General features: G+C 41.3%; 9 protein-coding genes, 1 long non-coding RNA gene and 1 pseudogene across 10 annotated transcripts; 9 read left to right on the top strand and 2 right to left on the bottom strand.

The window, feature by feature from the left end:
- LOC133419549 (NLR family CARD domain-containing protein 3-like) overlaps positions 1–25,053 on the top strand; it is a 32,518-nt pseudogene extending 7,465 nt beyond the window's left edge.
- Positions 25,054–31,741: 6,688 nt separating this feature from the next.
- On the top strand, positions 31,742–44,294 carry LOC133419776 (NLR family CARD domain-containing protein 3-like). Its single transcript, XM_061709192.1, has 8 exons — positions 31,742–31,866; positions 31,977–32,093; positions 32,551–32,629; positions 32,918–33,125; positions 35,405–37,181; positions 38,355–38,499; positions 42,991–43,090; positions 43,221–44,294. Exons 4-8 carry the CDS (start codon positions 33,089–33,091, stop codon positions 43,757–43,759), a joined length of 2,598 nt encoding a protein of 865 aa, XP_061565176.1. The 5' UTR covers positions 31,742–31,866; positions 31,977–32,093; positions 32,551–32,629; positions 32,918–33,088; the 3' UTR covers positions 43,760–44,294.
- A 6,880-nt stretch (positions 44,295–51,174) lies between these two features.
- Positions 51,175–58,642, bottom strand: LOC133419775 (gastrula zinc finger protein XlCGF57.1-like; the record flags this gene model as incomplete). The annotated part of the gene is made up of 3 exons (XM_061709191.1): positions 51,175–52,971; positions 55,598–55,631; positions 58,626–58,642. Coding segments are annotated over 3 exons (1,530 nt in total), but the record flags the coding sequence as incomplete, so codon positions are not given.
- Positions 58,643–64,792: 6,150 nt separating this feature from the next.
- LOC133419073 (gastrula zinc finger protein XlCGF57.1-like) lies at positions 64,793–70,370 on the top strand. The gene is made up of 2 exons (XM_061708090.1): positions 64,793–65,017; positions 68,506–70,370. Exons 1-2 carry the CDS (start codon positions 64,903–64,905, stop codon positions 70,116–70,118), a joined length of 1,728 nt encoding a protein of 575 aa, XP_061564074.1. The 5' UTR covers positions 64,793–64,902; the 3' UTR covers positions 70,119–70,370.
- A 13,717-nt stretch (positions 70,371–84,087) lies between these two features.
- LOC133419774 (gastrula zinc finger protein XlCGF7.1-like) lies at positions 84,088–85,626 on the top strand. The gene is made up of 2 exons (XM_061709190.1): positions 84,088–84,174; positions 85,306–85,626. The coding sequence occupies exons 1-2, from the start codon at positions 84,088–84,090 to the stop codon at positions 85,624–85,626; spliced, it is 408 nt and encodes a 135-aa protein (XP_061565174.1).
- Positions 85,627–87,826: 2,200 nt separating this feature from the next.
- On the top strand, positions 87,827–90,652 carry LOC133419284 (gastrula zinc finger protein XlCGF57.1-like). Its single transcript, XM_061708365.1, has one exon. It carries the CDS (start codon positions 87,862–87,864, stop codon positions 89,815–89,817), a length of 1,956 nt encoding a protein of 651 aa, XP_061564349.1. The 5' UTR covers positions 87,827–87,861; the 3' UTR covers positions 89,818–90,652.
- A 20,509-nt stretch (positions 90,653–111,161) lies between these two features.
- Positions 111,162–122,544, top strand: LOC133419046 (zinc finger protein OZF-like). Its single transcript, XM_061708042.1, has 4 exons — positions 111,162–111,486; positions 117,721–117,863; positions 118,854–119,089; positions 120,905–122,544. Exons 3-4 carry the CDS (start codon positions 118,957–118,959, stop codon positions 122,395–122,397), a joined length of 1,626 nt encoding a protein of 541 aa, XP_061564026.1. The 5' UTR covers positions 111,162–111,486; positions 117,721–117,863; positions 118,854–118,956; the 3' UTR covers positions 122,398–122,544.
- Positions 122,545–139,309: 16,765 nt separating this feature from the next.
- LOC133419551 (zinc finger protein 275-like) lies at positions 139,310–142,722 on the top strand. Its single transcript, XM_061708768.1, has 2 exons — positions 139,310–140,130; positions 141,389–142,722. Exons 1-2 carry the CDS (start codon positions 139,491–139,493, stop codon positions 142,720–142,722), a joined length of 1,974 nt encoding a protein of 657 aa, XP_061564752.1. The 5' UTR covers positions 139,310–139,490.
- A 6,933-nt stretch (positions 142,723–149,655) lies between these two features.
- Positions 149,656–154,582, top strand: LOC133419550 (zinc finger protein 768-like). The gene is made up of 2 exons (XM_061708767.1): positions 149,656–149,767; positions 152,436–154,582. The coding sequence occupies exons 1-2, from the start codon at positions 149,662–149,664 to the stop codon at positions 154,328–154,330; spliced, it is 2,001 nt and encodes a 666-aa protein (XP_061564751.1). The 5' UTR covers positions 149,656–149,661; the 3' UTR covers positions 154,331–154,582.
- An 8,252-nt stretch (positions 154,583–162,834) lies between these two features.
- Positions 162,835–288,152, bottom strand: LOC133419773 (NACHT, LRR and PYD domains-containing protein 12-like). The gene is made up of 14 exons (XM_061709189.1): positions 288,111–288,152; positions 277,767–277,828; positions 277,521–277,637; positions 275,992–276,182; positions 267,822–269,601; positions 267,349–267,522; positions 266,587–266,760; positions 263,989–264,162; positions 261,745–261,918; positions 171,887–172,060; positions 169,825–169,998; positions 166,300–166,402; positions 166,115–166,213; positions 162,835–162,885 (listed from the first exon to the last, which is right to left on the bottom strand). Exons 1-14 carry the CDS (start codon positions 288,150–288,152, stop codon positions 162,835–162,837), a joined length of 3,489 nt encoding a protein of 1,162 aa, XP_061565173.1.
- On the top strand, positions 215,391–217,158 carry LOC133419556 (uncharacterized). Its single transcript, XR_009770535.1, has 3 exons — positions 215,391–215,479; positions 216,731–216,938; positions 217,045–217,158. It is a non-coding gene; the product is annotated as an uncharacterized LOC133419556 (long non-coding RNA).
- Positions 288,153–288,358: the final 206 nt, after the last annotated feature.

Raw genomic sequence — 288,358 nt, 5'->3', positions numbered from 1 at the left:
TGTTCAGAAAACGATGTGGCTGTCAAAGGGGTGGTTCTTAAAGTTATGGTAATAAAATAACCCAAGTCCCCAAGGAAATACTTTTCAGTTCTTTGAGGGTGAGCAGTACCTAATGACCCACAAACACAAGTGCAGCAACAAACATTTATTGTGCAAAGACTGTTAACATAAAATCAAGGGTGGGGAAAATGTCTCTTAAAATGGCCAATCCTTAAAAGGCAAGGGTTAAAAACAAACAGTCAAAGTCAATCCGTTCAGGGGCTCACTGTCTTATTCAAAGACTGTCCTCTAGCGCCCCCTCTTGAATCCATAGCAGTCAGGCCCACGCCAACAGGAATCCCTCTGCTACACACCTCCAGTCTACACTCTTTGACCCTGGAGCAAAGAATCTGCCCTACAACCACAGAATATTTTGTTTGGCTATCACAAAGTGGTTCGGCTTGCAACAGCCAGTGTATTGGTTGGAGAAACTCACAGCTTTTAGGCAGAAGTTCCTCCTTCTGCCACTAGCGTCCAAAGGCCTCCAATACACTGTTGCGTCCGTTTTCCGGTCCGTCCGGGTCCGCCGGGGGCTCCCCAACAACCTGGGCCCCCATGGGCCTCTGTCCGTCAGTCCATTCTTCCAGCTTTAATGTCTCTCTCCGAATATCTAGGGGGAAGGGAACAATCCCCTGGTTCACCATTGGTCTAGGGGGGCCAGCCTGCAGTAGTTCATTGGCCACTGCAGCTGTCAGTCAAGATCCAGTTCACTGCCTTAATAATGTTCAGCTGTGTCTAATCAACTCAAAAGGTAATTGCATGTCAAACTCAAAACACAGAAAAAGTTACATTTCAAACAATAACAGTAACTAAACAAAGCAACAAAAACATCCATGCAAGTAAAATGTTTAACACAATTCCAAAACAATAAATAAATATACAATTAAACACAGCATGACACTCAGCATGACATGGCCTTTATTGACAATTGGGAGACGTTCTGGGGAAAGCCCGGTCTGATTAGAAGAGACGGCATTCATCCCACCCGGGTTGGTGCTGCTCTTGTCTCTAGTAATTTGGCCTGTTTTATTAGACCCTCCCCCTTGACAACGCAGGGTCCAGGCCAGGATGCAGAGCTGCAATTTAAGACACTTCTCTGCTGCTTCCCGAGGACCAACGCCTCCCAATAAAACTGTAGGATTGCATTATGTAATTGGCAACTCTAAAACTATAGGATTACATGATGTAATTGGCAACTCTAACCAGGTGCCTAGCAAAATAGAAGTGGTTGCAGTTCCCCGCCCTCCAAAAGTTCACCAGGTGCGGCGTTTTGGAGGCATTAACCAAAATAACCTTGTGAAAATTAAAACCAATGCACATTTGGTACCAATAAGAGACCAAAAAATTAGATGCGGACTACTAAATATACGATCGTTAAGCTCCAAATCTCTGTTAGTAAATGATATAATTACAGAGAGCAGGAGTGATATTTTCTGCTTAACAGAAACATGGTTACAGGAGGAAGAGTATGTTAGTTTGAATGAATCGACTCCGCCCGGCTACTTTAATCATCACATTCCTAGAAACACGGGTCGAGGCGGAGGAGTCGCAGCAATTTATAACTCCAGTCTCCAAACAAAAATTGAACCTAAGTGCAATTATAATACATTTGAAAGCCTCACGCTTAGTCTGAAATTTCCGAGCTGTAAATCAGAGAAGCCAGTTGTGTTATTGGTAGTGTACCCCCCTGCTGGTGCTTATGTAGAGTTTCTGTCTGAATTTTCAGATTTCCTTTCTGGATTATTGATCAGTACAGATAAATTCATCATAATGGGTGATTTTAATATTCATATGGATGTTGAAAGCGATAATCTTAAATTAGATTTCAATTCTCTTCTAGAATCAATGGGTATCTCACAAAAAGTGGACAAACCGACGCACTGTCTTAATCATACTCTCGATCTCGTTCTCACCTACGGTGTTGAAACTGATGGTCTGTTGGTGTCACCTGTAAACTCCCTTTTATCCGACCACTATTTAGTAACGTTTGAATTTAATATTGTTGATGTTGAAGTGCAAAATAGGAGGTATTATTTTAGCAGATGTTTGATTGATGAAGCTATTGTTAAATTTAAGGAGGCCATTGCTCATCTTACGACAGTGGAAAATAGTGAAGCAGTAGAGGCCAGTGACCTGGGTCCTACCTCTGATGTTGATTTTCTTGTTAGTAACACTGCTGATTTCTTGCATTCAGCTTTAGATGAAGTTGCTCCTTTTGAAAAGGAGGGTTTCTAGCCACAGGAGCTTAACTCCCTGGTATAATTCAGATATCCGCATGTGGAAACAAAAAATGGAAAGGAAGTGGTACTCTTGTAAGTCTGTAGACTCCTATCGTGAATGGAGAGATATTTTAATAGTATATAAAAAAGCCATTCGCAAAGCCAGAACAGCTTATTATTCAACGTTGATAGAGGATAACAAAAGTAACCCACGTTTTCTGTTCAGCACTGTAGCCAGGCTGACAAAGAGTCACAACTCTGTTGAGCCGTACATTCCTGCACCTCTCAGTAGTGAAGACTTTATGAGTTCCTTTAATAGTAAAATCATGAGAATGAGAGAAGAAATCAACCAGCCGGTTGTGGGTGTTTCCTCAGCTTTAGCGACTTCCCTAGGCTCTGACTCGTCTCTAGACTATTTTGATCCTATAGACCTCCCTGAGCTGACCTCACTCGTCAATAGAGCTAAGTCAACCACTTGTATGTCAGATCCCATCCCGATTCGACTATTCAAAAATGTTTTTTCTCTTATTGGTACGACAATACTAGACCAAATCAACCTATCCCTAAACTTAGAATATGTACCACAGGTTTTCAAAGTGGCAGTAATTAAACCTTTACTTAAAAAACCTTCTCTTGACCCAGACACCTTAGCTAATTATAGGCCAATTTCCAACCTTCCATTTGTATCTAAAATTCTGGAAAAGGCAGTTTCAAGCCAGTTATGTGACTATTTGTATAGAAATGATCTGTTTGAAGTCTTTCAGTCAGGGTTCAGAATGCATCATAGCAAAGAAACAACACTGGTTCAAGTCACGAATGACCTCCTTATGGCCTCAGATAAGGGATTAGTGTCCATATTGGTTCTACTGGACCTCAGTGCTGCTTTTGACACTGTTGATCATGGCATTTTACTGCACAGGTTAGAGCATGTTGTTGGGATTAAAGGGACAGCTCTACGTTGGTTTAAATAATATCTATCTGACAGGTTCCAGTTTGTTCATGTACATGAGGTTTCTTCCGAACAGTCAAGGGTCTGTTATGGTGTTCCGCAGGGTTCAGTGCTAGGGCCAATCTTGTTCAGTTTATACATGCAGCCATTGGGAAGTATAATCCAGAATCACGGCATACACTTTCATTGCTATGCTGATGATACGCAGCTCTATTTGTCTATGAAGCTGGATGAAACAGAACCGTTAGTTAAATTTCAGGCATGTCTTAGGGACATCAAGGACTGGATGTCCAGAAATTTCTTGCTTCTAAATTCAGATAAAACAGAGGTTATCATTCTTGGTCCAGAGCATCTTAGGAAGGAATTAGATGGTGTTGCGATGGCTTCCAGTGCAACTGTGAGAAACCTTGGTGTTGTTTTTGATCAGGATTTGTCGTTTAAACCATATGTTAATCAGGTTTGTAAAATAGCATTTTTCCATCTCCGTAATATTGCAAAAATTAGGAAAATCCTCTCGCAGAGTGATGCAGAAAAACTAGTTCATGCGTTTGTATCTTCTAGACTGGATTACTGTAATGTGTTGTTAGCAGGATGTCCAAGTAATTTGCTGAATAGGCTCCAGCTGATCCAGAATGCAGCAGCACGAGTACTGACAGGAATCAGCAGGAGAGACCACGTCTCTCCAGTGTTAGCGTCACTCCATTGGCTACCTGTAAAATTCAGAATCCAATTTAAAATTGTATTACTTGCATATAAAGCCCAAAACGGCTTAGCTCCGCAGTATTTACAAGACCTGATAGTGCCTTATGTTCCTGGCAGAGCTCTCCGCTCTCAGAGTGCAGGTTTACTCGTAGTTCCTAGAGTATCTAAATGTAGATTTGGAGGGCGGGCGTTCTGCTATCAGGCACCATTACTATGGAACCAACTTCCACCTGGGTTAAGGAGGCTGACACCACCTCCACCTTTAAAACTAAACTTAAAACCTTTCTGTTTAGTAAAGCCTATAGTTAGTGTTTAGTAAACCTCTAGCTGGTGTTGGTAAATCTCTAGGTAGTGTAAACTCTAGTGTGTTAGAGTCAGTAGTCATAGTTGCAGCTATAGAACAAGACTATAATAATAAATATAGCTTTGCGGTAGATATGCTGCTATAGGCTTATGCTGCAGGGGGGCACCGACATGATCCGCCTGCCTGCGCCCCCCCCCCCCCTTCTGGTCATCCCCTTGCTGCTTCCGCCTGCCTGCGCCCCCGCCCCCCCCCCCCCCCTTCTGGTCATCCCGTTGCTGCTTCCACCTGCCTGCCTGGATCTCTGGAAAGCGTCTAGAACAACATCTGTTGTATTAGACGCTATATAAATAAAATTGAATTGAATTGAATTGAATTGATCCAGACTGTAGTGCAGCAACACTTGATAATTGATTTAATCAATATTCATTTAAATTCTATGATTCATTCATTTGTTGAATTTAATAATCAATGTTTAAATTACATGATTATGTATCTTTTATCTCCTCTGCAGGTTGAGTGGTTGTAACCTCTCAGAGGACATCTGTGCAGATCTGTCCTCAGTTCTCCGCTCTCAGTCCTCCAGTCTGACAGAACTGGACCTGAGTAACAACCACCTGCAGGATTCAGGACTGAAGAAGCTGTGTCCTGGACTGGAGAGTCCACACTGTCACCTGGAGTCTCTCAGGTCAGAATCCACCAAGTGTTCAACTGTTGACCGTTAGAACTGTTGGTTTGGTTGTTTTATTAGATCCCCGTTAGCTGCTGACCTTTCACAGCAGTTTCTCTGGGGTCTCATCAGAATCATCAGCTGAATTAACACATTATCATAAACTAAAATATATAAACATACTGTACATGCTCACAACTCAGAGACAACAGACACTAAGACACCTGCTCACAGTACAAAAATAACAACATTATAATCATTATTATGACTCTACATTCCCTAACTCAGGAATTTTCTCATTACACTCTCAAACAAGATATTAAGAAAAAACAAATCAATAGCTCACTTCTAAACGGTGCATTTTATTTTGCCTGAATAAATAGAAATAATTTGAGCTTCTTCTTAAAGCTTACCATATTATTATCTCCAACCCAAACAACCTGATCTCACAAAAATCCGTGAAATGCCCACAACCTCTCACCACTATTTTCCGTGGCACCAACACGGAAATGGTATAATTCCGTGTTAGCACCATGGATATTGTACCTATGCGAAGTCAATGGGATCCGTTGTCGTGATATATACACGGATTATTACATTATTATTATGTATATATTATTCTTTATTATAGTGGTTAAGTTATGAGTTTTTGACGCGCAAGTTACTGTTTGTTACTGTCAGTTTTTAAACGCTGTTTTAACAGTGTTTTAATGTTGTTTTGATGATTTTTAACAGTATTTTGACGGCGAGTATTTAACCGTGTTTTCTAGTATTTAACGTAAATTCGAGTATTTAACCATGTTGTTTGCTGTCGCCATGACGACGGAGGTGGCGTAAGTGATGTGAAATTATAATTTTGAGCAAAAACCACAAGCGTTTCCTACTTCTAACCAATCATAAGTGGTGCATTAACCTAACCAGACCTTAACCAGAGCGTTGTCTAGCCACAAAATATCATTTTTAATTGCTTTTGAAGTGGAGACAGGCGATATTTAAAGGGGACCTATTATGGCATTTAATGTGTATTTTAAACAGGCCTTGAATGTCTTAAAAACAATCTAAAGCTTGTTTTTTCTACATAAAACAAAAAATTCAGCCTGTGGGCCATGTCTCTAGTTTTACCGCTTCTAGCCTCATTTTTTGTGAGTGATTCTAAGGGGAGGGGAGGCTATGATAATGAAGCTCTGCGCTGATTGGCTGCTTGAATTACGTGTACCAGGGGAGGGAAAAAAGCCTCGCCCCGGCCAGAAGAGCCGGCTGCGTACACAAAGCGTGTCCCATGCGAGGGAACTTCGGTGACAAAATAAATTCCATTGCTTTATTTTTTTGTATTGGACTGTCCTACCTGGCCGCGAGTTTAACGGTTTCAGTGTGGACAGAGAGCGTCCGATGTCACGCAGCTTGAAGCGATAGTCGGACGCTCGCATGCAATTATGACACGGTGTGGGATCTTAAGCCTGAATTACGGTTCTGCGTTAAATCGACGCATACCCTACGCCGTAAGCTCTGCATTGGTGTGACGCAGAACCATAAATCAGGCTTTAGTCACCTGACGAGGGATCCGGGTCACCTCGTCTTCACACTAATTCACACAGAAAGATTTAATTGAATTCTAAACAGGTACACCACAGTTATTTACTCAGATTCCTCATCATTTCATTTATGTTACAAGACAAATTAATCATGTTAACTGTAAAGAAATCACAACACTGAATTTTCACAAATGGCAAATTTATTGTTAAAAAAATAAAAGAACATAAGTTGTATATAAATAACATGTATGCACTATTGCTGGCTCAAGGAAGGACCGTGTGTCTTCTGAAGGTGTCGTTGAACAGCTTCAGGTGCATTGCTTGGAAGATCTGAAACCATAAACAGAAGAAAAATGTATTACTAATAGAGATCCGGTGCTACCTAACGAGTGAGTGGCTCCTTTAGGTTACACTGGAGCCGCCGGAGCTGCTCACCGGTCCGGTCCAGTGAGTGGCCCCGGTGTGTGGCCTAAAATTAATTTTTACACATTTAACAAAATATATATTTAAAATATATTTACACAAATGTGTGTATCATGCCCTTAAACTACTATGTACACTCCTATTTTAGTATTAACAACCTCCATGTCTGTGAAAAAAACTATATTAGCTAAGAACTACATTTCCCTAGAGTCATGCTATACAGCTTTATGCTAATCAGTGCCATATTTGTAGTCACATTGGTTAGGGTTAAACCTAGAGTAACCCTAACCCTAACGTGTAAAAACGTTTTAATAAACATATATCAATTGAATATATCTATTATGTAGTGCATCTGAAATAGTAACTACATTTTATAGAGCTGATGTATGTTAGGTTCCTAAATCAACATACATAAATTAATAACTCGGAAAGACACAGAGACTGTTAGAAATGATTTTTCAGGCCTTCTGCAGAAGGGAAGCACAGTCGGAGCTTCCAGAGCAACATGGCCCTCTCGGATGCTCTCGACAAAATGCTTGCCGGCTCCCTTTTTGCATCAGGTATTTATTGAAAAACTGACAGGCGTCGGCTATGTTAAGACAACCAATGGTAGACAGTGGATGGACAATGGGAGGAAACAAACAGATAAACAGGACATTTCAGTTGAAGAACAACTAATCTATGATATGCAGAGCAAACAGACATCCTTTCTGTTGAGGGTTTTCCAACAGAATTGTCCAACTGCCCATGAGACAGTTGTGGACCAGTCCAAACCCCTGAGTAGTTTAGGGAGTGGCTGTTGTAACTGGTAACATGTGATAAGCCTTGTGAACAAACACAGTCAGCTCTCTGACTTGACTTAATTCTGATTCTAATGGTTTCATAAGCACAAAACTAATTATTAACCTCACATGTATGTGAAGGAATTGTAAATATGTTTGTTTATTTAGGATACTTAAAGGAGCATGAGGCTCCTTTTAAGAAATGAGACTCAATAGCGCCACCTTTCGCCACGACGGCCGTCGGGGGTACTGCAGCCAACAGCGAAGCCGGCACGGGAGAACGGGGAGAACGCGCATGCAGCGTCATTTGACGTCACATCCGCAGGACAGCGCGGGAAATTCCGGTCACAATTGCAACACATTTTGCAGCACACAGCCTGTTCAAGGCAACGGAGAGGAACGACCCACTCTGGGATAGGTGGGTCGGGGTACCCGGGCCCGGCGGGGCTCGCCGTGCAGCCTGGGGCGCCTTCTGGTGGTGCTGGACCCCCCCGGGGAGGGGGAAACGGTGCGTGATTGTGTGTCTGTGTCGGTGAGAATGCGGTATGGAAGGGTCCTGCCATGGAGGATTTGAGCCTCCATTGGCAGGACATTAAAACTTAATAATTTATCAATATTATATTATACAAAGATGGTTATTATTATTATTATTATTATTATTATTATTATTATTATTATTAGTAGTAGTATTATTATCATGTATAGTATATCATATTATTATTAGTATAGATATCGGATAGGTGAATGGATGAATGAATGGGATGCCTGGGTCTGGGGCCCTCCGTTGTCGGGCCTGCACGTGTGTCGCCTTGTTGGGGGGTTCCCTCTCTCCGGGCCCGTCTCCGGTCCCCCCCGCTGCCTCTGCGGCGGGGCGCCCCTCTGGTCTTGGAGGGCCACTTTCGTGGGGGGCGGGTGCGCCTGCCCGCGTCGGCGGCCGGGGCGGCTCTGTCTCTCCGGGCAGGCTGGCCCCCTGCCGGGTGGGGGTCGTTGGCCTGAAGGGTGAGGGCCTCCTGGCCGCGTGTCCGGCCCGGACCGGGTGGCCGGGGATTGCCTGGGTCGCGGTCCGCTGCCGCGGGATCCCTGGCTGCTTCTTCCCGCGCCGTGGGGGCTCGCAGGCGGTGGGTTGCCTCCCTCCTGCTTCTCCCCTCTGTGGGGTCGCCGGTGGCCTGGGTTCCGGGCTCTTCCGTGTCGGCCTCTGGTCTCGCGGGTGGCGGGGTTGCTCCCCCCCCTCCCCCACTATAGATACACTTCAGGTAGAGCTTTGTTTGGTTTATTACACACACACACACACACACACACACACACACACACACACACACACACACACACACACACACACACACACATATAGCCACTTAGTCACATGCATATACACAAACATACACAGCCACACAAACATATACATACACACACACACACACACACACACACACACACACACACACACACACACACACACACATACGCATGATCATATACATACACACACACACATAGACATACACACTGGCTTGTTCACCTGCATGCTGGCTCTCTAGTTTTTGGGGTTAGGTAGCGGTAGCGGTAGCTTAGCTCAGACTGCGATCAGATCTCAAGATTTAGGTCGATTGCTGTTCCCCCCCCACAAAAACAAAAAAAAAATCACTGGGTTTGTATGTGTATATTTATGTATGTGTACGCGTATGTATGCGTATATATATGTATATATATTAAATATAGTAATAATGCACGTGTGTATGCTTTTGGTTTCTACCGTCATGGTATCAATCATTAATATGTGTGCAGACAAGGGAAAAAAAAAAAAGGCAACGGAGAGATACGCTAGAGGGCTCATTCTTTTTGGTTTGGAACGCTTCATCTGACATTATTACTAGAAAACTTAAAACATATAGGAATTTCTTTCATAAATCCTGCCTCAATCCTGCCTCATGCTCCTTTAATTTGACGTCATGTAAATGACATTGATGTATTCACAGTGATTCAATCTAAGTTGTAAATGTACCTTTGTACGGTTTATTTTAATATTTACCGTTCAAAAGCACAATATATTTAACAGTTTACTTCCATGTAACAGTAATCAATCACCACGATTCATAAATTGAAATGTTAAATAAAGTTTATAAATAAAAAAAAATTAAAAAAACACGTCCACGTCGGGGCCTCGTCACGTGATCAGGATCTCCGCTCGTCACTCTATTACGTAGAGGGGATTCCCAGGGCATTCCCTGTGTTTGAAGGAATGGGAGAATGGTTAAAACAATTAATTTAAATATCGCCTGTCTCCACTTCCTGGTTCAAAAGCAATTAAAAATGATATTTTGTGGCTGGACGACGCTCTGGTTAAGGTCTGGTTAGGTTAATGCACCACTTATGATTGGTTAGAAGTAGGAAACGCTTGTGGTTTTTGCTAAAAATAATAATTTCACATCACTTACGCCACCTCCGTCGTCATGGCGACAGCAAACAACACGGTTAAATACTCGAATTTACGTTAAATACTAGAAAACACAGTTAATTAAAAATCATCAAAACACCATTAAAACACTGTTAAAACAGCATTAAAAACATGCTTTTACAAACTGACAGTAACAAACAGTAACTTGCGCGTCAAAAACTCATAACTTAGCCACTATAATAAAGAATAATATATAGATAATAATAATGTAATAATCCGTGTATATATCACAACAACGGATCCCATTGACTTCGCATAGTACAATATCCGTGGTGCTAACACAGAATTATACCATTTCCGTGTTGGTGCCACGGAAAATAGTGGTGAGAGGTTGTGGGCATTTCACAGATTTTTGTGAGATCAGGTTGAACCCAAATGTCTGGTAATTCATTCCACGCCACCATCGCTCTGGGCTTCATTGTTTTCTGTCTTAAGTTACTTCTACATGGAGTCAACAGAAAACCCCCTGTGGATGCCTCATGAAATGATTGTGTGTGTCTGAAAAAAAAATGATAATCTTCTGTAGTTTTCTGGTGTTTTAGTCATAACTACTTCATTGATTAAAGTATCACCTGTTTAATCAAATGATTACCTTAAATTATCCTAAAACAATACACTTTGTTTTCTCCTTATTCAGAACTAATTTGTTTCTTTATCCATCTTCATCTGTCATCTGCGCAAGTGTTGTAGCTGTGGAGCCCTTGTATGCATGTTGATATACTGAATTTAACACTGTTTTTAAAAAAGTAATCTTGTATTTGCTCATATATTATTTCTTCCTTTATTTTACAGAGAATGGGTGATTAACTAATTGTTTCAAGGCTTTAACCTGAAAATTATTCTTTTGTTATTCTTTGGAAAAGAACTGTGGTTTTTATTGAAGGGATCTTTTAGGGTTTTAAAGTGTGTCTGAGTGAAGTTCATGTGAGTGGTTCACGTCTTACATGCATTCGTAATCAGTCACAGCTTCTCTTTGGAGAATCAGTTGGATCTCTGATGGTTTTAGACGTTTCGACATTGTGGACCAGAACATCTTGATAGACTGATTGAAGAACTTGGTGGAACTTACTAGCACTGCAATAACCTGGTTGGAGTCCTATCTAAAAGACAGATACTATTTTGTGTCTTAGTTAACTACAGATCAGAGCTAACAATCGCTAATCGTGTAGCCGAGTCCGAGTCTTTCCGAGGGCCCGTGAACGCAGCACGCTTCCTGCTTCCTGCTTCCTGTTGGAACTCACAGCAGCAGCAGCGCACGTGTGAGTGCACGCGGCGGCGATTTCTCCGTCGCGCCAGCGGCGACAGCCCCAGCCACCACCAGTGGCTCCAACCGGCGGCGGTACCGCCCTGCGGCGGTTCCGACCACCAGAGGCTCCGACCGGCGGCGGTTCCGACCACCAGAGGCTCCGTCCTGCGGCGGTTCCGACCTCCAGAGGCTCCGACCGGCGGCGGTTCCGTCCTGCGGCGGTTCCGACCACCAGAGGCTCCGACCGGCGGCGGTTCCGTCCTGCGGCGGTTCCGACCACCAGAGGCTCCGACCAGCGGCGGTTCCGACCACCAGAGGCTCCGACCGGCGGCGGTTCCGACCTACAGCGGTTCCGACCACCAGAGGCTCCGACCAGCGGCGGTTCCGACCACCAGAGGCTCTGACCGGCGGCGGTTCCGTCCTGCGGCGGTTCCGACCACCAGAGGCTCCGACCAGCGGCGGTTCCGACCACCAGAGGCTCTGACCGGCGGCGGTTCCGTCCTGCGGCGGTTCCGACCACCAGAGGCTCCGACCAGCGGCAGTTCCGACCTACGGCGGTTCCGACCACCAGAGGCTCCGACCAGCGGCGGTTCTGACCCGCGGCGGTTCTGACCCACGGCGGTTCTGACCCACGGCGGTTCTGACCCACGGCGGTTCTGACCCACGGCGGCTCTGACCCACGGCGGCTCTGACCCACGGCGGTTCCGACCAACGGCAGTTCCGACCAACGGCAGTTCCGACCAACGGCAGTTCCGACCAACGGCAGTTCCGACCAACGGCAGTTCCGACCACCAGAGGCTCCGACCAGCGGCGGTTCTGACCCGCGGCGGTTCTGACCCACGGCGGTTCTGACCCACGGCGGCTCTGACCCACGGCGGTTCTGACCCACGGCAGCTCTGACCCACGGCGGTTCCGACCCACGGCGGTTCCGACCAACGGCAGTTCCGACCAACGGCAGTTCCGACCAACGGCAGTTCCGACCAACGGCAGTTCCGACCACCAGCGGCTCCGACCAGCGGCAGTTCCGACATCCAGCGGCTCCGACCAGCGGCGGTTCCGACATCCAGCGGCTCCGACCAGCGGCGGTTCCGACATCCAGCGGCTCCGACCAGCGGCGGTTCCGACATCCAGCGGCTCCGACCAGCGGCGGCTCCGACCAGATGCGGCTCCGACTACCAGCGGCTCCGACCAGAGGCGGTTCCGTCCACCAGGAACTCCAACCATCCAACTCAAGTGCATAATCCTCGTGTGTGTTTGGTGAGACTCTGATATCTGCGTTGGTGAGTTAATTTCGATTTCCTTATGGGTCCTAAAAAGACCCCTGCCCCTCAGGAGGATGAGGTGGTGACCGTCACTGTTCTCAATGATATGCTAGAACAGCAAAAGCTATTTTTTAAAGAACTGATGGAGCTCCAAGAAAAGAACTTTAAATCTTTTATAGGTCTCATCATGGACTCTACCTCAAAAAGAGTTGATGATCTGGTGAAAACAGTATGTGAGCTGAAACATAGTCTGGAGTTCACTCAAGCAGAGACAGAGAGTATAAAGGCTGCAAATGTGTTGAACCAGGCAGCAGCTCAGTCGAGTACTCTGCTCCTCGGCCAACTACAGGCAGAATTAGACAAATTCTCCTCCAAAGGAGACTATTTGGAAAATCAATCCAGGAGAAACAACATCCTGGTGGATGGTATCGAGGATTCTAAATCCGAATCTTGGCAAGACACCGAGATTAAATTAAAGAAGATGATGTCTGATAAACTTGATTTGGATTCTAAACTGATTGAAGTTGAAAGGGCACACAGAGTTGGCACCTTCCTGCCAGATGGGAGACCCAGAGCTGTAGTTGCCAAGTTGCTAAGATACAAGGACAAGGAGGAGATCTTGAAAAGAGCAAAATGCCTTAAAGGTTCAAAGATCTTCATTAACGAGGATTTTTCTGAAAAAGTCCGCCTGAAACGGAAAGAGTTATTTCCCCTTCTCCTGGAAGAACGCAAAAAAGGGAACATTGCATATCTCAAATACGATCGGCTGATCTCTCACCCCCCTTCCCGCACATCGGCCTCTGCTGTAAAGTGAGGCTGACTGAGTCAATGGTGTATAAATGTGATTTTATCTGTTAATGTTTTCTTTTTCTTTCCTTTTTTTTTTTTTTTTTTATGGCTAATACACTCTTGGGTAATATCCCCCCCCTAGGTATAAACAACACAGAATCTGAGCTGCCATCTTCTGCTGAAGCTGTAGCTCTAACAACAGAGGATGACACTCAAGATCTTTGTAATTTTCTTAAGGATAAGATTTTCAATCTCGTTGAAGTAGATACTAATAATAAATATAACATCAACATTGATCCTGATCTGAATTGTCTTAAATATGCAAACAGATCTATTACAAGTGAATATTATAATATTAAAACATTTAATACATTTAAAGTGAGTATCAACTCTCACTCTATGTTTTCTACTTTTCACCTAAATGTACAAAGCCTTAATAGTCATGATAAGTATGACAATTTTGTTAATTATTTATCCTCACTGAATCATGAATTTTCTATCATTGCTCTCTCAGAAACGTGGCTCTCAGAAGCTACTAAATCTCAGTATGATTTGTCATTATATAATGCTGTTCACTCCTACAGATCAGAGAGAGTGGGTGGTGGTGTGTCAATTTACATTCACAACAAGTTTCAATTTTTTATTAGGGATGATCTTGCTTTCAAGCATCAAGCAGCTGAGATGGAGTCTCTCTTTGTCGAAATACCTTCATGTTCACTTTTTGATGGCAAAAATATTATAGTGGGATGTGTCTATCGACCCCCGGATTCAGATCTAAACATTTTTTGTGATAATATTGCATTAACATTAGACATAATCAATAAAGAAAACAAATTATGTTATTTATTAGGGGACTGGAACATTGACTTATTTAAGAAACATGCAGCAATTACTGAATTCCTTAATACCATGTACTCTAACTGTTTTTTTCCTGTGATTTATAGACCAACAAGAGTGACCACTTATTCTGCCACTCTTATTGACAATATTGTGGCAAGGTGCGTGCCACGGGGGCCCGACCGAAGGACGGAGAGGACACAGAGTTTCGTTCAGACCCTTTTATTTCTCACCCAAAACGTGCAGAAACACACACAGCTCCTCAGCAGCCGCCTCCTCCTGAGTCTCTGTCCTCTTTATCAAGGCTGGCAGGTTGGAGAGGCTGATGGGACACACCTGTGTGATTGCTGAGTGGTTGCAGCCACTCCAACCTGCCACACACCCCCAACGCCAACCTCGAGCCGGGGTCTGTCCGGCCGAGCATACTCCCCCCCCCCGCCCCCTCGGAGCGGGAGAGGAAGCCCAGAACCCCCCGGGCCTTCCTGGTCGGGGGGTCGTCCTCGGCGTCGGCCTGACCTGCGGTCCCGTCGTGGGGGTCGTCCCCGGCGTCGGCTCTCCCGCCGTGGAAAATGCGCTCGGGGCCGGGCCCATGGTGGCCTCGGGCCACACGGCGCGCGCACGACCGCCTCCTTCCCCTCCGCGACGCAGCCCTGCGCGGGCTGCTGGTCCGGCCCAGTCTCCGCCGTCGCTTGCGGCTGCGCCTCCGCAGCCGCCTTCCCAGCCAACGCCGCCTCCGCCTCCATCTCCGCCTCCGCCCCCGGAGCCGTCGCCTGGCGGCCCGCAGCTTCTGCCTCACGGCCTCCCAGCTGCGGCACCACCAGCGCTGCCGCGGCAAACCTCAGACGGGGTGCAGGGATGGGCCGCCCCGCGGGTCCCGCCGCCTCGGGAGCCGTCGCTTGGCGGCCCGCAGCTTCTGCCTCCCGGCCTCTCAGCTGCGGCGCCGCCAGCTCCTCCCGCGTTGCTGCGGCGGCCCTCAGACGGGGTGCAGGGATGGGTCGCCCCGCGGCCACCAGGGCTTCTATCGCGGCCAGCTGCCGCTCGCCCTGGTCCCGGAAGGCGGCCGCCATGCCCGCCATGGCCCGGGCGAGCGCGTCCAGGGCCCGCTCCATGCCCCCCCCTCGTCCGTCCTTCGAAGCCCCACGTTGGGTGCCAGTGTGGCAAGGTGCGTGCCACGGGGGCCCGACCGAAGGACGGAGAGGACACAGAGTTTCGTTCAGACCCTTTTATTTCTCACCCAAAACGTGCAGAAACACACACAGCTCCTCAGCAGCCGCCTCCTCCTGAGTCTCTGTCCTCTTTATCAAGGCTGGCAGGTTGGAGAGGCTGATGGGACACACCTGTGTGATTGCTGAGTGGTTGCAGCCACTCCAACCTGCCACAAATATCTTCACAAATTCTTTGAATAATGTTGCCCATTCAGGTATTCTGATAACAGATATATCGGATCACTTTCCTGTATTCCATATTTCTTTGCCAATTAAAAGTGAACATGTGGAAAATAACTACAACTTTAAATTTAGAATCTTTAACAAAAGAAATACAGAGAAGTTTCAGAGGTTGGTTGACAACATTACCTGGGACGATGTTTATGAACATTCTTCTGTCCAACTTGCTTATCAGTCATTTATGAGTTATTTTAATTCTGCCTTTAATCATTGTTTTCCCCTGGTTAAACCCAGGAAGAAAACTGGTGAAGGTCTTCGGAAGCCCTGGTTTACAACAGGTCTCAAAAGATCCTCTATGATAAAAAACAAATTGTATAAAAAATTTCTTACTAATCCTACTCCACTGAATTCTGCAATCTATAAAAAATATAAAAATAAATACATCCATCTATTGCGGATGTCTAAGAAACTGTACTTTTCAAATAAATTCAGAGAATCGTCAGACATTAGGTCCACCTGGAAGGTTGTCAACGAACTTCTCAACAAAAAAAAGTGTACTGCCCCTCTCCCATCTCAGTTTAAGAATGGTAAAAAGATACATGATAACCCTACCGATATAGCAAATGAATTTAACAGTTTCTTTGCAAATGTGGGTTCTTCTCTCTCAAAGGATATGGGAGTTTCAAGTAGTAATCATTTAGATTACATTAAGGGCAATTTCCCTACTATTTTACAGTTTGAAGATACTAACGAAACAGAGGTCTTAGATTTAATTTCTAATTTGAAGATATCAGCAGCTGGTCACGATGATATTGCTGCTTCATTGGTTAAATCAGTGTCTTTCTCAATTAGTAAACCCCTTATGTATATTTTCAATTTATCTCTGCAATTTGGGGAGGTTCCTCAAGACTTAAAAATTGCCAAAGTTATTCCCCTGCACAAATCTGGAGATCCAAGAATCTTTAATAATTATCGCCCCATATCAATTTTACCATGTTTCTCAAAAATATTGGAAAAACTGGTTTACAACAGAATGTTGCACCATCTAAACAAACACAATATCTTATACGAGCATCAATATGGTTTTAGAAAAAATCACTCCACAGATATGGCCCTTTTACAACTGGTGGAAAGAATCTATACTGCTATTAATAATAAAGAATTTGCTCTCGGCATTTTCATAGATCTTTCCAAAGCCTTTGATACTGTGGATTATACTATTTTACTTGACAAATTACATCATTATGGTTTCCATGATATTACTTTGAAATGGTTGTCTAGTTATGTTCATAACCGTGAACAATATGTGTATGCCAACGGTTGTTTTTCGTCCAATGTTAAGATGTCGTGTGGAGTCCCTCAGGGATCAATACTAGGACCCCTTTTATTTCTCATTTATGTAAATGACCTGGCTTCTGTATCTTCATCCTTTACACCAATCTTATTTGCTGATGATACCAATTTGATACTAACTCACAGAAATTTTGATTCACTTATTGAGCAAGCTAATTCTGGTATAGCAATGCTTTCAAAATGGTTCCTTGCAAACAAGTTGTCGTTAAATGTTAACAAATCTAATTTTATTGTATTTGCAAGTAAAAACAAAAAATATTGTCCGCAAAAAGCTAAGATTTCTATTGGTGGTATTGCAATCAATCAGGTTTCATCCACCAAATTTCTAGGTGTCTTTGTGGATGAGAATTTGTCCTGGAAAGAGCATATACATTCTGTAACTAACAAAATCTCTAGATCCCTTGGTATCATCAGAAGAATCAGAGGTTTGGTCCATCAGGCTTGTCTCGTTACTCTGTACTACAGTTTAATTTATCCTTATCTCATTTATGGCAACATTGTTTGGGCAAGCACATATTCATCAAATCTACACAAATTACTCATTACTCAAAAGAAATTTGTAAGAATAGCTACTTCTGCCTCCTATTTGGCCCCATCTGCCCCTTTGTTTAAAAAATTAAATTTATTATCCATCTATGATATTAACATACTTCAATCATGTGCTTTCATTTACAAATGCACTTATCTTGCAAATAGGCTTCCAAGTACTTTCAAAGATTTTTTTAAGACCAATTCGCAAATTCATAACTATAATACCAGACAATTTGAGGATCTCCATTCTTCATTCAGTCGTACCAATAGCAGTCAGTTCTCCATCAAAGACAGAGGTTCCTCACTCTGGAATTCTCATATACTTATCGCAAAATCTTCACTGTCTATTAATAGTTTTAAACAGAGATTGAAGACCAGCCTTATTGACCAAGCGTCTAGAAGTGCTTCCACCTAACGTGGACTCACTTCTGCACGTGCACACCGAGAAATTGTCTGTTTATATCCATCTTTTTTGAATGCTGTTTTTTTTTTGTTGTTTGTTTTTTTTTTTTTTTTTTTTTCTTGCTATTAGTTCAATACAATCTATTTTTTCTGGTGAGAACTTTGAATAAGCCCATTTAGGGCTTCCTTTCTCACCTGCACATATTTTCATGTTTTTTTATGTTTATTTAAACTTTTGTACCGTTTTTTTTTATGTTGTGCAAATAAACAAATCAAATCAAACAAAAACAGCATATAGAGTTCCCCAAGGTTCAATTCTGGGGCCTCTGCTGTTTAACATCGACATGCCCCCACTCGCTCAAAATATGAAAAATTACAAAATGTGTTACCATAACTATGCAGAAGACACCTAAATCTATATAACCATGTCACCAGGAGACTATAATCCAATTCAGAAATTGATCAAATGCATTGATCAAATTAAAGAGTGGATACATTTTATTCAGTTAAATGAAGGTAAAACAGAAATAATAGTGTTTGGACCCAAAGCAGAAAAGATAAAAACCAAGAATCAAGCTACAGTAGATGTCTGGGAGGAGTTTTGGGGTTAGACCTGAACTTTAAACGGAACCCTGGCTATTAAGACATGTAGGTCTTAAAAGATAAATGATGGTATCAATTATAACAATGTGATATAAAAAACCTTTTTGATGTCTTCGTTTTTATATAATTTGAAAATATAATTTAACTCGTAGGTCGCCATTGTTGTTTACACCGCAATGCACTCTGGGTAGTGACGTCAGTCGGTTGCACCTGCTAGCCCCCGTACACTGTTGTGATTGTTCAACGAGATAATCCAGAGGATAAACATGTCATCTGTTCAATCATTTCAATTTGAACCCGAGCGCAAGGTCAAGGAGGAGGACAACACTGAAAACATATCTCAAAACGAGCCAAATGAAGACCAAGAAAGACGGGATGAGGCGAGAGTGGGACAAAATCGATGGTGTCTGTGCAGCAACTGCGTCTCGATGCCAACAGAGAAGGAGAGCATTTGTTGTCAAGAGCTCATGTTTTTGTCAGCAGCTGTTCACTTTAAGCTATTGTGTGATAAAACGTATTCCAATATCAATAATTTGGGAGATTATTAGCATCCACCGCTGTCCTTTGCTTTATAAATCATTAGGACAGTGGCGCCGCCAGGATTCAATTTCGTAGTAGGCACAGAAACAGTCCGTCCACTGCTCTATACGGCTAATTTCAGGGTCCCACTCGGCCTGAATATTCCACTATCCATTAGGTAGAGGATAGATTGGTTGGCTATTCAGAGTTCAATAAGTATTTCAAAGATCTTTTTTCCTCAAACAAAACTTTGCAGTGACAAATTGGATAACGTGCGGACGGCGCACTACAGATATGGTGACATTATTATGCGCACCTCCACACAGATGCAAACATAAACATTATGGTGTCGGCGCACCAGAAACACAGATGAAAACACAGCTAAACATTAAGGTGATGGTGCACCAGAAACACAGATGAAAACACAGCTAAACATTAAGGTGACGGCGCACCTACAAAACAGTAAAAAAAAAAAAAAAGTACAGCACAATGAAGCATGAACTATAAAAACACCATAAAAGCACCATAAAACTCAGATAGGCTAACTGACCACACGTTTCAACTAGCAGATACAATACAAACCCCAGCCAGATGTGGCTCCACCAAAATGATCAGAATAGTCATTAAATTAAACAATGATGTTCTTGCCTATTTGAAGCGAAGTCTGCGCCTCCCTGTTTCGTCAAACTCCCGGGCAAGTCCACTTAGCCTCTTGTCTATCATGGTAACATCAAACGGTGGACCCAGCACGTAACAAAAATAAATACATTAATCCTTCAAAAAGGGTACGCACAGTGCGTACAGGATTCCGGCTGGCAGCGCCACTGCATTAGGACATACAGTTTAATGCACTGATCTCCCGTGCATCACAGCACACGAGAACTTTGAGCCAGTTTGACTCAACCGAGACGTCTTATGGGCTGCCCTCGTCAGCCTCCACGACCGGGAGAGTGCTGCTCATCTATGTTTTAGATACCTGTCGCAGTTAAACAAACGCAGCTTATCTTCCCAGAGCAACCAAACTACGTCATCGCCCCCAGAGTGCATTGTGCAGGTAAAACATGGTGCCTCCCGCAGGTCAAAATATGTAATAAACATTGTAGATTTTTAAAGCAATTACATTATTTTATGTGTTTCTAACAACATATTTTACTATAAGAGAACAATTGTGGCTTATTAGGGCCTACAAGTCTTAATAACCGGGGTTCCTTTTAACAGCAACATTAAGACGGTAGTGAAGTCAGCCTGTTATAACCTAAAGAATATGTCCAGGATTAAAGGTTTGATGTCTCAACAGGACTTACAAAAACTCTTGTCCAGCTTTTATCTTCAGTAGACTGGACGACTGCAATGCTGTTCTCAAGGGTCTCCCTAGAACCTCCATCACCCAGCTGTAGTCAGTCCAGAACACTGCTGACCAAGTCCTCACTAGGACCAGGAAACCCAAGCCCTCACTAAGACCAAGAGACCTGAGCCCTCACTAAGACCAAGAGACCAGAGTCCTCACTAAGACCAAGAGACCAGAGTCCTCACTAAGACCAAGTGACACAAGTCCTCACTAAGACCAAGAGACCAGAGTCCTCACTAAGACCAAGAGACCAGAGTACTCACTAAGACCAAGAAAGAGGACTACATAACTCTAGTTGTTAGATCTCTACACTGGTTTCCTGTCTGTCTCAGAATAGATGTTAAATCCAGCTGCTGGTTTATAAATCTCTGAATGGTCTCGGACCAAAATACATCTCTGATCCGCTGGTCCATGATGGACCAACCAGAACCCTCAGATATTAAGGGTCACGCCTACTTTCTGTGCCCAGAATTAGAACCAAACACATCAAGGTAGCTTTCAACTTTTATGCTCTCCCCCTATTGAACAAACTCCCAGAATGCATCAGGGTTGCTGTAACTCCCTATAGCCTTAAGTCAAGTTGAAAGCAATATCCCATAATGCTCTGGGACCTTTTATTACTTGCATCTCATTTGTTTTATTCTTTTTAACTTATGTCTCTCTGTCTTTAATTTCTGCTTTTAAACTCTTTAACTTTTACGTTTTAATGATGTTTTTATGTAAAGCAATGTGAGTTGTCTTGTTCATGAAATGTTAAACAAATAAACTTTCCTAAATAACATCTCTTTCTCTCTTTTATCTCCTCTGCAGGTTGAGTGGTTGTGACCTCTCAGATGACATCTGTGTAGATCTGTCCTCAGTTCTCAGTTCTCAGTCCTTCAGTCTGACAGAACTGGACCTGAGTAACAACCATTTGCAGGATTCAGGACTGAAGAAGCTGTGTCCTGGACTGGAAAGTCCACACTGTCACCTGGAGTCTCTCAGGTCAGAATCCACCAAGTGTTTAACTGTTGACCGTTAGAACTGTGGTTGATATTCAAGGATCGTTGATGAAAGTTTTAATAACTGTAACTGGGTCCAGACAAACTTCTGTTTGTAGTTTTAGGTTCCTAAATCATCAACATAAATTAATAACTTAGGAAAAGACACAGAGACTTGTGGAATGATTTTCAAGGCGCTTCTGCAGAAACTTGGAGAGAAGTCTTGAGGAGCTTTAGGGCAACACGGCCCTCATCTTAGAGCTCGTCAGGCCTTCTCCTGACTTGCTGCTTCTGCAGGACGCTTTTTATTCAGCAAGGGTGACAGGAAAAACCATATTTGGTAAACAATGTATAGATAACAGACGTTGGGGGTAAAAGACACCCAATAGTAAATAGTTGAATGGACAATGGACAGAAACAGGAAACAGATGGAGAACAAACATGGTATCAGATGATGTGGTTGAAAAGTCACACCTATGACTTTTCAGTTAATAAACAACTTATCTGTGGTGTGCAGAGCAACAGACATCCTTTTAAGAAACCTTAATTGGTCAAGGGGTCAAATGCCTCCCGGAACTAAAACAGAAACTCTGAACAGATGTGTCCGAAGACACAATGGGGTATTTGTGGGACAGCCCAAAACCCTGACGGACCACAGGAAGGGCTGCCCTCATCTTTTAACATGTGATGGGGGTCTTGAAACAGATGCACCTAAAAAACAATGGTTCATTGACCAACGAGGAAGTCAGCAGTTTTAACCTCCTGCATGTGTCAAAGCATGTCTAAAACACAGTCAGCTCTCTGACTTGACTTGATTCTGATTCTCATAAGAACAAACTTAATTCAGACTTTGATTAATCTGACATTTCCCTCCTCTTGTTCTTATGAAACTTCACAGTAAACAAAATAAAACACTCCAGTGTCATCGTAAACATACAGGTAATGAAAACACAGATAAGTACAAAGACAGTGATAGTCAGAATCGTATGTCAGCATGACTCAGTAATGAAAAAGTCTCTTCCATTCCTCGGACTCCTCTCCTAGGTTGTTGTCGCAAGTCAGTTTGGCTAGTCTTCTTCTTCAGGCCGTGCTGGTGAGATAGGCATCAGGTGAGTTCTTCAGCGGGAAAGGGTTTTGATACCGCCCGACTTCTCTGCACTACTCAAGCCTGGAACGTTTCTCCGCTAGCTTTCACTGCAACTGGTGAACGCAGTAGATCATTCAGCAGCCTTTCCCTGCTGCCGGTGTTGTCGGTGTCCTGATCTTGGACAGCAAAAGGGCCCGTCCTGACGGGTGATGACCTTTCACCACTCGACTCAGGATCTGGTCACCCATTTCAGCAGTTCCTGCTTAGGAGAGGGAGAGGAAGAAAACAGCAGCCTAACAAGAAGACGATTCTCATGTACAGTTCGACTAATGGTCGGCATTCAGGCCATAGTTTTCCTGAGCCTTAACTTAACAGGCCATTAGTTCACTCCAAGAATTAAATCCATATGAACAATTTCAAATGGATAGGTCCTTTCGGGACACTGACCTCTTTTAGGCCTCATATTGCCTTGCATGTTGTATCTGCAATATGTCGGAAAGCTCCTACAAAAATAAAGGGTATTTAGTATTCTCATAAGAACAAACTTAATTCAGACTTTGATTAATCTGACAGTAGTTTAGTCAGTTTCAGGTTATTTCAGTAATTGTGGGTGTTTTTTTCTTTCTTTAATTGAAGAGTATCCAAAGGTTTTTCCACATGTGAACATCTCTAAGCCCCCCTCTCTAATATGATCTCTTCTTTACCACCAAACGTTCTTAAATAAGACGTTTACGTCAGACTTTAAAATGTTTCCTATTTAAAATTGAATTAGTTTCCATAAAATGATCAAACTGCACCACCAATAACTGTCAAATGGTGACAGTTAATGAAAGAAGTGTCTGATCTTCTAACCTTGACTCAGTCTGTGTCTGGATGTCCACAAGGTGCTGGATTGATCAATATTCTGTCATTGATCCATTTCTGATCATCTGACCTTGAATAAAAACAGCAAACTGTTTCTGGACACTTCAGAACATTTCAGATCAAACGACGTCCCTGGAAACACGACAGAAAAACACGTCAGAAAGTCACTTTTTTATTTAGCTAAAATGAAACTCATTAAAGTGATCTTTAAACACAGCTGACTTATCTGGTTGTAAAACTCACTAAAATGTTGAGGACAGACACGTCAGTCATGGAGTGTGATGTCACATTTTCAGGTCACATGATGCTCTTCACACGCTCTCTCCACATCTGGATGCTGTCGGCCTCAGCAGCAGTGGGACTCTTTGTATGCCGATGTTCATCCACAAGTTTAGTTCAGGCTGAAACATCTCAGCAACATTTGTTGGATTCAGGGTTAATTACAGTGTTTCTGCTGATCCTCTGACTTTTCCTTCAGCGCCGTCATCAGGTGAACATGAGGACATAGTCAGCTTTAGTCTCAGAGCAGTTCTCTCAGAGTCTCTGCATGTGTGTTGTGTTGTGTGTCTGCAGGCTGTCAGGCTGTCTGATCTCAGAGGAAGGCTGTGCTTCTCTGGTCTCAGCTCTGAGCTCCAACCCCTCCCATCTGAGAGAGCTGGACCTGAGCTACAACCATCCAGGAGAGTCAGCAGGGAAGCTTTTGACTGCTGGAGTGGAGGATCCCCACTGGAGACTGGACACTCTCAGGTATGAAGACAGAATGACATCAGTGTGCTGGACTCTTCATGGTGTTGTGGACATAATCTTTGTGGCTCTCTGGCTTTGAACAGAGATCTTTGAGCAGATAGAGCTGCTGCAGCTCATCTGGTGCTGCAGCAGAGCTGATAGATGCAGTTCACAACTTTGAGCCGTTCTTGACCCAGTAAACATCCCAGAACCACAGCAGTGTGGTTTTCAGGCCCAAGTGTTGGACTGTTCCTTCATCAGTGTGTGAGAGCCATGTAATGTCCATGTTTGCTGAAAGAGACTGTGCTGGTCTGACCCCCCTCCTCCTTTCAGGGTGGAGCCTGCTGGACAACGATGGTTGACACCAGGTCTGAGGAAGTGTAAGTGTGTTTTTATTTCATTCACACATTCAGCCATCTTCACACTGACACATCACTCATTCATGAGTCCATCAATGATCAATGACAGATCGATAATAACTGCAACTGGGTTGTTTGTTCTCTCCATCAGATTCCTGTCAACTCACCATCGACACAAACACAGTCAACAAACACATCAAACTGTCTGACAACAACAGGAAGATGACAAATGTGTGGGAGGATCAGTCATATCCTGATCATCCAGACAGGTTTGATTACTGGGATCAGCTGCTATGTGGAGAAGTTCTGACGGGTCGCTGTTACTGGGAAGTCCAGAGGAGAGGAAGAGTTTCTGTATCAGTGAGTTACAGAAGAATCAGAAGGAAAGGAAACTATGATGACTGTGTGTTTGGAAGGAACGACCATTCCTGGAGTTTGTTCTGTTGTGGTGATGGTCGGTACTCTGCCTGTCATAATAACAGAGAAACATCTTCCTCCTCCTCTTCCTTAGTCTCTGACAGAGTAGCAGTGTATGTGGACATTCCTGCTGGAACTCTGTCCTTCTACAGCGTCTACTCTGACAGACTGATCCACCTCCACACCTTCACCACCACATTCACTGAACCTCTTTATCCTGGGTTCGGGTTCTGGTTCAGGTCTGGTTCTGGTTGTTCAGTGTCTCTGTGTTGAGTTCAGTTCAGGTGGTGAAACTGTTCTGAATGATTCCTTGGAAACTTCTTCCTCTTCCAGTCTTTTAAAGGTGGAAGCTGCCATTTTTACAGGATCCACATGTTGTTCTTCTGTCCGTTTGCAGTTGGAGCTTCACAGTGAACACCAGCATGTTGTTTCTCTGAAGCTCAGTTCAGCTGAGATAATTCAGTTCATGTCAGCTGCAGTTGGTTTGCTGCACATGTGACCAACTGTGATGTCAGAGAGGAATCACTGAGCTGCAATCAGCCGCAATTCACACCACTTCCTGTTCCAGCCATGACATCACTACTGGACTGTCAGGTCTCTGTCATGGTAAAGTGTTTGTTTATATGTGAGCTCTCACCAAGATGAATAAGATGATCCATCCATCATCTAGAACTGCTTCTTCATGTTCAGGGTCCCGGGGGTCGGCCTTGTTGATTTTTAAATGTACTATGATGATTTTTTATGTACATTTGTCATTAGAAGGAGAAATCAACAACAATAATGTGCTTCTATGGTTCCTAGACTGTAGAAGAAGAACTGCACAACCCCTCCAGGATGTCATCTGTAATGTTGTTTTCAGCATTCATTTTCTCACTTAATGATTCAGTGAGAAAACTGTTTGGAAATAAGATGTTTTTATTGCAACCACAGATTCTATGGTACATCATCCACTGGATCAGATTTCTACCAGATCTGTATTTCTGTAGATACCAAATATAAACAGCTATTTTCCTCCATCAAAAGCTCCAGTGCAGACTGTAGTTCAGGGAGGTAGTTTTGTGGATTACTGAACAATATTAAAGTGTTTATGATGTTATCACATGAGTATTGGTTTGTCTTTAAGCCGCTTAGATAAATGTCATTCTGGTTGCTGCCATCTTGTCCGTACAAATCAACCATCAACATCGATGCCAACTACTGTCCATATATGCAAAAGGGGAACAAGTCCTGGTGTCAGCTTCCGTAGAATTTGACTGCGCCATATTTATGACCAAATATAGGTTGGAAACAGTCCGTGAAGACTCCCCCTATCAACGGTAGATTGTGTCTTATGACACCGTTGCAGCGACTATACAAAGATTCCTGTAAAAACACTTCCTTTTATACACTTTTATACTCTTACAAAGTTCAAATGTCTTCAGTTGGTCTGTAAATGAAATGATCCACACTATCATTTTAGTGGAGCTGCATGTTGGAGTCTCATCAGAGGATGGAAATAGTTATTCTCTTGGTTTTATCACTCAAGGTCAAAATTCATTGTAATTTTGCTGCAAACACATTCTGTTCCAACTCAAAACTGCTTCGATTGTCGTCATTTTGGTCCCTAACTGACGTTTACTCTTTTCACCATCTAATAAAATATCTGAAATAGTTTTCATTTCAAAATGTCCCTCAAAGATGAAAAACCTGCAGTTCCTCTGTTGACCACTAGGGTCCAGATTCAGACCTGCAGTTAACATATCATAATCGTACAATTTTAAAGCTTATATAACAAAATAATAGATGTCTTTGTGCAGTTATCTTTTATTAGAGATTTCTGAAACCACTTTTGTGTCTTCACCTCTTTTTGAGCGCTGCTGACCACAACTGCAGGATGCCAGTCAGGTGCGTTTCCGTTGACTTGAGATTTGGGAGAAAACCCAAATATCAAAACAGGAATCCTGTAATGGAAACAGCACTAATTCAAAAAAACTCCAGAATATCAAATAAACATTTTCACCCTTCCATGAGGTGGTTTTTCAGGCTAATAATCCAGTTTAGTGGAAAAGTGGAAAAGCAGCGATCAATAGAAACACTGATCCTATGGAAGCAAATCTGTTCCATCAGATTTTGAACTTTACAAGTCTTTGAATTTCACCCAGCAAGAATTTAAGCAGGGAATTAATAAATATGATTTTTTCTGTATCTGAATTAAACTCCTCACTTTTTCAACAGTTTATTTTCACTACAATTTTTTGTCGAAGATGAATAATTCAAAGGAAAATAATTCAGATTGTCCAAGTTAAACGAGCCGAATTCAGAGGTTAAAATTCACTGTCAGAAAACTGCTTTTAACATCAGGGCCACTAGGATAACTAGTCAATCCAGGGTGACGGAAACGGCATCCAGCCAAATCAAATCATGCTCCGTCAGTCACATGACACTGCCAAGGATGGCGGCAAATCTGAAAGATTCTCCTTCGGTGAGTGTTTAACGTTTTATATCTCCCGATTATCTTCTTCATTGATGCCGTTTAATAGATCAAACAAACTGATCAAACCAGCCATTAAAACGTTGTTAGTTAGTTTTTCAAGCAAGACTCATGTTCAGACTTCTTTATTGTCATTCAACCCATTTACAGGATAAACAAAAGGCAGATTCAGGTCTTGGTATGTCTTATAAGCGGACTAAGTAATAATAATAAAAGAAGTAAAATAACATAATAAAATAGTAAAGTAACCATAATACACACTGCCCTTTACAGCAGACTGTTATCCAGTTATATATTCTGCAACCTTGTTCAAAATGAGGCAGCAGTAATAATAACATTGCAAATAAAATAAAACAAATCAGAAACCCTTTTGTAGCTTTTGTTTATTTTTCTACAGTTCGACAGTTCGACAGTTTCGACAGTTTAATGACTGGTGTGATGATGAGAACACACCATCCCTTTTGGTGACACTAAAAAAAATACCCTTTTTGTAATTCATCTTAACTACAGACTTATTCATCGATTACAGACTGCAATTACATGAATTAATGAGCAAGGACAGATGAAAATTGTTTTTGCACTAGTTCCTCCAGAAAGAAAGTCGTTAGCGTTGTGCTCTTGCTTTTGTTTTTATTTTGAAAGAAGTAAAAGGAAGTCATTTTGTAATGTAATTCTTCTAATTTTACACTTTGTGCAGTTACTACATATAACCACCAGATGGCAGAATGGTCACTCACTGCCATAGACATATAAACATTTTTTTGTTTTGTTTTTTTTAAATTATTATTATTAACAGATATATACAGAAAGGGTACGAAACTTCAGGATAAAATGCAGTTACAAATTAAGGACAGTAAAATATATCAAAATACAATAGAAGGCTTGAGGTTTAAGGAGGAAAAATAGACGGGTGGCCCGTCCAACTTTACGCTGAGGGAAGTTACCTCCACTAGAGGGCAGAATGAACCCATTTTGTAAACAGAAGAACGCTGTTGATCATGATGCTCCGGACAGATATTCAGGTGATCCAGACAGATGTTTGAGAACAAAATGATAATTAAAATAACTATTAATAAATGTTATTGCACATTTACATGAGTACATTGTACACTGAAATGTTTTGTTAAGATAATTTCTGTGTTTATTTTTCATCATTTACGAAAAAACATTTTCTTAAATGTTTATTATTTTGATAGAAACAAATTTAATGTTTTTTTGTTTTTTTTACCTTGTCTGCACACATATTAATGGTTAATACCATGCTGGTAAAAACCTAAGGCATATATATGTGCATTGTTGCTATATCTAATATATATACATATATATACGCATACATACAGAGGTGGAAAAAGTACAAAAATATTGTACTTAAGTAAAAGTACAAATTTTCTGCTTGAAAATTACTTAAGTAGAAGTAAAAAGTACCCATTAAGAAAATTAACTAAGTAAAAGTATAAAAGTACCTCAAATTAAATATAATAAAGTACCAAAAGTACATGGTGTAAAATGTACTTAAGTACAAAAGTAAAAAGTAAAAAGTACAAAGTACAAAGTACAAAGTACAAAATTCAAAGTACAAAATTATTTTCAAAAGGATTGCAAAGAAATGAAGAATCCAAGAATTTGCTTACAACTCTAAATAATGGTGATATTATTCTGACCCCTTTAGCGACCCACGCAGAGCCTACGGCGTAGGGTACGCGGCGGCACGCACCGTGCGGTGCGCTTCGCCGCGTACCCTACGCCATACCTTACGGCGTAGGCTCTGCGTCGATTTAACGCGGACCGATAATTCAGGCTTCAGTCTTCATCGGTCCTCGACGCGACGGCGGTTCCTCCGGCCTTTCCGGCCCGCCTCTGCAGCGCAACTCCCCCGGGAGATGCGTCTCCTTCTCTGGGACGTTTGGAAGCCCTTTTAGACCGAATTGAACTTCCAGATGAGGTCATTTTCAATTTCTTTTCAAAAATTATGTTTTTCCCCTTCTTGACTATATTACGATTTCAACCTTTCACTTTAATTTGACTGTTGTGTTTTATTGCAGTTTATACATTTCTTTTATGTATTACTTCCCCAGGTAATGTTACACAATCAGCAGGTTAACCCATACCTTTGATCACTTTTTATTTTAATATTCTCACTCACATACAAACATAGATACATCAAATACAGATATAACATGATTTAATGACTTAAAGCATTTCTCTAAAGGTGTGTTGCTGAGTTCATGGGTTCATGTGAAACATAGTTTTAATATAAAGGGTCTCGTTAGCAGACATGGAGGCAGGACAGAAGACGTTCCAAGAGGAGGCCGTGGTTGAGACTCTGCTGATGGCCTTGTGTCCTCACTGGTGATAAATGTACAGACGCTCAACACACATGTACATTCTTGTGAGAACATGCCAGTAAAGCCAAGGTTAGGCTGGATTTTCACTGCTTACATCTTGCTGGCATCCGTCCCAAAATTAGCCCAGAATTTTCCTGATTTTTGTTTCACACCCACCATACCTTGAGCTAAAATCGGGCTCAAAAGTTTATGCCACAGCGGCTGAGTTAGATTCCATCTCTGTGATTAAACCTGTGTGTTTTCCTCTCGCCTTCTTTTCTCCCTCGTCCTGTTAAACAAGTTTTCACTCCACCCCTAACCCTCACTCCTGATCTTTGTCTTTTGACTCAAACAGGTGAAGGTAGGAACTTGTTCTCACTTCTGATTTATCTGCAAACTTTGATTATTCTTGTGTCCCTGAAGACAAATCTACATGATTGTGACAAAATTTTTATTGGTTTTATTATTGATCAAAAACACCATGATGATAAACCGATGATTAGTTTTCTTCATCGATCAAACTTTGGTGTTTTTATTTCCTGGAATGAAGCTGTCGTCTCCAGCATTAAAGTCAGACTTCTGTTTCCTGTGGAGCCTTTCAAAATAAAGCGTGGTTCCTGGAGGAAGTTGTTTGCTGCTTGTGTAACTGTTGTGCAGAGGTGGACAGAGTACTCAACCCCAGTACTTGAGTAAGAGTACAAATACTACTGGTCAAAATTTACTCCGTTACAAGTAAAAGTAGCTCAGTCAAAATATTACTCGAGTAAGAGTAGAAAAGTACTTGCTTTTAAAGGTACTTATGTATCCAAAAGTAAATGCTTTTAAATTTACTTTAAGTAAAAGTAAGAGTAAGAGTAAATTTCTTATTTTCCACATCAGTAAATTACTATATGTTTTAATCTTAATTTAATTTTAATTTAATTTAATTATTTAATTTTGTCTGTGGTTTGTCTGTGCCCTCGTTTTTTACTTGGTTGAACTCAAACATTGAGTTAAGATACGGCCAAGGATTTTGTGAAAGTCCCTGCTCCGAGTCCGGCTCATTATCAGACTCAGACGACTCAGCGGATTGTCTTTCTTCTCCTGACGCAGGCGTAGCCATTGTTGCGGCTCTGTCTTGACAAACGCAGGCTACTTTGGCGGTATCGTTTTGAGGAGGCTTGACGTATTTCCGCTTTACGTACATCCCAGTGGAGAGCGTGCACTGTGATAGGTCTCCTCCTTTGACAAAAACAGCTTGTGTCCAATAGGATTTTAGGGAAGAAGAAAAAAGAGCAGACCTGAAAGTAACAAGTACTTTTCAGCCTTCCTAGAAATTTACTCGAGTAAAAGTAAACATATTTGTCTTGGAAATGTTCATGTGGATGTATTCAAGTAAGAGTAATAAGTACCAAAAAGTAAGTACCAAAGAAATCTAATACTCAAGTAAAGTACAAATCCTCTGGATATGTACTTAAGTACAGTACTCAAGTAAATTTACTCCGTTACTGTCCACCACTGCTGTTGTGTGATGAGGCTGTGAAGGAGGAGGACACGTCTCTCTGCAGGACAGTTTCACCTTTGATCTTTTTCACATTTACAGGAACCAGACTCATGTAGAGGCCGAGTTTATTTCTGCTTGTTCAAGATTTTCAACTTCCTGTTTGTGCAGTAAAACTCTGAATTTAACAGAATTTAATGCATTTAATCTTAGAAACAGAAAATGAGAAAAGGCGCTGAGAGAAAGCTTCAGAGTAGCTTGGATCAGCAAATACGGCTGTATCAGTGACTTCCTCCACCTCCCACTGGTTTATGACTGCATTCAAGTGACATAAACACTAAAGAGAGGAGCAAACCAGTGCAGGATCAGCTAATCTCTGTCCAACACCAGTGGTGTGTGTTTCATCTGCAGATGAAGGTGTGTGTGTGAGCTGATGTGGACGTGAATTCAGCAGAATGGACCAGTGTGAGGACAGAGAGGATGGAGTCCCTCCCTCTAAAACCTCTCTGTGTGGGGAACATGAGAGTCGGAGCAAAGCTCAGAGGTGAGATGAGAATCTCTAACTGTCCCTGACTCTTCTGCATGTCAGAGCTCAAGACTCACATCACCAAACCACATTATTACAGGAATCAACCTGGACCTGGACCTGGACCTGGACCTGGACCTGGACCTGGACCTGGACCTGGACCTGGACCTAAACCTAAACTTAAACCTAAACCGGGATCTGGACCCAGCTGTTTATCCTTGAAGAGCGCCCGGTCAAAGGAAGAAATTATTCATTTTAAAGGAGACCAACCTTCTGCCGTAAAGAGGTGAGTGTATTCAGTTTAATGCTTTTCAAATAGACTAAATATTTTTATCTGAATAACTTCTTTTTCATATAAATATAATATTTACATTTTGAACTTTTGTCTTTTATCAGGGTCCATCAGAAAAGAGACTATCTTGAAGCTGAACCCAGCTGTTTGTCCTTGAAGAGCGACCACTCAAATGAAAGATTAATTACCTTTAAAGGAGACCAACAGTGTTCTTCAGAGAAGTGAGATGTATTTAAACACATTAAATGTATTTCAATCAGTCCTTGTGTTAGGAAATGTCCACATGTTTCTTCCTGAGTAGATCCATGTAGTCCTGGAACCCTGTGGTCCTCCATCACCTGATGGTGATCTGAGATTCTTCCTCATAGATATTCATCTCCTGTCAGGAACCTTTTCCTCTGGTTGACATATCTGGAGGTCTTACCTTCCAGAGGACTGATCCTAATGATGATCCAGAGTTCCTCAACTGCTTTATGTCTCCATCAGTTGTCCATGTTCCTGATCTTGTTGTAACATGTACATTCTCAGTGGATCAGCAGGACTAGTAAACCTTCAGCACCACAGCCAGTCCTCTGATGGACTGTCCTCATCCAAACAGGACTTCATGGACCTTCAGCTGGTGTTTGTCTCTGTGTGGACAGACATGATGTGAGCTAATTGTTCCTGGTTCCTCCACAGAGTGGACCAGCAGAGCTCAGAGCCTCCCAGCGGTCCGTCTGTCCAGCAGCATCAGACACAGCTGGACTCCATATTTCTGGTCTGTACATGAACAACAACTGCTTCCCCTTCTGTTCTGTTGATGTTTGTCTCCATGCTGGTCTCTGGAGACCAGTGAACTGTCAGTCTGTCCAACATGGGTCTGATGTTTGTCTCCATGCTGGTCTCTGGAGACCAGTGGACTTTCAGTTTGTCCAACATGGGTCTGATGTTTGTCTCCATGCTGGTGTCTGGAGACCAGTGGACTGTCAGTCTTTCCAACAGGGGTCTGATGTTTGTCTCTGTGGTTTCAGTCTGATTTTGTCCTTCATGTGGTCTTCTGTTCCAGCTGCTGGAGGACAACATTGTCATGTTTGTGAAGAATGAGCTGAAGAAGATCCAGAGGGGTCTGAGTCCAGATTACCCAGAATCCCTAGAGCATCTGTTGCAGGGTGAGGATGAATAGCAGAGGAGGAGCAGAGAGGCGTTTGTGAAGATCACAGTGAACTTCCTGAGGAGAATGAAGCAGGAGGAGCTGGCTGAACATCTGCAGAGCAGTAAGAGGATTTCTCTGAACACTTGGATAAATGCTGGATAAATGACCCAGAATGCCTCAGGAGATAAACAACATTCACAGATCAGCCATAACATTAAAACCACTGAAAGATGAAGGGAAGAATTCTGCTCATCTTGTTCCATCTGTTGTGCCACTCAGGTAGCTTGGCTGGTCAGTTATCGAAGGCTAATGATAGAGAATTATTAATAATTAATAAAGTGGACTATTTATCAAATTGAATTACCAAAATGATAATAATTCTCGTAGGGGCACCACCCCGGGGCCCTAATCCAGGGAAAAATGATAATTTAACAGCAGAAAATCAGTCTCAGATGATTAAGGTTTAAGTATAGTATAATATAATTGAAGGGTGAGATCCGAACACTGGCTCTGCTCACACAATCAGATATGACCAAAATCCGTATGAAATAACAACAACCACTCATTAAAAATCATTATTTACATACGGGTATCAAAGCAGATGTAAATAAATACCCAATAAATCCTGATGGCACACTACAGTATTATAAAACCATTAATTAACTAGAAAAACATCAATCAATAAAAATGAAATGAAAGTTAAATGCATGGAATGAAAAAAAAAGAAATCAAAGCAATAATAAAGATGATACAGAACCTCTACAGTTCAAACGTGGCTGCAATGTTTAAAGAGGGCTCCTGTAGTATTTAAAGATGGCGGAACCCTCTTTAAGCCACGTGCAAATCTAGACCGGATGTTACTCCCGGTGTTTTAAACCGTGATCAACTGGCGAAACGGCGCTTTAAAGCATGAATGACTAGCAGAAAGTGGTGACTACAAATTAATGACAACAGTCATGATAATGATGCTGATGTAATCTCAGCTCTGAACACAGATTTAGCTCTGAAACACTCCCAGTTAAACTAATACACCCAGGTCTCAAAACCTCACGCCTCCTCGGGTCTCCGGGTGCCGATCAGGGGTTCCTGCCGGGTCTTTTGGTCGGAGTCCCCAACCCAAGAGGTCTCCCGCCTCTACTGCTCCTCCTCCTGACTCTGGAATCAAAAGAGGACGGTGGTGCAGCGTGAAGCAGCCGGCGCTCCCCCCCCCCCGGTCCGGAGGCTATCACGTCGTCTCGGGTGCGCGCGGGGCCGGTCCACTTCTGGGACGTGCGGGTGCCCGTCGGGCTGATGAGTGCGTGGCCCCAGACGGGGCGGCGGGATGCGTCTCGGTTCTGCGCTGGGCAAGCTGACCACAGGTCCTTCCAGGAGAAACTCTAGAGCAGAGAGAGAGGTTAGGAAAGAGGAACGGGTCTCACCCTGGATCGGGGCCGAGCTTCGAAGCGGCTCTTCCCCCCTTTCCAGCTCCCAGGGACCGGGGACACGTGAAGTGGGAGTCGGAGCTCCGGATGAAAAGTTGAGACCAAGAGTCAACGGGAGCCGGAGCCCCGCGGATCGCGGCTGGAACGGGCGGGCCCCGCAGGCCTTACACCTCCCCCCAGCCGGGGGGAGAAAAGGAGATGGGATCTTGGCCCAGAGCCAAAAGTGGACGTGCTGACCCACTGGTTGATGAAGGAAAAAGAGAAAGACAACCGAGGGATTTGAGTCCTCCGTGCGCTGCGGTGACGTCATCGGTGCCTCGTTGCGATTGGATGCGCGCTGCTTGTAGGCGCCACCCCCCCACGCAAGGCATGCTGGGGGTTGTAGTTCATGGCAAGGTGGCCATTTTAGGAGGCACATTACAGCCGATTTTCGGCTGAGCAGTCTCAAAGTTGAATATACACATTCACAACATGTTCATACATTTATAAGTCCAGAGTTCACATGAGCATATGGGCAACGCCCAACACATCAATGTTTTGCTGGAATCAAATCTGCATTCTTGATCCACACACAGGTTATTTTGATCGTTGACACCCACCTAAGTTGAGGGGTGACATTCGCTGCAAATCTGAAATGAGAGAATCACAGGAAAACACACAACGGGCACACAACCATTTGGAATCCACTTCACAAACACCACGACAATTACAAGAACGCAACAACCCACAAACCCACAATCAGGGCTCTACTGCTAACATCTTGGTACTAAAAACTCCAGGACCCCCAGATGCTCTTGTCTCTTCCATGTCCTGAAAGTTCAGAGGTGTTTTGGTGGTAAAAGTTATTCTACTTAATATTGGACAGCTCATCCTAATGCTAGAGTTGATCAGTGTAGGTTCACATCCTGATTCTTTAGGAGAATAAAGTTGAACTTCATATTTTTATATCACAAATTGTTTGTTTCCCATGTGTATTCAGATGTTTCTGCTGCAGTTTACCAAAAGTGGCTGAAGTCTAAGCTGAAGAAAAGGTGCCACTGTGTGTCTGAGGGGATTGTTAAAGCAGGAAACCCAACCCTTCTGAAGCAGATCTACACAGAGCTCTACATCACAGAGGGAGAGACTGGAGAGGTCAACAATGAACATGAAGTCAGACAGATTGAAGCAGCATCCAGGAAACCAACCAGAGCAGAAACAACCATCAAACAGGAAGACATCTTTAAACTCTCACCCGAAACAGATGAACCAATAAGAACAGTGATGACGAAGGGAGTGGCCGGTATCGGGAAAACAGTCTTAACACAGAAGTTCACTCTGGACTGGGCTGAAGGAGCCAACCAGGACATCCAGTTGCTGCTTCCATTCACCTTCAGAGAGCTGAATGTGCTGAAAGATAGAAAGATCAGTTTGGTGGAACTTGTTCATCACTTCTTCCCTGAAACCAGAGAAATGTGCAGCTTTGAAGAGTTCCAGGTCGTGTTCATCTTTGACGGTCTGGATGAGAGTCGACTTCCTCTGGACTTCCACAACAATGAGGTCCTGACTGATGTTACAGAATCCACCTCATTGGATGTGCTGCTGACAAACCTCATCAGGGGGAACCTGCTTCCTTCTGCTCGTCTCTGGATCACCACACGACCCGCAGCAGCCAATCAGATCCCTCCTGAGTGTGTCTCCATGGTGACAGAGGTCAGAGGGTTCACTAACCCACAGAAGGAGGAATACTTCAGGAAGAGGTTCAGAGAAGAGGAGCAGACCAGCAGGATCATCTCCCACATCAAGACATCACGGAGCCTCCACATCATGTGCCACATCCCAGTCTTCTGCTGGATCACTGCTACGGTCCTGGAGAAAGACCTGGAAACCAGAGAGGGAGGGGAGCTGCCCAAGACCCTGACTGAGATGTACATCCACTTCCTGGTGGTCCAGGCCAAACTGAAGAAGGTCAAGTATGATGGAGGTGGGACGGATCCACACTGGAGTCAAGAGAGCAGGAAGATGGTGGAGTCTCTGGGAAAACTGGCTTTTGAGCAGCTGCAGAAAGGAAACCTGATCTTCTATGAACCAGACCTGAGAGAGTGTGGCATCGATGTCAGAGAGGCTTCAGTGTACTCAGGAGTGTTCACCCAGATCTTTAGAGAGGAAAGCAGCCTGTACCAGGGCCAGATCTTCTGCTTCATCCATCTGAGTGTTCAGGAGTTTCTGGCTGCTCTTCATGTCCATCGGACCTTCATCAAGTCTGGAGTCAACCTGCTGGAGGAACAGAAAAACACCTCCAGGTGGTTTAAAACAAGAGCAGAGACTCAGTTCTATCGGAGTGCTGTGGACATGGCCTTACAGAGTCCAAACGGACACCTGGACTTGTTCCTCCGCTTCCTCCTGGGTCTTTCAATGGGAACCAATCAGACTCTCCTACAAGGTCTGTTGAAACTAAAACAAACAAGTTCACAGAACAATCAGGAAACGGTTAAATACATCAAGAAGAAGATCAGCGAGCATCTGTCTGCAGAGAAAAGCATCAACCTGTTCCACTGTCTGAATGAACTGAACAATGGTTCTCTGGTGGAGGAGGTCCAACGGTTCCTGAGGTCTGGACGTCTCTCCACAGATGATCTGTCTCCTGCTCAGTGGTCGGCTCTGGTCTTCATCTTACTGTCATCAGAAGATCTGGAGGTGTTTGACCTGAAGAAATACTCAGCTTCAGAGGAAGTTCTACAGAGACTGCTGCCGGTGGTCAAAGCCTCCAAGAAAGTTGTGTAAGTACGAACATAGACACATCTGTTTAGTGTTGTGTTCTTGGTGTAAATCAGTTAAATTCACTGTTCAACTAAGCTTAGGTTCATGTGGGACCAGTTCTCCTCAATGATTAATCTCAGGAAACTTTACATGCAGAGAAGAGAAATGCAGATTTGATCAAAACTGTAGTGCAGAAACACTTATTGATTAATAGTTGAATTGATCAGTATTCATTTAAATTCTATGATTCATTCATTTGTTGAATTAAATAAACAATGTTCGAATTACATAATTATTTCTCTTTAATCTCCTCTGCAGGTTGAGTGGTTGTAACCTCTCAGAGGACATCTGTGCAGATCTGTCCTCAGTTCTCAGCTCTCAGTCCTCCAGTCTGACAGAACTGGACCTGAGTAACAACCACCTGCAGGATTCAGGACTGAAGAAGCTGTATCCTGGACTGGAGAGTCCACACTGTCACCTGGAGTCTCTCAGGTCAGAATCCACCAAGTGTTCAACTGTTGACCGTTAGAACTGTTTATTTGGTTGTTTTATTAGATCCCCATTAGCTGCCGACCTTTGACAGCAGTTTGTTCTATCACTACATCACCCATAATTAAGCACAGCATAGGGTATTCTATTCATAAATGTTTTGAACCTAAAACAATACACTTTGTCTTCTCCTTATTCAGAATTCATTTGTTTCTTCATCTGTCATCTGAGCAAGTGTCATAGCTGTGGAGCGTCCTTTCTTGTTTGCATGTTGATATACTGAATTTAACACTTTTTTTCAAAAAGTTATCTTGTATTTGCTCATATATTATTTGCTTAATTATTTTACCGGGAGTGGGTGATAAACTACTGTAATTGTTCTACTGCTTTTATCTGAAAATAATTCTTTGTTATTCCTTAAGAACTGTGGTTTATATTGAAGGGATGTTTTAGGATTTTAAAGTGTGTCTGTGTGAAGTTCATGTGAGTGGTTCACGTCTTACCTGCATTAGATATCAGTCACAGCGTCTGTTTGGAGAAACACGTTCAATTCATCATCGTTGATTAAAATTCTATTGTTATTTATTCATAGTCTGATTGACATAATAACTGTTTAAACAGGTTTTCAACAGCTGTACAATCTCCTGACATACAGTAAATGACTGTTTTAGTGTCTTCCAGTCAGGTTTCTGTCCACATCACAGCACTGAGACAGCTCTGTTAAAGGTCTTTAATGACATCCGCTACTATACTGATAGTGGCAACATTTCAGTCTTGGTCTCTCTGGATCTCAGTGCTCCGTTCGACACGGTCGACGAGAACATCTTGATAGACCGGTTGAAGAAATGGGTGGGACTTTCTAGCACAGCATTAATTTGGTTGGAGTTCTATCTGAAAGACGGAGACTATTATGTGTCTTTAGGTAACTACAAATCAGAGATAACAAAAATAACATGTGGAGTTCCCCAAGGTTTAATTCTGGGGCCTCTGCTTTTTAACATCGACATGCTCCCACTCACTCAAATTATGAAAAAGAACAAAATGTGTTACCATAACTATGCAGATGACACATAAATCTAAACATCTCACCAGGAGACTATAATCCAATTCAGAAATTGATCAAATGCATTGATAAAATTAAAGAGTGGCTGTGCCAGAAGTTTTTATTCAGTTAAACGAAGATAAAACAGAAATAATAGTGTTTGGAGAAGAGGAAAAAAAGATGAAAAGTCATCACTCAGCTTCATGCTGTAAAGATAAAAACCAAGAGCCAAGCCAAAAATCTGGGAGTGGTTCTGGACTCAGACCTGAATTATAAAAGCCACATTAAGACAGTAGTGAAGTCAGCTAATTATCATCTAAAGAAGATATCCGGGATTAAAGGACTGATGTCTCAGCAGGACTTAGAAGGTCTGGTCCAGCTTTTATCTTCAGTAGACTGGACTACTGTAACGCTGGTCTCACGGGTCTCCCTAGAACCTCCGTCAACCAGCTGCAGTTAGTCCAGAACCCTGCTGCCTGAGTCCTCACTAAGAAAAAGACACCCGAGTCCTCACAAAGACCAAGAGACCCGAGTCCTCACTAAGACCAAGAGACATGAGTCCTCACTAAGACCAAGAAAGTGGACTACATAACTCTAGTTCTTAGATCTCTATGCTGGTTTCCTGTCTGTCTCAGAATAGATGTTAATTCCAGCTGTTGGTTTATAAATCTGAATGGTCTCGGACCAAAATACATCTCCATGATGAACCAACCAGAACCCTCAGGTCATCAGGGTCACACCTCCTTTCTGTACCTAGAGTTAGAACCAAACACAATGAAGCATTTTTCAGCTTTTATGCTCCTGTGCTGTGGAAAAAACTCTCAGAATGCATCACGGCAGCTGAAACTCTCTACAGGCTTAAGTTAATTTGAAAACCTTTTTATTTCCTGCTGCATTGCAGTAATCTCCTATAATGCACTGGGAACTTTATTTCTTGCATTTCATTTGTTTTATTCTTTTTAGCATATATATCTGTCTTTAGTTTCTGCTTTTAAACTTTTTTAACTTTTAATGCAATTTTTTAAATGTTTTTATGTAAAGCACTTTGAGTTGTCTTGTTCATGAAATGTTAAACAAATAAACTTTCCTAAATGACCTCATAGTGAGCGGAGTGGCCTAGTGATTGGGGCTTCGGGCTCATGATCCGAAGGTCGTGGTTTCGGGCACTGGCGTCACTTTGTGCATCCTTGGGAAAGATGCTTTTCTCTCGGCTTTCCTCACTTCGCCCAGGTGTATGAATGGGTACCTAGCTTTGCTAGAGGAAGTATCCAGCAATAGACTAGCGTCCTATCTTGGGGGTGGTTACCACCTGTTCGTTTGCAATACAGAAACTGGAGATAAACACCGGCTCTATGGGCCACAAGGCTCGAAAAGGACATACTTAAATAACATCATGATCTCTCTTTTTTATCTCCTCTGCAGGTTGAGTGACTGTAACCTCTCAGAGGACATCTGTGCAGATCTGTGCTCAGTTCTCCGCTCTCAGTCCTCCAGTTTGACAGAATTGGACCTGAGTAACAACCATCTGCAGGATTCAGGACTGAAGAAGCTGTGTCCTGGACTGGAGAGTCCACACTGTCACCTGGAGTCTCTCAGGTCAGAATCCACCAAGTTCTCAACTGTTGCCCGTTAGAACTGTGGTTGATATTGAAAGATTGTTGATGAAAGCTTTAATTACAGTAACTGGGTCCAGATTACGGGTTAAAGCGTGTGGATGATGAACGAGTAGAAGGGCTCCACTAAGTCCACATAAACGTCTGTTTGTAGTCAGTTTCAGGTTATTTCAGTGACCATTTGTGTTTTTTTCTTCCTTTAATTGAACAATATCAAAAAGTTTGTCCACCTGTGAACATCTCTAAACTCCCCTCTCTAATCTGATCTATTCTTTATCACTAAAAGTTCTCAAATAAGACTTTTATGTCAGACTTTGAAATGTTTTCTAATATAATATTGAATTAGTTTCCATATAATGATCAAACTGGAGCACCAATAACTGCTGACTGACCTCAGCAGCAGAAGTGTCTGTTCTTCTAACCTCGACTCAGTCTGTGTCTGGATGTCCACAAGGTGCTGGACTGATCAATATGATCCACTGATCCATTGAAACATTTTTGATCATCTGACTTTGAATAAAAATCAGCAAATTGTTTCTGGAGACTTCAGAACATTTCAGACAAAGCAACGTCCCTGGAAACACAAACGCTGTTTGGTTGAGAAAAATTTATGTTTAGCTCATTAAAGTGATCTTTAAACACGGCTGACTTATCTGATTGCAAAACTCACTAAAGTCTTGAGGACAGAGACGTCAGTCATGGAGTGTGATGTCACATGTTCAGGTCACATGATGCTCTTCAGACGTCTCTCTTCACATCTGGATGCTGTCGGCCTCAGCAGCAGTGGGACTCTTTGTATGTTGATGTTCATCCACAAGTTTAGTTCAGGCAGAAACGTCTCAGCAACATTTGTTGGATTGAGGCTGAATTCCAGTGTTTCTGCTGATCCTCTGACTTTTCCTTCAGCGCCATCATCAGGTGAACATGAGGACAGAGTCAGCTTTAGTCTCAGAGCAGTTATCTCAGAGTCTCTGCATGTGTGTTGTGTTGTGTATCTGCAGGCTGTCAGGCTGTCTGATCTCAGAGGAAGGCTGTGCTTCTCTGGTCTCAGCTCTGAACTCCAACCCCTCCCATCTGAGAGAGCTGGACCTGAGCTACAACCATCCAGGAGAGTCAGCAGTGAAGCTTTTCTCTGCTGGACTGGAGGATCCCCGCTGGAGACTGGACACTCTCAGGTATGAAGAAAGAGGGACATCAGTCACTCTTCATGGTGTTGTTTCAATTTTATTTTTTTATATAGCGTCTAATACAACAAAAGTTGTCTCCAGATGCTTTCCAGAGACCCAGAACATGACCCCCGAGCAATTATTACATAAACAATGGCAGGTAAAAACTCCCATAGTGGGAGAAAAGCCTTAAGCCAAACAGTGGAAAGGAAAATCTCCCCTTTAGGAGAGAAGAAACCTGGACCAGGACCAGGCTCATAAGGGGGGACCCTCCTGCCGAGGGCCAGACTGGGGGGTCAGCAGCACACAGCAGGCAGGGGGAAGCAGCAACGGGATGACCGGGGATGGGAACCGCAGGCCAGCACACAGCTCCCGAAGCTCCGGCCCAATAAGCAAGCCCCAGGTTAGGTTCAGGGTCGGGGAAATGTTGAGAAGGGGCAGGGCCAGGGAGAGAGGTCTTGACGGACAAATCTCTCCCCCGCCTAACTTGGCCGTTACCCTGCCCCTCTCACTCCCACGCTGCAGGTTCCAGTGTTGTGCATTCAGAGATGCTTTTCGCCACCACCAGAGAATGCTGCACCATGTACAAAAGAGAAAAAAGAAAAGGGGGGCCAGCACAAGAAACTACAGGAGCGATGGACAAAAATGATAGCTATGAGATACTTATAATAAATAAAAATGGAAATGGAGAAGAGAGAAAGGGAAGAGGAGAGGAGAAGAAAGGTGAGAGGCACCGCCCAGTGGTCGGTGCCCCCCTGCAGCATAGGCCTATAGAAGCATATCTACCACAAAGCTATATTTGAGACTAACTATTATAGTCTTCTATAGCTGCAACTATGACTACTGACTCTAACACACTAGGGTTTACACTACCTAGAGATTTACCAACACCAGCTAGAGGTTTACTAACGAGTAAACATGCACTCCGAGAACGGACAGCTCTGCCGGGAACATAAGTCACTATCAGGTCTTCCAAATAATGCGGAGCTAAGCTGTTTTGGGCTTTATATGCAAGTAATAACATTTTTAATTGGATTCTGAATTTTACGGGTAGCCAATGGAGAGACGCTAACACTGGAGAGACGTGGTCTCTCCTGCTGATTCCTGTCAGCACTCGGACTGCTGCATTTTGCTGGAGCCTTGTTGTGGATAATCTTTTTGGCTCTGTATTGTTTGAACAGAGATCTTTGAGCAGATGGAGCTGCTGCTCATCTGGTGCTGCACCAGAGCTGATAGATGCAGTTCACAACTCTGAGCCGTTCTTGACCCAGTAAACATACCAGAACCACAGCAGTGTGGTTTTCAGGCCGATTACAGAACAATAACAGCTGCACCTTCACTCATCCATGACATGGTCTCCTCCTGCTCCTGATTCAGTAAAGATGAAATCAGATGAAAATAATGTGTTCAAACTGTGCTGGAACATGACAACCACAGGACAGGACTTCAGAGATGCTGCATTCAAGTGCATCTGTCCAAGTGTTGGACTGTTCCTTCATCAGTGTGTGAGAGCCATGTAATGTCCATGTTTGAGAGAGACTGTGCTGGTCTGACCCCCACTCCTCCTTTCAGGGTGGAGCCTGCTGGACAACGATGGTTGACACCAGGTCTGAGGAAGTGTAAGTGTGTTTTTATTTCATTCACACATTCAACCATCTTCACACTGACACATAACTCGTTCACGAGTCCATCAATGATCAATGACAGATCAATAATAACTGCAGCTGGGTTGTTTGTTCTCTCCATCAGATTCCTGTCAACTCACCATCGACACAAACACAGTCCACAACAACATCAAACTTTCTGACAACAACAGGAAGATGACACGTGTGAAGGAGGATCAGTCATATCCTGATCATCCAGACAGGTTTGATGTCTATCCTCAGCTGCTGTGTAGAGAATTTCTGACGGGTCGCTGTTACTGGGAGGTCCAATTGAGAAGAAGAGTTTCTGTATCAGTGAGTTACAGAAGAATCAGTAGGAAAGGAAACTCTGTTGACTGTTTGTTTGGAAGGAACGATCATTCCTGGAGTCTGTACTGTTATGATGATGGTCGGTACCGTGTCTGTCACAATAAGAGAGGAACACCTTCCTCCTCCTCTTCCTCAGTCTCTGACAGAGTAGCAGTGTATGTGGATGTTCCTGCTGGAACTCTGTCCTTCTACAGTGTCTCCTCTGACAGACTGATACACCTCCACACCTTCAATACCACATTCACTGAACCTCTCTATCCTGGGTTCATATTCTGGTCTGGTTCTGGTTCTGGTTCTTCTGTGTCTCTGTGTTGACTTCAGTCTCAAGATCCTCCTGCCAGAGAAACTGTCTCTGTTGGACAGATAGTTGAGTCTGTACATGTCTGTCTCTGTTTCCACCAGAACACATGGATCACATGTTGGTGAAACTGTTCTGAATGATTCCTTTGAAACTTCTTCCTCTTCCAGTCCTTTAAATGTGGAAGCTGCCATTTTTCCAGGATCCACTTCTGTCTGTTTCCAGTCAGAGCTTCACAGTCAACACCAGCATGTTGTTTCCCTGAAGCTCAGTTCAGCTGAGATCATTCAGTTCATGTCAGCTGCAGATAGTTTGCTGCACATGTGACCAACTGTGATGTCAGAGAGGAATCACTGAGCTGCAATCAGCCAAGATGAAGTTACAACCTGCTGACAGATCTGAGCACAAGGTTGCTGTGCAGCCAGGGTTCATCCTGGTCTTTATTCACACCACTTCCTGTTCCAGCCATGACATCACTACTGGACTGTCAGGTTTCTGTCATGGTAAAAATGTTTTTTTATATGTGAGCTCTCACCAAGATGATTAAAATGATCCATCCATTATCTAGAACTGCTTCTTCACGTAGGCGAGCGCCTTTGCCCGTGGGACCCAGCCAGGAAACGGCGACGTGGGCCCGCCTTCCTGTAGGCCCACCACCCGCAGGAAGGTCCATGAGAGGCTGGTGCAATGTGGGCTGGGTAGCAGTCGTGGCGGGGTGCCTCGACGACCCAATCCCTGGACCAAAACCCTCGCAGTGGGGACATGGAATGTCACCTCGCTGGGGGGGAAGGAGCCGGAGCTTGTGCGTGAGGTTGAGAGATACCGGCTAGAGATAGTCGGGCTCACCTCCACACATAGCTTGGGCTCTGGAACCCAGCTCCTTGAAAGGGGCTGGACCCTCCACTACTCTGGAGTTGCCCAGGGTGAGAGGCGGCGAGCTGGTGTGGGCTTGCTTATAGCCCCTCAGCTCAGTCGCCATGTGTTGGAGTTTACCCCGGTGAACGAGAGGCTCGCTTCCCTGCGCCTTCGGGTCGGGAAAAAGTCTCTCACTGTTGTTTGTGCCTACGGGCCGAACAGCAGTGCAGAGTACCCGGCCTTCTTGGGGTCCCTGGGAGGAGTACTTGATAGTGCTCCAACTGGGGACTTCATTGTTCTACTGGGAGGAGTACTGGATAGTGCTCCAACTGGGGACTCCATTGTTCTACTGGGGGACTTCAACGCTCACGTGGGCAATGACAGTAATACCTGGAGAGGCGTGATTGGGAGGAACGGCCTCCCCGATCTGAACCCGAGCGGTGTTTTGTTGTTGGACTTCTGTGCTAGTCACGGTTTGTCCATAACGAACACCATGTTCAAGCATAAGGGTGTCCATCAGTGCACTTGGCACCAGGACACCCTAGCCCGGAGGTCAATGATCGACTTTGTTGTTGTTTCATCTGACCTTCGGCCGGATGTCTTGGACACTCGGGTGAAGAGAGGGGCTGAGCTGTCAACTGATCACCACCTGGTGGTGAGTTGGATGCGCTGGCGGAGGAGGAGGTTGGACAGACCGGGCAGACCCAAACGGATTGTGAGGGTCTGTTGGGAACATCTGGCTGAGCCCTCTGTCAGGGACATCTTCAACTCTCACCTCCGAGAGAGCTTGTCTCGGATCCCGGGAGAGGCGGGGGACATCGAGTCCGAGTGTACCATGTTCTCTGCCTCCATTGTCGATGCGGCGGCTCGAAGTTGTGGACGCAAGGTCTCCGGTGCCTGTCGTGGCGGCAATCCTAGAACCCGGTGGTGGACACCGAAAGTACAGGATGCCGTCAGACTGAAGAAGGAGTCCTACCGGGCTATGTTGGCCTGTGGGACTCCTGACATAGTAGATAGGTACCGGCAGGCCAAGCGAGCCGCGGCTCGGGCAGTCCTGGAGGCAAAAACTCGGGTCTGGGAGGAGTTCGGGGAGGCCTTGGAGGAAGACTTTCGGTCGGCCTCGAGGAAATTCTGGAGGACCGTTCGGCGCCTCAGAAGGTGGAAGCATTACTCTGCCGGCACCGTTTACGGTTACAGGCCACCAGCAACCCCACAGAGGGGAGAAGAGGGCGGGAGGCAACCCACCGCCAGCATAAGTAGGAGAGAAGATGCACACGTGGTCGTGGATCCAGCCGTATTTATACTATGAAAAGGGGAGTTGTTCTTTGCACGTACACCCCATCTTCGAAACCACATTAGACCTTCGGTCATATATGGCTGTCTTATGCTGCGTTCCATTTACCTCGGAAGTCGGAACTCGGAACTGGGAATGACGTCACAGCCGAGTTATCAGCGTTCCAGTTACAAAGTAGGTAAACAAGTTTGTAGTTCGCATATACCACATGAAAAATGTAAATTACACTATAGCAGCATATATATGCCGAACAATACTTGTATACGACTGATTTAGTGTGACCAAAACTAGAATGAAGTGCTACGAATTTTTACAGAGCTCTCTTCTACTGTTTACAACCGGGGCAGCCATCTTGGAATGTGAACTCGGGGGTGGTGAAGACTCTCCAACTTTTCCAGTGGGAAATCCCACTTCGAGGGGCGTTCCAGTTGAAAAATCCAAATGGGAACTGGGAAATCCCCACTTCCGAGGACAAATGGAACACGGCATAATTGCTTTCTATTTGAGGTGCCGACCCAGAAAAGGATAAGACCCATCAGCGTTGAAAGATATGTTTCCCTATTTTGTCCTTACCCAAAAGAAACACAGCCTAGCAGCCTCTTGGGCTTAATGGTAATTTGACTATAAATCATTCCTTGCTACAATTACTTTTAGTTGTCTGCTTATTTTAATGTATTATTCTAATCACTAATTGTACATAAAGGTTAAAGCTATTTCTTATTTTATGGTTTACTTGGGTTATTATTTTGTTGCCACCAGAGAAAGACAAATTGATTGAAATATAAAGTTTTATTTCTACACCAGAGCCGCAGTAAACTTTTTAAATGCAGTAAATGTATATGTCCACTAGAGGGAAGCAAATGTTGAAACCTTTTATTATACCTGCTGTTAATTTTCTGAACCAATAAATGGAGCCAGATTACTATTGATGTTTTCTCCTTTTCTCAAAGTTCACACACATTCACTTTCACACATTCAACAATCTGTTGCACATCACTTGTTCTTCTTAAACATACTTTTCGTTCTTCCACAGACAGTTTGACAGTCCTCAATTTACTTTCTTATAAACTTTCTAAATATTCAGTTCAATCAATTTTCAGTTCTTTGGACAGAAATTCTCACACGTTAAATATTGGCATTTCCAGTATTTCTCGCTTTCAGGACTCCAACCCAATTAAAATGGATGTGTTGGAGATTTTTGATGGAAATCCAGAACATAACACCAACTTTTATTGTAGATAACTGTTTCATTTGAGATACTTCCATCCAATTTGTAATGTTCCTGGGAAATAAATCCAGATGTGTTGTATGTGGGATGTTATTTCATGAGTGATGGATGAATAAGACATTGGTGTTTCATTCATGTGACTGATTTCAGACTCCAACATGATTGTGAATTAATATTTGCATCTGTTTGTAATATTGTTCTCTCTGTTGTCACTCTGTTCTGTGAGCTCCAGAAATATCCTGCACATCCACATTCTTACAACTCTTACAACTTTGTTGTGTAGTGGAGGTGGAGAGTTAGAGATCCAGATCTGCTGCTGCTGGTCGTTACTCTCCAAAAACACATTTGTGTTCAGTTAACAACAGACAATTTGGAAGTTCAGAAAACAGGTTTTTCTGAAAAAGCTGAGAACAAGGTTCAAGGTTCAAGAACAAGGTTTCCAATATTTCCCGAGGGAAATATTGGAAATGTTTCATTTGACCTGTAACAGTCTGATGTGTTTTATAGGGAATGAAGAACAATGGAATTTACCCAGATTACTGGAAGACCGAGCCTGGATAAACTGGAGGATTTCTTAGAATTTAACCTCAAGCCGTACTTGTGACTTTTGCTTCCTGAAAATGAAGTGAACCTGTAAAACGTAAAGACTTTACACACAAGTTAAATGTATTTTTATTGTAGCAGGAAACCTTGATGTCCACTGTACTGGAGGATTGTGGGAAGCTTCACAAGTGTTCATATCTGCAGTTTCGGTCCTGGAGAAACATCCCAGCTCAAATGAAGTGATTTAAAGTCAAACTTCACAGTATCTTAAATATTAGTCCATTGACTACACTTTAGAAACGGTGCATTTCTGTTCATGTCATATTTCTAACAAATGTGTTATGGCATTACTGCTCTTGACCAGGAGACAACATTGATGGACTAACTGGATCACTATTCCCCAAATAATGTACCGGTAATTGGTTTCCTCAAGAGGAAGAGCTGCAAAAAAAGGACCAGTCAGTAAAGAGAGAACCTGCTGCTGGAGGGAAGAAAAACACGAAGGTGATGTTAGGATAGTTGATGTGGTTGTTGGTTGGTTTTGTGCGGCTGTGTTGCACCTCAAAGTTAGGTACACCTATTAAGAGGTTGGGTGTCTTCTTGTAACAAAAACGTAATAGAGTAAAGTTCAAAGTTATTTCAAATCTTTGATTATTTTTTTCTAAATGCTTTCTCTGAAGTCAGAACACAAGAGGTATTGAGGACAATATTAAACACAAGACTACTTCTTGATCTTGTAAAGGTTTGAAGGCACACTGCATATTTCTGCAGGAAAATCATTCTTGTAAAGAGGACAAATTATTTTGGAAGAAGCAGCGGGGAGATGATATCCGTTTCTCTCATGGGACCAATAGATCTGCACGTGAAGCTGTTTTCAGAAATTTCCTGATGAAATTGTTGCAACAAAGATTGATTTAGACAGTGTTTGGATTGCTGTGGTGGTACATTTAGATCCACGTCCATCCATGTACAATGATTATCACTATAATACTATATTAAAATAATTAATGGACAGAAATGATCTTATTGACATTTTGAAAGAGAAAAACCTGCACAGCAGACATTTTTCCTGGATCATATCTGCTGCCCCGCTTACAGACCACTGTGTAATTGATGTCACTCTGAAAGCTGGAAAAAATTCAAGTTTGATTTGTTGAATGTAGAAGATTTTGTACAAAAAGTAAAGGATTTAGTAACAGAAAAGAAAAGTAATATGGAAATACATACTTATTGCAGAAGATGAATGAAATGAAATGAAGCTGAAAATCAGAACTCACTCGGCAACGGAAAAATTTAAATTTGTTTGGCTGATAGGTTGGTAATGCAAGAAAGCTCCCCTGAGCTGTATGAGCGCAGTAGCATAGTTTGCTTTTGACTCGTTTGTAAGATGGACTGTTGGAGCTTCTGTGCGGTGAAGTTAATTTCTCAGTGTAAGATGTTGATGTAAAAGGCTGTGTGTGAGTTTGTGATCCTGTTGAAATGAGACACACACGTATATATAAGCAAAAATTAAAGTCCATTCAGCGCTATGATTAATTAAAAGTACTTACTACTAATTAAACAAATTGAAAATCCCAACCCCACATCTAATATTAGATGGTATGGACTGTAAACCTTTCTTAAAAATACAAAACCACGTGGATTGGAACAGTTTTTTGGGTTCAAATGAAATATGCATTCTCCAAGTACCCGAACTCCAAACCCATGTATGTCAGGTTAACTGGTGTTGTTTGTTGAAGGCAAAAGGGGGTCAACCTGGTACCAGCAAGGTGTAGCTAACATTGTGGCCGGTGAGTGTATCTGACCCTCCAATGGACTGGGGACCTGTCTAGAGTGTTTCGCGATCCTGGTCCTGCATGTTTTAGATGCCGCCCTGGTTCAGCCCACCTGATTCTTAATAATGGTCCTCATTAGCTTGTCATCAAGGTCTGCACAACTCTGTTGATGACACATCTATTGTATCACGGTGTGCTGAAGCATGTCAGACAGACCCTCCGACCTGAGTTGCAACAACGCTGCCCTGTGAATGCAGAGTAAAAATACATGAAGTGTCTATTTTAACTCTCCGCTGTGGCAAATCTCCATCAATGTACACACCTCAAAATGAGCCTGCGTTCAGACAAGAATGTCAATGAAGGGTTAGGGGTTGAGATTTAAAACAAAACAAAACACAAAGAGCGGGCCTCAACTCGTACATCAACAAGCAAACCCGTGGAGATCATGGGTGAACAGTTCAAAAGGACTCGATAGATTTCAACTGCGCAAGAGGAAAGGTTCAGCTTAGGAGTCTAATTGCACATTTTATTAGACACCACTCATCCTTTTATACGTATTACATCAGAAACGTTGCGCCCCGGCAAGAAATACATCTAAATAAGAGTAGATTACAGCTCAACTCGCACGGATCTAGAGTCCGGAGTGTTTACACCAGGACTGTCAGATTTTCAGACGCCCCTGGAAGCCTAGATCTAGAAGCACAACGCACTTCAGCAAAGCTGGGCTGGACCACTTCAGTATGGTCCTCCTGGTATACCTAATGAAGTGGTTGTCTTCTAGAGCAGTGGTCCCCAACCTTTTCTGAACCGCGGACCGGTTTAATGTCTGACAATATTTTCACGGCCCAATCTAAAGGTGTAGTTGATAAAAACGAAATAAAATTACAAGATCAGCATTAAAAACTGTGGTATTTTCTCTATAGTAATAATAATAATGAATAATAATAAAACATAATTTTCGAAAAAATTAAATAAAATAATGGAAATTGTAAATTACCTATTAATATGAGTATTTCTATAAATGTGTTTTTATGTCTCATTAACGTTATTCAAAGCCTAAAGGCTTTTATTTTATTTATTAAGGAGACCGATATTTAGTGCTTTTATTTTGAAGGCGTCACGCTGAGACCTCGTAAACATCCGGCGCTTCAGACTTTAATGGTAAAAGTTTAACGGCAGTAGAAAGTGTCTCAAAGACTAAACGAGTGTCGGGAATGCTAAAGTGGAGCCTAACTGACACAAAAAGCACCATCTGATAAGAATTTGTTTTCTTTGCAAATGTTATGCCGTATTTATGTACATATTGAGTTTGGCTGTCATGGTTCCTCATGTATTGTGGTTAACGGTAGGCCTGATTTATGGTTCCGCGTTAAATCGACGGCGTAGCCTACGGCGTAGGTTGCGCGGCGACGCGCACCCTACGCCATAGGCCCTGCGTAGGTGTAACGCGGAACCATAAATCAGCCTGTAGCTGTTACTACCGAGCGAGCAAGCAGCGTCGGTCTGTATTTAAGTTAAATAAAACTTACATGAATGTAGAAAGACTAACTCTATTTTATTGTATTCCTTTATAGCTCTTACGGTTAGTTTGCAGTGTATTTATTGTACATCCAAGGAATAAAAACATTGTGAACCATCAGTTTGAGAGTCATTCATCATCAGGGGATGCTACAGAAATTATTTTTTCTCTCTGTGCGGTCCGGTACCAAATGACCCACGGCCCGGTACCCCGGGACCACTGTTCTAGAGCACATCTTTTCCACCCACACAAGTTATCGAGACAAAACAAAATCTCATTCTGCACATGTTGAAGTCAATGAAGAGGAAAGTACAGGTACTGGCTTGCCCCCAGTACAGAAGTGTGAGCAGAGTTTTGCAATGCAAACCTCAGTTTGTCCCACAACTGACAACTGAGTCCCGTATAGCTTTAGAGTCCCCGCTCGTAAGAAACTTTTACCTCAAACACCACAACCAAGTGCCTTTTCTCCTCTGTGAAGTCTTTCGTGTCTCCTCAGATTTTTCTTAAACTTGAACATTTTCTTACAGTTTTTACACTTATGAAACGCCTGTGGGGCCATTTGCTCCGTGGACGCTTAAATGTTTGTTGAAATTAGATTTTTGGCGAAATGTTTTTGTACAAAAATCACAGCTGAACAGTTTCTCTTCTGTGTGAACTCGTATGTGTCTCTTTAGAGTTCCTCTTTGAGTAAATATTTTACCGCAAATGTCACAACCAAATGATTTCAGTCTTGAGTGGACACTTAAGTGTTTCTGGAGGTTTGTCTTCTGGTTGAACCTTCTACCACAGTCGTCGCAGCTGAATCGCGTCTCTCCTTCAACGTCTGTTGACTCTGAATCGACTTTTTCTGTCCCGCTTAAGCATTTCCTGTTCATAAAACAACTAGAAGACCTTTCTCCTCTCATGTGTCTCTGAAGAGACTGCTGATGTTTAAACATTTTACCGCAGTAGCTACAGCGAAACGGTTTATTTGATGTGTGGACTTTCATATGCTTCTTGAGGATTGTTTTCTGGTTGAATTGTTTACCGCAAACACCACAACTAAATGGTTTTTCTCCAGTGTGAATGATCACGTGTCTCCTCAGGCTTCCCTGACACGTAAATCCTTTACCACAAACGCTGCAGTCAAACGGCTTTTCTCCTGTGTGGACTCGTACGTGGGCCTGAAGGATCATTTTTCGGTTAAATCTTTTACCACAATGGTCACAGCTGAAAGGTTTCTCTCCGGTGTGGACCATGAAGTGCACCTTCAGATTTCCCTTCAGGCTAAAACTTTTCCCACAAACTCTACAGCTAAATACTTTGTTTCCCGTAGCAAGGGTGTTCTCCGAGTCTTTTTTTTGCTTAACTTTAAGAGATTTCTTTTTAACCAAACAGCTGGGAGGATTTTTCCCTAAATAACTCTTTATGTGTCTCTGAAGACACTGCTTGTATAGAAACCGTTTTCCACATTCGGAGCAGCTGAAAGACATTTTGGCAGTGTTACACCGCGGATCACTCTTTCCAGCTGATTTAGGTGCTCTGGTCATCTTCTGGTCTTTGGTTTCAATTTCAGAATCTGAAGATTTCTGCCAATAATCATCATCACTGACTTCTGTTTCAGAAGAGTCTGAAGCCTCTTCATTGGCATTTTTCTCAAAGTTACAACTTGTGTCTGGGTTTTTAGCTTGCTCTGGACCCCCAAGGTCCTCTCCGTCAGTTTCTGTCTTCATCTGTTCAGCTGAGCTGCCGGTTGGAGATTCTGCCTCTCTGATGGCTTCAGTTTTGATTTCATGGAGCTCCGAAGACTGAGGTGACTGAGGTTTCTCATCTTCCTCATCAGCATCATCTTCCTCATCTTCCTCATCAGCATCATCATCTTCGTCTTCTTCGCTCTTTACAGTGCCAACAGCAAAGGTAACATCAGTTTCTGCTTCTATGTTTAATTCTTCCTTTTCCTCCTTTATTTGCAGGGGTCCTGGTTCCTGCCGGTCCACATGGGAGCTCCAGGAAGTCGCTTCTCTGATCTCCGACATCTGCTGAACATTTATAGGCAACACTGAAATACAAATTGACATAAAGGACAACTTTCAGCCAGTGTTCCTACTGACCTCCAACAGTTTTAAAATCAGCAGACTAGTCTAGGCACCACATGAAATTAGTAAAATTAAATACAGTAATCCCTCGCTGTAACGCACTTCACCTTTTACGGTCTCGCAGCTTCACAGATTTGCATTGTGCATCGTGTTCTGCATTCGGATTGGCTAAACAGTCTCCCCACTACAGTTCTCAAAAATAATCGATGGTGGCATGTCGGTTTATAAGAATCTTTTTGCCACAGAAGAAAAAAGAGCGACAACTACCCATAACTATGTTCTTCTCTCAAAAAAACACACCTGTACCTGCTTTAGAAGAAAAAGACGCAATCAGAAGAGCAGTGAAATATGCGTGAGTATTTGTCCTATTGTACTTATTGTATTTTTTTTTTTCACTTACAGCCACTATTCATCGATATCATGTGACGTCACACAGTACTCGCAGCGCCATCTTGAGGACCGACTTCCAACATGCCGTCTATCTGTTGTGCCGTGGGATGCGACAATAATAAGTCTAAAAAAATGGGATTGACCTTTTACCAGTGCTTTAAGTGGGCCGTGGGATATTGTGATATTTAAATGTTCTTCTATTTTCTTCCTGTCACTCGTGTTGAAAGCCGGTTGAAAGCGCTGTAGGAAACAGTCATGATGAGGAACGGCTGATCCAGTTAGTTGACATGAGAAGTTATCTATGATTCCTCCTCATTTCACCACAAAAACCACAATAAAGTGGCAGAAAGAAATAATATCCTATTATTATATAGGTCCCGGAACATCGGACGGGAGGGAGAGAAAAGGTCCTGTAAGTGGGGAAAAAAACAACATTAATGCCGCGTTCCATTTGTCCTCGGAAGTCGGAATTTCCCAGTTCCCAGTGGGAATTTTCAACTGGAACGCCCCTCGAAGTGGGATTTCCTACTGGGAAAGTGGGAGAAGCTTCACCACCCCCGAGTTACCATTCCAAGATGGCTGCCTTTCCCAGTTCCCAGTTCCGATTTCCGAGGTAAATGGAACGCGGCATTAATAACTACGTGTGGTGACGCAATCAAACAGCAAACAGCGTGGAATGAGCGGCGTGTGGTGTTAAATGCAGCAAACATGTCAGCATGTCAGATCATTACTGAGATGTGGGGAAAAAGCAGAGGACACGAGAAATGATCCAGGCTGAGTTGGATTTGGGAAACGGCTTGGAGCTTCGCCGGTGTATGGAGAAGGATTGTGGACCAGGTAGATATATATGTCCGCAAACGACAAATCTGGCAGGTTTTTGGCAGACTGGAGTGGAGTCAGTAATTGATTAGCTATTATATACGGATCGAAACCTAAAGTATCAATTTTCTGTAGATACCGTTGCTGTTCTTCGGGAGTTAAGTGAGTTATTAGGTGAGACGTCATATTGGCTGCGCGACGTGAAGGTCCTCGGTCGGTCCTCAAGATGGCGCTGACAACAAAAAATGTCACGTGACTGAAACCCATGAATAAACACCAATAGCAGCATAAGGCAGGTTTACATGTATGGGGGTCCGGCTCATGGGGGCCTTAAAAATATTTTTTTTAAATGAATAAAAAAAAAAACATCTATGGACGTGTGGCTTTTGCCATGATACAGAGGTGTATAAATACAAAGTTCATTTTCACTGATATAATTGTAAATTCGACCACAATTTAGGTTAAACTCCTTTACAGCCAAATGGCTAACTGAAGTCTGTAGTTCATGTACATCAACATTTCCTTCCTGTAGATGATTTTATAGACCTTCACTGTTTCAGCTTTTGCTTCTTCGTGAGATTTTCTGCCTTCAGGATGTCTATTTCTGCTGCAGTTAGATATTCTAACATGGATATCTACTTTTGGATCCAGACCTCAGTGGTTTAACAGGGAAATGTTCTCATTTCAAGTTGAAATGTTGGCCTTTAGGAGCATCCAGGAGACAGAGAACAGTCTCTGGTAATGTTAGAGCATCACAGTACCAGCTGACGACAATGCCAACCCAAAGGTTTTTTTTTATCCGTCATTGATGCATTAAAACCTTAACATTAAAAGACTACCATGACAAAACTTCCACTACCATGTAACATGTTCTAAACAAATGCGTTACTTACAGAGGTTTTTCCTGTCTTGTGTTGGCAGCAGCTCTGGTGTGGATGCTGCAGGTCTGGGGGACACCAGACTGAGTCCTCTGGGTTGATGGTTTCTCCTCGTCTGAGGCATCTCTCCTCTTCAGTCCTTGTTTACAGAGATGTATCCGTTTAATACATTTCAGTGCTTTAACTTAGCTTCTCCTGTTTTTAACGTAGATATCAAACAATTCATTCTAACAACTAAAAAACTGAACTAAAACTTGAGTTATTTAATAATTATTTTAAATCTTTGTAGTTACATCCATAACAACTGACTAGGGATGGGCGGTATGGACTAAAAAATGTATCACGATAATTTCTGGCATTTATCCTGATAATGATAAAAAAAAGACCAATACAAAAACGTTATCAACGGGAATTTATCCTTCTTTCTTTTTAGGCTCATTTCTTTCTTTCTTTCTTTCTTTCTTGGCTCATTTCTTTCTTTCTTTCTTTCTTTCTTTCTTTCTTTCTTTCTTTCTTTCTTGGCCCATTTCTTTCTTTCTTTCTAGGCTCATTTCTTTCTTTCTTTCTTTCTAGGCTCATTTCTTTCTTTCTTTCTTTCTTGGCTCATTTCTTTCTTTCTGGCTCATTTCCTTCCTTCCTTCCTTCCTTCCTTCCTTCCTTCCTTCCTTCCTTCCTTCCTTCCTTCCTTCCTTCCTTCCTTCCTTCCTTCCTTCCTTCCTTCCTTCCTTCCTTCCTTCCTTCCTTCCTTCCTTCCTTCCTTCCTTCCTTCCTTCCTTCCTTCCTTCCTTCCTTCCTTCCTTCCTTCCTTCCTTCCTTCCTTCCTTCCTTCCTTCCTTCCTTCCTTCCTTCCTTCCTTCCTTCCTTCCTTCCTTCCTTCCTTCCTTCCTTCACGTACGTTGTGCGTGGATTTAACGCAGAACCATAAATCAGCTTTACACAAAAACGTCATCAATGGGAATTTATCGTTTTTACCACGAGATACAAATTCTTACTGTGGGGAATTTTTTTGACGGTTTATCGTGAACGGTAAAATATCGCCCATCCCTACAACTGACACCAAATGTAAAAAAAAGAGTTGAAACAAAGACTAGCAGAGCTCTGCAGGCTTAAAATAGCACTATGTTCAAATGAACTAACATTAATGGTCTTTAACTTGTAAATGTTTATTCATTTTTCACTCAAAACATCTCTGACATTGTTTGGGCTGATTTAACTCCAGAATTTTCCTTTTGAACTTTATAAGCTTTTAGTTACAACACTGTCTGTGGTGACCTTTTTTTCATCTCCTGTTAGCAGCTGCATTTAGTGACCCGCACTAATGCTACCAAAAGGTACAGTAACAGCTACGATTGAACTCACAAATCCTGAAATGATTGAATGATAATGTAATTGTAATTGAGTGCTGCCCAATTCAGATCCCTGAAGGAGAACCTGCATCTTTTAGACATTTTCATGCTCCAACAGACCTGATTCAACTCGTCAAAGAGGTCTGAACAAGTCAGTTAACGTCACGACACATTCATTTGAATCAGGTGTGTTGGAGCAGGGAAACATATAAAACGTGCAGGACAGCTGTTTTAAACCGACTCCCATGTCAGCTTTGTTCAGAAACTTTTGGCAGGTGAGGTCAAAGATCGCTCCCGTGTCCTCGTTGTTGCAAACCGAGGAACATTTATAGTCAACTTGAAACACTTTTCTTTTTGCATTTTATTTCTTAGTCCCATGTTTTTTCATTATCATCCATCTGGTTCCCCTTTCTTTTACGTTTTTTTTGGGTCAGGCTTAGGAATGGGTGATATTTTACCGTTCACGATATACCGTCAAAAAAATTCCCCGCGGTAAGAATTTGTCATCTCACGGTAAAAACAATAAATTCCTGTTGATGACGTTTTTGTGTAAAGCTGATTTATGGTTCTGCGTTAAATCCACGCACAACGTATGTGTGAGGGAGGGAGGGAGGGAGGGAGGGAGGAAGGAAGGAAGGAAGGAAGGAAGGAAATGAGTCAGGAAGGAAGGAAATGAGAAAGAAAGAAAGAAAGAAAGAAAGAAAGAAAGAAAGAAAGAAAGAAAGAAAGAAAGAAAGAAAGAAAGAAAGAAAGAAAGAAAGAAAGAAAGAAAGAAAGAAAGAAAGAAAGAAAGAAAGAAAGAAAGAAAGAAAGAAAGAAAGAAAGAAAGAAAGAAAGAAAGAAAGAAAGAGCAGTGATTTGGGGGATCCAAAGACTGAATGTGGTGATAGATTTATAGTAACAAAGGTGGAGTTGAATTGGTATTTTTTTTATCGTCATTTTTATCGTTATCGGGATAAATGCCAGAAATTATCGTGATACATTTTTTAGTCCATACCGCCCATCCCTAGTCAGGCTACACTATATTTATCTGAGTTGGAACACAGTAAACATCCTTCTGGAAATATGTGTTTCTGGTTTTTCAGAACAATCCAGGTGATCTCGATCTTAAACTTATCCACACCAGTTATCCAGAAACAGAGTTCACTGGCCCCAAAGGTAAAGCACCAGATCTGCAGGTCCTGTGTATGCGTCCAGATCCATGACTGCGATTGATCATTTCATGCATCCTTCATCCCTTGTACTGTCTTTGGGTCAAAATGACCCAATTCTTCTATCCTTCTTTCCTCCTGCTCCCTCCTCCCTTCTTCCTTTCCTCTTTTCCTCCTTTTTTACCCTCCTTTACTCCTTTTTCTTCCTACCTCCCTTCCGTCATTCGTTCCTTTATTACCTTCTTTGCTTTTCCTTCCTTCTTTCCTTATTTTATCCATTCCTTCCTTCTTCCCTCCCTTCTTTCTTTCCTTTTCTCCATTCTTTCCTTCCTTTCTCCCTTCCTTCCATCTTTTCTCCCCTCCTTACTCCCTTTCCTACTTCCTTCTTTCCTTCTTTTCTCCTTTATCCCTTCCTTCCATCTTTTCTCCCTTCCTTACTCCCTTTCCTACTTCCTTCCTTCTTTTCTCCCTTCCTTCCTTCTTTCCTCCCTTCCTTCTTTTCTCATTTCTCCCTTCTTTCCTTCTTTCTTCCCTTCCATCTTTTCTCCCTTCTTTCCTCCCTTTCCTACTTCCTTCTTTCCTTCTTTTCTCCTTTATCCCTTCCTTCCATCTTTTCTCCCTTCCTTACTCCCTTTCCTACTTCCTTCCTTCTTTTCTCCCTTCCTTCCTTCTTTCCTCCCTTCCTTCTTTTCTCATTTCTCCCTTCTTTCCTTCTTTCTTCCCTTCCATCTTTTCTCCCTTCCTTACTCCCTTTCCTACTTACTTCCTTCTTTCTCCCTTCTTTTCTCCCTTCCTTACTCCCTTCCTTCCTTCCTTCCTTCTCCCTTCCTTCCATCTTTTCTCCCTTCTTTCCTCCCTTCCTTCTTTTCTCCCTTCCTTACTCCCTTCCTTCCTTCCTTCCTTCCTTCCTTCTCCCTTCCTTCCTTCTTTTCTCCTTTCTCCCTCCTTTCCTTCTTTCTCCCTTCTTTCCTCCCTTCCATCTTTTCTCCCTTACTTACTCCCTTTCCTACTTCCTTCCTTCCTTCCTTCCTTCCTTCCTTCCTTCCTTCCTTCCTTCCTTCCTTTCTCTTTTCTCCCTTCCTTCCATCTTTTCTCCCTTCCTTACTCCCTTTCCTACTTCCTCCCTTCATTCCTTCTTTTCTCCCTTCACCCTCCCTTGACCCAAAGACTGCACAAGGGTTATACAATGTTCATCTTTAACATTACCGAGTTTAAAACGATAATCAAACGATGGTCCAGATGTGTAACTTGGTTGGTTTTGGTGCAAACATGTTAAATCATAACCCTGTAACCCCAAAGATAATGTTTTATTCCATAAATCAGCTAAAATATGTTGACATTGGTGGTTAAAGTACCTGCAGCACAGACGGCCTCGGGTTTCTCAGGAAACGTGTCAATCTTCAGGAATTTCTACCTGGAAAAGTTCACGCTGACGTCGATCCTCGTTCCCTTCGTCGTTTTTTCGTTTCCTTTTATTCTTCATCTGCGAGGATTTCCGCCCTGTCGCTTCTCCTCCTGCTGTTAAAACCCTCCATGTATCACAACGTGTCTCCTAAAACGTCTCACAACTCAAACCGGCTGTCCAGCAGCAACAAATCATCAGCAAACACGAATAAAACTCTCTTTGAGACTCTAAACAAGAGAGGCACCCTATGTCAGTCAGTCCATGGCTGATATGGGTCCCCCTTGCAACCAGAGTCAATTGACCGACGGTTCCTACCAGCACTTGTTTCTTCCAAAGTGGCTGATGTGGGTTTTTTTTTTAATATTCACTTTTTGTTTTAATAATTTCAATGTTTTACATGCTTTTTGGGCTTAATTGGATCCGCCTGAAAGGCCTAATAAAATGGCTATTTAATTATCCATGTATAACTATGTAATGTAAATGTACTGTTTATACATTTTATCTTTATATGTCATCTGTCATCCTACGTCACTTTTTGTAAAGATTCATATCCGTCACTTTTGAATCCTCATATTGTACATTTCTGTTTATTTCTGTTTATACATTTTACTTTATTCTATCTCTTTTTTATCTCCATATACTTGTTTGCTTTTATATTGTTATTTTTATTTTTATTTTTATTTTTACTGTATTGCACCAATCACCACAACAAATTCCTTGTGTGTGTTAACAAACTTGGCAATAAACCCCCTTTCTGATTCTGATTCTGATTCTGATTCTGATCATCCATATCCATTTCTTCCTATTTAGGGGGAGACAGGTAGGATACATCCATCTGGATTTGGGATTAAGGGGCAGCAGTCTAAGCAGAGAGGCCCAGACCTTTCTTCCCCTGTCCATGTTCAACTTATCTTCCAAGAGGATAACAAGGGCAGCCCAGGAATGAAAAAAAAAAAAAATATGTATGTATTTTTTCCCCCTCCTTCTTTAAAAAGGTTCCTCCATGGATATACTGTAGCTCCTGTTTGGACCATCTAGATCAGGGGTGTCAAATGTGCGGCCCGCGGGTCACATGCGGCCCGAGAGAGGTTTTCATGCGGCCCGCAAGAAGTTTCCAACGCAAAAAAACGAAATGTTAATTTACTAAAAAGGAAGGCATAAATAATTGCCATGAGTCGCAGCAGAGTCTACAAATCCATCGTTATTCCACAAATAGAGCAGTTTGACATTTTTTTAGTTTTCTAGAATGCATTTACCGATTTTATTTCTTTGTCGTTTATTTTTATGAACTGACTACTATTATATATTTTTGCAGGAAAAATATCACTGCTAAAAAAGATGATAGAAGATATTTATTTGGAGAATTTCAGTTTTGAATACGAGGATAGTGACAAAGTAAAACAGTTAAAAGAGAAGTGCTGACTTTTTCGGCACACTGGCGTAAATATCCGCGCCAATTTTTAAAAATAAATACACTTAATTGTACTGGAAAAATCTTTAAATCACAAAGAAACACTCGGATGTAATAAGAAAGATTTAGCTTTTAATTAAATTTCCTATAAAAAAGCGAAATATAAAAAAAAACTGTTTATCTTTGTAAAATGATAATAAAAGTATCTTACATCTTACATAATTTGAAAAAAAACGAGAAATTTCAAGAAAAAATCCTGAAGAAATATATTTTACATAATTAGAGTGTAAACAAAGTGCATATTTCCTTTAAAATTAACTAAACCTATATTGGATTAGATAACAATAGTAAAAAAAAAAGAATTAGAAAAAATTATTTATTTTTTCTAATTCTTTTTGTTTATTTTTGTTATTTTTGAGCGAGAAAAAAATTGGTCAAATCCGGCCCGCCAAGCAAAATTAGTTTGACACCCCTGATCTAGACTCATAATTCCTTCAAATAAAGGGGGAAGAGGAGGATCTGTCTGGATTTGTCAGGAAGGAGAACAGCTTCATGAACAGGGAGAAATGAAGAAATTACCAGGGTTCTTATTCACGTCTTTTTCTGTAAGGAATGAGGATGATGTCCCATTGTAACGCAACATTTAGATTTCCAGCCAAGGTCCTTACAGTAGAGAAATGGTTATGATGTTTATGGTAAGAAACTTAACCAAAACACTGTTCTCATGACATATGTGAGACTCTACACTAAAGAACACATGTAGATGTGGTGACTGGACTAAAGTTTAAACAAAACGCTTTCCCTCAAAATGACACTCCACGGTGGACATAAATCATCTGACAGTGATGTTTGTGGTAAAAGATTTAATCAAAATTAAGATCTGAAAAAGTTAATGAGTGTCCACACAGAAAACACACCCTTACATTGTAAATATTGTGAGAAAATATTCAGATATCAGTACAATATAAAAAGACGTACTGTATGAATCAACATGGGAGAGTAATTTAAATGGGACGTTTGTGGACAAAAATGTACCGAAAAGCAGCACGTGGTCTGCAAATCCCCAGCAACGTCATTCATAGGTTTTCTGACGTGATTTTGAGGCCCGTTTACTTGCAGTCAGGTGGACCTAGAGATATGATTGTGGGTCTTAAACAACCCTCTTACCTTAACAGAAAACAACCAGAAAAAGGATCCCCACACTCTGAACATAACCTGTATTAAGTTAAATGTAATTTACACACACACACACACACACACACACACACACACACACACACACACACACACATATATATATATATATATATATATATATATATATATATATATATATATACACACACACACAGTATATATTTAAAGAAAATCCCATTTAGAATGTTGTTTCAGTTGCCAAAATCAGAAATGACCATTGCATTTAGCCAGCGCTCACAAAATATATTGTTTTAAAAATCCACGTGACAGTGTACACAGGTGATGACAGCTAGCCATTGGCTGTGCCAGCCACCAATCAAAAGTACATGTACCTAAGTATAGTTTGTTGCTTTATATAATTTATCTAATGTGGGACAAAAACATTCACTCCCATACAGTTCTTTTGAATGTGATATCTAGCTATAGAGACCAAAACTGTTTGTTTTTTTCAAGCTCTAAGTACGTGTAATTCTGCTACAAATTGGACATTTTAATATGTATTTATGGAAATAGACTAGCTTTTGGAACCAGCTCCTAGTGGTCAGCAGATGACCAGCAGCTTTTCCTAGGACCAGATTGGCTTCAAAATGGGAAATTTTTGTTGCACATTTTTGTTTGTTTTTAACAAAGTAGTTTTCATACAGTGCAAATATTTATAAAGCAGGGAATCTGAGTACTAATTTCAAGAGCTATTCACATTATTGTTAATAAGGGAATAAGTGCCGAGAAATTACGTCACAGCATAAGAAAAATAAAACTAACGTGGGAACTTTTAGTTTTTGTTCTGTGTTTCAAGGGGGAAGAAAAATAAAGGTGGGACGTTTTTCAGTCCCTAGAAGAGTTTTTTTTTCCTCTTTACGGGACAACAGCTTCTGTTGGATAACAGTTTGGTGTTTATTAAACGTTGGAAGACAATTTGTGACAAACGGATCATCGTAACAGACGAAGAGGAGTCTTTTTCACGAAGACGCAAAACAAAACATCAGGAAACAAGGATAAACATTATTGTGGTCTGTATGTTCCTATTTTTATGCCTCTCGCCGATTTTTATCCAATTTGCAGGGCGGGGGACACTTATACATTACACTGACTGGTTCCGTGCAGTATACTCATTTTATAACTGAAATCAGTGTCTTTATTAAGATTGACCATAGAGACATTTATGCAATGAAGGAGACTTTTAAACAGCCAGTATATCCAGTACTCGAGTTGTAAAAAAAGAATCAGGGGGGATGGTGGATTTTATCATATGGGGACAGATAATTTGTGCTGATTACAAATAATATAATATATTACAAATAATAGCACTGACCAAAACACCTGCAGAAATACTGCAGGAATGACATAGCAGCAGTTAAATGCAGCCTTCTGTAAGCTTTAAATATCCACTGGACTTACATCAAATACATCAAAACACAACTATAAAAAACAGTTTTCTGAACTTATCAATATGACTCTGTCCTTCACAGGATAAGTAAAATGGATCACTGCAAAAACTCAGAATCTTAACAAGAATATTTGTCTTATTTCTAGTTAAAATGTCTAATTTTAGTAAAAAAATCTCATTACACTTAAAACAAGACTCATCACTGGAAAAAAAAAACAATTTTCACCTGTTTCAAGTAGATTTTCACTTGAAATAAGTAGAAAAGTCTGCATGTGGAACAATATTTTATTGCTTGTAATGAGAAGATAAATCTTGTCCCAATGGCAGATTTTCCTACTTATTTCAAGTGAAAATTTACTTAAAAACAGGTGAAAATTGTCAAATAAGTTATTTTTCTGGTGATGACTCTAAATGTTGAAATAGCAGTAAAACCACATTCATTGATGAAATGACATAAGGGATGGAAAGGGGGGATGGCAGTTTTACAGGGGGGATGATTTTGACCGTTTTTATTTCAGGGGGGATGCCATCCCCCATCATCCCCCCTCAACTCCAGTACTGAGTATAGGCATTTTCTAAGATCGTATGTATCCTGTTTATTGTGGACCAGGGAGGTCTGTTAACTCTCAAACCTGGATTTCCGGAGTTCTGCCAGTTTCTGCTGCTTTGTCCAAAAATGCTCCCTAATGGCTTTCTACCTTTGTAGAGCTACAATTTTACAGTTTTACTCCCTATTTCACTTCCTTTCCCCCCAAAGTGGTCCTTGTCTCTTGCCAGGCCGTTATTGTAAATATGAATGTTCTTAATGACCTGCCTGGCTAAATAAAGGCCAATGACTGAATGAATATCAAATAAAGCCATAGAATTGTTGTTGTTTTTCTCTTTATCGTTTAATGTTCACAAAGTTTAATGCAATTTATGTCATGGGTCGTGTATTTTGAAGGATCAAATACTCAATATCCCATATTATCCATTTTACATCGTGCAAGAAATGATGCAAACTTTGAAAATCGACTGTGCGCATGCGCAGAACCACAAAGTAGCATTTCTCGGCAGGGAGCAAGGATCGGCAGAACACCGGTCACGTGAAGCTGATCGCCATGGTAACCAGCTTGACCTCGTGACCTCGTGACCTGCAGCCCTTTCCGAGTTTTTGGATTAAATTGCCAGTAAAAAAATCTTCGCTTGAGTCTTTCCAAGATCAAATGTTGCTGAAACAGTTTTCAAATATAATACAGAAAACATATATATATATATATACAGATATATATATATATATGTGTATATATATATATATATATATATATATATATATATATATATATATATATATATATATATATATCACGGGGTCTGCTGGAGCCTATCCCAGCTCATTTTCAGGCGAGAGGCATATATATATATATATATATATATATATATATATATATATATATATATAAATAAAGCGTCTAAGCGTCTTTGACATCCTTTTAAAAGCGCTATACAAATAAAATAAGTAAGGTAGTATATCCCCGGACCCGATCCCACATGCTAGTGGGCCACTCGATTACTTTATAGTGTAAAGGAAGGTGAATTTGACAATTACATGTTTCATGCGACCATGTCAAAAAACATTTTCTTTTCAGAGTTAAGTACAAAGTTGATGAATTTTCCGTGCAGCTGTAGCACATTTCTGCCAATGTCTTGGAAGAAATGCGGGAAGAAATCTTACTGCACTGTTTTACAACGAGTAACTGATATGGATTTTTGTTTTTCTTGACCATTTCAGGCGACTGAGGCGGAGATAAAATGGAAGAAGATGACACCTGGTGACCGGGGGGGAGGAAAGCGAGGATAATCAAAGTCGGAGTGACGATTGTGAAGAGAATCACAATTGTAGCTGGGATGTCTCAAAGAACAAACTTTCAGTCAGATGACCTCAACGGGCCTGGTTTGGCCCCCTCCATACCCAAACCATCCACACCAGGACTTCTCCAGACACAGGACATGAAAGCTATTAGTAAGTCACACCATTTCTTTTTTTTTTCATATATTGCATATCAAATTACCCGTTACATGAACTGGGACTGCATCATGGCAGTCCACTACTATGACATCTGCTACAAGGAATGGTGACTTGTGCGGCAGACTTTTAATTGGTTTGACACTCAACAGCTATGGGAATCAGACTTTGAAATCGGCAAGAGCATTAGTATCAATGAGGAAGTTCACGTATACAGCCTTAACTGCCTCACTGTTGGCTTTTCCCTTCAGGGGTCGTCTCTGCGAATCATCCACCTCCATTTCACCTAATTTTCTTCTCTCACACCGACTAACTTTGTCCTCTTTCACTTCACTAGTTGTCATCACTTTCTTATCTTATATTTTATCATTAAAACAATGAAATACCAGCTGGTGTATTCTGAACGTTGTTTCAGACTGATGTGGAGACTGATGTTACTAAAGCCTGCCACTGAGGTGGCAATATGCACAAGGAAACAAGTTACCCTTGAAATGCACCAGTATATCATCAACTGTAACCAGCTGCTCCCAAAAAACTGAGCTTAGTCAGTCACAACAAAGCTTTCATTACACCAGGATTGTGCAACCTCTCCTACAAAGTGAATAGTATCGTGAACTTTGGACCTGGTGAAAGCCGTATACTTACCTTTGTATGGAGTAAAGGTGTGAGATGTATGACAGTCACTAGCTATTGGGAAGGTTAGTTGTAGGCAAGCAGCATCAGTACTTGATCGCGTATCCTGAGTGTGCAATTACAACATTCATCTTAGACTAACAGGATCAGATGAGTTGGAGAGCGGCAACAGAACTGGGCCTAGTTGGGATCTGACAATTGAACTAGCACTCAATATACAGGACTGTCTCAGAAAATTTGAATATTGTGATTTTCTCTAATGCAATTACAAAAACAAAAATGTTATACATTCTGGATTCATTTCAAATCAACTGAAATATTGCAAGCCTTTTATTATTTTAATATTGCTGATCATGGCTTACAGCTTAAGAAAACTAAAATATCCTATCTCAAAAAATTTGAATATTCTGGGAATCTTAATCTTAAACTGTAAGCCATAATCAGCAATATTAAAATAATAAAAGGCTTGCAATATTTCAGTTGATTTGTAATGAATCCAGAATGTATGACATTTTAGTTTTTTTAATTGCATTACAGAAAATAAAGAACTTTATCACAATATTCAAATTTTATTAGACAGTCCTGTAGCCACTTATTTGGATTGGATTGGATGGATTCAACTTTAATAATCCCCAAAGGGGAAACTTCATTGCCACCATGGCCACATCAATACAACATAAGAAAATCAACAATACACATTAACAATATCTTCACCTAGGGACAGCAGTGGATCAACACAACAGCAAAATAACCAGAAAATGACCCCCCAAAAAAGGGAGATAAAAAGAAAAAAAAATGCATAAAAGAATACAAATCCATTTAAAAGTGCAATGTGCAGGACAAGTATAGCAGCAAATTAAACAGCTAAGAATATAGCTGCAATTTAAAGTGCACTGTACAAGCAAATATGGCAGCAAGTTATGACAGCCTAAAAGAGTGGCTGCAGTTTAAAGTGCAATGTACAGGACAAGGATTAGTATAGCAGCAAGACATGACATCAGCAGTCCAAATTAAAAAGTCTGGTTGCTGCAGGAACAAAGGACTTCCTAAGTCTCTCTGTGGAGCATCTGGGCAAAAGAAGCCGTCTACTTCTGCTACTTCTCGAGAAGAAAGCTGTACAGGGGACGATCATCTTGGGACAGGATAGTTCTGAGGTCTGAGCTGATTTGCATCATCATGTCCAGTTTCTAGAATAAATGTAACATCGGTTATATTCAAGTTATATTCAATAACTTAACAGTGAGTTGGGGTTGTTCTTCTGGAGATGAAATAGTCAGGGTTGAATATGGATTTTGGGCAGAATATGAGCTTCCACATTAGCTTTCAAAGCGTTTTCCAAGGGTCAGGGTATGGGAAAGTAGTAAAGTCAGTTGGGCCAGAATTCCAATAACTTCAATTTGGACACTAAGGGTTGTCCTTAGGAACCCTATGTTATGTTCTTTACCACCACAATTTATAAAGAAGCACAGGTCAAATAAGACGGTGGTGGCGTTACATCGGTCTACAGGGAGGGTAACTTCGGCCCGCAGATACATATGTCTGCGTCAGTACATACAAGTATAAACACACCACAAAATGCAAAATAAAGCATCATAGCTGGTGCATTGAAATAGTTTTGAGGCCGTTATCACATAAAATATAGCAGTTATCAGGTGGACTCTACTCCTGGGATAATTTTCCTTCATATACTGCAATAATGCAGGTCCTTCACCCATTATTGACCTTGCTTTTACCATTTCCCATATTTTGTAAGAAAACTTCAGTAAAGCACAAACATCATACAAACACACACATTAATTTTGGCCCTTGGCAGATTGTTCGGGACGGCCTAGCCGTCGTGTTCGGACCCTGGCCGAGTGTCTTTAGACCCAGTTCCTTGCTGCTCCTCTCCAACAGAAATGTGGTCAAAAGTATCGGTGGAGTATTTAGCATGAGATTGGAGGTCCCGTGCCCGCTCAAGTAGGGCTGGGGATCGATTCAAATGTCAAGAATCGATTCGATTCCGATTCTTAAGATTCAGAATCGATTATCAAGATTTGATTCGATCGGATTTGATTCCGATATTGATTTGGGTTAGTGTTATTAAAACTGTTTTTTGAGTTGTTGCATGAATTATATGACTGTAGTTATGCAAAATATTACTACTAGTATTATATTGAGATTAAACAGCAAGTATTGGCAGCTAATGATGCTGTAAGGACCAATCAGCTCCCAGAATGCTGATAGAACTGCTTTCAGAAACATCATGTGGGTCAGAATTACCAAACAGATCCAGGGCAGCAAACAAACGGATTAAATCGGTTTTATTTTTTCCCACATTCCGTTTTTATTTGTTCCATTTTCGGTCTATTTTGGTTTTTAATTTTTGAGCATTTGGTTTTTAGCATTTTTTGCAAATGTAACCCCAAGGCAGTATATAAAGTAATGAAATATAGACAATTTATGCAATTATAACCTAACACTTTAATGTTTTCATACCTTTTAAACATATTTAAAGGCAAAAACATGGCACCAGTTATTCTCGTGTCCAACAAAACATCAAAACATTCCTTTTTTGGGGATAAACAAAAAAATAACCAAAAGTTGTAATGTAATTTAAAAAAAAAAAATACATAAATGAAAAAAAAATAAATAAAAAAAATCGATCTTTAGACATATGAATCGATTTTTAGGAATTAATATGAGAATCGATTTAGAATTGGGAAATCGATTTTTTTCAACACAGGACTACGCTCAAGGCCACTGCTGAAATGGGTGACGTTGTTATTGACCTTTTGTTTATGAGTGCAATAAATTTTGTTCCAATTCAAAATTAACTTTTAACCCACGTCTGATGTGCATGTGTGTTTCAGCCTTACCTGAAGATGTGCAGGAGCTATTGGTGGTCAAAGAAGAGATTCCCTGGAGCCCCAGCGTGGACCAGCATGACCTGGAGTCTTTTCACATAAAGGAGGAAGACGAGGAACTGAATGGACAGGACGAGGCCGATATCACCAAGCTGCTATTTACTGCTGTTGCTGTGAAGAGGGATGATGAGGATGATGACTCTGAGAAACCTCAGTCCTCACTGGTTGATAACTTTAAAACGGAAGACAACACAGAGGCTAAACCTCCACGCAGCAGCTCAACCCAGCAGATGAAACCACTAACTGATAGAGAGGACTGTGGACAGGCAGAGTCAGCCTTGAATTCAGATCCAAACAGTCACTTTGACTCAAGTGGTGATGAAGAGGCGTCAGACTCCTCTGAGACCGAAGTCAGCGATGATGATTATTGGCAGAAATCGTCAGATTCTGAAGCTGAAACTGAAGATGGCGACACTGACAGCAGCGAGAGCAGAGCACAGGAGTCAGGCGGTAATAGTGACAATGTAGCATCTAACCCTGCCAAGAAGTCCTTCAGCTGCTCCGAGTGTGATGAGGTGTTTATGGACAGGCCGTCTCTTCAAGAACACGAGAAATGTCACTTACAGAAAAATATGGATTCATTGACGACGGTCCACGCAGAAGAGAAAGTGTATAGCTGTGACATCTGTGGTAAAAGATTCAACCGAAGGACGGATGTTAAGAGACACATGATCCTTCACACAGGAAAGAAGCCATTTGGTTGTGGGTTTTGTGGCAAAAGATTTAACCAAAAGGGAAATCTAAAGGTCCACATGAGAGTCCACACAGGAGATGAACTGTTTACCTGCAATGTTTGTTGGAAAGTATTTAAACAAAGGGCAGATCTCAAGAAACACATGGACCTCCACTCAGGGGAGGATTTGTACGGCTGTGGCGTTTGTGGTAAAAGTTTTAATCAGAAGGGACACCTTAAAAAACATATGAGTGTCCACATCGGACACGATCCGTTTTATTGTAATAAATGTGACAAACAGTTTAAGTATCTGTACAATCTGTACAGGCACATGAAAGTCCACACAGGAGAGAAACTGTGTGACTGCGGCATTTGTGGCAAAAGATTTAAACAAAGGTCGGGTCTCAAGAGACACATGAGGGTCCACACGGGAGGGAAACTATTCTCCTGTGACGTTTGCGGTAAAGGACTAACGCAGAAGGAAGGCCTGAAAAGACACATGAGAGTCCACACGGGAGAGACGCGATTCGGCTGTGACTTCTGCGGTAAAAGGTTTAGGCAGAAGGCCGATCTAAACAAACACTTGAGAGTCCACACGGGAAACACGCCCTACCAGTGCAGCCACTGCAAGAAAATGTTCAAGTATAGGGACAACATGAACAGGCACATGATAGTCCACACGGGAGAGAAACCGTTCAACTGTGACCTCTGCGGTAAAGGCTTTACCCAGAAAGGAACCCTGAAGAGACACATGATTGTCCACACTGGGGAGAAACCATTCAGTTGTTGTGTTTGTGCTAAAAGGTTCACCCAAAGCGGAGCTCTGAACTCACACATGAGACGCCATAAACTGAAGGAGCATTTGGTTGAGGTTGAAGTAACTTAGCTGCTGTGCCAGAACCTGTATCCTCAGTCCTGCACTTAAACCAGGAGCCCAGTTGCTTTCAGCTTCATGCAGTCATGTACTAAAGTTACTATACCCTCTTCAAATTAGGAATGGGCGATATTTTACCGTTCACAATATACCGTCAAAAAATTCCCCACGGTAAGAATTTGTCATCTCGCGGTAAAAACGATAAATTCCCGTTGATGACGCAGAAGGATGGAAGGAAGGAAGGAAATGAGCCAGAAAGAAAGAAAGAAATGAGCCTGAACAAAAAAGAAAGAAAGAAAGAAAGAAAGAAAGAAAGAAAGAAAGAAAGAAAGAAAGAAAGAAAGAAAGAAAGAAAGAAAGAAAGAAAGAAAGAAAGAAAGAAAGAAAGAAAGAAAGAAAGAAAGAAAGAAAGAAAGAAAGAAAGAAAGAAAGAAAGAAAGAAAGAAAGAAAGAAAGAAAGAAAGAAAGAAAGAAAGAAAGAAAGAAAGAAAGAAAGAATGAATGAATGAATGAATGAATGAATGAATGAAGGATAAATTCCTGTTGATACGTTTTTGTGTAACAAACATGGCAGATCTGAGAGTGAGATAGATTTATAGTTACAAAGGTGGAGTTGAATTGGTATTTTTTTAATCGTCATTTTTATCGTTATCGGGATAAATGCCAGAAATTATCGTGATACATTTTTTAGTCCATACCGCCCATCCCTACTTCAAATCCAAATTTTTTTTAAGCAAAAATATAATGAAAAATAGTCTCATTGTAATTGGTTTTAGTATTAGGCAAATACAAGCTCAGATGGACATTAGGACATTAGCCGGAAATGTTGACAGTCGGCACTGAAGCTGCTTAGGGCTGAGCATTTTCAGTGAACTTTGGATTTGGGATGTGAATTTAGAGCAAAGAGAGCTAACTCTTATTTTAAAGATAATGTGGCTTATTGTGCTGTTAATGGTACTAACTAGGTTGACCTGGAAGGGTCCGGGGGACTAAGCTGGCTGGTCTGTTCTCAGCCAGGGCTGAGGGAATGGGAAGTGCCTTTGAATGGTGGCAGAGCTGGAGCTGAAGGGGCTTTTTCACATTAGCCAATTCAATTCAATTCAAATACAAAAATAATTAACAAAAAAGAAAGTCCAGAGTGCTCAGAAGGTTCATCTAAATCGTGTGACGAAGGTGCTCTTTGGTGGGGAAAAAAGGATGTCAAAAAAGAAGAAAAATCCAAGGCACTCTTCTTCAAATATAAAAAACCTTTATTTAAATTGGCTATTTCATGTGGAAAGAAGTAATTTGAGTCTGTCACCACCTCTAATGTACATTAGAGGTGGTGACAGACTCAAATTACTTTACCTACTTTACCTTTATTTACCAAATGAAAGCCACTATCTATCCAGGTTTAAATGAAGACATTCATTTAAATAAAGGCTTTTTATATTTGATGAAGAGTGCCTTGGATTTTTCTTCTTTTTTGACAAAAATACTTAATTTATCCCTGAAGGGAAATTAACTTACCTTCTTAAATCCTATGGAAGCAGTAAGGGGTACTTAGCATTGACCTTTATTCATCTATTTACTTTTGGCTTATTTTTGTTCAGTAAATGATGGCACATTGAAAAAACCCCCCACTAATACAGGAAAAGAACATGTGTTTTTATTGTTTTTAACAGAAACACAAAGATTTTAAATGAAGGGGTATTAACTTTTGCTCATTATCGTTTGTGAGGTTGAAGTTCTGGAGACTAAATAGACTTTGTGACTGCCATGTAATCAGCTGTTGTTCCTCTCAGTTTCCAATCCCCAACTGTCACTGATGAAACTGTGTTTGAAAGAACATTTATCAATGTTACTCCTTATTTCAAGATCCCAGGCCGGCATTTATAAGTTCTGCCTGACTGCGTTCAATCATTTTTTTTGTACCAGCCGACAACCCCGAGCATCTTCTTCACAACACTGCAACACTCCCAGCAGAGCTTTATTCAGATCTGCTGAAACACAGATCGCTACATGAGATCCTTTCTGCCCACAGCAATAACCTTTCTACAATGACTCTGGGGAGACTTAAATAATGACTACTGCAACAACTAATTTCCCTTTCAGGGGATAAACAAGGTATTCTTGAATCTTAAGTATAAAGCACCATGAGTGTTCCCAAAGGCCGCTGTTTGCTGCAATATTGTAAACACTGATTGATGCATAGCCTAGAAACCAGCAACCATCCATTAGAGCTCATTAACTAGGCCCAAAGGTCTTGGAGAGCCAATCAAATCAGTTTCTCCTTGTAGAGAGACCCTCTGTTTGGGCTTATCACGATGAGATCTGGACGTAAACTGTGTAGATGGCTGCAGCTGAGGATTAACGGCCGCTTTGGCACTGGCAGTTAAAGATTCAGACATTTTCTTCCAAAATTAACAGAAGGTTGCTCTCAAATATTTCCTTTCATGTTTAGTTGGCAAAACAGCAAAAAAAAGTTGTACAAAACACTCCTGTTGACTCATTTCCATCGCTCTGAATATGTCACCTCGTTCCTTGCTCTGATTGGTCGTAGCGCTAACTAACTGCATCCAAAGGGAGTCTGATAAAAAACACTGGATCGTTTCCGACCCTGCGTCTTTCTAGATGTGGCTCTGATCTATCAGACTAACAGACGCACCGATCTGTGGTAATGAGCTATATTCTCATTACACTAATCTCCTGTAAGTTTGTCTTTGGAGTGGAGTAACGGCTTTACATTGTTTGGTTTTCATGTTTGCCACTTAATACATGAAATATGTTCAATAAAATTGACTGCTGAATGAGTAGTGCACTGGTGTTTATTGATGCGTTGAAACCTGAGTGGAGGTTTGTCTGCTGGACATCTGAACCTAAAAAGAAACGTAAAGAAATACATTTTTGCCTGTCAATACATTTTTACAGCCCATTTACAACAAAAAATGATTTTGTTTTTAGAGATATGTGCATGAAATACTGTTTTACTTTCAAATTACCAGCAAGTTGCCTGCTTTATTTTCCACAGGGATGGTTTTGTATCCTGAAGCAGCTAAACTGCTACCAGTTAAACACGGATTTTCAGACATTTCATTTAGCAGACGCTTTTATCCAAAGCGACTTATACCGAGAGACCGTAACAGATCACAGTAGGTGCCAAAAAAAAAAAAAAAAAGTGCAGTTAAAGGAGCTTGAGGCTCCTTTTAAGAAATGAGACTCTCTAGCGCCACCCTTCACCACGACGGCAGTTGGGGGTACTGCAGCCAACAGTGAAGCCGGAACGGGGAGAACGCACATGCAGCGTCATGTGACGTCACATCCGCAGGACAGCGCGGGAAATTCGGGACCGAATTGCAGCACATTTTGCAGCACACAGCCTGTTCAAGCAACGGAGAGATACACTAGAGGGCTCATTCTTTTGGGTTTGGAACGCTTCATCTGACATTACTAGAAAACTTAAAATGTATATGGATTTTTTTTCATAAATCCTGCCACAATCCGGCCTCAAGCTCCTTTAAGATGACAAATACCAAGTTAAAGTTCATGAAAGACAGTTTTAATACTTTGTAGAGAGGGACGATTCGATTGAGTTCATATAAGCAGGTGTGGACCCCAATATGACCATGTAGACAAGTGACAGACTTTTATTGGAGCAGCCACAAGTAACCAGTGAAGATAGTTATGAAACAGGGAGACCCGACTGAGTTTAACCAGAGCAGGGTTGAGGTTTTGTGCATGATGTAGTTTGTTTGAAAACTGAATTATGCTTGCAACTGCTGGAATAGGTTTGAAGGAACTGTGTACGACAGTTGGGACTGCTACCAGTGAGTAGTTGATAACAGAGCTTTGAACTGCTGACCAGGGATTGATGGAAGAGCATGCAAGAAGCAGCTGCTACATGCCATGTTTCCAGTTAAAAGCCACCGGACAAAACTGTGGCCATGTGGTGGAAACGGGTTAAAGGCTTGGTTAAGTCATCCAAGTCTGTTACAGTACAAGCAGGTGCCAGCCTGCAATAGGCAGATACCTCAGACAAGGTCTCATTTGAAATACCAATTGCTCACTGCTTCTGTTGGGTCAGGGACTAAACCAGGGGTTCTTAACCTTTCTGACCTTGGGGCCCAATTTTTTCAGTACAGAGTGGCCCGGGGCCCATTAAGGGGTATTCAACTAAAATTCAACTAAAACTTTAAGAGGTCCATTTAGAGAAAATTTACTCAAGCAAAGGTCCAGAACATCATAAAATATATATATGTGTGTGTGTATATATATTCAAGTAGCCTCATAGTTGTATCAACATCTGCATCTGACTGTTATTAAAAAAGTACATATTTGCCACTTAACATGTTTAACTTGAATTAAACATTTTTTTCTCTTAAAAATAAAGTAGATTTTATTTTTTCAAATGCTATCTTATTTTATTTCTCTACCAGCAGTTTGAATTTCCCCTTTTCTTTGTTAATTGTCTCAACACATTTTTATACTAAATATAAACACATCTTAACAATTTTGCAGTTTTTTCTTCCCCTCTTATAATCTTATGCCCCCACTTTCTGTCGTTCAGTGAGAGAACTGAGCTCTAACTTCTCCTGTCAGGACTTTAAATCTGGGCTGGATGGTGTCAGGTTCTCATATGGACGTGGAGGTGTTCATTGTTGAGCCTGAAACGATATTTAGTTTTAATTATGTTCACTGTGGAGAAAGCTGCTTCACAGCTGTATGTGGACCCAAACATGTTTTAAGATGGTCAGCTTATTTTTCTGTGACTTCAGTTCAGACTTGAGTGGATATGTTTGATGAAAAACTTTGTGTTTTGTTTCAGTGGCGTTTCACTTTCGCACTTTGAACGCCACGGTCTCTGAACGTATGAGACACTGGTTTTGTCCCAGTGGGAAGACTGAACAGGATGAATTTGTCCATTCCGGGTTGCATATTTAAAAATACAGCGAGGACAAAACTTAGTTTGATTTTACTTAAGTTATTTACATTAATAAGTTGTCAGAACTCAGTGTGTCGGGTTTCATCGGAGCCTGATCTGCTGCGACGGGCACAGCCCGCACCGCAGCTCTCTGGTCGCGCTGCAGCAGTCACTTTCCGATGCTTTTTCGAAAGCCCGAACAGTCCAGTCCAGCAGACACGACAGCCCACGCATCTACATCTACCATCTTTCAGCAGTAACGACGGAGCCCACCGCCCGAGCGGCAGCCTCAGCCGACCTCCCCGGCCGCGGGGTCGCGTCGGGATAAATGATCACGCCGCGCTCGCTCGCTCTGGGTGCAGACCCAATTAATCGATCCCTGATCCTGGCGTATCTAAACCTACTCTGTGCAAAATGAAGGATTTTCTCTGTAAATACACACCATTTATCTTACTATTACACGTACAGCTAGCTGAGTGTCTTCTCCTCATTTGGATGGGAGTTGCTATGCAGTCCCGTGGCCCTCGCGGCCCACACGTACAAAACTGATTTTTTTTGGCGGCCCACTAGATGGCGCTCGCGGCCCAAGTGTGGGCCGCGGCCCTATGGTTAAGAATCACTGGACTAAACTACCCAATTAATTTCTTGGAATGTCAGACTGCATTTCCCCACGCATGCTCAACAAGGCTGGGGGTGGTGTAAAGAGTCTGCTTTTAAATATTGGGTCTGTGTTTAAGACATGGCTTACAAGCATCTCACCAGGCAGACATGGATTCAGTGGAAGGCGTCAAATCATGACCTCAAAAACAAACTCATCCATTCAAGTTTTTAATTCATCCACATGCAAGTCTCCACCTGCTTGGTCAAACCTGCAAGAGAGATGACATTATGGGTTTGTTGATATCATGGTGCGTGATTAGATCAGAGCCTAAATTCTTACCCTTTAGAACTTCTTGTGCCCTTTAGAGCCAGTTCCTTTCTGCTCCTCTCCAACAGGAATGTGGTCAAAAGTGTCCGTGGAGTATTTAGCATGAGATTGGAGGTCCCGTGCCCGCTCGTAGCCACTGCTGAAATGGACGGTGTGGGATGAAGGGAACACAGGATGGTCCTTAACCATGGCCGAGGATACATGAGCAGAGGTCCAGGCAGGGACTGGGAGACGATGGTCCGGCCTGAAGCGCAACAGCTGCTCAATGAAAGAAGCAATCCCTGCATCCTGAGCCCAGAAGCCGGTATTGGACCCAGCGCCGCCGGTGTAGCCGCTTCCTGCGCCATAGCCAGATCCTGCACCATAGCCAGACCCTGCACCATAGCCAGACCCTGCGCCACTGGAGTAGCCGCTTCCTGCGCCATAACTAGATCCTGCGCCATATCCAGACCCAGCGCCAAAGCCAGACCCTGCCCCACCGGAGTAGCCGCTTCCTGCGCCATAACTAGATCCTGCGCCATAGCCAGACCCAGCGCCACCGGAGTAGCTGCTTCCTGCGCCAGTTTGACCTAATCCCAAATCAATCAGAATGAAACATCACAAGGAGTCTGAACAAGCTGAATCTGTTAAAACGCAACATGATTTAGACTGAGACCGAGTGTCACCATGATCATACTAAAATCTAGAATGATATGTCTGGGTCAAAATTCTCTAGCTGGTTGATTTCAGGGGCGTCAATTGGCTATGGCAAGGTATGGCAGCCGCCACACCTTTGCTTCAAGGGTTAAATGTAAAAGTTTGTTTTTTTTTAAATACATTTATGGAATAACTACAAATGCAAATAACAGCATGATCGATTTCACTAATTATACACTGCAAAAACTCAAAATCTTAACAAGAATATTTGTCTTATTTCTTGTTAAAATGTCTAATTTTTAGTCTCTCTTTTTTTTTTTTTAAATCTCATTACATTTAAGACAAGACTCAAAAACAACCATTTTCACCTGTTTCAAGTAGATTTTCACTTGAAATAAGTAGAAAAATCTGCCAATGGAACAAGATTGTTTTGCTTGTAATGAGAAGATAAATCTTGTTCCACTGGCAGATTTTTCTACTTATTTCAAGTGAAAATTTACTTGAAACTGGTGAAAATGGTCAAATAAGTTATTTTTCTGGTAATGAGTCTTGTTTTAAGTGTAATGAGATTTGACTAAAAATTATACATTTTAACTAGAAATAAGACAAATATTCCTGGTAAGATGAGTTTTTTGCAGTGAGCGAGACTGCATTTGAAAAAGTTCCAATTTTCTTGACCACACATAAGCTACATAGCAGACTAGTGATGAGTATTTGCTGGACGTGTTGATTGATACTCTAGTTAAGTTCTGTGACTCGTAACCCTCGTAACCTTGCCATACCTTAGCTTCCACTGAATTGACGCCACTGGTTGATTTTACAACAAATGTTTGGATACTTGCTTTTTTTAGTGGGGATGCCAAAGCCAATGTCAAAGAGCAGGACACATATCCAACACACCCTGTTAATATCAAAGCATGAATTAGAAGTGGCAGAAAATAAATTGGAAAACAAATTGTTAGTCAAGTCACCTTAAAACAAACTCCAAACCCATAATGGACTCGACACAGCAGCACAGAAACCACTAAATGCAACAAAATGATTAAATCTTTAGAAACAATCACTGCTGTAACTGTCATGTGGCTTCACTTGAACTTTTATATTGGTGCTCCAGACACTTTAATTAGACTCATCAACCTCACCTGGTACCCAGTAGGGCCATGGATTGTGGTGTGTTCAATCAAATCAGGAATTTAAAGTATTCATTTATTGGACACCATCTTGATCATAATAGTAATGAAATATATTAGGTAAATAGAATAGATTAACTTCAACAAAAGTACAAAATCAATCTATCCCCTCTATTACAAATGTCAAATCTTCCTTTCCTGGCTGGAATTGCACATCATATGCATTTCAACATCTTTGTCTCTTTGTCTAATTTGTATTTCTTCATGATCATGTTCCAAATATTAATTCATAATTGTGTCTAACTGGTTTTCCTCTATCATATAATTCTCTGCCCCCTAATAGTTGTTGGATCTGATAGCCCCTGCTTTAGTTTCAATACCTTTCCATTTGGTTCCATAATTCTGAGGACACCAGCGTACTACAGCCTTAACATGCGCTGCTTAATAAAAGTCCTTGAAATCTTCACCAGCCGTTCCGCCTTTGTACTTGAATAGATGTAATTTTACGAGCCTAATTCAGGGCCACTTCCCTCCCCAAATAAAACTTGATATCACTATCTTACTCTATAAATTTACCTTTTGGTACAGGTATGGAATGATAGAAATACAGCCTCAGCAATATGTTCCTTTTGACTATTTCCACTCTTGAACTGAAGTCTAGAATCTGTTTGGCCACCTTCCAAAGTCCCTTTTGATGTTTGTGTTGATCTGTTTGCATTTGTGTTGTATAATTTGCCTACCCCTTTTGTAATATGCACCCCTTGGTATTACATTTAGTCCATGTCAGTATCTGTCTTTGTCACATTAAGTTTGTTCCCTGAGTATTGTCCGTGTTCCTCCAGTAAATCCACTAGTCTGGGAAAACTCACGTCTTCTTTCTCCTCCAGCATAAAAACCAATAGGCTACGTCAAAAGTATAAAATCTCAATCTAAATACAGAATCTGTAACCAGGAAATCAAAATCTGAGCGCACTCATTCTGTTTTGCTTTTCTAAGATACATTGTTCAGTTACGATGAACATTTTCTTGTATTATTAATCATTTTTTTCATTCATTCATTATCTTACCCGCTTTATCCCTTGCGGGGTCACGGGGGTCTGCTGGAGCCTATCCCAGCTCATTTTTTTAGGTGAGAGGCAGGGGTTACACCCTGGACAGGTCACCAGTCCATCGCAGGGCCACACGTATTATTAATCACATAGTGAAAAATTGCATTTTTCCCCTTTTATGTAAAGGATGGTACTTTTCAGCGCAACCTTGGCTTCAAGTTGAAACGCCGGTGTTGTGCCAAAAAGTGATTGCCTGCCAGAATCTGATTTCTTCTGATTTCTGGCTGCGGGAGCGCGCACAGCAGCCCGTTGAGCGATAGTGCTAAAACGTCAGATTTTCAGATTATGAAGCTCAAGAATGAGATCGAGTCATATTTAGGCAGAAACAACTTTTCATTAACTGTATTTGGCCTTCAATCAATTTTTGGCAGGTGAAAATGCCTATTTTGTGTTGTAATGGTCCTTTAAAAGAGTTAAAAGCATTCATGTGAGGTCTAGTGTTTATATTATGTAGCTCAAGAATGAGATCAAATCATATTTAGGTAGAAACAACCAGAGGTGGAAAAAGTACTGAAAAATTGTAATTGAGTAAAAGTATCTTTACTTTGCTTAAATCCTACTCAAAGTAAAAGTAAAAGTACTCATCTAAAAATGTACTCGAGTAAAAGTACTAAAGTACTTCATTTAAAATGTAATTGGAGTAAAAGTTACTTTCAGTTATTTAATGCAAAAAAAGGATGAGTCACAAATCAAATCCAGCATATGTTGTTTTAATCAACTCTGAGGCGTATTAAAGTATTAATTTAATTAATTTAACATCCACACTTGTAAAAGCTCAGCTGAGCTCAGTACCATGATCCTTTTACTTCCACAGAACAGGACAAAAAGGACAGTCACAACCTGTACTGTAAAGTGCAAACTATTTTCAGTTATATTGTCCAACCGACAACACTAAAACCAGAATCAAAGTATTCAAACATAAAATAAAGTGCCCAATGCCCGCAGGATCCTGCTATTCACAATAAACCAAAATAAAAAACCCACAAGATTTTCACCATAAATTTTGTACTCAGTAACGTGAGGGGGTTCAAATGTAGCGAAGTAAAATACTTGGGTCAAAATGTACTCGAGTAAAAGTAAAAATTACATATTTCAAAAACTACCTTATTAAATTACAAATTACTCATAAAAAGTACTCAATTACAGTAACGTGAGTAAATGTAATTTGTTACTTTCCACCCCTGGAAACAACCTTTCATTAACTGTATTTGGCCTAATCAATCAATCAATCAAATCAATTTTTGGCAGGTAAAAAGACCCATTTTCAGGGGAGAAATCAGATTCTGGCAGGCAATCACTTTTTGGCACGACACCGGTGCGTTTAGATCATGGATGTATTATAGAACGGTTTAGATGCAGAATCCGGAACCTTCCACCATCCCACTGTGTTGCAGTGGGGACCAAAATAAAGGTGAGACTGACGGTAGCTTGTGTCTGCCCATCTTGGTTTTCTTTTATACTTTAAAATAGTTTCCTTTCTTTCTTTTTTTTTTACACAACAGTTGCTGGATAACTGGCTTGTGTTTTGAGCCAAAATGTGACAAAAATTGAGGAGTCGAACTGGAAGCAAGGAGCAAAGCCAAACCAGGAAAGGCGACGTCTTAAAACAATAAATATTGTGGTATTTCCCAGATGGAAATATCTGATGAGGGGAAATCTTTTGAGGTTATTTCTTCTTCTGGACAGGTAATTTACCCACCGATATCAAGACTCAGTTTGACTCTCTGGTGAAGAGATGCGACCTCATGTCTTATTTCTGAGGAACAGCTGATGATGAAGATGGTGATGTGTAACTGTCTGATCTGGATCTGTGATCTTAACTGAAAGACACATGTTCACACTTGGGGACCCAAAAAATAAATGGAGAGTTTTTGAGTTGGTTGTTGTTGTCCACTATAAAGGACTGTCTCAGAAAATTAGAATATTGTGATAAAGTTCTTTATTTTCTGTAATACAATATAAAAAAATAAAATAATGTCATACATTCTGGATTCATTACAAATCAACTGAAATATTGCAGGCATTTTATTATTTTAATATTGCTCATTATGGCTTACATTTTAAGATTCCCAGAATATTCAACTTTTTTGAGATAGGATATTTTTTTTCTTAAGCTGTAAGCCATGATCAGCAATATTAAAATAATAAAAGGCTTGCAATATTTCAGTTGATTTGTAATGAATCCAGAATGTATGACGTTTTTGTAATTGCATTACAGAAAATCACAATATTCTAATTTTCTGAGACAGTCCTGTATGCTCAGAAAAAAAAAAAGAGTTGGGTTTTTCTTCTCAGTTTCAGGAGACATTTTGAGCTGCAGGATCATAAACCAACTCACAGGCAGGAAAAGGCCTTTGATTGTCTTTATGATCAGTTTTACAGAGGAATTACTCTGCCAGTCCTTTCTCATTCATTGTTATGGGAAAGTGTGTCCAGACTTTTGTCTTTATGGTGAACATCAGAATCAGAATCAGAAAGAAGTTTATTGCCAAGTAGTTTTTTAACACACACAAGGAATTTGCTGTGGTGATTTGGTGCAATACAAAAGAAGAAGTACTATTAAGTGAATATAAGATATAAAATAAAAGGAAAAAATTTACAACATGTTGGTTTTAAAGTGCCAGCGTAATGAGTCTGTACAGAGGTGGCCTAGGATGTGCGTTAATTTGACTCATAAGGTCAGAAGTGGAGTCTTTACATTAATGTAACGTAGAGTGGGGAGAGGGGGGTCCGGGGCCTTGTTGACGAGGCCAGAAACGGGGCAAAGTAACACGCACCAACTAGGGCTGGGCGATTTTGGACAAAAATAAAATCCCGATTTTTTTCTCTGAAAACCCGATTTTCTTTTTTTTTTTTTTTTTGGTAAAACTACAAAAGACAACGGAATAAATTGTTTCAAATATTTTTACTTTATTTTTAAAGAAAAATAGCAAACAAATTTCCCTATTGGGAATGAAGTGCAATTGAAAGATACTGTAAATCCTCCTTGAGTTTAGTAAAGTGACAACATTTACAATTTTCTTGACCAAACAAAGATGACTAGACAAGCTCTGTCTGTAATGCAGCCAGCTGCAAAAAAGGAAAATCGATTTCATAGATCATCGATTGTGATGAATAAATCCGATTTAGATTTAAAATCGATTAATCGCACAGCCCTAGCACCAACTCACCGTGGCCGCCATCCACTGTGGCGCCAACTTTGATCTTTTCAAAGATATAAATACATGAAGCTGTAGAAATGTATTCAGACAAACCCTGTTCTGTCGAGGTGATAATTGGCCTTTTATGTTGATGTTCTAGGAAGTGAAAACCACCAGGGGAGCAAGAGTTATTCTGTGTGACTGTCGCTGATGACCTCCCCTGTCCCCGTGCATCACCACCGGCTCCACTGTGAAGACGGAGCAGCAATGTCTTCAATGTGTCCGGAGGCTGAGGAGAGCCAGGGTTCCACCAACAACCCTCACCACCTTCTGCAAAGAAACTGTGGAGACCTTCTGGGCTGGTTGGAAGTGGAACAGCACTAAAATGCAAGACCAAGGCAGCTGGGAAGAACTAAGGAGCCTCTGTCTCCTCCATCCAGACTGTCTTCCGGGTATCCTGTGTGCGCCGGGCTTCTGCTAGCGTGAAGGACCCATTACAACTCTCTTATCACTTATTCACAGGTGGGAAATTGCATTTACCAGCACACTGAGACATTCATTCATCATGTAAACTGCATCATGCCATTTAAGATTTGACATGTTAACAGAGATTGTCGTCTTGAATAGACGTTTTGTCCAGGACTGCGTAATTAAATTTGAATAAAATCGGCATCCTGTTAACATCCTGTTTCTCTGTAAACTGCATGACATTTAGAAGAATAACAGCCAGGTTTACTCAACAAGGGTTAGAAGATTTAAGATCTTGCAAAGTTTGGGGATCTCATGTTGCGCTCCTGGCTCCTAGGTCCTAGCTCCTAGTATAAGACTGTATAATACAAGACTACAGACTTGAAATAATTTTAAACATGTTTGTTCTTTTTTTTCTTATGTCGTGGTTTGTGTAAAAGACGACTTCTGATTGCCCTTCTACTCATAACAAGCAAGACTTTTCATGCTTTTCTTCCGACTGTGAAAATGTGTGTAAAGTCTTAAAACTGCTTGTAAAATCATTTGATTTAGGGTTGGCATAAAAAAAAAAGAAAAAACGCTTGATATTGTCTGAAGTCTGTGTTTGAATTTGTGTTGAAGATATCTGACACCCTGAGAATAACGTTTTTGATGATTTATTATTATGTGTTAAGTGTAGGGCTGGCTGGGCGATATGGACCAAAAGTCATATCTCGATATTTTCTAGCTGAATGGCGATACTCGATATATATCGATATTTTTTCTGTGCCATAATTGGAGTTTCCCCCAAAGCATTATAGCATAGCATCTATGTTAGCATCTCTGTTAGCATCTCTGTTAGCTTCATTTTTTTCTGAGGCAAACCCTTAAAAAAACAGTCAGTTTTAATACAAAGCCTCGTGCCAAATGTCACACAGGTACCTTTATTAACAGAGGTCTGCACAATATCAAAATGTATAAAACAAATGAAATAAAAATAAACTGCCTGCATATATAGAATAAAAATGCTTCTTGAATAAAATAAAACAAATATCCCTTTCCTGCATAACAATTACATTAAAATACACTGTGCAATTAATACAATGTAGACAGTAACAGGCAGACGTTTCCACTGAGGTTGACAGTTGTGCAAATAACAAAACATTTGTGCAAATCTCAAATAAAACATTCAAGTCAATTTGTCACAAAATAAGCTATATCAAAATAAAAAATAAAAAATATATATATATATATATTTTTTTTAAATCGATATAAACAATATTGTCTCGTACCATATCGCGTTTGAAAATATATCGATATATATTAAAATCTCGATATATCGCCCAGCCCTAGTTAAGTGTTAGAGCTCAACCGATTTATCGGCAGTATTGGTATTAGTTATTCATTCATTTATTAGCACTGTAATGGTGTCATAAATGAAACTTATTAAAAAAAAAAAGTTAAATGATGAAATGGGTAAAAACAAAACATCCTATGACCATGTTATGAGTCTTGTTGTTGCAGAGTTTGTCCCCTAGGGGGCACTCTACCATTACACAGAACTTGAATGGGCCAAATGAACTGTCCCATGTGGCTGATCTAGCTCTGGTTTGACTGGGTGACTTCTACCTTTCTAGCTGGAAAGAAAGACTGTGGAGCAGAGATGCCTCAAGGGAGAAGCGTTCGGCTGGATGAAACCAGAGGACTCGGGCTGTCGCCTCCCAGACCTGCACCATCAACATCAGAGCAGCTGCAGACACAAGACGGGAAAGACCTCAGTAAGTGACGCATTTGTTTGTCTCTACTGAAGATTATCCAGTCACAAACAAGATGTCGCTTTTAAAGCAGGGAAAGTGGATAGCAGCCTCTCCTTAATTATTTTGCTGTCTCTACCTCCATGGAAAGTTGTAAACATCAAACACTTTGGTCTTATGCTTTAGAGAAATGCTTTTTGGGACCGTTAACCAGAGCTTTCAATAACATTTTGATGCCTGCTATTGAAGCATCAGTTTTAAGATCAGTAGGGAATTTTTCTTCACAAATGAGTCCAGTTTGACTCAGTATCCCACAATGCAGCATTTTAACAGTCAATGTGTTAAAATGCTCGCTAGACATTCAGAATCTACTGCTGCTCATACAATCATGTGAAAACAAATATATGTCCCTACACTGTTTGTCACTGATTCTGTCCATATAAGTTACCACTGAGGGATAGAAGGGATCTGGTTTGGTGGTGTCAAGATTTCAACTCTGCTTTTCGCGGATTATGAGGTCTGCAGCCAATCATGAAGCGGCGGAGATGAGAATCAGACAAGATATTCCTTCTCCAGTGTCTTTCCCCTTTGCTGCCCTCTCTGCCCTCCCCTGTCCTTGGATGACGTGTCCACATGTCCATGTGCAATTGCCTCAGCAGGACCCTCTGAGTGGTGGAATATAATAATAATAATAATAATAAAACCCACAAACCCTTTTCGTTTTCTTCTGGGGGACAGAACAGCCAAAAAGAAATAACTAACCCTAACACACACTCACACACTCACACACACACACCTTCCTCCAGAGCTCTGGGCATCCATCCACCATCTTGACACCTTGTTTTGTGAACCTCAGCCTCGTCTCCGTGTTCTGTGTGGACAGTAGAAGCTTTCTTCTCGAAACCCTTCCAAACAAACCGTACTTGTTCAGTCTTTTTCCAGTTGTGGCATCATTTTCTTTAACATGTCACATACTCTGTAGTCCCCGGTGCCAGCCATCTCCCCCTGATGAACTGATCATCGTCGGGCTCATCAGGTCAGTTGGGGAACTGTGTTCTTCTTCACTTCCAGGATTGGGTCAGACCAAGCGCCAACCATCTTAGTTCCACATCGAGTCTCATAAGGTACTAAGTTTGTGGCGGCGTTTGCGGCAAGAGATTTAAACATCAGGGATATCTGAAGAAACACATGATCGTCCACGCGGGTGAGAAGTCCTTCACGTGTGGTGTTTGCGGTACAAGTTTCAAGCGGAGGATAGATTTTAAGAGACACATGAGCGTCCATTCAGGAGAAAAGCCTTTCAGTTGCAACATTTGTGGTAAAAGCTTCAACCGGGGGGGAAACCTGAAGACGCACATGACCGTCCACACGGGAGAGAAGTCGTTCAGTTGTGATGTGTGCGGTAAAACCTTCACTCGAAAGGGAAATCTGAAGATCCACGCTCGCGTCCATATTGGAGAGAAGCCGTTCGTTTAAAGAGCGAAGCAAATGTAGATTCGCAAGCCACGGTCCAAACAACAGACGAATCAGCGAGGTCTGCGGTAAAAGAGTCCGCCGAGGCGGGAATCTGAAGACGCCTCCTGAAAGGAGCCGTTTATCTGAGAGGTCTGCAGTAAAAGCTTCCCCCTAGGGCTGGGCGATATATCGAGATTTTAATATATATCGATATATTTTCAGACGCGATATGGTACGAGACAATATCGTTTATATCGATTATTAAAAAAAATATATATATATTTATGATTTTGATATAGCTTATTTTGTGACAAATTGAATTGAATGTTTTATTTGAGATTTGCACAAATGTTTTGTTATTTGCACAACTGTCAACCTCAGTGGAAAAGTCTACCTGTTACTGTCTACATTGTATTAATTGCACAGTGTATTTTAATTTAATTGTTATGCAGGAAAGGGATATTTGTTTTATTTTATTCAAGAAGCATTTTTATTCTATATATGCAGGCAGTTTATTTTTATTTAATTTGTTTTATACATTTTGATATTGTGCAGACCTCTGTTAATAAAGGAACCTGTGTGACATTTGGCACGAGGCTTTGTATTAAAACGGACTGTTTTTTTAAGGGTTTGCCTCAGAAAAAAATGAAGCTAACAGAGATGCTAACAGAGATGCTAACAGAGATGCTATGCTATAATGCTTTGGGGGAAACCCCAATTAAGGCACAGAAAAAATATCGATATATATCGAGTATCGCGATTCAGCTAGAAAATATCGAGATATGACTTTTGGTCCATATCGCCCAGCCCTACTTCCTCCAAATAGGAACTCTCAGGAGACATATGAGCGTCCACACAGGGGACAACCCGTTTCATTATGAAGTCTATAAAAAGGTACTAAGTTTTGTTGCAGTTCCTCGACTGACCACTTGGGGCTGGCTCCAAAAGTGGGTCAATCTCTGTTCACTCTCATGTTGAAGTGTCCAACTCAAGGTCGGAAATAAACACATTTACAGCCTTGTTCAAAAAACCTTTTTGGTCTCAGTCGTTGGATTTCACACCGGCGTCAACTCACGACCACGTCGGCTTGCTGTGCATCATGGCTGTACGAGGAAGACTGGGCTTCAAAACTGGTCTTCAGACCAATGCTCGTCCATACAGTCTGTGGCTCAGACTAGGGAGCTGGATGTCACTGCTCCATCTAGTGGTACATACCTGGTAGGAATGGGTGATATTTTACCGTTCACAATATACCGTCAAAAAAAATCCCCACGGTAAGAATTTGTCATCTCGCGGTAAAAATGATAAATTCCCGTTGATGACGTTTTTGTGTAAAACTGATTTATGGTTCTGTGTTAAATCCACGCACAACGTACGTGAAGGAAGGAAGGAAGGAAGGAAGGAAGGAAGGAAGGAAGGAAGGAAGGAAGGAAGGAAGGAAGGAAGGAAGGAAGGAAGGAAGGAAGGAAGGAAGGAAGGAAGGAAGGAAGGAAGGAAGGAAGGAAGGAAGGAAGGAAGGAAGGAAGGAAGGAAGGAAGGAAGGAAGGAAGGAAGGGGGAGAAAACAAGGAAAGAAGGAAGAAAGGGAGAAAACAAGGAAAGAAGGAAGAAAGGGAGAAAAGAGGAAGGGAAGAAGGAAGGAGAGAGCAGGAGGAAAGAAGGAAGGAAGGAACGAAGGAAATGAGCCTAAAAGAAAGAAAGAAAGAAAGAAAGGAGCCTGAAAGAAAGAAAGAAAGAAAGAAAGAAAGAAAGAAAGAAAGAAAGAAAGAAAGAAAGAAAGAAAGAAAGAAAGAAAGAAAGAAAGAAAGAAAGAAAGAAAGAAAGAAAGAAAGAAAGAAAGAAAGAAAGAAAGAAAGAAAAAAGGATAAATTCCTGTTGATACGTTTTTGTGTAACAAACATGGCGGATCTGAGAGCAAGATAGATTTATAGTTAAAAAGGTGGAGTTGAATTGGTATTTTTTTATCGTAATTTTTATCGTTATCGGGATAAATGCCAGAAATTATCGTGATACATTTTTTAGTCCATACCGCCCATCCCTAATACCTGGCATTACAAAGTCCAAGCTGCCCCCAAAAAAGAGAGGGCTACCTTTGATGTGATTTGTTGTTTCTCCATATTTAGTTAAAATGTAGTTAATTGTTCAATGGTTTGGGTATTTATTCATTTGTTCATTCATTACAATCAAACTACAGTTAATGACAATGTGTCTTGCAGTGTTACCTGTGGAGGTCAAGCAGCTGTTGTACGCGGACAGTATGGATCAACAGGACCCAGAGCTCCTCCACATAAAGGAGGAAGAGGAGGAACTCTGGACCAGTCGGGAGAGAGAGCAGCTTAATGGACAGGACGACGCTGATGTCACCAGATCTTCATTCACTGTTGTTACAGCGAAGAGCGAAGATGATGAGGAGAAATCGCAGTCTTCACAGCTTCTTCAAATCAAAACTGAGGACATTACCAACAAAAAAACTCAAACCAGCAGCTCAGCTGAACACCAGAAGACAGAAACTGATGGAGAGGGCCGTGGAAGACCAGAACCAGCACACCCAAGTTCACCTGTACAAACAGATACCAACGTCAAGGATCCAGACTCTTCTGAGACTGAAGTCAGTGATGATGATTATTGGCAGAAATTATCAGACTCTGAACCCGAAGCAGAAGACCCTGACAGGACGGGAAGCAGGACACCTGATTCAGCCGTAGACACCAGTGAGAGGTGTAACGCTGCCAAAAAACCCTTCGGCTGCCTTAAATGTGGAAAACAGTTTCTATACGAGCAGTCTCTTCAGAGACACGTGAGGTATCATTCTGGGATAAGGTCCTCTAGCCGTTGGGTGAATATGAAACGCTGCAGACTGAATCAGAATGCAGGTTCACTGACCACAGCCCAAACAGGAGAGAAACAGTTCTGCTGCGATGTTTGCGGTAAAAGATTTGGAAGGAAGGGACGACTAAAGAGGCACATGAGCGTCCACGTTGACAGCAAGCTATTCAACTGTCAAAACTGTGAGAAAAGATTCACGTGTCAGTACAATTTAGATAGACACAAGAGAGTCCACACAGGAGAGAAGAGGTTCGGCTGTGACGTGTGCGGTAAAAGATTTAACCAAAAGGAATATCTGAAGAAACACATGATCGTCCACACGGGCGAGAAGTGTTTCACCTGTAGTGTTTGCAGTACAAGTTTCAAGCGGAGGATAGATTTTAAGAGACACATGAGCGTCCATTCAGGGGAAAAGCCTTTCAGCTGCAACATTTGTGGTAAAAGCTTCAACCGGGGAGGAAACCTGAAGACGCACATAACCGTCCACACGGGAGAGAAGTCGTTCAGTTGTGATGTGTGCGGTAAAACCTTCACTCGAAGGGGAAATCTGAAGAAACATGCAGGCATCCACACAGGAGAGGAACGGTTACACTGTGAAGGAAAGCAGAACGCTGACTCGCCGACCGCAGTCCAGACACCAGAGAAACAGTTCAGCTGTGATGTCTGTGGCAAAACATTTAACCAAAAGGTTTATCTCAAGAAGCACATGATCGTCCACACAGGAGAGAAGTCGCTGGTTTGTAGTGTTTGTGGTAAAGGTTTCAAGAGGAGGATAGATTTTAAAAGACACACCATCGTCCACTCAGGAGAGAAACCTTTTATTTGCGATATTTGTGGTAAAACCTTCACTAGAAAAGGAAATCTAAAGATCCACGCTCGTCTCCATACGGGAGAGAAATCGTACGTTTATAGAGCGAAGCACAACACGGATCCAGAAACCACAGTCCAAAGGGGGGAGAAAGGATTCGGCTGTGATGTTTATCAGAAAAGACTGAAGTTGTTCTTTAAAGTGCGAACATCAGCTCCCGCCAGGGAGAAGTCGTTCGGCTGTGGCGTTTGTGGCAAGAGATTTAAACATCAGGGATATCTGAAGAAACACATGATCGTCCACGCGGGTGAGAAGTCCTTCACGTGTGGTGTTTGCGGTACAAGTTTCAAGCGGAGGATAGATTTTAAGAGACACATGAGCGTCCATTCAGGAGAAAAGCCTTTCAGCTGCAACATTTGCGGTAAAAGCTTCAACCGGGGGGGAAACCTGAAGACGCACATGACCGTCCACACGGGAGAGAAGTCGTTCAGTTGTGATGCGTGCGGTAAAACCTTCACTCGAAAGGGAAATCTGAAGATCCACGCTCGCGTCCATATCGGAGAGAAGCCGTTCGTTTAAAGAGCGAAGCAAATGTAGATTTGCAAGCCACGGTCCAAACAACAGACGAATCAGCGAGGTCTGCGGTAAAAGAGTCCGCCGAGGCGGGAATCTGAAGACGCCTCCTGAAAGGAGCCGTTTATCTGAGAGGTCTGCGGTAAAAGCTTCCCCCAAATAGGAACTTTCAGGAGACATATGAGGGTCCACACAGGGGACAACCCGTTTCATTATGAAGTCTATTAAAAGACCTTCAAGTGGAACTCTGAGGAAACTCATGACACGCACATGATAATAGGAAATCATCAAACTGAGGTCTGAAGTGTGCAAGAAGATTACTAGGTTTGCCTTTTTTATCAAAGATGCTTGGTTCACATTTATATTGTAGTTTTCACTTGCTGCCTTTTTAAAATTGGACTTTAAAAAAGACTCTCTTCTGCTTGGCGTTCGATCAGTGCGGTTACATGCACATGTAAATCAAGCTATTGGCAACAATCTAGATAAGGATTAAACTGGTGTTTCCCAGAAATCCGAGTATCGAGTGCGTTCGACTCCGCGATGCTAGGTGGCGCCACACGCAGTTTTGCGTTGGCGTTCTACTGTGTTGATATTCTGGCTTTCGCAGCTCGTCACTTCCAGAATGGGGAGTCCCGGGGCAGTCAGTAGCTCGGTTCAGCGAGAGTTGCCTATACATGCCGAAATAACTCAGATTAGGACGCATTATCTGGCACTAAAAGCACGATTTTATTTATATTTTATTTATTGTATTGTGTGTTTGAAGTGGGATATGTATGTTGTCCTGTTGTTGCAAACCAAATTGCCCTTCGGGGACATTAAAGATTTTCAAATCAAATCAAATCTCAAGAGCTTCAGTTCGGTTCGTCTACAGCCTGGCTAAGGTGTATGTATGGCTTTTAAAAATGTGATATAGTTGGATTAAGGCAACAATTCGACGTTCTGTTAGTGCATGTAAACGTACTGATTGTGGACGGCAAAAAAAAGAATTTCATCGTACAGGAAAACATGTTTCCTGCTGTGCATATGGCAATAAAGTTTTAATTTGGATCTGATATCCATTTATACCAAAACTGCAGTAAAAAACTGCTCATGTGCGTTCCAAATTAAATGCAAATTAATTTCACTTTATGATGCAATGCATGAATAGTATTGATCTTGAATTTTGTCATCTGTGATAATTGTTGTGGAAAAACCTGCTAAACGTCTTTAACACATTCTTTCCAACTAGGTGAATAAGTGGACTGAAAACTGAGTATCAAAGTTACCAGGAATAAGACTGAGAGATTATCCAAATTTCAGTAGATTTAATTAAACAGTTTCATGCAAAAGGGGCAGAACACACATGGGACATCTCAATGCAGATATTGAAGCGTAGAGGATGATACATTCTAGTAGAGAAAACATTGTTGTTCCCACTGCTAATCTTGTTTTGGGCAGAGTAGTAGTCTGCACCTGTAGCCGGCCAAGGCTATATTCTGCTGCTCTCAGCAGTTTTTTTTTTCATCAAGTATGGGAAGCACTTCTTTCCCATCACTCTCATGATGACTGTGTTGTGCAACTCAGGTAGCTAAGCTGGTCAGTTATCGAAGGCTAATGATAATTCTATTAAAGAATTATTAATAATTAATAAAGTTGACTATTTATCAAATTGAATTACCAAAATGATAATAATTCTCGTAGGGGCACCACCCCGGGGCCTTAATCCAGGGAAAAATGCTAAACAGCTAAACAGCTAAACAGCAGAAAATCAGTCTCATATGATTAGGATTATCCTGCATAACAATAAATCTTACTATCACTTACAGAATAACAATTGAAGGAGTGCAATTTGAGCTCTGGCTCTGCTCAAACAATCAGTTTGTGACCAAATCTTGTATGAAATAACAACAACCACTCATTAAAAATCAATGAGAATTTATTTACATACGGGTATCAAAGAAGATGTAAATAGACCCTTTTTGTGTTTGTAAACAATGATGACGTAAAACGTATGCGCGCGCATTTTGGCAACGGAAGTACGGCGGAGATGAACAGCGTGTCAAGCTCTGCAAGGGGATTATCAACTAAAGATCACGAATCTTACCTTAACAAGTTGACTTTGACAAATGGTGTCCGACTTCCAGATCCGTGTTCTATTAATGATTGGGTTGAAGACGTTAGCAAGTGGCCAAATGGGTTGTCGTCCCGGGGTGGTCCCTCCCCTTCACCGCGGAGCCTCCAACCCGGACTGAGAGGATCATGAGCGGCTCCTGGAGGATCGGGACCGGCTCCTGGAGCTCCCGGAGGATCGGGACCGGCTCCCGGAGCTCCCGGAGGATCAGGACCGGCTCCCGGAGCTCCCGGAGGATCAGGACCGGCTCCCGGAGCTCCCGGAGGAACGGGACCGGCTCCCGGAGCTCCCGGAGGATCAGGACCGGCTCTTGGAGCTCCTGGAGGATCGGGACCGGCTCCTGGAGGTTCTGGAGCGGCTCCTGGAGGATCGGGACCGGCTCCTGGAGCTCCCGGAGGATCGGGACCGGCTCTTGGAGCTCCTGGAGGATCGGGACCGGCTCCTGGAGGTTCTGGAGCGGCTCCTGGAGGATCGGGACCGGCTCCTGGAGGTTCTGAAGCGGCTCCTGGAGGATCGGGACCGGCTCCTGGAGGTTCTGAAGCGGCTCCTGGAGGATCGGGACTGGCTCCTGGAGCTCTTGGAGGATCGGGACCGGCTCCTGGAGGATCGGGAGCGGCTCCCCGAGCTCCCGGAGCTCCCGGAGGATCCGGTGCGGCTCCGGCCGGGTGTGCGGGGTCCCCGGGAACCCCCCCGGGTCCGGGAACCCCGCTGGCTTCTCCGACCGCTTCCTCCTCAAGTTCCTGCGGGCCAGAGACGTCGATGTCCCGCTGTCCCTGAAGGTACGAGCCGCCGCAGGAGCTCTGAAATGGTCGTGATTCCTGTCTGAATCCTATACAACTTTAGTCCGCCGGTGGAATAGCGATTCGTACAACCGTATACGCAACAACCAGACATGTTGATGCTGGGAACAGTTTGTTAAATGCCTGCTAACTAGTTGTTTCAGTCAGAACTGCAGGATAACAACGCCACTTCCGTTGCCAAAATGCGCGGGCAACATTATGTGACGTAGGCTGAAAAAGGGTCTATAGATACCCAATAAATCCTGACGGCACACTACGTATTATAAAACCATTAATTAACTAGAAAAACAACAATCAATAAAAATGAAATGAAAGTTAAATGCATGGAATGAAAAAAAGAATCAAATGTAATAATAAACATGGTATCAACTAACATGTACGGTTCAACAACGTGGGCGAAAGATGGCTGCGGTATTCAAAGATGGCGGAACCCTCTTTAAGCCACGTGCAAATCTAGACCGGATGTTACTCCCGGTGTTTTAAACGTGACTACGGCAGAAAACCACGACTACCAAATAATCAAACATGATATTGATAACAATGATGATGATGTATGCAGTAATCTCAGTTCGGAACACAGATTTAGCTCTGAAAACGCTCTTAAGTTACTGATAACCAGGGATCACGACTTCACACAGTTCTGAACCGCTCTTAGTCCTACTGATCACTGCTCACAGGCTCACGTCTCCTCTGGGATCCGGATCGGGTGCCTGCGGGTTTTGTCGACTGGGGCCGTCCCTTCCCCTGAAACAGATTAGACAGCGGCGGGGCCGCCTCGTGCCGGGCCGTGCTTCCGGACCAAACGGAGGCTCACACGCATTCCTAGGCGCGGCGGGGGACCGGTCTCTCCTGCCGTGCTTCCCTGCTCGCCGGTCGCCGACGCACGGCCGTCCAGGCCCCGGTAAAGCTCACAACCGGGCGAGACGCCGGCCGTCCGTCCCGATCCCTGCGCGGTCAGCAGACAGGGGGCTCGGAGCGGGGAGGGGGGCTTCAGTCGGAGCGTTCAGTTGCAGCTGTGTCCCAATCTGATTGCCGGGAGCGCGTGGGCGTCGGGAGCTCGGATCTGTAAAACTTAAAGAGGACAGAGTTTTAGTGAGAGGTCGGAGCCTCCCGGAGACCGCGGTTCCGTGGACCGCAGGTCCAACGGAGCGGCCCGATCCGATGCGGGCCTTACACCTCCCCCCAGCCGGGGGGAGAAAAGGAGATGGGACCTTTGGCCCGGAGCCAGAAGGTCCAGCTGCTCAGGATGAGAGGTTGATCGGAAGAGAGAGAAAGGGAGCAGCTGCAGAGTTTTGATCCTATGCGCGCTGCGGTGACATCATCGGTGCCTCGTTTGTGATTGGATGCGCGGCGCTTGTAGGCGCCGCCCCCCCACGCAAGGCATGCTGGGGGTTGTAGTTCATGGCAAGGTGGCCATTTTAGGAGGCACATTAAAGCGGGTTTCAGGCTGGGGGGGGTTGCTGGTATTTATTGTTTTATTGTTTATTCGGATCCCCATTAGCTCTTGCCTTGGCAAGAGCTAGTCTTCCTGGGGTCCAGCAAGGACAAACATTCCAAAACATATTACTCTACAATCGTCCTTTAACCAAAAAACAATAATTAGAAATTAAGAAGCTAAAATAAAAATAAAATAATATAAAATAAACAGCAGTAGAACTCAATACAATTACTTTGTAAAACTAAACCAAAATCACAACATCACATCACAACACTTTGCCTCTGAACAGTTTTGTTCAGCATGTTTTAGTACAGTAGTTCAGTTGCATTAGACTCAAAACCTTGCAAAATAGTACACTACATCAGATGTTCCTTTAGCTTTCTTTTAAAGGTGATTTTTGTTTGTATACTAGTTATGCTGTTAGGCAATGCGTTCCATCCCATTATCGCTCTATAACTAATAGAATTAAAAAAAATATTTGTTCTTGGTTTGAAGGTAACAAGAATACCTCCACTGGCTTGTCTAGTCCTATGGCTATGCACATCTCTTACATATCCTACCTGGTCAAAGAAATACTGGGGTTTTTTGTCAATTAAAACATTTCTGAAAAAAGAGAGAATACGAGAGTGTAATCTATTCTCAACAGTAAGCCATGATAAATTGCTGTGCATATCGTCAACATGTGTCCGATTAGAGCACTGGAGAGCTAACCTGGCAGCTTTGTTCTGTGCTGTTTGCAATTTCTGTATGTCCTTCTTGGTAGCTGATGACCAAATGACTGGGCAGTACTCAAGGTGTGCTAAGACTAGAGTTTGGGTTACTAACTTCAGAGTATTTAATGTTATATATTTGGAACATTTCCTAGTTATTGCAATGCTCCTCCCCATTCTAGTCACTATAGCATCAATTTGCTTCGTCCAATTTAGTTTAGGTTCTAGTATAACTCTAGTTTGACCTCTTTTACCTGTTCCACTGGCATCCCGGCCAGTGATAGGTTTAATTGAGGATCACCATCCAACATATGTCTAGATCCAAACACCATGCATTTAGTTTTTCCAATGTTCAGTACTAATTTGTTCATAGCTACCCAATCAGCTACTTCTTTAATTTCAGCATTTAAAATATAATTTAACTCGGCTACTGTAGATGCCGTGCTGTACATTGTCGAGTCATCTGCATACATAACTACACTAGATCTATTTAGCATATATGGTAAATCATTAGTGAATATTGAGAAAAGGAGGGGACCCAAGGAGCTTCCTTGAGGAACCCCACACTTCAGCTCCTTACTATCAGACAAGCTTCCATTGAAAGGCACCCTCTGTTTTCTCTTTGACAGGTAACTCTCCATCCAGGACAGAGCAACTGCATCAAAACCATAGCATTTAAGTTTTTCCAACAGCAAACCATGGTCGATAACATCAAAAGCGGCGCTGTAATCTAACAATATTGCTCCTATAAGCCTTCTATCATCCATACTCTTTAGCCAATCATCAGTCATTTGTGCAAGTGCCGTACTTGTGGAGTGCCCTTGCCTATATGCATGTTGACAGCTAGTTATCAGGCCATTGATAGATATTCTTGGATCTGGGCGTATACAACTTTTTCAAAAATTTTACTCAGCACTGGAAGAAGACTTATGGGTCGACTATTTGGACCATTAAAGGTGGTTCTTTTGTTCTTGGGCAACGGAATAATCTTAGCTTCCTTCCAAATCTCTGGGCACACACCATACAACAGGCATTTATTAAGACTTGGTGGATTAGAGCAGCGTTTTACCTCCCTCACAAAAGTATCAGAGCATTGCACCTGAGCCTGAAAATCAAACTGTCAACATGAAAAAAAATGTATTCTTTAATAACCTTTATTTTGTTGCCTTTTCTTTGACACAATCAGTTTTCATGTGGACTTGAATGAAAAATGAAAGTAGCAAGACATTAATCAGTACAGCACAGACCTCCATCAGCGATCAAAATATGGGTTGAATTCCAGAGGCCACATCCAGGAAGGCCTCTGGGCCACCAAAGCAACCCATACGTTATGGCCTGCAACAAGAAATTGATATATGAAAAGGTGATTCATAAAAATAGACATGCTGATCTAGTTACACACAAATGTCTGTAAGTGACAAACTGCCATTCAATCGAGAGCACAGCTTGGACACTGCTTAAATTCACTTCATTGCTGTATAAATGTAAGTGTAGCATAAGAGTCGCTGTGGGTTTTTACAAAAAAAGTGGGGGAAAAAAGGATGCTTGTGAATTTTATTACCAGGATATTTTTTTATACAAAACATCCCAAATTGTTGGGATTATTTTATGTATACTAAAGTGTCTGATCTATTACTACATGTGAGTACTGCGTACGGACAACGGCTTAAAGTGCAAGTTTGTTTTGTAAAATTGTTTTTATATACTGTAACTAACTTTTATTCAGTATTTTACTTAAGTTTTGCTGTATTTTGAATGTTTGTAATGAAATGCTGTGAACTGGGGGGGGGGGGTGAATAAACAGGAATATCCCTCTCTATTGTGGCGGAGCTGGCGCCGAGCCTGAAGCTGCTGTCACGCAACCACTGACATTGCTGAATAATCTCTCGAATATAACCCAGCTGGAGCTTGAAAACAACATTTTAAAAAGATATTTAAAAAAATAAAATAAAAACATACAACAAATACCAGTTTGGGGTCGAGAAACAGCCGAAACCGGCGACGGTGGGAACATTTTTCGCGGCAGATGAAGCCTGATTTATGGTTCCGCGTTAAATCGACGGCGGTGCGCGTCGCCGCGTACCCTACGCCGTAGGCTATTAGGTGTCAGGTTACGTGCATCTAAAACCAGAGGAGAACTTTACTGTGTGTGCACAGCCAACAGCTGATTGACTGCAGTGGGCGCCGTTCGACAAGTCACCGTGGCGCTACAGACACCCCAGTGTTCATATTTTTTGTCGGATTTGCGCTGATCTCATAAAAAAATATCAAAAAAAAATCCCAAGGACGGAAATCCGTACCCAGTACGGAGAACTTTAATCCCTGAGGACTCGGGCATCACCTGTAGTACTCTACCAAGGATTGCTCGCGAATGAAGTATTTTCGAAAGGAAAACGTTGGCGGGTTCACGGTTTCGGCGGCGGTGGCAAACGGGCGTGGGGTGATTGTAGGTAGCGGCAGCTTGACGAAATTGGGAAAATGCATGAGAGATGGACGCTTGTGCCGGGGAGGGAGGATGACACCTGAAAAACAGGAGTGACACATATTATCATTGTTATTATTGGTATTATTGTTAGTAGTTTTACTGCAAACAAGCGGCTCCATTTAATCAGAAGTGTTAGCTGTAATGCAGTGGCTGCCTACCTGCTGGCTTGCGATTCCTGGTCATGGTGTACGTCTCTCCTAGACGAAAGATCGGTTTGTCACTATAAAAATAGAAAAACATAATAATTAGCAGTCTCTTGCAGTAAAAAAAAACATACATGAATAATACATACCAGTGACGCAAAGGTAAAACCACTGTGGTTTTGTTGCCACCACGTCTGACAGACTTGTTCTTCTCGCGTTCTTCTCTTTGTACAGAGCAGAAATAATTGAGCACTTCCATTACACGGAAGGTGGAGGGTGCCTGATCTGATCCCCCAAGGTACGAATACCGGTTGTGTGTCTATGCATGGAAATGTAGGAGGAAATCAGTTAATCTGTCTGTCTACAACACCAAAAGTTCTCATGTACTGTTATTTAGAGGACTTCAGGTGATCGGAGGCAACAGAGTTGAGTAACTGAGGGGGAGCTTATCAGTTTTCAAACATCTGTTCTCTTGTTTTGTCCCACTCAAAAACATTCATAGATGGTGTTAGTGAACAGTAAATATCTTTCACCCGATTCAATAGAAAAACACAAATATAACAGATATTAACTTTGAATTTGAAGGTCCACAAGTCCAACCAACAAAGTGCTCTGCAATGGAGGCTGTCCCAGGTCATAGACCGGTCCTGCAGCTCTGAATCCCAGCTCTTCAGCTCGGGCCCGAGCCACTGCTCAGCCTCATCCAGGCCTAATAATTTCAGCAGGTCCAGCACTGTTTTCCTATCAAGAAAAAAAAAAAACAAGCACATTACAAAATACACACATTTGTCAATTCAAAACTTAACACCAAAGATGAAACATTCCGATGCTCACCAAAGATCCAGTTCTTTGTAGGCTACAAGTGTGAGAAGTTTTATCACAAAATCGTAAGTGGGTTCAGATTTCAGACGCACCAGCAGATTCAACATCTTACTAAGGACGACGCGTTCCACTCTTGACTGAAACACATGGAAAATGAATCAACTCCACGTTCTACTGCTGAAACTGCACATTAAAAACCAGGCTCTTACAGTACCATATCTGGTCTTGCAAACTTGTGCAAAGAGTCGAGGAGGGTTTTGTAAAACTTGTCTGTGTCTTGCAAAAGTCCCTGGTGGTGTAGGGCCAGCATTGCAATAACTATCTGGATTTTGAATATTTCGTTGCAAGTTTGTAGATAGTCAAGGAGATGCAGTATGAAATCGTCTGGAGTCAAGTTGCTTGGGATACTCTGCACACACATAAACAGTAGACCGTAGTATCTAAATTTGATCCATGTTCATAGTGAAGCATGTTGCTGTCTTTATGTTGTACCTTTCCATCTGGGTACAAGGCAGTAAACCATTCCATCTCCGCAAACTGTGTAAGGAAAGTTGGCACTTCAGGGGAGGGTTCCCGCAGAGGAGGAGGAGGTTTTGAAGTGCTGAGACGTGGACGAGGTTTGGCTTTTTTCTGTTTCGGCTTAAGGATTTCTTGAGGCTACAGGAAAAAGTAACAGTAACAACAGTTGGTGCTCCAGTGTCATGTGTTACGGTATGTATAAAATCCAGACACGCACTTACCGCTTACACCGTGTCCACACTGCATGCGACGCGAGCGAGCGTCAGCGTCAAAAACAGTTCCATTGCTTTATTTTTTATTTTTTGTCTACACTGGTTGCGAGCGACGCAGTACGATGCGGCGCGCCGTTTTGAGCTGGACTTTTGTCGCACGCCCTGCTTCTATTTTCTTCCTGTCGCTCGCTTTGAAAGCCGGTTGAAAGTTGGAAAAAAAAGTTGAAAGCGCTGTAGGAAACAGTCATTTCAATACAAGAACCTCAATAAAGTGGCAGCTGCTGGAGGGAGATCGCCAAGGAGCTGGAAGGTTCTGATAAAATAATAAGATATAATAAGAATCTTATCTTAATCTTATTAGGGCTTAATTTGTGCCGGATCCAACAAGATCTGGTACCTATCTGGTAGACACGAGATCATTTCTCGTGTCTTCTGCTTTTCCCCACATCCCAGTAATGACATGCTGACATGTTTGCTGCTTTAACACCACGAACACGCCGCTCACTCCAGCTGTTCGCTGTTTCATTGCGTCACCACACGCCGTTATTTTGTTCGTTTTTTTCCCCACTTTGGTCGGACGTTAGACCTGCTTCTATTTTCTTCCTGCCGCCTGCGTTAAAAGCCGGTTGAAAGCGCTGTAGGAAACGGTCATGGATGAGGAACAGCTGATCCAGTTAGTTGAAATGAGAAGTTATCTCTATGATTCCTCCTCATTTCACTACAAAAACCTCAATAAAGTGGCAGCTGGATGGAGGGAGATCGCCAGAGAGCTGGCAAAGGGAGCGCACGGGCGGTTGGTGGGGAGAATAAAAGGCGAGTCTCGGGCGGGTGAATAAAGGCTGATTTATGGTTTCGCGTAAAATCGACGGCGTAGCCTTCGGCGTAGGGTACGCGGCGACGCGCACCGTTCGGTGAGTGCGCCGCGTAAACTACGCTGTAAGGTCTGCGTTGGTGTAACGCGGAACCATAAATCAGCCTTCTAAAAGGCGAGTTTCAGCTGTCAATCAAAAGAACGTGGTAGAACGTGGAGCCGATAACGCGTTCAGTGTGGACAGAGCGCGTCCGATGCCACGCAGTGCGACGCGACAGTCGGACGCTCGCATGCAGTTAGGACAGGCTGTTACTCACCTGGGCAGCCTTCGCTACCGGGACAGGTTTCCTGGGGATGACTTTTTCAACAGGCTGTGCTATAACTTTCTTTTTAGTCACTGGAGCCTCTTGTTTCTGCAACTGCAAAATTAAACTATTACTTTGCTTCATGATGATAGACAATGTCATCTCACATTTAAACTTCACTCTAGTAAAACTGTGAAGGTCGTTTAAAATTTCAAATGCCATTAGCCACTCATTTCTTGTCTGTAAACATTCACAGTACGCATAAGAAAACTTGCTTATCATGCGAATGGGTTTATACCTTCTTTTTTTCAACCTCTACAGGAATTTCATGTTGACGCTGTGGTTGAATTTTCTCTTTCACTTTTTCTTTCCTGGGAGTAAGGGGGGGTAAGGCCCCCATGCATTTTGTTTTGGCAGGAAATGAAAATTTCCGTAGATCTAAGGTGTCTTCCAAATTACCCTGTAAAATAGAGTATTAGATAATTGATCCTTTATACATCTTCATATTTTCATTATGAATGGAAATGTTCTCATCATTTTGCATGAAGATTTTTTTAAATATGACCTCTGGTATATTCTGTTAAAGGAAAGCTGAAGAGTATCGTGTTCAAAGGAGTAATAACAAACAAGTAAATATATATGAACCGTATTAATTTGTGGGATGTCATATATTGTATTCATGTAGCGACTGAAGGCCTCTTTTTTAGTTTGCTCTGTCCTGGGAGGTTTCCCGCTTGTGGATTTTACAGTGCCTTTCACGAGTGCATCCAGGTCCATGTTCATGGCTCTTAAGCTCTCCTGAAACAAGACAGATGAAACCGATATGAGCCTATCATTGTTGTAAATTTGTGTGCCATTAGTGTACGTTGTAAAATTCCATCATCGTACAATCCTGCGGCGACAGCTGCAGGTCATGCCATTTGTCCACTAACTGGTTGCTGTTGATTATCTCCAGCATTTCTTGTGTGCTGGAATAAAGAATATTTCTCATGGGTTATAAGGAACCTTGGAATTATTTTTTCATATGTGAAGTTTAATGAATCATACCTAATCGAGTTGAATGTTTCTTTACTTTCAGGAATAGGCACATCAGGATAAAACTCAGCATGATAAGTAGAATGAAGCTGTAAAAAATTAAAATAAATAAATGTCATACTCTAGACCAGTGATTCTTAACCATAGGGCCGCGGCCCACACTTGGGCCGCGAGCGCCAAAAAAAATTCAGTTTTGTACGTGTGGGCCGCGAGGGCCGCGGGACTGCATAGCAACTCCCAACCAAATGAGGAGAAAAAGACACTCAGCTAGCTGTACGTGTAATAGTAAGAGAAATGGTGTGTATTTACAGAGAAAATCCTTCATTTTGCACAGAGTAGGTTTAGATCCGCCAGGATTAGGGATCGATTAATTGGGTCTGCGCCCAGAGCGAGCGAGCGAGCGAGCGCGGCGTGATCATTTATCCCGGCGCGTCCCCGCGGCCGGGCAGGTCGGCTGAGGCTGCCGCTCGGGCGGTGGGCTCCGTCGTTACTGCTGAAGGATGGTAGATGTAGATGCGTGGGCTGTCGTGTCTGCTGGACTGGACTGTTCGGGCTTTCGAAAAAGCATCGGAAAGTAACTGCTGCAGCGCGACCAGAGAGCTGCGGTGCGGGCTGTGCCCGTCGCAGCTGATCAGGCTCGGATGAACCCGACACACTGAGTCCTGACAACTTATTAATGTAAATAACTTAAAGTAAAATCAAACTAAGTTTTGTCCTCGCTGTATTTTTAAATATGCAACCCGGAATGGACAAATTCATCCTGTTCAGTCTTCCCACTGGGACAAAACCAGTGTCTCATACGTTCAGAGACCGTGGCGTTCAAAGTGCGAAAGTGAAAGGCCACTGAAACAAAACACAAAGTTTTTCATCAAACATATCCACTCAAGTCTGAACTGAAGTCACAGAAAAATAAACTGACCATCTTAAAACATCCTGCCCATGTCTGGGTCCAGATACAGCTGTGAAGCAGCTTTCTCCACAGTGAACATAATTAAAACTAAATATCATTTCAGGCTCATCAATGAGCACCTCCACATGCATATGAGAACCTGACACCATCCAGCCCAGATTTAAAGTCCTGACAGAAGAAATTAGAGCTCAGTTCTCTCACTGAACGACAGAAAGTGGGGTCATAAGATTATAAGAGGGGAAGAAAGAAAAACTGCAAAACTGTTAAATTGTTAAGATGTGTTTATATTCATTTAGTGTAAAAATGTGTTGAGACAATTAACAAAGAAAAGGGGAAATTCAAACTGCTGGTAGAGAAATAAAATAAGATAGCATTTGAAAAGTAAAATAAAATCTACTTTATTTTTAAGAGAAAAAAATATGTTTAATTCAAGTTAAACATATTAATTGGCAAATATTTACTTTTTTTAATATAACAGTCAGATGCAGATGTTGATACAACTATGAGGCTACTTGAATATATATACATATATATATATATATATATATATATATATATATATATATATATATATAGTACATTTTCTCTAAATGGACCTCTTAAAGTTTTAGTTGAATACCCCTGCTATAGAGTGTTTATATTTAATGGGCCCAGAGGCCACTCTGCACTGAAAAAATTGGGCCCCAAGGTCAGAAAGGTTAAGAACCCCTGCTCTAGACTACAGTTTCAGCTCTGGAGATGAAAAAATGTCCAAACTATAACACAGACTCAGGCGATTAACATACCTTTTTTTTGTAGTCATGTGGTAGAAAGTCCCATAACTTTATCCTACAAAGGTCCCCGCCGATGCCCAGGAACAGTTCTCCTCCAAACCCACTGTATGTTAAACACTGGGGCACAGTTTGAAGGTGCAGGATCCTAGAAGTATCATCAAGTAAGCCTGCAGTGAGCCTAAAATATTCTGAAGCTAAGCAGGTAGATCAGAGGCAAGTAATGATCATCTCACCCCATGAGCTGATTCTCCTCATTCCAGATACGCACTGTCTTGTCTAGACTACTGGAAATGAAGATCTTTAGTTCAGGAATCACACAAAGTCCTGCAATAACGGAAAAAACTAAATTCGTAAGACAACACAAATCCTTGCCTATAAAATAGTAGGAATACATAAGTCTCTGTGACCTGTAAATTGGTCTGAGTGTCCTTCCCTGGGCTGGTCAGCTACATGGTCCTGGTTAAGCAGATTGAAGCATTTTAGGCGGTAGGAGTTGCTGTCGGGCTCTTGAAACGTCAAGGCAAGCTGATGTCCCAGGACTGCCAGGTAGACTTGAGGCGTGTCAATTTGGAGGATCATTTTTTGGACGAGAAACCTTTCGATATCAGGGTATATTGTCCAAATGACCACTGTCATGTCCTCACCTTTAGGATTTTGAAATAGTCGTAAATCATCACTGACAAGCACACTAAAATCAATAAAGTTAGATTTGGATTTACCTGTGGAGAGAAGGTATTTGTGCTCAGGGTACACTTGCACTGTTGTGACTTTTTGGTCATCGTGTGCTGGCGTCCTGTATAAAACCTTCCCATTATTCATTCCCAGCACACTCACACAACCTCCACTTTGGCCAATGATAATAAAAAACCTAAAAAAAATAAACAAGAAAGAAATGTAAGGAAAGAAATTTCCTCTAGCAGCAAAGAATATTCACTTTGAAATAAAAATGCTCACATATTGTTGGGATCATCAAGCCCTCTCTCCTTGCTAAGATTGCAACCTTTCACGGCCTGTAAATCTCTCCACTCATCTAAAGCTCTTTGTGTTTCTGCAACACAGCTGTACAGCACCAGACAGCAAGCCTGATTCTGGGTTTGGTTTTCTGTCATATGGTTCGTGTTCTGCCAGGGCTCCTGGCCTATGTCTCTCCATTCTTGAATCAAAGTGATTGGACTCGTGAGGGTGCTGGCTTTGATCACCGTACCTTCCTCGGTCAAGGCCAGAAGCATCTCTTTTTCCAAGCAGTAGTCAGCACACACAATCTTGTCCTTTGATTTGAAGGATGTCAACACTGTTCCTGTTTGTGCAGCCACAAGAGTGATATGTTTATCACCAGTGATGCAGAGGACTCGTGTAGGGTACGGGGCAGGCAAGTGTGAGACTAGGATTTGTCTCACCGGGGCACTTTCGCCCCCCCTGAATTGACAGTGGAAGGTGTACAAACTACTGATGGTCCACAAGTCCACTCCCTGGTGTGAAAAGGAGAAAAGGGCATCTCCTTTTTTTGAACCTCCTATGCACAATGGAGGGTTTAGATGCTCTGTGTTGACACAGTGAACTGCCTCACGGTCCTCAAGATTCCAGCAGCGAATTGTACAATCAGCTGAGCAGGATATCATCATGTTAAATTTAGAGCACAAGAAAAGGGAATTCACCATATCTAAATTAAAAGGAACAAAGGAAAAGCACACAGAGTTAAGTGTAATGAAGAGAGAGACACTGGATATTCTGTTGTTCTGTAATAACATCACCTGTATGTCCTAAGAAAGCCCCACGTGGCTCCCAGTCTGGACCCCATACTGTCATGGGCCGCTCTTTTGAAGCAATGATCAGACAGTCCAGTTCAGAGCAGTAAGCCATCGCAGTGATCCCACTGCAGGAGATAGATGGTTAAAAATAGTGCTTAACAGTCACCCTCGACCATTCATTGACCAGTTTCTTTGATACACATCAACAATTGTCTTCAGTCTAGTACAGCAGTTCAGTCATGTAGTTTAGTTTAATGAAACCTTTCCACTACTACCCTGGACTGGAACTGTGCTTTCAAGGGGCAGAAACCATAACCTGGGCAATGATCTCAATTATCTTAATTTTTTAACAATGTTAAAACCATTACAAATATGTGTTATGTTGCCCTAGTGCAGGGGTCGGCAACCCGCGGCTCTAGAGCCGCATGCGGCTCTTTAGCGCCTCCCTAGTGGCTCCTGGAGCATTTTCAAAAATGTTTGACCTTTTTTGTCCTTTTTTTTCTTTTTTTCCTTCATTTTTTTCCCTTTTTCCTTTCTTTTTTAATCTCAACATTTCAATTTTTTTCACAACATTTTGACTTTTTTTCTCAACATTTCGACTTTTTTCTCGACATTCCGACTTTTTTTCCTCAACATTTCGACTTTTTTCTCAACATTTCGACTTTTTTCAGGAAATTTTGAATTTTTTCTTGACATTTTGACTTTTTTCTCAACATTTCGACTTTTTCCAGGAAAATTTTGAATTTTTTCTTGACATTTTGACTTTTTTCTCAACATTGACATTTCGACTTTTTTTCTCATCATTTCAACTTTTTTCTCGACATTTCTACTTTTTTCTCGACATTTCTACTTTTATCTCATCATTTCGACTTTTTTCTCGACATTTCAAATTTTTCTCGAGATTGTACTTCAACATTAATCTCGACATTTTGACTTTTTTCTCGTCATTTTGACTTTTTTCTCGAAATTTTGACTTGTGCATAATGGAAAATAAAAATCTTCCCCCAGTTATAACTAATATAGAAACATGCAGCATGTGTTTCCTTCATTCTAAGTTATACAAGACTTTTCATTTTTTGCGGCTCCAGACATATTTGTTTTTTGTGTTTTTGGTCCAATATGGCTCTTTCAACATTTTGGGTTGCCGACCCCTGCCCTAGTGTATTTGATAAAGAGACTACTGACTGAATTGCTCATATACACACCTAGTGCAAATATCCTTTTTATGCTCAAGAACTTTCCCATCGTCAAGGTCGACCACTGTCAGGACGTGGCCACACGCTACGAAGGCTCTGTGGGGCCGGCCAGGTCGTGGAGGAGCCAGTGCCATGTGAGTGAAAGCACTGCCCCAAAGCAGCCCTTCCTGTATCCTAATCTTGCACCTCATGAGCCTCACTGACCACACACAAACATTCTCAAATCCTGCAGTCACCAGCTCTGAGGAGTGCTCTGCAGCCTCACACACACATATGTCCAGTGCATTATCTGCGACATCCAGTGGGTGTAAGTTGCTGTCCAGAAGGTTGAAGACAGGGCCGGGGCCCCAGCCGACCAGACAACCAGGGATCGCTGTAGCAGTCAAGCCCAGGAAAGGAAAGAGCCCTAAGAGGGTCTCCTTATCGCCATGGGCTTTGTAAAGGGAAACAGTGTTGTTTAAGTGAAGGCCAATGAAAGCTGCAGCTGCCTCATAATACAACATGAACTTCACAGGGCTGTCACAGGAGAAACTCTGTACATGACAGAGACTTTGAGAGAATGAGGGATGTCTCCTCTCAGAGGACATAACCTGCAGACACAAATAGAGAAAATACATATAGGCCTGTGTGTAAAAGACCTGTAATAGTAATCCAACATCTAATCAGGTCTACCTTTCCTATGGGTTGCTTCACATCCTGTCTGAATATATCAGGCTTTTCATTCGCTCTCTCTGATGTTCCAGTGCCTTGTGATAGAAGACTCAGGGAAGGACAAGAAAAGAGCAATGCAGGTCTTGTGCCATCTTTTTCTGGAACTGCCATCTTTAATGGTTTCTACACGGCGCTCAGAACAACAATCGTCTCTTTTTTTTTGGAGGAAACCAGGTCTAATCTTATAGAGAAACACAACATTAAAAGTGTATGTAAATGAAAATGTCTTTTTTCTTTTTTTCTTAAAACATGCCACAACAGATTCTGCTGCTTGTTGTCCAACCATTCATTTATACTCCTTTAAAGGTGTCCTTTAATATAACTGCGATCAAATAGTTTGAGTGACTTTTAAAGGGAACCCTGCGTATTAAGACATGTAGGTCTTAAAAGATAAATGTTGGTATCAATTATAACAATGTGATATAAAAAACCTTTTTGATGTTTGATATAATTTAACTCGTAGGTCGCCATTGTTGTTTACACCGCAATGTATTCTGGGTAGTGACGTCACACGGTTGCACCTGCTGGCCCCTGTACACTATTTTGACTGTTCCACCAGGTAATCCAGAGGATAAATATGTCATCTGTTCAGCCATTTCAATTTGAACCCGAGCACAAGGTCAATGAGGAAGACAACACTGAAAACATATCTCAAAACGAGCCAAATGAAGACCAAAAAAGACGGGATGAGGCGAGAGTGGGACAAAATCCCAGCAACTGCGTCTCAATGCAAACAGAGGAGGAGAGCGTTTGCTGTCAAGAGCTCGTGTTTTTGTCAGCAGCTGTTTACTTTAAGCTATTATGTGATAAAACGTATTCCAATATCAATAATTTTGGAGATTATTAGCATCCACCGCTGTCCTATGCTTTATAAATCATTAGGACAGGTGGCGCCGCCAGGATTCAATTTCGTAATAGGCACAGAAACAGTCCGTCCACTGCTCTATTTCAGAGTCTCACTCGGCCTGAATATTACACTATCCATTAGGGAGAGGATAGGTTGGTTGGCTATTCAGTGTTCAATAAGTATTTCAAAGATCTTTTTTCCTCAAACAAAATTTGCAGTGACAAATTGGATAAAGTGTGCACGGCGCACTACACATGGTGACATTATTATGCGCACCTCCACACAGATGCAAACATGGTGTCAGCGCATCAGAAACACAGATGAAAACACAACTAAACATTAAAGGTGATGGCGCACCCAGAAACGAATGAAAACACGTCTAAACAGGTGGCGGCGCAACAGAAACCCAGATGAAAATGCAGCTAAAAACATTAAGGTGACGGCGCCCCTACAAAAAAGTTAAAAAAAAATAAATAATGCATTATATACAGTTTAATGCACTGGTAATATGCGCACGACTTGACCTTTTTTTTTTTTTTTTTTTTTTTTTTTTACTTTTTTGTAGGTGCGCCGTCTGGATTATCTCGTTGAACAGTCAAAACAGTGTACGGGGGCCAGCAGGTGCAACCGTGTGACGTCACTACCCAGAATGCATTGCGGTGTAAACAACAATAGCGACCTACGAGTTAAATTATATTTTCAAATTTTATAAAAACGAAGACATCAAAAAGGTTTTTTATATCACATTGTTATAATTGATACCAACATTTATCTTTTAAGACCTACATGTTTTAATACGCAGGGTTCCCTTTAAGAATATGCTTCATGTCAGATGGGAATGACCATATCTCATAAGAGACTTAAGAGACATATATATATATATATATATATATATATATATATATATATATATATATATATATATATATATATATATATATATATATATATAATAAATATTCTGCTTATGCATTTTATTAAACTTCCTTATTGCTTGAATATCAAATAAAATAATTTTAAAAGATAAAATAATAATTAAAAATAACAAGTACTATAAAGTAAGTAAAAATATCTGTCAACTTTGAGCTATTTCCTACGTTAAAATGCATGATTATTTTTGAATTCTGTGACGTTTCAAATGTGTACGTTTGGTCTGAAAGCCGTGTAAACTGTGCCTTACCTGTGGGCTTTCGGGTGGGAAATACTTCTGGATGCAGTAATGTGTTTCCAGATAATGTAATATATAGCCTACATAATTACAGATAATTCGGCTAAAAGCATGAAACAAGCACAAAGTGATAACAGTTTACTAACTGCGCCTGAGAGTTCCGCGTTGCTGCTCCGGGTTGCGGGCATGGATCTATAATATAAACGGTTGCGAGGCAACCCGCTGCATAAATCGACGGCGTGGCCTACGGCGTAGGTTACGCGTACCCTCCGCCGTGAGTCCTGCGTCGGTGTTACGCTGAACCATAAATCACCCTTTGGTTACCTCCATGACTGCAGGTTGCGGATCTTTTCTCTCCTGAAGACTTGAGTAGTTGACTTGTGAGCCTGTAAAATTAATCTCACCTCTGTCAAGACAGGAACACTCACAAGTGTATATTAACACAATAGCGGACAAGTAAAGAGTAGAATAAATAAAAATACAATGCATGTACTATACCGAGGGAAATAGCCTTGATTATTTTAAAAACTTACAATAACAGTGCATGGAAAGGAGGATCATAGTCAGACCATGCCTTTCATAAGGTTAAAGTACATATATTGATATAGTTTTAAACACAAAACACCTCACTGTGCATGAATGAGCACAGTAGTTTTTGAAAACAAAAGTTTGAATCGAACCGTGTATGGTGAACCAATACACATGAAAGTTAGTATAAGTCAATACAGATTTATTTTGCATTGATCATTTAGCCTATCAATTAATTAGGTTCATGTTCGTGACAAATGTAGCCCTGACCCCTGTTCACCCAATCTGTTTGGTCTTATTAATGTCCCGTCCCCAGCAAAAAGTACATGCAGGTTATGCTGTTATATTGTCCCTACCAATGTTGAGACCAAACCTACGCCCTTGGCACAAACTCCTGGCTATCTTGGACAACGCCAGCCAACCTCTGCACACTGTCATCAGCAGCCGGAGAGGCCGGTTTACTGAGAGGCTGCTCCTCCCCAAGTGCAGCAGGACCAACAGACTGAGGAACTCCTTCGTCCCCCGTGCCATCAAACTGTTCAACTCCTCACTGGGGGGGAGGAGGGCCAAGAAGGACTGAAGAACAGAGGGACTGTGGGGGGTCAGTCAGTCAGTGTACAATAACTGTGCAATAACCAGGACAGTGCAATAACTTTGTGCAATATTATACAACACTTTTTCTATCCATATAATTATTTTTATGGCACTGCACTTTTTATTTTTACCTTTTATTTCTATTTTTATCTTTATTTGTAATTTTTTTTAAATCTTTTTATCTTTATATGGGTGTTTGGCTTTTGGGGTATTTGATTTGTAAATTATAGTGCTGTGTGTGTGAGATGGAGATGTCCATTTCCCCGAAGGAACCTCCCAAAGGGATGACTAAAGTCTCAAGTCTGATCACCCTGCTGAAGGTGGATCTACAAAGTATTGAATCACGGGGGTTAAATAGGTAAATAGAGAATAGTCATATTGTTTCTCCGTTTGTCTCGCGGTAATTATGTTAAATAGCATAAGTGGGATGTTAAAAAAAGCTAAAAATGCGTTGTAGTTGTTAACCTCCTTACTACTGTAATTACATTCAGGCCGCCTGGATTTATTTTGATTTTATGGCTGTAGATTTGTGAAATGTGCAAAGAATCAGTGCTCCTGTCCATTTTTTTTCCCCAATATAACTTCAGCTTTCAATATCTGGCAGTTATTCAATATTACTGTGTGTTCTGATCAGTACTCGAGTTGAGGGGGGATGAGGGGGGGTGGCATCCCCCCCTGAAATAAAAACGGTCCAAATCATCCCCCCTGTAAAACTGCCATCCCTCCTTTCCATCCCTTATGTCATTTCATCAATGAATGTGGTTTTACTGCTATTTCAACATTTAGAGTCATCACCAGAAAAATAACTTATTTGACAATTTTCACCTGTTTCAAGTAAATTTTCACTTGAAATAAGTAGAAAAATCTGCCAGTGGGACAAGATTTATCTTCTCATTACAAGCAAAAAAATCTTGTTCCATTGGCAGACACTTATTTTAAGTTAAAATCTACATGAAACAGGTGAAAATTGTTGTTTTTTCCAGTGATGAGTCTTGTTTTAAGTGTAATGAATTTTTTTTTTACCAAAATGAGACATTTTAACTAAAAAGAAGACAAATATTCTTGTTAAGATTTTGAGTTTTTGCAGTGATCCATTTTACTTATCCTGTGAAGGACAGAGTCATATTGATAAGTTCAGAAAACTGTTTTTTATTGTTGTGTTTTGATGTATTTGATGTAAGCCCAGTGGATATTTAAAGCTTACAGAAGGCTGCATTTAACTGCTGCTATGTCATTCCTGCAGTATTTCTGCAGGTGTTTTGGTCACTGCTATTATTTGTAATATATTATATTATTTGTAATCAGCACAAATTATCTGTCCCCATATGATAAAATCCACCACCCCCCCTGATTTTTTTTTACAACTCGAGTACTGGTTCTGACCGTATGTCTATGCTTCTGACTGTGTAATAACTGTTTAAACGCGGAACCTTCGATCGGTTGCGCTGAGTTTGAAGGCGGAACTCAATAACGGTTGGACGGAAGGTGTCGTGCAGCCATTGATTTGTGTTTCTTGTTTTCAAATCTCCAGAAGGCTTTTTCTCTGTTTTTATGACAGCTACTACTGGTTCGTGACCGTTTTGTGCTGGGAGACGTCTCAGGAAACCAGTCCTCGCCAATAAAGCGGTCCTGGAAACTGAGGAAAAAGCAAAACAAACCAAGGACCGTAAATCTTTGTCGTCGCAGAAATAAAGATCGTCCCGTTAAGGAAAAAAGACGACGGCAGAAAACGAGGATTCACGTCGTTTTGGTGTATTTCAGGTGGAAACCGCCCATGAAGGACAAACGTGTTTGTACTTCTGTCTTACAGGTAATTTAACCCTAACGTCAGTGTAATTAGTTGTGATGATCAACATGATCAATTGGCAACACGATAAACTGTTTTTTTTATTTTATTTAAAGATCTGGTCGTCAGCGGGGTGTCAACTTTATATTTCTGACATAAAACTCAAAGAAATAAGAATTCATATTCGTTTTTTTGAAACCAGACGACCCGGTGACGTCAGTGGGGTTTCCCTAAAGCTACTGATTATGGAATAGAATAGAATAGAAAGCCTTTATTATCAATGTACATGTACAGTGGAATTAGCAGCTGCTCCGTCAAAGTGCACACATGCAAAGACTATGTAAACAAGGAAACATAAATGTATATATATGTACACACACTATAAACAAGAGTGAATGGGAGGATAAAAAATGTACATGGATGGGTGGGGGGATATTGCACTTAAATGAATGGAAGAATAATATTGCCCTTGAAAGGATGGGAGTATTGCACATAGATAGTAGAATATTGGGACATTGTGGATAGAAGGTAGAAAAATATTGCACAGAAAATATGAGGTAGCTTATAGGTTGAGAAAGTTCACAGCTTTGGGGAGGAAGCTGTCCCTGAGTCTGTTTGTTCTGGCCCGTATGGACCTGAAGCGCCTGCCAGAGGGCAACAGGTCGAAAAGGTGGAAACCGGGGTGGGTGTTGTCCTTTAAAATGTTCCTTGCCCTGCTGAGGCAGCGGGAGCTGTAGATGTCAGACAGGGAGGGCAGAGGGCAGAGGGCAGCCGATGATCTTCCGTGCTGTGTTTGCCACCGTCTGCAGCCTCTTCCTGTCTGCTTCCGTGCAGCTGGAGTGCCACACTGTCACGGCATGGGTCAGCAGCTCTCAATGGTGGACCGGTAGAAGGTAGAAGGCCACCAGCAGCTGTGTGTTCAGGTGCTCCTTCCTGAGCACCTCAGGAAGTGCAGCCGCTGCTGAGCCTTCTTCACCAGTGCCGTGGTGTTGACAGACCAGGAGAGGTCTGCAGTGATGTGGACGCCCAGGAACTTGAAGGACTGCACTTGCTCCACACATTCACCGTTGATGTGCAGGGGGGCGGAGGCGGGTGATTAAAGTAACAAGCTTTGGAGATTATTTAATCCTTTTTCATAATGAAATTGCTTAGTGATGTCGTTCTATCTCGGGTGCTATTTATTTTGTCGTTCATCAACAATTAAATCAATACCTGTCTACCCTTTGAGGAGATAAACTGGCCTTGCATTCTGGCATCTCTTAACATTTCTCCCCTTTTTCCGATCACAGTGCCTGGATGTATGAGTGGCTTTCCAGAAAGGCATACAATCTGATCACCTGTTTTTCCTGCCTCCTGAGGTAGACAAAAAGGAGAAACGGTCGTTTGGGTCTTTTTAGGGCTGCAACTAACGCCTATTTTAATAGTCGACTAGTCACCGATTATTGAAACGATTAGTCGACTAATCGGATAATTAGTAATTAAAAAAAAAAATTAGTATGAGGTTGCTTTAATTATGTGGCAAATGATAATAAACACCAGAAAGATGGCACTAGAGCCCTGATATAGCGGGACTGTTTTCTTCATCCTGCTCCCGCCCGCATCCGCAAAACTCTGAGAATTAATGCCCACATTGCGCACAATAATAGAGATGCATTGATTTAGTGTCTTCTCCGTCCCGCAAGAGAAATGTCCCAGACAAATCTATCTTGATTTAATGTTAACATGATCATTGTGGAGCTTGATGGATAGTTGACAATTCATAGGAAACCTGACTGAATGTTAGATGCAAATCCGTCATTGTCATCATCGCACAAGCTTTTTCGCTTTTCACGCATCAATTATGAGATTGATGTTATAGCAACCAGAGTAGGCTGTGAGTGGCTCAAATAATACTAATAAATAACATGAAATAAACAAAGTTAACGAATGAAACAAATAAATTTAACAATGAAAATAGGCTTAATATCTTACCAAGGCGAGTCCGTTTCGTTCAACACTCTGACGTGCTTTCTCTTCAAATGGATTATCCACGTGCTCCCGTGAAAAGCAACGCTGGCTTTGCAAACCTTGCAAGTCATCTTTTTATTCGCCGTATCGAGGCTAAAATGCTCCCAAACCTTTGAAGTTTTATTACCCGCAGCCGCTGAGACGCTATCGTGCATGCGCGACTCGGCAGAGATTGTATTGAAGTGAGACGCCGCACTCCATTGGAGAAACACGTCTGGCGACAATTGTCGACAATGGAATTCATTGCCGACAATTTTTTATTATCGATTTTTGTCGACAACGTCGACAAATTGTTGCAGCCCTGGGTCTTTTAGTCGTTTAGTCTGATCACATACCTGTGTCAAATATAGTCTAAGCACAGAGGAGACGGACTTCACTGCAGGGACCAGCAGCGCTTGCAGTTAAACCCCGCTCACAAATGAAACAGCAGCTGGTGAGGAAAACCCGGACACCCCGATGGGAGAGGAAAACCCGGAAACCTGGAGTTGGTCAGGAAGACCCTGGAAACCTGGAGTTGGTGAGGAAGACCCTGGAAACCTGGAGTTGGTGAGGAAGACCCTGGAAACCTGGAGTTGGTCAGGAAGACCCTGGAAACCTGGAGTTGGTGAGGAAGACCCTGGAAACCTGGAGTTGGTGAGGAAGACCCTGGAAACCTGGAGTTGGTGATGAAGACCCTGGACACCTCGAGTTGGTGAGGAAGACCAGGAGACCTCGAGTTGGTGAGGAAGACCCGGAGACCTCGCATTGGTGAGGAAGACCAGGAGACCTCGAGTTGGTGAGGAAGACCCAGACACATCGAGTTGGTGAGGAAGACCCGGACACCTCCAGTTGGTGAGGAAGACCCGGAATCCCGGGCTCCTGGAGTTGGTGAGGAAGACCCGGAGACCTCGCATTGGTGAGGAAGACCCCGGGCTCCGCGCTGAAATCTCTCCAGAGCTGCTGGCAGACGTTTACAGCAAAATATACTGTTTATTATGTTCTCAGCGATTAAATCCAAAATTAGCGGTCTTCAGCTGACACTGGGTTCAAACAAACAGCGTGTTGCTTCACTAAACGTGGTAGCATCACACTTACAGATGAGGAAATGATGTGTAAACTCAACAAGAATGGCCCCAGCACTGAACCCTGCGGAACGCCATAGCAGACCCTCGTCTGCGCAGAGGAAACCTCATTAACATGAATGTACTGGAATCTGTCAGATATGATTTAAACCAGCTTAGAGCTGTCACTTTACTCCCAACAACATGCTCTAATTTGTGCGGTAAAATGCTGATCTACAGTATCAAAAGCAGAACTGAGGTCCAGTAGAACAAACACGGACACTAATCCATTATTGCAAATTTCCCCTCTGTGGGACTATTAAAGGTTTATCTTATCTTATCTTATCTTATTATCTGAGGCCCTAACTCAACCCAGAAGTTATATGGTTGGCGTTTGGATTAGACCTGTTGTAGTTTGCTGTTATGGAATGATTTAGAGCACCTGCACACCTCATTATATTTAAAGGAGCATGAGGCTCCTTTTTAGAAATGAGACTCTCTAGCGCCACCCTTCACCACGGCGGCCGTTGGGGGTACTGCAGCCAACAGCGAAGCCGGCACGGGAGAACGGGGAGAACGTGCATGCAGCGTCATGTGACGTCACATCCGCAGCCCAGCGCGGGAAATTTGGGCCCGAATTGCAGCACATTTTGCAGCACACAGCCTGTTCAAGGCAAAGGAGAGATACACTAGAGGAATCATTCTTTTTGGTTTGGAACGCTTCATCTGACATTATTACTAGAAAACTTAAAACGTATACGAATTTTTTTCATAAATTCTGCCTCAATCCGGCCTCAAGCTCCTTTTAAATTGACTGTTTCATATAAGTTTACCTGATTTGCCACATTAAAAATTTGCTTTGGATTCCAGCCATTCAGACCAAAACTGTTTCTGAGCCGAACTGTAAATTTCTGCTGTAAAGAAGGACATTTTAACAAGGAGGTCAATTGAGACGGACTTGCTTTTGTAGCCAGCACCTAGTGGTCAGTTGATGAGCTGCAGTTTGCGGCTGGACGTTGGAATGTTGTCACCACTAGGAAGTTTGATCAGCTTAATTTGGTAATAAAAACTGGAATTAATTTTCTCCAGGGGAAATTATAAGTTGTGTGGGCATCCCTGATTATCTTGTTTTTAATGCAAGGATATTTAGTTGTTAATGGCATGTAAATCTACTTTTAGAAATAAAATGTTGAATTAATTGTTTCCTGTAGGACATTATCCCTCTCTCATTAATTCTGAGCTTGGGCATGAACAAGCAGTAGCACTGGCACCTCTTCAACATTTCTTCAGGAAGTTTCTAGTTTGAACTGTTGTCCTCATGGAGATAATGTAGGTGTCTGAAAACAAGAACTTGCAGACTTGGGAAGATCAGTACATTTTTATAGCAAAGCAAAGCTTTTACGATCTTGCAGACACAGGTCACTTTGCCCACGCTATTTACAGTGTGTACATATGTTGTGTGTAATGTTTATTATTGTGTGGATGTGTTTAGTGTAGGAAACGTGGCCTAATGTTGTATGAATGTGTCTCTATGACATGTATGGTCTTTTACTGTGTGTGAATTTGTTAAGTTGTATACTATTGACTGCCATTCTGGTCTAAATGTGTTTTTACTGTTTGTTAAATGAAGCACGTCATTGGAGCAACGCTCCAGTTTCATTATGTTTTTTTTAATATGGCAAAGTAGGGGTGGGTATTGGGAAGGACCTCACGATACGATACGCATCACGATACTTGAGCCACGATACGATACACATTGCGATATCCCGATTATGCGATATCCCGATTATTATATTCTACATAGTTCACCGAAAAATTTAAAAAGCATTACACATCTTAAAATCCAAGTTGTATATATGTACATCAGATGATAGTGATGGATCTTAAAATCCGAGTTGCACGTTCATCAGATTATAGTGACAATTCATGGGACAAACTGAGTCAAAACAGTGTTTTATTATAACTATACAAGCTAAAGTTACAACATATTTGTATATGTTTTTCATATTATTTACATCATATGAAATTAACATTAAATTTAGTATGAGGTTGCTTTAATTATGTGGCAAATTATAATAAACACAAGAAAGATGGTACTAAAACCAAGGACAGGCACAGTGATCAGTCAGTACAGATATAAATCCATAAATAAATAAACCTCTGTCCATTATTTTTCATTTTTTAAGGACAGGCAATTGTGTTATATAAAAAATAAATTATAAAATGAAATAAAACGTGAAATAAAACCTGAGCTCAGTGCAGGGCCCTCCCAGGGTTGGTAGAGAGTGGCAATGCCCAGGACTGTCACTTAGGTAGGAGCACTGGGTGATATAATGGGAAAAAGATCGGGGATAAAAAAAAAAAAAATTAAAAATAAAATAAAATCGATATTCAAATTTTGAATATCGATATTGAATCGGCTGGAAAAGTATCGCGATATATTGCCATATCGATATTTTTGCCCGCCCCTATGGCAAAGAGAAGCAGTCTGAAGTTTAGTTTGTTTTAAATGCCTAACTCCCCTCAGCCTAAGATGACCATGCCCCTACTGGCTTTTGTGGGTTTGCATCACTTATTACAGGCTCGCTAGTGTGGCCATGTGTGGCTCGGGGCTGAGAGGGGAGCTGCACTCTGCTCAGCCAGGTGGTACATACGATTGCTCAGTATACTCGCTTATGCACGCTCATTATAAAAGTCCACAGCTATTAACACATTACCATATAAGGCATCAGCACATAGTCTGCAAAGCTACAAGGTCACACAACATGGCTGCACATCACCAGTCTGCCCAACAACTATAACTTTACCTTACTACAATAGAATGTTCGTATTGTGTTAATTATGTCTTCAGATTGATATTCTGTGTCTCTTTTTTTCAGACGGAACTCAGTAGGAACTTTGTCTGAAAAAAAGAAACAGAATACAACAGAATGTCTCAGCTTCCTCACAAGGTTATCACTGGGAACAGTAGGATCAACAATTAGGGAGGACGTGGGATGGATACGGTGTGGCACAGAATGTTGGGGGGAGTCTCTTTCTGACTCCCTTAAAGGAGGGACAATGAGAACAGGCAACTCAGATCTAACGCGGGGGTAGACTACAGCGTGTCCTCTGCACCTGTGATATCTCCAGAAGCTTTTGGAATAAACCTACGTGACCTGACAGTGAGTTCTAACCTTGTTTTTGCTCACATCTCCATCAACCAACTCAGGGAAGCCATCGGAGGGAGAGCGAGGCTTCAACAATTTGGAAGCTCGTCCGGGATCGACTGAGACGTTGATAACCTCTGAACCGGCCTCAAAATCGGACCGCACGCAAAGGGACAGCGGACACGGGTCGACCCCTGATCAAAAGGTAAACAGAAACCTGTTTAATCGCATTGGCTAAAGCTAATAGATAGATATATTCTGTCATTTTAAAACAAGATGTCCATAAGTGAAATGTTAAAAATTATGAGTCTCTCTGTTGACGATTTGTTAGGAATAATATGATCATTGACCTTGTTTAGACAGGACTTAAAAAAAAAAAAAAAATAAAAGAAGCCCCATTAAAATCAAATAAAATGAGACAATAGTAATACAAATAATTGAATAGGTTTCACTGCATAAGCACAATTCTACACGGAGTGTTTTATTTATTCCGTTGTGAAAGTCCAACAATTGCTGGACGAAAAAGTTGTTGCACAGTGAATGGTGTCGTGACAGACCTGAATAAACCGACAGTGGAAAACCCTACGCTGCCAACCAGAGTGTGTCCTCTGCACCTGTGATATCTCCAGAAGCTTCTGCAATAAACCTGTGACCTGACACTGAGTCCTGACCTTCTTTTTGCTCACATCTCCATCAACAGACTCGGAAGACATCGAAGGGAGAGGGGAGGCTTCAACAGTTTAAACAGATGTAAAACTGCTGCAAAAACAAGCAGAATCCTAGCAAAAAGTTTGTCTCTAAAAAAAAAAAACAGGCAATTTAGACGTTGAAGAGTCGAATAAGCCAAATACATCACCTGGAGATTCAGTCAGGGGAATTCACTTAAATTCAATAATACTACGGAGTTGTGTCCCAGTGACCTCTCAAAGACGCATGCGTGCGCTCACATGTGTGTGCATGTCAGAAAGTATGACGTCAACCACCTGCAAACGGAGACAAAAATGTGTTTTAAACATTTTTGTTATTTTGACTGTCATTAAAATAAACATGACACATTTATTCCCTGAGGTATTTTATTTTCTAATCAACACCAGCACCAAACCATTGTGTGATGTCATTAACTAATAATCTTTTATTAAGTTCATCTAATCAGTGCCTTCTTTTGATAAATAACTGACTTTTTTTGTATTTACAGTTTCATACAACTTGAATAGAAAAAGACCAGAGGATTCAGCGTCGATGCCCTAAAAGCTGAAAAACCTGCACATCCATCTGAGTTGCAGAGGAGGAGTGTGAACATGAGGATCAAAAGTGTGCCAGGGATGCGTCCAAGGACCAGTATTGGACCAGATGAAGCCAGAGGACTCGGTTTCGTGTCCCCTATACCTGCCCCGTCGGAGCTGCTGCGGACACAACACAGGAAAGACCTCAGTAAGTGACAGAGAATGGTTTGGTTTTTCTGCATGTTAACTCACCCTGCGACTTCTGCTAAGGCTGTGGGGGATGTAAGGGCTCATATTTACAATTACTCCATGAAGGTTAAAAAATGTTGGTTTTCTGGAATTTATATTTAAATTTGTTTGATGATCTGAAACATTTAAGTGCGACAAACAAAAAAAAAAAAAAAAAAAAGAAATCAGGAAGGGGGCAAACACTTTTTCACACAACTGTATATTGTGAAACCAGCTCAATCTCAGTATCGTGGAAACTTGTAACAGACTGAAGAGTTGTGGACTTGAGTTTTGATTTGTTTTGTTGGTATTTAACTAATTTCAACCAACACAAGGTGCATTGAACATCATTATAAAATAAGGTCTGACTAGGTGTAGAATCAAAACACAGTACATTACAGTGTCATCAATATTAAAATGAAATTCAGCATAAGATACTTGTCGATTGAGATTTCTGATCTATAAAATGAACAAAAGTCGATCCCTGAGGAACTCCCTTAGTGATAATGAGGTAGCTAGAAGTGATACCTTCTACCTGAACACACCAGCCCCTTTTACATTGGCGGATACCCTGTGTTTAACGCATGGATCTAGCGTGACGCCTGTTCTTTTTACCTTGAACGACACGGGATGGCGTGTCGAGCTGCCCGCAAAGAACTCAGGGTCAGGTCCAATGTAAACAGAATTAACGCGGGGTGGCGGGTCGTAGGAGGGGGCCTCCCGTCTCGACTTCCCTCCCCTTAACTCGCCTTCAGGCATGATTTCACAAATAACTATTCAGTAGTGATGCACCGATTGTTCGGTAACCGAAATTGTTCGGCCGAAAATGGCAAAAAAACACTTTCGGTGTTCGGTGGAATAAGTGGTAAAAAAACAATTAATAACGGCGTTGTAATATAAGGAAATAGACTCGCCGCTCCGTAACTGTTGCGCACCACATAAATCGTTGGCCAACCAAAAACTAACCACATAAGAATTTTACCTAACATTCACCAGCAGGTGGAACCAAAACAACATAAATCAATCTATTACAGGTGCGTTTAGATGAGGAAATTAAACGTGGAAGAGCGTGGAGTGAAGTGGTGCGGTGCAAACATGTCAGCAGTGTGGAAGTATTTTAGAGTGGCAAAGAATAATACAAGAATGGCTGTTTGATTTATCATTTGAAATGATAAAAAACCCTGAGCGCTTTAATGCATTTTTATTGTTTTAAGGCCTATGTTACAATGTTCAGTCAGTTAAGCCTAACGTAAGGTCAAAGATGGCCAAAAAAATTTATTTTGCTAATTTATTTATTTTAAGTTATTGTTCTTTGCTGGTATAATGTCTGCTGGAATATTTAAGAAATGCTGGGAAATTAAAAAAATTTCAGTTTTTTATGTTCAACAAATGTTTTCTACCTTGTAATTTTGTAAAAGATTTTTTTCTTTTAAAAGCATGCCTAAATCAAATTTATTTGATTTATGCAATGGTGAAAAAATTGGCAAAATAAATGAAAAACTGCGAGGAACCATGTTCGGTATTGTTCAGTATTCGGGCAAGTGTTTATTATTATTTTCGGTTTCGGCCACAAATTTTCATTTCGGTGCATCACTACTATTTAGTCTTTGTGTAAGTATTTGTGATCAACTATGTTAATGGCCTTAAGACCATAATTCTTTAAAATGAAAAGCCTTTAGAAAATAGTTGTTTGTTTTTTTTGTTTTGTAAAAATGGGTCATTGGCTTAATTTTTAGGATGTTGAATAAACAGCTAGAGAGGATCGATGTTAAATTCAAATGTCTGTGTTTTTCAGTACTACTTCGTCAAGAAGGAGTCCCCTGGAATGCAGGTTTCCACCAGCAGGACCCAGAGTTCTTCATCATAAAGGTGGAGGAGGACGAGCTCTGGACCAGTCAGAGGGGTGGAGAGCATCTTCATGACCGTAAGGATACAAATGTCCCTAGACCCCCTTTCACACCTGTTCCTGTGAAGAGTCCAAAAGATGAAGAAAAACCTCAGTGCTCCGTCCTTTCAGCTGAAATCAAAGCCGAAGACACGGCGGACAAAAGAACTGAGGCCAGCAGCCCAGTTAAACAGATAAAGATAGAAACTGATGAGGAGGACTGCGGAGGACCAGAACCAGAACCAGAACCAGTCGAGGATCCAGACCCCAATAGCCCTTCACAACCAGAAACTGTTAAAGAGGCTCCAGAGTCTCCTGAGAGTGAAGTCAACGGTGGAGAAGAAGCTGACAATATCGCGAAGGAGGGAACGTCACCTGAGTCAGGCATAACTGAAGATGTAGGAGGCAACACTGCTAAGAAGTTCTTCAGCTGCTCCAAGTGTGATAAAATGTTTTCTCGCAAGTACACTCTAAAGAAACACATGCAAAACCACGATGACGGTAAAGAACTCGTCTGTGGTACGTGTGGAAAAACATTCACTCGGCATGGAAGTCTAATAATGCATGTCAGAGCCCACTCCAGGGTGAAGCAATTTGACTGCAAAGTTTGTGGAAAAACGTTCATATACCAGACCAACTTTGACACGCACATGAAAACCCACAATGGAGAAAAGAAGTCTTTCGATTGTGACGCTTGTGAGAAGAGTTTCCCCACGATGACGGGGCTTAAGGTGCACGTGAAGGTTCACGCGGCAGGCAGACCAGAGGGCCGGCGCTGCAAAGAAAAAAATACAAAAAAAAAGGGGGAGAACGACAAGGGCTACTGCTGCGATGTCTGCGGCAAAACATTTGTGAAAAAGAGGGATCTGATTGCACACATAAGAGTCCACACCGGAGAGAAGCCCTTTACCTGCAGTGAGTGCGGGAAATGTTTTAGCCAAAAGGCGGCACTCAGGAGACACATCAAAGCACACAGGGGAGAAAAACTGCACAGCTGCGATTATTGTGGGAAAACATTCAGTCAAAACTCGAATCTGAGGTTACACCTGAGGGTCCACACTGGTGAAAGTCCTTACGCGTGTCAAGTTTGCCCTAAAAGGTTTCACTCTACGATTGACTTGAGAAAACACCAGAGGGTCCACACGGGAGAGAAGCCGTTCGTGTGCAAGGAATGCGGAAGAAGATTTGCCCAGAGGTCAAATATGACGTCACACATGAGGCTCCACACGGGGGAGAAGCCTTTCAGCTGCAACATCTGCGGTAGAAAGTTTTCTAAAGGCGTACACGTTCGGAGACACATGCGAGTCCACACAGGAGAAAAACCGTTAAGCTGCGACAACTGCGGAAAAAGATTTAGCGATAATAGAGGTCTAACAAAGCACATGCTGATCCACAACGGATAGACACTGTTGGCAGGGTTATGCAGCAGGCGGCTTGGCGTGGTAAACCAGAATAAAATAAGTAGACACCGCACAAACGGAGATAACAGAACTTCATACAGACAGTCTTTTGTTTCACTCGATTCACAACTGAAGTCAGCTGTGGATGCGCAGCCATTTATTGAACTATTGAACACACCCACAATCACACAGCACCTGTCTTGTCAATCAGCTCAATCAATTAACGAGTGACACCACACAACTTGAGTCCATCAAACAAAGAAATAATTGAGAGCACTCTCTCCTCAACAGACACCTTCCAGTTGTAGTATTTGACGTAAACAGGAAAGATCAGCTCAGAATTTGCTGATGATAAGCAGAGCTTCTGTGTGAATGGGGGGGTAATGAAAGCTCAAACCCGGTATTTCCTTCATTGTATCTGGTTAAAGCTCTTGATCCATATACAAGTATTTCATTTTCAGCATTGTGTATTATAATTGGAAGTATTAGATGATAAAAATAAGAAAAAAAATGTTTTCAAGACACTATGTCCTTTCTGTCGACATATTACCTGAAACTTTACTTGCCAGCTCTGCACGCCATGCCGCACGGTCCCCACTCATCAGCACAGGATTCATGGTGGTACAGCAAATCAGAATACTCCTGTGTGGTCAGAAGTGTTATTGCTGCTTACAATTGCGTTAAAAGGGCCTCTAAAACTGCTCTCAGGGTCTCAAGAGTCCTTCATCCTGGAATCTGTCAGCGTATAAGTGAAGAAGTTTGAATGTTCTGCTTCCAGACTTATTGTGTGTGTTTGTTTTGTTTTTTTTAATTATTATTACAGTGTTAGATTTTTTCCTCTAAACGACTTTCTTATTTTAATATTTTAAAATTTAATCATTTGAATTGAAAGAGCATGTGCCTTTTTCAGATGAGTCTAACTATGTTACTAGATTCCTTGCTAGGGATCTACGATGTAAATCATTAAATATTGTTAAAGAGGAGAGTTCTCTTATTAAAGTAAACTTGAGCTGTAGGTTGAGGTGGTCTGAAATAATTGATCATTAAAGGAGCATGAGGCAGGATTTATGAAAAAAATTCGTATACGTTTTAAGTTTTCTAGTAATAATGTCAGATGAAGCGTTCCAAACCAAAAAGAATGAGCCCTCTAGTGCAGGGGTATTCAACTAGATTGGGCCGGGGGCCACATCTGCAAAAGGACTGTATGGAGAGGGCCGCACAATTTGAACATGTGGGGGTTTTCAAAATGTATTTTGCACTCAAAGACGAAGACTTATGTAAATATAATACATTTGTATTACATTTGAATATATCTAGTTTACATATGAATTATGTATTAATTGTCTCCAGATTTAGTAATTGTGAATGTTAAATATAATATTAAGATAAATAAATATTATTTTGAATGCAAGTTCATTTTGAAACCATGCATTGTGCAAACTTAATGAAATTGATATTGACCTACTTTTAATAAAACACGCCATAATGACAAAGCACCACTTTCCACCAAGATTTCCTTATTTGAATATTATATTAAGCATTGAGCACAACCATTTTAGTCCATAGTAGCCAGTTATAAAAATATTATTTAAAAAAAAAAAAAAATTATTATTTTTTTTTAAAAATATGACCAGGGGCCACATAAAAGCTCCTGGCGGGCCGCCAATTGAATATCCTTGCTGTAGTGTATCTCTCCGTTGCCTTGGACAGGCTGTGTGCTGCAAAATGTGCTGCAATTCTGGGCCCGAATTTCCCGCGCTGTCCTGCAGATGTGACGTCACATGACGCTGCATGCACGTTCTCCCGCATGCGGAAATTCGGGACCGAATTGCAGCACATTTTGCAGCACACAGCCTGTTCAAGGCAAAGGAGAGATACACTAGAGGGCTCATTCTTTTTGGTTTGGAACGCTTCATCTGACATTATTACTAGAAAACTTAAAATGTATACGGATTTTTTTCATAAATCCTGCCTCAATCCGGCCTCAAGCTCCTTTAAGGAGTTAAGAGTTACCCATCACTGTGTTTCTGGCTCTTAGTGGTTTTGTTTAAAGCCCCTCTGTGTAACAATATCACCTCTGACCAGACCGTGGCAGTATCTCACAAGGATGTTCACGTGTCAGTGCATGGCGTAAGACTGGGATAAAGTCGTTTTTACCACAAACTGTATAGGAACTGGGGCCCCCGATGTAACCTGTAGCTGTTTTTGAAGCGTTTATTGTAGCTCAGTTACCACATGTTGGCTGTTTTATTATGATTAACTATGATTCATGTTCACGTGTATTCCCTCAAATCGACTGTCCATTCATTGTCATTTCAAATGTTGCTTCCGACACAAAAGCCGAGACAAGTCCTTGTGGAGGTTGTGGTCTGAGCTGAGGTAGCTTGATCATACGTTCCTGCAACCAGGAGAACCAGATGAGCTCAAGGGTGTTTGGTTCCCCAGTGAGCCTTGGCTAGCAGCTTTCAACTGGGGACAAAGATGTGGAGCTTTGCACTCCAACCATGGATCTCTTCAGGGAAAAAAGATTCCAACTTAAGGCCGAAATATGGTTCTGCGTCAAAACGGCGCTGTGCCTACGGCGTGTGGTTTGGGTCCACGCAGACCACACGCCGTCACCTGCGCCGTCACTGACGTCACCTCCCGAAAATTGTAACTACGCGTCGAGGCGACGCAGACCACACGCAGACGGAGAGGGCTGTGATTGGTTCGCTTGGTAGCAACGCATTTCCGGTTTCCGGTTTGAAGCAGTTGTGAACTTTCAGCGCTCTTTTCTTTGTTTATGTGTGATTTTTTTTGTTTTGGTTTTTTGCACAATAGTTGTCCTTATCTCTTTACTGTGACCGGAAAAAGTTGGATAAACCATTCAGAAAAAGATCGCTAACTAGCGGTCGCGGGGGCTACTACACCGCGACGAAATGGAGTGACGGAGAAGTCGGAAGGGTTCACGACGGCGTCACGGCGACAGCGTGTGCTCTGCGTTGGTTTGACGCAGAACCTTAATTCAGCCTTTAGTTTGATGCCCTCTAGGAAGAAGGAAAAGATACACTTCCTCCACTGACCACTAGAGGCTGGCTTTAAAAGCAAATCTTTAATGATCATGTTAAAATGACATTTTTTTTCAGTAGAAATGAACATATTTAGAGCTCTGACAACCCCTTTGGATGAAGTTTTAGTAGTGATACTTGAAATAAGTATGTTTGGACAGATTTGATGAGATTAATATAATATTGATTAGTGTCATAGGTTAGCAAAAGTTAAGTCAGCCAAGCTAAAATGGCTAACTACAATTGACATTAGGTTGCCGTGTTCCACTTGGCTTCCCGGGTCTGCAAGTTCGACCCATTTACAGCATGATGGTGCAGAGTACAGTGAAAAAGCGTCTTCAATGACATGCAACGAAACATTTGAGTGAGATCACAGGAGGGTTGTACAGTTATTATACAGTGTGTGACCTAAACCCGCTACCCTGATTCATCTTTAGACCATAAGATTTAAATGCATTCTTATGCATGAATAGAAATGTGTATACATTTACTTATCTATGATTATATTATATAAATTAAGTTTGGATGATTTGAAAGGTGATCAGCTTGAATTGAGACTTTTTTTGACCCCGCCCCATCACACGTTAACAAATAATGATTTCCTTTCCTATTGTAGATCTCCTTTAATTCCACTGACTGGACTTTTAGGAGGTTCATTATATACATGCACACTTAGTTAATCTTGAATTAGTTCTATTTTTTATATTTTATTGTGCCAAATCAACTCTTTTCTCTGTCACAACAGAGTGTTGAGGCGATTGGTTTCCAGTCTCCGTTAACTGCCCCAGTAGTCACGTCTGTGGAGAATAAAAATGAAAATAAAATGCTGAAAACAGTTTTTCCTTCAAAAGTCGTTGCTTGTCCGGATCAGCAATTTCAGTTAAATATATCATATAGCAGACAAACAGTGATATCTGAGAATCGAAATGTAGTTTATAGGATTTACAGAAAGTGTGCAATAAATACTTAAACAAAAGTAGGCAGGTGCATACATTTGGGCAGCTTTGTTGTTTTATAGGTTTGAATACCTTTAGCACTAATTATTGGAACACAAAATTTGTTTGGTATGCTCATTGACCCTTGACCTACATACACAGGTGAAGTCAATCATGAGAAAGGGTATTTAAGGTGACGAGTTGGAAGTTGTTCTCTTTTTTGCATCTTCTCTGAAGAGTGGACACATGGAAGCGTTAAAACAACTGTCGAATGACCTGAAAACAAAGATTGTTCAACATCATGGTTTAAGGGAAGGATACAAAGAGCTAGCTCAGAGATTTAATCTGTCAGTTTCCACTGTGAGGAACATAGTGAGGAAATGGAAGACCATAGTCACAGTTGTAGTTAATTCCCGGAGTGGCAGGCCAAGAGAAATCTCAGATAAGCAGAGGCAAAGGATGTTGAGAACAGTCCAAGACAGACACTTGCTACCCACCGTAAAATTTGGTGGTTCCATCGCAAGATCGCATGGACTCCAGTCAGTATCAGTAGGTTCCTGTTAACAAAGTTGAAGTTGCGCCGGGGCTGGATACTTCAAGGACACAACGACCTTAAACACTGCTCAATTTCTACTAAAGCATTCATGCAGTTCTGGAAAGGCCATCTCAGTCCCCAGACCTGAATATTATTGAAAATCTGTGGTGTGTTTTAAAGTGGGCTGTCCATGCTCGGAAAACATCAAACCTGACTGAACTGGAGATGTTTTGTAGAGAAGACTGGTCAAAAATACCTTCAACCATAATCCAGACCCTCATTGGAAGTTATAGGAAGCATTTAAAGGCTGTTATTTTTGCAAAAGGGATCTACTAAATATTGATGTACCGTATTGGCCTGAATATAAGACGGGGTTTTTTGCATTGAAATAAGACCGAAAAAGTGGGCGTCGTCTTACATTCGGGCTCTAGACGTTATACCCATTTACACCGCTAGATGGCGCCAGATCTCTTTAAAGCCAATGCTGAACTTAACTCCCCAGGCCAAAGCCAACCCCTGTCACGAAGAAGAAAAATAAAAAATAGCATAAGAAAGAAAAGAGAAGAATATAAGAGAAGATATAACAGAAAGTGGAGAAACGTAGCGACAAGTTGGGCCGGTGAACCGGCAGCTGAGGAGAAGTTAGGATGCAAACTTCAAAATAATGATTTCAAATAGTCAAGATAACATGCTTTTTCTCTCGAATATATTGTTATAATCATTTATAATGACATATAATATATGTTTCAGATGTACTGTAATTATTTTCTGTATAAAAATTTAATTTGGTGTTTAAAAAAAAGTATTTTTTTCAAATATTAGTCTTGAAAAAGAGGGGGTCGTCTTATAATCAGGGTCGTCTTATATTCGGGTCAATACGGTAATTTTTCTCTCAGGTTGCCCAAATGTATGCACCTGCCTAGTTTTGTTTAAGTAATCATTTTACACTTTCTGTAAATCCTATAAACTCCATTTCAATTCTCAAATATCACTGTGTGTGTCTGCTATATGATATATATACCTGAAATTGCTGATCCAAACAACCAATGATTTATAAAGGAAAATCTTGAAATTGATCAGGGGTGCCCAAACTTTTTCATACCACTATATATACTGCCGTCTTCCCCTTTCTCATCTTCTCTTATGTCTTCCGTCAACCCTTGGTTGGCTGGTGGAACCAGCTCCAAGTTGGTGTTCTGGACAAAGACATCCTCTCTACCTTTTAATAATTAGACGTTATTTGTTTTTTCTTTTTGATAAAACTGTCAGTTGGGACTGATTTGGTTGATCCCAAGTCCCAACTTCAGTTGTGCTGCTATGGACCTGGATTTCTGGGGGACTTCCCATCAGGCTCTTTCCTCACTCCACTCTAGTCCTATTATGTATATAACATTATAGTAACTGCATTTTATTTTTGTTACACATCAAGTATGTCTGAAGTTATCTTTGTGTCTGCAAAGAATATGACCTCAGTCACATTACTGGAACGTCCCCACCTATCAATATATTGATATTAGTATGATGTAAAATAAATGTAATTGATATTTGTATATTATATCATTGATATTAGTATATTACTGTATATCAGTGTATCTGTGAGATGAAATTATCTCACAAATGTGTCTCTCGTCTCTCTGGCTGATGCTGTGTCCTTTTTGCTATATTATATTTACGTCTTAATAAAGGCCGAATATTTCATAAACAATGATGGACACAAGTCATTGTTTTTTAATATTCTTTAAGAGTTTTTTTTCTCCAATATGTTTTCAAACATTGTGTTTCTTTGCTTTTAAGAATTATCATGCATTTGTTATTTCATGCCACTCTTACAGTGTCTACATTTTTTATAAACTATAGTGTCTTATGTGTTTAATGTGAATTTTACTTTACTATCTCATTTTATTTATTTTATTTTATTATCAGTTTTCATTATTACTTTGTTACTCGTGCTACTCGTATATAAACAAGAATGGTGCGATTTTGGTGTTCATTCAATTTTCTTTTTTTTTTTTTTTTTTTTCTGGAATACCATGATTGCAAAGAGAGGTTTTTTCTTATGTGTCAAATCCGCTCAGTCAACCTTCATGTTAAAGTGTGTTTTTAATCAACACAAACTAATCCCTGTAACCACCACAGGAAGTTTTAAATAAAGCGTGTTGTTACTGAACCTTTTCTGTCTTGTCTCACTGAGTCGACTCCTCATCTGACATGAAGCATTTATCCTGGACATCCTCCCTGTGATTGCACCCAGTGGTGGACAGTAACGGAGTAAATTTACTTGAGTACTGTACTTAAGTACATATCCAGAGGATTTGTACTTTACTTGAGTATTAGATTTCCTTGGTACTTATTACTCTTACTTGAATACATTTCCAAGACAAATGTTTTTACTTTTACTCGAGTAAATTTCTAGGAAGGCTGAAAAGTATTCGTTACTTTCAGGTCTGCTCTTTTTTCTTCTTCCCTAAAATCCTATTGGACACAAGCTGTTTTTGTCAAAGGAGGAGACCTATCACAGTGCACGCTCTCCACTGGGAAGTACGTAAAGCGGAAATACGTCAAGCCTCCTCAAAACGATACCGCCAAAGTAGCCTGCGTTTGTCAAGACAGAGCCGCAACAAGTCAAGACATACCGCAACAATGGCTACGCCTGCTTTTTTTGTAAAGCGGTGGTCTCTGAGGGGGATCCAGACTTAGTTGGACGGTGCAGGTTCATTTGGTTTCAGTTCATGATTGTTAATAAACTCTGCATCCTCTGCTGTCCTCTTATGATCCCATTCATTTGATTTGTTTTTGGTGTTTCTGCAGGTTTTATATAACATTGTGGTTCTAAAAGCAGCATTTCAGTTTCAAAGAGTTAATTCTCAGAAACAAGAGTTAAAAGATCCTTAAATCAATTTAGAAAAAATATAGTAATTTACTGATGTGGAAAAAAAGAAATGTACTCTTACTCTTACTTTTACTTAAAGTAAATTTAAAAGCATTTACTTTTGGATACTTAAGTACCTTTTAAAAGCAAGTACTTTTCTACTCTTACTCAAGTAATATTTTGACTGAGCTACTTTTACTTACTACTTACTAAAATTTTGACCAGTAGTATTTGTACTCTTACTCAAGTACTGGGGTCGAGTACTCTGTCCACCTCTGATAGCACCCAAAGGTTACTGAAGCCTCTTATTCCTCGTACTGCACAGTGCTAAATTACTGGCTGAATTATTTTATACTAATAAATCATGGTAAATAACGCGGCTAGCACCAGCACCTTCTGCTCAGCTAAGCTTCATCCTCTGAAGAAGAATCGGTGATAACCGGTCAGTATACTCAGGAGTGTTTATTACTACTTATTACTACTGTTCTTACCATCAATGCCGTGTGTGTGTATGTATGTACTATATGTCTTACCATTGCTGTATTATAAATGTAAGTTAACAGTTAACTGTCAGCTGTGGTGACAATATACATTGTTCCTAATTTTACACACATTGTGGTTATGAAATTAAAATACTGTAGAATAATTTTATTATAATTTGATATTGGTCTTTTGTTCATTGTTCTGGTTTGAATGTTAAAACAGGAGGGAGCCTTAAAAATCCATCAAGTTATTGATGAGAAACAGAGATGGGATTAAATATGTTTTCTTCTTCCCACTCCCTTTCGAGTGTTAATGAATTAATTTGAATATTGAACCTGCACGTCTACTGTTAAAGGTATTTGCTTAATTTTCTGTTGCACGCAGGTCACTTATGTTGTAAAAATGTTGTGCCACTCAAAATAAAAGTATGAACGTAACTGAACTACAGTGGGTGGAAAAACTCAAAGCTGCTTAGATCCTTAATTTGTTAAGACTCACTCATCATTCAAATAACAGACCAGATACCCTGATGGAAATTCAACAGAATTCCATCAAATACTGAATTAATTTGAATCTGACATCAACTTACTGAAGACGGAATTATGAAAATCAGACTTTACTTTTGAACTTTGGTTCAACAGAATCAACCATAAACAAAAGTCTCCAGATGTCTCGGAGGTTTCTTCTCCAGACTGCAGGTTCCAGATGTTTCCACAGATGTTAAACAGGACTCTTAAGACACTTCAGAATAGTCCAGTGTTTGGTTTTTAGTCACTCTTGGTTTTAGTTTTGTGTTTTGGGTCATTATCCTGTTTGAGGACCCGAGACCTGCAGCTGAGCCGAGACGGGGTTGACAGATTTGATCAGATTAGCATCATAAAATGAGCTCTGCTAAGCTAAAAATATCTTGCTTGTTGTAAATGAGGCCATTTTTGGTCACACAAGTCTCTGTGAAACCACCTCCGACTAGGATGGCATCACCCAGAAGATCCCGATCTTTTTATAGTCTTTAGGCATGTCTTCTTTGTGACACATTAAGATTCAAAGTCACTTCATGTCCTGTTGTTTCATTATGTGGAAACCCTTTGTCTGTCTCTTTATCACTGATTTCAGTGTGGAGGTTACATCAAAAACCTGAAACAGATCTCAGCGTCCTTGTCTTCAAACCCAGACCTGTGTTGAATCTTTGCAGAGTCATAGTCGCCCGTCATGTCACCGTGCTGGACTGTGGAAAGTGGAACCGTCACCAGATTGCTTGATTGGTGGGATTTTTCATAGATAAATGTATATTTACAGAGAAAATATAAAGACACACATTCACTTTGCATTCACACTGAAATGCTGTATGATTATCAAACTCGATTGATCCTCTGAATTCCTGTTTAAGTAACTGTAGTTAGTTCTTTTACTCATTTCCATTTCAACAGTTTCAGGACAGACCTGCAGTATGAGGCTCTTTCTCAGCAGTTTATTGACGGATGAAACTTCCTACACCTCCACTCTTGTTTATTTTAACATTTGAATTTTCAAAAGATTGAGTAACTGAGTCTTCAAACAGGCTGCCTGTTAATTATCGAATGGATTTTAAAGTATTGTTTCTTGTTAATCAATGACTGAAGCAGCTAAACTCCTTCTTACATGTGTTTCTGGCAACACATGAGAATCTGTGGGCTCTAAAGATCCAACAGGCCAAGGTTAAATAAATGCTGCAAGGTAAATGAAGTGAACCTTTGGAGTTACCAGCTCCTTTGGTAGGAGTGACTTCAGACAAGCTCTTTCAGTATCTGGATCATAATGTTTCTCTCAGATAATTTCACAGCATCTCTTTGTTAAGGTCTGGACTCAAAAGCTGGATTTTCTTTTTCTGAATCATTTCTGTGGTGGATTTACTTCCATGTTCAGGCTCATTGTCCTGCAGCATCGTCAAACTTCTACGGAGCTTCAGCTTCAGACGCCCTGACGTCATCGTAACAGGTATTTTGTTAAACTTGACCATTGATATTCCCAACAGTGATAGCAAGTGGTCCAGGCCCTGAGGCCGTGACGCAGGCTCACATCATGATGCTGCGGGTCTATGACTGATGGACAGAGATGTCTCCAGTTCCAGTGAATATCCAAGCCTGTTCCTTATGGCTATTTCATGTGGAAGATTTAAAAAGGGGGTTACAGCCCACGGGTTTCGGCCACAGCCTTCCTCACGGTGTAACACTCAACACATTGATTCTCCTTACATTTTCGTACTAAAATGAAGTTGCCATTTCATAGATATTTTTGTTTGGGTGTTTATTGTATTTTTTTTGTTTCTTTTACATTTTCTTTTCCTTTCTATTCTTTTTCTATTGATTGATTTGTTTTGGTGATTTTGTATTGAGGGGGAGGATTTTTTACAAGCCCTTCGGGCTTCTTTTCCTCTCCTGCACAAATTATTTGTCCTTGTATGATAAAAAAAAAAAAAAACTTTACTGTTGTCATTGTGCAAATAAATAAATTAAAAAAAAATAAAATAAAAAAAATAAATGGGATGATTGAAATCACCTGGGTAGTTGGGAGGACAAACGTAAACAGGAGAAATAACAGATAATGACCAATAAATGGCTCCACCAATTGTTAAACAATTAAATACTGGAAATAGGAGAAGAAAGAACACTATCTGTAATGAAAAAAAGTTACAAAAAAGACTGAAATCAATGTCTTTATTTAAACCTGGATAGATAGTGGCTTTCATTTGGTAAATGTAAAAGGTCTCTCTCTGCAGAAGTCATTTGAGTCTGTCACCACCTCTAATGTTTTTTTGAATACGTTCTAGGCCTTCAACCATAAGTGAACCCGGGTTGCTGTCATGTGCTTCAAAAAAGTGCTTAGCAAAATTTGCTTTTCTAAAAGCATACTTATGCTCAGAAACTCTGTCTTTCAAACGACGCTTAGTGCGGCCGATATAAAAACAACCACAGGTACCGTACAAGACTAATCGGTAAACAACAAACATGGTATTACAATTAAAGAATGACTTGATGTCATAAACCTTGTTAGTCTTAAAGTCACTGAATTGTTTACATTCTTTGATATTGGCACAATGTTTGCACAAGCCCCATTTAAAAGTACCCTTAACTGGTCGATAAAGTTTTTTTATCTGAAGCAGAGGGATGGCTAAAACACCAGCCTGTCACGTAAAGTGGGGGCCTTTCTAAAACTGATTTGAGGAGGAACAGGAAAAACCTCTCTGAGCAGAGGGTCACTTATTATTAAATTCCAATTGGAATGCACAATCGTTTTTACAGAATTTGCAAAAGAACTATATTGTGTGACAAAGTAAACTTGCTCTGGCTTTGAAGATTTTTGTTTATTTGTCATCAAGAGTTCAGAACGAGGTGTAGATTGGGTTCTTTTGTAAGCACCCTGAACAATTTCTTTGTGCAAATCTGTTTGACATAATTATTGCCTGATTTTCCAATTCAGCATCAGTGTCACAAATCCGTCGCAGACGTTGAAATTGTCCGAAAGGTATGTTGTTCTTCAGCCACTTAGGGTGGAAACTATCAGCCTTTAGTATTGTATTTTTGTCTGTTGTTTTTCCACATGATTTAATCTTCCACATGAAATAGCCATTTCAAATAAAGGCTTTTTATATTTGAAGAAGAGTGCCTTGGATTTTTCTTCTTTTTTGACATCCTTTTTCCCACCAAAGAGCACCTTCGTCACATGATTTAGATGAACCTTCTGAGCACTCTGGACTTTCTTTTTGCCTGTTCCTTATGGGTTCTTGTCTTTGGAGTCGTCTTAGTTGGAAGTCCAAATCTAGGAAGAGCAGCAACAGGAACTAAACTGTCTCCATGTTTTGATCTAACTGTGGACTGATGGATATCTAAACATTTTGAGATTACTTTGTGTCACTTTCCTGAACTTGAAACAATGTTTGAGTGTTTTTATCAGTCAAAAGTTGTTTTCAACCCACACATCCAAACTCATGACTCCACTTATGTTTTGTTGAACTACCGTAGTTAGTGTGTGCGTTTTCTTGTTTTTTTTCCTACAAATTTGTGACTCTTCAGTATTGTAACTCACCATAGATGAAGATCAGATCACATTCTAGTATCTATCTATCTATCTATCTATCTATCTATCTATCTATCTATCTATCTATCTATCTATCTATCTATCTATCTATCTATCTATCTATCTATCTATCTATCTATCTATCTATCTATCTATCTATCTATCTATCTATCTATCTATCTATCTATCTATCTATCTATCTATCTATCTATCTATCTATCTATCTACACACACACACACACACACACACACACACACACACACACACACGTCAAATAATATATAAAACAAGCAAAAAAAGTTAATTCCAGTGGGTTTGCCTGCTTTTTTGTGACTGTATTTCCATAGACTGTTTGACATTTATGTCCTGTCAAGTAAAATTGTAAGCAGGAACCTTTCGTTTGTTGTACATTATTTCGGGGGGAACTAAATCAAAGTGGGACTATCTATACTAGAGCTGTTTGTTTTCTTTGGTCTCATAACGACTTTTCTTTGTCTTCACAGAACATTTGCAGTCGATGGATAAACATTTTGTTTTGTGAGACGTTTTATAAACCCAGCTCTAACAAATGGAGGACCATAAAAGCTGAAAAAACGCTCATCCTCGTCAATAACGATAGAAAAGGAAACCGGAAACGACGACGGCAGGAAACAAAGCATAAAGATTGTTTTGTTTTTCTCACATGAAAATCACTGATGAAGGGTAAATACTTCCAGAGACGCTGAATTTGGCTGATTTCATGCTGCACAGGTTATTTAATCACTAATGTAAATCCAGTTATCTGTTTTACAGCTTCAGTTACCAACAAATAAACCCATTTATCTCCACGTCTAGTAAAACTCAGATTTATGGTTGTTTTTAGAGTCAAAACATTACTTAGATCCACTAATAAAACAGTTAAATGTTAAACAAAACACGTTTGGAGGTAATTTCAGTAATAAAAGTCCCAGTTTATAGAGTCCTGCAGGAAAATTAACGACTTTACCTTTTTTGTTGTTAATTATCCAGTTGAGTCAATATCACCATAAGGTGCATTTGAGCGTCCCCATCACAATCACTCATTTACCATGAAAATGTAGCAAAATAATAAAACTCTGAGGTCTAATTATGAATGGCCAAACATTTACACATATATCAGTACAATGATGAGTCTCTTGAATTGTGTTTTCCTCATTTTATATAGATCTGTAACATGGGATGTATGTGATTTTGGCATGTCCCCCACACCACCTTGCTAAAAAACGCGTGTCTAATAAGTGGTTAAAGTTTAGATTTTTATTTTTATTTTTACATAGTTTGACTGTCCACAACAAGTTATTTCATAAAATAAGTCATTTTGATCATGAATCATATGATACATTATATTTTTATAATCATATTGGAAAAAAAATGTGTGTCCCTGATATTTCTGTCCACCCTGTCATTTGGGTGTAAACTGGCCCTTTAAGAAACTTACTCAAGTTTAAGGAAACTTGTTTTCTGCTTCCTGTCTTATTTCAATGGAGGCTGAAGCTGTGGCAGGTTGCCAGTAAGTATAAACTCTTATATTTTTTGTATTTTTCATCATTTAAGTGTGTAGTTGGATGTTGTAAAGCTTGGCATGTCCACTCTGTCATACCGAAATATCAATGAATATAAAAACTTTTCAGAAATTTGAAATATATTTGTTAATTATATGACAGTCAGCTTGCTAACTGAGCTAAGTTGCTAACAGAAGGTCCACCATGTGCTAATTAAATGCTAAAAATAGCCTAAAAGTTCCACCCTGTCATTGTCCACCCTGTCATGAAGCTTCCAATGACAGGGTGGATGTGGCTCATGACAGGGTGGACATGTGCATAGTTTATGCCACATACTGATAATATTAAATATATTACAACAACTATGCATACATTTTATAACAGTACATACATACATACAGTAGTAAGACTGTACAATATGGACTTTTTAGCCATATTGGTAGCCCATCAACAATCCTATAGCTTGACGAGGCAAGCTTAGTTTACCTGGACTGCCAATATTATCAATATTATTTTACAATAATAAGGGTAATAATAATAATAATAATAATAATAATAATAATAATAATAATAATATGCATTATGATACATTTCAATTAGTTATAAATGTGATTTTAATGCATTAAAATGCAACCTTCAAGTAAAGTGCATGCAACCTCTAAGTAACGTGTTACCATGTACAATATGTGCTGTTCCACAAGTTGTTATGCATGTTAATTATTGTATTTTCCAGGAATGAGTTCAAAAGGAGCTGAGACAGCCCGAAGGTATCGAGAACGCAGGAATGCTGACCCACAGAGAAGAGAGCAATACCTTGAGAAAGAGAGGGAGAAATGGAAGAGAGACAGGGAGACTGGAAAGAAGAAGGGCATCAATGAGATAATTGAGAGAGAAAAACGGGTGAAAAGAAAGAAGTGGAGAGAGGCAAAACAAAAAGTCAGAGCCAGAAACAAGGCCAGTGCTTTGCAACAGTCGGAGACACCACCCGCGACACCACCCAGCTCCTCTACTGAAAATCAGCCTGAGCCAGGGCCCTCCAGGTTAGACCAATGTAAACAGCATGTGTTACAGTCAGACATTAACTACTAAAGCCCGATTTTATACTTAGGATACCGTATTTTCGCGACCATTCGGCGCACCGTGTGGAAAGGCGCACCCTCATTTTTGTGTGTCATTTTTAGATTTAAAACATACATATGGCGCACCGACCCAAAAGGCGCAGTCTACAGAGCAGAGCTGCACACACGCGTGCCGCAAAACACGCCGGCCGGAAAACACACACACCCGCTGCAGAACGCACACACATGCAGAACGCACACACAAGCACACAAGCGCTTATTTAAAAAATAGAGCGGGAGCAAAACCTCTGTTTCTGCATTAAAGAGCTCCGCTAATTCAGCTGCGCCAGTCCGAATTTCCTCGGTGTCAGTCACTTCTGCACAACAGTAAATAAACTTTTCATACCCCGTTGTGCGGATCCTCCACCGCGCAGAGCCCGTCTCTCCCAAGCGGGGTGGAGCAGCGCGCGTCACAGCGGCTTTAACCGGGAATGTGACCTGTTCGGACCGGCTGGGACCGAAGCCACCCACCTGTATGGGAGCAGGGGCTCCCGGGGAAAGACCAGCGGCATTTCGGTCGGATCTGCCCCGGGGATGGTGCGCCCTGGCCCGGCAAACCCGCGGCGGGAGCCTGGCGGCTCCTGAGCGCATCCTCTGCATCTTGGTTACCGGAGATCAAACCGACAGATTTGCCTGAAAATCTCGCAGGGTGAAGTTGATCCGACCTGGGACAGACCCCTGAAATCCCTGCTCCTAAAGCGGGTGGGAACCAGGAGAATTTGATCTGATCCAGCTTCGGGAACCTGGAAGTCGGGTTGCAGCAGCGCGCGTCACAGCGGCTTTAACCGGGAATGTGACCTGTTCGGACCGGCCGACACTGAAGCCACCCACCTGTATGGGAGCAGGGGCTCCCGGGGAAAGACCAGTGGCATTTCGGCCGGATCTGCCCCGGGGATGGTGCGCCCTGGCCCGGCAAACCCGCGGCGGGAGCCTGGCGGCTCCTGAGCGCATCCTCTGCATCTTGGTTACCGGAGATCAAACCGACAGATTTGCCTGAAAATCTCGCAGGGTGAAGTTGATCCGACCTGGGACAGACCCCTGAAATCCCTGCTCCTAAAGCGGGTGGGAACCAGGAGAATTTGATCTGATCCAGCTTCGGGAACCTGGAAGTCGGGTTGCAGCAGCGCGCGTCACAGCGGCTTTAACCGGGAATGTGACCTGTTCGGACCGGCCGACACCGAAGCCACCCACCTGTATGGGAGCAGGGGCTCCCGGGGAAAGACCAGCGGCATTTCGGCCGGATCTGCCCCGGGGATGGTGCGCCCTGGCCCGGCAAACCCGCGGCGGGAGCCTGGCGGCTCCTGAGCGCATCCTCTGCATCTTGGTTACCGGAGATCAAACCGACAGATTTGCCTGAAAATCTCGCAGGGTGAAGTTGATCCGACCTGGGACAGACCCCTGAAATCTCTGCTCGCAAAGCGGCCGGGAACCAGGTCATCGGACCCCGCTTGGGGAACCAGGAAGTCGGCTGCAGCAGCGCCCATCACCGCGCTGCTCCAGCCGCTGTTTTAACCGGGGAACGTGGACGGTTCCGACCAGCCGGGACCGGAGGAGCCCGCCTGCACTGTTGTAGGGGCTCCCGGGGAAAGAGCACCGGAATTTCAGCCGGATCTGCCCCGGGGAACCGGCGATCGGACCCGCAAACCCACGGCAGGTGCTTCCTCGGTTCCCGACATGCAAAACACACGCGCGCTGCAGAACAAGTGTGCTTATTTAAATAGAGCGGAAGCAAAACTTAGTTTGATTGTATTTTATTTCACTTTACACATCAAGCAAATCCTTAAACGTTTTCATCATCTGTTTCGCATTAATCAGCTCAGTGGAGTCTCATTCACGTCGCAACTCACGGGGGCTTCACCCGCCCCCTTCTCTTTTTACCATTCACATGGTGGCCGGCCTTACATTACCGTAATTCAGGTAATAGACACGGCGCACCGTTTCTTAAGGCGCCCGGCACATTTAAAAAAAAAAAAAAATACGGTATTCGAAAATATCCAATCTACAAGACTCCCAACTTAGATGGGATATTTTCTGTAAAGTCTGAAGTTTTTTGTTTGTTTGTTTGTTTAATTATGGAACATTTAAAAATATAGAATAATCTTGAAATGGTCTGAATCTGTTTTGAAGCGTTTTGAAAGATTTCACATATAATTACAGTACATGCCCAAAATAGGGACACCAGGTTAATGTGGTTAAGGCAACACAAAATGTTGTGGTTCAGTTTATCCACATAGAATTAATGAATTAATTTTAATAATAATTTAATGTAATAATTTAATTTAATAATAATTTAAAATAATATTTTTAATAATTTAAGGCATATTAATAACTAACCTCCTCAATATTTTGGGTTTCAGGCAACAGCGTCAAGGGGAAAGAATTCGAAGGAGAACAAAGCAGAAACTGAAACAACGGATTGAAGAATTAGAGGCGCAAATCCAAAAAGTTAAGAGCAAAGCTGAAAAATATAAGAAGAGGTACTATAGAGCCAAGGAAGGAAGTTCATCGAAATCACCGCGTGCAAGAGTCAAGGCGATGTTGGGACGTCAAAATGTGAATTCCACCGTCAAAAGAGCTCTTCTTTTCAATCAATCAATTATTGAAAACATTAGAACAAAATATGGCACTGCAAAAACAAACAGAGACAAGCAGTTAATCACAAAAGTCCTCAGTGGAAACATTCTCAGAAAATACAAGCTCCAAAAGTATGCCAGGGAATCCTTCGGCTACTCAAAGAAGAGAGATCCGTATACTGAGGATCTAACCTACCATGCGAGGAGGTGCAGTAGACTTCGTAGTGAGATTATGAAGACCACTACATCATTCTTTCTCAGAGATGATGTCAGTCGAATGACAACAGGCCGGAAACAAACAGTCACGCGACTGAAGAAAAAGATGCAGAAGAGGTTGCTTACCAATACAATGAAGAACTTGCATAGGAAGTTTCTCTCTGAGCACATTGGCGACGTGTCATACACCACCTTTTGTCGTCTCAGACCCTTTTGGGTGGTAACCCCCTCGTCCTCTGACCATGACACATGTCTCTGCAAAAGACATGAGAACTTGCAATTCATGGCTAATGCCTTGCAGAGCCAAGGGTTGCTGTCCTCAAGAAACATTGAAGAAATGTCTGAAGCAACCATGTGTGACCCGAAAGCCAAGACTTGTGCTTATGGTGAGTGTGGTGAATGCCTCCTAACTTGTTACCCAACTCTGAAAACCCCTAGGGAAGAGATCATTGGTTTGTCTCAGTGGATGTCAGAGAAGGTCACGAAGGATGAGAAGGTGTCCACAGTCACAGTGAAAAGGGAGATAACAAAAACAGAGCAGGACCTTAACACGGAATTCCAGGCTTCTCCTGTTTAGGCGCCATGTTTTCAATATTAAATGGCAGTTTAATGCCTACAGAGAGCTCAGGACGAGCTTGAAGAACAGTGAGTGCCTGGTGCACATAGATTTCAGCGAAAACTACTCATGCAAGTATTCCCAAGAAATACAATCTGTGCATTTCGGAGGCTCACACCAGCAGGCCAGTAGATCTTGTTGAAGTCACTGCTGCCAAAATTAGGTTGTCTAAGATGTGACTCAGAAGAAAGTCAGATCACATTTTGTGGTGACTTTATGCAGTCCCAAGGGGTTCACATACTTTTCCAACTTTTTAATCATGACGCACAGATCACATAAACATTACTGAGCACCTGAAGTTCAAAAACAATTTGATATTTGAAATATTCCCAACTACATTATAGATACAGATACTGGCGTTGCAACCAGTTATCTTTACCAAGGGTCTTTGGATGAGAGTAATGGCCCTTTCGCACTAGTCCCGCCTCAGCTCGGTTCTAACCGCCACGGCCCCGTCTTGCGCTTTTGCACTAGGGGCTGAGTCGGGTAGAGCCGCTCCAAGCAGATACTTTTTCTGTAACCATTCTGGCGAGGTTCTAACCGAGCTGAGCTGGGACTATTTACGATGTTATCACATTACAGGCAGCTGATTGGTCAGGGGGCGGCAGACGTTTGAATCAGGAAGCGGGAGTCAGCGCGAGGGCGACTGGCGGCTCGCAGCGTTTTTATTATAAAGCGCAAACGTCTGTTTGGTTATCCAACTCTGAGGTGCAGATGTTCATAAACCTGGTGGCTGAGGAGAGAATTAAAAAAGGGATGTAGACGGGCTGTTTTACTCTCAGCCGCTCGCGGCTCCAGCTGATTTCTGAGCAGCGGCGACACGAACAAAGGTGTTGCGCAATCGAGTACGTCACAGCCGCTTCACCCCAACCTGCCCACTTCTCACCTGGCTGTGGAAAAACAAACGGGGACAAAACGGGTGGAGCCGCGACGAGCCGCGCCGGGCTAAGGCGGTACTAGTGCGAAAGCGGCATAAGATGTCACTGAAAACTACATGTAATAGAAATGTGTCTTTTTTTTGTTTCCAGAGTTACCTGAGGACATCATGCAAGTGTTGGTGACTAAAGAAGACATTCCCTGGAATTCCAGTCGGGACCAGCAGGACTTGGATCATCTACACATAAAAAAGGAAGAGGAGGAAGTCTGTACCGGGCGGGAAGATGAGCGGTTTAACCAGCTTGAGGACACTGATACCAGGTTACCGTTCACTGTTGTCATTGTGAAGAGTGAAGATGAGGAAGATGAACCTCAGTCCTCAAAGCTTCATCAGGTTAAAACTGAAGATGGCACAGACAAAGCACCTCCATCCAGCAGCTCAGACGAGCAGATGAAGACAGAAACTCATGGAGAGGACTGGGGAGGACCACAACCAATAATGAACCCTGATCTAAATATTTATTTCCAAAAAAATACCACTCTAAAGATCTCAGACTCCTCTGAGACCGAAGTCAGTGATGATGACTACTGGCGCAGGTCTTCAGATTTTGGACCTGAAGCAAACAATGCTGATGATTTCTGGGAACAGACCATGTTACCTGGTGCAGGTGTGAACCCCGATGCAGGATGCAGCGCTGCCAAAAAGCCCCTCGTCTGCTCTGATTGTGGGAAACATTTTCCATACAAGTACTACCTAGAGAAACACATGAGAGTGCACACGGGAGAGAAGCCGTTCGTCTGTGGGACCTGTGGTAAAAGCTTCAGCCAAAACCAGAACCTCAACGCTCACATGAGACTCCACACGGGGGAGAAACCTTTCGCCTGTGAAGACTGTGGAAAAAGATTCAACCTCAACACGCATCTGAAGACCCACATGAGAGTCCACACCGGAGAAAAGCCCTTCGCCTGCGACTATTGTGGGAAGAGATTTAGCGTGCAGGTGACTCTCTCAAAGCACCTGATGGTCCACAGTGGAGTCAAACCATTCATCTGTCATATTTGTGGCAAACGGTTTCCACGGACGAACGAGCTCAAGACGCACATGAGGACGCACACGGGCGAGAAGCCGTTCGTCTGTGGCACCTGCGGGAAAGGATTTTGCCAAAACTCAAATCTGAAGTCGCACGTTAAAGTCCACACGGGAGAGAAACCCTTCAGCTGCGAGGACTGCGGCAAAAGATTTCGCGAGCGGAGAAATCTCACCGAACACGTCAGAGTCCACACCGGAGAGAAGCCGTTCGTCTGTAAGGACTGCAGTAAAGGATTCACACGTTCAGAAGCTCTGAAAAAGCACATGGATGTCCACGCCAGAGCCAAATCATTCAGCTGTCACGACTGTGGAAAAATGTTCCACCAGGAGCCGAAGCTGAGGAGTCACATGAGAATCCACCTGGTGGAGAGAGATCCGGCTTGTTGTGAAAACTGACTCATTTTTTATTCCCTTCCAGGGATGATAGGTGGTCCAAAGAGGCAGTTTGTTTTTTCACACTGACTGCTCTGAATTATACAAGTTACTTTGTTATTTATTAGTTACTGCTTTGTCTCACAGCTCCTCAAACAGCAGTGTCTGTGCTACATTTAATAATAAAGATCAGTTGCACATTGGAACAGTCTTCCAGGTGAAATCCGTGACATTAAAAGAAAGTTAGTTTTAAACGGAAACTAAGAATGTATTTGTTGACATCACTATAGTTTACATGATATGTATGATGTTGTTTCTTGTTTTTAATTGTGATTTGTTATTTGTGATTCTATTTAGAATTGTATTTCTATTAATTGACTTTGTAATGTTTGAGTTTGTATGTTAACGTTTGGACCCCAGGAAGATTAGCTGTCGTTTTGGCGTCAGCTAATGGGGATCCTTTTAAATAAACAAATAAACAAATGTCATCTGTACTAAAAAGGTAAATGATGCCATAAAAAGTTATACTTCCTGGTTGTTGATAAACAGATTAAGTTTCCCAAATTAAAGGCTGTCGTTCAGAAACTTCAGTCTTATTTTTACCTACCATTTATTGTTTAACAATAAATTTTAAAAATAAAATTTTAAAAATTTAAAAAAGGACGGCAATATCTGTATGTCATTCAATTCTATTTATATAGCGTCTGTAACAACAGAAGTTGTCTTTCCAGAGACCAGAACATGACCCCTGAGCAATTATTACATAAAAAAATGGCAGGTAGAAACTCCCCTAGTGGGAGAAAACCCTTAAGCCAAACAGTGGCAAGAAAAAACTCCCCTTTTAGGAGGGAAGCAACCTTGACAGGGACCTGGATCATCAGGGGACCAGTTGGGCAGAGGCTAACTGGTGCACTACAGGGATGACAACAACATACAACATATAATAAACAGTACAATAAACGTACAACAGTATAATAAAGTCCTGTAATGACGGATTTTAGTTTTGGTGTCCACCCCAAGAATTTAAGTGGCCCCATCTGGCCCCCCCTATGAAACATTTTTGGAGGCGCCCCTGCCTGTGGAGCGCTGCTGCTGCAGACCAGGGTCTCGGAGAGGCAGTACTGTGGTCTCCCCGTCATGTAGTCACTAATCCAAGACACCAGGTGGCCTTTCCATTGAGGCTTATAAACAAATACACTAGTATTAATATGATTTAATCATAGTCAAAGTTCATGCTTTTCCAGTTACATGTTGTTGATAGTCTATCGTGGCTCCTGTGGTAACTAACTACGTTACTCTAAAACAGCGTCACCTCCTCTTCATTATTTTGTAAATACCAAACAATTCTGGCCTTTGAATTGTGGAAAAGTGGCGCTAACGTTTTCTGTATGTTTAAACGCTATCAAAAACAACCACACAACAACATTTCCAGTTGTTTTTTACGGAGCCCTTCTGGTGACATTTGAAAAAAAAAAAAATAATGCGTGGCTACGCATTAATAACTCGTGGCCACGAGTTATTAATGCGTGGCCACGAGTTATTAATGCGTGGCACTGGCCACGCATTATTTTATTTTTTTCAAATGTCACATGTTATTACTACACTCGCCATGACAATACTTTTGCTCTTTAATATAAATAGACTATAATTACCGTTAATAATGATGAATAACCATCCCACCAAGGAAGTTGCATCCACGAAGTCCAGACAGTAGGTTATAATGCCATCCACGAGTAAAATAATGCGTGGGCACGAGATACATAATGCATGGCCACGCATTGATTATCTCCTGGCCACGAGTTATTAATGCGTGGCCACGCATTATTTTATTTGTTTCAAATGTCACCAGAGGGGCTCCGTATTGTAATAACATGTGACATTTGAAAAAAATAAAATAATGCGTGGCCACCCATTAATAACTCGTGGCCACGCATTGATTATCTCGCTGCCACGAGTTATTAATGCGTGGGCACGCATTATTTTATTTTTTTCAAATGTCACCAGAGGGGCTCCGTAGTTTTTGGTTTTACACACATAGTTTAATAAAAGGGGGAAATGTTCTGCAAAGAAAAGCCAGTGTGTGAGGACGTAGTGAGAGACGGAGAGCCAGTGGAGGAGGGCCTGAGGAGCTGCACAGCAGCAGGGACCCCCTGTTAGTTTCCAGGTTGGAAGACCCGTATGGGGGTTACCGTAATGCCTTATCACCTTATCAAGGGTAAACGGTGCAAAGCCTGCTGGGGTTTTGAGTCATTTTGGAGCTTCTTTGTATCAGACCATGCGGTCAGGCTTTGCTGTTGGCCAACTTGATGTTTGAGGCCCAACAACCGTGTAAAATGTAAATACAACAAAATGCAACGATTTGAAAGTCTCATAAAATCATATTTTATTCACAACAAAACACAGGAAACACACGAAATGCTGACAGTAGATAAATAGACTACTTGTGTGTTGCTTTTACCCAGTACTCGAGTTGAGGGGGGATGAGAGCGGATGAGGGCGGATGGCATCCCCCCTGAAATAAAAACGGTCCAAATCATCCCCCCTGTAAAACTGCCATCCACCCTTTCCATCTCTTATGTCATTTCATCAATGAATGTGGTTTTACTGCTATTTCAACATTTGGAGTCATCACCAGAAAAATAACATCAGAAAAATAACTTATTTGACAATTTTCACCTGTTTCAAGTAAATTTTCACTTGAAATAAGTAGAAAAATCTGCCATTGGGACAAGATTTATCTTCTCATTACTAGCAAAATAATCTTGTTCCGCTGGCAGATTTTTCTACTTATTTTAAGTGAAAATCTACTTGAAACAGGTGAAAATTGTTGTTTTTTCCAGTGATGAGTCTTGTTTTAAGTGTAATGAGATTTTTATATTAAAATGAGACATTTTAACTAGAAATAAGACAAATATTCTTGTCAAGATTTTGAGTTTTTGCAGTGATCCATTTTACTTATCCTGTGAAGGACAGAGTCATATTGATAAGTTCAGAAAACTGTTTTTTATTGTTGTGTTTTGATGTATTTGATGTAAGCCCAGTGGATATTTAAAGCTTACAGAAGGCTGCATTTAACTGCTGCTATGTCATTCCTGCAGTATTTCTGCAGGTGTTTTGGTCACTGCTATTATTTGTAATATATTATATTATTTGTAATAAGCACAAATTATCTGTCCCCATATGATAAAATCCACCATCCTCCCTGATTTTTTTTTTACGACTCGAGTACTGCTTTTACCCCACAGCCAACATTCACACCTCCCTGCACCACTACTAATCTGCAGATCACTCGTTTCTGTTTTTCCACCAAGTCTTGTTTTTGTTTTCCTCCGGTCCATTATAGACACACCGTCTGAATTTGAGAGATTACAAAGATCTCAAAAAAGTTTTTACAAGGTGAATTTGACAGCTGTGTAGAATCCCTTCTTAAACATCTGTCCACATACACCTGGGAACAGAGGACTTCTTTGAGTTTATTCATTTATTATTATTATTATGTTTAAAGCTGTTGAAAAAACTCCTGTACAAACTGTACAGATAAAATAATGTCAACATAACAAAACCAAGAACAATAAAATATAGTTAAAAAAGGCATATATATTTTTGAAGTAAATAATTAAAAATGTATTTTGCTCAGTTGGCGCAGGAACTAAAGAAAAAAATAGTGACTTCACTATGGTGGTCCCTCTGAAACATTTAAAAAGAAGCAATAAAATCGTAAAAATTGATCTTGAAAGGGACAGGAAGCCAGAGTTAAATTATTATTCATTCAGGCGGACCAAACCATCAGAGCCCCAGAAATGTAAGTATTTATTCAGAGGATGTGGTTAAAAGGTATAACATGGAGAAAATGAAATGAAGTACTAATTTTAAAGAAGTTGTTTATGTATTTATTGTAAAGAGCTCCCACCCTTGCTCTCGCTTCGCCACCGCCAAAGGTAGGAACCTTTTATCGGCTGGACGTTGTTGCAGGGGGTAAAAAAACGAGCGGAATTGTAGTCTTTGCAGCGTTTGTTTTATTTGTAGGGCCGAGGGGTTTCGCTGTGAGCAACCAAAATAATACAAATGTAAGGCATCGTAGCCGAAGAAGAGGAATAAAAGAAAGAGTCGGATATTCGTGTATTAAGACGCGAAACTAAACCAGAAAAGACGAGAAGGATAAAGGTTGTGTTTTGTTTTCCTCCCAGTGGAAATCTCTGACGAGGAACACGTTTTTTTTTGCCTCAAACAGGTAATTTAACCTCATTTACTCATTTATTAGTACATGAGTCCAGCTGATGGCAGGAGGTCTGGAGGTGTTTTGTCCTCAGATCTGGAACCTCGTGGCTCTTTTATTATATATATTATATATATAATATAATATATATATATATATATATATATATATATATATATATATATATATATATATATATATATATATATATATATATATATATATATATATATATATATATATATATATATATATATATATATATATATATATATATATATATATATATATATGGGTTGCTGATTTAAATGGGGCAGTTTCTCTGCTGCAAAGTTCAGGTTCTTTCAGACAAGACACATTCCCTGTCTGGCATGTTCATACTTGGCCAATAAAGTCTATTTTTTTATTTTAATTTTATTACATTTGTATTAGTTTGCACACAATAGAAGTAACACTTGCAATCAAAATAGTAAAACAAATGTAACAGGAGAGGTCAAAAGCCAACAGGCTTATGCAGCGGACCTCCCCTCAATTTGGGAAGTAAAACAGTAATTACAAAAAATCAAAAAACAAAAACACAACAAGATGAAGACTATAAAAAAAAAACAAAGAAAGTTAGACTACATAATTACAGATCATCAACACAAAAAAAAAAAAAAAAAAAAAAAATCAACAAAGAAAACATTTTTTAAATGTGAATTAAATGAGATGATACATTTCTTTTAAAAATAACTAGAGAAGCAGAGCTTTTGATAATGTGAGATTTGGAGTTCCATATCTACACCGCGAAAACTGGCCGTGTTTAGTTTTATAAAAAGGAAGATGAAGATGATTAATCCGTCTAGTATTATATGAATTAGTATTTTGTCTATTCTATTCTATTCTATTCTATTCTTTATTCTATTCTATGCAGAGCTGCAGACACGCTGCTGGTAAATCTGCAGGCTGGAGTTGAGATATTAGATCCTTATGTGTGAACAGCTCAAAGATTCAAATACGCACTCCAGATACAGATTTAGGTTTAGTTTTGTTAGAAATAAAAAAAGAAAGTTGAAAGTTCTTCAATGAAAGCAGTGATAATAATAACAATAATAACAACAGTAATTTATAATAACACTATCATATGCTGTAACAATGCACCTTCCAATAATAATATCTACCTCATTCTGCTGCACCTTTCACTTTTTAAAAATTGTATATATGTTACTAAGAAAGGTCATTACCATGTCTACCTCATACTGCTGCACCTTTCAGTTTTTTAATTGTATATATGTTAATAAGTGCCACATTTGTTTACTGTTTGCTATTTTTGAAATCTGGGTACAGTGAGCGAAATAACCGGAGTCAAATTCCTTTTCGGGCAATGTTCAAACTTGGCCAATAAAGCTGATTCTGAAAAAAATAGGACACCAAATACTAAAACAAAGGTTTCTGCACAGGTAAAGAAAACACTTGTTATAGTGAACTAATATATGTTGAATGTTGAATTGTCTTTATTTCGGTCATTGTACAAGTTGTTTTACAAATCAAAATGAAAAAAGTAAAACAAACATTTTGCCTAAAAGGTGTAGCTGAAGCCGTAGCTTCTACCCTTTTTCTCTTGTGATCAGCTTAAATCAGAAACATTAGCATTAATCCGTGGAAACAAACAATGCATAAAGAAGGCAAAAAATAAATAAGACAAAATATAAAATTGACGTTTCACATTCTAGAATGTTTTTTATAATATACTTTATAGCTATAGTGTTTTATGTTTATTTACAATATTTTCTTTAAACATTTTCTTTAACTTGTAGATAGAACTGCACATTTTTAGTTCGTTGTCACAACTATTCCATATTTCTCTTGCCTTAATTGATGTACATCTCTTTTTAATTAGTTCTTGCTGTCGTCATCTCAAACATGAGTTTCCCCCTCAGGTCATAGCGGGTTTCTTTTATTTGGAACAAATCCTGAATGCAGTTTATATAGTTTATATAGGCTAATCTGTTACATCAACTCCCTCCTTTTGTTTTAATGTAAGTAAGTAAGTCATTTAAGTTTTTTACGATGTACTGTTTTAACTTTTAATCCAAATTATAAAAATGAATATTAATAAGAGTATCAGTAAATATTGTTATTAATAGGCAGTATGGGTATTAATAAAAACCTAAAGATTACCATCCCTACTGCCAGTTGCTGCACTTGTGCAAGTGAATCTCCCTCTGCAGAGCACTTGTTGTACTTTTAATAATACACCCACATGTGTAGGAGTAAAATTATTAGGAGTTATGAGAAAAGTCTAAAACAAATATTATTTCCAACATTTACGTTGGAGTGATGCAGATGGAGATCTCTTCTGATGTGGAGATGAAACACTCGGTTGAATGCAGTTCGGTCTTGTTTTGAAACAGCGTTTTGTGTCGCGATGTGGTACAATAATTAATGTTTATAATTTACTCAGCTCTTACCTTTGCTTCTACATCCTGTATATTTTCTAGGTTTCATCTATCAGTGTCCAACATCATGCTCTATTTTTAGTTATTTTCTGAGTTATTTTCCAGGTGAGTTGATGCAAGTATGTGACATATAGCGCTAAATTTCTTTATGTTGCTGTTTTTTTTCAAGTGTTTCTGCATCACCTCCAGGGGAGAGTCGCAGCTCTGACTTTGTCCACCGTTGAGAAAGGTATGTGATTAACACTAAATACTTTAGCAATAAAGAATAAGCGGCTAGTTAACAGTACATATTTTTTTAGTAGAGCAGGGATGTCTCAACCAAGGAGCCTTCAGCCACATGAAGCCCCAGGACTCGGTGTGGCCTCCACACCAGCAGCAGCCGCGTCTCTGCAGCCTCCAGACCAGAAACATTTCAGTAAGGGACACATTCGTGCATCAATCAAGTTTGTTCTAACTCAGTTAATCAACGTTTGCACGGGGGCTGGAAATTAGGGATGAACTGTCAGGGTTTGACTCTTCCCCCCCAGTCTTTGAGTTTCTGTTTTGCCCCACCTGTGTCCCATCTGCCCTGATTGTCTGCACCTGTGTCTCGTCATGTCTCGTTATCCCCTGAGTATATCTGGTCTTGTCATCCCCTTGTTCCCTGTCGGACCGTACTGTTTCTACCTCCATGTTTTCCTCGTCAGGTTTTTGTAGCCACGTTCTTGTTTTGCATCCTGCCCTGCAGCGCTTTTAGTTTGGTTTTTTGTTAAATAAACCCTTTTTTCGTTGAACTCCTGCCTCCTGCCTCCTGCTCTCCTGCGTTTGGGTCCACACCTTACCCCAGATGTGACATGAACAATATTCAAAATTGACATCAGTACCAATAAAAGATTATTTACTACTTCTGCATGGCTGATAATGATACGTTCATACTTTTATATTGAATATAATCTTTGTAACTGCTGCAGAGAGTGAAACATCTAGTGATGGGAAAACTAATATTTTAGTCGCCCTGACCAAAGTATAAAAGCAAACAGCAGTCCTGGATCTTCAAATATTCTTTTACTTTTTTTGTGTGTGTAAAACAACTTTTGGACAAAGTTGGGATGGTTCACATCAAACATAATCAAGTGGTTTTTACATGGGAAAAACAACAACAACACAACAGGAAAGAAAAACTCATAATCAAAAGATTCTACATCTGAATTCAAAAAAATCTAATGACATCTCAAACAAAACTGCATACCTTAAGAAAAAGATAATGACTTGTTTATGTACAAAATTAGTATTTAAAAAAGCCACGCATACAATTATTCAACCGTCACCACGTGAGGATGACACAATAAAGGCTGAAAAGATTACTTTTTTTTTTTTCAAATATGTAATAAATGCGTTGATCTATGTCCAGCAAAGTTAATAAAGTGCATATCTCAACAAAATGTTGTAAAAAGAGTCAACATGAAACCCCGTTAATTCCATTATTTTATTGGTTGTTTACTTGAACGTGATTTGGAAACGCAGCTGTGTTGTCATCTGCTGGAACCGAGAAAAATAACCAGACTGATCCGACGGCTATTATCTAGCATCTTCACTTGAAATCCCTCAAAATGTTTCAATTTGAATCTTGTGTTTATTTTTACTTGAAAGTTGAACTTTTTAACCAGGAGGTCAAGTAACTCACACAGACACGGACTGGTGGATTTGTTATTCTTGGTTTTGAATTTCCCACCACGATTTCTTCTTCGTCAGTTTGCTCCAACATCTGTGAAAATGACTGATGCTGGACATTTATCAGCTCCGACTGGCGTAAATTGTATTTATTTTTTCCGTTGCTGTGTCTGAGCTGCACAGAGGAACTAAGCAAGAGGGAACTCCTGCAGCAACGGTGCTGCAGGAAAGGAACCTCCGCTGCCAACTAGCGGTTGGTGGTGTAATTACGGAGCAACGCAAATGATAACGCAGAAGTATAAACGGCACACACGGTATAGGCGGTGTGTAGATGCTACGCAGAACTTAAATCAGTCTTAGATTCAGGGTTGACGACAGTGATGCAGAGCTCTGCTTCCGTGTCAGTCATTGTTACCTACAAAGCTGTAAAAGGCTTTATTTACTATTATTTATTACACTATCACTAAAGAAGGTTGAGGAGCGACCAGAGGTGTCAAAAGTATTCACATTCATTACTCAGGTAGAAGTATAGATACTAGAGTTTAAAAATACTCCTGTAGAAGTTGAAGTATCAACTCAAGTTTTTTACTCAAGTAAAAGTATAAAAGTACTGGTTTCAAAACTACTTAAAGTATAAAAGTAAAAGTAATGTAAGGGGGAAAAAAGCCATTAAGGACAAAAGCCATTGAAAATGAATGCATCTTAGTATAATGTAAATATATTAAAGAAGCATATATGTGTACTATTGAGCATTAACATGTGTTTCAGAGAGCAGGAGATATGATGACTAGTTCCTATAAGTATTGTAATGGTGCAAAAGCTTCAGAGGCATGTTATCATTTATCCTAACCTTTATTGGAATGTACATCCAAGTTTAGTTGCAGGAATCTGAGGGAACGGATGTAAGAACAAAACTGGACAAGAACATCTGAAACAACCACAACCAAATTCACTCTATCCGGATGGAGCAATTTAACTGGATAGTTTTTTTTTAAAGGCCGAAATGAAATAGAGTAACAAGGCTGTTTTTAAAATGTAAGGAGTAAAAAGTACAGATAATTGCGTGAAAATGTAAGGAGTAAAAGTAAAAAGTCGTCTGAAAAATAATTACTCCAGTGAAGTATAGATAACCAAAATTTCTACTTAAGTAAGGTAACAAAGTATTTGTACTTTGTTACTTGACACCTCTGGGAGCGACTAAACATTTCACTCCCAGAGCAAAGTAAAGTCGTAAATATCCTTGCAGTCCACAACGCGTGAGTGTTTGCATCATGATTATCACGTGTATCCTGCGTTCGTTTGGCACATTGGTCATTCGTATCCCCCCAAAAAATACACAATGATAAAAGACCTCGAAGCTGCAACAAACTTGTAAAGCAGAAAACAGGTGAATACATCTGAACTCATCTTTATATCTTTTTTTTTTTTTTCAGTTTTACCTGGAGACGTCCAGCAGTTGTTGGTCAAAGAAGAAGTTCTCCAGATCGCCAGTCTGGGTCAGCCGTTCCCAGAGCCCGTCCAAATAAAGGAGGAGGAGCAGGAGCAAGTGTGGGCGGGTCAGGACGGAGAACAGGAGGAGATGGGAGTTGGCGGCTTTTCTCTGACTAAAGTTACTGTGAAGAGTGAAGATGATGAAGAGATACCTCAGTTCTCACAGCTTCATCAGCACAAAATGGAAGATGTCACGGAGACAAAACCTCCCACTTACAGTTCAGATGAACATATGAAAACAGAAACGGGTTTCAAGGACAGTGTAGGACTAGAACCTGGATGGAACTCAGATCCAAACCATGAATTACAGCAAATTAAAGGTGAAAACGAAGAAAACCCCCAGTTTTTAAAACTTCATGAAATCAAAAAGGAAGAGAACATGGAGGCAGAGCTTCCATCTACTACTTTATTTGATTACAAGATTGCTGAAGGACCAGAACCAGGCTGGAACCCAGATCTAAACGGTGATTCACAACAAAAGGCTGATGAAAATGAAGTAACACCTCAGTCCCCACAACTTTACGAAATCAAAATAGAGGATGTCACGGAGATGGGGCCTCCCACCTTCTATACAGCTGAAGGTATTCAAACAGGAACCAGTATCATGAACAGTGTAAGACCAGAACCAGGACGGAACCCAGATCCAAATGGTGACTTACATCAAATTAGTGATGAAAAATGTCAGCCTTCACAACTTTATGAAATCGAAATAGAGGACGTCATAGAGATGAAGCCTCCGACCGTCTGTACAGCTGAACATATTAAACCAGAAACGGGTTTCAAGGACAGTGTAGGACCAGAACCAAGCTGGAACCCAGATCCAAACAGTTATTTACAGCAAATGAGTGACGGAAATGAAGGAAAACCTAATTCTTTACAAATTCAGGAAATCAAACAGAAAGAAAACAGCGATGCAGAGCTTCCAACTACGAGTACAGCTGATTGTGAGGACAGTCTAAGACCAGAACCAACCAGGAACCCAGTCCCAAAAAACAAATCACAGCTAAATTTGGCTGAAAATACTTCTGATTCTTCTGAGGCCGCGGTCCGTGGCCAGAATTCTTCAGAATCTGAACCTGCCGCTGAGCAAAGTGAGAACACGCCGCAGGAGAAGCACGGAAGTGAGTTGGATGTAACACGCCATGGAGGATGTACAAAGTCTTTCAAGTGCCCCGTGTGTGATGAAGAGTTTCCGAGGATGCAGGCTCTCAGGCTGCACATGCGTTCCCACGCGTTCCCTTGTGGTGTTTGTTGGGTGAGATTTAAAAAGTTGATCACTCTGGAAAAGCACATGTTGCTCCACACAGGTGAGAAACCGTTCGAATGTGAACAGTGTGGCGAAAGGTTTATCCTAGAACAGTCGTTAACGTTGCACGTGAAAGCCCACTCAGGACTGGTACCAGACCCCACAGAATTTGTGGAAGAACCACCTAAGAAAAAGCGCGGACGGTGGGGTTTCACGGCCGACGGGAAGAAGATCACCTGTGAAGAATGTGGAGAATGTTTTCGGTCAAAAACGGACCTCCAGGTGCACGCCATCTCCCACATGGCAAAGAAACCGCCTGCCTGTGATAAATGTAGTCAAATATTCAACAGCCACGCAGATCTCCAGTTGCACTTGAAGAGCCATAAAGGAAAGCAACCTTTTGCTTGCGGTAATTGTGAGAAGTGTCAGCTTATGAGGCAGAAGGCTAAAGCCCTCTTCGGAGAAAGGACGCCGCATGGTTGCGAGGGAAGTGAGTGTGGGAGAACGAAACAAGTTGCCTATGATATCGTGGTCAAGAATGTGATTGTCAGTGAAACCGAAGAAGCTACGAACATTATGCTAGTTGTTTAAAAGGTTTATGGAAATCAAAGAGGTGCAGGTTTGTCTGACCAACAGTAAAGCCCGGGTCGCGCAGGCTCAGGGGCGTCAATTGGGTATGAAGGTACGGCAGCCGCCACACCTTGGCTTCAAGGGTTGTTTGTTTTTTTAAATACATTTATGGAATTATTCTGTGTCTCTTTGTATTGATTATTATATTACTTAATACATATAGAATAACTACAAATGCAAATCAGAACAACATGATTTCACTAGTTATTTTACACTGCAAAAACTCAAAATCTTAACAAGAATATTTGTCTTATTTCTAGTTAAAATGTCAAATTTTTTGTAAAAAAAAAATCTCATTACATTTAAGACAAGACTCAAAAACAACCATTTTCACCTGTGTCAAGTAGATTTTCACTTAAAATAAGTAGAAAAATCTGCCAATGGAACAAGATTGTTTTGCTTGTAATGAGAAGATAAATCTTGTCCCACTGGCAGATTTTTCTACTTATTTCAAGTGAAAATGTACTTGAAACAGGTGAAAATTGTCAAATAACAAGTTTTTTTTCTGGTAATGACTCTTGTTTTAAGTGTAATGAGATTTTTTGACCAAAAATGAGACATTCTAACTAGAAATAAGACAAATATTCCTGGTAAGATTTTAAGTTTTCGCAGTGAGCGAGACTGCATTTGGAAAAGTTTCAATTTTCTTGACCACACAGATCAGCTACATATCAGACTTCTGTGATGAGTATTTGGTGGACGTGTTGATTGATACTCTAGTTAAGTTCTGTGACTCGTAACCTTGCCATACCTTAGCTTTGACTGAATTGACGCCACTGCGCAGGCTGTAGAACGTGCTTGGAGGTTTCTCTGCTTTTGAAATGCCCCGTGTCGCACTGAAGACAACACAAACCAGACTAGACTTAAGCCCTTCATAGTATCTGAAGTTCCAGATTCAACATAATCAATAGATTACAAGTGATTAAACATAAAACAAAAACTACAAAGTCACTGGAGAGTTTGTGAAAAAGATAACCACACAGCCCTGTGTTGTAGAGAAAACAGACTTGGTTGCCAAGTGAAGACGAGTCATCTGGAGCTCATTTCTCAATCCAGCAGAAAAAACCCAGCTGTTTTGAGTGTCCATTGCAGGAATGAGGAAGTCCCCAACTCTTCCATTTGTAAAGCCCACCCCCCCTCTGTGTTGTGATTGGTTCGGTTGAATGTTGACCATTCAGCTGGTCAGACTCATCTTACCCATTTCTGATTATTAACTTCTCTGTGGGGATTAAGAAAGCTTTTTTTCTTCTTTCACTGCAAACACGAATAAACAGTTGCAACTAAAAGACAAAAAAACTGAGGTTTTATTTCTGTAGTAGTTTATGTTCTCCTGTAAAAATTCGGCAATGACAAAGCAGGATCGATTTTTAAATTATCCCAGATAAGAATTCAACTGAGTATTGGTGCAAATCTCTCCAATTCAATTGTAGACGGTGACAAAGTCCCAATCAGAGATCCACAGTTGTTGGTTGACAGGGAAAAGCCACGTAACACCACGTTACACCAGCTTCATCGATCAACATGTAACAGCACACGTTACATTGCTTTTCTTCATGTTGCCATTTGAATTAATTAATGATTCATATTCAAATCAAATCAAACTTTATTTGTGTAGCACTTTTCCTACAAATAAAAAAGGCAACGTTGGGTTTTTCTCTAGGCCTGTGTTGAAAAGATCGATTCTCCGATTTTAAATCGATTCTCATATTAATTCCTAAAAATCGATTCATATGTCTAAAGATCGATTTAAAAAAAAAAATAATAATTTTGTTCTTTTTCATCATTACATTACAACTTTTGGTACTTTTTTGTTTATGCCCAAAAAAGGAATATTTTGTTGGACACGAGAATAACTGCTGCCATGTTTTTGCCTTTAATATATTTAAAGGTATGAAAACATTAAAGTTTTCATTTATAATTGCATAAATTGTCTATATTTCTTTGCTTTATATACTGTCTTGGGGGGTTACATTTGCATAAATGTTAAAAACCAAATTCTCATAAATGGGGAAAAAATAAAACCGATTTCATCCGTCTCTGTTTCCTCCCTGGATCTGTTTGGTAATTCTGACCCACGATGTTTCTGAAAGCAGTTCTATCAGCATTCTGGGAGCTGATTGGTCCTTACAGCATCATTAGCTGCCAATACTTGCTGTTGAATCTCAATATCATACTAGTATTAATATGTTGCATAACTACAGTCATATAATTCATGCAACAGCTGAAAAAACAGTTTTATTAACACTAACCCAAATCAAGATCGAATCGAATCGGATCGAAGCGTGATAATCGATTCTAAATCTTAAGAATCGGAATCGAATCGATTCTTGATATTTGAATCGATCCCCAGCCCTATTTTTCTCCATTTCCTTTCTTATTAAAGACGAGCGTTAGTTTTTTGGTTCTCCGTCAGACAAAGTAAACAGACTACTGTGTTTGGAGAGGACCTAGATGATGGTAATTATGTTCAATCCCCTGCTGAGTGCTAAGGAAAATTAGTATTTGTCCTTTTCTGAATGGTTTCCGTGGTGGACTTTATCTGTTTCGTTTGAAGAAGCAGAGCTGAGTGACATTGTTTGGCTTTCTCATGAGACCCTTTTACACTGGCGAGTACCCTGCGTTTAACACTCAAATCTAACTTTAGACGACACGGCGGGTCGTGAGTGGGATTTGTTGATGACAATACAGGGATGTCTGCGAGCTCCTCATCTTCAGAGTACTGCATGTCATAAATGTGCAAATTACACAACCATAATCTACAACTGACAGACAGCCGCTTTGCAATACATGAAACTCAGGTCATTAATAAACCGAAGAGCCTCAGAGAGAATTTACCTGGGGTCATTAAACACAACAGCAGGAGTGGCAGAGGAACACTGCTGGTCATATTTGTGCAGCATGATTAGTTATTCAGCATGGATCCTCCACCCGCTCCATCTCCTGCATCGGCCAGCCGTTCTGATGCTGGTGAAGCCGGAGAGGCCAAACAGACAACAGGCCGTCGTGTTACTAGTTACACTCTAACACCTCCCGACTCGTCTTCCATCTCAACTAAAATAAAGCATATGAAACTTTTTTTGTATACCTTTTAAATTATTGTATGATAGGAATTGTCAAATCAGATACCCCATGGATCACAAAGGGATCGTAAAATGCCTGTAAAAAAGAACACAATCTATAAAAAAATTGTAAAAAAAATATAGAAATGAAGAAGCTGAAAATAAATATAAAAAAAATATAAAAATAAGCTGACAACTATTTTATGGATATCAAAACAGAAATACTATAGCAATTATTGGACAGGAATAAAAAGAACATTAAAGGTATTTGGAATATATTGAACAATGTCATTAGGAAAAGTTCTAGACAGACGAATTATCATATATTTTACCAATGATGATGAAATCATTAATGACATGAATGAGGTGGTTAATAATTTCAAGTATTTTCAGGTATTTCGTGAGTGTTGGACCAAAGCTGGCAGAACAAGTTTGTGATCCTGGATCAACCGATGTTTGGAGGGAGATATTAATAAATCCAAACTTAATATTTCTCTCAGCAGTGGAAGAGAGAAATCATAGATATTGTAAGTACATGTAAAAACAAGGTGTCAACTGCCTGTGATGATGGAGATATGACAATAGTCAAAAAGGTTATTGAGGCAATTGTTCAACCACTGACCTTTGTCTGTAATCTGTCACTAAGGACTTCCAAAAGAAATGAAAACTGCAAAAGTCATCCCATCATACAAAACTGGAGACAGACACCAACACACTAATTACAGGCCTGTTTGTTTACTCCCACTATTCTTTAAAGTTTAAGAAAAACTTTATTTACAGATTGGGCACATTTATTGATAAACTCAAACTGCTTTCTGAAAGCCAATATAGATTCAGATCTTCAAAGCTCCAAATCGTTGGCAATCCTGGAATCAATAGAAGAAATCCTCAGCTCCATAGACAAAAATACATTTGCAGTCTGGGTGTTCGTTGATCTTAAAAAAGCATTTGACACAATAAATCGTGACCTATTCATCGAAAGACTGGAGCTTTATGGTATCAGGGGAGTGGCTCTGATATCATTTTTAGTGTCCCCCTGCGGTCAGTATTGGGACCTAAACTCTTCATTCTATACATAAAAAACGTGCAAAGTGTGGTTTGATAAAAATAAATCATCATTAAATTTGGACAAAACTAAGTTTATGCTGCTTGGAAATTTAGAGTTATTGAAATTAAGGATTTGGATTTGATGATCGACTACATCTGCTGGAAACCTCACATTTGACACATTCAACCTAAAGTACCCAGAAGTATTTCAGTCCTCAGTAAAGCTAAATATTTATTGAATAACAAAGCATTACATACATTACATATTCAAAGTTTTGCTGTTATGACTTCTTACAACAGAAAAATAAATATGAATTATTTCTGTCAGTTTTTGTTTTATTTTGATTCATTAAATGAAGATCAACACAACCAGATGGTCGTCCACATGTTCTCCTTGTGCTCATCACCAGGAAGCTGCTGAGGAAACCACAGCAGGAGTTAACATATCTTTGGTGTCAGTAACTGTTAAAATGCTCTTATCAATAAGGTTCCTGTTCCTGTATGCCTTTATTTTGTTTATTAAACGAGATGCTTTTATTTTGGCGGAAGTAAGGTTAGCGCATTTGAAAGTAGGTCAACAATGAAGGCTGAACATAAATAAAGGACTTTAAGAAACATCAGTACACTTCACCATTGTCTGGCTGGGTTCGTTATATTTGGAGTCAGGTTTTGCAGCCTAAATGAAAAATATATTTGTTGATTTATTTTATTTGTTGTTTTTTTTTCATTAAAGTGTTAATGTGGTCTCTCTATGGGGAGGAGAAAACCTGAATTAATAATTGAATGAGTTTTTCTCGGACGATAGACACGTTGCAGACACGTGTGTTAATGTCCAGGAGACACCTGTCATGTAGTTTCTCTGGTGTTGTACTGAGTCTGACCACAAGGCGGCAGTAAAGACCTCTGTTCATACGAAGCTGCTTTCTCCTGGACGTTTTCATGCAGCTTTGTTTGCTGCTCGGTTGGACAAACGAATCATCTTCGTTTTTCAAGTCTTACAAGTATTTTAATGCTTTTGATTCTTTAATTTACTATAGAGGACTTTAATGTTGTCTTTTAAAAAAATCTTCAACCTAAAATCAGAAAAAAATAACGTATTGAGAGTGCAAACTAGAAATGATAGATTAAAAATAAGTATAATAATAATCATCGGTTGTACTTATGTCACAGGGGTGGTTCAAGTCCCCAATTAAATACTTTCGAGGGTGAGCAGCGCTTAGTAACCCACAACAAAAAGCAGGGGTGCAGCAACAGACATTTATTGCTCCAAGACGGTTATAAAATCAGGGGTGGGGGAGTCACTAAAAATAGAACTGTTCTAAAAATGGCCAATCCATAAAAGGTTAAAGATGAACAGTCTCAGTCTTTCTGGGCTCACTGTCCTCCAGTGCCCTCTCAGTGCCCCCTCCCTGTTGGCCCACGCCAACAGGGATCCCCGGTCCGAGTCCGCCGGGGGCTCCCCAACCACCTGGGCCCCCATGGGCCTCTGTACGTCAGTCCATCCACTCTCGTCCCTCATGGGCCTCTGTCCGTCTGTTCAATCTCCCAGCTTGAATGTCTGCCTTGAATATATAAAAGGGGAAGGAAACCCTCCCCTCGTTCACCATTGGTCTAGGGGGGCCAGCCTGCAGTGGTTTATTGGCCACTGCAGCTGTCTGTCAGGATTCAGTTGATTGTGTTCAGCTGTGTCTAATCAACTCAAACAAAAGGTAATTGCATGCCAACTCAAAAACAGAAGTTACATTTCAAACAATAACTAGACAAAGCAACAAAACATGCATGCAAATAAAATGTTACACTAAGATTCCAAAACAATAAAACGATTAAACACAGCCTGACACTCAGCATGACATCCCCCCACAGTTTACCGTTGGCAGTCCCTGTCAACAATCCCCATGTCCACCAACAGCAGCCTCCAGCGGTTCCTTATCCCAGCAGCCCCACCAGTAGCCTCCGGTGGTCTCGTGCTGCAGCCAGCTCTCCGCAGCGTCCAGCAGCCCCACCAGTAGCCTCCGGTGGTCTCGTGCCGCAGCCAGCTCTCAGTAGCATCCATCAGCCCCACCAGTAGCCTCCGGTGGTCTCTCTTGCTGCATATGGGCAAAGGTCGCATCACTGTTACGACGGGCAAAACATCCTCAGGGCTTGGGGCAGAGGGCCTTCTTTAAGGCCCAACAAAAACGGGCACCAGGATAAATTATCATTTTAAAACTTTGTGGGTACCCAGCACTGCTCACGAACTCGAATCCTGCCAACAACGCCAAATGTCACAGGGGTGGTTCAAGTCCCCAATTAAATACTTTCGAGGGTGAGCAGCGCTTAGTAACCCACAACAAAAAGCAGGGGTGCAGCAACAGACATTTATTGCTCCAAGACGGTTATAAAATCAGGGGTGGGGGAGTCACTAAAAATAGAACTGTTCTAAAAATGGCCAATCCATAAAAGGTTAAAGATGAACAGTCTCAGTCTTTCTGGGCTCACTGTCCTCCAGTGCCCTCTCAGTGCCCCCTCCCTGTTGGCCCACGCCAACAGGGATCCCCGGTCCGAGTCCGCCGGGGGCTCCCCAACCACCTGGGCCCCCATGGGCCTCTGTACGTCAGTCCATCCACTCTCGTCCCTCATGGGCCTCTGTCCGTCTGTTCAATCTCCCAGCTTGAATGTCTGCCTTGAATATATAAAAGGGGAAGGAAACCCTCCCCTCGTTCACCATTGGTCTAGGGGGGCCAGCCTGCAGTGGTTTATTGGCCACTGCAGCTGTCTGTCAGGATTCAGTTGATTGTGTTCAGCTGTGTCTAATCAACTCAAACAAAAGGTAATTGCATGCCAACTCAAAAACAGAAGTTACATTTCAAACAATAACTAGACAAAGCAACAAAACATGCATGCAAATAAAATGTTACACTAAGATTCCAAAACAATAAAACGATTAAACACAGCCTGACACTCAGCATGACACTTACATTTAAATTTAGTTTTGTTTCATTGCAGAAACGTTGAATCCACTCAGTATGTTTGTGATCTTATATTTTTTAATATTTATCCATTAATTTTGTTCTAACTGGTGGAACCAACAGGATGTATCGGTGAATCTGTACTGTAAACTAGAGATGGCTGTGTGTGAAAATCCCAGCAGATCAGCAGTTTGTGGAACCGTTATTGGTCTTTGTGTAAAATGTGCCACAGAAATGAACTTTGCTTTTTACAATTAAAGTTTCTCAGAGTCTGTTCCAGAAAATACTGTAAAAGTTGTCCTTCTGCTTCCATATCTGCTGCATGTACTTGGGTGTGCACGTGGACAGCAGACTGGACTGGAGGACAAACAGACGCTGTGTCCAAGCAGACTCTGCGTCCTGAGGAAGCTCCAATCCTTCAGTGTTTGCAGCAGGATGCTGGACATCCTACCAGTCTGTGGGGGCCAGTGCCATGTGGTGTGCTGGAGGAGCAGCATCAGCTCCAGAGATTCCAGCAGCATCAACAGACGGATCCACAAGGATGGAAAATCATGGCCCACAATCTGGAGACACTGGAGACAGTCAGAGACAGGAGGTCTCTGGATGAACTGCTCTCTATCGTGGGTTTTCATCCCATCCAGCACATGACCCACTGCAGGATCAGCAGAGCTCTTTTTCCAACAGACTGCTGTAGCTCTGCTTCACAGAGAAACATTCAGGAAATCATTCCTCCATTCCGAGATCAGAGTGAACTATTGATCAGCAAGTGTTGAACATTTGTGTTGATGTGTTTTAATCAAATCCACTTCATCTATGTTGTTTTAAACTTCCTGCTTTTTTCTTCATATCTGACTCACTAAAGTGTTTTGTGCAGTTTGTGGTCAAATTAGATTGTAATCTATATCTGTACAACAATAAATAAAAAGGAATGTTGTATTAAGTCTTATATAAAATAAAAGTCAGCTTTGTGCTGCTTGGTGAACAAAATAATTAAAAGTGGGTTGTGATGGTTGGTGGTCCTGGTACTGAGACTAATCACAAAGACTTATTAACGACAGTAAACTGAACAATAGAAAAGATCCAACTTTTACTGGAGAATTTTACTTGAAGTCTCAAAAATCATCTTAATATCCACAAACAGACATGAGAGTGTTTCAATAAGCCACAACTGGATACAAGTGAAAAGAAAACATTGAGGATATTTCTGGAACAAACTGAGTAACATTAATTGACCAAGTCAAGTTCATTGGTGTTCCACGTTTCATGTACAAACACAGCTATTTTCACTGATCTTTTCACTTTCTCTCTTAATCAATGACTCAGAGAGAAACTTTAAAAACCAGACGAAGCTGAAAACACGATGACAACAGGAAAACCCAGGATGAAATGGAAAAATTTAAATGAAGCGGAATCACAGGAATTCTTCATCCTCTTCCTCGGTGTGTGGAGGATCATGAAACATCTGGGGTCCGTTTCACAAAGCAGGTTTAGTGAAAACTCTGAGTCTGTTAACCCTGAAATGAGGAAAACTCTTGAGTTTTCCGTTTCACAAAGGGAGGTAATTCAAACCAGAGAAAGAGGAGTAACTCTAGCCTGTTTCACAAAGAGAGGTAACTTAAGCTCTCGGTCAGTTACCGTAGTAACAGACGCTCTGAACCTAAACTGGTCGGGACCAGGTTTATCTGAATGAACCTGGAGTTTCTCTGCGTCTCCGCCTCTTTCAGAGACACACGCACATTTGATTTCCTCATTCATTCAGTCAGCAGGCGAGTTTTGGGGAAGTTCTGCTGTCTGTCATTAAAAACAGAGTCAGTATATATATTAGACGTCCATTGTCACGAACATGGCATGTCCTTTTGATGAAGACACAATTGATGAAGGTGCAGAATTAATGCGCGGAGGATTAAATATTCGTCGGGAGATGGTTATCAGACCACGTAATACATGTATATTACAGTACATAGTCTCATTACAGGCAAAGCAATATATGTTAATCCTTTATTTGTTATAATTTTGATGATTGAATTGTTTATTGATTTCATAATATATTCAAATTTTTTGCGATTTTTTATTTGGGGTTTTCATAAACTGTGAGCCATAATCACCAAAATTATAACAAATAAAGGCTTGAAATATCTCACTTTGTATGTAGTGGGAAATAATATTTGTTTCACTTTAAGTTGAATTTACTACGAATTAAGTTTTGCAATATATTCAAATTTTCCGACCTCCACCTGTATATTATTACATAAATAAATAAGAGCATAATATGTGTCTGTATTGGTTCAATACGGAACGCAACTTTTAATTCCCAATTACGGTGTATGGCAATTACAATGTGGTTTTTTTTCCGAAATATGCTCTCATACTCGCCATATGCACGTATTAACACTTCTAACTCCAGTGGCGTGAAGTATGTGGATCTTCAGATGCAAACTAATGTTTCCTCAAAGGGATTTTGTAAATTGAAATGTTAAATAATGTTTAAAAAAAAAAAAAAGTATGTGGATCTTTTGTTGTCGCCGGTTGCCATGGTGACTCGTCGAATCGGGGCTCAATTGATGCTGGCTTTTTATAGTTGTGGCGCACGCGCTTAAAGAGCATATTGCAGGTTGGAGACCCCTGTGAATCAATGTGTAGGAAAATAATGTAGGAACTGAATTTTCATTGAAATACGCATAAATATATACTACAGTGACCTCCGGAGTTGTTTTTGTGAGAGTATTTTACTTCCGCATCTGAACAAGCTGAACCGGAAGTGACGTGGCACCAGGGAGCGCGGTGAATTCAACAATAGGAAAAATAATGGATCTTAATGTTAGTTGTGACACTGAAGAGGTTGTGAATGTGTATTCACACCAATATGACGGGCCACAGCATTATAATTACGAAACCCGTTAGGCCCCCCACGTTCTTTTGATTGACAGCTGAAACTCGCTTTTTAAAAGGCTGATTTATGGGTCCGCGTTACACCAACGCAGACCCTACGGCGTAGGTTACGAGGCGACGCACAGAACGCTGCGTGCGCCGCGTACCCTACACCGTAGGCTACGCCGTCGATTTTACGCGAAACCATAAATCCGCCTTTATTCACTGCAGCACTCCTGCTCCGTGCTCCTGAAAGAAACTCCGAAAATAACTCCTTAAAAACTGGTGAGTACTTGTAATCTGTCTACGTTTGTACTTTCTAAACAGAAAACAGGCTTATTATCTTCTCTTTTTTCTGATTAAAAGCATCCGAAATAGCCGGGTATTTTTAAAACCGAATATTTGCCCGTATTTCCCCCCCTTCGTTTATAAAAAATGAGTATCCACATTACATCGTTGTTAAAAAAAAAAAAAACCTTCCACATATGAACGAAGATCTGCATTTTCGACCACATTTATAAGCATTCCAAACCTGTAGATCATCTGGTCATCCGGCCTCCGGGCCGCCTCTGCGGCGCAGCTCCCCGGGAGCGGCGCCTCATTCTCGGGTAACGAGCTGGAGTCCCCCCGTGTCCACCACGGAGCTGCCGCGTTAATCGACGCAGCCCAGCTGCAGCCCTGCTGCAGCCCTGCAGCGCGTCGCCGCGTACCCTACGGCGTAGGCTCCGCGTCGGTGTAACGGTGTCAAGAGCAGAGACCATTTATTTAATAAATAGCTTGGAGGACAGATGGTGGATCATCTGCAGTTCTGGATCGCACGTTAGACGTCAGACTCAGAGCAGATTTGTTGTTGTTTTGGAGCATAATGTGACGTTGGAAAACGCAGAACTGCTCTCTGTCTCTGTCTACACGCATGTACATAAACAGAGTTTTCAAAAATCTTCACTTTGCCCGGAGTTTTTTTAAACATTCGTTTATTTGCGTTTTCATGTGGATGACAGGTCCAAACGTAGGAAAATGTCTTCGGTTTAGCAGATACCCGGCTACGTGTGTACGGGGTCTGGGCAGTCAGATGGGGCAGAGCTGTGGAGACGTCTCCCTGGCGTGACGTCATATGACGCGGTGTTCGAAAAAAAATGCGTTTGTACGAGCTTGGCTAAAATCAGCCACTTTTTCCTCTGAATACGTGCCCTTATGTCTTGTAAAACATATTAAATCCTACATTAACTTCTCACATAGTCATTTTCACATAAGGTCAGGTATCATTTTTGAAAGAATTCTAACCTGCAATATGCTCTTTAACTCCAGGTGAAAATACTTAGAGTTGAGTAAATTAACTCTAAACCGCTGTCCTGGAACCGAAAACTCAGAGTTTCCGATCTCAGAGTAGATCAACTAAGAGTTCAGGATTAGACTCAGAGTTTGTTGAATCTGTTTTGTGAAACGGACCCCTGATCTGTGCATTTACTTTGTTTTCTTCTTTTTATTCTACCAACTTTAATCAGCTGATGTGCAAAAACCTGTGAATAGTATGTTTGTATTCTGTTTATGTTGATAATGATTGTCTCAGCATGTTTTTATCTCCTGTTTAGGTATTTATTGGTGGGATGGGGAGTGCACGGATGTGGTTGGGACATAAGTTTAATTTGGTTTTTAGGGAGCAGCACTTTAATTTTGTTTCACAGTTTTTTAACGAGGTATGATAATAAAAGGCTTTTTGACTGAACATGAAATACATGAATATATGAGAAGTTTGTAAAACGCTTGAAGTCAGAAACAAACTGAGCTGAAACTATGTACATCTTCATCTTCATCATCATCACGGTCCAGTCAGAGTCTGTCCACACAAACTGGTGCTGCTTCAACCTCCGTGGACCATCAGGACACGACTCATCCGTCCTGGTCACTCTCATCATCTCCACCTGTAGAGGGAAGAAGAACGAAGAGAGGAGATAAACGAGTGTTTGTAGAGAATCCCTCCATCAGCTGTCAGTCAGTGATGCATCACATCCAGTGTAAAGAGCAGCAGGACTTCAGAGGTGTTCAGAGCTGCAGTGGAGCAGCTGTGTGTGTACACCCTGGAAGACGACAGCTGGAATACACCTTTAGTTCTGGACACGTTAACACAAGAACAATACTGGTCTACAACAAATATCTGGACCATCTGATTGGCTGACTGCTGTCTCTGTCTTTCTGTCCAATCCTGCAGCCTGTCACCATTCTCGTCTCACAGCTTCACTGAGGAAAGGAGCTGCTGAGAAGCTGCAGCTTTACTGGAAACACTGGATCTTTTCTTTGATACCAACTGGTTTTAGCAGGAAACTGCTGAAAGCAGCAGGACCGAGTCCAACCTCCACTGACCTGAGAGTCTGCAGCTTTTAGTCTGGACTCTCCACCAGATCAGACAGCTGCTTCACATCTGAATCCTGCAGGTCGTAGTTCCTGCTCAGGTCCAGTTTCAGATGGGAGGGGTTGGACTTCAGAGCTGACACCAGAGAAGAACAGCTGATCTCTGACAAACTGCAGCTCTGCAATCTGAAAAAAGAATAAAAGATAGATTATAATTCAGCATCATCCTCAAAATATGGAAACTAATTGATGCTCCAGGGATTAATGTAGTTTTTAATGGCAGAAACAGTTTTGATAGAATTTGAATTAAAATATCCAAAATCCTCCGTGCCGACGGCTCTGAACTGGAGTTTGTGACCTGCTACAAATATCTTGGCCTCTGGTTGGACTCGTCCCTCTCCTTCCCCACCCATATCAAGCACCTACAGTCAAAAGTCAAAGCTTGCATGAGTTTCTTATACCGCAACAAGGCCTCTTTCACCCGTTCACCAAAACATACACTTATCAAATTGTCCATCCTGCTCATATTTGATTATGGTGACACCATCTACAGGATGGTATTTCAATCCACCATTTAGAAACTGGATACTCTTCACCACTCCGCCATCTGCTTTGCGACTGGCGCTTCCTTCACCACTCACCACTACGACTTATATAACCTGGTAGACTGGACCCTCCATACTAGACGGCTCCGTCACTGGCTCCTGCTCATCTACAAAACCATACTTGGCCCAACACCTCTCTACCTCTCATCCCTTTTACACCTGTCACACTCTGCCCTCAATCTGAGGTCCAGTAATTTCATTAAACTCTCCATCCTCAAAGCCTGTACAGTCTTTGGTCGCAGCGCCTTCCGGTTTGCTGCAGCTAATGACTGGAACACACTACAAAACACTAAAAAAAACTCTGCCCTTATATCACAGTCTGTCTTCACACAAAATCTGCAACAAATTACAGTTGACTCTTGCACCTGTTGATCAGGCCGACTTGCCACATCCCAATGTCTTAAGGTTTTTCAATGTTTTTGTATTTATATTTATTGTACATATTTATTGTATTATGCAATTTAATATAACATTGTTTTTTATTTCTAGCACTCCCCTTCCCCTCTCCCCTCAAAGTGCTTATGCTCTTTGTTCAGGCTGCATTTGCAAATAAGGATTTGTTCTTAAATTGCTTGCCTGGGTAAATAAAGGTAAAATAAAAAAGAAATATCAGTCTGGAACTTGTTAAAATGTTTTTTTCCCCATAAATGATGAATAAATGAACAATATCCATCATTTCCATGTTTTTAAGGAGACATTTCTTCATCAATCAGTACATATTTGTCTGTTTAGAAGTTTTTGTCTTGAAAAATATGTTTTTCATGTTGAGAGTTTTATATTTGGTAAACTTGTGTTTGTTGAAATAAAATGTAATGGTAGTCAAATGAAGCCAACGTTGGTTTGATGGATTTCAGCCACAGTAAGAAGTTATTTAGTAAATAAGCTCTATAGCTCATATATTGGACGACTACACATTCAGTCTGTCCACTATTGTCTGTCAGACTCTCTAAGTTCATTAACAGCGTCTGGATGACGATGATTTTTTATATATTTTTATATCCCGTTTTCCCCCCCCATTTTATCACCCAGTGCTCCTACCTAAGTGACAGTCCTGGGCATTGCCATCCTCCATCCATCCATCCATCCATCCAACCCCGGGAGTTCCTGAACTGAGCTCAGGTTTCCTCCTTAACCTGAGGAGTGAGCAGGCCGCATCTTTTCACCAGACAGGGTGGGGCTTCTCCGGCTGGACGTAGCGCGTGGAAGGATCGCGTTATTCCGGCCGGATCCTCCCCACCCCATCTGGGGCCCCGGTTGGCCAGAGGGGGCATGTATAGCCCAGGACTGTGTGAATGTTTTTGTGAGGGTAGTTCACATTAGCTACCCAAGGGAACATGGGGACCTTCTTGCTGTGAGACGGCTGCACTACCAGCTGCGCCACCGTGCCCCCCCCGGATTACATTTTTGAGAGTATGAGCTGTTAAGTTAATTCATGTTTCTGAAAAATGTTTTATTCCAGGTTCAGAAACATCTCTGGTTCTTCATTTGTTCCTGTCTGACACATTCAAATGTTTACTTTTATGTAATACATCAGAAGAGGAAGTTTAAGAGGAAACAAACTGTTAGTGGACTAAAGCAGCTCAGAACAACTCAGAACAGTAAGATGGTAAGTGTGGATCAGTAGAAGATCAGCCTGATGTCTGCAGATTAGTGTCAACACAACTTTCACATCATATTCATCTGAACACACAACTAAAACATGGTGTCTGACCTCAGAGTCTCCAGTGTGCAGTCTGGACTCTCCAGAAATCCACACAGATGTTTCACTCCTGAATCCTGCAGGTCGTTCTCACTCAGGTCCAGATGTTTCACTCCTGAATCCTGCAGGTCGTTCTCACTCAGGCCCAGAAGTTTCAGATGGGAGGGGTTGGGCTTCAGAGATGAGACCAGAGAAGAACAGCTGATCTCTGACAACCTGCAGTTCTCCAATCTGAATAAAGAATAAAAGATGATAGCTGAAGCCACCAGATTGCAGGTTAAAACAGTCCAACTGAACCAGTGAAAAAGAGCTTCATCAATATTAATGACATCATGCTGCTGCTTCAATAAAGACGTAGTGACTTCAGCTCTTCAACTCTGCAGCTCCACCAGTGGATCCATCCATACAAACTCATGTTGTGCAGCCAACGTTGGTTTGATGGATTTCAGCCACAGTAAGAAGTTATTTAGTAAATGAGCTCTATAGCTCATATATTGGACGACTACACATTCAGTCTGTCCACTATTGTCTGTCAGACTCTCTAAGTTCATTAACAGCGTCTGGATGACATTTTTGAACGTATTAGCTGTTAAGTTAATTAATGTTTCTAAAGATGTTTTATTCCAGGTTCAGACACATATCTGGTTCTTCATTTGTTCCTGTCCGACACATTAAAATGTTTAGTTTTTATGTAATAAATCAGAAGAGGAATTTAAAAAGAAACAAACTGTTAGTGGACTGAAGCAGTGAAGAAGAACTCAGAGCAGTAAGATGGTCAGTGTGGGTCAGTAGAAGATCAGCCTGATTGTCTGCAGTTTAGTGTCAACACAACTTTCAAATAATATTCATCTGAACACACAACTAAAACATGATGTCTGACCTCAGAGTCTCCAGTGTGCAGTCTGGATTCTTCAGAAATCCACACAGATGTTTCACTCCTGAATTCTGCAGGTCGTTCTCACTCAGGTCCAGAAGTTTCAGATGGGAGGGGTTGGACTTCAGAGCTGAGACCAGACAAGAACAGCTTATCTCTGACAAACTGCAGTTCTTCAATCTGAATAAAGAATAAAAGATGATAGCTGAATCCACCAGGATGCAGGTTAAAACAGTCCAACTGAACCAGTGAAAAAGAGCTTCATCAATATTAATGACATCATGCTGCTGCTTCAATAAAGACGTAGTGACTTCAGCTCTTCAACTTTGCAGCTCCACCAGTGGATCCATCCATACAAACTCATGTTGTGCAGCCAAATGTTTCAAGTTTCCAAACAAACAAACATGTTAGGATGAATTTTGGGACAATTGTCGACTCATTCATTTGTACCAATGGAAAATTAAGCATTTGTTTGAATGTCAAAGACAAAAAAACATGAAGAACTAATGTCTAATATGTCATGTAGTAAAACTAGTTTCAAGCGTTAAAATCTCAGTGTTCACACAGAAGCAGGGCTGGATAAGTTACCATGGAGATTTCTTGTGTGCAGCTAACCTGCTCTGAACCAGAATAACAAGCAGGACTTCTTCATCCTGCTGCTCCATCTGATCAGTCAGCTGTCACTCTGATCAATCATTCATTTCATCAACACTTATTCATCATTTCTGTGTTTTTGTTTCCTCATTTTCTTCATCATCATTTTACAGATAAATTACAATTCAGCATCATCTTCATTCTTTATCATTTTACATGCTCCATACAGATGAGAATTAGAAAGGTGATGGACTTTATGAAGGCTGATGTTCATATTGATGTCACACATGTGATCAATAGTCTGCGTATATTTCTCTTCAGTATTATTTATTTGATGATTAGAAAAGTCTGAGTTTGTGCTGATTTCAATAAAGTCAGTGATGAGGACGACAGTCTAGACCATGTAAAGTCCATTCATGTCACGTGTTTCTGTCACAATTACACATCTATTTGTAAATTATGTTTTGGACGATAAAGTTTTAATTCCTAGAATCACTTTGTGAGCAGAGAAAGAGTTTCAGGACAGGTGGGACCGTCTGTGTTTATTCAGCATTCATGAAAGACATCTCTTCTCCAGTGATGGCATCTGGAACTTGTGCAGAAAACTTTTGTCTGATTAATAAATTTGATTCATCAAGAACAGATGCATGATGGTACAAAAACGTACAAATCTGAATCCTTACAGGGAAACTAAAACCAAATACTCGTCAAAATATGGAAACTAATTGATGCTCCAGGGTTTAATGTAGTTTTTAATGGCAGAAACAGTTTTGATAGAATTTGAATTCTAATATCAGTCTTTCTATGTAAATATTAAATGAAGGTAAAAGTTTATTGGAGCTGAGTTTTGATGTAAAATTTTTTAACTTGTTAAAATGTTTTTCCCCATAAATGATGAATAAACTAACAATATCCATCATTTCCATGTTTTTAAGGAGACATTTCTTCATCAATCAGTACATATTTGTCTGTTTAGGAGTTTTTTCAAACATTTTCTCTGAAAAAGTTGATTGAGTGATGACATAGTTTCAACATGTTTCTGATGTTCTTGTTGAATGTTTTGTTGCTGATGAAGGAAACTCATCGTCTAGACAGCAGTTTTATTTCAGTTTTCTTACTTTAACACACATGTATTTATATTTAGTTTTACACACTGAAAATTATAAAAAGACATTTAGGGTTCCCACTCTTTCCCTGAATTATATTCCAGGACATTTTAATTAAGAGTGCTCCTCTTCCAGTTGTCACTGTGAGCATCGCACTCTGTTGACAACTACTTTTATTGGAAATTAATGAGGTTAAGTCTACATGAAAATGTATTAATCTTTCTAATTTCTTCTCCCATCTCTCTGTGCACATACACAGTTTTTTTAATACAACAGAATTCCAAAAGTTTATTTTCCATTGTCCGAAAAAGAAACAAGTGTCAAATACTTCATATTCATCTGAACACAACTAAAGCATGGTGTCTGACCTCAGAGTCTCCAGTCTGCAGTCTGGACTCTCCAGAAATCCACACAGATGTTTCACTCCTGAATCCTGCAGGTTGTTGTTACTCAGGTCCAGAAGTTTCAGATGGGAGGGGTTGGACTTCAGAGCTGAGACCAGAGAAGAACAGATGTCCTCTGACAAACTGCAGCTCTCCAATCTGAATAAAGAATAAAAGATGTGAGCTGAAGCCACCAGGATGCAGGTTAAAACAGTCCAACAGAACCAGTGCTGCTGCTTCAATAAAGACGTAGTGACTTCAGCTCTTCAACTCTGCAGCTCCACCAGTGGATCCATCCATACAAACTCATGTTGTGCAACCAAATGATTCAAGTTTCCAAACAAACAAACATGTCAGGATGAATTTTGGGACAAATGTCAATTTATTCATTTGTATGAAGAGAAAATGAAGCATTTGTTTGAATGTCCGAGACACAAAAACATGAAGAACTGATGTCTAATATTTCCTGTAGTAAAACTAGTTTCATGTGTTCAACGAGCAGATAAACAACTTGTTATTGTCACATGTTGTGTTTGAATATCTCAGTCAGTACAAATATTAGAATCTTAGTGTTTGCACAGAAGATATTTTTGGACCTTCTCGGAAATCGAAAAATCAAGTCTGCAAGTCTGAAATGAGAGAAACACAGGAAAACACACAACGGGCACACCAGCCTTTGGAATCTGCAAGAGAGAAAACAAACAAACAGACACAAGAACAGGCAGAGACACAAACAGCAACCATTTCAGGTCTCTAAAACTGAATCAAGACTTTTATGTAATAAATCAGAAGAGAAAATTTAAGAAGAAACAAACTGTTATTGAACTGAAGCAGTGAAGAAGAACTCAAAGCAGTAAGATGGTCAGTGTAGATCAGTAGAAGATCAGCCTGATGTCTGCAGTTTAGTGTCAACACAACTTTCACATCATATTCATCTGAACAGACAACTAAAACATGGTGTCTGACCTCAGAGTCTCCAGTCTGCACTCTGGATTCTCCAGAAATCCACACATATGTTTCACTCCTGAATCCGGCAGGTTGTTCTCACTCAGGTCCAGATGTTTCACTCCTGAATCCTGCATGTCGTTCCCACTCAGGTCCAGATGTTTCACTCCTGAATCCTGCAAGATCTTGATCCAGCTCAGGTCCAGATGTTTCAGAAGGGAGGGGTTGGACTTCAGAGCTGAGGCCAGAGAAGAATAGCTGATCTTTGACAAACTGCAGGTCTCCAATCTGAATAAAGAAACAACAAAATAAAAATCTAATCAGATATGTTTGTTCTTTACATTAGTTCAACTGACATGTGGTTTCTGATGTTACAACATTTAGGTTCATTTATCAGCTGCTGACTGGACGTTACTTCACTTATTCATCATCTCATGTTCTGTCCGCTTTGTCATCAATTAACTTATGTTGATATTTGCAAGACCTGATAGTACCGTGTGTTCATAACAGAGCTCTCCGTTCTCAGAGGGCAGGTTTACTCGTAGTTCCTAAAGTATCCATGTAAATTTGGAGGACGGTCTTCTGCTATCAGGAACCGTTACTATGGAACCAACTTCCAATTTGGGTAAATGAGGCTGACACCACCTCCACCTTTAAAACCAAACTTAAAATGTTTCTGTTTAGTAAAGCCTATAGTTAGAGTAAAATCTAGTGTGTTAGGACCAGTAGTCACAGCTGCAGCTACAGGCTAGAGCAGACTAGAGCAGCTCGTCTGAACCAGAGCTTCATCCTAGATATGCTGCTATAGAGCTACGCTGCAGGGGGACACCAACATGATCCACTGAGCGGTGCCCTTTGTTGTGGAAAAACCCATTAAATGATCTTTAATGCGTTCTTTCCAACTACATACTAACTTGACTGAAACTGAGTGTCTATCTTAGTGTCTATCTTATCCAGATTTCAGTAGATTTAAATAAACACTTGCATGCAAAAGGGTGAAAACATAAGGTGTCTCGATGCAAAATGACAATGAAACAGAGGAAGCATAATGATTTTAAGTCATAAAGGATGATTCATTCTTATGATTTGAGTAGAAAAAAAAACATCTTTAAGGTCAGTGTTAATCTTTTTTGGGGCAGTCACACACTCAGTCTAAGACCCTGTTAGGATTTCATGAAAATTATTGAAGCTCAAAACTGTCTGGGCTCTCTCTTCAAAGTAATCTCATTCTGATTAAGAGCAAAAGGTTTAGATTAGATTAGAAGTTAAATACAATACACATATTGTTGGAGAGGAAACGGGGGAAAAAGGTGACACCTTAAGGTGATTTCTCCTTGATCTCGCTCTCCTAATGAAATTAATTTGCAATACACATGCAAGGGGGAGAAACAGATGTTTAGCATTGGGGGGTCTGATCTGCGGTCTGGTTTGACACCTCAGATGGGAGACAGTTAAAGGAAATGTAGAGCTGGAAGTGACACTTTGGGGGTCTTTTACCGTTTCCCTCCACCAATGAAATTCACTTGCAAAGAACACCTCCTTTTCAGTATAAATTCAACTGGACTCATGAAAACGTAGTGCATTTCTCTCGTACCCACGCGGTCTGACAGAGGTGCACCTCCGGCCGGAGACAAATGTACCTCCGGCCGGAAAAACCTTGTGCTTGACATGATTAAAAGTTGTATTAACCTGTGACTCTTTCCACTAGTTTTACTTTGGAACACCAGACAAAAGAACACGTATATTCTTTCAATGGTGACCCTGAAACGTGATCTGGTTGTTTCCTGACTGTGGAATTGTGGAGAGGAGCCCTGGAAGTTTTCATGCAGACAACCAAAACCTGACTACTCAAAATAAGGTAAGCAGAAACCGCTGATGAGTAGAAATTCTGCACATTGGATTTATCACATTAATATTGGTTGTCTGATTGAATTCTTCTCAAGCTCATAAAGATTAAAAATAGGTTTTGTCTTTTGATGTGTCATGCACAACGTTAATTTTTCTGTTTTAGTTAGTTAAGATTGTGGGTTGGAGGCCCTCTGGTCACGTTCCAGTAAAAGCTGTAATTTTTCTGTTATAGTTAGTTAAGATTGTGGGTTGGAGGCCCTCTGGTCACGTTCCAGTAAAAGCTGTAATTTTTCTGTTTTAGTTAGTTTAGATTGTGGGTTGGAGGCCCTCTGGTCACGTTCCAGTAAAAGCTGTAATTTTTCTGTTTTAGTTAGTTAAGATTGTGGGTTGGAGGCCCTCTGGTCCCGTTCCAGTAAAAGCTGTAATTTTTCTGTTTTAGTTAGTTAAGATTGTGGGTTGGAGGCCCTCTGGTCCCGTTCCAGTAAAAGCTGTAATTTTTCTGTTTTAGTTAGTTAAGATTCTGGGTTGGAGGCCCTCTGGTCACGTTCCAGTAAAAGCTGTAATTTTTATTTCTGGTTTATAATGCTCGTCAGAGTCCCCCAGGTGGAATTCCTGTAAACGCTGTATTTTTATGTATTAACGTGGTGCGAGATGCTCGCTGTATTCTGTTTTAGTTATCTGTGAAATTACATGTAACTCAGCAAGTCATTGCTGGCGCGCCTGCGATTGTGTGTGAGCGAATTCTTAATAATATTTGTGTCTATTATTGTTTTGCTTGTCATAGATAATGTATGTCTGTTATGTAGTATTAATTTGTGCCCTCTCCCCCTGTGAGCCCCCCCCCCTTTTTTCTTCAGGACTGACAATCAGTCCTCTTTTGTTTTGTTTTGGGAAACGTCACAGTGGGTGGGAGGCGCCCCCACCAACATTGAGAGAGGTGACAAACAATGACCCCCAAGCCCCCCCCCTAATTTAAGGAGCCAGAAAGTTCCTTCAGTGTGTAAATGGAAAGGTGTGGTGGTAATGGAAGTTCTGTGATCATAGAACATGATTTAATATATGTTTTTTTTTTATTTTAGTAAAAAAAAAAAAAGAAAAAAAAAAAAAAAGGAGGGTGGAGGATTGATTACCCAGTGAGAAATGTGGTGTGTGCAGTGTGCTAGGTGCTACTTAGGAGCTGCACTGGTTTCTGTGGGACCTTGACTGGAAAGTTACCCCTGGTACAGAACTACAGAAATCAACTTCAGATCCATCTCCTACGCTGCTTCAATGTGCAGCACTGTTCGTCTTCAGGTCAAAGACGACAAAGCTGTGTCGGCTGATGATACGAACTTCATCTGAATACGAGGTGGGCTCTCGCACAAGACGCTGACGAAGAAAAGACTGATGGATAACGACCGGGTCTTCTTCTAAAAAGGTGCAACTGTATCTGTCGAAACTATGCTTGGACACTGGCGAAGGTCTACAGCTCTGTGGTGCAGCCTGTGGTGCTGAAAGGCCGAGGTTTTCTGCGGATGCCTGGTGTTGCAATATTAGGGTGATTATGGGTATACTGCACACACTCATTTCCTACTGTTTTGTTCCAATGGGTCATCGGTTTTACATACTTTTTCATAGAGCTGGTTGGATATTATTTTACGATTTTTTTTTAATTTTATTTTATGGTTTTCGGGGGATTAGTTTGAAAAGATGGTTATCTGTCCAAAGTGTGCCCATGCCTGTTGAAAGGGTTGAAAGAATAAGAAAAAAAAAAAAATGGGGGGGATAGTAGACAATGTTAGTAGACAATGTTAATCGGTCATAGTGATATCAATCATAATAATTTCATATACTGATTAGTGGACTTAGTGCTAGTTTATGGTTTATATATGATCAACCTGTCTAAATGCTTTAACACATGGAGTGCATAAACCTACACTAAATTCTTTGAATCTATTATTTTCATAAACAGCAGGTGCATTAATGATATTAGATGTATTACGTCAGAGGAATACAAACTACTTGCATGCCATTTTTCTAATAACTAACATCTGTTGTTTAAATTTGTTACAAAGGGGCAAGGCTCAACTGAGATTATAGATAGACAGTTATTACTGTACAACCTGTCCGTTCCAGGACTCCGATCTACAGGAAATCATGGAGTGGGTGTGCTTTCGTCTCCAGAAGAACAATGGATTATTTCTTGTTGCCGTAAACCTGGACACCTGGATTTCCCCATTTTTGACTGGGATGTATAACGGACTTTACACATGGTTATACTGATTTATTTGGTTTATTTGTGAAATGCTCATCCATTATGAGATGTACAATCGTTTACAACATGAATATTCAGACTTCCACAGCTTTAAATTTATGATTGTTGTTGAATGTATTTGTATATTAATCTGTATGTATGGTTCTTGATATTTGTGGGTTTTCTCTTTTGTTGCTCTGCTTGTATCTTCACATCTGGTGGTCATGTGTAATATTGCAGGATTGGGACTCTGTTTGTCTATACAGCTAAGCAGGGTGTTCTATTTTATAAAAAGGGGGGTACAAAAAACAACACATATAGTTATATATCCCAGTGGACAGTTTTACATGGTTGGTTTAAAAAACATGAATTAATCATGTTTTGAGTGGAAGTTGTTAGGATTTCATGAAATTATTGAAGCTCAAAACTGTCTGGGCTCTCTCTTCAAAGTAATCTCATTCTGATTAAGAGCAAAAGGTTTAGATTAGATTAGAAGTTAAATACAATACACATATTGTTGGAGAGAAAACGGGGGAAAAAGGTGACACCTTAAGGTGATTTCTCCTTGATCTCGCTCTCCTAATGAAATTAATTTGCAATACACATGCAAGGGGGAGAAACAGATGTTTAGCATTGGGGGGTCTGATCTGCGGTCTGGTTTGACACCTCAGATGGGAGACAGTTAAAGGAAATGTAGAGCTGGAAGTGACACTTTGGGGGTCTTTTACCGTTTCCCTCCACCAATGAAATTCACTTGCAAAGAACACCTCCTTTTCAGTATAAATTCAACTGGACTCATGAAAACGTCGTGCATTTCTCTTGTACCCACGCGGTCTGACAGAGGTGCACCTCCGGCCGGAGACAAATGTACCTCCGGCCGGAAAAACCTTGTGCTTGACATGATTAAAAGTTGTATTAACCTGTGACTCTTTCCACTAGTTTTACTTTGGAACACCAGACAAAAGAACACGTATATTCTTTCAACCCAAAGCTATATTTTGCTGCTCTCAGTAGTTTTGGTTTGATCAAGTGGCCAAGGTTAAACTTTCCATCCCACCCATCACCCCTCATTCTCTTTCCTTTCTCAGTTATTAATTATAAGTATCTCATAACCATCGTTGTTCTCCATTGTTCTTGTAGTTTGTTGTGCTGGTCTGCCCCCACCACCCCCCGTTACACCTTTTTTTTTTAAATGTTTGCGATTCAAATTATTTTGTTACATCTTTGGAGGATTAAAACTGGATTAATGTAGAAACTTCTTCATGAACTGACCTCAGAGTCTCCAATCTACAGTTTGGACTCTTCAGTCCATCAGACAGAAGCTCCACTCCTAAATCCTCCAGGTTGCTCTTACTCAGGTCCAGTTTTGTCAGATGGTAGGTTTTAGACTTCAGAGCGGACGCAATAGCTTTATAGTGAGTCTTTGAGAGTTTACAACCATCAAACCTGTGATGAGAGAAAATAGTATGTCAGTTGTAATAAAATCTGTTATAAACAAACTGATGACAAAACAGACAGATGTCTCATCTGCGGACATCTTCAGATGAAGGAGGGAACATGGCGTTACATTCAGGCTCCAATAATGTCTACGGTCTGTCAGTCATCTGATCCCCCAGTCACAATGAAAACATCTCATTTAGGAAAAAAACTACCGTATTTTCTGGACTATAAGCCGCTACTTTTTTCATAGGTTTTGAACCATGCGGCTTATACAAAGGTGCGGCTATTCTGTGGATTTTTCTTCCACCGCTCGGGGCGCTCTAACCGGAATTAGAATAAAAACTAAGACAAAATAAATGCAAAGAAGAATACGCTACTTCTTCTTTAGCAGATAGAAGTAGAAGCAGATTTCAAACTATAAATAGATAAATAAATACTGGTTATTTTCTCTTGGTTCTGTCCAGTTTTAATCAGCAAAGTTGCTGCCGTGTTAAAAGACACTGTTAGGAAAGATCTATTTAGGTACAAACATGTACATCATTTACAGTTCAAAATGGTTCTGTACATGTAGTAAATATCTAATCTAACAACATAAATATCTGCGGCTTGCATATCTTTTCTTTTTTTTTAAATAGAGTGGATGCGGCTTGTATACAGGTGCGGCTTGTATATCTTTTTTTTATTGTTTTTTAAAAAATAGAGCGGATGCGGCTTATATACAGGTGCCGCTTATAGTCCAGAAAATACGGTACTTTAACTTTCAATATTTTTCACTCTGAACTTCTTGAATGAAAATGAAAAAGTGTGGAGCTGAACTTTCCTCAAGTATTCAGCTAAAGGATCTTTTAAAATATATTTACTGTTTTATTGAGTCTTATATTTGTTTTTTTGTTGTTATTTTTGTATATTGTGTTCAGCTTTCTAAATATTTTTTGTCATTATAGTCCGTTAAATTCTAATTACGTTAATTTGAAAAGGATTTTATAACTCTCCAGATTTATGTTCAACAATAATGGCTTCTCTATTACTATTGTCAGGGTTTGACACTTCCCCCCAGTTTCTGAGTTCCAGTTCTGTCCCTCCTGTTTCCAATCTGCCCTGATTGTCTGCACCTGTGTCTCGTTATCCCCTGTGTATATCTGGTCTTGTCATTCCCCTTCTCCCTGTCGGTCCATACTGTTTCCTTCCCCCGTTTTTGATCCTGCTAAGCAGCGCTTTGTTTTTTGGAATTAATAAATCTTTGTTTTTTGAGAACTCCTGCCTCCGGCCTCCCACTCTCTCTCCTGCGTTTGGGTCCTCATCTAACCTACCTTGACAACTATTGCTGATCTTCTTGGCATTAAGTTAACACACACCTGAATGCTGCAGACCAGCAAATGACCAAAACATCTGCATTTATAGAGGTCTGTTCACCTGCTGATGATCAGTTCATCATTGACTGATGGTTATTGATCTTCAATCAGTAAATACCCTGATGAAAGAAATGACATTTATCTTGTTCATTTGAAGTTTGATTTATCCAATAATAGATTATTTGATTACATTTTTGTGTAAATACAAGATTAAAGAGGGTCACCGACTTTTTCACATGACCGTATCCAGGAATATTCAGATGAAGAATGAAATATTTTACGGATGCCCCGATACCATTTTTTTCACACCGAGTACGAGTATTTTAATTTGTGTACTCGCCGATACCGAGTACAGATATGATACTTCTACCACAAAAATAACTAGGCTAAAAATGCAGGACAGGTTTTATTTGCAACAGAAAATTTCATTTTAAACAAAACAGATGTTAAAGGGCTGCACGTGTGCTAAAGGAACTGGGGTTACTGGAATTATCCTCAGTGAACTTTGAACTAAAAACACAAATGAGGGGGGACATATCAGTGATATCACACAACACACACACACACACACACACACACACACACATACCTAAGTGCCTAACTTGTCAAAGAGAAACAACATTAATATTTTTTAATATTTAACATTATAAACTAATAACTATTCTTTTCTACACAAGTATTTGAAATATGAACCTCTGGTTGAGTTGACTTGAGGTGATACAGAATAAATAAAAACATCTGACTATAAATGTTCTCATTTCGAAGACAAAAACAATACTTAATGAACTAAACTGTTAATCTACACAAACTGATTGGGTTATTGATCAAATCTAGACTCACCGAACTTCTCCGCGGTCCTTCATAGCTGAGATCAGTCTCTGTCGAACCCCATCTGTTGAGTCCTGCTCCTCCAACTGAACCAGAACCTCCTCTGAAAAAACAAATCAACCATAAAAACAAAAACATTAATAAAACTGACCTGAAAAATGTATAATAATATGACTGTTGTGACGTATTAAACTAAAGTGTGTCCTGTATTTAACATCAGAACTGTCTTCAATCATTAATCAGTCAGTCTGAATGTTTAAAGGGTTAAAAGTGCTGACTGCTGTTTGGTGTCATGGCTTTCAAACACTGAACATGGAGCAGACATACTGTATTTTCACACTCGCAGAAATCCATATGAATGATAAAGTCAATGCATAAATGTATTGATCTTGACGATGTCCGTCTTCTCGCAGTAGATTAACGGGTATATTTCAGAATTGTAGTATGAATTTAATTCTGGCTTCACATTACAGATCACTCCTTTACCAAAAGCAAGAAAGTACGAGCGCGACCAACCTAACGACATCACTAACAAACATCTGGAACTTATTGCTCTGGACAACCAGCATTTTACAGCTGTTACAGATGTTGGGTTTTACAGATCTGTGAACTACTTTGAGCCTCACAACACAATTCCCAGTTGGTGTTTCCAGACGTGGCGTTACCTGGAAGTTATCATCTGTAATAACATACTGTAGATGGACTCCAGGTTTTTGAAATTATAACTTTCAATAAGTTACTGCAAGACTGTGTGAATCAGAGGAAGCCCACTAACTTGGAATTAATTATTAGTAATGGGGACTATTTGTGGTCTTTAAGATTAAAAATAAATACAGCTGACATGTTAAGAGCATCTCAATTCTACTACATCAGATTTAATGTCAGTATCAAGTATTGCAGCAGAAGTTTAGCTGCATATATCAGTACTAGTATTGACAGTCTGAAAAAAACTTCATTCAAAGTACCGGCATATCAGATATTACCAAATATTCAACATCTTGCATCCTTCGTATTTACACACACAAATTATGAAATTATATCTTTACCTTTATCGCTTTTATTCTTCGTATTCCTTTCTTTCCTCCTTCGCCTGTAGTCTTGCACCCTTTTCCTGTATTTGTAACCAACAACTCCAGAAACCAAGACCAGCAGCAGCACAACCACCACTCCTACAATAACTCCAGTCCAGTCTGCAGCAGAAAAACACAACAAAAGTGTTTTTGATGTCAGTGATTTGAACCCGAGTCTCAACAGATCACAGCACACATGAACCTTCACAACTCTCCGTTACTGATTGTAGGTGCAGTTTCTTAAATCTGTTTTATTGATTTATGACCAGTTCTTGAGCTAAAGTCAGTGACACGAGAGTTCTTTGAAGGTTTCCACTCTTTACTGAAATCAATAATTCAGAATAATCTAGCAACATTAAAAGTCTCCATCTATAGCAGGAGATGGATGCAGTTGTGTGACGTCACGGTCAAAGACTGTTGCTCTGACGATCTACGTCACCGACGACTTACTGCTGCAGCAGACTGATGTCATGCAGATGTTCATACAGTCAGTTCAACTTTTGACATGAACATAACCAAACAGGCAGCACTCTTTTCTTTTAAATATTAAAATTGAACATTAGACATTACCAAAACTAAACTCTTAATAAATGATTTTCATTCTGGCTCTAACACTGTGTGACCACAGACTTTTAACCGTCTTACCTTTTGGTATGTGAAGAAAGGTGTATTTCACGTATGTTTCCTCTTCATCTCTGAGTTCACATTTGTATGTTCCTGTCTGGTCTGAAGATACATCCTTCAGAGTGAGACCTCCTGTCTCTGATACAGTCATCACGTGCTGCTTCCACCTCTCTGAAGTTGTGTAGCGGCCTTCATGTCCCCTCTGGGTCAGGATGATCTCTTTGTGGTTAAATGTCCAGATGAGATACCTTATTGGATAATTGGCGGTTGAGCAGGAGATGAATGTTTCGGTGTCTGATGATCCATTTAGAACAGCTGAAATTACAGTAAACATGACATGGAATGATGGAAACCCAAAACACCTCAAACTGAAAAGAAAACTGAACATCAGTTGTAAAGGACAAAAGCTTTCGTAGACGACATGAACATCTCATTAAGGTCTCTGTGGCACTGAGAGCCACCACATAAACATTTAAATGTAATTTCTACCTGGTTGAAGCAAAATGGATCTCCTGCTGTTTGCTGGAGTGCTGACGGTGCAGATGTAGTCCAGGTCAGTGTCTCTGTCTGAAAGTATCAGAGAGCTGCTGATGCTGTAAAGCTGCTGTTCAGTCTGCTGGACTGTTGGTGGGTTCTGCAGGTTCTGCAGGTTCATGCTGGATGGAGGATCGGTGGTCCAGGTGAGTCCAGGTTCAGGATAGATCCCCTCTGAGCTGCAGATGATTTCATTTTTTACCTGTTCAATGTTGATGTGCTGGACTGGAGCTGGAGGATGAATATGCAGTTGTTAATGTTGTTATGTAACTGAATGCCTGTTTACTTCGTTGGAGCTGCAGCATTCTGGATTTACTGAAGCTGAAGGATTGATCTAAGCATATGTTGAGGATATTTTTATATAATTATGCGAATATTTTATAACCATTTAACACCTAAGTAAAACATTTAACTAAGACTAATATTGAGAGTGGAGAGAGAGAGAGAGAGAGAGTGGAAAAAAACACCGGCCGGACACACACACACAGGTAAGGGAGGGGGAAGTCCGCTGCACTTGCAGCCCGTGGCCTTGAGTGAATGTGGCAAGGGTGAGCGGCAAACTGGGAAGCTGTAACATTATGACATCATGACATCATGAGAAATGTCTGGCGAATGTATCAAATCGGTGCCTAGAAAGTATAGAAAATGTTGTATCTTATCGCAGACAGGGTATTTAAGCCGTGGTCCGGAGATAAGTTTTCAGAGTTTTCCTTGGACCGCGGGACCGGCAACTCTCCTGTGAACTGTTTAATTCTGCTTTTTGCAATAAAAACCTTCACAGTATTTTTTGGACGAATGCCAGCCGAAACTTTGACTCCTGTGTTTTCTTCAAGTCCACGGATGAAGGAAAAACTTAGACGATTTGGAATAATGGAAAACTTAGAATCATTGTGGAGATCCCAAAAAGGATTTTTTTCTACACATACAGGCATACAGGAATTACAGCCATCCAGAAGTGTAGCTATAAAAGCATGTATGACTCTTCCAACATCATTATAAACATAACTATGGCTTCACTTTGGCCAACAGTCGTAACTGGAAGAAGCGAGTTTCAAGGCTGAAATCATCATCTGCATCCCATCACTTCACTACTGAGGTCTGCAGTAACGTGGACTTTGTTCTGGTCTGTAGCGCTAAAGAAAGAGTGGAGTCACAAGGCAGGACTGTGTGCACGATGAGAGGGGTCTGCAGAACTGTTCCCGGCCCGTTTCCTGACCCTACGCTGGTACAGAGTCTGGATGGAGAGAACGTCGGCACAGATTTCTGCTTCAACTAACAGGAAGCTGTGGAGAGCCAGAGGTGCACACCAGTAAAAACCAACCTTTTCTGCAGCCACGTCGGGGCTGACCTCCCCTCCATCCAGGACCTGTACCGGTCCAGGGTCAGGAAAAGAGCTAGGAACATCTCTGCAGATCCCTCACATCTTTTCAAACATCCCCCGTCTGGTAGGAGCTGCAGAATACTGCTCACCAAAACCTCCGTCACAGAGAAAGTTTCTTCCGTCAGACCGTCACTCTGTTGAATTTCATTGGTCAGAGTCTCAGATATTTGTGCAATATCTTCATGTCTGTAAATATTGGTTCTGTCTTGTAGTGTACATATGTTTGATTGATGTGGCTTTTTATTTATATTTTATAAGACCAACCTTTATTTTACTAACGAAGGAAGTGAATGTGAGTCACAGTTGGTCAAGAACGTACAACTGCAAGTTGAAGTACTGTGTAACGAGTTTAACAAGCACTTTAGCAGCTATTTTAACTTTGTCTCAGCTATTTTATGTCTGAGACAAACCCAGTGAGTTAATGATGTTCCTTTACAATATGCTAATAAGGAAGAACTGCTGAATTGTGTTTTATTGTTCCTGCAAAAGTAAATAACTGTTCTACTCTGTTTATTACAAAAAACCAACATGAACAACTGATTCAAACATCTGAATCTGCTGAGGTTTTTATTCTCCACATACCGTTCACATTCAGGTTGATGAAGTTCTCCTTATTTCCAGTGATGGTGCTGATGTTACACAGATATATGCCCTGGTCCTGAACCTTCACTCCTCTCAGCAGCAATGAAGCGTTTCCTCTGGAGATCTGGTCCTTAAACAGTGATGTTCTTCCTCTGAACCTCTGGGCCTGCTCCCCCAGTTGGTCTTGTTTGTGATGGTAGGAGAGAACCCGGGACTCTGGTGGAGTCTTTTGAATCCAGTGGATGACAACGTCATTATGAGCTGTGAAACTGCAGGGTAAGATACAAGTCTTGTGTACCTGACAGGAGACCTCTGTATCTGCAGAAACATCAGATGAAGACTCAGAAGAAGACATTAACAGGAAACTCAGCCACTTTGTGGAACATACAGTTGTGTTTCGTCTTCATGAAATATTTACACATAAAAAAGCTGATAGAATAAAAATTATAATTATGAACTAGTTGTCCAACTGATACGTTTGACTACGTTTGTTTCAATCCATCCCTGACAGAAATAATTTTTCCATCAGCCAGTGAAAATATATTTCCAGTCTGAACAAACACGACTTCCATGTGAAACGTTTTCACCGTCAATTCAGAATATCCAGATGTGTAAGGTAAATACAAGCAGCACAGGAACAAATGTGATCCAGAACTTAAAACAGCATCATCACCATCTACATAGATGAAGAGATCAAAACGTTCAAACAACAACAGAACGTCCAAGTACATCGTCCTGACTACCAAACTCCGGCCGGTGAGTTCCGACGTCTCTGGTGACTGAATACACGTTTAAAAATATAGAAACAGAAAATAACATTTGTTATTTGAAGGTTGGACCACTCCAGTTCTTATTAAATGTTTGTCTTAAAATAACTTAACAGTCTCCAGCTGATGTAAACTACTGCAGCCAGAGTTGTGATGATCAGCAGGAGACATCATATTTCATCGATCATCTTCCCTTTGGTGGTTTCCTATAAATCATAAACATTTTCTCCTTCCATATAAAACCTTTAAGAGCCTTTAAGCTCCTTCTGACACTAATGATTAATTCTGAGGGGAAACTACAATTTTATCTGTTAACGTAACTTTACTGTAATTGTTTATCTTGACAGTTATTATTATTATAATCATTATTATTATCATTATCATTATTATCATTGTTATTATTATTGTTATTATCATCATCATCATCATCATCATTATTATTATTATTATTATTATTCCTTTGCATTTTCCATCCCATCCCCTTCTTTCCAATTTGGAGTTGTCAATAAATAAATAATCGATGAGCAGGATTCGTATTTTTCCTGTAAAGGTATGATGACTCCTTTTTTTTCAGACCAAACGGAAACAAATCTACATTCAAACCTCTTGACAAACAAGCTCCATGTTGACGTCTTTGCCGCCACCTTGTGGTGAAAACTAAACACTACACCAGTAAAACAACATGACGGACTTCTGATAAAAACACTTTAACATTTAGATCCAAACACGGTGAAGCGGCGTTTATGCTCCTCGCCTGTGGTACAGTTTATTCTTTTTGTTAGTACGATGTTCTTTTTGTAATTCGTATTGTTAAGTGCCTTTGTTTTTGCTAAATTGTTTAAAATAACCAACTAACATCTTCCTACGTGGTATATGTATGTTATTTTGGACGTTGATTCAGATCCAGAGACGCTTCTTCCTCCTGCTGTCACGGTTGAAGAATCGCGTCACTAAAGTTTCAACTTTCACAGCATATTTATGTATTTAATGAACGAAAATGGATGTTTACCCGTTTTTTATATACAAACTGGCAATAGTTGTTTATGAGACGGTTTCATACGTTAGTCCTTTAAAAAATATCGGAGTTAACTGCTTACTCACCATCATTAGAGAAAACCGAGGAGCACAAAAACAGACAATAAAGCATAAAACTGATTATTCTGATCATGTTCTTCACCTCCCTGCTTCAGTTGGACGGTTCATTGTGGATATAAGTATTTCTGATTATTTCCTGCTTTATCAGTAAGTTCTCACTCCTGTCGGACAGGTTTTGTCTCAGGTGTGGTGGGTGTGTCCGTTGCCATGGCGACTCATCAGACTGAGACTCACCTGATAGTGCTGTTGCTGCCGTGAGAGACTCCAGAGCTGTGGAGGATCTAGGGAGACGCTACTGGGGCTACAGAGCAGCGGATCACGCTTCTGAGCTGGTCTGAGTATAATGTGCAGTACTAGAATATTAAAAACAGACATAAATTAAAAAGACCACAACAAATTACATGCAAGAAATAAAGGTTACAGTGCATTGTGGTAGATGACTGTGTCATTAAACCTAACTAAAACTAAGTTCATAATTTTTGGCACTAGGAAAAAAAAAAAAATCATATAACAATTAAAATTAGTGGTATGGAAATAGAAAGAGTATATGAAAATAAGTTCCTGGGGGTAATAATTGATGATAAACTTAGCTGGAAATCACATATAAATAGTGTAAAATCAAGAATGTCTAAAACCCTAGCAATAGTAAATAAAACAAATGATTTTTTCTGTCAAAGAGCACAGTTTTTAATGTAAAACTCACTCATTGTTCCATACATGACTTATTGTGTGGAGATATGGGGTAACACCTATAAAACAAATACAAACCCTATTTTCCTGTTACAGAAAAGAGCGTTAAGGATAATTAATAGATCTGACTATTATAAACCAACAAATAATCTCTTTATTAAATATAATACCTTAAAATTCCATGATATAGTAGAGCAGAAAACTGTTTTATTTGCCTTTAACGCCCAGCAGAAACTGCTTCCAAACTACATTCAGGATTTGTTCCAGATAAAAGAAAACCCGCTACGACCTGAGGGGGAAACTCATGTTTGAGACGACGACAGCAAGAACTAATATTAAAAAGAGATGGACATCAGTTAAGGCTAGAGAAATTTGGAATAGTTGTAATAACAACCTAAAAATGTGTCGCTCTATCGTCAAGTTTAAGAAATTGTTTAAAGAAAATACTGTAAATAAATATAAAACACTATAATTATAAAGTATACTATCAAAAACATTCTAGGATGTGAAACGTCAATTTTATATTTTGTCTTACTTATTTTTTTCTTCTTTATGTATTGTTTGTTTCCAATGAGTAAAAGCTAATGTCTCATATTTTTGCTGATCATAAGAAAAAAAAGGGTAGGCACTATAAGCTACGGCTTCAGCCTACACCTTTTCGGCAAAAGAAATGTTTTTTTGTTGTTCTGTACAAGCCGAAATAAAGATTCATAACAATAACAATAACTGAAATGCAGCAGTAAATCTGAAAACTTCCTCTTTGGTGTGTGTAGCCCTCTAAACATAGAGGACCACACACACCAAAGAGGTCTGTTTAGATGAAACACTCAGAAATAAAGAAATAATAAATTTATCCTTCAGACTTGCATCATACCACCCTCCACGGCTCTTGACAGGCGGCTCAGATACTGTGGGGTTTGGATCATCTCTGAGGCAGAACCTCTGGTCACTGAGCCCTCCCTTCACCACTGAGATGCTGCACGACTTGGATGGTTTGATTTTCATACGAGCCCAACTGATGTTCTCCTTCCTGAGCAGTCTCCTGGTGCACGGGATGATGGTGGTCAAGGTTGTAATATTGTCTAAATATGCTCTATGGGGGGGCGGGGGTTGCAGGCAAGAACCAACCCGTTGTTCACCAACAACCTATTTTGAGGCTTGAATAATTACCTCCATTGTTTACAGGAATTAAATGTGTTAAATGTCTTTTGCAGGAGCGTTGGAGAGCTTCAGCGAATGGAACCCAAGCTCTTGATCCTCCAAAGGACCCATCAGGATCCTGTTGAAGAATTTCTTAATGAATACTGGTGTCATTGAAGTCCAAGATGCTGGACTGGTAATCAGCTGTAGACAACCTCCTAGTGACATTTATTAAGAGTGTGAAAAGGCACAACTGGAGAAACACAAGTACTCATTGCTACATGATATCAGTTCTGATCCAAAATCAATACAAAACACTTGAAACTGGAATTACATCAGGGTTTCATTGCCAATATCGAGGTGTAAACCAGAAACACAATCACAACCAGAGTGTAATTCCACTATTTTAACTCTGAAATTCTGTAAAACATTGGTTTGAGTATTTTTATTTAATATTAACTGTTAGCTGTTATATATAAAATGCTCTGAATTTGTCATCCGGGTGGAAATACCAGCTGCTCTGCTGTGTTTTTGTCCCAACATGAACTCAATGTGAAATACAGGTGGAGAGGAACCAAGCTGATGTCTGGGAGGAATGTTGTTCCTCAGGTAGATGAGTTCAGAGGTCACCATTCCTGAAGACACGTCGTACAATAATGGAAAGAACACATTGACACGATAACAAAAAAGGTTGCGAAATCAGTGGGCATCATCAAGAAAATTAGTAGACTTCTAAATAGAGCCTGCTTAAAAACCTTATGTTACAGCTTAATATATCCATATCTAACCTATTGTAATATTGTGTGGGCTAGTACCTATCCTTCCTACCTCCAAAAACTACATGTACTACAAAAAAGGTTTGTCAGATTGGCAACAAAATCTGCCCCATGGGATCCCTCTGCACCTCTATTCGCAACCCTCAATATACTAACCATTCTCAATATAAACATCCTTCAAACTTGTATTTTCACCTATAAAACAAAATACCAGAATTCTGAACTACCTGAACACTTCCAGCAATACTTCCAGTCTAACTCTAGTTTTCATTCATACCAGACAAGACAATCCAACCAGCTGCATGTCCCACTATATAGTACCACCAGGGGTCAGTTCTCCTTAAAATACAAAGGTGTCTCCCTATGGAATGCCCATTCCCATCTAATGACCAACTCATCCTCTCTGTCCACCTACAAAAGAAGTGTAATTAATAAATTAATTACCCAAGTAAGAAACTAAAGGAAAGAGATATACCATTGATATGATGATTATGCCTTACCTGTGTTGCTTTGCCAATCTTTTGTCTCGTTCTCTCTGTTTTAGTATTCACTTTTATTGTATTAGTATTTTAACATTCTGCAGTTATTTTTATTTACTCTGCTTGTTGATTGTTTTTTTTTGTTTGACTTCTTTTGCTGTTTATTTTGTTTTTGTTTCTGTTCTAGTTTTACTTTCTAATAATAAACAAGTCATGTAATGCCCTGTAAACGGCGAGGTCCTTGCATAAGCTCCCCTAGGGTTTCTGTCCTCACGTGCACAACCACTACCTGTTATCTTTCCTCTGGAAATGAATTATCATGTCATGTTTATGTATACATTCATGTTGTGCAAATTAAATAAAATAACTAAATAAAAAAAAAAAAAAAAAAAAATGACAACGGTCATGGAGGAGAGAAGAGTCCTGCTGAGAAAACTGAGCTCACTAAAATACATTTGAAATGAAAATCCATGAATGATACATCTTTGTATCGACTGCAATCTTGCAGCTCACCAAGATCCAACTGTTCCTGCATCCGTGGTGACACACACACACACACACACACACACACACACACACACACACACACACACACAAACACACACAGGGGGCTGCCAGATATGTTGTTTGTTAAACTTCCCACTCATAAGACGAGTCTCAACATGCCACATTTCTCTAGTCTCAGAAAACAAAAGAAGAAAAACTGGATCTTTATCGTCCAGGTTTACATCTGAATCCTCTGTCACATGAAATGCAGAAAGATTATGATCCAGGGAGAGAGTGTCTAGTTTGTGGAGGTTTGGATGTTTCTGTGGTCTCTGCTGACCTTCTCCACACATCTGCTGCCAGGGATTTTCCCCTCTGTTAAATTCTATACCAGTGCTTTTGTTTGGCTCTTAATCTTACCTCACTTTTATCATTTACTTTCATATCGTCACGTTTCCTTCATCCTTACTGTACAAAAGCTTTGAAAGTTGTTCTCATCATTGATCGCCTTCCCTGTGCAGTTTTCAGGTTTCAACACGTCAAACACAAACATCCAGAAAACAGATCTTGACTGGGGTCAGCGTCAACGTCAGCGATCCTGGTTTCAGCCCGGATCCTGAATCTTCACATAAAATTCAGCAGGAAGACGAGCAGGAAAACGTGTCCCGTGTTTTTGGACATTTTGACGTTTCTGTGCTTGGTGATTTTCTCTGAAGGATGTGATGTGGAGATAACAAACACAGCTGCTGCCAACATCAGGAAGGAAGGTTTTTATTCTGATACAAACTTTTATTTCACCTTCATAAAGACTCCAGAACCAGAACAATAAATATTGATTATTTCTGTCAGTTTTTGTTTTATTTTGATTCATTAAATGAAGATCAACACAACCAGATGATTGTCCACATGTTCTCCTTGTGCTCATCACCAGGAAGCTGCTGAGGAAACCCAGAGGTGGACAGAGTACTCAACCCCAGTACTTGAGTAAGAGTACAAATACTACTGGTCAAAATTTACTCCGTTACAAGTAAAAGTAGCTCAGTCAAAATATTACTCGAGTAAGAGTAGAAAAGTACTTGCTTTTAAAGGTACTTAAATATCCAAAAGTAAATGCTTTTAAATTTACTTTAAGTAAAAGTAAGAGTAAGAGTAAATTTCTTATTTTCCACATCAGTAAATTACTATATTATTTTATTTTAATTTAATTTTAATTTAATTTAATTCTTTAATTTTGTCTGTGGTTTGTCTGTGCCCTCGTTTTTTACTCGGTCGAACTCAAACATTGAGTTAAGATACGGCCAAGGATTTTGTGAAAGTCCCTGCTCCGAGTCCGGCTCATTATCAGACTCAGACGACTCAGCGGATTGTCTTTCTTCCGTTGTTGCAGCTCTGTCTTGACTTGTTGCAGCTCTGTCTTGACTCTGTCTTGACAAACGCAGGCTACTTTGGCGGTATCGTTTTGAGGAGGCTTGACGTATTTCCGCTTTACGTAAATCCCAGTGGAGAGCGTGCACTGTGATAGGTCTCCTCCTTTGACAAAAACAGCTTGTGTCCAATAGGATTTTAGGGAAGAAGAAAAAAGAGCAGACCTGAAAGTAACGAGTACTTTTCAGCCTTCCTAGAAATTTACTCGAGTAAAAGTAAAAATATTTGTCTTGGAAATGTATTCAAGTAAGAATAATAAGTGCCAAAGAAATCTAATACTCAAGTAAAGTACAAATCCTCTGGATATGTACTTAAGTACAGTACTCAAGTAAATTTACTCCGTTACTGTCCACCACTGAGGAAACCACAGCAGAAGTTAAAATATCTTTGGTGTAAGTAACTGTTAAAATGCTCTATCAATAAGCTTCCTGTATGCCTTTATTTTGTTTTGCCCGTTTAATAAACTACATGCTTTTATTTTGGCGCTCTCTTGGCGGAAGTAAGGTTGGTACATTCGAAAGTAGGTGAATTGATGTCTCTGAAGCAGAAGCTCGAAGATCAGACGGGACTCTGACAATAAAGTCTGTGATGATTGATGAATGTGTTTTAAGTGGATTCGTGTGACATTTTGTTTATTCTACTGCGTTTAAAGTGTTTAAATATATAGTAAACTTATTAATGCACATACTGTAATGCTATGTATAATTAGAATAACGGTTGTGTTTGTTCGTATTGTAAGAGCTCATTGTATTTTATTATCTTTATTATCTAGCGCTTACGGTGTTTCATGAAGAAAAAGTACATTTGTGTTCAAAAATAAGGATAATGAACATAAATAAAGGCCTTAAGAAACATCAGTACGCTTCACCATTGTCCATTTTGCAGCCTAAATTAAAATTATAAATATTTTGATTTATTTTCTTTGTGTTTTGTTCATTAAAGTGTTAATGTGATCTCTCTATGGGGAGGAGAAAACCTGAATTAATAATTTAATGAGTGTTTGTTTTAATGTGGAGTTTTTCTCGGACGATAGACACGTTGCAGACACGTCTGTTAATGTCCAGGAGACACCTGTCATGTAGTTTCTCTGGTGTTGTACTGAGTCTGACCACAAGGCGGCAGTAAAGACCTCTGTTCATACGAAGCTGCTTTCTCCTGGACGTTTTCATGCAGCTTTGTTTGCTGCTCGGTTGGACAAACGAATGTGAAAGTGTTTTTATGCTTTTGATTCTTTATTTACTATGAATGAGTATATTGTTGGCTTTTTTTTAATCTTCAACCTAAAATCAGAAAAAAATAACGTATTGAAAGTGCAAACTAGAAATGATAGATTAAAAATAAAACATCAGTCGTACTTATAATTAAATTTATTTATCTTTTAATGCAGAAACCTAGAACCTAATATGTTTGTGATCAAATATTTGTAATATTTATCCATTCATTTTTTTAATTTATTTTTTTCTAACTGGTGGCGCCAACAGGATGTATCAGTGATTTGGTACTAAAGCAGGATTCATTAAAGTCTTTGGGGGGGAAAGATGGACAAATGAGTTCCACTTTGTCAAAAAATATGAGATAAAATCATTGAAATATTTACAATGTTCCTTAATGATACTCTGTAAAATATTTGAGTATTTCTCCTAAAATGCAGAACATTGAGCCGTTCACATATCTGGATCTTAAAAGTTCAGACAGATTTTGTGCTTTTAAAGGAACATTTCAGAGTGAAATCAACTGTGTGTTATTATATGATAGTTTCCTTTTTCTAGACACTTTCTGGACACAAACAGTTAAAATGACTTTGGTCGGTCTGGAGCAGCCCCATCAAACAATTCCTGAAGTGGAGGGACATATTTGAGTTCTGTCTGGGGTTCAAATAGGAATTGATTGTATTTACCGTAAGTGGATTGCTCCAAGTGTTAACATTAATTAGCATTTTGGGGAAAACACATATTGTGTTCAAAGCCAGAAAAGCCCCCATCCTGTCAGTTTAGTCCCTGAGGAAGGTTTCCACTCCCCACCATCTAATAACAGGCGTAGGATCAATCTATCTCTGGAATGTTGGATGTTTGACCTTTTAACTTTTAAAGAGAGAAAACATGGATTTGTGCTGATAAATATGCTCCAGAACAGAATTTAAAATGGAGCCGGGACACGTTGGAGCTCAGCGTCCTGCTGTCAGGTGACAGGAGTGACAGCTTCTGTGGTCTTCTGCTGCTGTGGTCCATCTGCTTCGAGGGTCTGACGGGTCGTGAGTTCAGAGATGGTCTTCTGCATGTCTTGGTGCAACAAGAGCCTATTTGAGTTATTGTTGTCCTTCTGTCATCTTGAAGCAGTCTGTCCATCCTCCTCGGACTCTGACACCAATGAGGCATTTTCACCCAGACAGTTTCTTTCTTGTTCCCTGTGTAGTGATAGAACTAGCTTCCACAACTAAGGTACTTAAGACCTCCCAATTTAGTTCACTATGCAGCCAGGTAATGTCCAGAATAACCAGGACAGGAGGCAGATAGATCACGAAAATAGTTTATTACAAAAATAACATATAAAAAGTGCTATACTTGGACTTTTCACTACACAGTAGCTATTATGCAGGCGTAACATACATTAGGCAAAAGCACACATCATCCAACTGACTTTAAGGGGATAAATAGAATCAGCTCACGCATTCAGGACCCATTACACTCAAAAGGGAACCCAAACCAGTAGAGTAACAACGTCACTGCACTCTAAGGAATCACTCGCACGGTCTCAATATTGGGTTTGAACTGCAACCAAAATATAAACGCACAAAACAAAAAGGGGTCACTACATGTTAGTGCGATAGCTTCCCCCAAACCGGTGGCCACTAAGGCGCTGTCTGGCGCCTGATAAATATTGCACTTAGCCAAACTAAAATTAATAACAAACAAAACAAAAAAAAATAAACTAAGAAAACAAAAGGCCCAAATGAAAACTAATTAGGTTTTGTTGAACATGTTAAGATACAATACTTAAATAAAATACGCCCATTCAACTTGCTGTATCTTCAAGTAGCTTTACTAGCACCCCGACCAGCAGTTAATAGGTTGTCGCCCTTTAAAGTTGTTTTAACTAGCACCCGGACCAGCAGTTACCTTTTTTGTCAGACAGATACTAAAAAAAAACACAAAACACGTTTCAACACCACAAAATTCAATACATTCACAGTTAAATAAATACAAAGTGCATGACTTACAATCGTCAACCTCACTCAATGTCCACACTCTCCTGCTCAGCATGCAGATGACTGGAGGTTACACAACGTCTATTGCCTTTACGGCGCTGAATCTGCCCCAACTGCTGAGTAAATGTACTGTCTCAGAAAATTAGAATATTGTGATAAAGTTCTTTATTTTCTGTAATGCAATTAAAAAAACAAAAATGTCATACATTCTGGATTCATTACAAATCAACTGAAATATTGCAAGCCTTTTATTATTTTAATATTGCTGATTATGGTTTACAGTTTAAGATTAAGATTCCCAGAATATTCTATTTTTTTAAGATAGGATATTTGAGTTTTCTTAAGCTGTAAACCATGATCGGCAATAATAAAATAATAAAAGGCTTGCAATATTTCAGTTGATTTGTAATGAATCCAGAATATATGACATTTTGTTTTTGTAATTGCATTACAGAAAATCACAATATTCAAATTTTCTGAGACAGTCCTGTATACGTTGTTCATTGGCAATCGAGTTATGGTGCAGCTCAGGTGATATTGCGGAGTAATCCAAAAGTAATGTAACTAGTAATGTAACTAGTTACTTTCAGCAACCAGTAACTAAGTAGTGTAAGGGATTACTTTTTTAAAGTAACTAGTAATATGTAATGGATTACTTTTTTGAGTAACTACCCCAACACTGGTAATAATCCTATCAAAGCTCCACCTGAAGTGTATCTATAGTGGGGGAGGAGGGGGGGTAACCCCGCCACCCGCGAGACCAGAGTCCGACAAGGAAGAACCCGGAACCCAGGCCACCAGCAACCCCACAGAGGGGAGAAGTAGGAGGGAGGCAACCCACCGCCAGAGAGGCCCACCCCCCCCCCAGCGGTGGCCGAGGGGACCTGTGGGCGGGGCCCCCACGGCACAGGAAGAGGCAGCCAGGGATCCCGCGGCGGCGGACCGCTACCCAGGCGATCCCCGGCCAACTGGTCCGGGCTGGACATGTTGCAAGGAGGCCCTCACCTCCCAGGCCAACGACCCCCACCTGGCGAGGGGCCAGCCTGCCCGGAGAGACAGAGCTGCCCCGGCCGCCGACGCGGGCAGGTGCACCCGCCCCCACGAAAGCGGCCCTCCAGGACCAGAGAGGTGCCCTGCCACAGAGGCAGCGGGGGGGACCGGAGACGGGCCCGGAGAGAGGGAACCCCCCAACAATATTAATAACCATCTTTTTATAGTAATAATATCCATAAATTATTACATTTTGTTGTGCTGCCAATGGAGGACCAAATCCTCCATGGCAGGACCCTTCCATACCGCATTCTCACCGACAAAGACAAACACTCACGCACCGTTTCCCTCCCCGGGGGGGTCCAGCACCGCCAGAAGGCACCCCAGGCTGCGCGGCGAGCCCCACCAGGCCCGGGCATCGCGACCCACCTATCCCAGGCGGGCGAGGGAATGTGGGTGATGTGGGCCCCCCTCCCGACCCTGGTGTTGAGTGCATGTAATTAATGCAATAAAAACAGGGAGGGGGAGGTCAGGGTATCATACTGACAATGATCCCCCCCCTCCAGAACTAAGTATCCTTGTTAAATGTATTTATTAAATGTTGAATGTGCAGTGTCTACAGTGTTATTATTTGTATTATATCATATTATTTGTGATCAGCACAAATTATCTGTCCCCATATGATAAAATCCACCATCTCCCCTGATTTTTTTTTACTACAACTCGAGTACTGGAGATATATATATATATATATATATATATATATATATATATATATATATATATATATATATATATATATATATATATATAAAACATCGGATCAAATTTCTTAACAGGCATTATTTGGATAAACTGAGCCCAGGTTGGGGATCTTAGCGGTTACTTTTATGCCAGAAAAAATATTAAAACTTAATAAGGTGGCATATTAACAGCGCTACAGCTGAAATTAAAACAGCTTCTAGCCTGCTTTTAGGTCTCAGCTTTCGCTGTCGTTTTGGTGCGAAATGCCATCTGGGATACTTACTGTAGCATACTGCTGTGTGAACGGTCTGCTGGAGCAGCGTACTGAATCGTTCATTTAGTAGGCAGTATACAGTGCATAATTTGCAGTATGTAGTGTGTGGTAATATCCGAATTCGGAAACAGCCATTATCTCACTACTAATATGATCTGACAGAAGATTCCTAAAGTGGTTAATACATAAACTGGACTTTTGTTTCCAATTCACTAGAATGGTTTTCTTTGCGATACATAAGGCGGTGAGAACCAGGTGTGTCCAGTTAGATTCCATTTGAATATCTCCCAGGTGACCTAATATACATATCGTGGGGCACACTGGAATTCTGTAGATGATCCATGTGAATAAATCCTCACAAATCTCCGTCCAGAACCTCTGTACCGGTGTACAAAACCATAAAGCATGCATATAATTATCAGTGGTGTTCTCTGTGCACTGTGAACAGATGTTAGAGGTGACAAAGCCCATCTGGAACATCCTTTGTCCTGTATAATGTATTCTATGAAGAACTTTGTACTGTATAAGTTGTAAGTTTGGGTTCTTAGTCATAGTGAAAGTATTTAAACATATTTGTGACCAAGAAATCTGGTCGGTGTTAAGAGAGAGATCCGCCTCCCATTTTGAAATCGGAAGAGACTGAATTATCTATTTTAGACACTAACCTGTAAAGTTTTGATAACAACTTTAGAGTGCTTAGGTTCAATAATTCTATTATCCTGGCGGGAAGTTGTAGGTCTAATTGGTTAAGTTTATATGTTTTATTTATTATGGACTTAAGTTGTTGGTATTCTAAAAATGTATTACTGCTAATTCCATATTGAACAGTAAGGGCCTAAAGGTTTACTAAAGGTTTGCGTGTGTAAAAATGTGTGCAACTTGACATCACCCGCAAACCAATGTGCAAGCTGATCTACTAACAGCGTGCAAAGAGGACTGCGCCTCTCAAATGAGCAAAATAGCACACGCTATTCATTTAGTACTTTTGCCCTGATGAATAATCAATATGGGGCGTACCCGCCAGAAATCGCTAAATACTGGGAGGGGAAAATGCAAATATTGCCATTTACCACCAGCAATGAGATTTACCAAGCCTGAAAGTTTTTGCGGGGATTGTGATTGCGTCTGTATTTAATACGTTCGAAAGGAAGGTGCTAATCTGCCCAGCATTTTCAAAATGGCCGCCGAGGAGCAGCCACACAGTTTGGCAGGTCCTGTGGGTTTGCGCAAAAAATCATGTAAATACAAAAAAGGACCTCGGATTTTGCCATCAACAGGTCTGTTTATCATCTTTGTGACTTTATATCTTCTTCTGACTTTGACCTGTCCAAGAAAAAGGAATGATTTGGCCCTGCCGCAAGCCAAGTGGAGCCAACATGCTCTATACACAAGAGTACTGGACTGTGGCCATGCTAAGCCACCCCCAGGTAAAGATGAACACTCCTTAACAACTAGTTCCTTTATGGGAATTGTTCATCTCTTGATGATACTGCTCCTGGCTGGTGATATTGAAGTAAATCCTGGGCCTGAGTTCCTTGGTTCTGATTTTTTGGATGGGCTAACTAGGCCACAACCAGAGCTAGCTGGGCTACTACCACAGGTAGCCTTGTCACCATGCCAGGCCGGGCTTCAACCACCACTAGCTGGGCCTCCTTCACTGCTATGGATACCACCATACCAGGCCAGGCTCCCACCATTACCGGCTGGGCTACCATCACACCAGGCCGGGTCCCTGCCATGGCTAGCCAAGCCCCAACCACTACTGACTGGGCTTCCACCACTGCTAGCTGGGCTACCACCACTACCAGCTGGGCTTCCACCACAGCTAGCTGGGCTTCTACCACACCAGGCCAGGTCCCCACCACAGCCACCCGGGTCTTCACCAGCTGGGCTTTCACCATACCAGCTAGCTGGACCTCCACCTCTGCTGCCTGGGCCTCCACCACCGCTGGCTGGGCCTCCACCTCGGCTAGCTGGGCCTCCACCTCGGCTAGCTGGGCCTCCACCACCGCTGGCTGGGCCTCCACTTCGGCTAGCTGGGCCTCCACCTCAGCTAGCTGGACCTCCACCTCTCCTGCCTGGGCCTCCACCTCTGCTGGCTGGGCCTCCACCACCACTGGCTGGGCCTCCACCTCCGCTGCCTGGGCCTCCACCTCTGCTGCCTGGGCCTCCACCTCTGCTGCCTGGGCCTCCACCTCTGCTGCCTGGGCCTCCACCTCTGCTGCCTGGGCCTCCACCACCGCTGGCTGGACCTCCACCTCTGCTGCCTGGACCTCCACCTCTGCTGCCTGGACCTCCACCTCTGCTAGCTGGGCCTCCACCTCTGCTGGCTGGGCCTCCACCACCGCTGGCTGGACCTCCACCTCTGCTGCCTGGACCTCCACCTCTGCTAGCTGGGCCTCCACCTCTGCTGGCTGGGCCTCCACCACCGCTGGCTGGACCTCCACCTCTGCTGCCTGGACCTCCACCTCTGCTAGCTGGGCCTCCACCTCTGCTGGCTGGGCCTCCACCTCTGCTGGCTGGGCCTCCACCTCTGCTGGCTGGGCCTCCACCACCACTGGCTGGGCCTCCACCACCACTGGCTGGGCCTCCACCACCACTGGCTGGGCCTCCACCTCCGCTGCCTGGGCCTCCACCTCTGCTAGCTGGGCCTCCACCTCTGCTGGCTGGGCCTCCACCTCCGCTGCCTGGGCCTCCACCTCTGCTAGCTGGGCCTCCACCTCAGCTAGCTGGGCCTCCACCTCTGCTGCCTGGGCCTCCACCTCTGCTGGCTGGGCCTCCACCACCACTGGCTGGACCTCCACCTCTGCTGCCTGGACCTCCACCTCTGCTGCCTGGACCTCCACCTCAGCTAGCTGGACCTCCACCACCACTGGCTGGCTTGACATCGATGCCAGCGGGACCTCCACCACTGCCAGCAGCTCATTCAGGCTCCCTCAGCACTGCAGCGATAGGTGAGTCCAGGAGTGGGTTATGCCCCAGAAACCCTGTGTTCAAAAAACAACGATCTGCAAATCTACACAGCACCCTTAACCAAGCCAAGGTAATCTGGGACCCACAATATAAGCCAAGAGGTCTACTTGGTGGACATTTAAATATTAGAAGTATTTTGCCCAAGTGTGACCAAGTTCATAATCTATTAAGTAACTCGAACCTGGACTTTTTATGTTTGTCTGAGACCTGGCTAAATATAAATTCACCGATGGCTGGACTACATGTACCAGGCTACAACATCTTTAGGAAAGACCGGGTGGGAAATCGGGGTGGAGGTGTAATATTTTATGTAAGGGAACACTTTAAGTGCAAACAGATAGAATGGGTCTGTGTACATAACCTTGAATGTATCGGTCTTAAAATAGCTCTCTCTCCACAAATGTCGATAACGCTGATTGGGATGTATAGACCCCCATCAGCTTCTAATGCTTTCTATGCAGAGCTTCAGGCTGTACTTAAGGAATGTGACACGAAAAATGAAGTAATCTTGCTTGGAGATTTAAATATTAACTGGCTTGACAAATCAAATCGGAGACAGTTAAAATCACTATTAACTAATCTTAATTTTACTCAATTAATCAAAGGTCCCACCAGACTAACTACTTCCTCGGAAACATGCATAGATCTTGTCTTTTCCAACAAGTGTGAGAGAATTCAAAAGACGTTCAATATGATCACAGGTCTGTCAGACCATAACCTCATTCTGTTCTCAAGAAAGCTATCTAAAAATAGATTTTCTTGTACTAAGAAAACAACATCAGAGCAGATGAGAGTACCAAGGAGGGAGATTCCAAATTTGACAGAGGCACTAAACAATATCAACTGGGATAATTATCTCACCCATAATCATGTTAGTGACAACTGTAACGTATTCATGACTGTTATCCAAGACACAGTGTCTGCATTTACTAGAAAAATTAAAGCAAAACCATCAAAAAAGAATCACCTCCCGTGGTTGAATGAAACCATATGGACATTACTGAAAAAACGAGATCATGCTCTCAAAATATCACTTAAAACGAAAAGGGTGAATGATAGACAGACATTTACTTCTCTTAGAAATAAAGTCGTAAAGGAAATTCGATTTGCAAAAGCAAATTTTTTTATTAATATAATCAGTACTGCAAGAGGAAATGCTAAAGAGATCTGGACAAATATTAAAAAATTGACGGGAAATAGTACAGTGCACAGAGAAATTAGGGAGCTACAGCTAGAAGAGAAAGTCATCCATGATCCAAGGGACATTGCAACAACGTTGAACGATTATTTTATAGACTCAGTTAAAGAACTGACTCAAAGCAACTTCCCCCAGATAGAATACCACCCACCAATGCCACTGAACGCCGACGACCCCGTTCTTAATTTGTGCGTAGTGTCGCAGTCACAAGTTGATAAAGCTGTGTGTGGCCTCAAAAGCTCTAAAGCCAAAGATGCATTTTGTATGGATGTAACATTTCTAAAATATCACAAAGAATCTTTCATAGCACCCTTAACTACTATTATAAATAAATCCATAAACGAAAGTTCCTTCCCTGAACCCTGGAAGTGCTCTGTCATTACACCAGTCTTTAAGTCAGGTAATCCTGCAATACCCAGCAACTACAGACCGATAAGCATACTTCCAGCAGTCTCCAAAGTCATGGAAAAAATAGTAGCAGAGCAAATTGAAGATCATCTTAACAACAGTCCATATACCTTGAACAGGATGCAATTTGGCTTTAGAAAACATCATTCTACTGAGACGGCGGTTTGCTTCTTTCTGGAAAATATCAAATCAAAGCTTGATGGAGGCGGTGTCATTGGTGCTGTTTTCATCGATCTTAGAAAAGCATTTGACACCATTAACCATCAGATACTGTTGACCAAACTGTCTAGCTTTAACTTCTCCCAAAGTACTCTGAATTGGATTGAATCATACATATCTGCAAGATCACAGTGTGTTAGGATACAGAACATGAAGTCAACATTACGTAACAACAATCTTGGGGTACCGCAGGGGTCAGTGCTAGGTCCACTGCTTTTCAGTTTGTTTATAAATGATCTGCCAAGTTGTTGTCCTTCGAATGTCACCTGCCAAATGTATGCCGATGATACTGTTCTGTATGTCCATGCAAAGGACAAAAAACACGCTGCGCAAGAACTGACAGATGCTATGACAAATGTGTATAACTGGCTTGAGAAATCCCAACTATACTTGAACACATCCAAGACTGTGTGTATGTACTTCTCAAAAAGAGCAAATACTGACAGCGATACCAACGTTTCTGTGCAAGGCAAAACAATTGAGGTGGTACAAGAGTTTAAATACTTGGGAATCACTCTTGACTCACAACTTCTCTTTAAACGACAGATAAAAAACACTGTGAATAGAATTAAGTTTAACTTGTCCAACTTTAGGTTTATTAGAAACAATCTAACTCTTGAGTCAGCAAAATTGTATTTTGATGCTATGATCATGTCACATATGTCCTATTGCATAACAAGTTGGGCATCGGCCTGTAAGACGAGACTAAAACCGATTGAAACGGTTTATAAACAAGCTCTGAAAGTATTGGATAAAAAACCAAAAACGTACCATCACTGTCAGATATTACAAAAACATGAGCGCTTAAGCTGGGACAACACTGTTAAACACACAGACGCTATCTTGATTTACAAAATCCTCTATGGCAAAGCACCTCCTCCATTACAAGATTTTGTGAAAAAAAATTCAAACAGATCAACAAGAGCTGGTTCTAGAGGTGACTGTGTAGTTCCTTTTAGAAAGAGTGCCTTTAGCCAAGCCACTTTTTCTGTTCGTGCTTCCCACACCTGGAATTCAATACCAAACACAATACGTGAACTCCCGAATCTGTCCTCTTTTACCAAACATCTTAAAGCTTGGCTATTGGAAGAACAACACTGTTGCCACAACCGTGCCTAAAACATGTATACTTGGTAACACTTTATAATAACTACACACTATTAAGCATTAGTTAAGCATTAGTTAAGCATCAGTAAATGCTTAATTGATCATGAATTCACCATTAGTAAAGCATTATTCATACAATACTAAGCATTAATAAACACAGTTATAAACCTTACAACTATACACTATTAACCATTAGTTAAGCATCAGTAAAATGCTTTATTGATCATGAATTCATGATTAGTAAAACAATATTCATACATTACTAAGCATTAATAAACACAGTTATAAACCTTACAACTATACACTATTAACCATTAGTATGATGCTTAATTGATCATGAATTTATCATTGGTATAGCTGGATTCTCATACTTTATAAATGATAGGTTAACCATTTATAAATAAGTATTATATGTCTGTTAATGGTTCATAAGATCATTTAGAATGTCTAAGTAAATTATATACGAACCTTCTCATACTTTATAAATGATAGGTTAACCATTTATAAATAAGTATTATATGTCTGTTAATGGTTCATAAGATCATTTAGAATGTCTAAGTAAATTATATACGAACCATTTGTATGTATATTTATGCGTACATTTGTACACGGTTAGTGTTAATACATGTTTTATAAACACTTTTTCATACTCAATGAACGATTTATTAAGGTGGTTACTACTCATTAGTTAATGGTTTCACGAGAGCCCATCTAAAGTGAGGACTATCTATGCCTTATAGGGCATTTATAAATGAGATAGAAGCAGTGATATACAAAATGTCAATTGGTGAGTGTTAATACATGTTTTATAAACACTTATTCATACTCAATGAATGATTTATTAAGGTAGTTACTACTCATTAGTTAATGGTTTCACGAGAGCCCATCTAAAGTGAGGACTATCTATGCCTTATAGGGCATTTATAAATGAGATAGAAGCAGTGATATACAAAATGTCAATTGGTTAGTGTTAATACATGTTTTATAAACACTTATTCATACTCAATGAATGATTTATTAAGGTAGTTACTACTCATTAGTTAATGGTTTCACGAGAGCCCATCTAAAGTGAGGACTATCTATGCCTTATAGGGCATTTATAAATGAGATAGAAGCAGTGAAATAGAAAATGTCAATTTTTATTTCAAATGAACGGTAACACTTTATGCCCTTGCAGTTTAAAAACAAAATAAACTTAATGAAAATAAATTATAAACAATCTGCAATCTTTTAAACATGAAATGGAAATAAATAAACATTCTTGTAATGTAAACAAAGTGCCAAAAATAACATTAAATAAAATCTTTATAAAAAAATAAAAAAATTTGAGCAGGTGTGAAAACCTAATAATTCACGTAACTAGTAATTAAAACATTCTGTTTTTTAATGGAGCCAAATCAAGGCCAAAGGTTTTGCTAATTGGAAAAAAAAAATTTGAACCTGAAAATTCTTTTTTACAGTTCAATTTTTTTTCCCCAGTATCAGAACTTTTTATTTCAAATCTTTTTATTTCAGTTTCACTTCTTTTTTTTTAGTTTCACTTCTTTTTTTTTCAGTTTCACTACTTTTTTTTCAGTATCACTTCTTTTTTTCAGTTTCAGATTTTTGGCCCCGATCTGGCATGGGGGGCGTGGCATCAACTGAGAGGGGCGTGGCATCATGAGTGACAGCAGAACAGAGAAGGCTGGGGACCTTCCTCAGTCATGTTGCCTTCAGGAAACATAGGTTGCAGAAGTTATCGTAGAAGTATGATTCAACACTGTATATACACCATATTCACGTGATTGGCAGTGGAAAAAAAGGATATTAATGACACATTTCTGTTTAAAAAGCTGTTTTAGACCGTATTTGGCACAGACCGCAGTATAAAAGCAATAAACTATGCCAGACTGTACAGTTCAACAGCCAAAAGTTTGACATTTCCCACTTCCACATACTACCAAGTACAGTCTAAAACAGCTTTTAAAACAGAAATGTGTCACTAGTATCCGTTTTTTCCACTGCCAATCACGTGAATATGGTGTATATACAGTGTTGAATCATACTTTTACTGATAACTTCTGCAACCTACGTTTCCTGAAGGCAACATGACTGAGGAACGTCCCCCGCCTTCTCTGTTCTGCTGTCACTCATGATGCCACACCCCCTACGCCAGATCGGGGCCAAAAGCCTGAAACTGGAAAAAAAAAAAAAAGTGAAACTGAAAATAAAAATTTAAACTCTAAAAAAGAATTTTCAGGTTCAAATTTTATTTTCAAATTAGCAAAAATGTTGGCCTTGATTTGGCTCCATAGTTTTTAAACTACTGAGCAGGTGTCAAAACCTTCCTAGAACACCTCTCCTACTCTCCTACCCCAGCACCAAAGCTCACTTTTTTGAGATGGGCAGCAGCTTTCCAGAAGCCTTATAGGCTTCGATTGCACCCAGTACGTCTGGGTCCTGCTTAATTGCAGCCTCACATTGTATAGCAAACGCAGAGAGTTTCGCCCGCCGAACATTGTAGTCCTCAATCAATTCGTTGTACTTGCTAGGTGCAGCAATGAACAGCTCTGCGATTGGAGCATTGGCCACCACCGTGTTGCGGTCCACGCTGACCCGACTGAAAGCAGCAGACATGGTCCCTCCTTTATTGAAGAGTTTCAGTATTTTGGTGTACCGGGCCACCACCTGGTTTGGATTTTGGGCTGCAATTCAGAGAACATAGAATTAGTTTAATCCACATTAAGGTTTACACACACATAAACTCACCTACACACAATTAGTTTGAATCTACATTATGACAGTTGCTGCCCATTACAAGCGATACACTTGCATGGAGAAAATATCAGTTGGCAACCAGCCTATTGGCTATGCATTGCTGCATGGATGCATTTTGTTGTCATCGGCTATGCTTGGGACAATTTAACTCAGAAATAATTGCATGAACAAGAAGAAACATGAAATAATAAACAAAAATAAGTAAAGTAAAATATAAAATAATGTATATAAAATCTGTTTAAACCACTTTAAACTTATTTTACACTGAATTCAAAAATAGATGATCTACAATCTATGAGCTTGTAGATCAGCTATTTTCTAAAAATTTTGAAATATATATCAATTGGGGGTCCTTCACATGAACAAGTTTGAGAACCACTGGTGTAAACACATGTGAAGGGCCGTGTTGGTTACCCACACATATTGCAATGGGCAGCAACTCTGATGCGAGACCAGAATGTTTTCAACTCATACACAGCTACATGCACATGATTTTCCCAGGTAACTCCTCTCTGTCCATAATGTGATTTGTTACAGTACAACTTAGCAGAACTAACAATCGCAAAGGCAATCTAGGGCTGGGCATCAGAAAATACCTTTTATTGGCAGAAATAGACCAGTACCAAGTAGTATATCAAAACCTCTCCAGTCAAATGATACCTGCATTTGTTCATTTTTGTATACAGATCTAGAATTTTTCATCTGTTTTTACCTCTCTGACGTGTCTTTGTGTTCATTTTCTTTGACTTCTTCCGCTTCTTTTCCCCTTTCCCCTTCTTCTTCCTCCTCTTCTTCTTCTTGTCCTCTGATGAGGACGTGTCGAAGGAGGAGTCAGAGGTGCTCTCAGAGGAGGATTCCATTGAGATGTCAGAAGAATGTGAAGACAAACGGGTTGTGGAGGTGGATGTTGTGTCCAGGGTGGAGGTGGATGCTGTGCCATCTTTTTTAAGAGCTGTAAAAACAGATACAAATTCAAACATAAGGAATCACACATTTTTAAGCTTGTTTTGCATGCATTTATTTAGTGAGTGCATTAATTGAGTTTATCTGAGTTGTGGTGGACCAGTTATGTCAGTGATGCACAACTTAACTCGAATCAACTCTCTCTAATAACCGTCAAACTGTTATATTATAATATAAAATATAATAGATAATATAAAATATAGTAAGGAAATTATCGAGCATACGCAGACTGCAATATCCGATCCCCTGTTAACATGGCGTTAACATTCCGACTGTGAACGGGTTATCTAGGTGCTGCAACCCCATTAATAAATGTCCGACATAGGTCCGAAATAGATGGGGTTCAGGTGTTTGCATGCAGTTTTAAAGTCAAAACGATGTCTTATACGATAAGAAACACGATTGAACTGCCGCATGTAAACCTACTGACTGTCTTCTGACTTACCTGCAGCCAACTGTTCCTTCAAATAATCTCTCTCCTCTCTTAACTCATTTATCTTCTCCTGCTGCCACTCTGCCTTCAGTTTGCACATTTCCAACTCATGTTCCATTTTTTTTTCTGCCAGTCGTTTAGTCGGGGCAATGGGCACACCTAATAGAAAGTAAAGTTCATTATTGAATGAATCTATCGTCTATATCGGATGAATGAATTAACCATAGACATATATAAAGGCTAGATGACTCGTCCGCGCTGCTGCGACGTCGTCACACGGCGGCCATCTTGCCACAGGAGACTCGCTCACTCATAACATTGTGTTTAATGGTGCATGTACTGCTTAAACAACCATAACTTGCTCAATTTTCAACAGATTTTCAAACAGGTTAGTTTGTTATGAACGTCAGAGATGTAGTTATGACACTGCATACTTGTGAATAATTATAAACATTGAAAAACGTACTTTTATATGAAAATAACCAGAAACGGATAGCTATGACATGGTATTTATATTAAATCAATATTTTTATAGAGGGCTTTCACGTGACGTCACCAAACGCGAGTCGCCATTACGGAGATATACCCCCCACCCCCCCAGACCAAAACAAAGCCAGAGCGTATGAGAGACTGCACATTTCTGCTCCTTCATAAACCGTAAATGGTCAATTATTGCCGTGTGTACGGTTGTACAAATCGGTCTGACCGAGAAAAACACCTGGAGTTTTACAGACTTCCAAAAGTTATCACAAATCAGGGAGATACTTGCCGAAACTTATCAGAAGAAAGGAGACGTCTGTGGCTTGCTGCACTGAAACAGAACTTCACGGGCAAGAATCTTGACAACATTCGTGTTTGTTCTTCACATTTATTGTCAGGTAAGTGAAAAATAAATATAATAATATAATAATCTACTGTATATTTAGCGTTATTGCTCGCCATGATTTATTCATTTCATAGCCTTACAACAGAGTTTCTCAAACTAAATTTCTAGCACCCTACTCTGCCAGTGTACAAATGGGGGTCCATTTGGTAAAAAAAATTAGGTGTTTCACGATGTCAGGATATTTAATCGTTGGCAGAATAGTCGGGTCATCCGTGGTCCACGTTGTTTGCTCCAGCTCGTACGGATCATGGCCACCTAAAAGGTTTAATTTCTCTTTATACCTCGCCCTTTCTGGAGGACCAAGTCCTTCCCGGTATCTGGTATCTTCCCCACGTTTTGCCGAGGTTTTCCGTGGTTTTGACATGGTCAAATTTTACATGTTAGCCGCTTTGTTGTTGTTGTTCAACCTCCAGCCCTCCACAGCCTCCACTCTGCCTACAAATAATCCCGCCGCTATGGCTGCCGGGTCGCGGTACCGCCCATTTCGTGACGTCGGTGAAAACCCTCTATAGTATTCTTAGTGATATTTATATTTACATTATAACATATATACATATATTATTACCTTATAACATGTTTATATATTATTACATTATGATGTATTTATATCATGCCATTATAACATGTGTACACACATGTTATAATGGCATGATATAAATACATCATAATGTAATAATATATAAACATGTTATAATGTCATATACATACATGTTATAATGTAATAAAATATATATATATATATATATATACACACACACACGTTATATGGTAATAATATATATGTATACATGTTATAATGTAAATATAAATATTACTAAGAATACTATAGAAATATTGATTTAATATAAATACCATGTCATAGCTATCTGTTTCTGGTTATTTTCATATAAAAGTACGTTTTTCAATGTTTATAATTATTCACAAGTATGCAGTGTCATAACTACATCTCTGACGTTCATAAAAAAAACACAGTTTGAAAATCTGTTGAGAATGGAGCAAGTTATGGTTGTTTAAGCAGTACATGCACCATTAAACACAATGTTATGAGTGAGCGAGTCTCCTGTGGCAAGATGGCCGCCGTGTGACGACGTCGCAGCAGCGCGGACGAGTCATCTAGCCTTTATATATGTCTATGAGTTAACCATCACACGCGGGCGCGCACACACACACCTAACGTAACTGTACATCAGAGGTGGGTAGAGTAGCCAAAAATTGTACTCAAGTAAAAGTACTGTTACTTCAGAATAATATGACTCAAGTACAAGTAAAAGTAGTCATCCAAATAATTACTTGAGTAAAAGTAAAAAAGTACTTGGTGAAAAAACTACTCAAGTACTGAGTAACTGATTTATTGGTCCGCGTTAAATCGACGGCGGCGCCGGCGGCGTAGGGTACGCGGAGACGCGCAACGTACGTTGCGCGTCTCCGCGTACCCTACGCCGTAGGCTCTGCGTTGGTCTAACGCGGAACCATAAATCAGCCTTCAATGATTACGCGTAGGCGGAGGGGATAAAAGAAAAGTAACAGCTCAACGTAGCCTAATGTAGCGGAGTAAGAGTACAGTTTCTCATTCACAAATCTACTCAAGTAAAAGTAAAAAGTATAGTGATTCAAAACTACTCCTAAAAGTACAAGATTTCCCCAAACTTACTCAAGTAAATGTAACTGAGTAAATGTAACTCGTTACTACCTGTAATAAATCACGGAAGGTCCACACAGGTAAGTTGTTACTTCTTTATCTAGGAGCTCTCGGGTTCATGTTCACAGCATACACGTGACTGACGTAAAAGCCCCTCCCACTGCCGTAACACCCACTAGAGTAAAACATCAACAGCTACGTTACGACAGCTGTAAAGCAGAGTACCTCAAACACTCTAATACTCTGACATCTCCCCTTTTTAGTTCTACTTTCCTCAATAAAGTAAACAGATAAACATTCTGTAAAGAACAATGCTGTTCTGTAGCAATAAGCAGGACCACATCAAACATCCTGTGAAATGTAAACAATGTCATTCTTCATTAAATATCAATAAACGACATTCAACCCTTGGTCTGTCTTCTGTAGTACTTATATTCAATAAACCTTTAGATTATCAAACGATTATCAAATTACTTTTCACTATAAGATAACAGTTTGCATTCCTGAACTCTTTTGATATTAAAACACATCAGTTTACAACATTCTATGGAACTCTTCTTCTTTTTATGTGGCTTTACCACCTGGAACTCTTTTATGTGGTTTAAAGGTTACCACACCTGGAACTCTTTTCCCTTCTTCCCCCCCAAAGGCCATGAGTGTGAGGACATGTTAACTCACAAGTCCAGTCTGATGACTGGCTTAGAGATCCGTCCAGACCTGGTCTGTGACAGATTTTCAGCACCAGCATGCATGCTGACACCGGAGTCCCCCTGCTGTCGATTGATGTCCGTGCAAACAGGTAAGACAGGTGCTTCGCCTCCAGGCGGCTGTGGAGCAGGCATCTCCTGCAGATGGCGCCGGTTGCGCCTGAGTCTTGCCCCCTGCTGCGTCTGGATGATGTAAGAGCGTGGCGTGACACTCTCAGCGGTCACAACTGCAGGGGCTGTCCAGGATTTCTGGTGGTCCAGCTTGGTGAGGACGTTACCACCAGGCTGAAGTGGGGGTAGGGGTCTGGCCCCATGGCGTCGGTTGTAGTAGAAGGCTTGCTTCTTCTTCTCTGCCTCGTCCTTCTGCCTGATGCGCTGCCCGTCGGGCCATGAGGGCTGCAGGTTTCTCTCGAGGGTAGGCAGTGTCGTTCGAATCTTCCGGCCCATTAGTAGTTCAGCTGGGCTGGCTCCAGTTGTGCTGCATGGTGTTGACCTGTAGCACATGAGTGCGATGAGAGGGTCATTCTGTTTCAATATTCGCTTTGCGGTCTGCACCGCCCTCTCTGCGTGACCGTTGCCTTGTGCGTTGTGTGGGCTTGAGGTGACGTGTTCAAAGTCAAGCTCACGGGCGAGGTCTTGAAACTCTGTGCCTGTGAACTGCGGCCCGTTGTCGCTGACGACCACATCTGGAATGCCGTAGCGGGCGCATATAGCTTTCAGCTTCAGAGAGACATGAGCGCTTGTTGTAGTTTTCATGTGCAGTATCTCGATATATCTCGAGTAGTAGTCTGAGATGATTAAGTAGTTCTGTTTATTATGCTCACATAAGTCCAGAGCTATGCGCTGCCATGGTCTGTCGGGGAGCGGGGTAGAGATTAACGGCTCCTTCTGCTGTGCTCTTCTCAACTCACAGCAGGACTGACATGACAACACCTTGTGTTTCAGTTGTGAGGAAATGCCGGGCCACCAGACAGCGGCGTTTGCCCTGTCCCGACACTTTGAGAGCCCTTGATGTCCGTCGTGGATTCTCTCAAGGATTTCTGCCCTCAGCGTCCCTGGTATCACGATGCGGCTTCCTCTCACGACCATCCCGCCATACTCTGAAAGTTCATTTCTCATAGAAAAGTACTCACGTATGTTACTTGGTACTTGGCATGCGTGTTCTGGCCAGCCGAACCTGATGTACCTGATCACTGTCTGCAGCTTCTCATCAGCCGCAGTAGCTGCTCGGATGTTGTCCATCTTTTGTGGGGTAGCTGGCACGCCGTCCATGACTGCTGCAATGTAGCACTCAACCTCAGAGTGTGTGTCTCTCCCATCTTCCGTGTGACTCAGAGGGCTCCGTGACAGTGTGTCTGCCACAACAAGGGTCTTCCCCGGCGCATACGCAGCCACTGGCTTAAAGCGCATGAGCCGCATAAGAAGTCTCTGGCACCTTAATGGAACGTTGTCTAGGTCCTTACTGTTCATTAGTGGGACCAGGGGCTTGTGGTCTGTCACAAGTTCAAAACTCTCAAGGCCGTAGAGGTATTTTTCAAACCGTTCACAGGCCCAGACACTCGCCAGGCACTCTTTCTCGATCTGCGCGTATCTGGTCTCTGCGTCGGTCAGCCTCCTTGAGCAGTATGCGACTGGTTTCCAGTTTTGTCCATGGAGCTGCAACAGCACGCCACCGAGCCCATAGCTGCTTGCATCAGCTGAGACAGCGGTGGGTCTGTTGACGTCATAAAACACTAACACTGGCGATGTCATCAGTAGCTCTTTTAGCTTCTCAAAAGCTGTGTGTTGTGCTGGACCCCAGGTCCAAGCTGTCTTGGACCGGAGCAGCTCGTACAGTGGCTGGCCCACTGTGGACAGGTTCGGCACGTATTTACCGAGATAGTTCACCATGCCCAGGATACGTTTGAGCTCGTGAACGTTCTCTGGTGCAGCGAGCTCCCGGATTGCTCGCACCTTTGCTGGATCCGGCCGCACGCCTGTGGCGTCGACCACCTGGCCCAGGAAGTTGAGCTGCTCTTGTCTGAGCTTACACTTTTCCTTATTGAGCTTGAGCCCAGCAGACTCGACTCTCTCCAGGACCTTCTGGAGATGGAGGTCGTGCTCTTCCATGTCCTTCCCATACACAACAATGTCATCCATGTAAACTGAGACGCCCTGTAGGCCTTGAAGTGTCTCCGACATTTTCCTTTGGAAAATTTCTGGGGCGCTCGTTATCCCGAACGGTAAGCGCCGGAAACAGTACCTGCCAAATGGCGTAATGAATGTGGTGAGTAGGCTACTCTCACTGTGCAGAGGAATCTGGAAGAACCCCGAGGCTGCATCAAGGCTGGAGAACACCGTTGCTCCACACAGCTCCGCTGTAATCTCCTCTGGTGTAGGTAAGATGAATCTCTCTCTCTTTACCTGTTCATTTAGTTTCTTAAGATCCACACATATACGAACCTTTCCGTTCTTTTTGAGCACGGGCACCATGGGGGCGCACCAATCGGTTGGCTGGGTTACCTCCTCTATGATGCCGTACTCCTCCATGCGGCGCAGCTCCTCCCTGACCTTGGACGTCAGCGGTATTGGGACCCTGCGCGCAGTCTGCACCGCGTACGGGGTGGCGTTGTCCTTGAGCTGTATCCTCACAGGCTCCGTCTTGAGCGTGCCATGCTCTCCAAAGGCACCATGGACCTCCTCGATCCGTTTCACGAGGCCCATCTCAGCTGCAGTGGATCTACTGAGTAAATTGTTAACAGACTTTCCTCTAATAACATACACTGGGAATGAGTATGAGTTCTTCTTGTATGTGGTGTTAACTTGAAATTGTCCTTTACAGTCTAATTGACCCCCTGGGCTGGTCAAAGATACACTAGTCTGCTTCAGTTCTCTCTCTGGAATGAGCATATTGAAAGTCTCTTCACACAATACACTAGCATCAGCCCCAGTATCGATCTTAAACTTAACAGGAGTTGCACCCAGAAGAAGTTGCACTGTCCACTCATCACTCACGTTAGCATTCACTGATCCCAGGAAGTATTCACTCTGCTCATCTGCCTCTCTTACTTCACTCACCGCTTTGGTTTTGCACTGGCTCTGCCAATGTCCGTTCCTGCCACATTTGTTGCAAGCTGAATTGCGAGCGGGGCATCTCTCTGGATCCTTATGCTCCGTTTTCCCACACCGGCTGCACTTCCTCCCGTGCTCCGTCTTTCCCCCTCTCTTGGCGTTGCGCTGCCATTTTATATCCTTCTTCCGCGCGCCCCGCACCTCATGTACGGATGCCGTGGCTGCCGTGGCCTCTGCTGCCTGCGCACTGATCTGCATGTTCACTGTCTCTGACTGGCGAACAGACTGTATAGTCTGCGCCAGTGTAAGATCCGCCATGAGCTGCAACTTACGAGACTGCTCTTTATCTTGAATCCCCACCACGATTCGGTCTCGAATATTTTCATCTCTACTCTCCCCGAACTCGCAGTGTTCTGATAAATCATAGAGAGCCCTAATGAAAGTCTCTGCCGGCTCGCCAGGCCGCTGCACGCGCTGGTGGAAAACAGCACGTTCATGGATTACATTCCGCCGTGGGAAAAAGTACTCGTCGAACTTCTCCATTACTATTTTGTAATTATTCTGGTGTCCTGGGTCAGTAAAAGTAAACGACTTGAAAATATTTTCCGCTTCACTCCCCATTGCGTACACCAGGGAACACACTTGTACTTCACCCGACTTCTTGTTGAGCTCCGTAGCCGTCCGATATCTCTCGAACCGCCTTTTCCAGTCGGTCCACTCCGTCGGTTTATCAAAGCTGAAACTCTCCGGTGGGTTAAACTTCGCCATGGTTTACACTCTTTGCAAAACCACTGGCCACTTCTGACACCATGTAATAAATCACGGAAGGTCCACACAGGTAAGTTGTTACTTCTTTATCTAGGAGCTCTCGGGTTCATGTTCACAGCATACACGTGACTGACGTAAAAGCCCCTCCCACTGCCGTAACACCCACTAGAGTAAAACATCAACAGCTACGTTACGACAGCTGTAAAGCAGAGTACCTCAAACACTCTAATACTCTGACACTACCCACCTCTGCTGTACATGGTGACATCGAAAGGAAACAAGTTACTCACCACTTGTTAAATCCACGGGCATGTCTTCGGTATCTGGCTCCATATTTTTTTGTGCCCGTCTCCGCACGCCTTTTCGAGTTGGCACCGAGTTTTCCATCACCTCCAGCACCTCTGCAATCCGCGTGGTTGTTTGAAACAGCAACGTGTTTGCTCTGCGAGTGTGGAGCATGCGCAGTAGTGTCCTGAACGCGAAGTCCTACAATACCCATAATCCTCCGCGGTTCTGGGCGCTCAAAAAACCCGGGTTTTTCAATCGTTTCATGTAGCGGACTACACAGAAGGCAGTTAGTAGTTACTTTATCAACAGGCCGTGGAAAAACCTCAAATTTGGCAAACGATGAGCAGATTCAGAAAATTAAAGAATCTAATTTCCAAGGACACTTCACAAAAAAAATCCCTGAAGCTGATAAAGTGGCTTCAGAAGAAGAAACTTATCAAAAGAAAAATGAAATGCAGAATATGCCATCAGAAAATGGAATTGAAGAAGAGAGTGAACAGTGGAGATCAGTATGCTTGGTAAGAATATTTTATATTTTTTTTATATTCATATATTAGGTCTGTTAATCCTTTGAAGAAGTCTGTTATTTTCACGTCCTTACTAGTATAGTAAAGTATAGTATAGTCAAAAAAAGTAATTAGTTATTTATTGCTAGTTCTGTAATTTGTAATGAGATTACTTCACTAGTTACTGCATTTGAAAAGTAACTTCACTACTTATTACTTTACTGTTTCTTAATATAGCGTACTGGCATATAAATGGCATATAAAACCAGATAGAACAATGCCACTACAAGTCTGCCATTTGTATCAAAACAAGCGGCGTCCTTGGGGGGGGGGGGGGGGGGGGGGGGCTACCAGCAAATAAGGGAATAAGTTATTTATTGAATTATGAATTATTCCATCCGTAGATAACACAATGACAGAATGTATGGCAATTCTGGCCATGGGTTTCTTACACTCCATGTAATAACACAGACATGGTATCAGATGTGAATCTGTGGTCTAATTTGTGTGAGTTTAGGGGTCCTCCGTGAAAGTTTGAGAACCAGTGATTTAGAGCAAAACAAAGTTTAGTTGCAGTAACGTTAACTCCTTACTCCCTACATGGTGTGGGGGATGTTGGTATTTCCTTTATTTAAAAAAAATGTTTTATGTTCTTTTAGGGTTTGTCGACAAGGAGCACACAGGCCGAAACAAATTTCGGTCAGACACAAGTCTATCTTCAGTCGTTCGAAGATCTCCATATGTAAATGGATGGAATTCATGTACAGGTAAGCAAGTAATAGCCTAACATTAAACACATATCATAGGCTCACTACATTGCCAGTCTCATAAAACATACAAAATGCAAAATCATGCATAGAATGTTTTGTCAGTTATTTTGATTAGGTTGAGTTACTGAAATCCATGCACATACTTGCAGCTCACTTTTACCGAAAGGTTCTTATGCATGCATCAAATTCAAGACATTGGTGCTAGCCTACAGTACATGGCAGTACACCTGATTCCTCCTCCATACATGCAGTCTATGGTCAGACTCCAGACCTCGCACCGCTCCCTCCGCTCCTCCACTAGTGCAGGTCGCCTTGCCCCTTCTTCGCTACATGGGGCTCAAATATGATATTGTAAGTCCCTTTGGATACAATCATCTGCCAAATGACATAATATAATGTAAAGCCATGTTTACTCTCCTTCATTCACTCATACACACTCCCGGACACCGCTGTGTGTTACTCACCCTCTATATGTCCACTTGAATCTACCCGATTACATCAGAGGCCATAGAACAAAGAGTAGCTCACAAGGATAAATACAGTCCAAAAACACATGTAAGGAAATTCACTTATACCTTTTGACCATGGGGAGCCCATAGTCACTGTAGCCCTCACTTGATTGCTGCTGATTGATTCCAACTGCATCTTGGAAGAGTTCAGGTGGATTAAACCAAATTAAATGTTCCTTTTTGGGTGTTATGGTAAATAAATGCTGTTAAAAATGACATTACAAAATATAGATTGGGAATGATTGATTTGTTAAAAGAGGGGAGGACCCTGATTAAAGGTACAGGTTTGTTAAGTTTTAAATACTGTAATGGTTTATGACGGGTGGGTGGAGTCTTGAAGAAAGCTTGGGTTTAAAAGTAGGTGAAACCCTCAGTTCATTCTTTTGGCCCTGCTGTTGCTGTGAGGAGCTGTTTTGCATGTTTTCAAGGTTTAACTTTTCATATGACCATGGATTTTGCATTTTCTTTGTTTGTTTAATTAATTTAATTAATTAATTAGCTTGTTTGTATGTTTTTGGATTAATTCATCATACACTGTTAATTTGTATTTTGGGATTAATGATGTACGTTTTGTTTTCCCCACTGGCATGTTGGGACCGCCCCAAGTAAATTGCCACTTTTGTACCTGAGAATAAAACACCCTGAACTTTGCCCTGTTGTGTTTGCCTGCCATCCCTTACCATTGTTGAGAGTCTCTTTACATGTTAACAATAAACATTATTTCTTTTTGTCTTTGAAGATTTTCTCAGGGTCTACGCCTGCGGCAGATAGACATGATGGAGGACACCATTGCAGGCAGTTCAACTACTTTAAGTAAAATGGCAAAAAGAATAAGGAACGTCTGTGTCACTGCAGTAGAAAGAATGAGAAGGCGTACAGGCCAGCAGATTGGTGGAAGAAGGGAGTTTGTGGTAATTGATGAGAGCCATTTTCGGCACAAAAGAAAGGTGCGTTATCGTAATAGTTCACATAATTGTGAAATACAGTCAACTAATGTATTTGTTCATACTGTATCTGTGTACATGTTTGTTTTTTTTTTTGTTCCTGCATCAGTATGGGAGAGGAAGAATGGCTGGTGGCTGGAAAAGAAAGAAGTGGGTCTTTGGGATGCTGGGTGTGAAGCACGCTCAACAACAAACCTCTACAAGGCCAATTCTACGACTGGTAGAGAGAAGAACTCGAGGCCATCTAGTCCCCTTGATCGCTCACCATGTGAAGGTTGGCTCATCAGTTGTCAGCGACGAATGGCGTGCCTACCGTGTACTCCCTGCACTAGGCTATGATCACCACACTGTCAACCACAGCAGGTGGTATGTAGATCCACACACTGGTGCCCATACTCAGCACATCGAGAGGGCCTGGAGATCCTACAAGGAGCAGATCTGGAGGCTCAGGGGCAATCGTACTGAGACTTTGCTTTCTGACCATCTTGCAGTGATTGAGTGGAATGAATGGCTTGCAAAGAAACACCGTGATGGCGCATTTGGCAGGTTAATTCATGACATTTCTCGAAAGTACAAGTAGTTAGATTGGGGAGGGTGGTTAACAGTACAAATTCAGTGTACATACTGTATGCCAGCTATACTGTACTGGTCAATAAGGTTGATTGTTTTTTGTTCACTGTCACAACAAAGAGTGATATACAGGACTGTCTCAGAAAATTTGAATATTGTGATAAAGTTACAGATTAAGATTCCCAGAATATTCTAATTTTTTGAGATAGGATATTTGATATTTGAGTTTTCTTAAGCTGTAAGCCATGATCAGCAATATTAAAATAATGAAAAGGCTTGCAATATTTCAGTTGATTTGTAATCCAGAATGTATGACATTTTTGTTTTTGTAATTGCATTACAGAAAATCACAATATTCTAAGTTTCTGGGACAGTCCTGTATAGCACTCTTGTGACACTGAACAAACATCAACCTTATTGACCAGTACAGTACAGCTGGCATACACTGTTGGCATAGTGTATGTAGGAGAGGGGATCTAGGGAGGTTTTGACACCTGTTCAGTAGTTTAAAAACAGAATGTTTTAATTACTAGTTACTTCTGTAATTTTTTAGGAGAGGTGAATTATTAGGTTTTCACACCTGCTCAGATTTTTTTTTTTTTTTTTTTATAAAGATTTTATTTAATGTTATTTTTGGCACTTTGTTTACATTACAAGAATGTTTATTTTATTTCCATTTCATGTTTATAAGATTGCAGATTGTTTATAATTTTCATTAAGTACAAAAATGTTTATTTTGTTTTTAAACTGCAAGGGCATAAAGTGTTACCGTTCATTTGAAATAAAAATTGACATTTTGTATATCACTGCTTCTATCTCATTTATAAATGCCCTATAAGGCATAGATAGTCCTCACTTTAGATGGGCTCTCGTGAAACCATTAACTAATGAGTAGTAACTACCTTAATAAATCATTCATTGAGTATGAATAAGTGTTTATAAAACATGTATTAACACTAACCGTGTACAAATGTACGCATAAATATACATACAAATGGTTCGTATATATAATTTACTTAGACATTCTAAATGATCTTATGAACCATTAACAGACATATAATACTTATTTATAAATGGTTAACCTATCATTTATAAAGTATGAGAAGGTTCGTATATAATTTACTTAGACATTCTAAATGATCTTATGAACCATTAACAGACATATAATACTTATTTATAAATGGTTAACCTATCATTTATAAAGTATGAGAATCCAGCTATACCAATGATAAATTCATGATCAATTAAGCATCATACTAATGGTTAATAGTGTATAGTTGTAAGGTTTATAACTGTGTTTATTAATGCTTAGTAATGTATGAATATTGTTTTACTAATCATGAATTCATGATCAATAAAGCATTTTACTGATGCTTAACTAATGGTTAATAGTGTATAGTTGTAAGGTTTATAACTGTGTTTATTAATGCTTAGTAATGTATGAATATTGTTTTACTAATCATGAATTCATGATCAATAAAGCATTTTACTGATGCTTAACTAATGGTTAATAGTGTATAGTTGTAAGGTTTATAACTGTGTTTATTAATGCTTAGTATTGTATGAATAATGCTTTACTAATGGTGAATTCATGATCAATTAAGCATTTACTGATGCTTAACTAATGCTTAACTAATGCTTAATAGTGTGTAGTTATTATAAAGTGTTACCGTATACTTTTCATTGATGTTGCTTTTCTTTTCCTTTTCTGTCCTATTGTGTTTTTAAGGACACTTGTAATTGCTCCTCCTGCTAACTGTTCTACTTGTCGTTACTGTTGTTTTATTGATTTTAGTATTTTATGTTGTTGACACTAACCTGCCTAAGGGACTAAAGATGAAAATTAGCCGTTGGCTATAATCTTGCATATTTACATGTATATGTTCATTAATATGTATTGTCCCTGTTATAAATAAAATAAACTCAAACTCAAACTCATTACGCAGGGATGCTTGTTGGTGCCTGATTTGAGGACTGGGGTGGGGATGGCTCAACTTGTGGTGAGGATTCTCCACATGCAAAAGGAGAAATATTTTATTTGAATGTTAAATCGAGTATTATTCAGCAAAAGGTTGCCACAGGAGGCACATTCATTTTTTTATTTGTGATAATAAATAAATCACGTGTTTTCATGGAGAAAAACGTGTTTCTTATTGTGCGCCTATACTTGTTCTGCAGTTGTCATACCCCGGTGTTGTGCCGTATTCAGCACCCCTGCCGTGAAAAGCACCCCCTCGTCTGCCAAAAATTATATTTTCATTCCGTGTCACGTTCTGTTTAGCGTCCAGTTTTGTGTTAATGATTCATGTTTAAATGCGCTCATGGATTCCACAATAGTCATACTTTCCCACAATCACAGTCACAGATAACAAAAATCGGGTAAATGGTTATTGATGTCATTAATTAATAGCCTGCTTACTGTGTTGTCTTCCATAATATTTGTAAATATATATAATATAAACTCCTAAGTATGTGTTTGTGTGAGTGTGTTGTTTTTTGTCTTGGTCTACTTATCATTGAATATACGAGGGGGTGCTTTTCACGGCAGGGGTGCTGAATACGGCACAACAATTTGCCTCTTCCACTAATATCTCTAACTCCAACTCGTCAAATTTCATTTTGCGCTCGCAAACCGTAAGACACGCAAACCCTTATTTAAATACTGCGGTTTGCACCTGTTATCAATTGCGCACGCAATCTTAGTTGATCACCCGCAAAACACACAACAACAGCACGTGCAAACTTTTTCAGTGCACACGCAATTTAGTACTCTTTATTTAGGATCTTAGTAAATCGAGCCCTAAGTGTATTAAAAGGTACAAACTGTCCTCCTATGATTACATGCTGTAGATACCGTATTCCTTGATCTCTCCATTGAGCAAAGTTTACCATCTTTTTATCATTTTTCAGGATATCCTGGTTGTTCCATATGGGTGTATTGTCACATGGAAAAAGTGAAATTCTAGCTACTTTAAGGAATTCCCACCAGGCTGTCAGAGTTGTGCTAATATTAATGCTGTCAGTGTTTGACACTTCCCCCCAGTTTGTAACTTTCAGTTTCTGTCTTGCCCCGCCTGTGTCCCATCTGCCCTGATTGTGTCTGCACCTGTGTCTCGTCATGTCTCGTTATCCCTTCAGTATATCTTGTCTTGTCATTCCTTGGTTCCCTGTCGGTCCGTACTGGTTCTTCCTCCATGTCTCCTCGTTGTTTTTTCCTGTTCCTGGTTTTTGTATTTATCCTGCTCTGCAGCGCTTTGCTTTTGCCCTTTTGGATTAAATCCCTTTGTTTTTTGAGAACTCCTGCCTCCAGCCTCCCTCTCTCTCCTGCACTTGGGTCCTTAACATACCAAACCACAACAGAACGGACCGACCGGTATGGACCCAGCGGGAGAGTATATTACTCTTTTTGAGTTATTCCGCCGAGAGGCAGAGAAGAATGGGGACCCCCTTCTGGGAACATGCCAGGCTCGAGGCGGGCCCGGGGGTTCTCAGCCCCAGGGGAAGCAACGGCGACGGCGTCAGCGCCAGCCCCAGCCCCAGCTTGTTCCAGCTCCAGCTCCAGCTCCAGCTCCTGTTCCCGTTCATATTCCTGTGGTGGTCCTGGACGCACCTCACTTGGTTCCCGAGGTGGTCTCGGACGCGCCCCATCCTCTTCCCCCCTTCTGGGGAACACGCCTGGCTCAAGGGGGGCCCAGGTGTCTTCGAACCCAGGGGAGGCGACGTCGGCACCCGCTCCAGTCTGTTCCTGCTCTGGTGGTGGTGGTCCTGGACGCATCGCCCCCTGTTCCTGCTCGGGTGGTGGTCCCGGACGCACCTGTCCCTGTTCCAGGGGTGGTCCCGGACGCACCTGTCCCTGTTCCAGGGGTGGTCCCGGACGCACCTGTCCCTGTTCCAGTGGTGGTCCCGGACGCATCAGCCCCTGCTCCGGTGATGGTCCCGGACCCCCCCCCCCCCAGCCAGCTCCGAGGACCCGTGCCCCCCCTCAGCCGGCTCCGAGGACCCGTGCCCCCCCTCAGCCGGCTCCGAGGACCCGTGCCCCCCCCAGCCAGCTCCGAGGACCCGTGCCCCCCCCAGCCGGCTCCGAGGACCCGTGTTCCCCCCCAGCCCGCCCTGGATGTGGACTGTGGGGACATCTGGGATCTGTCCCTTGAGGGGGGGCCAGCGCCCCGGACCCGGGTACCCCCGCAGCCGGCGCCCCGGACCCGGATACCCCCGCAGCCGGCGCCCCGGACCCGGGTACCTCTGCAGTCCCGTCCAGTTCCAGAGTCCCGTCCTGTTCCAGAGCCCCGTCCTGTTCCCGAGCCCCGTCCTGTTCCCGAGCCCCGTCCTGTTCCCGAGCCCCGTCCTGTTCCCGAGCCCCGTCCAGTTCCCGAGCCCCGTCCAGTTCCCGAGCCCCGTCCAGTTCCCGAGCCACGCCAAGAATCCCCGTCACAGGCCTCGGAGACGCCCCCCCGAGCTGTCTCGCTGGTCTGCTCGGTCCCGAGGTCGGCCCCTGGAACTTTGGCCGTGTGTGGCTTGATAATAAAAGATTCGCCAAATCCAAATTTATGTAAAGTTGCCAATAGAAACTTCCAATTTACCCGATCGAATGCCTTTTCAGCATCTAAAGATATAATAGTAGTTTCCTGTTTATTGATACTCGAATAATCTATAATATTAAGTAATCTATGAGTATTAGTAGAAGAATGTCTACCTTTAAGGAAACCTGTTTGATCTGGATGTATAATAAAAGGGGTGACTCTTTTCAGACGTTTGGTAAGAGCCATGCTGATTACTTTAAGATCTACATTTATCAATGTTATTGGGCGGTAGCTCGATGGGAGCAAAGGATCCTTATCCGGTTTTAATAAAAGACTAATATTAGCAGAATTCATATTTAAGGGTAAGCTTTTATTCTTCCTAACATTTAGGATCATTTTATAAAATGTTGGTGCTAATATGCTCCAGAATTCCTTATAGAATTTGGCTGGAAAGCCATCTGGGCCCGGAGCTTTATTATTAGGCATATGCTGAAGAGCTTCATGAAGTTCTCCTATTGAGAGCGGTGAATCTAAATTCGTAACCTGTTCCTGATGTAACTTTGGCAGATTCATTTCTCCAAGAAACTGATCGATGGATTGGTCAGATGGTTAAATTTGTGATGAATATAGTTTATAGTAAAAGTCTCTAAAAACTGAATTTATTAAACAAGGATCATGTGTAACTTCCCCTGATTGGTCCTTAATAGATGTTATGGTTGTTTCTTCTTTGTTTACTTTTAATTGATTGGCTAAATATTTCCCCGATCTGTTAGCGTGTGCAAAGTTTTCCAGGCGAAGCCTTTGTACTAGAAACTGCGTTTTTGCGTCAATTATTTAATTTAATTCTATTTTAGTTTTCCTTATTCTATTAAGGATACATTCGTCTGCAGAGGTCCGGAAGGCCTCCTGTAGCATTTTAATTTTGCATTCTAATTATTTTGTTTTCAAGTTATCTTTCCTTTTCTTATTTGAGGAAAAGGAAATAATTTTACCTCGCATTACTGCTTTTCCTGCTTCCCATAGGACACTCGCTGATGTTTCTGGCTGATCATTATTTTGCAAAAATATGTCCCATTCTTTCTTAAAAAAATGTATAAAGTCGGGATCTTTAAGCAATGATGTATTAAATCCAATTTAGAGGATAATTAGAGGATAATACGCTCCCCCTCTTCCCCAGAGTGAAAGAAACTGGTGCGTGATCGCTAATAATAATTGGGTGGATTTGGGATTCTGAGATATCTCTCATCAGAGAGCTACTGACTAAAAAATAATCGAACCTAGAATTTGAGTGATGAACAGCTGAGAAAAAAGTGTAGTCTCTGAGAGTTGGGTGGAGAGAACGCCATGTATCGCAAAGACCCAGGGGCCTCATTTATAAAGCTCGCTTGCGCACAAAACAGGGCTTGAAAGATGCGCAAGCCAACTTCTACGCAAAGGTTGGGATTTGAAAAGAACAAACTAACCGAAAAATGTGCGTATCCCTACGCCAACCCTGACCCTCCCGCAGGAACAGTCTTAAGATATGGAGAACTGGTGACGCAGGCGGTGAAGTGGTGAAATGAAGCCAGAGTCATGTCATACTGTTAATGTCATCACATATCAGACTTATAATATAATAGCGCTGATCGTGTCCGTCTGTGTTTGAAGCACAGCGTCAGTCAGGATGCTCAGGTGCTGCTGCTGCAGCCGCAGTGCAGGAGCCGGGAACCTCCTCGTCACCCACCGCGACAACTAAAGAGTGACTGGGAACAGAACAAATGAGTGCCGGACCCGGCTACGGTCCAGGATCACCAGGGGGAACTCGTCGTTAACGGAAAACGGCAGTCCACGTAGCGGGGGCCCCGGATTCTCACCTGCTCCTTCTGCTTAAAATGTTCAAATTTGGCAACAATGGGTCTAGGTCTCTGGGCTTCTGGTCTTCTTTCTCCCAGGGGATGGACGCGATGAAATGTGATGGAGTCCGCCACATCTTCAGGAAGTTTCAGGTGGGTTCGGATGAAATCTTGGATAGTCACTTACGGGTCTTCATCCGTCCTCTCTGGTATCCCTGAGAACACTAGGTTATCCCTCATGCTGTGGACCTGTAAGTCTAAAACGGCCTCTTTCATGGATTTATTCTCTCTTTGTAGCTGGTTCATTCCCTCTGTGAGAGAATTCACCGACTCCTTTAAATCCCTGTTTTCAGCTGTGAGCGATTCCACCTGTTGTTGGCTGAATTCCAGGGATCTCTGCAACGCTTGTATTTCCTAGTGGAGAACCTCAAGGAGGGATAGACGGGAGTCGAAGCTGGACAAACGGCTGTCGATGGACAGCAGGACGTCCGCGGTGGTGTTACCTGGAGGGGAGATGGCTCCAGGTGAATTTTCATCCCGGGATCTTTGGATGATGAGGCGTTCAGGGTGGCTCCGTTTTTTTCCCCCATGACAATCCTGTTGAAATTCTCTTCCATATACTCCTCCAGTGAGTCCAAGGTTTCGTTTCGCTCCAGATTATTTGTACTTATATAACCTATCTATCAAATAGTAAAAAAGTTTTCGCTAATTTATTCTTAGTTAATTTTGCTAAAGTATTTGTTTGAGAACAGAAATGTTTTTCCAGCTCGTCATTGAATGCTGCTGCCTCGTGGTTTTCCTCGCTATCCTACCACATCTCGCAACCTACCATCACCTTCAATCACACAGAAGATGAAAGCCAAAACTTCAAGTCTGCTCGCGCCAGACTTGGCACCAGTTCTTTGCTTTTCCACCGCCAGCTGTGAGGAACGCCTCCCAAGTCGGTGCCAAAAAAACTGGCGCTCTCCGGCCAATAGGAGAACCATCCAGTTCTTAGTAGAACCGGTTCCAGCACCAGCACTGATTCTGAGTCGGTGGACAAGCCCTGACAGAGAAACGAGCCATGTGAGCGAGAATCTTTACAGGAAATAGAAGGAAGAGAAGAGGAAATAAAGAAAGGAAGAAAGAAAGGAAGGGAAGAATTAAAGTAGGAGGGATGGAAATAAGTGAGTGAGGGAGGAAGGAAAGACAGGAAGACTAAAATATTACCACCAGATGATCCTGTAACTACTTTTAATGATTTTAATGAGTATTTAATCTGCTGTTCAGGATCGGTTCGTGGTTGGAGCGTCGCTGCTGGATGAGGAGTTGCAGCGGCAACTCGAAGGTGTCCTGACTGTTGCCGTGGAAACACCACTGGACTTTGCTGCGAACCCACGCAAACAGACTCTCCAGCAGGAAGATCTGTAATCAGGAAGATCACTTTCTCTTTTTAAGATTTTCAAAATAAATCCTGGATGAACCTTTGTTTAAGAACAGACTTTCAAAATAAAAGTTCACTTTGGGCGCCATCTTCTGCTGTCAGATTCTGTCGTCACCTGAACATCAGGAATTAAGACATCAAATGGACCAACTGGACTGTGACATTTTAGAAACCATCAATCAAGAAAACAAACACAAATGTTCCCATCTAAAATCATGTTTACCGGTAGATGGGATCTGTGCCGCCTTCAAAATAAAAGCTCCCAACATCTGAAGTGTACAGAAGAGAATTTGTATTTGATATTTCCTCTTTATTTTATCGTCGCTCAACTGGACTCATCGTAACAAAAGTGTTTGGTTTTCAAAAAGAAAACCTTTTGTTTTATAACAAATGTGTTGTTGCTGAGCTGTTCTGCTTTTGTTTGAGTATTTTCATGTCTCTGGTAAGTCTTATTAGACATGATGATGCACACAGGACTGTTTTGGGCGTTTTAGTGGCCCAAAACCAAGATTGAGTTGAGAAGAAAAAAAGCTCCAATTCAAGTTGAGCTAGAAAATAAAGCCAGCTAGCTTGTGGCGCCGCTTTCTCAAAACAACAAATATCAAGAAGCATTTGTCTCCTAGCCGTCTGTTAATGAGAACTGTAGATTATTAGGTTAATAAATTTCACATCTGGTTGCTACGTTTCTTGTCCAGTGTGCCCGACTCCAGGTAATTTACATCACGGTGCTTAATTAAGGTCACTTCACTGACGTTGTAATGTGTAGCCAATTAAGGTGGACTAAAGTTATCCGGTTGCAATAAACTAGTGAAGTTAAGGTAGTGGACTAACTATCTGACTGGTAAACAATGTCAAGAAATTAAAAATTGTTAGCTTTACTGAAGCGCAGAAGTGGACAACCACAGATGTCACTGAATTTTACAAGAAGCACGAGTTCAACATTTAATTCATACATTAAAATTCAGCTGTAAGCCAATAACATGTTTATTGATTGAAACAGAAACAAGGACTTTGGAGAAAAACATCAAAATCTTTAGGATTAATGTATAGAAGTTACATACAAGAAAGAAAACGTCATTTAAGAGAAAAATCATGTAGGAAATCCAGGAATGTTGGATAAACAGTTTTAGAATATTAATGCTTCACTTTGAGTTTGCAGAGTTGTAGCTGTTTAAGGTTTTCTAAAGGCAAACCACCTTTTCACACCTGCCCAGATAGATCAGTCCTTCCGCGCTTGGTACGGGAATGGAATTCAAGTTATTCTGTATATTGTGGGGATATTTGCCTTATTCGCTCACCTGGTTGATACATTTGGTTTACCCCGGACGCATCACTTCCGTTTTTTTTCCAGATCAGGGACTTTGTGCGAAAAGATTACCAGCCCTTACTCTCTTACTTTTTAACAACTTGTGCTTTCTATTATTTTACCTCTTTTCTTATAATTTTATTTCATTTTATTTGTTATTTGCTGTTTATTTGTGTCTTGCTGCTTTTAATGTTGATGTAAAGCACTTTGAATTACCTTGTGTTGAATTGTGCTATACAAATAAACTTTCCTTGCCTTGCCTTATTCTACTTTGTTGTATGATTTGAAGAAGGTATTATGTAATTTATTATTTTTCTAATTCGTATTTCCTTTAGAGGATCAGGGAACATGGGGTGGTGAGGGTGGGGCGGTGGGGATTTATTATGTGATGTTTCACAAAATAAAGGTTTTCTAAAGGCAGCCGGGCGAGGCTCGACCTGTAATCCTGGAGACCGAGAGAGGACGCTGACGCTGACGGAGTTGGTTGTGATTAAGCACCAACCTTCTAAGTTCCAGGTTGAGTCTTGTGCAGAACTTAGACTGGTTGCTGTTCGTCGACTGACCACTAGAGGGCGTCTGCAAAAACGAGTGCATCCCCACTGACCTCCGTGTTAAATGTCCAACTTTAGAGCACAAATGTTTATTTGTGCTGGGTTATTGGTCACATGACCCTATGTAGAAGAAGGTAGCCCGTAAGGAAGCAGCAGCACCACAAAACCATAAAAACCCAACCTGTGACCGCATCAGTCCACAGAATGCTTGTGTAAAATAATGAAACAGAGCAAATGAAAACTGAATCAGAGCAGCGGCTGGAGGCGATGCCTCAGGACCTCCAGTCAGGTTCCTGTTGGACCAGCTCCGAGCGCAGCCTGCGCAGAGCCGACAGATACTCCTCGTTGCCCCTGTCTCTTTCCAGAGCTCTCTCATAATATTGTTCCGCCTTCCTGAGATCGCCCTCAGCTTTAACCACAGCTCCCAAAATGGCGAAGGCACCGGCGTCGTCGCGCCTTCTGTCAAGACGCCGCTCTGCTATCATCCTCAGCTTCTGTGGAAGAAGAGGTAAAGAAGGTGTTCAAGATGGACACATTAAAGATAGCAAATCAGATTTAACTTATGAAATTGTAGGATGTTGGTGTAACTTCAGCAAGGGAGCGATTAATGCAATGCTCAGATTATTAGGAGCCATTTCTCCTTTTATTTCCCTCCCACAATATCAACAACTCCTCAACTCCTTCAGCAGTTGGTTTAGGAATCCAGGGACTTAGACACTAAAGTAACAAAGGTCTCCTGGTGTGAACGTGCGCTACGAGACCATGAGACCTGGGTGAACCGGGTTGAACGGAGGTTCCAGGACATCACAAGTTGAAACAGCTGCATCAACACCATTAACATACCGGTATTTGAAGACTGAACATTTGAACATTAACATCACTAAATGCTGTGAACCAGCATCAGTTAGAGGGTCATTTAGAAGTACCACAGAACATCACTGAGGACAATGACAGACCTTCATAGCAAGCCTCTTTTGTGACGTGTTGGTGCCCAAGTCCAGAACCTGTTGGACACAAAAAGGGAGAGGCATGAATTGTTAAAGAGCAATCACTCCATGATACCCTGCCTGAAAAACCTGACATGCAGACTAATCTGCTGCACGGACGGTCGATATATAAAACACGTGTGGAGCCACTTGAATCACAACATTTAAAACAAAGGACCTCTTCAGATTTGAGAGTCCGATTTGACTCTCAGCGAACACCTCATGGGCTCCCTGCCAGGACAGATGCAAGCAGCGGTTGATGCAGTTACAGCCCGGGGTCAGACCTACTGTCTTGCAGCCAATGCTGTGAAGACTAAGGACATGGTTATTAGCCTCAGGGCTAATATACCAGTGATCTCATAGAAATGGGGCCAGAAACTGTCAGATAGGAGCGTAAATGAGACAGGTTGCGCATAACAGAGAAAAACTGATGAAGTTTGGGGGCAGCCCCCTCCTTTTTGTACAGTATAAAAGATGAGTGAAAATCCACAGGTTTTCAGAGTCGGTCACCGGGAAGCCGGCTCTCCTGTGTGTGGTTCTGATTGCAATTCTTGCAATAAAGGCCTGCCCAGTATTTGGACGGAAAACCAGCAGAAACCTGACTCCAGTGTTTTTATTCAAGTCCATGGATGAAGGAAAAACTTTTCTCTACAGAGGGTAGACACATTCAAGCTACTTGGAATACAGCTCTCCTCTGACCAGAAATGGGACACACAAGTCCAGTTCATGTTGAAGAAGGCTCAGCCTAGGGTTCATTATCTGAGTGTGGCCAAACGAGCACAGCCTCACCCCAGATGTGTTGACCCAGGTATATACGACCTTCACACGCGCGGGGCTTCAGGGGGGACTGGGGGGGCGGTACTCCCCCAGCCCGGGGGAGTACCGAAAACATGACGAAATGAGGGCCTATCTGCCCTCCTAAACGTTCCCCAAAAGTCAACAAATTTTGCACGCAAGCCAGGCCTGGCAAAAAATTTGATATTTAATGGTTTGCATTAATGGGCGTGGCCTAATGGCTCAACAGCGCCCCCTAGAAAACTTCATGCCTCAAGCCCCACAATACGGTTTGACGTACATGCACGATGAAAATGGCATCTTGGCTGCATGTCATCCCCATTCTTTCCCTCTCTACCCCCTTCCTGTCTGCAACTTGAATAAAGGGCCACTAGAGCCACAAAAAAATCTTAAAAACATAAATAAATATCCTCAACATGTACAGTACCTGTTGCCAAGACAAAGTGACTGGCAGCAACTTTAGTCATTTTAGCTTTGCTGACTTAGCTCATGCTAACGTATGACAATTAATATTGGTAATTCTGATCAAGTCCAGGACTAGTAGAACCAGGTCTAATAACACACAAGTACCCACAAGGATGCAAGTACGTGAAAGTACGCACAAGAACATAAAATATGCACAAGAAAGCATATTAAAAAATGCGATTGTTTATACATGCTGTCAATCAAAATTGCCTCATTAAACATACATGTATTATTACTTGATTTAATTTTACCGAAGGTTCATAACAATTATTCCCCCATACAGTTGTAATGTATATAAACTGTTACTACGGACCAAAACTGTTGTTGAACCAGATTGTAAATATAATAATAATATAATTTAATAATACTATTTTTGTTGCAAAGTTGGGCTTTTTAACATGGAGGTCAATGGATCCGGTGGGGGAACCGCAGGTCTGGATCTGGACACCAGCGGTCGGTAGAGGAACCGCAAATAAAATCTTGCCAGAAACAGACCTGGAGGATTCAGGAGGCTCAGTAAAGCTGCCCTCTAATGCTCTGAAGCACAGCACTTGCTTGTGGACACCTCCAGAACACAAGCTACAGAGACATGAGGATCAGGTCGTACCATTTTGAAGTAGGTGACGGCGCGGTCTCTCTGAAACGTGTGGTGGAGGCAGAACTCAGCGTAGCGCAGACACATGCTCTGGCGGATACTGGGGCTTTCCTCTTCCATATTCTCCAGAACATCATCGAACATCTGCTGGGCTCTGGGAAGACATAGGAAGAACACCTGGATTACCTCCAGGAACATCTGGAAACCCACATAAATCCACAGCAAAATATTCTGAGCCTAGCTGAAATATGAAAACATGAAAACATGCTAAATGAAACACTAGACTGTGGAAAGAACAGGGGCGGACCGTTATTGGTCCATGTCGATAACCTTGTCAGATAAGAGATCAAATCAATCCACTCAAATAATCAGAACATCACATTTGTCACCGCTGCAGTTTCCCTCCAGTGGAACACCCAGCTAGCTGACCACTAACAGGTTTTTGGAGATGCCGTGCGTTTGGAGGGGGTTCTAACATAATTTTCTTTCATACTACCCAATAAGTCAGTCAACTGTTGTACCTCGCCATCTTGGAGTCCTCTGCGTACAGCAGACCCAGCTCAGCTTTGCTGTAGGTTAAGGTGTTTTTCAGCTTGATGGCCTCCTCCAGGTGCTTGATACTGAGACTCCTCCACCTCTGCACCTCCGCTGGAAAAGAACAAGTACTACCTATCAATAACCTCCTACGTTCACACCTACGCAAAGGTTTATTGTCCTAGCAGCGGATGTGCCCAACAAATTTACCCCAAGATCTGATAGAAATACCAGAAGACTTCTGGAACAATGTCCTCTGGACTGATGAGACAAAAGTGGAAATGTTTGTTCTTAGTGTCCAGAACCATGTTTGGAGCAGAAACACCCCAGACCCACTGTCAAGCACAGTGGTGGACGGGTGATGGTATGGTCTCTCTGCGGGCACAAGACCTCGAATGGACCATGAAGTCCACAAATCTTCTTTACAATGGTTGAAAATTGAGAGGAGATGATCTGGAGTAAGTTTTATCGACAAACACCAGCCTATTCTCCGGTCCTGCTCTAAAATGACATGTGCCCGCTGTACAGGGGGCTCTCATTTTTAAAGGATTAAGAAATAATAATGATGGCATTGTTAAAAAAAAGTGCCAAGTGTTCACGGCTGTAAGATTTTGAGCTATTGATACGTCGTACCTTTGTCAGGATGGGTTGTTTTGAAGAACAGGTTGTTCTTCTTCCTGTTGTAGCACAGACCCAACCGTTGGTGGATGAAAGATGATTGGCTGCTGTGCTTAAGCACCCGCTGCAGGAGGTCAATGGAGCGGTCTACCTCATCCTGAATGTGGTCAAATTTAATTTATTACAAACACTTCACAAGACATGTAAAGTTAAGACTAGGTTTAAATATTTAGCTCTTAGACAGGTTTGCTTCCTCATCTCTAAAAACCGCTCAGTGTTGCAGTACCTCTGCTGACCACATGGGGGCGCACAGATCTGCTGCAGTCACTACAGAGTCACGGATAATACAGTACTAATGAGTGGGGGCGGTCCGACATGTCTAGTTAGACCACATTGTACCACTACAGGTATTGTCCTTACACCAGAGGTTGACAGCATTAACAGTTTAAGTACTGGACACGCCCTCTGTGATGTCACCTGCAGGTTCTCTGGCGAGTGCTTTTAAAGCTACTCTGTGTGCACCGAGCTCTGTTAGTAAGAACTGACTCCTTTCATACCTGGTTAAATGGACAAAAAGGTGGAATCAGCAGGCCTGGAAAAATGCCAGGATTCCTTAGCTAAGTTTAATTGATTTTGCTCGAGGATTGATATTCCTAAGTAATACAAATCAAATCGATCCATCAATCCTCAATCCACAGTGTTACCAACCTGAAACAAGGACCGTACATTCATTCTGGCCAAATTTAACTACCTATCCACATTTCTGTGAGATGAAAGAAGAACAGCTGGGATAAAACAAGGACCAAGGAACGACCAATCAAGAAACAACAGGAGTCTTTACAACCTTTGCATCCTCTAGAGAGTCTAGAAGAACTGCAGACATGGATGCAAACCCTAGTGGATGGTAAAAGAACTGCAGGTCCTAATCATGACCCTAGCTGTCATTAGAGGAGCTGCAGTTTTTCCTATTTCCGCAGTGGTGTCAGTTTGAATTTCCTATAGATTCTCTGCCCCTGTCTTGTCAGAAGTGGTATTATTTCATGGAGTAGCTTTAAACTGCACCTACCTGCTTTTGGAAGTACTTGCCGATGTATCGGAGGATCTGGGTGTCATCGGGTCCCAACTTCAGTGCTTTCTCTGCTAGCTCATCAGCCTCTCTGTATTTATGGCGATAGAGAAGCTTCAGAGCCAGCATGGACAGCAGGACACCATCGTCAGGATTGATCTCCAGCGCCTTGCGAAGCTGTTTGGTGCACGGAGACTCTTCAACATCTGCTTGATCATATTCTTTATCCTGCAGATCAGACCTCTGTTAGCTCGGTGCATGTGACATAAAAATACGTTCTTCCTTACAGTCATGTGTTAGTACTCAAACATCATCTCATCACAGTGGGTCCTTGGTAATACGCAAAGGTCCCACCATATCAGTCAGGTTCAGGTCTAAGCTTTTGACTATGCCATTCTGAAATCATGATTCTTTTGTTTTTAATCCATTCTGATCTAGATTTGTAATTTTCATGGTCCACTCCTGTCCTGTGGCTTGGATGGATGAATAGGTGGGTGGATGGATGATCAATAGATGAGGGATGATGGGTGGGTGAATGGATGATGCATGGATGATGGACAATGGGTGGGTGGATGGATGATGGGTGGATGGGTGATGGATGGATTGAGGGCTGGGTAGATGGATCGGTGAAATAATCTTTTTTACTGTGGAACGCTGGACTGCAAATTTTTGGAAAATGGTTTTAACAACCTTTACTGTTTGTCTGAGAATACTGCTGATATCTTTTACTCTTGGCATTGCATTAGCACACACCTGACTGTTTGAAACCAGCAGGATGACCAAACTTATACAGTTCTGCATATCTGCTGGTCATTAGCAGCACATGGCTGCAACTCTTCAATCTTTGGTGTTGCCGGTGCTCTGCCACTTTTTTGATGCTTTGCCAAAAAATGCTACCTAATGGTTTTCTACCTTTGTAGAGGGACAATTTTATTGTGTTTTACTCCCTAAACCACGTCCTTTTCCCCCAAGTGGTCCTTGTCTCTTGCCAGGCCGTCATTGTAAATAAGAATGTGTTATTAATGACCTGCCTGGTTAAATAAAGGTGTATAGCCGAATGAATATCAAATAAAGCGATAGAATTGTTTTTTTTCTCTCTTTATCGTATAATTTTCACAAAGTGTAATGCAATTCATGTCATGGGTAATGTATTTTGAAGGATCAAATACTCAACATCCCATATTATCCTTTTTACATCGTGCAAGAAATGATTGGCGTCGCAATCAAACTTTGAAAATCGACTGTGCGCATGCGCAGAACCACAAAGTAGCATTTTCTGGCAGGGAGCATGGAATGGCAGAACACCGGCCTGATTGTTGTTCTTTTTTTGCTTCATGTTTTCTTCATTAAATGGTTGTAATAGGTCCGAGGTTGTTTGTTTGTTCTGCTTTGATGCAGTAAAATCAATGTATTTGTATAGTGTTTTTCTCAAAGAACGTTATTTGCACATGATTCTGTAATGAGATCAGTCGGTGCCAGGTCCCTGGCAGCTGTTACAGTAATCTTTATGGTTTGTCATTCCGGATGGTGATGTCCATCTTGCGTGCCTGTACCTGTTCAGTCCGGTAGAGGACGATGGCGTAGCCGTTGTTGAACTCGCAGTCATCAGGCCTCAGCTCCAGAGCTTTGCAGAAAAACTCGATGGCTTTCTGGTAGTAAGACTTGGAGAACTTGAGGTAGGTCCAGGCTTTCTCCCCATACACCTCTGGATGGAGGACGGTGGCTGAACTAGTGGGATGCTTCTCCTGCAGGAAATCAATCATGTGACAAGATCACCTGTCACTGAATAGATGTATTTTCTCTTGTTTTTATGTCTCTTCATTGTTGTTTCTGTGTTCTGAGAGAAACACAAGCTGGGACAGTTATTAATGCACGTACGTATCTATGCAGCTATTACATGGCTGTTGAACGTGATGTGTCTCCTGACAAAGCAACTACCTTCACAGGATTAATTATCTATCACTCTATCTGAACCTTTACCATTTACAGTTTTACCTCCATCTAACAGCCAGGAAGAGGTGAAATTCCTCTCTGATTCTATAAACTCTAATGTCCAGTTGCCCTGTCACCAAGCCGCGCCCCTCAAACGCGTCTACGGACGTAAAAAGAAGAGGAGATACCACCCTGCTCTAAATTTTACAGATGTGTTGCTGCCATCAAATTCAAAATGATTAAATAGTTTCCATTAAATGTGGAAATGTTATGATCTACTGGGAATAAAATATAGCTTTTTGAGATTTACAAATCATTAGGTCCATGGTGAGTCAGTATTATTGAGTCAGTTATTAGGGCCCGAGCACTTACAGTGCAAAGGCCCTATTGTATCTGTAGGAAATGTTTTTATCCTTGTTTTTATTTTTCCGACGAAATGAGGGCCTTTTTGCCCCCCTAAACGTGCCCCAAAAGTCACCAAATTTTGCACCAAGCCAGGCCTGGCGAAAAATTTGATATTTAATTGTTTGCATTAATGGGCGTGGCCTAATGACTCAACAGCGCCCCCTAGAAAACTCCGTGCCTCAAGCCTCACAATATGGTTTGACGTACATGCACGAAAATCGGTACACACCTGTATCATGTCGCAACTTAAAGAAAAGTCTCTTGGTGCCATGGCCGAAACCGAACAGGAAGTCGGCCATTTTGAATTAATCATGTAATTTTGGTGCAATTTATGCCATTTCTTCGGCCGATTCTTCGCCCGAACCGTAACGTGCACCCAGGTGTGTTATACATCAAAATGTGCGTCTTTACTTTTCTCAGTCAAAAGCGTTGCCGTGGCGACGATAGACGCCAAAAAGCGTGACCCCCATTCATCTTATTGGTCCATATTTGATAGTTCCTACTTTCTGCCATAACTTTTGAAAGGTTTGACATAAAGACTCGTGGGTGGTGTCATCAGACTCGGTTTTGAGTCTTTGAACATAATTGGTGCAAATTAGCCCCGTCCCTTCTTCTGATTGGTCGATATTTGATAGTCCCTATTTTCTGCAATAACTTTTGAATGGTTTGACATAAACAGTCATGGGTGGTGTCATCGGACTTAGTTTTGAGTCATTGACCTTTATTGGTGACAATTGCATGCGTGAGGGCCCGTTAATCGCTGCTTGCAGCTTTAATATTATAATTATTATTATTATCATTATTGTATCTTTTGCCCTTTTTCGCCTGATTTCTAGCTGGATTCTGTTTTTATTTGCACAGTGTCCTGACTTTTTTTGGATTATGTTTGAAGAGGTCTATCAGGACCTCAATCAGGCCATCACATCGGTGGTGGAGGGCCGAGCCGCCGCAGCAGAGCAGAGCTCCATTGGTCCTGGTTCCAGCTTTGCCAGCTCTTCTTTCAGATGTCGTCTTTTTATTTGAAACAAGAATGTTTGGATGGATGGAAATCATATAAAGTAATATTAATTAACATCATAGTTTAGATATGGATATGGATGGATAGTTTAGATGGATAGCCCCTGGATTGCAACTGAGGTCAACCACTTTGGGCCCCTGAGCAAGGCCCTCAACCCCAAACCGCTCCCCGGGCACGGTTCATATGGCAGCCCACTGCTCTCTAGTCTAATTAGAGATGGGTTAAATGCAGAGAAAGAATTTCCCCATTGTGGAAAAAAAGATAAAGCTAAGCTAAGCTAAGGAAGAAAGTACTCCTGAGAGAACCTACGGGGGAAGTCTCAGGGAGGGTATCCAGTTCTTTGGATAAAGCCACAGGAAGCTAGGCTAGCTACTCTATTGACTACTTTTCCGTACCAGTATGTCCTCGACTCTCTGGCAGTAGGTCTCTGCCTGTTCATGGTCTCCGATGTGGTACTTCAACCAGGCCAGGTCTCCGTACGTCACGATGAGGCGCTCCTCGCTCTCCTCACCATAACACTCCCGGGTCTTTTGCTCTGATTGGTTAAGAAGTGACAGCGCCTCCTCTTGTTTACCTTGAAGATACCTGGATGGTTTGAAAAGATTTTATCAGACAGATCTATAGATACTATAGAGTGTTCCTCAGGGATGGATCCTGGTCCCACTTCTCTTCATTTTAATTATCAACCACAGGTACAACAGGGAAAATGTAATGTCTATGCTGATGATACTGTAGTATCTGTAGTACAGTGCTGCACTGGAAGTTTACAAAAGTAGTACTGAAGGTTCTGAATCTTCTATCTGTCACCATTTCTGAATGGGGACTAGGGGAGTTTTTACCTGCCATTGTTTATGTAATAATTGCTCGGGGTCATGTTCTGGGTCTCTGGAAAGTGTCTAGAGACAACATCTGTTGTATTAGATGCTACACAAATAAAATTGAATTGAATTAAATTCAATCTGGACGCCTCCCTAGGGAGGTGTTCCAGGCATGTCCCTCCGGGAGGAGACCCCGGGGAAGACCCAGGACACGCTGGAGAGACTATGTCTCTCGGCTGCCCTGGGAACGCCTCGGACTCCCCTCGGAAGAGCTGGAGGAAGTGTCTGGGGTGAAGGAAGTCTGGGCATCTCTGCTGAGGCTGCTGCCCCCACGACCCGGGAACGGATAAGCGGCGGACGATGGATGGATGAATTAAATTCTACAGGGGGTTCTTAGATACACCATACTAGGAACCTTGATTGCTAAGTTTCTCATTTATGCTCGTATGTAGCAGGTGATAAAGAAAAATGGGATAACCCGATTATTTTCTTTGGAATTAATCTGATCTTCCTTCAAAAAGAGACTTGTTCTTGCTACTTTCTTGTCTGTGCTGGACTACGGAGATGTAATTTATGTACAGACTTCTTCAAAATTTCCTGGTGTTGGACTACTGGACCCATTCTGTAATGGAAGACCATACCCAGTCCACTGTGAAGTACTGCTGGACCTAGTCGGCAGTGGTGGACTTGATCCAATTCAATTCAATTTTATTTATATAGCATCTATAACACTACAAGTTGTCTCCAGGTAGTTTCTAGAAACCCAGGAGGGGCCGCTGAGCAAATATTACATAAAAAATGGCAGGTAAAAATTCCCCTTTATGAGGGAAGAGAGCTTCACCAGGACCTGATACCGAGGAACGTTATTACACAATAGTTGTGTGGTGCGTGTTTCTAAAATCTGCGAATGTGTACCTCACGTAAGCCAGAAAGCTGTAGGAGTGGGCGATGTTGCCTTGCTGTCCCAGCTGACGGTCGATGTCATGCTCCATCTGTCTGCTGAGGTCCTCCAACTCCAGGTCTTCGTCCTGCAGACCCCAGGTGAAACGACTCTGCAGCTTCTGCAGCCAGCAGAGAAGATCCTTGTCGCTGCTGTCATTACTACAGGAAAACAAGTTCATCAGAAGTGAGAAGAAAATAAGTCTGTGGTTTCAGTTCAGCATGGCCTTGAGGTGACCCGTAGGTGTTCTTCATGTTCCAGCTTCATTACTGAGTCTTTAATGTCACTGTTTCCTTTCTGTTTTATAATGGAGACGGCTCTGATGTGCCCTCATTCTAGTCTCTGACTTCTTTGCTAAAAGTGAATAATCAATTCTCGCAAGTAATAAGCTCCATCTGATCTTGGAAGTGGGAATTTCTGAGATTTCTAGTTGGAGACTTCAGCTGTAATGCTCATTGAAGCCAAAAATCCAGCTCTAGCTAAAATGTCAGCTAACCCCCGACCATTAGCAAAGAGTGTGTCAGTAGGACCTCATCCACATCAAGTGGTTAATCTAAGTTACACTGTCCATTTGCGAGTCACATTGGACACAAACTGCTAATTACAAGCCTTTTAACATGTCATGGAAGTTGCTCATTTAGCTACGATAATCAGAGAAGTGCTCAAGGGCTGGTAAACTTTTCAACTTGGATTTTTCTTGAGGTAGATGGACTAAATGACTACAGGCCCGTGGCTCTGACGTCTGTAGTCATGAAGTCGTTTGAGGAGGACATCACAGACTCCCTGCTGGACCTCCTGCCGTGCCTACGTGGCAAACAGGTCAGCGGATGAAGCATGAATGTGGGCGTACACTACAGTACATCCCGCAGCACCGCCTCTTAACAGTGTTGGGCCACAGTCCTATGTGAACATGGGAGGCCTCAGTTTCAACTTTGAGGCCTAGCTCTGAGACCAGCCTCGGTTTTAAGACCACACTGTCTTTTTTTTGTATTTATTTATACATTTGACAGGGACAATGCAGTCAAACATAGAACACAAGCTTGCAGCTGATGTGATGCATGTAGAGTTTACAGCTAGTGCTAATTCTCAACTCCAGTCCCCAGCCGGGCTCTTCCACAACATTGCAATACAATATAAAATTCATATACATCAATTAAAAAGATCATACAATTCAATAATACAATAATGCAATATTGCATTTACATGATATAAAACCTTCCCTCACTCACTCTCCTACACAAATATACACACTATTTACAGATGAGTACAGTTTAGATTTTTCTTTAACCAGCGTTTAGTTTTGGTGATGAACATGTTAAACTCTGAGATGGATTTAATTTCTGTAGGCAGGTTATTGAGGAGGTTCTGGTGACTCTTAATGTTGACCGCATGGTCTTAAAACAAAGGAATTTAACAAAGACTCCTTTGCAGTTTATTGTATGGGCAGAAATATGTGCCACTAGAAACTTCTGATACAAATATTGTGCTTGATCTACTTAAAAGAAATAAGTCAACTTTTTGCATGAGATTTTTATGTACATCAAGAAAGACTAGTCTTTGTATAAACTACTTGTAAATAATACATTTTGCAATTACATTCAACTTAATTTTGTTAAGTTTACTTTATTTATCAAAATTAAGTTGACTTTACTTGCAAATGAATTTTGTACATACTAAAAATGTAGTAGTTTATACAAAGACTAGTCTTTCTTGATCTACATAAAAATCTCATGCGAAAAAGTTGCCTTCATTTTTTTAAAGTAGATCAAGCAAGATATTTTTTACTGTGGTGTTCTACTTAAACTAATAAAGCATGTTTCATCTAAACGTTGGTCAATCTGCCCAATAGATTACAATTGTTAAAGGAAAGGAAATACAACAAGATCATTGCTTGTTGTTTGTGTGTAAATGAAAAGATTGCCTGGGATTCACATAAATACTGCTGGTTAAGGAAAAAAAAATGCACAATGTCTTGTTTTTTTTAACAAATGCAGATTAAGTTAAAAACTAAATGTATTCATGTAAAGCAACAAACTTCATTTTTAATTGTTGATATCACAGATTTAAATATGTTATATTTACATGCGCTTAGATTTATTTTTTTCAGTGTACAGACGAGAAGAGCGCTCCCTGGTTGTTAGATAGCAGTGGCTTCCTGAACTTTGTCTGCTCTTTTCTTCCAAGCTGCCAAGCTCTTCCGTGGAGCTCTCTGTGAGTTTGGATCAGAAACCAAACAGGACTGGTACAATCAGGGGCATCTGAGCCTTCTGTTGTTTACGCTCACATGTCAAGTAAAGCCAATGGATGAATCATTTGGTCACGTGAGAGCCGCCTTAACCTAATGATAGGCCCTGGGGCTAAGAGGTTTTGTAGGCCCCCCAAACCCTCGACTTACATAGTCTTATTATAAAAAAAATCATATTTTGATTAACTTGAGTATAAACACAAAATACACTTGTTATAACAACCACACACAGCAAACCAAGATGTGTGAAAGTTTACATATAATATAATTAACACACAGTAAAGCTGTATTTTTGGGATCACTTCCACTTTTTATCAGAACTGTAAAATACAGACTGCTGCTGAACTGACAGCTGGACTGGACACAGAAATAAGGTTGAACTAAACCTGCATAGTAAGGTCTGTGATGCAAATAAAGTTCCATGTTCAGGTTTCATATATATGTTATATGTAAAGAAACATATAACATATATATAACAACATATATATTAACATATAACAGCAACCCCACAATATGACTTTTTCAGTTCATCATGACCCCAAAATGATAGGCCCCTGAAGTTGGCGGGCCCCTGGGCTTCAGCCTAGGTAAGCCCGTGCATTAAGGCGGCCTTGGATCCAGTGGTTTCTGAAGAGCAGTTTTGAAGCCAAATTTTTTCTTCACATGGGCCGCAGCCTTGTTGTTCAAGAACCTGATGGAAACACGCCCAAAGCATGCCAATCAAAGTTAGCTATGCTCCCAGCTCTTTCAGCCGAACCCCACCGACATATCTGCAGAGCTGCATAGACGTTTCCAGCGGGATATACACTTCAACCAAAAAACAAAAACTACCGTCAGGTTTAGCCAGCGTTGGTTAATACAAACAGCTGGTTGCTCCGCTAAGCACAGTAACATGATGCTTACGGATGAGGAAGTGATAACAGTCCGCCCCTGGGTGTGTTGACTGTCAATCAGTCATATTAGAAATACATGCATTGCTTGATTTAAATACTCCTGACGTGGTACAAAAGGATTTACTCCTGAATACCTGACAAGGCACAACCAGTACAGCGGGAGAGATTATATTCCTCAGCTGGCTTTGGGAACGCCTCAGTATTCCTCTGGAAGAGCTGAAGGAGGTGGCTGCTCCCAGGACCTGAACCTGGATATGAGAGTCTCTACGTTCTTTATTGAAGTGTCTCATTAAACATCAGTGTTGGAGGAAAACATGAAGATCAGATCACATTTATTACAAAATAATGCACCAGTTAACCCCAAGGGCTTCACACTTTTCGTGACTCATTATCAAATAGCTGTTGCAGATATTTTGTCTAAATTGGTCTAAAGGACAGATGTTGGTGCATCCCGCTATACATGGTGGAAATGCACTAAAGGTTGTGGTTCCTGCTGTGAAAACACAGCTTTGGACAACATAATAGAAGTAAAGCTCATATTTATTGCAACACAAAGAGGTCATCAGGGTGCAGAATAGGTGTGGCTTCACCTGATAAATACAGCAGGACCATTTTAATCCTTAAAAAAAGATACATTCTTCAGGCTGAGCGCGACCAGAACAAACCCAGACGAGACCAGACAGACTCAGAAGAACCCAGACAGCATATGAACATTCTCACCTCATTTTAAGGTTTCAGCGTCAAGGAGCTTGAGAACAAACCGTCCTGATGTGCAAGATGTAAAGGGCATGAGGCAACTTGAGCAGTGGCAAATAAACTGAACACACCACAGTGATGCATTCATTGTTGCCTCAGAATCAAAACACTTCTGCAGGACATCTCTGAAAAGAAGCTGACGACAGCAGATCATGTTTCTCTGCTGCTGTCAACAGCAACAGGCGCAGACTTAAGGCAAGGCAAAGCAAGTTTATTTGTATAGCACAATTCAACAAGATGATTAAAAGTGCCTGACCCTTAATCCATCTAGTCCTGAATGTTACATCCAGATGAACTTTTAACTGCTAAATGTGAAATGTGTGTAATGTATTTACTATTGCAATATATGTAAATGTCTAAGATCGTGTTAGTAAGATTGAATAGAAGCAAATAGATTAATGTGAGATTAAATAGAAGCAAAATAACAAGAACAGAAACTTTTTGCACGCTATATTTGTATTTGTTCTAACTTGTTGTTTAACTTGTCTTTCTTTTATATTTTTAGCCGGGGGACTGCCAATGGAAACTAGCTCTGTAGCTAAAATTGGGTGCATTTGCATTTTTAATTCTAAATGTATATGAATGTACACTGTCCCTTCCCAAATAAACTGAATTTAATTTAATTTAATTTTAATTCAATCTGAACCTCCAGGTTGATCTTTTCACCACGGCACCTGAACGCAGCAGCAAACTCTGTAGGTTTCGTTTTCTTCTTCCCTGTCCCTATCATGGATCTATTATAAAACGGTCATATGCCTATAGCCCCCTTTCCGTGTTGTATGACGTAGCCAAGCTGCGCGCGCATTGTTGTGGCAGAACGGCGGAGTTCATGTCAGTTTACACCAGCCGATTGACGGAAAAAGATCGTGGAAATTACGTTACTAAACTAACTTTGGCGGATGGAAAGCAACTTCCTGATCCTTTTTTTTTTTTTTTTTTTTTTTCCACTTCTTTATTTCAAATTGTCAACAGAACATTATAAAACAAACAAAACATACATAGAAATATTTGATGCCAGGGGAACAGTCACAGACAGAAATTATAGATCAGTTCAAAAATATTTTATACCTAGTACATAACTCAGAGGTTCGGATGGCTTTTCTATTTTTAGAATAATGGATTGTTGAAATGTATTGTTTGAATTCATTTTTAAAGGCCGGGAAAGATGGTATGTGATTAGAGAATTTTGATTTGTGAATATGAAATTTTGCAAGTAACAGAATTAAATTGATGATGTAGTATTTATTTGCTTTGCTAGAGGTGTAAGAAAAGAATCCAAACAATACATTTTCATATGAGAGGGAGAAATCAGAGTCAATATGATGTGAAATTAGCGAGCAGATATCTTGCCAAAAAATACACGAGATGGGACAAGACCAAAATAAATGACATAAATCTTCTGCACACAGTTTACAGAATGAGCAGACCACATCAATGTCCTTTTTGTATCTCTGTAAAAATACTTTGCAAGGATAAAAACGATGAATCATTTTCAGAGTCACTTCTTTAACCTTATTGATGATCAGATATTTAGAGGGCAAACACCATTCCAACAACTTCCTGATCCTTACGGGATTACAGAGTGGGAGGAAGATATCACAAAGTGGCCCGATGTCCAATGGCCGGATATTCATCTGTATTTGGTTGAGAAACCTTGTGTTTACATTCAGGAGAAGCTGCGACACTGTCAGCAGCTGTCACAGCTGAATTTTGTAAAGAATTATGACAGTCAACTGAATGTATTTTATACTCTAGACATTTTAAGTTATTTTATTATTTCATATTTATTTAATTTATCTTATTTTTGTTAATTTACTGTGTCTTAATGAGTTTCATTAAGCATTGCCTTTGAATGAAAGCCATGTCATGTGTACCTTTGTCTGTGCTGGCTGAATGAAGTTGATAGTTATTTAAAAAAAAATTACAAATTAAAAATTATATGAGCTTTATTGTCCATCCTGCATCTCACATTATCACCATTAATTTACAGAAACCTATTCCCACTAATATGATAAAAAGAAAAACATTAAAGGCTTATAATGCAAAATACTGTTTTTTAAAACTTAGTTCATTATTTTTAGGTAAATACATTATTTTTATTTGAGGGTTTGTGGGGATTAATATATCTATAATATACCTGAGTTTGATATACAACACATATAGTGAATATATGTATATTTGTGCAGCATATTTACAGCTGTGGAAGTTGGATGTTTGTAGCTTTAAAAAGAGAAAATAATCAATACATTTACACAATCAGTGAGAAAAAACAAATAACTCCAGTAGTTTATTAGCTAAACTTTAATAGTCAAGTAAATCATTAATGGCTGATATTCAATTCATAGTCACAGCTCCAAATCACTGATGAGAAAATAAAAAAATGTCAAGACTTGATGTTATTATTATATCATCCATGTTTTTTTTTTGTTTTTTTTTAATATTGAAAGACAAGATGCAAACAGCACAATACAACCGCCAGGGGGAGACATACATTCATCGGCGGAAAATCAGGACACAATGATACAATGAACTACAAAAATAAATTGAAAAGAGCACATAAACTTAAGGTCTTGATGGCCTTTGCATTGGTGGAGAGTCTAATGGTTCTAATGTATTGTTTGACCTAATTTTCAAAAGTACAAAAGAGAGGCTTTTGATTAGTATACCGGGATTTATGAAACCAAGAAATATATATTTTACTTTCATAATATTCACTCAGTGAATGTACATAATCACTTTTTTGCCCGTTTTTTGCAATCTCGCCAGAATAAAGGCTGATTTATGTTTCCGCTTTACACCAACGCAGACCCTACGTCGTAGGTTACGCGGTGAAGCACACTGTACACCGTACCCTACGCCGTAGGCTCTGCGTCGATTTAACGCGGAACCATAAATCAGATCCGGAGCCGGCAGGCAGGCAGAAATCCCGAAATTTCAGAGCAAATTTCTTAACAGGCGTTATTTAGATAAACTGTGCCCAGGTTGGGGATCTTAACGGTTTCTTTTACGCCTGAAAAAATATTAAAACTTAATAAAGTGGCATATTAACAGCGCTACAGCTGAAATTAAAACAGCTTTTGGCTCTCAGCTTCCTGATTAGGGGTAGGGATGAAAACGAGGGGTAGGGGGAGTATTGGGACAGGCCCCTGGGAAGATTTCAAGTTTTATTTTTTAGGGGTAGTGAAGAAAAGAAGGGCGAGTGAAGAAAAGTAGGGCTAGTGAAGAAAAGTAGGGGGAGTATTGGGATTGGGCCTTACACTCCTTATTTCTGCTTTCATTTGCTAAATTTCAAGTCTTTGGCACAAATCCCACCGTTTTCTAGCTGGCTCAGACTATTCCTGGCAGCAGTAGGAGTGTACAAAGAGCATGCGGCGCCAAACCAGCATGTTGAAACAGAGACTTTCCTTCGGTCTGATTAGGTGATGTTTGAAGAATCAGCAGAGGTGTCCATCATCTAAATTGGTTTAGCTGTTCCTGAGATATGAACTTGTGCTAACCGGTCCACCAGTGGTGGTCCAGCCCTTAATAAATATATAAGTAAAAATTGATTTTTTTTTTTTACTTTGGCCTGATAACTGTACCAAATTTATTGAAATACACTTTTTAGTTATTGAGATATTCTCATGTTACATCAGAGATGCCATTTTCAAACTATAATCTCAGGAACAGACTTGTTGTGGCCATCTTTTTCTCTCAACAGTTGAAACATCCCAACTGTTCCCCAACAGTTCTCCCTCCAGAGGTTTATGAGGAAAAGGCTGTGACCTACTTCAAATTTTGGAGATGTGTTTTAGGCAGGACCAACCGGGACGTGGCCCCGTGGTAGAAACAGGACTCACTGAAAGATTGTATCTGTTGGTCTGGGAATTCCTCAGTATTCCCTTATTATTAAGGTTAAGGTTCTGCGTTAAACCAACGCAGAGTCTACGCCGTTGCCGTGACGCCGTCGTGAACCCTTCGGACTTCTGCGTCACTCCATTTCGCCACGGTGCAGTACCTGCCGAGAGCGCTAGTTGATACTTTGTTTATCTTCTGGGTTTTTCCGTTCAGAGTGAATCAAAGAGATAAGGACAACTATTGTGCAAAAATAATAGGGCGCGTACCCTACGGCGTAGGCTCTGCGTCGATTTAACGCAGAACCATAATTCAGGCTTAAGGAGAGGGAGGTCTGGACCAGTCTGATGAGGCTGCTACCCCACAACCTGGACTTGGATCAGAAGATGGATGTATGGATGGATGGATGGATGGATGGATGGATGGATGGATGGATGGATGGATGGATGGATGGATGGATGGACGGACGGACGGACGGACGGACGGACGGACGGACGGACGGACGGACAGACGGACGGACGGATGGATGGTTTCTGTTTCTTCTGACTGACCAAGTGCTGATGATTGATGGGAGAAGAACGAATCTTTCAGAGACACTTTGAAATTAAAACTATTTCAGATCTTTTATTAGATGGTGAGAAGAGTAAACATCTGTTAGAGACCAAAATGACGACAATCGAAGCAGTTTTGAGTTGGAACAGAGCGTGTTTGCAGCTAAATGACAATTAATTTTTACCTCGGGGGATAAAAGTGAATAATTATTTCCATCCTCTGATGAGACTCCAACATGCAACTCCACCTAAGTGATAGTGTGGATCGGCTCATTTACGGACCAGCTGAAGACATTTGAACTTTGTAAGAGTATAAAGTGTATAAAAGGAACTGTCCATCCATCCATTCATCCATCCATCCAGCTCTTCCTCCAGCTATTCCGGGGGGAGTCCGAGATGTTCCCAGGCCAGCAGAGAGACATAGTCTCTCCAGCGTGTCCTGGGTCTTCCCCGGGGTCTCCTCCCGGTGGGACATGCCTGGAACACCTCCCTAGGGAGGTGGGACATGTCTGGAACACCTCCCTAGGGAGGAGGGACATGCCTGGAACTCCTCCCTAGGGAGGAGGGACATGCCTCGAACTCCTCCCTAGGGAGGCGTCCAGGAGGCATCCGGTACAGATGCCCCAGCCACCTCAGCTGACTCCTCTCAATGTGGAGGAGCAGCGGCTCGACTCCGAGCTCCTCCTGGGTGACCGAACTCCTCACCCTATCTCTAAGGGTGCGTCCAGCCACCCTGCGGAGGAAACTCATCTCGGCCGCTTGTATCTGCGATCTCATCCTTTCGGTCACTACCCAGAGTTCATGACCATAGGTGAGGGTAGGTGCGTAGATTGACCGGTAAATCGAGAGCTTCGCCTTTCGACTCAGCTCCCTCTTCACCACGACGGTCCGGTACATCGACCGCATAACTGCGGACGCTGCACCGATCCGTCTATCAATCTCCCTCTCCATCGTTCCCTCACTCGTGAACAAGACCTCGAGATACTTGAACTCCTCCACCGGAGGCAGGACTTCTCCACCCACCCGGAGAAGGCACGCCACCCTTTCCCGGTGGAGAACCATGGCCTCGGTTTTGGAGGTGCTGATTCTCATCCCGGCCGCGTCGCACTCGGCCTCAAACCGCCCCAGGACATGCTGAAGGTCCCGGTCTGATGAAGCCAACAGGACAACGTCATCCGCAGAGATGCAGAGATGAAATCCTGTGGTTCCCAAACCGGTTCCCCTCCGGCCCCTGGCTACGCCTAGAAATCCTGTCCATAAAAATTATGAACAGGACCGGTGACAAAGGGCAGCCCTGCCGGAGTCCAACATGCACCGGGAACAAGTCTGACCTACTGCTGGCAATGCGAACCAGACTCCTGCTCCGATCATACAGAGACCGGACAGCCCTTAATAGAGGGCCCCGGACTCCATACTCACTTAGCACCCCCCACAGAACGGCACGAGGGACACGGTCAAATGCCTTCTCCAGATCCACAAAGCACATGTAGACTGGTTGGGCAAATTCCCAGGAATCCTCAAGCACCCTGCGGAGGGTGAAGAGCTGGTCCAGTGTTCCACGACCAGGACGAAAACCGCATTGTTCCTCCTGAATCCGAGGTTCAACTATCGGCCGTGTTCTCCTCTCCAGTACCCTGGTGTAGACTTTCCCGGGAAGGCTGAGAAGTGTGATCCCCCCCAAGTCAGGGCCCCGTGGAGTTCAATCAGCTTTCTCTATCTCTGTGATGATAGCCATTGTAAGAATGACATGTGTACCTGCTGTACTCTACTGTACATTTTATTTAATTTTATTTGTTATTTACTGTTTAATTGTGTGAATGTGTTTGAATGTGTATGAATGTTGGTGGTGGTCGGAGGGGCCGTTTGGCACGATATGGCAGCCACGCTTCCGTCAGTCTGCCCCAGGGCAGCTGTGGCTACAAACGTAGTTTACCACCACCAGTGAGAATGTGTATGAATGAATAATCATCTCTGTAAAGCGCTCTGGGTGCCCAGAAGGGCGCTATATAAATCCAAGTCATTATTATCATTATTATTAATTGTGTCTTCCCGCTTTTAATGTTGACGTAAAGCACTTTGAATTACCTTGTGTTGAATTGTGCTATACAAATAAACTTGCCTTGCCTTGCCTTTGCAGACAGTTATTTAAAGGAGCCTGAGGCTCCTTTTAAGAAATGAGACTCTCTAGCGCCACCCTTCACCACGACGGCCGTTGGGGGTACTGCAGCCAACAGTGAAGCCGGCACGGGAGAACGGGGAGAACGCACATGCAGCGTCATGTGACGTCACATCCGCAGGACAGCGCGGGAAATTTGGGACCGAATTGCAGCACATTTTGCAGCACACAGCCTGTTCAAGGCAAAGGAGAGATACACTAGAGGGCTCACTCTTTTGGGTTTGGAACGCTTCATCTGACATTATTACTAGAAAACTTAAAATGTATACGGATTTTTTTCATAAATCTTGCCACAATCCGGCCTCAAGCTCCTTTAAGGTTTTTTTTACAATTATGAATTGTATTTTGAATATTCTCTTTTTCACTCTCTTTTTCAGAAAATTTGGTTACCCAAATTCCTAAATACTTTATCTTATTTTTAACAGGCATATCATACAGTGAAAGGTCAGAACAGTTATGAAAACTCATTAGTTCACGCTTGTCCAGATTCAGATGCAGACCTGAGGCTTGGGAGAACAGTTTAACTGTTTCTAAGGCCAATTGAATTTGTTCTTTGTTTTTAAAAAAGATTTCCGTGTCATCGGCAAGCTGACTTATAATTACTTTATGCTGGTTTATGTCTAATCCTTTGATTTTTGAATTTTCAACAGTTATAGCTAGTAATTCTGTGGCAACAATAAATAAAAGAGGTGAGATGCTGCATTTTTGGCTGATGCCTCTTTCTACTCTGTATCTGGAACATGTTCCTTCTGAGAGGGATTCACATTCAAATATAAACAATTCAAATCCACTTCCTACTGGCACAAGATTTATCCCATAGTGTTGACTAATTAGTTCTGATTGACATCTGATATTGATGACCTGTCCTGGGGTCTGTTTCACAAAGCAGGTTCAACAAACTCTGAGTCTAATCCTGAACTCTTAGTTGATCTACTCTGAGATCGGAAACTCTGAGTTTTCGGTTCCAGAACAGCGGATTTGAGGTAATTTACTCAACTCTAAGTAGTTTCACCGGGAGTTAAGCTCGAGCGTGAGGGAAATCAAAAGCCATCATCAGTAGAGTGCTGATACAAGGATTCACCATGGCAACCGGCGACACAAAAGAGCGACATACTTTTTCTTTTTTTTCTTTTTAACTTTATTTATCTTTTCAATTTACAAAATCCCTTTGAGGAAACATTAGTTTGCATCTCAAGATCCACATACTTCACGCCACTGGAGTTAGAAGTGTTAATACGTGCATATGGCATATTTTGGAGAAAAAAAAAATGAAATTTTATTGTCATTTAGATCAGGGCCGTCAATTGGGTACGGCAGCTGCCACACCTCGGCTTCAGGGGAAAATGTAAATGTTTTTTTTTTAAATACATTTATGGAATTACTCTGTATCTATTTGTATTGATTTATTCTATTAATTCATACATATAAAATAACTACAAATGCATATCAGAACAACATGATGGATTTCAGTAGGTATTATCTATCCCAACACTTGTATACCCCCCTCATATCTTGAAATGTCCCAGCGTCCCTGACGGCAGTGGTCGCTATCAATCTGGTTTTTAGTGCGCTCTGCAGTGTTACTAACTTACAAAAATGAAAAGGAAGCAGACAACCGCGCAATAAAAAAAAAACAAAGAAGTCAAGTGATGGGTCCAGAAGATATTAACGAGGCTGTTAGCCACTGATGGATTAATTATGCAAGTGCATCTCAAAGTAAGATATAAATCCTCTTATACATCTGTTTAAGGGAAATATTTGACTTTTTTTTTACTCTCCCTCTCCTTTTTGCATTTGGACTTTAACTGTTTGAAGTTAAACTCGGATGTCCCTGTGATATTGTTGCACTGACATAGTCAATAAAGTGAACGAGTTAAATTGCGTTTGTCAGATACGCTTTTTCTGCTCTCTAACTCTGCCGCTTGCTGTCCGTGGTGCAGAAAACGGATGCGTATTACGTAAAGACCCATTGGCTGAATTGACGCCACTGAGGGAGGAGACAGAGAGAAACTCCAGGTTCGCTGAAATAAACCTGGTCCCGACCAGGTTAGGTTCAGAGCGTCTGTTACTACGGTAACTGACCGAGAGCTTAAGTTACCTCTCTTTGTGAAACAGGCTAGAGTTACCTCTCTTTCTCTGGTTTGAGTTACCTCCCTTTGTGAAACGGAAAACTCAGAGTTTCCCTCATTTCAGGGTTAACAGACTCAGAGTTCTCACTAAACCTGCTTTGTGAAACGGACCCCTGATCACTATGATCAATATGATCCTGTACTTTGTTCTTTTAATGCAAAATAGTATTTACATTTCTGAGACCCTGTTTATTATCCTGCTGCCTGACCATTTTAAAATATTAAGATTACATTTGTTTCTGTCAAATAATAAACATTGAAGAAAATGTTTTTGTAAATTATAAAAAAAATAGACAGAAATATTCTGAACAAAACATTTCAGTGTACAATGTACTCGTGTAAATGAGCAATAACATTTATTTAATAGTTATTTTAATTCACAAAACATCTGTCTGGATCACCTGAACATCCGTCTGGATCACCTGGGGTCCGTTTCACAAAGCAGGTTCAACAAACACTGAGTCTAATCCTGAACTCTTAGTTGATCTACTCTGAGATCGGAAACTCTGAGTTTTCGCCAGCATCAGTAGAGCGCTGATACAAGGATTCACCATGGCAACCGGCGACACAAAAGAGCGACATACATTTTCTTTTTTTTCTTTTTAACTTTATTTATCTTTTCAATTTACAAAATCCCTTTGAGGAAACGTTAGTTTGCATCTGAAGATCCACATACTTCACACCACTGGAGTTAGAAGCGTTAATACGTGCATATGGCGAGTATGAGAGCATATTTTGAAAAAAAAAAAATGAAATTTTATTGTCAATTAGATCAGGGCCGTCAATTGGGTACGGCAGCTGCCACACCTCGGCTTCAGGGGAGAATGTAAATGTTTTTTTTAAATACATTTATGGAATTACTCTGTATCTATTTGTATTGATGTATTCTATTACTTCATACATATAAAATAACTACAAATGCATATCAGAACAACATGATGGATTTCAGTAGGTATTATCTATCCCAACACTTGTATCCCCCCTCATATCTTGAAATGTCCCAGCGTCCCTGACGACAGTGGTCGCTATCAATCTCGTTTTTAGTGCGCTCTGCAGATATAATATATGTCCTGCCATTTTCTTTCTTTTTATTTAAATTGATTTATTTTATTATATTTATGTTACTTATGTAATGACTTATGCACTTCATCCACTTTATGTCTCATACTGTATTTGTTTATTTAATTCCTTGATGCCTGACTGTCCACGGTCAATGTTCTGACTGTAATTGGAACTTTTAAATAAAGTTTTAAATAAAGTTTAAAAAAAAGTGCGCTCTGCAGTGTTACTAACTTACAAAAATTAAAATGAAGCAGACAACCACGCAATAAAAAAAAAAAAGAATGAAGGCAAGTGATGGGTCCAGAATATATTAACGAGGCTGTTAGCCACTGATGGATTAATTATGCAAGTTCATCTCAAAGTAAGATATAAATCCTCTTATACATCTGTTTAAGGGAAATATTTGACTTTTTTTTACTCTCCCTCTCCTTTTTGCATTTGGACTTTAACTGTTTGAAGTTAAACTGGGATGTCCCTGTGATATTGTTGCACTGACATTGTGAATAAAGTGAACGAGGTAAATTGGGTTTGTCAGATACGCCTTTTCTGCTCTCTAACTCTGCCGCTTGCTGTCCGTGAAAACGGATGCGTATCGCGTAAAGACCCATTGGCTGAATTGACGCCACTGAGGGAGGAGACGGAGAGAAACTCCAGGTTCGCTGAAATAAACCTGGTCCCGACCAGGTTAGATTCAGAGCGTCTGTTACTACGGTAACTGACCGAGAGCTTAAGTTACCTCTCTTTGTGAAACAGGCTAGAGTTACCTCTCTTTCTCTGGTTTGAGTTACCTCCCTTTGTGAAACGGAAAACTCAGAGTTTCCCTCATTTCAGGGTTAACAGACTCAGAGTTCTCACTAAACCTGCTTTGTGAAACGGGCCCCTGAACACCTGTCTGGACCACCTGAACATCTGTCTGGATCATTTGAACATCCGTCTGGAGCATCATGATCAACAGCGTTCTTCTGTTTTCAAAATGGGTTCCTTCTGCCCTCTAGTGGTGATATGTGGTAACTGCACTCAGTGTAAAGTTGCAAGAGTTGCATCAATTCGTATCCTGTTTGGTCTTTCAAAATAAAAAGCAAACAGCACAACGTGAGTGAGTCTGACTCGATGACAGTCGTGACTGGATGGGTGGATTGTACACATTAAGTTACAGAGTCTGTTGGGGAGAAGTAAAATATTTATATTTGTTCTTATTTTGTCTCTATTAATGTAAAGTTAAAGTGCAAACAGAAATCAAGGTGACTGATATTGCCATTCTAATATTATTTAATCCTTTCTTAAAAATTGTTTTACAGAACTAATATAAATAATAATAATAATAATAATAATAATAATAATAATAATAATAATAATAATAATAATAATAATAATAATAATAATAATAATAATAATAATAATAATAATAATAATAATAATAATAATAATAATGAAAAGAATATGTCATATGTTCCCAGCTTTTGATTCATCTGATTACAGACAGACAGAAACCTAGTCTAGCAGCTGCAACTTTGAGTTTTGAGTTTCAGCTGCTTCCATCCAGATTTAAAGTTGTAAAATTAAAGATTTTAATAACCATTTTGCTCCTGCTGCTATTACACTCATGCACAAACTAACTTTAAATTGCTTTTAACTGACTCCATTATTTGTATTTTCAGTACTTTTTTAACGTCTCTGTACTTCTGCTCACGTTAATAAAATACTGAAAAATAAAAATGTTATGACTTTTATATCTTCAAAAGAAATATTTTATTGTGAATGGATCAATGACAGACATTAGCTTAAAACTCTTTTTATTGATATAGAGGTGTAAAAGTTACATCCAAAGATACCATAATGTGTACTTTATGTGTTCACGTTACCAATTTACAAAGAAAATGTAACAGCCAACCAAATTAAGAGGGGCACAACACAAATACAAAATAAACAAACAAACAAAAAAAGGGCAATATGTCAAAGCGTAAATTTGATCAAAAAAGAGGTCCGCTTAGAAATATTTTTTTGACTTCACTAAAAATGGACGTAAAACAAATTGAACTGGTTATTCCACATTAGGGACGGTTTTTGGAGAAGCCACATTTGTGTTTGTAGTCTTTGTCTAATAGGAGAACATTATTTACAGTCAGTGATTTGGTCATTAAAGGAGCTGTATGTAAGAGCAATAATAAAACAAATCATAAAATGACCCCGATATGTCAACAGACATTTAAAAATCATGTTCATTTCAAATACTTATGTCACTGACAACAGCACTCAAGCCAGGATATTCCAGTTTAAAAAGAGGAGTTGCAGCCCTCAACTGATGTTGTCATTTTTTGTTTTGGCCTGAAGCTCCACCCTCCACCTATCTCCCAATCACCAAGTCAGTATTGTTTCTGAAGCTCCACCCTCCACCTATCTCCCAATCACGAAGTCAGTATTGTTTCTGAACCTCCACCCTCCACCTATCTCCCAATCACCAAGTCAGTATTGTTTCTGAAGCTCCACCCTCCACCTATCTCCCAATCACCAAGTCAGTATTGTTTCTGAAGCTCCACCCTCCACCTATCTCCCAATCACCAAGTCAGTATTGTTTCTGAAGCTCCACCCTCCACCTATCTCCCAATCACCAAGTCAGTATTGTTTCTGAAGCTCCACCCTCCACCTATCTCCCAATCACCAAGTCAGTATTGTTTCGGCATCCGGGTTGCCAGCTCGGCTCTAATTATCGCAGCCATGGCAGCCTACGTTCCTGCTGCATTCTGCAGCCTACCTGGGGCCTGTACTACGAAGCGGGATTTGGGGTTAGCAAGGTAACTTCAGGTTTAACCCTGGGTTTTCAGGACTACGACGGTGGTTCACTTCTTAGCGGGGCACATCGCCATGGTAACTTATGCTGAACCGCTAACCTGCTCCGGAGCAGGTTATGTTCGAGATACAGATCGCCGGGTGTAAAAGCACCGCCCACTGACCAATCAGCTCTCTTGGAAAATGGCATGCCCTTTCGAAGAGAATCCAGTGGAGCTTGGTGCGCGGATCGTGAGAGGATCCCTCTGAACAGAACGCGTATTCAGGGACCACCAAAACCCCTTTGCTTTCCCTGATGAGTACCTGTATGAACGATCCAAAAAAAAAGGAAAAAAAGAAAAAAGAGGTGGAGGAGAAAATAAAAAATAAATCAATCAATGAATAAATAAAACAAATCATCATCCAAAATCCGATGTACAGTCAATCCAAAACTAATACCAATTAAATAAATAAATCAAGAAGAAATGAAAAAGAAGATGCATTTGTAAGGGGATAGCAAAAAAGGGATTTTCAATTTCGTCCCTCGAACATTCTGAGAAGTCACTTTAAAATACTAAATACCCCCCTCCTGAAAAAATAAAAAATTAAATAAAATAAATAAAAAAACCCAATTCTTTGGTACAGCATCAGCACAAGTTATCGGTCAACAACAATAGTTATAGAACCAATATATACAGACTGTCTCAGAAAATTAGAATATTGTGATTTTCTGTAATGCAAACACAAAAACAAAAAAAATGTCATACATTCTGGATTCATTACAAATCAACTGAAATATTGCAAGCCTTTTATTATTTTAATATTGCTGATCATGGTTTACAGTTTAAGATTAAGATTCCCAGAATATTCAAATATATGTTTATATCCCTATGAATTTACGCATTTATACAGTCAGCGATCTTTTGCCAGCTGTCTTTCCTGCATTTTGCAGCTGCAACTGTGTTGCTTTTTGCCTGTATTATATGCCTATACTCATCATATTTCCGTAAAATTATTGTTTGCTCTTCGCTACTGAAATAAGCGGCTCTGACAGCGGACTTCTCCATGCTTGCGATTGGTCATGCGCTGAAAACACCGCCCCTTTTATGTGCACGCGCTCATATCCAGATTGGAGAAACCTGGGTCGATCTACCGAGTTGATAACCGCCGTCGTGTGACCGCTTAGCGTGATTGCAATTGTCCCGCTTAGTGAATCTGGATAAGGAAAAGATATCCTGGATATGTTGAACTTGCTTCGTAGTACAGGCCCCTGGCAACCTCTGGTCGGGGGGAGGAGGGGGAGGGTACACGCCGATCAACAATATTTTGAAAGTGACTGCAGTACCAGTTTTGGCCATTTCTTACAGACGGCTCCTTTAATAAAAACACCATATTTAACCTCTGGGATGGTTATTTCTGTTAAATGTGTCTCTCACAGAAGACACATTTATCCACATCCACTTTAAACCTGTTGCAGAGAGTCAGTAGTTGTACATTTCATTCATAACTTTAAGTTGCATTTCTTTTAATTGAGATGAGAGTGGAAAGTATAAATATTTACATCTAATCTTCTTAAGGTCTCTGACGATGTCCTCCCTTCTAAGCACCAGAGGCTCAGTAACTGGAGAAACAGCTTCTGATGAACTTCTTATTGCATTTGACGTCACAGAAATCAACATTATTAATAGAAAGTGTCCGTAAAGGAGGGGAAACCTTGAAATATATTCAGTCCTGTCTAACCATGGATGGAAGCTGACGAGGAAAGGCTTTGATCATTTGTTTATATTTTGATTGAGTGCAACACATTTCAAATTTACCCCAAAACTCAGGATGTTGTAATATGTTTCCATCTGCATCCATAAAGTGAGCAGCAGCCCACATCCTTTTACAGATCCGTTCCTCAAAAAAACATCTTTTACTCATCAATACATGTGTAGGAGCCATTTCATAGTTTAATTGTTGTGTATGTGTTTAGTTTAGTTTGTAAGTATTTGTTTTGCCACTAGAGGAGGGAGGGCTCACTCTGCTGTCAGTCACACAGGTAATCAGCAGCTGCACTCACAGGTGTTAAAGGCTGGTGATGAGCAGCAGTCAGGGCAGAGCGCTGGTGAAGCACATGGTTCTGACCAGAACCCAGAATCTGTGTTCAAGCCAGCAACATCATTTGATATATAAGTGTCTTTTTTCTGAACTAAGTCTGTGCAATAAATGGGAATGTCACCCAAAGAGAAACGACGTCTGGACAGTGTAATTAATAGGACTGGAATAAGCGTAAAGGACATTCCTAACCACCGCAAAAGATTAATTAAGTTTGTGTTTTGAGATATTCAACATGTCTGTTATTCCAAACTGGTGTGTTGTGTGGAGTTAAAGTGTGTGAAGATGAGCTTCAATACAAAAGAGCCTGTTGGTGGAAATCAGATAGTTTTATCTGTAATCTTCTAAGATGTAAATCACATCCCAAAAGGAAATCAAGTCCAGCTCAATGGCAATAGTTTTCCATCTAGAGAAATATTAAGGCAAAGATTCAATCTGGACAATAACAGCTGAACCTTCTGTGATAATAATATTGAAACAACAGACCATCTATTCGTTTACTGCGTGTACTCTGGAAACTTCTGGGACGACTTACAAGACTGGATCTCAACAAAGATTCTTCTAACTAACAAGAGAGGATATTATATCTGGGAAGCAGCCTTAAAGATAAAATAGGTGACTTGGTCCTCAATAACCTGTTGATCCTTGCCAAGTTCTTTATTCATACATGCAAATGGAGAAACAGAAAACCAAACTTTTCAGCTTTTAAAAAGATACCTAACCTGATAAACAACCATGTCAGTGCCTTAAGACTGATTAAAAACAAACATGGTAAACAACTCATTAACGCCAATATAGATCTGAGGATACTTGAAGATGACCAATGCACCTGCTTCTCACTATTTTTCTCATATTTTATTATTATAATTGTATTTATTTATTAATCTTTAGTTGTTTTTCCACTTCTTTTATTTTTGACCCTCCTTTTGTTTATGTCCTTGCTTTACATCTTATCTGATACATTACTGTTGCAGTCTTACAGTGATGCAGAATGTGTTCTCTGCCTCATAAATCTACATGCTGTTTTATATGTTTTATATGCCTCGAGGATTTGTACAATATTCAAGTGTTCAATAAAAAACATAAATAAGTAAATATATATATAAATATATATAATACATATAAACATATAATTTGCCACATCCAATAGGGCTGACGCATTGACGTATCACAGCAACGGGCCTCCCCGTTCAATGAGGCGTCTACGTTTATGTCTATGGAGAAGAGGGTCCATTCTGCCATCTGGTGGTGATATGTAGTAACTGCACAAAGTGTAAAGTTAGAAGAATTACATTACACAATGACTTTCTGTTATTCCTTTCAAAATAAAAACAAGACCACGACGTTAACACATTTCTTTCTAGAGGAACTAGTGCAAAAACAGTCTTCATCTGTCCTCGCTCATTAATTAATATAATTGCAGTCTGTAATCCAATTACACACGATAATGTGGTTAAATGGAAAAAACGTGTAGTTTCTAGTGTCACCACAAGAGGGCAGTCTGTTCTCATCATCACACCAGTCAAACTGTCTGTAGAAAAATAAACAAAAGCTACAAAATGTTTTTTCTTTTGTTTTATTTAATCTTATTTGTAATGTTATTATTTCTGCTATCTCAGTTTGAACAAGGTTGCAGAATATATAACTGGATAACAGTCTGCTATTAAGGGCAGTTTGTATCATAGTTAGTTTACTTTACTATTTTATTATGTTATTTTACTTCTGTTATTATTACTACTCAGTCCAGTTATAAGCTACACCAAGACCTGAATCTGCCTTTTCGTGTATCCTGTAAATGGGTAGAATGACAATAAAGAAGTCTGAGTCTGAGTTTTGCTTGAAAAACTAGCTAACAAGGTTTTAATGGCCATATGAAAAGTAAAAAATTAAAAAAAATCACAGGAAAAGTTACAAGTTGGTTTGATCTATTAAAAGGTGTCAATGAAGAAGATAATCAGGAGATATAAAATGTTAAACACTCACCGAAGGAGGATATTCCAGATGTGCCGCCGTCCTTGGCTGCCTGAGACCGAAGCAACGCCGGTCAGTATCATGTGACCGACGGACCATGATTTGATTGGCTGGATGCCGGTTTGACGTCATCCTGGATTGACTAGTTATCCTAGTGGCCCGAATGTTAAAAGTGATTTTCTGACAGTGAACTTTAACCTCTGAATTCGGCCTGTTTAACTTGGACAATCTGAATTATTTTACTTTGAATTTCTCATCTTCGACTCTTGAAATTTAAAACACTGAAAAAATAGTGGTGAAAATAAAGTGTTGAAAAATTGAGGAGTTAATTTCAGATAAAGAAAAATTTATATCAATTAATTTGCTGCGTAAAATCTTGCTGGGTGAAATTCAAAGACTTGTAAAGTTCAAAATCTGGATGGAACAGATTTTACCATAGGATCGATGTTTCTACTGATCGCTGTTTTCCACTTTGACACTAAACTGGATTATTATCTGAAAAACCACCTCCTGGAAGCGAAAAAAGGTTTATTGGATATTCTGGAGGTTTTTCAATTAGTGCCGTCTCCATTACAGGATTTCTGTTTGGATATCTGGGTTTTCTCCCGAATCTCAAGGTAACGGAAACGCGCCTGACTGGCATCCTGCAGTTGTGGTCAGCAGCGCTCAAAAAGAGGTGAAGATACAAAAGTGGTTTCAGAAATCTTTAATAAAAGATAACTGCACAAAGAGACGTATTATTTTGTTATTTAAGCTTTAAAATTGTACGATTATGATCTGTGAACTGCAGGTCTGGATCTGGACCCTAGTGGTCAACAGAAGAACTGCAGGTCTGGATCTGCCTGTTTCCAACATTTATTTGGTCATATGTTCCAGTCAAGTTGTATGGAGGCTGACACCAGGACTTGTTCCCCTTTTGCATCTATGGACAGTAGTTGGCATTGATGTTGATGGTTGATTTGTACGGACAAGATAGCAGCAACCAGAATTACATTTATTGAAGCGGCTGAAAGACAAACCCAACACTCATGTGATGACATCATAAACACTTTAATATTGTTCAGTAATCCACAAAACTACCTCCCTGAGCTGCAGTCTGCACTCTAGATGCTGAAACAGCTTTTGATGGAAGAAAACAGCTGTTTATATTTGGTATCTGCTGAAATATAGATTTGGTAGAAATGTGATCCAGTCTCGCCCTCTGTGGGGTTGCTGGTGGCCTGGGTTTCATACATCCATACATGCATACATACACACACATAGCCACACATAGCCACACAGATATATACACACACACACTCACATAGCCACACAGACATATACATACATACACACACACACACACACACACACACACACACACACACACACACACACACACAGCCACACAGCCACACAGACATATATACACACACACACACACACACACACACACACACATAGCCACACAGACATATACATCGGCCCGTTCACCTGCATGCTTGCTGTGTAGTTTTGGGGGTTAGTTAGTCGCGGTAGCTTAGCCTAGTTGTGATTGTGTCTCGGGACCGGGAACGGTTGCTGCTCGTGTTTCTACCGGTTCCGTGTCTGTTTCGTGACTGTTTTTTTTTTCTTTTCTTTTTTTCTTTCTTGCAGATTCCCAGTGCTCGATGTGTGCCTCCATGTGTGTTCTCGCGTCCTGGATTAGCAGAGGATATATATATATATATATATATATATATATATATATATATATATATATATATATATATATATATATATATATAAAATCTGTGTCCCTTTAGGGGCTCCGTACCTCTTGGCCTCCACCTTCAAATCACACCACTTCTTTTTTTTTTTGCACCATCTGTCCGTGGCACTCACGGCGTTTAGCGCAGCAACGACGTGCTGCCACTCACTCGCTTTCTTTTTGTTAGTGATGTCACTACTTTGATCACCAAATAATGTGGTTTTCCTGGCCTCCACCTCATCCACAACATCTCGATCTCGGTTTCTGTGAAATTTAGTGGCACGGTGGCTCAACACGTCTCATTCATCCTGACGCACAGCTGAAACAGGCTGCAGGAAGCCGCTGCGCATGCTCAGCAGGCTCATTTAGATGCAAATACAGTTATCAAGTACTTTGCATTGACCATTTAAGGTAAAAAGTGGGCGTGTAGAGGGCTGGATATGAGGCGAATTCTCGTGCGCAACCTTCCAGCTGGACTATGATTTATAAAGAGAACATTGCGTGCAGATGTCCGTGCACACGGTTTTATAAATCAGGATTTTTTTGTGCGCACGCCATTTTCGGCTTTTGAGCGCACGTACACTTTTAGTATGAATCCTATGCACTCTTTTATAAATGAGGCCCCAGGATGAACCTTGGCTGAACCTTGTGCTCAGATCTGTCAGCAGGTTGTAACTTCAATGTGGCTGATTGCAGCTCAGTGATTCCTCTCTGACATCACAGTTGGTCACATGTGCAGCAAACTAGCTGCAGCTGACATGAACTGAATGATCTCAGCTGAACTGAGCTGCAGAGAAACAACATGCTGGTGTTCACTGTGAAGCTCTGACTGCAAACGGACAGAAGAACAACATGTGGATCCTGGAATAACGGCAGCTTCAACCTTTAAAGGACTGGAAGAGGAAGAAGTTTCCAAGGAATCATTCAGAACAGTTTCAACATGTGATTCAGGTGTTCTGATGGAAACAGAGACAGACATGTACAGACTCAACAATCTGTCAAACAGAGACAGTTTCTCTGACAGGAAGAGACTCTTGAGACTGAACTCAACACAGAGACACTGAAGAACCAGGCCAGAACCCGAACCCAGGATAGAGAGATTCAGTGAATGTGGTGTTGAAGGTGTGGAGGTGGATCAGTCTGTCAGAGGAGACGTTGTAGAAGGACAGAGTTCCAGCAGGAATGTCCACATACACTGCTACTCTGTCAGAGACTAAGGAAGAGGAGGAGAAAGGTGTTCCTCTCTTATTGTGCCAGACACGGTACCGACCATCCTCATAACATTCCAGACTCCAGGAATGATCGTTCCCTCCAAACCAACTGTCACCAGGGTCTCCTTTCCTGCTGATTCTTCTGTAACTCACCGATACAAAAACTCTTCCTCTCCTCTGGACCTCCCAGTAACAGCGACACGTCAGAACTTCTCTACACAGCAGCTGAGGACGATCAAACCTGTCTGGATGATCAGGATACGACTGATCCTCCTTCACACACATGATCTTCCTGTTGTTGTCAGACAGTTTGATGCGTTTGTTGACTGTGTTTGTGTCGATGGTGAGTTGACAGGAATCTGATGGAGAGAACAAACAACCCAGCTGCAGTTATTATTGATCTGTCATTGATCATTGATGGACTCATGAATGAGCGATGTGTCAGTGGGAAGATGGTTGAATGTGTGAATGGAAAAAAAACACACTTACACTTCCTCAGACCTGATGTCAACCATCGTTGTCCAGCAGGCTCCACCCTGAAAGGAGGAGGGGGGTCAGACCAGCTCAGTCTCTTTCAGAAAACATGGACATTACATGGCTGTCACACACTGATGAAGGAACAGTCCAACACTTGGACAGATGCACTTGAATGCAGCATCTCTGAAGTCCTGTCCTGTGGTCATCACGTTGCAGCACAGTTTGAACACATTCTTTTCATCTGATTGAATCTCTGCTGAATCAGCAGCAGGAGTAGACCATGTCATGGATGAGTGAAGGTGCAGCTGTTATTGTGCTGTGATGGGCCTGAAAACCACACTGCTGTGGTTCTGGGATGTTTACTGGGTCAAGAACGGCTCAGAGTTGTGAACTCCATCTATCAGCTCTGCTGCAGCACCAGATGAGCTGCAGCAGCTCCATCTGCTCAAACATCTCTTTTCAAAGCCAGAGAGCCACAAAGATGATGTCCACAACACCATGAAGAGTCCAGCACACTGATGTCCTTCTGTCTTCATACCTGAGAGTGTCCAGTCTCCAGCGGGGATCCTCCAGTCCAGCAGACAAAAGCTTCCCTGCTGACTCTCCTGGATGGTTGTAGCTCAGGTCCAGCTCTCTCAGATGTGAGGGGTTCGATCTCAGAGCTGACACAAAAGAAGCACAGCCTTCCTCTGAGATCAGACAGCCTGACAGCCTGCAGACACACAACACAACACACATGTAGAGATAGGCGGGCCGCGATGCCCGGGCCTGGCGGGGCTTGCCGCGCAGCCTGGGGTGCCTTCTGTCGGTGCTAGACCCCCCCGGGGAGGGGGAAACGGTGCATGAATGTGCGTTTTTGTCGGTGAGAATGTGGTATGGAAGGGTCCTGCCATGGAGGATTTGGGCCTCCATTGGCAGGACAACAAAATGTAATAATTTATTAATATTATCACTATACAAAGATGGTTATTAATATTATTATTATTTGTATCATCATAATTGTTGTTAGTATATTATATTATTATTATTATTATAGGAATCGGATGGATGAATGGGATGCCTGGGTCTGGGGCCCTCCGTTGTTGGGCCCGCGCGGGTGTCCGGTCTCCGGTCCCCCCTGCTGCCTCTGCGGCGTGGCGCTCCTCTGGTCCTGGGGGGGCGCTTTTGTGGGGGCGGGTGTGCCTGCCCGCATTGGCGGCCAGGGCGGCTCTGTCTCTCCGGGCAGGCTGGCCTCTCGCCGGGTGGGGGTTGTTGGCCTGGAGGGTGAGGGCCTCCTGGGCGCATGTCCCGCCCGGACCGGGTGGCCAGGGTTCGCTTGGGTTCGCCTGGGATCGCGGTTCTGCCGCCGCGGGATCCCTGGCTGCCTCTTCCCGTAGTCGTGGGGGCCCCGCCCGCGGGTCTCCTCAGCTGCCACTGGGGGGGGCAGTCCTCGCTGGGGGTGGGTTGCCTCCTGCCCTCTTCTCGCCCTCTGTGGGGTTGCTGGTGGCCTGGGTTCCCGGTTCTTCCTTGTGGGCCTCCGGTCTCGCGGGTGGCGGGGTTGCTCCCCCCCCTCCCCCACTATAAATACACTTCAGGTGGAGCTTTGATAGGATTATCACACACACACACACACACACACACACACACACACACACACACACACACACACACACACACACACACACACACACACACACACACACACACACACACACTCACGTACGCACACACACATATACATACATCCATACATGCATACATACACACACATAGCCACACATAGCCACACAGATATATACACACACACACTCACATAGCCACACAGACATATACATACATACACACACACACACACACACACACACACACACACACACACACACACACACACACACACACACACACACACACACACACACACACACACACACACACAGATAACCACACAGACATATACATACACACACACACACACACATACACATACACACACACACACACACATGGCCACACAGACATATACATACACGCACACACACACATAGACATACACATTGGCTTGTTCACCTGCATGCTTGCTCTGTAGTTTTTGGGGTTAGTTAGTCGCGGTAGCTTAGCTCAGATTGTGATTGGATCTCGAGATTTGGGACGATTGCTGCTCGTGTTTTGGTCGGTTCCGTGTCGGTTTCGTGTTTCGTTTGTGGTTTTTGTTGCAGATTTCCAGTGCTCGACGTGTGCCTCCATGTTTTCTTGCTTCCTGGTTTAGCAGCGGATGTCACCCCCACCCCCCAAAAAAAACAAAAAAAAAAACACTGGGTTTGTATGTGTATGCGTATGTATGCATATATTAAATATAGTAACAATGCACATATATATGCCTTAGGTTTTTCAGTCATACTGCTGCTGAGGCCGACAGCATCAAGATGTGGAGAGAGACATTTCAAAGTCTGACATAAATGTCTTATTTGAGAACTTGTATTGATAAATAAGATATCATATTAGAGAGGGGAGTTTAGAGATGTTCACATGTTTACAAACTTGTTGATACTCTTCAATTAAAGGAAGAAAAAAACAGCCACGATCACTGAAATGACCTGAAACTGACTAAACAACAAACAGACGTTTATGTGGACTTGATGGAGCCCTTCTCCTCATTCATCATCCACACACAGTTCTGACCGACTGTCTGTAGTGCTTCAACCCGATCTGCACTCAGTTACAGTTATTAAAACTCTCAACAACAAGACTTCAATATCAACCAAAGTTCTAACGGTCAACAGTTTAACACTTGGTGGTTTCAGACCTGAGAGACTCCAGGTGACAGTGTGGACTCTCCAGTCCAGGACACAGCTTCTTCAGTCCTGAATCCTGCAGGTTGTTGTTACTCAGGTCCAGTTCAGTCAGACTGGAGGACTGAGAGCTGAGAACTGAGGACAGATCTGCACAGATGTCCTCTGAGAGGTTACAGACACTCAACCTGCAGAGGAGATTAAAAAGAGTTGAGGCTGTAACCCTGGTGAAATGAGTTGAGTGAATCTTGTTACCTGTGGACACGCCCACTACCTCACTGATTAGACACTCCCACTGGAAACGCCCTTTGAACCCTGGACCAATGGATGCAGGCTCCACACTGCACCATCCTCCACTCTCAATAAATCAGCAGCACCTGCTCAGCTGAGACATACTAATTTGCTCAGACACTGTTGCTGCTACTGGTGGCTTACTGGTTAGCACTGTTGCCTCACAGCAAAAAGGTCCCCGGTTCGACTCCCAGGCCCAGCAGGGTATTTCTGTGTGGAGTTTGCATGTTCTCCCCGTGCTTGTGTGGGTTTCCTCCGGGCACTCCGGTTTCCTCCCACAGTCCAAAAACATGCATGCTAGGTAAATTGATGATTCTAAATTTCCCATAGGTGTGAGTGCGTCTGGTTATTTGTCCGTATATGTGGCCCTGCGATGGACTGGCGACCTGTCCAGGGTGTAACCCCTGCCTCTCGCCTGAAAATAGCTGGGATAGGCTCCAGCTCCGTGACCCTGCTGAATCATTGAAGATTATTGCTGTGGTGTATGGTGCTTCATTCTGCATTGGTGAACATTCTTATCTAAGGCAAATGGATATGTTGAAAAAATAATGTATCACAATCTTACATCTGCATTCTGCCTGTTTTATTTAACAGGTCAGGCTTTATTGGACGTTTTGAATGTCTTTGAACTGATCTAACTGGAGGGCGAGCCAACCCTGAACCTTGAATACCTGCACAAAGGATTTGAGACATTGTTCCAGAACTCAATTAGCAGGCCTCAAGCCTGCCTTGGACTTTCCTGACTTGGCTTGACTGACTTTTACTGTGGTTGAGAACTGAAGTAAAAGTGCACTACTCATTTGGACAACTCTAAATACTAGTATTTGAAATTACTAATCTAGCTACTGTTAAGGCCTGTGTCTTTTGTTTTTTTCTGCTATACGGTGTGTCCTTTTTGTGATTTAATCATTTTAACAATATATTGCAGTTTAATTCAAACCTTGGTCTCAGTGTTTCGTTGTCCTTCAATCAGCTCCTTGAGTCGAGCCTTGCACTAGCCAACACTTGATTGTAGCCTGATTATATGTGCTACAAGTTTATTTAGGAAAGTTTATTTAACATTTCATGAACAAGACAACGCAACTCGGCAGGTGGTTTTCTGTTGACTCCATGTAACTTATAACAGAAGACAATGAATCCCAGAGTGATGGTGGCGAGGAATGAATTACCAGACGTTTGGATTGGAGATAAATAATATGGTAAACTTTTAAGCTCAAGTAAACTGTTTCTCAGGGAGAATAAAATGCACCATTGAGAAGTGAGCTATTAGTTTTTTCTTAAAGGTATTGTGACATCATTTTTAACATGCTTTTAACACTATTAAAAGTCTTGGCCAACATCCCTCAAATGTGTCTAAAAGGGTGTAACAAGAAAAACTTCACTCCAGTACTCCATTCCTGGCTTTTTTTGACGGTGTTTTTTTGCGCCGTGAAAAACGCTTCCTTTTCCCCCTTTCCTGTCAATCATTGCCCCGCTCCTCCTCCAACGCTCACAGCGGTGTCGGAGAGTTAAGCCGGGAGCGACAGGCGAAGCATGCACGGAAAAGCAGTCCACAGCAAACAATCATAAAAATAAAGGCATGCAAGTCAGTGGCCGCGGGTCTTTTTAGCAGTTGTCCTCCGGTGATTAGAACAAAAGAGGCTCTAAACAGCTCCGTGTTAAGCCTGATTTATGGTTCCGCGTTAAATCGACGCAGAGCCTACGCCGTAGGGTTCAGCGTACGGTGCGCGTCGCCGTGTAACCCTACGCCGTAGGCTCTGCGTCGGTGTAACGCGGAACCATAAATCAGCCTTTATGGTGCGCTGGAGAGGAGAGGAGGCAAGGAGCTGGGTGGAGGGGGCGGTGATTTAGCGGGGCGTGACGTCACGTTCCACCACCAAACCAGATGCGCCGTTTTTGCATAGTTATGCGGAAAATCCCAGAAAGCACACAATACACTGAATGTTAAAAGTTTTTTTGGGTGTAATTGATGTCAAGACACCCAACAAAACACACAAAATCAAGAAAAATTTGTTTTTCATGTCACAATACCTTTAATATCTTGTTTGAGAGTGTGACGAGAATGTAATTGCTGAGTTTAAAAAGAGGGAATGTAGAGTCATAATGCCATTGTGCCGAATATATAATGTTATTTTTGTACTTTTGAGCAGGTGTCTGTCTCTGAGTTGTGAGCATTATGTTTATGAATTTTAATTCATGTATTTCAGCTGATGATTCAGATGAGACCCCAGAGAAACTGTTGCGAAAGGTCAGCAGCTAACGGGAATCTAACAAAACAACCAACCTAACAGTCCACAGTTGAACACTTGGTGGATTCTGACCTGAGAGACTCCAGGTGACAGTGTGGACTCTCCAGTCCAGGACACAGGTTCTTCAGTCCTGAATCCTGCAGGTGGTTGTTACTCAGGTCCAGTTCTGTCAGACTGGAGGACTGAGAGCTGAGAACTGAGGACAGATCTGCACAGATGTCCTCTGAGAGGTTACAGCCACTCAACCTGCAGAGGAGATTAAAGAGAGATCATGAGGATATTTAAGAAGTTTATTTAATATTTCAAGAACAAGACAACTCAAACTCGGCAGGTGGTTTTCTGTTGCCTCCATGTAGAATTAACTTAAAACAGAAAACAATGTATCCCAGAGCAATGGTGGCGAAGAATGAATTACCAGATGTTTGGATTGGAGATAAATATGGTAAATTTTAAGAAGCTCAAGTAATTTCTGTTTCTCAGGGAGAATAAAATGCACCATTGAGAAGTTAGCTATTGATTACTTTTTTCTTAATATCTTGTTTGAGAGTGTGATGAGAATGTAATTCCTGAGTTTAAAAAGAGGGAATGTAGAGTCATAATGCCATTGTGCTGATTGTTATTTTTGTACTTTGAGCAGGTGTTCTAGGGTCTGTTGCCTATGAGTTGTGAGCATTTTGATTAAGTGTTTTAATGAATAATGTTGTAGTTCAGCTGATGATTCTGATGAGACCCCAGAGAAACTGCTGTGAAAGGTCAGCAGCTAACGGGGATCTAATAAAACAACCAAACAAACAGTTCTAACGGTCCACAGTTGAACACTTGGTGGATTCTGACCTGAGAGACTCCAGGTGACAGTGTGGACTCTCCAGTCCAGGACACATCTTCTTCAGTCCTGAATCCTGCAGGTGGTTGTTACTCAGGTCCAGTTCTGTCAGACTGGAGGACTGAGAGCTGAGAACTGAGGACAGATCTGCACAGATGTCCTCTGAGAGGTTACAGTCACTCAACCTGCAGAGGAGATTAAAGAGAAATAATCATGTAACTTAAACATTGATTATTTAAAAAAAACAACAAATGAATGAATTTAAATGAATACTGATCAATGCAACTATTAAGTGTTGCTGCACTACAGTCTTGATCAAAGCTGCATTTCTCTTCTCTGCATACAGAGTTTCCTGAGATGAATCATTGAGGAGAACTGGTCCCACATGAACCTGAAATTAGTTGAACAATGGATTTAACTGGTTTCCTCCAAGAACACAACATGTGATTGTAACTAAAACAGATGTGTCTGTGTTCGTTCTTACAGAACTTTCTTGGAGGCTTTGACCACCGGCAGCAGCCTCTGTAGAACCTTCTCTGAAGCTGAGTATTTCTTCAGGTCAAACACCTCCAGATCTTCTGATGACAGTAAGATGAAGACCAGAGCCGACCACTGAGCAGGAGACAGTTCTTCTGTGGAGAGACGTCCTGACTTCAGGGACCGTTGGACCTCCTCCACCAGAGAACCATCGTTCAGTTCATTCAGACAGTGGAACAGGTTGATGCTTTTCTCTGCAGACAGATCCTTACTGATCTTCTTCTTGATGTATTTAACCGTTTCCTGATTGTTCTGTGATCTTCTTTGTTCTGGTTCCAGCAGACCTCGTAGGAGAGTCTGATTGGTCTCCAGTGAAAGACCCAAGAGGAAGCGGAGGAACAAGTCCAGGTGTCCGTTTGGACTCTGTAAGGCCTTGTCCACAGCACTCCGATAGAGGTCAGTGTCTGCTCTTGTTTTAAACCAACAAAAGGTGTATCTTTGTTCCTCCAGGAGGTTGAATCCAGACGTGATGAAGATCCGATGGACATGAAGAGCAGCCAGAAACTCCTGAACACTCAGATGGATGAAGCAGAAGACCTGGTTCTGGTACAGCCTGCTTTCCTCTCTAAAGATCTGGGTGAACACTCCTGAGTACACTGAAGCCTCTCTGACATTGATGCCGCACTCTCTCAGGTCTGCTGTATAGAAGATCAGGTTTCCTTTCTGCAGCTGCTCAAAAGCCAGTTTTCCCAGAGACTCCACCATCTTCCTGCTCTCTGGATTCCAGTGTGGATCCGTCCCATCTCCTCCATCATACTTGACCTTCTTCAGTTTGGCCTGGACCACCAGGAAATGGATGTACATCTCAGTCAGGGTCTTGGGCAGCTCCCCTCCCTCTCTGGTTTCCAGGACTTTCTCCAGGACCGTAGCAGTGATCCAGCAGAAGACTGGGATGTGGCACATGATGTGGAGGCTTTGTGATGTCTTGATGTGGGAGATGATCCTGCTGGTCTGCTCCTCTTCTCTGAACCTCTTCTTGAAGTATTCCTCCTTCTGTGGGTCAGCGAACCCTCTGACCTCTATCACCATGGAGACACTCTCAGGAGGGATCTGATTGGCTGCTGCGGGTCGTGTGGTGATCCAGAGACGAGCAGAAGGAAGCAGGTTCCCCCTGATGAGGTTTGTCAGCAGCACATCCACTGAGGTGGACTCTGTAACATCGGTCAGGACCTCATTGTTGTGGAAGTCCAGAGGAAGTCGACTCTCATCCAGACCATCAAAGATGAACACGACCTGGAACTCTTCAAAGCTGCACATTTCTCTAGTTTCAGTGAAGAAGTGATGAACAAGTTTCACCAAGCTGAACTTTCTCTCTTTCAGCACATTCAGCTCTCTGAAGGTGAATGGAAGCAGTAACTGGATGTCCTGGTTGGCTCCTTCAGCCCAGTCCAGAGTGAACTTCTGTGTTAGGACTGTTTTTCCGATGCCGGCCACTCCCTTCGTCATTACTGTTCTTATTAATTCATCTCTTCCAGGTGGGAGTTTAAAGATGTCTTCCTGTCTGATGGTTGTTTCTGCTCTGTGTGGTTTCCTGGATGCTGCTTCAATCTGTCTGACTTCATGTTCATCGTTGACCTCTCCAGTCCCTCCCTCTGTGATGTAGAGCTCTGTGTAGATCTGCTTCAGAAGGGTTGGGTTTCCTGCTTTAACAATCCCCTCAGACACACACTGGTACTTTTTCTTCAGCCTAGACTTCAGCCGCTTTTTACAAACTTCAGCAAAAGTACCTTTAATAAAAGTGGAAAAAAGACACCAGTTAATGTTTTATGAAGTTTAACTTAATTCTCCTGTTGGGCCACCACCCCTGTGATTATGAATTTATATGAACTCGTATGAAATGTTTGATTATGTGAACAGTCAGGCTCTGACCAGCTCAAGGCCGGGTTTCGGCCTTCGACTGAGACCAGGACTAAAGTTTTACGACACCGTGACCACACGGCTTGGAACAACAGAAAAACCCCATGGACACAGAGCTCAGCCAGGATTTGCATATGTGGCCCCTTGGTGATAAGGGACCACACTCTGATTTGACAAGCTGCAGGAAGGAGCATTGACTTCCTGGGCGCAGCTATAAAAAAGCAAGGCCCCCCTCTCTGGCCTTTTGCCGCTCTTCCTCTCTTCTCTTTTTTTTTTTTCCTCTCCCCTACAGGTCTCTGTAGCACCAGGAGTGACCAGCTAAGGGCCGGGTTTCCCCTTTCGTGACCGAAGGAGCGTCCATTTTGAGGCGCTGCATGAGTGACCCACGAAGTTCCGAGCCGAGACAGCCGAACCAGGGACCCTGCATTGCCTCGACGTAGGGCTGTGCGATTAATCGATTTTAAATCTAAATCGGATTTATTATTCAAGACGATGTTAAAAAAAGGAAAATCGGAAAATCGATTTTCCTTTTTTGCAGCTGGCTGCATTACAGACAGAGCTCATCTAGTCATCTTTGTTTGGTCAAGAAAATTGTAAATGTTGTCACTTTACTAAACTCAAGGAGGATTTAGCCTACAGTATCTTTCAATTGCACTTCATTCCCAATAAGGAAATTTGTTTGCTATTTTTCTTTAAAAATAAAGATAAAATATTTGAAACAATTTATTCCATTGTCTTTTGTAGTTTTACCAAAAAAAATCGAAATTGAGATCGAAAATCGGGTTTTCAGAGAAAAAAAATCGGGATTTTATTTTTGTCCAAAATCGCCCAGCCCTACCTCGACATGAACGCTTTCGGACCGATACGAAGTTGAATGAAGCCAAGCTGCTGTGCCCAGCTGCTATCCCCTCATCCGCAGCACGGATAACAGGAGGGAGTGAGTCGCTTTATCAGGGTCAGCTGCTGAGCGTAACCACCCAGCTGTTCACCAAGAACGTTGACCGGTCAGACCAAACCACCTTTTTTTTTCTTCAACTACAAAGATCCACGTAAGAGGCTGTTTTGGTGTCTGGGCAGAGAAAACTTAGTAACCCACTTTAAAAGTTAGTTTACGTTGTGAGCTGGATTGCTGATCCCTTCACAACTGTGTTATTAGCTTAAGTGTTTTTGTTTATATTCTTATTTGTCTACTGCTGCATCCACATTGCTGGATCGTGTTGACATGTTCCTCCACAACAAAAAACAAACCCCTTCCTCATTTCCCAGTCGAATGACCAGAGCGCACGTGTGAAGTTTAGTTTCACAGTGGTGCATTTCAGTGTGGGAAAGATCAGAGGGTCTTGGGTTTCTGGTAGCGAGGAATTATTTAAGTGTGTCACTTTATTTTTCTTCTTTCTCTTTTCCTCTCCTACCAATCCACACACACAGATACAGACGCTTATCTCGGTCATAAATTCCCGAGCCATTCTGAGTTACCGACACACACACACACACACACACGTGATCGGAAGATTTGCATTATATGATTTCTTGTACCTGTTAATGTAGTGAGCCATCAGAATGTATCCAAAATGTTATTTTACCATCTGCTTCACACTGGTGTAAATAAATTCTGATTGAAAGAAGTCGTCCTTTATTTTGCGCACGTTTGCCGCTAATGCTGGTTGCCGGAGCCTGTGTTCGGATTTCGTTCTTCAATTGTTATTCTGTAGAATAATTAATCTTGAGACTGATTTTGCTGTACTTATGTTTTCTGGTTGACCAGGTGGTGCCCCGGATGTTAGCAGTACAGCCCTGATGGGTTGTGGGTTGTTGTGTTCTTGTTATTGTTGTGATGTCTGTGAAGGGGATTTTCCAGGTTTACGATTTGAAAACACAAGAAGATGATCTGATCCAATAATCTGCAGAACCATCAAGACAATCTGGAGTTCAGCAGGATTCCTGTAGACCAGGGGCCTTATGTACTAAGAGTGCGGCGCACAAAAAACGTGCGTACGCCACTTTCAACGCTCACGGTCGGATGTACAAAGAATGACGTGAACGTAGAAAGCTGCGGTCCGTCACTCACACATTAAGGCTTTTGTACGCACTTTTCTGAGGTTCTGTCCGTTGGCGACACTCACTGGTGATGCAGTGAAGTGCAGAATATGAGGAAACTTAACGTCAACAATAAATTCACGACCACGTGAAGGACATGACAATCCCGACATCACCAGATAAATTACACAAGAGTGGAGCTGCAACAATCTCACAATCAACCACATGATCTGAACAAACAACTAAAGGAGCTCAACGATGGAACCTGCAAATCCTGATGGAGCTTTGGCTCCGTTAGAGGAACCTGCTGATGGCAGGATCAGGAGCGAGTCTTCAGGCACCAAACTGATCTGCTGGTCCAGGACTAAGACTGGACCATCAGCTGGTTTAGGTACCAAGAGGATCCTCCTGGATCTCTGTCCTGAACTGGACCATCTGCTCCGGTTCAGACCAACATGATGCTTCAGCTGGAGCTGCAGGTCGGACATCTGTCTGTCACCATGACGACCGTATGGGAGGAGTAGCCTACTGGAGATAAAAGCCAGACCCTAAACATCCCATAACTGTGTCTGGACAGAAATACATTAAAATTAATTTTGAAGCAAAAACCGGTGTTGTGCCAAAAAGTGATTGCCTGCCAGAATCTGATTTCTTCTGATTTGTGGCCGCGGGAGCGCGCACAGCAGCCCGTTGAACGAGAGCGCTAAACCGTCAGATTTCAGATTATGAAGCTCAAGAATGAGATCAAGTCATATTTAGGCAGAAACAACTTTTCATTAACTGTATTTGGCCTTCAATCACTTTTTGGCACGACACCTGTCTCTCCTCCTGCGGATGAAACACTCCGAGTTACAGCAACTTTGCTCTTTATTTCTCACGTTTGCACCTCGATAAGCCGTCGGCACAAATTGTCTTTATTTCTGCAGCAGATGAATCAGATCGTAATGCTTCATGTTTTAAATATAAATGTATTTTGTTCACATTGTTATACTTATGAGAGTGGTGATCGCGGACATCCACAATGTGTAAGACTCAATAAACGTGTACATTGGTCTTAATCCGTTATTATTATATGCATGACAATAAGCGGAACGAGGAGCCGTTTTTCATCCACCAAAAACTGGTGTCGGTTCTTAAAATACAAACAAGAAAAGCAGAGTGTAATGATGCACTAACGCTGCCCATAAACATTAACAAACCCGTACGATCATAATAAAACCACAACTCTTCACCGAACGCAACGCAAAGCAAAGAACACCATAATGTAGGTGTCAAAGTGAATCCCAGAAGGGCCAGTGTCCTGCATGTTTTAGATGTTTCACTGCTTTAACACACCTGATTCTAATTAATCATCGTCACCAACTTGTCATCAAAGTCTGGATAGTTCTGTTGATGACACAGTCACTTGTATCATGGTGCAATGAAGCAGGGAAACATCTAAAACCTGCAGGGACACCGGCCCTCGAGGACTGGAGTCCGACACCCCTAAATGCCCCAAAATGAATTATTTATTCCAGCTCAGAGCATTTTCTTGTTAGGATGAGCGGTTTTTAATGGATAATTATCTTCATATCATAGTCAAACATATATTTGAGGGAGGAGACAAGGCGGAGTGTTGTGCTCCCGCATGTGCGCTCAAATCCACGCTGATTGGGATGTACAGAGAAACCTGCGTGGATTTGGGCGAACGCACAGCTTTGTACATATGAATTTTTGCGGTCTTGTTAATTCCACGCACGGATTCACGTTGAAATCCACGCACTCTTAGTACATGAGGCCCCAGGGGTCCGTTTCACAAAGCAGGTTCAACAAACTCTAAGTCTAATCCTGAACTCTTAGTTGATCTACTCTGAGATCAGAAACTCTGAGTTTTCGGTTCCAGAACAGCGGATTTGAGGTAATTTACTCAACTCTAAGTAGTTTCACCTGGAGTTAAGCTCGTGCGTGAGGGAAATAAAAAGCCATCATCAGTAGAGCGCTGGTACAAGGATTCACCATGGCAACCGGCGACAACAAAAGAGCGACATACTTTTTTTTTTATTTTAAACTTTATTTATCATTTCAATTTACAAAATCCCTTTGAGGAAACGTTAGTTTGCATCTGAAGATCCACATACTTCATGCCGTGTCCTTTTTCACCCGAATGGAATTAGAGATTTTAATGCGCGCATACGGCGAATTTGAACATGTTTTTCGAAAAAAGAGTAACACCGCAGCACAGAATAATATAAAATTAATTTAACAGATCTCTACATCATTCACCTGCAATCCTGTGGAACTCCTTTTATGGCTTGGACAGGTTTATGTAGGCTTGCCACCCGTCCCTTGAAATACGGAATTGTTCCGTAATTGGGAATTAAAAGTTGCGTTCCGTATTGAACCAATACAGACACATATTATGCTCTTATTATTTATGTAATAATATACAGGTGGAGGTCGCAAAATTTGAATATATTGCAAAACTTCATTCGTAGTAAATTCAACTTAAGGTGAAACAAATATTATTTCTCACTACATGCAAAGTGAGATATTTCAAGCCTTTATTTGTTATAATTTTGATGATTAGCCTATGCTCACAGTTTATGAAAACCCCAAATAAAAAATGTAAAAAAATTAGAATATATTCTGAAATCATTAAACAATTCAATCATGAAAATTATAACAAATAAAGGATTAACATATATTGCTTTGCCTGTAATGAGACTATGTAATATACATGTATTACGCGGTCTGATAACCATCTCCCGACGAATATTTAATTCTCTGCGCATTAATTCTGCACCTTCATCAATTGGGTCTTCATCAAAAGGACATGCCATGTTCGTGACAATGGACTTCTAATATATATACTGGCTCTGTTTTTTAATGACAGACGGCAGAACTTTGCCAAAACTCGCCTGCTGACTGAATGAATGAGGAAATCAAATGTGCGTGTGTCTCTGAAAGAGGCGGAGACGCAGGAAAAACTCCAGGTTCATTGAAATAAACCTGGTCCCGACCAGGTTAGGTTCAGAGCGTCTGTTACTACGGTAACTGACCGAGAGCTTAAGTTACCTCTCTTTGTGAAACAGGCTAGAGTTACTCCTCTTTCTCTGGTTTGAGTTACCTCCCTTTGTGAAACGGAAAACTCAGAGTTTCCCTCATTTCAGGGTTAACAGACTCAGAGTTTTCACTAAACCTGCTTTGTGAAACGGACCCCAGTTATCTTGTGGTGTTGGTAGGTTAAAAATGTTTATTGAGGTCCACTGCTGTCCTGTACAGGGAGGGCGCTACTGTAGGGGGTGCTGGTACCATGTGGGAGCGACTGGTCTGCAGAAATGTTGAGGTGGGTGTCAACGGTCAAAATAACCTTCATGTGGATCAAGAATTCAGATTTGATTCCAGCAGAACATTGTTGGATCAAGATGAGCAGAGTTTCTCCCTTATCTTTCAGTGGTTATAATGTCGTGGCTGATCTGTTAATTTTGTTTATCTCCCCTAGCTGGTGTTGGTAAATCTCTAGGTAGTGTAAACTCTAGTGTGTTAGAGTCAGTAGTCATAGTTGCAGCTATAGAACAAGATTATAATAGTTAGTCTCAAATATAGCTTCGCGGTAGATATGCTGCTAAAGGCCTATGCTGCAGGGGGGCACCGACATGATCCGCTAGGCGGTGCCTCTCACCCTTCTTCTCCTCTCCTTTTCCCTTCCTCTCTTCACCATTACCATTTTTATTTATTATAAATATCTCATTGCTATCATTTTTGTCCATCGTTCCTGTAGTTTCTTGTGCCGGCCCCCCTTTTTTCTCTTTTGTGCATGTTTGCAGGCCGGAGCCTCGGGAGCTGCGTTCTGGCCTGCATTCCCGCCCCCCCCCCCCCCCCCCCATTCCCGGTCATCCCATTGCTGCTTCCACCTGCCTACGTGGATGTCTGCTGTGTGCTGCTGACGCCCCCCCCCCCCCTCTGATCATCCAACCTTGCCACTGTTTGGCTTAAGACTTTTCTCCCACTATGGAAGTTTTTACCTGTCATTGTTTATGTAATAATTGCTCGGGGGTTTATGTTCAGGTTTATGTTCATGTTTATGTTTATGTTCATGTTCTGGATCTCTGGAAAGCGTCTAGAGACAACATCTGTTGTATTAGACGCTATATAAATAACATTTAATTGAATTGAAAATTGAATTGAGGCATTCTGGGTCATTTATCCAGCAGCTTAAATGTTCAGAGAAATCCTCTTACTGCTCTGCAGACGCTCAGCCAGCTCCTCCTGCTTCATTCTCCTCAGGAAGTTCACTGTGATCTTCACAAACGCCTCTCTGCTGCTCCTTCTCTGCTCTTCATCCTCACCCTGCAACAGATGTTCTAGGGATTCTGGGTAATCTGGACTCAGAACCCTCTGGATCTTCTTCAGCTCGTTCTTCACAAACAGGACAATGTTGTCCTCCAGCAGCTGGAACAGAAGACCACATGAAGGACACAATCAGACGGAAACCACGGAGACAAACATCAGACCCATGTTGGACAGACTGTCAGTCCACTGGTCTCCAGAGACCAGCATGGAGACAAACATCAACAGAACAGATAGAGAAGCAGTTGTTGTTCATGTACAGACCAGAAATATGGAGTCCAGCTGTGTCTGATGCTGCTGGACAGACAGACCGCTGGGAGGCTCTGAGATCTGCTGGTCCACTCTGTGGAGGAACCAGGAACAATTAGCTCACATCATGTCTGTCGTAACTTTAAATGCCATAAATATTATTTGTCAGTATTTTATTTGTTTTATTATTCCTGCGAGATATATGGGATTTATTTCCAGCAGTATTGTATTGTTTTTTTATTTATGTGTAGGAAACTTTCTTCATGCTCTGTGTTGCGCAGGGACACTTAAAGTTATCGGAAGCTATTTCAGCAGGTGATGTGAAGCAGCGCTTCTCATGCTGCATAAGTTATGTGGAAAGTTTAAAGTTTATAGGATAAAGCTGACATTTTTTTGGAAGATTTTTGGTTTTTGAAGCGGACTCATTTCCCTCTTGTTATGTGCAGCCAGCGAGGTATGTTTTATTTACGTTCATATGTGCATTGTGCATAATTAATTTGCATAATCAATTTGCATAATTCATTTGCAGGATTTTCGTAGCCTTCCACAGCTGTGTTTATTCTGTTTATTGTATATTGTTGTTTATTCTGTCCATTATGTATTTAAATAGTTTGACGGTGGTGATGGTGATGGTGTTGGTGGTACAAGGAGAGTGGAAGAATAAAGCCATCTGTAATTTGAAGAACCGTGGTGTTGTGTATTTCCTGGAGGGAGTGATACTAACAGGGACAAACACCAACGTAAGGTCCATGAAGTCCTGTTTGGACGAGGACAGTCCATCAGAGGACTGGCTGTGGTGCTGAAGGTTAACTAGTCCTGCTGATCCACTGAGAACGTACATGTGACCTCAGTGAAAAGTTACAACAAGATCAGGAACATGGACAACTGATGGAGACATGAAGCAGCTGACGAACTCTGGATCATCATCAAAATCAGTCCTCTGGAGGGCAAGACCTCCGATGTGTCAACCAGAGGAAAAAGCTCCTGACACATGTGGACATTTCCTAACATGAGGACTGATTTGAATACATTTGATGCGTTTCTAATGAGGAGGAAGCTCAGATCCCCATCAGGTGATGGAGGACTACATGGATCTACTCAGGAAGAAACATGTGGAAATTTCCTAACATGAGGACTGATTTAAATACATTTAATGTCCTTAAATAAATGTCACCTCTCTGAAGAAGACTGTTGCTCTCCTTTAAAGTCAATAAACACGTCCATTGAGTGGTCGCTCTTCAAGGACAAACAGCTGGGTTCATGTTCAAGAGAGTGTCTTTTCTGATGGACCCTGATAGAAGACAAAGGTTCAAAATGTACATATTTTATTTATATGAGAAAGAAGTTACACAGATAAAAATAATGAGTCTATTTAAAAAGCATTACTCTTAAATATTTGGCAGCTTTTGGATAAACCCACCTCTTTAGAGCAGAAGGTTGGTCTCCTTTGAAGTCAATAAACTTGCCCATTGACCAGTCGCTCTTCAAGGATACACAGCTGGGTGGGGGTTCAGGTCCAGATCCAGGTCCAGGTCCAGGTCCAGGTCCAGGTCCAGGTCCAGGTCCAGGTTGATTCCTGTATTAATGATGTTTGGTGATGTGAGTCTTGAGCTCTGACATGCAGAAGAGTCAGGGACAGTTAGAGATGCTCATCTCACCTCTGAGCTTTGCTCTGACTCTCATGTTCCCCACACAGAGAGGTTTTAGAGGGAGGGACTCCCTCCTCTCTGTCCTCACACTGGTCCATTCTGCTGAATTCACGTCCACATCAGCTCACACACACACCTTCATCTGCAGAGAAAACACATATCACTGGTGTTGGACAGAGATCAGCTGATCCTGCACTGGTTTGCTCCTCTCTTTAGTTTTTATGTCACTTGAATGCAGTCAGAAACCAGTGGGAGGTGGAGGAAGTTACTGATACAGCCGTATCTGCTGATCCGAGCTGCTCTGAAGCTTTCTCTCGGCGCCTTTTCTCATTTTCTGTTTCTTAGATTAAATACATTAAATTCTGTCACAACAGATTTTACTGCACTAACAGGAAGTTGATAATCTTTAACAAGCAGAAAGACACTCAGCCTGGTTCCTGTAAACGTGAAGAAGCTCAGAGGTGAAACTGTCCTGCAGAAACACGTGTCCTCCTCCTTCACAGCCTCATCACACAACAGTTACACAAGCAGCAAACCACTTCCTCCAGGAACCACGCTTTATTTTGAAAGGCTCCACAGGAAAATGCAGTTTGACTGTAATACTGGAGACGACAGCTTCATTCCAGGAAATAAAAACACCAAAGTTTGATCGATAAAGAAAACTAATCATCCGCTGATCATCACAGTCACCAAATTCATTGTTTTTGGCAACAAAATGATAAATGATCCAATAAACCTAATCATCAATAACATAAAACTAGAACAAACAAACATTACTAAATTCTTACAAATAACTATTGATGAAAAACTCACATGGAAGCCATACATTAATACCTTAAAAAGAAAATGATCTAAAACAATAGCTATATTATATAAAATGAAAGGTATTATAAATAAAAGATCAGTACAAATACTATACATATCCCTACTACTCCCATAGTGGAAATGTGGGGGAATACGTATAAATCAATAATCCAACCCATCTATATTTTACAAAAAAAAGCAATTAGAATTGTAAACTTGGCTGATTATCTTGCACCAACAAACCCACTTTTCATTCAAAACAATACACTTAAATTGCAAGATATAGTTAATCTTAACACCACTGTAATAATATACAAGGCCTATACCAATTTACTTCTGGGCTGCATGCAGGAACTGTTGAAGCCAAGAGAGGGCAAACACGACCTCAATGGGGTCAGCAAAGGGAACAGCAATGTTTGACACAAGAGCAATAAGAACAAATACAAAGGGCAGATGTTTTTCCGTTTTAGGAGTAAAACTGTGGAACTCATTGGATAACGACCTTAAACTAGCAAACTCAATAAAAGCATACAAGATATTATTCAAAGCAAAGGTAATGGGCACATGTATAGGAGCACAATAAGCAAACAAAGAAGAATGTATACACATGCATGAGATGAAATGACAACTTAAATTGGTTTTGTCGGTTATAGCATCTTTTCACTTTCTTTTTTCAGAGCTATCATTATTATTATTATTATTATCATCATTATTATTATTATTATTATTACTATTATTACAGTTATTTAAGTTATTATTATTGTTATTATTGTTGTTATTATTATTGTTACTATTATTGTTATCATCATCATCATTATTGTTATTATTATTATTATTACTATTATTATTATTTTGTGTAGCCTCATGATACTTCATTTGTTCTTTTTGTATATTCTATTCTGTTAAAAGGTGAGCAAGATAAGCTTCATGCTTCAAGCCCAGACCTTTTCAGTCAAAATAATCACAATGTTGACCAGGGAAAAACCTGTGTTATCTTGTTTGTTGATTTTCATGCTTGTGATTGACCGAAATAGATATTATTAACTTAAACTTATTAACTTAACAGTGTTTCTGATCAATAATAAAACCAATAAAAACTACATTAACGATCATGTAGATTTGTCTTTAGACACAAGCATGATCAAAGTTTGCAGGTAAATCAGAAGTGAGAACGAGTTCCTACCTTCACCTGTTTGAGTCACAAGACAAAGTTCAGGAGTGAGGGCTAGAGGCGGAGTGGGGGGTGGAGCGAAAATTCCTTTCACACGACCGGACAATATACAACAGTATACAACAGTATACATCAATATACAACAATATACAACAAAATACAAGAAAGACAGAACTGGTGGAAACTACTGAGTAAAGCAAAACTAGAAAACTAATATGGAGGACATTTTTCATTTCTTATTCAGCCTTAATGGGGTGTGATTTAATTCGTTTTAACTTTAGTAATGTGTTATTTTAATTGTTTTATTCACCTTGTTTTTTATTTTTATTTTCTTTATTCATCTACAGTAATCTATGTCCAAGGTTACAAGTAACTTTTGCCCTTTCTTAACACCAAAACACATTCCCACAGACAACCACAGCGAATGTCTGAAAAAGGTCTGGTGTGGACCTTGACCCCCTCCCGTAAGACCAGAGTTCTCATTCAGCACTAACGACATTGTTCAAACAAAAATAACACAAATATAAACGTGTTTTAGTGGAATTCTGTGTCTGGATTGAACCGGTTTGAGCTGGACTCTGTATCGACCTCATGAAGCAGAAGTTTTGCAGCTCCGTTTCAGTCAGCTGGTTTAGTTTATCCCACAAACTACTGGAGACTCCTACATCAGGCATTAAACAAATCAATACGGTTTTATTTCATTTTATCTGGAAAAACAAATGTCATAATCTCAACAAAAACATCGTGAATAACTCCTACAACCAAGGAGGATTAAATGTTCCTGGTTTTAAAACTTCAAATGTTATTTATTATCTGAACTAAATGAAAATAGAATCTAAGTAAAATTCAATTATGACACTTGATTCCAAATGTAGTTTTTCAATAAATTGCAGTATTTTCTCCTAAAATGTGGTTTAGCGGTTATTAAACTATTCAGTTATCAAATGTTCATAAACAGACATAACTGTGCTGGCGTCTGATTCATAAACATCATCAATTTAATCTGGAATAACCAGAGTATTATATATCAGAATAAATTAATCTTGGATTAAAAACAATATTCTTTCCGTGTCATAGGTTATTGAAAGCTCCTTCTTACATATGGTGAGTGTACTTCCTCGCTGAGGTGTTAACTTCAACTAGACAATGAGCTCAACTTCTTTTTGCAGATTTATTTTCATTCTTCACGTTGAATCCACGTGGATGAGAGAAAGAGATGAAAACAGATGAAAGAGAGTGAAACTAGGAAACGAACAGTAAAACATTGTGATTAGTAAAGCCATAAACATTGCATTAAAGTATAGTAATTACATATACAACTAAATGTTAACATGTCCAGGAATTAATTATAGTATATGATATTATAGTATTCAAATAACAATCCAAAGTTTTTAACATTGCCATTTAATTTCTCTCCCTACAACAAAACATAATTTATATAGGCCTATACATATATAAATGTAAATTAACACACAAAAAAATAACTTACTTATAACAAAAAATGTGATACATACAAGTGATTCCTCTTCTGGGGAATTAACTTGTACAAAGATTCTTCTCCGCTGTTATGAGCGTCGGTGTCAACAGCAAACCTGCATCTTATTTTTCCCAACTACTGAAACGAGGTCAAGCTTTGAGCGCAAATTTGAACTTCAAAATAAAAGTCTACAGGAAACCATTCTACAAACTCAAAACAGGAAACTTTACACTTAAATGCCTGAAGGGCAGAACAGTGAAGTTTTAAGAACATTCCTTCCAATAACGGCCAAAGAACACAACATTGTCTTTGATCCGTTTCCAGACGGTTATTTAAAGCGGTTGCAGGGTTGTGGCACATTTAATGAGCAGTCAGCACTCAAGAACGAGTTTCTATTGAACGGCATCATGCAGAATAAGAGATTAAATAATCAATAGTCACATTTTGATGAATTCTCCTGCAATTCCAGGTATCAATATTTCTGGAAGATTGATGTTTTCAGCATTAACTGGGATTGAGTGAGGACTCACTGCAACAAATAATTAGTTACCAACAAGGTCAAAGATGTTCACTTCAAAATGATTCATCCAATACAAACACATTTCTTCAAATGTTGAAACAGAACTTGGATGATTCTTGTATATTTTGTAATAACTATGCGGAAACCATTATGGATTTCTTTTATGATGTATTTTTGTTACATTTCTTTGGATTGAGATTGAAAATCTATTTACTAAATTACTTTACAGGATAAAGAAATTATTTTCATGAACAAAAAGATATAAATAAAAACCAGCATTTTAATGAAATTTTTTTTTTAAATTGGTAAATTCTATATAAACGCAAATAGATGACTAAAAAACCCAACGTTGTTAACTTTAAAAGTGTTTTTGAGCATTAGTTGTGAAAACTTGCAAGATCTAATGCATCAAGGACTCTGAACATGTTCAGTGTTTCAGAAAACTCTTTCTGAGTTTTGGGTGTATCCCCTCCTTCTTTTTATTTTCTTTATTTGTCTTGTTTTCTAATTTCTTGCTTGTTTGATGTATGTTTTTAGCATAAATCCATTTTATTATAATTTTATAGAAACAACAAAATGATCATTATCCCAGTTAAATAATCACCGCTTTCATCTCTTTTGTTTTTTATTTAAAAACTCTGCTTTAGCTGTAAAAGCTTCTTTTTTTTCTTTTTTTTTTTTTTAGTTGTAAAAGCTTCTTATTACAGGAAGGTGAGGTAACATGAGACGTCGGGTAATGTGAGACACACCCTGTATCTAGGCAATGGTACACATTTGTGGTCAAGTGACCATGATGTTTTCAAGTCGCTCCAATTTCCCACTGGCTATGAAGAAAAGAACCTCATGGTGATTTGGTAAGCATGCTTTTTTGATAAAAATTAGTTTTTTGCATGTAAAAGTAAAATTTCTTCCTGTCAACTTAACCAACGATTGTGTCAAAACAAATTGATTCAGGTAGAAACACTTATATCATCCATGTTCATACCATTATATAACAGTGTGTGATTGATGCTCGTTGAAGATTAACCTGAAATGCTAGAGAGGGTGTTTTTTCTAAAAAGGTGGCTGTGGGGTAAAATGAGACAAATGGTTTGAGGTAAAGTGATATATGTGTCACTTTACCTCACCATGAAGTTAAGAAGTTCAGTTCAGTCTGAAATTTATTTTAAAGTAATATTACATTACATTTGTTTTATTCTTTATGTTATAACCATTGTAGAGAAGCCATAATGCCAAGAAAGTACACCAGAACACGTCGCCGCGTACCCTACGCCGTAGGCTACGCCGTCGATTTAACACGGAACCATAAATCAGGCTTTACAGCGGCAAAATGGCCGACAAGAAACTCAGTGGCGCTCAGAAATGTAAAGTGCAGCGGGAAAAAGAAAAAAAGGGAAAAGCAATTATTAATGAAGATTCCAAACCTAACGGTATTTTAAGTCTGGTGTTTGTCACTGACAACAAGAAAAAAAAAACAAGCAAGATGAGACAACTGAACCGGGCTGTGACAGGTTCATAGGACGGAGACTTCAGTCAGTGTTTCCAAATGTTGATATAGCACTGACTCTTTTTGACTTTACCTGTTACCAATGCCAGTGGGGAGCGCTCATTATCAAAACTTGGACCTGTGAAGAATAAACTGAGATCCACAATGGACCAAAAGAGACTCAATCACCTGTCTTTGATAAGCATTGAGAGTGATATTCTTAGAAAACTGCATTTTACCAGCCTCATCAAACACTTCTCATCCAGGAAAACAAGAAAGAGAGCCCTGTGAAAGTAAGTTGTGTTTATTTACCGGGCTGCAGTTCTGTTACATTGCTGCCACACACACACACACACACACACACACACACACACACACACACACACACACACACACACACACACACACACACACACACACACACACACACACACACACACACACACACACACACACACACACACACATACACACACATACATGCCGGGTGAGTTTACTCCTCTCTGGCTGGGGAGAGTGATTATAATCCAACCACAACTCAGGGAAAGGATTATCCTTTGTTGGTTTTTTGTCAACAAAGTGATGTGAACAGACAAAAATGTTGCGCAGTGGTTTTTTAGATTTAATGCCTTCAGCCAGGTCCTTGGCTTCCGAAAAAAAGTAAACAAAGGAGCGCATGGACGTGTCTCTTTGTAGCTGGTTTGTGGTCGCAGCACTCTCTATCTGACCACTCGTTCAGCTGCTTCCTCCAGTTCTTACAACCAACCACCACACACATCGCTCCTGAACCACTTTTTTTCTGCGAAATATCCATTTAGTCCCTCTTTGTCAGAGCAATGTCGGCATTCTGCACAACGGTAAACCGCCAGAACGGAAGTGGATAGCAATGACGGGAGGATTTCAGGAAGTAGAGCGGAAACGGCTGATAAAATTGTCTATAGAAGTTAGCAGTTAGGCCATCTGGGCCTGGAGATTTATCAATTTTCAGGCACGTGATTGCGTTGTCCAGCTCTTCCACAAGGATGTCTTCATCACAATTTTCCCTGAAATCTGGAGTGATTTGTGACATGAAACGTTTGATCTGAACCAACATCTGATCACAGTCTTGGGCTGATATGAGAAAGAGGAACATTAAAGGTTTTGATCAAATCGGATGATTTCATCAACAACTAAGCTTTGGTCCCTTCACTCGCTGCCATCAATGATGAGGGATTTTAGACATTTTTTATCCTGCCGCCTTTTCTCCAGCCTGCAAAAATAAGCTGATGAAGCAGCTTGAGCCTTTCCTTCATAAATGTCGTCTCATTTAGATTGAAGGGCTGAAAGGTTTTCTTTTTCACTATCTGTTAATGTTGGTGCCATTGAGTTTTTTAAAAGGAAGACATGTAGGTCTTAAAAGATAAATGTTGGTATCAGTTATAACAATGTGATAAAAAAAAACCTTTTTGATGTCTTCGTTTTTATAAAATTTGAAAATATAATTTAACTAGTAGGTCGCCATTGTTGTTTACATTCTGGGTAGTGACGTCAGACTGTGGCCCCTGCTACCCCCGTCCACTGTTTTGACACCCAGAAACAGATGAAAACACAGCTAAACAGGTGACGGCACACCAGAAACACAGATCAAAACACAGCTAAACATTAAGGTGACGGCAAAATGTGACAAAACACCATAAAACTCAGATAGACTAACCGACCACACGTTTCAACTAGCAGATAGCCGATGCTACAATAAAAACCCCAGCCAGATCTGGTGTCATAAAATTAAATAAAGATGTTCTTGCCTATTTGAAGCGAAGTCTGCGCCTCCCGTTTCGTCAAAGTCCCGGGCCAGTCCCCTCAGCCTCTGGTCTGTCATCACCCAGCACCGAAGCCGGTTTTAGGGGGGGGGGCAAAACTTGCATATTGCCCACCGGCGTCTCCATCCCGGCGGCGGCGGCGAGAGCGGAGAGCGGAGAGCGGGTGGCGGTGCGCTGCAGGCTCTAAAGCCCCGGCTACGCCGTCTACGCCGTAGCCTACGCCATCTACGCAGGAGCCTACGCCGTCTACGCAGGAGCCTAATGCACTGGTAAGATGCGCACGAGATTGATAATTTTTGCAGATCTCCCGTGCATCACAGAACTTTGATCCAGTTTGCCTGAACCAAGACGTCTTATGGGCTCCCTCGTCAGCCTCCACGGCCGGGAGAGTGCTGCTCATCTATGTTTTGGATACCTGTCCCAGTTAAACTAACGGGGCTTATCTTCCCAGAGCCACCGGTCTACGTCATCGCCCCCAGAATGCATTGCGCAGGTGAAACATGGCGCCTCCCGCAGGTCAAAATATGTGATAAACATTGTAGATTTTTAAAGCAATTAGATTATTTTATGTGTTTCTAAAAACATATTTTAGTATAAGAGAACAATTGTGGCTAATTAGGGACTACATGTCTTAATAGCCAGGGTTCCTTTTAAGATTTCTGCTGAAAGATATAGAATTAATCTGTATTTTATATTTTAGTACTTCCCACTTATTAGTGCAGGTTGTTATTGTTTCATCCTGCCAGATTAATTTAATTAGCTCTTTTATTTCATGACAGTAGAGGTCATGTTTCAAAAGGCTGGCATTACATTTCCAGGCAACTTTGCGTTGCACATTTCCAGGAGTTGGTATAATAGATAAATTAATGCTACAAAGATCTGTAAGAGGTGTGCAGAAATATTACAATCTGATGTTTTTCTGAGGATTTCATCTGTTCCTAACCAGAAATCCATTCTAGATCTGCTTGATGCATCTGATTTATGCAGGAAAACTGCCTCTCATTCGGGTGTTTTTCTCTCCACAGGTCAAAAAGTCCAAGACTGTTACAACAATCAACTAAAGTAAGGTTTGGATGGAGGTTTGCAGATCTATTAGGATGTTTATCACGGCCTTCGTCCATAACTTACATTACGAGCTTACATTTAAAGCACACATAAAAAATTTGGTCTCTAAACTAATGGTGAAACTCAGTTTTTATTACAGAAACAAGGCATGTTTTTCCCTCAGAACATGAAAGTTTCTGATATCAGCTACTTTTCTACCTGTTCTTGATTATGGCGATGTTGTGTACATGTGTGCGTCAGCCAGCTGTCTACAGTCCTTGACTCCTGTCTACCACTGTGGTCTAAGGTTCATAACTTGTTGTAGCATCTCACTCACTACTGTGAATTGTACGCTAAAGCTGGCTTGCCTTCTCTGAATGTTAGACGATTTACACACTGGATGACTCTGATTAATAAGGCTCTTCTTGGCTTGATTCCTGGTTATTTATGTTTATTTCTTCAGAGAACTAAACGACATTATGCTTTAAGATCGAATGACATTTTGCCTCTGGCTGTTCCTCATGTTCGGACTAACCTGGGTAAAAAAGATTGTAGTTTCTCTGCACCCTCTGCGTGGAATATCCTCCAATTTGAACTAAAAATGCCTGAACTTGTTTCATTTGTTTCATTTCGCTCTTTTCTAAAAGACCGACAACGAGAATCCTTTCGGGCAGTGCCTGTGTTTTTAAACTACATGTGCGCGTGTTCTTAAATTTTTAATTATTTCTGAAGTTGTTGTTTTCTCCATATTACTGAAGTCACCACTATTGCACTTTATTTGCTAAATAGTTTGCACTCTCATCTTGATGTTTATTTAGTGATTGCTATTATTTGTGTGTTATTTGTGGACGTGTGCTGCTGCCTTCCTTGGCCAGGTCACCCTCGTAAAAGAGGTCTTGACCTCAATGTTTTTTTTTTATCTGGTTAAATAAAGGTGAAAAGAAAAAAAAAAAAACATGTTCCAATCACCGCCAATCAAGATGTGATCAGTGGAAAAGCTTTGTTTGAGTTGTTTGACCATTTCTTCTACGATTCTGAGGAGGTTTTTATTCTTGGACATGTTACAGTATAATTGTTTCCCAAAATCATGAACGAGTCATCGATACGTATTACAGAGATAATCCAACGGCCATCATTGCTGTGTTTCGTTGATACTATCTTCCCCGGAAAATGATTCAACAAGATTGACCTGCAGACCGAGATGAACCATGTGACTAGATGATTCTGATTCTGATTCTGATTTGATGTTATCTTTAATGCCCCTTACATTTAGAAACCTTAACTTTTAAATTGGTTTTGAAAAACAGAAAAGGAAAAATAAACTTAAGACAAAAACGTTAATAGTGATAAGCTTGTTAAACTGGAGGAAACGCAAGGCCCCTGAGAAATTCAAAATGGCCCTTTAGTATAATATGAAAATAATATCCCGCAATAATAATGTTTTGCTTTAATTTACTCTGTTCTTATAGTTTGACATAGGAGTAAGAATGGCAAGAGTGTACATAAAAGAACAGTTATACCTAATGTTACGAGAAGTTGTGAAAATTCATTTGAAGTAAACCTTCCTCTTGTAAGTTCTTTAACAGAAAATCATAAAGCACAATCAGGAAGACCAGTGTTGTCTCAGAGTGGGGCGAGGCTTTGATCACTTGCCCACCAATCACTGCAGCATGACCTCTGTAGGAGGCCACCTCACCCTTTTTTTACTCTTTGGCCACAGTTTCTCTCTTGCTTGCTGTCTTCTTTGATGATATCCCGGATAAAGCGAAGGCCGTGATCTTTGCACACAGTTGAGCTCTTTTTTGCCTTCCAACCGGCGTCACGATGGCGTCTCCTTGTGAGCTGTAGAATGACATGGCGGCTTCTCCCCTCTTCCTTTCTGCCCACACGGTGAATTGTATCCACTATGTCCTCAATGTGGTGAGATCTCTGATAGAAGTTGTTCAACCGTCTCTGAGATTCTTCGAAGCTCGACAGCCTCAGGTTCCATCTGCGCTTATATCGCTCTGCTTCCAAAAGGTTTTCTTTCAGGTCAATGTAAGCTTCATAAATAAATGTGCAG

The sequence above is a fragment of the Cololabis saira genome, chromosome 19, assembly GCF_033807715.1.
Source record: "Cololabis saira isolate AMF1-May2022 chromosome 19, fColSai1.1, whole genome shotgun sequence".
In the NCBI taxonomy this organism is placed as follows: domain Eukaryota; kingdom Metazoa; phylum Chordata; class Actinopteri; order Beloniformes; family Belonidae; genus Cololabis; species Cololabis saira.
Note: the sequence above shows the minus strand (reverse complement) of the source record. Positions and strands in the feature narration are given on the sequence as shown.

Coding starts and splice junctions, on each gene's coding strand:
- LOC133419773 (XM_061709189.1), bottom strand. CDS start 288,152: ATGTCATTCTACAGCTCACAAGGAGACGCCATCGTGACGCCG. Junction 269,602..275,991: donor GCTGGCTGAGCGTCTGCAGA/GCAGTAAGAGGA, acceptor CTTTTATTAAAG/GTACTTTTGCTGAAGTTTGT. Junction 166,214..166,299: donor TGCTGCTCTTTACACTGGAT/GTGATGCATCAC, acceptor TTCCCTCTACAG/GTGGAGATGATGAGAGTGAC.
- LOC133419284 (XM_061708365.1), top strand. CDS start 87,862: ATGGATCAACAGGACCCAGAGCTCCTCCACATAAAGGAGGAAGAGGAG.
- LOC133419073 (XM_061708090.1), top strand. CDS start 64,903: ATGTCTCAAAGAACAAACTTTCAGTCAGATGACCTCAACGGGCCTGGT. Junction 65,018..68,505: donor ACAGGACATGAAAGCTATTA/GTAAGTCACACC, acceptor TGTGTGTTTCAG/CCTTACCTGAAGATGTGCAG.
- LOC133419046 (XM_061708042.1), top strand. CDS start 118,957: ATGAGGATCAAAAGTGTGCCAGGGATGCGTCCAAGGACCAGTATTGGA. Junction 119,090..120,904: donor ACAACACAGGAAAGACCTCA/GTAAGTGACAGA, acceptor TGTGTTTTTCAG/TACTACTTCGTCAAGAAGGA.
- LOC133419550 (XM_061708767.1), top strand. CDS start 149,662: ATGTCTCAACCAAGGAGCCTTCAGCCACATGAAGCCCCAGGACTCGGT. Junction 149,768..152,435: donor TCCAGACCAGAAACATTTCA/GTAAGGGACACA, acceptor TTTTTTTTTCAG/TTTTACCTGGAGACGTCCAG.
- LOC133419774 (XM_061709190.1), top strand. CDS start 84,088: ATGAAACCAGAGGACTCGGGCTGTCGCCTCCCAGACCTGCACCATCAA. Junction 84,175..85,305: donor ACAAGACGGGAAAGACCTCA/GTAAGTGACGCA, acceptor GTTTGCGGCAAG/AGATTTAAACATCAGGGATA.
- LOC133419776 (XM_061709192.1), top strand. CDS start 33,089: ATGAAGCAGGAGGAGCTGGCTGAACATCTGCAGAGCA. Junction 37,182..38,354: donor AAAGCCTCCAAGAAAGTTGT/GTAAGTACGAAC, acceptor TCCACATCACAG/CACTGAGACAGCTCTGTTAA. Junction 38,500..42,990: donor TAGACCGGTTGAAGAAATGG/GTGGGACTTTCT, acceptor GAGAGCCATGTA/ATGTCCATGTTTGAGAGAGA.
- LOC133419551 (XM_061708768.1), top strand. CDS start 139,491: ATGTTGGGACGTCAAAATGTGAATTCCACCGTCAAAAGAGCTCTTCTT. Junction 140,131..141,388: donor AGCCAAGACTTGTGCTTATG/GTGAGTGTGGTG, acceptor TTTTGTTTCCAG/AGTTACCTGAGGACATCATG.